Source organism: Gadus macrocephalus, chromosome 12, assembly GCF_031168955.1.
Source record: "Gadus macrocephalus chromosome 12, ASM3116895v1".
NCBI lineage: Eukaryota > Metazoa > Chordata > Actinopteri > Gadiformes > Gadidae > Gadus > Gadus macrocephalus.
The window spans coordinates 11,666,294-11,925,919 of record NC_082393.1 but is presented as its reverse complement, the minus strand read 5'-3'; the positions used below and the strand labels follow the sequence as shown (position 1 = coordinate 11,925,919).

At 44.3% G+C, this 259,626-nt stretch overlaps 2 protein-coding genes and 8 long non-coding RNA genes across 13 annotated transcripts; 5 read left to right on the top strand and 5 right to left on the bottom strand.

Annotated features, from left to right (window-relative positions):
* Positions 1 to 17,595: 17,595 nt before the first annotated feature.
* Positions 17,596 to 19,605, bottom strand: LOC132469880 (uncharacterized). The gene is made up of 3 exons (XR_009528504.1): positions 19,352 to 19,605; positions 18,847 to 18,940; positions 17,596 to 18,198 (listed from the first exon to the last, which is right to left on the bottom strand). It is a non-coding gene; the product is annotated as an uncharacterized LOC132469880 (long non-coding RNA).
* A 13,381-nt stretch (positions 19,606 to 32,986) lies between these two features.
* Positions 32,987 to 222,453, top strand: LOC132469551 (capping protein, Arp2/3 and myosin-I linker protein 3-like). The gene is given in 39 exon segments (XM_060067536.1): positions 32,987 to 33,189; positions 36,588 to 36,682; positions 42,469 to 42,519; positions 42,620 to 42,679; positions 43,688 to 43,809; positions 43,909 to 44,003; positions 44,418 to 44,488; positions 44,635 to 44,708; positions 45,159 to 45,234; positions 45,328 to 45,416; positions 45,514 to 45,608; positions 46,076 to 46,162; positions 46,943 to 47,061; positions 59,818 to 59,916; positions 60,380 to 60,461; positions 60,626 to 60,722; positions 61,498 to 61,552; positions 75,822 to 75,994; positions 77,679 to 77,747; positions 78,090 to 78,183; positions 78,628 to 78,726; positions 78,998 to 79,117; positions 79,608 to 79,721; positions 92,304 to 92,482; positions 92,632 to 92,716; positions 92,842 to 92,955; positions 93,041 to 93,057; positions 94,924 to 94,973; positions 180,367 to 180,551; positions 181,104 to 181,180; positions 181,595 to 181,768; positions 182,532 to 182,667; positions 182,853 to 183,006; positions 183,009 to 183,593; positions 183,905 to 183,999; positions 184,474 to 184,600; positions 221,118 to 221,189; positions 221,285 to 221,389; positions 222,056 to 222,453. Coding segments are annotated over 39 exon segments (4,314 nt in total). The 5' UTR covers positions 32,987 to 33,131; the 3' UTR covers positions 222,121 to 222,453.
* On the top strand, positions 80,071 to 81,702 carry LOC132469575 (uncharacterized). Its single transcript, XR_009528439.1, has 3 exons — positions 80,071 to 80,691; positions 80,821 to 80,999; positions 81,338 to 81,702. It is a non-coding gene; the product is annotated as an uncharacterized LOC132469575 (long non-coding RNA).
* Positions 118,246 to 119,936, top strand: LOC132469784 (uncharacterized). Its single transcript, XM_060067856.1, has 2 exons — positions 118,246 to 118,457; positions 118,562 to 119,936. The coding sequence occupies exons 1-2, from the start codon at positions 118,399 to 118,401 to the stop codon at positions 119,514 to 119,516; spliced, it is 1,014 nt and encodes a 337-aa protein (XP_059923839.1). The 5' UTR covers positions 118,246 to 118,398; the 3' UTR covers positions 119,517 to 119,936.
* On the bottom strand, positions 121,556 to 124,395 carry LOC132469054 (uncharacterized). 3 transcript variants are annotated; one of them, XR_009528312.1, is made up of 4 exons: positions 123,842 to 124,395; positions 122,929 to 123,432; positions 122,643 to 122,777; positions 121,556 to 122,503 (listed from the first exon to the last, which is right to left on the bottom strand). It is a non-coding gene; the product is annotated as an uncharacterized LOC132469054 (long non-coding RNA). The 3 variants fall into 3 exon arrangements; XR_009528313.1 differs by having other exon boundaries at positions 121,558 to 122,503; positions 122,643 to 122,827; positions 123,076 to 123,432; XR_009528311.1 differs by having other exon boundaries at positions 121,559 to 122,503; positions 123,076 to 123,432.
* LOC132469957 (uncharacterized) lies at positions 140,393 to 141,402 on the bottom strand. Its single transcript, XR_009528532.1, has 3 exons — positions 141,337 to 141,402; positions 140,990 to 141,146; positions 140,393 to 140,884 (listed from the first exon to the last, which is right to left on the bottom strand). It is a non-coding gene; the product is annotated as an uncharacterized LOC132469957 (long non-coding RNA).
* LOC132469084 (uncharacterized) lies at positions 190,148 to 191,282 on the top strand. The gene is made up of 3 exons (XR_009528344.1): positions 190,148 to 190,194; positions 190,297 to 190,501; positions 190,997 to 191,282. It is a non-coding gene; the product is annotated as an uncharacterized LOC132469084 (long non-coding RNA).
* On the bottom strand, positions 191,430 to 192,869 carry LOC132469075 (uncharacterized). Its single transcript, XR_009528336.1, has 3 exons — positions 192,521 to 192,869; positions 191,989 to 192,185; positions 191,430 to 191,755 (listed from the first exon to the last, which is right to left on the bottom strand). It is a non-coding gene; the product is annotated as an uncharacterized LOC132469075 (long non-coding RNA).
* On the bottom strand, positions 200,668 to 202,220 carry LOC132469069 (uncharacterized). The gene is made up of 2 exons (XR_009528331.1): positions 201,028 to 202,220; positions 200,668 to 200,768 (listed from the first exon to the last, which is right to left on the bottom strand). It is a non-coding gene; the product is annotated as an uncharacterized LOC132469069 (long non-coding RNA).
* Positions 222,454 to 223,621: 1,168 nt separating the features above from the next.
* On the top strand, positions 223,622 to 224,153 carry LOC132469059 (uncharacterized). 2 transcript variants are annotated; one of them, XR_009528318.1, is made up of 2 exons: positions 223,622 to 223,827; positions 223,932 to 224,153. It is a non-coding gene; the product is annotated as an uncharacterized LOC132469059 (long non-coding RNA). The 2 variants fall into 2 exon arrangements; XR_009528319.1 differs by having other exon boundaries at positions 223,622 to 223,880.
* Positions 224,154 to 259,626: the final 35,473 nt, after the last annotated feature.

Sequence of the window (259,626 nt, the reverse complement as noted above, 5' to 3'; positions counted from 1 at the left end):
TCCCCCCAAAGTCACTGTAAGCAGCCCCGTACCTTTCATTGGGGCCAGCCCCCCTGTGGCCGTGCGCAACTGCATGTCAGTGGGCTCCAACTGAATCCACTCCGGGCACACGTCTGGTCACTGAGCACAGTCACTGATGAACTGGTATCCACCAGGGCCGAACATGGCACCCCCTCCACGGCCACGGGGACACAATAATAATAATAATAATAATAATACATTTTATTTGAGGGCAACTTTCATGGCACTCAAGGACCCCTTACAGGGCAGTGTTTAAAAATAAATAAAATCAACAATCATAAAAAACACAAGCACAAGATACATCGAAACAATTTACACAAGTGGGGTGAAATGGGTGGGAGACAATGAAAGAAAAAAAAAAAAGCGATGGAAGTAAAATTATTTGAGCATTTTCTGTATTTAACAGCGTTTGTGTACATGATATGATGATCAATAACAGAGGAACGTCACTGATAAGGCGCCCCCCCGCTCCTTCGCCTCCCTCCCCCCCTCCTCCCCACACGGCGCTCCAGTGGGCGCCCCCTCGACTACGCCCTGGAGGCGAGCGCCAGAGTGTCTTCATTTGAACCGTATTGTCATCTGATGAGACGTACCTCAATATGGAGAGGCAGAGAAGAAAGCCCTCGGGGTCACAACATAGAAAAAGATTGGGAAGGTCATTTTTATGTCAGTGTATCAAGAGGAGGCTTGTAAATATACAGGTTAGCTAAATCTACTACTAGTAAAACAACAGGTTACTGTTGTCTTGCAACTGTGTACTAATCAGAATGGAGCCTACAATATAACGGATCATAACAAGAAAAATAAAGGAAATTGTTTGTGGTTATTTTGTTTTACTTCAATCTCTATGCAAGTCTTTGTTTTATGACAATAGACCCAGTAAAAACGGAGTTATAAAGTTGATACTTTATAACTCTGTTAATAATCCAAAAGTTAATAAATGAATAATCCAAAAAAAAGAAGAAGATTATTATCGTATCTGAATCGAGACTGAATCGTTCTACACAGTATTATGATGCATCGAAGAATCGATTATTTTTCCCACCCCTATTGGTTACTGTACTCCAACAGTTCTAACAGAGTCTATTGTTTTGCATGTAAGCTTTTTGGTGAAGCTAGAGTTGCTGACACGCGCCTTGTGGTGAGGTATAATAACTGGCAGTGTCTTTCAAAGAAACTGAAGCACCATGAAACAAGTGGTTACCACATAAATGCTTATCTGATGTGGAAAGAATTGGCACCCCGCTTATGCCTAGGTAAAACCATTGATAGCGAATTGCAGAGAGCCTGTTGACTCGAGTGATCGACTGCATACTCTTCCTTGCAGAAAGAAACCTGCCACTGAGGCCACGTTTATACGTAGCAGGGTATTTATAGAAACGAATATTTCCCCCCCTCCGTTTTCAAAAATAACATTGTGCACACAACATCGTTTTCAAAAAAGTTGTCGTTTACACTGTAAATACGCCGTCGAGCACCATTATAACTATGCCAAACCTATGGGCGGCAGTGTAGGGAGAAGGATAAAGCCATGCAAGCCAATCAGAATCCTCAGAATCAACAACAACGAATAACACGAGCGTCTTCCTGTAACAAACAAACTGTAAACATAGGGCGCTCATATGACGTTAAGCATTTCCTGGCGCATAATGTGACGTTTCAGAACCTAAAACCCAGTTTCTACCCGTTGACACGACAACACGTAACCGGCGTTTTCAGAAATCTCCACTTTGGCCGGCGTTTTTAGAAATGATCGCTTTCTGTGACAAAAACTGCGTTTTCGTGTAAATGAGAGGCCAAACCGTGTGAAAATATCTGCGTTTTCCCTTCGTGTAAACGGGGCCTGAGGGGGACTGTGAAGATGTGAATGGCATCTTCACTGTGTTAACATGTTTTAAAAGATTCACGTGTTCCTGTCCGGCTGTTAGCCCTGTAATAGTCTGCAGCTGTGGCTCATAGATTAATTGAGCCACACCCTTTCTGGTGCTCCTTAAGAGGGCCAGAGTTCTAGACTGGAGGGCTGCTTGAGTTGTGCAAGTGACTCGACTGTTGTTGTATTGTTTTTAAGTAAAAATATGTTATTACCAACAATATTGTGCGTCGAGGAAACTCTTTTTCACAGGGACAAAATGCACAGTTAGGAAATCCTAGAAATGGAAATTTTCTGGTTATCCTTAATCTCTTATATCACAGTCTTAAAAACAGTCTTACCCACTCCACAGTACACCCGAGGTAAATCAATTATAACGCCAGACTATAGATTTAAATGTCTGTGTTGATAGAATAATGTTAGAAATAAAACTAACCTTGCATCGCATGAATCATCGAGGGACTACTCTCTCAGCAGAAGCGGAATTTTACTATGCGCTGGTTAGGTTTGTAACCGAATCACGACAGAAGAACGTAAACAGAGAAGCGTGGGACAGAAGCGCAATTGAACGACTAGGCAACATGATGGTTCAGTGTGCTTTTAGAAATTGTAGAAATAAACGGTACAGATGGGCACCACAAAGTTTCCACCAATTTCCAGTGCGAGATCCAGAAAGGACTCAACTGTGGCTTGTTGCTGCTGGCTTGGACATCAAAACACCGGGTCGTACATGTACGGTTCGTTGGATACAACAAATTCCTCATAATCGTCTTCAAAAGCAGATGCATCGCTAACTCCTCCAAACGTGGGCATATCTGGTTAATTGAATACGCTTATAGAATTCCTTCGTTCACTGTACTCTGCGTTTGTAGCAATGACAGCGGCAGGTAACCTAGGTATCAGTCCGCCGCTGCCGTAGCCTACGTACAGGAATATAAACACTGCTGCTGAGACCCCGCAATTCCCTCAAAATGCAATGCAATGCAAGGTTGGTTTTATTTCTAACATTATTCTATAAACAGACATTTAGATTTATAGTCTGTCGTTATAATTGATTTACCTCGGGTGTACTGTGGAGTGGGTAAGACTGTTTTTAATAGCAGGCTAGCATTGCCCGTTGACTTGCGCTAGCCTAGCACGAGCGAACTCTGCAACTCGAAGGACTGTATGAAATGTGTTGAAAACTGTCTCCAGTGATATAGAATACCAATGCTCACTTGGGAATCAGGCCCTATGTCCAAAATTCCGAACTACCCCTTTAAGGTCCGCACATCCCCCCCTGTGCGGGCCCTGTGGCGTTTCCCGGACCCGCACGTGGAGTGGGGCAGTCTCTGACCAAATGTCCAGGTTTGCCACACCCCCAACAGACTCTTTGGTCGGGGCGCTGTCGAATGCGTGACGGCTGCAGTGATACGGCCCTTATCAGTTTCGTCATTTCTGTCACCCACGCTGGCTTTTCCTCCTCCGCTGGGCCCCCGGGCTGCAACGGCTGCTCTCCCTGCTGGATAACTCCCTCTTGGGCCCCCCTCAGCGACCGTGCCCATCACGATTTCCCTCTCCACAGCCATCTCCAAAGCCGTCTGTAGAGAACTTGGATGCTGTAATTGCACCTGGACACGCCAGCTCCGGAGGAAGGAGGGCTCTGATGAACTGGTCCCGTGCCAACTCGCTCTGCACGCTTGGGGGCATGTGTGCATATGCCCTACGTGTCAGGCTCTCAATGTCATCAGCCAACACCCTCAGCGGCTCCCCCGGCTTCCTGCCGCGGTTACCGAGTTCATTACGCAGGAGCTCCGGCTTCACACATTGTCCAAACTGCCTCTGCAAGGCCCCCACTAAAGCTCCGTAATCCTGTCTCTCCCCCGGTGAAAGCAGCAGCAGACACGACAACGCGTCGTCTGTGAGGCACAAAGCCAGCTACAGTGCTTTACGCCCCGTGCCCACTACCTCCGTCCGTTGCGTGATCCCCATTGACTTGAATGGGGACGGACGCGCAATGCATTGTGGATCCGTCCGTTCCGTTGGAGCCTTCGGCTCAGTCAAGAAGTTGAAAAATGTTCAACTTTTTCGGCAGCGACGGATCCGTCATCCAACCAGATCGCGTATGCAAATTTAAGCACTGTGACGCGCAGTACCGCGGGAAGTAGGGGTGCTGGGGGTGCTGTCTGAGGCCCTGTCTTATCACAGAAAACGATTATTTCTAAAAACTCCGGCCAAAGTGGAGATTTCTGAAAACGCCGGTTATGTGTTGTCGTGTCAACGGGGAGAAACGGGATTTTAGGTTCTGAAGCGTCACATTATGCACCAGGAAATGCTTAACGTCATGTGAGCGCCCGCTGTACCGTATTGGTCCGAATATAAACACAAACCCCATTGTAAGACGACCTATATTTGGAAAAAAGATTTGAAGACCAGATCTTGTTTTTATAAATAAATAAATTGTATTCATTGAAATAATATACGAAAATAAAAAGGCATAGAATAAAACACTGCATTGCCACTAAACAGTAGTGCAAATAGGCCGTACTGATGTGTACACCAAAGACTATTCCTGACACTCGCTCTGGCTGTGGTCGCTCCGCACTGTTTCGGCCCTTGGCAAACGAGTCATCGTCGCTGCTGTCCAAGGCATTTTGAGACGCAGCATTTATTGAATGCTCATATGACCTAGTGCTGAAAAAAAAGTTATATGAAAAAGTGTGAGGGGAGCGGTGGTGCGCTAAACTTGTTCTGTGAGCAGCTGGATGTGAACCATGGTGTGAACACAACGATCGATTTTCGACTGTGCGCGCATGCACTGGTGTAATTGAGCTGCGCTGCTATATCTTTTTTATCAATGTAGCGAGTTGCGAGTCTAGTGCAGGCTGAGGTTTTTTTTCCAGCACCCCCTGCTGAGAATACGTTCCCGCGGCTATGGTGACGCGACTCGGGCTCTGACGATACTGGAAAGCGGGAAAGCGGGAAAGCGGGTCATCTTGCATCGCAAAAAGCAGGAAGTAGCGGGAAGAACCCGGCGAAGCGATTTGATTGGCTGACGGATGCCTCTGCAAAGACTACTCCCCCATCAGTCAGCCACGCCTTCCCACGTCCGTTGACTGAAGGAGGTAGTGGGCACGAGGCGTTAGGCGTCTTAACCGACGCAGCGGCAACTGGAACATGGGCGCCGCCATGTCTGTTTACATCCCGAGCGCGGGCTCACGCTCCGGGTGCGCATGGAAGCGAAGACAGCCCGGCGTCGGCCGCTAGCTTCCTTGCAGCTCCTCTCAACCCCTCTATGGCCTCTTGGGAAACTCGGCGAAACTCCTCATATGCGTCCTCTGACCATCCGAACACACCAGTCTCCTGCTCCACCTCCTCCTCTTTCACTTTCGGAAAAGACATGACCGACGAGAACTAGCCGACTAACTGAAACTAACGCTGTAGCCCGACCGCAACGTTAATCCACTGTAATCTTCCGCTTGGACGCACAACTTTTCACCCACTCCCGTCGTTTGTTCACTTCTGACACCAATGTAATGACCACAGGCGAGGCAGTGAGCGAAGTAAGCTTAATCGCGGGTTTATTGAATTCCACAACTGGACAGGCAGGAACAGCTTGACCGGCAAACGACAACAACAACAACTCCCACGCAGAAGGAAACACCCGGAACCCCCTCTCAGATGGCCCGCCCCTATCTCCCAAACCCTGTGACGCTACAATATGTAGGGTACAGCTGGCTTGCCGTGTGAATACGCATAACTTTTCATTGATATTCATTCAAAATATGAACATACTATTTTAAAACTGAAGAGGCTGGTGTTTTGTTTGATATAATTTGTTTATATTGTTCAGTAGTTATATGCCTACATGAGGCCGTAGCACAGTTAACAGACGAGCTGAGCTGGTGACGTCATCGAGTCCGCTGCTGTTCCAATTGCAGGTGCGTACTCCCGTCCTCGGAAGTGTTTACTTGAAGTCCGGACTTGCCAAGTACGAACTTCCAAGTCCGCGAGTCCGTAGTTCGCGTACTTGGAATTGAGAAACTTTGAACCATAGACGGCCAAATTTGCTTTCTTTTCTGTACTTGCGTTCTTGTGAAACGCCATCAGTCGTAGCCCAAGTACTAGGGCTGTAACGATACACAAATTCACGATTCGGTTTGTATCACGATTTTTGACCCACGGTTCGATACATCCCACGATTCTTTTAAATTTAAAAAGCATTTTATTTAAACAACACTTAAATACCAATTATCTTAATGTAACATTTAATAACAAATAATTTGGACCACTGAACAGATTTGAACCGAAAGAATACTATTAAAGTATAGCTAAATTAATAAAGAAATAACCAAAGATTGCAGTTGGAGGATGCTTTTTGCCGGTAGGCATAATAGGGCCCCTTTAACTGTTTGGTTGGTTTATTCAAATATCCTTATTAGCGCTTCTTATTAGGCTATGTAGCTTAAATAATGACATAATCAGGCCGTATAGAATGCAACATGTTTAATAGCCAAATTTTCAATAGATGAGGAAAAACATGAACGTCGCAATAACGAGGCATAGTGTTACGAGTAGCATATGTGTGTGCGGGAGAATGGCAGTGTGCGTATGCGTGTGTGAGTGGCGTCAGCGAGTGAGTGGATATGGCAAGCCGAGTGTGCCACAATTCGACTTCAATTAAACGCGTTCTGAAACGCCAGCACGCGTGCCCAGAACGCGTTTTGGTTTTCCAGAACGCGTTCCGGCGTTTCAGCGCGCGCGCCCAGAACGCGTTCCGGCGTTTCAGCGCGCGCGCCCAGAACGCGTTCTGGCATTTCAGCGCGCGCGCCAAGAACGCGTTCCGGCATTTCTGCGCGCGCGCTCAGAACGCATATTAGCATATTAACAGCACGCGTGCTGTTAATATGCTAATGCACTCCTCCCCTCAATTTTCTCAGCCAATAGATTTGAGCCGTTTTCACCTAATCATATGCTAGGGCAAACACACAGACAACATCAGTCGAGACCAGAGCTCTTCTTTCGCGAATCTTTTCTGTTGTGTCGTTCTTAAAGTCGAAAGATGTTAAGATGTTTCAAATTAGGTGGTTAATGTGGAGGTGGTGAACACTACAAGTACATACACTTTGACTATACACTATCTAAGCTACTTGACCGAACATTGTGTATGGTAAGTGCCGTGGCAACTATGATAACATAATTAAAAAATACTTTTATTTATAGCGTATCGTTTATTACATTTATTTATTACAGCATTACATGAGTCAGCTTATTCGTCTTCTGAGTACAATAAAAACAATAAAAGAGTTCAGAAGTTAGAGTTAAAATTCCATTAGAAGTAAATAAGTCAGTCTGAAGTATTAACATGCAGTTGCAGGTTTTAGCCTGTACGTGGTAGTAGCCTATAAGACGAGGTATAATTCACTTCATCAGTTGGAATGAGACAGATAGAAAAAACTATATATATATAATATAGGGAGGTGAGGAGATAGATACTACTACAACTGATACTATTGGTAACCAACTGGTAGGTATTGGTACCCAACAGACCAAGCCCTTTAGGAAGACTTCCATCCCGCTCCTGTCACATTACATAAATAGTTGGTGTATAGCCTATATAAATGTAGAAAATATTGCAGCCAAAATTGCCCCCAAAATATTCACAACATTTACCATTTAACCATCCCTTTTCACATTAAACTGGCCTCTACTCTTGATACATTTGTAACTCACCTACAAACTCACTCATAGCCTTTAATTTAGTGAAACGTTTTGGTCACCTTTTTCCTATTTCTTTTTCACAGTGTCTACACGTCAGGTCATGGTGAGGAATATATTAATCATATATTTATATTAGTTAGTTAGTATGTTACTACTATATTGTTATTAAGTGAACATCAGTCCATGTGTTACAAACAAACAGCAGAAATCAAATGCCGGGAGGAGGGAGAAGCCTGTCTGGGCAGGCTCTATACACTGCGGTCCCGGTCCAACCAGCACCTGCCGACAATCTCCTGATTAGGAGTGAGAGAAACACAGGCATACACACAGCAGGGGCCGGGTCAAAGACCCGCCTGGGTTATCACACCTGCACTATACACACCTGTGTATAGTCAAAGTGTATGTACTTGTAGTGTTCACCACCTCCACATTAACCACCTAATTTGAAACATCTTAACATCTTTCGACTTTAAGAACGACACAACAGAAAAGATTCGCGAAAGAAGAGCTCTGGTCTCGACTGATGTTGTCTGTGTGTTTGCCCTAGCATATGATTAGGTGAAAACGGCTCAAATCTATTGGCTGAGAAAATTGAGGGGAGGAGCGCATTAGCATATTAACAGCACGCGTGCTGTTAATATGCTAATATGCGTTCTGAGCGCGCGCGCAGAAATGCCGGAACGCGTTCTTGGCGCGCGCGCTGAAATGCCAGAACGCGTTCTGGGCGCGCGTGCTGGCGTTTCAGAACGCGTTTAATTGAAGTCGAATTGTGGCACACTCGGCTTGCCATAAGTGGACGAGCGAGGAGAGCGAGCGGTAGCGCGTGTGTCTAGTGAAGAAGCGAACGAGTCCGGTAGAATAAAGTACCCATCCTGTCAATAATCGGTGGCCGCTTCATTCCGACCTATAAGCAGACAAACTGCCAGTCAAATCACACAAAACAATAGAGACAGGATCACACAGGCAATTTTTTTCGCGCTTGGCCCACTCTGGATAAATGTCGTTCATATCGCATATGAGGACTTCGACGGCTGTGGAGAAATGCAATCCTCCGTAGCCACGGAGAGCTGTGATCACAGAGAGGGCATCTCGTCACATATGTACGGCATCGATAGGAGGGGGCGCTGTCAGCAGACTATTATTTAGACAAATTATTAGCAAATTTCAATCGGACAATTTGACCGAAGAGTTAGAAAGGGCATATCGCGCTTCTGCCTTCTCACACCGCGAGACAGGTTCGTGGCTTTGAGTATCGCGATTTTCGGTTTGATACGCGTATCGTTACAGCCCTACCAAGTACTGTTCCAATTCAAAGTACGCGTGAAGTACTGTCGTAAAACCCGGAAGTGTTCTTGATGCGTTCTTAAATTGGCCGTTTCATCAAGGATGCATCATGTGTGGACTTGGGACCGTTAAATATCCCAGGATGCATTTCGCATTCCTGTTTTAAAATATATAATAAGTATGTAAGCTATAAAATAGGCTATATAGGAACATATTAAAAGTATAACAAAGATGGAGGCCTATTCATTCAACATAATTATATACCTATGGAACGGAAATCCCGGTTGGATCCATCTGATCGTGTGTGTGTGTGTGTCCATGGTGTGTGTGTGTGTGTGTGTGTTTCTATTCTATTCTCGCTCGTTCGTAATTCTTATATCAATAGCCTACTCTCCAATAATAAGATGGTGACGTCATTGAGTCCGCTGCTGTTCCAATTGCAGGTGCGTACTCCCGGCCTCTGAGGTTGGAAGTCCGGACTTGCCAAGTGCAAACTTCCAAGTCCACAAGTCCGAAATTCGCGTACTTGGTATTGAGAAACGGCTTGATGGAGTCTCCGGCTTTCGTTTAGAAATGTCAACAATTTATTTGGGATTTAATATAGAAATGTAACATTCAAAATTAATTAAAAAGAACCGTGATCAAGGAAATGTAACATTTAACATCAATACAACCTCCAGCTTTCCTCTTGAGTGCTCGTTTGTTTACATAATGCGGGCGCGTTTGTCTGCGTCACACAAATAACCGGCACATTTACTAACGCAAATCACGTTTAGAAATGTTCAGCGTAGTGTCCGAATTCTGGATGCCTGGCTGCAGGCATCCAGTGGCGGGCCGTACTATTAGGCAAACCAGGCATTTGCCTGGAGCCCCGGGCCCCATAGAAATGCCCCAATGCATATATTTTGTTCCCATATTTATTATTTTTATAAAAATCTCTTCACAATAGTAGCATCAGGATTTCTAATTACTTATGTTTTGACGATCTTTCCGTGTGCACCCCCTTCAGTCTGCACTACAAGGACTATTCCATGTTGCGCGCATCACGCTCATCACGCGTATGCAGAAATTATGTCAAATTCAAAACAGTAAGCGGTAAGAGAGAGAGAGAGAAATCGAGTGAGACATAAATCTAGTGAAACATGAAGCGATCGTACGAAAGCGGGTCGCATAAAAAGAAGAAGAAAGACCAAAGGCAGGACTTTCTTTCAAAGCTGCCAAAGCTATCCAGCTTTTTTCAGCCACCGCAGTGGCAGCGGGACCGTCGGCGGATCAAGAGCAGCCGTCAACGTCGTTTGCTGTCACGTTACTGCTCCTTTCATTCCAAGTGGCTCTGGCTCAGCCAGCAGCGATGCCAATGACGTGTGTCAACAAACTGACGGAGATGATGCACAACTGGTAGTGAATATTTCTCCCTCTTCTTCTTCCACTTCGGTTATTGAAATTGATGACAATAACGATAACAATGACTGCGAGACACATATTCCTGTGGATGACCCAGCACTCTGGCCCAAGCTGCTGTGTCTTGGGCAGGTGCACACATATTCTTGTGGATGACCCAGCACTCTGGCCCAAGGGCCGCAGATTCACAAAAGCATACTATTACATAGTAATGAAAAATGGTGAGAGGGTGAACAGGTCTTGGTTAGTCTACAGTGAAAGTGCAGACCGTATTTTTTGCTTTTGTTGTTGCCTTTTTGGAAAACAAAATCAACTGAGTGAGGAAGGATTTAAAGACTGGAATAACCTTGCAATGCATCTAATCAACCATGAAAGGTCTGAAGAGCACAGGAAAAATACTGATAGCTGGAAACAGCTATCAGTAGGTTTCCAGTAGTGGTTTCCAGTAGGTCACAGCAGATAGCTGTTGTGAGCTACTGGAAACCCTCAGGTAAATGATGACATAAGGTTAACAGTCAGTGTAATGTGTCAACATAACTAATCTTATTGTTTTGTATGTTATTCTCAATTTGTAAATAGATAATTAACATTTTCATGCAAGAAGGATAATGACTTTTGTTCATCCCTTGTATGGAGTATCTCATTATGCGATATAAGGTACATTAGACCGGTAGATGCAGGGGCCCCCAAATGACTGTTCGCCTGGAGCCCCCAAAGGGCTAAGTTCGCCACTGCAGGCATCCACCCACATGCTCCAGACATCCACCCACAGAACTTCCGCTGCAGACATCCAAACATCCACCAGCACACCGGAAATTGCAAAAAATAAATAAATGTTGTTTTGCACTGCGCAAGCGCGAGTTGCACATCATGCAACAGCACCCTCTCGGGTCACACTTTTTGTTGGGTCGCAGAATTCGGTGAAACAACGGGACTCACTGCACGAAGATGTGACACGTTCGGCTCAGCTGTACTTGGAGGTTATGGTAGGTGACTATTCAAAACAGCGATACAATTATAAATGCACAAGACTTGCATTTCTTTACCGATCAATAGTTTCATTAAGTTTAGATTTTTTCATCAAACAAATAACAGAACGTTACACCAATATGAAGCATTTGCTGTTTTAATCCACACTGACGGTGGCAAATAGCCTGGCAAGCCAGCCCAATATCGGAAAAATATTGGGGTCTGGTCTCGTACGGTTGTCTTTCAAGTTCCCTCTACATGCAATAGGATAGCGCTACAACCAATCAGAGCAACGTAGAAGGTGACGTAGTCAGAGCGACGGAAATTTCCATGGGGAAGTGTTGCGAATGGTGGATTGAGAGAATGGAGACCAACGACAGATGTTCGCCATTAGCAGCAGCCATTATTGTTTACCTTTAACACGGAACCGTCGCAGCTCTGTCGTCGTTCTGCTCGATACCGCCCCTCACGATCTAATTGGCCTGTCCCATTTTCTGTTTCCAGCAGCGAAAAACGACGACAGAAGACTAGGGCTGTGTCCCAATTCATAGGACGCATTCTTCGTAGACCGCGTCCTTCGAAGGATGCGGCCTTCGTAGACCGCAAAGGACACTCCGAAGGCCGAAGAAATGGGACGGTCTAGCCTACGGAGCATTTCCGGTTTACGTAACTAACCGTTACCGCCCTTTATCTTACGTGACCACGGGCTGCTCCTGTCACCTAGCAACCCTGACAGCTGACCTGACCTGTTAGTAAACAGAAGTTAAACCGGACAAAAAAGAACTAAGAAACCAACAACAATTAATATTGATCGTTATGTTTTTGTATATACTAGTTTTATAATAATTGTTGTAAATAGTCACATGAATGTTTTTTGTTGTAAATAGTTTTATTGTTGTATATATGTTTTATGAGTTATATACAAATACATTAGTCAATACAAAAAAGTTAGTTAGGGTTTTAATAAATAGTTAATCAAAAAAGTTAGTTAAATAGTTAGTTAAATAAGTTAGTTTCAATAAATATGTAAATAATAATAAACAATGTGTTAAATATAACAGAACATAAGTTATTTGTCCACCAAACGCTCAAATTGAGAAAAACCTATCCATTCTTTCCCTTCTCTCCTGGGCTCTTCTCTCCTCTGCCTCCCTTTGTAGCCTCATGTCCTCTTTTATTAACTGGAACATTTACATTTTAGGCAAGGCAAGGCAAGGCAACTTTATTTATATAGCACTTTTCATACACAAGGCAGACTCAAAGTGCTTCACATATAAACATTGTCATACAATAAAATAAAATAATAGATAAGTAAAAGAAAAACATATGCAAAGAAATGGGTAAAATAGAAAAAGGCATTTTAGTATTAAAATAGAAAATAGAGGCAAAGTTAAAAAGCTTTTTAGAAAGTGCAATGTATTTAAGATTTTAGCAGAAGGCTATAGCAAACATAAAAGTCTTCAGTCTTGTTTTAAAGGTGCTCAGAGTTGGGGCAAGTCTTAAATCCTCTGGGAGTTTATTCCAGCTATTTGTTGCATAGTAACTAAATCCTGCTTTCCCATGTTTTGTGTTTACTCTGGGGATAATTAACAGATTGGTCTCAGAGGATCTTAGTGGTCTAGAAGGCTGATGTAGTGGAAGCATATCAGTTAAATATTTTGGGCCTAAACCATGTAGGGATTTATAGGTTAGCAACATGATTTTAAAATCAATTCTCTGACCCACAGGAAGCCAATGTAACGATTTCAGAATTGGTGTAATATGATCAAATTTTTTGGTCTTTGTTAGAACTCTAGCAGCAGCATTCTGAACAAGCTGAAGCTTCCTCAGAGTTTGTTTTGGGAGACCTGTGAGGAGACCATTGCAGTAATCAAGCTTACTAGTGATAAAGGCATGTACAAGTTTTTGTAAGTCTTCGGTGGACATGAGCCCTCTAAGTCTTGCTACATTTTTAAGGTGATAATATGCAGATTTTGTAACTGATTTGATGTGACTGTCAAAATGTAAATCTGAATCCATGATAACCCCTAGATTTCTGGCTTTGATTGAGGTTTTCAGGGACAGAGAGTGAAGGTGTTGGGTTACTTTAAGCCTTTCCGTTTTAGAACCAAATACAATTATCTCTGTTTTGTCCTCATTTAGTTGAAGGAAATTTCGGCACATCCATTCCTTCACTTGCTCAATGCACTGGCACAGCAGATCTATGGGCCGATAGTCATTTGGTGATAGCGATACATAGATTTGTGTGTCATCAGCATAGCAATGATGGTCAATATTGTTATTTTGCATGATTTGCCCTAGTGGGAGCATGTAGATGTTGAATAAAGAGGGTCCTAAGATTGAACCTTGTGGGACTCCACATGTCACGTTGGTTGATTCTGATACAAAGTCGCCAATGGAAACAAAGTAGTTAGGACCTATTTTGTAGGTAGGACCTGAACCAATTTAAGACAGTGCCTGAAAGCCCCACCCAGTTTTCTAACCTTTCCAGAAGTAATGTATGGTCTACAGTGTCGAATGCAGCACTGAGGTCAAGTAGCATTAGTATTGAGGTTTTGCCAGAGTCTGTGTTAAGACGGATGTCGTTTACAACTTTAATAAGGGCGGTCTCAGTGCTGTGCAGGGGTCGAAATCCTGATTGGAAGGTGTCATAGCAACCAGTTGATGCCAGGAAGTGATTTAGTTGCTGGAGGACAACTTTCTCAATGATTTTACTTATGAAGGGTAGATTTGATATTGGTCTGTAGTTGTTAATAATAGAGGCATCTAGGCTCCGCTTTTTTAAAAGGGGTTTAATAACTGCAGTTTTCAAAGCTTTTGGGAACTTGCCTGACTGGAGAGAGTTGTTAACTATCTGCAATATGTCTACTGCTAGGCAGTCGAAAACATTCTTAAAGAGGTTGGTAGGTATAGTATCAAGGCAACAGGTGGATGGCTTTAGTTGTGTCACAGTTTCCACAAGATTTTGAGAGTCTATAACATCAAAGCATGCCATCCTTGCCACGTAATTTTTGCCTGAACAGGGTGGTAGTCCAACATTTTTGTTTGACGTGGAGATATTGATGGCGCGTCTGATACCTTCAATTTTATCAATATAAAAAGCTGCAAACTCATTGCATTTCTGCGTGGAATGGAGATCAGGTGGAATTTCTGTTGGGGGGTTGGTCAGTCTGTCAACAGTTGCAAATAGGGTTTTTGCATTATTAGTGTTGGTTTTAATGATATTGGAGAAAAATGTTTCTCTAGCATTTTTTAAGTCTAAATTGTAGGCACGGAGGCTCTCTTTATAGATATCATGGTGAATATGAAGTTTTGTTTTACGCCAGATGCGTTCAACCTTCCTGCATTCTTTTTTCTGTGCTGTTACAGAAGCAGCTTTTCTCCAGGGTGCCTTTTGCTTTCCAGAAATCGTTTTAACCTTATAAGGTGCAATGACATCTATGACTTTCAAAATTTTCAAATTAAAGTTTTCTACAAGATCATCAGCAGAACATGGGTTTAGAGGTGGTAGCAAGGAGATGGCCTTTTTAAAAAGTACATTAGAATCTTCATTGATATACCGTTTTTTGACAGTGTTTGATTTTGTCTGTATGTCGGGAATAAAATGTATGTTAAAGAAAACACAAAAGTGGTCAGACAAGGAAGGATCAGTCACAGAGAGATCAGAAACATTGAGGCCCTTTGTGATAACCAGGTCTAGAGTGTGCCCCTTACAATGAGTAGCCTCTTTCACATGTTGAGACAGTTCAAATGTGTCCAAAATGGTAAAAAGTTTTTTTGCACACTTGTCATTCAAATCATCAGTATGAAAATTGAAGTCACCAGTTATAACTAGACAGTCAAATTCTGTGGAGATGCTAGACAATAATTCTGTGAAGTCATCGAAAAAATGTGCAGAATATGTGGGTGGCCTGTAAATAATTAATAGGAGAACTCTGGGGGAGCATTTCAATACAGCACTAAGGTATTCGAACGATGGAAAATCACCAAATAACATCTGTTTCCCCTGAAATACATTTTTAAATATAGCAGCAACCCCTCCACCTCTTTTTCCAGATCTACATGCATCAAAAAAGTTATAGTCGGGAGGGGCTGTCTCTATCAGAACGGTTGCACTGTTATTTTGTTCCAGCCATGTTTCAGTTAAAAACATAAAATCCAGTTTGGAAGTGGTAATAAAAACATTAACTAAAAAGGATTTGTTATTAAGAGACCTCACATTAAGTAGAGCCATCCTGATGGGGCTGTTGATAGGCTTTAAGGTTGTTTTTGGTTTGGAGGCAATAGATATGAGATTTGTGAGGTTAGCAGTGTGTCTAAGTTTCCCTTTGTTTACTCTCTTAGTGGTTACAGCATGAATGCGAAAGTTGCCCTGCTTTGACGTAGGCAACCTTGGGTTCAGCAGATTATGAGAAACTTCCTTTATACTGTGTCTACGGCTGAACCCTTTTTTGTCTCAGTAATACTCAGGACTACTATCAGTACGGGGCGGGGGTGGGGCGCCATCCTCCTGGGTGTTAGCAGTGTTAGCAGCCTGCGGCCATGACGTGGCGATGCTATCATTGACACAGATGCAAGTTTGATGCCAGCATGTTCCAGTTTCTTAAATTCGGCTGGAAAATCGCAAAGGGAGACATCGGAGCTGGAGTTGTTGTTGTGGCTATGGGAGAGATGAGGCTGGAGGTCATCGTCGATGGGGGAATGCAGAGGAGGGGGGTGGCCGTTCCTCGCCAAGCCAGCATCAGCGATGGGGGAGGGCACAGTGTTGATGGCGTCGGGCGGGCTGTTGTCTCTCTTCAAGGTCTGTGGGCTGTCTGCTATCTGTGTGTCAGATAGTGGCAGAGTAGTTGTGTGGGGGAGGCTGTAGTCTCGCTTCTTCTCAACCTGTGCTCTGATTGTGGCCTGTGCGTCAGACCATGGCAAGATTGTGGCCTGTGCGTAAAGCGAGAAGAGAAGATTGTCCCTCAACAGTTTTGAGCCTAACCTGTTTGGGTGTAGGCCATCTGCTCTGAAAAGATATTTGCGCCCCCAGAATAAGTTGAAATTGTCAATAAAGTCCCTTCCTCTTTCATTGCAGACTCTGGAAAGCCATGTATTCAGTGCAAGTAGACGACTGAATCTGTTTATTCCCCTGTCAACTGTTGGTATGGGTCCACTGATGGAAGACTTGATGTGTATTTTGTCCAGTGTATCCAATAGATCAGTGTAATCCCTCTTCAGAAGTTCTGACTGTTCTCTTTGAATATCATTAAATCCTGCATGCACAATAATCTGTGAGATTTTGGGGTTTTCCAATATGATTTTGGCTAGTTTATGGTTGATATCACTAACCATTCCATATGGGAAGATGCATGTTTTGATCTTCTTACCGGTTATATCCTTGATAGTTGAGTCTCCTATAATCAGAGTGTCTAGTTCATCTGCTTTCTCTGAGATGGGCCCTTGTTGGACGGTGGCAGACACATGCGCAGCCCGCCTCCGTGGCGACTGGTTGTTCCGTCTCTGTCCACACTGTCCGTCCGGACACATTTCAGGGGTCAGGGGTGCACAGGTGGCCGAGGCATGCGCAGCTCGCCTCCATGGCGACTGGTTCTTGTTCCGTCTCTGTCCGCACTGTCCGTCCGGACGCATCTCGGGGCTCAGGGGTGCATGGGTGGCAGGCGCGTTCGTGGACTCTTGAAGTGGCAGGAACCGGTTCTTCAGTGGCAGGGTTGATTTGAGTGACGGGCTAATCCGGCTGATACATGTAACTTTAGCTTTGGGTAGCTTAGCATTTGGTGTTGAGTGAACTTGTTGATTCACTTTGGTATGTTGCTTTGGCTTAGCGCTGTGCCAGTGAGACGCAGCTGGAACTGTCTCTCTCTTGTCCAGCTTCGGGAAGGATACAGTGTAGCTTTGATCATCTTGCTGTATCTGAGTGAGCTCAGCAAACTCACCCATCGGCACTGTATCCTGTGATAGTCCTTTGCATTTTTCTACTGCTGCTAGTCTCGTTTCAATTAAAGCCAATGTCTGTTTCAGTTTGGCGCAGTCTGTGCATTTCCCAGTCTCCGTGCCTGAGATATCCGAATACAGAGGCATGTTGGCGATAGGAAAGTCCAAGGCTTTTTCTGCGGTCTGATCCGGGAGTAAAAAGTGCCAAAATGTATTGTTGAATCGAGCGATTGAGGACGACGGAAACAAACTATATACTGTTAGGTAAATAAAATAAGATAAAGTAGATCTGAACGATGAATTAAGTAGTTTTTTCCAATGCCTATCGGAGCTTCGGGAAACATGACCTCTCTCTCTGCTCTCTGCTCTTAAATGCCCTAAATTTAAATGCCCTAAATTTAAATTTTACATTTAAATTTAGGGCATTTAGCAGACTCTTTTATCCAAAGCGACTTACAATAAGTACATTTGTCATCAGAAGTGCATCAATATATCGCTGTTGGTACAGAAAGGATGTTCATAGAACCAAGTGCAAGTACCACAATCGGCTAATCAATTCCCCGTGTTACAGCCATGATAGCAGCTACTGCAGTTGTTACACAGTTAAGTACTGTCTATAATACAATACAATACAATACAATACAACACAGTGTACAATGGTGGCCAGAAGGGGGAGGGTGGCTATGCAGAGTCGAGGTGGACTCTGAACAGGTGAGTCTTGAGTCCTTTTCGGAAGATAGTGAGCGACTCTGGAACATGTCTTCCTCTCTGTCCCTCTTTCTGGACCTTGGCCCTCGCTGTCTTTCCTCCTCCTGATCCTTGTCCTCCACCTCCTGATCCACCACTGCTGTACTTGCTGTACTTGGCCCTGGTGTGTTCTCAGTGATGCAGGCAATTAGGACAGGGGGGATGGTGGAATGCCTCTGTCCCAATACCTCATCCATGAGGACCAACCAGGGCCAAGTTGCAGCAGTGGGTTTCCCACCTACCCCCTCTCCTGACCCTGGATACTTGCAATCCTAAGGCAGAGGAAATCAATCATGGCTGTTAACAACAACAGCAGTATTAAAACAAATTTCAGCATGGTTAACTTGCATGGTTAAAACAAATAATGTATATATAAAATGACATGTACATACTTTATATATATTTTTTAATTGTCCCATTTTTTCTTTGCCTGCAGGGGAGTCACCTTCCCCTGCAGGCCTATTTTCTCCAGAATTTTCCTAAACACAGACATTATTAATCAGAGAAAACAAGAGACACATTTACCAATCATGTTAATAGCCCATGTTAACAATAGGCCATTTATAATATATATATATGACCATCTTGTAAAGGTTACATTTAAATTAGCCCTCATCCTATATGAAGCCCATAATAATAAGACAACCAGTAGAAGTCAAAACACCCTTTTTCTTTGTGTGTTTTTCTAGTGCTGTCTAGTACTGATGCGAGCTGTGACTTTTTTTGTCTTTCTTTCTTTCTTTAATAACCCAAAATAGGACATCGTAGTAAACGATTTCTGGGGATGTTGTATCTGTCCTGCTGTTTAATGAGGGCTAATTTAACTAACCTTTACAAGATGGTCAAATGTAGATATATAAATGGCCTATAATCATTTTTATAAACTAACTTACGATATAAATAAACGATTGTTTCCTTACCCCCAAGCCACACTTGCTGAGTATTTCACCCCGGTGAACAGCTCATCGTTCTCCCCCCTCTATAGAATAAATCGAGCAGTATGCTGCTGGCTCCCTAAACCAAAACCAAATGTTAGAATTAGCTTTGCTTTACACTACCAAACAAAAGCAGTTTAAATAGCAAAATAACCAAGTTAACCGTGTACTCAATCCCAACGTCTGTAACGTTACGGTCTGAAAACCAGGGTCCACAACCTGTGTTCGCGTTGGTCCATTTATCTAACGTTACAGAATAGCAAATTATCTATATAATCGCCAAAATTTCGGTAAATATAACCATTTTGACCTCTTACATTTGAAACTATAGGGCTTAACGGGTGTTCTTAGTTAACGTTACAGCGTCACTAACTGTAACGTTACCTTACTTATATTGCCTATTACTTTAATGAAAAAAGTTTTAAGGGCCCTTGTTTTTTTTAACATTTGTATCGTTAAATACTCCAGTGACTAGAAACCAAATACTTACATTTAAATGCAAAACTTAAATCGCCATTCTCCGCCAACTCCATTGATTGAGTGCGCAATGAATCTTGGGAGAGATACGTTGGGCCGTGAAGGATCTTGGGATACGTTGGGCCGTGAAGGATACAGCCGATGCATCCTTCAAATCCGGGAAAAGGCTGCATTCGTAGGCCGCATTTGAAGGACCCTTGGAATTGGGACAGCACTTGGCGCGTCGCTGTGACGCAATCGGCGTTAACGCACCCTTCGAATGCAGCCTTCGAATGCGTCCTAGGAATTGGGACACAGCCTAGACCTCCCTGGCTGCAAATTATATTTGATGCCGCTAGGGGCGTCTAGATTTCTAGGCTAGGTGGCAAACGCTAGCTAGGTGTCATTTTTGCAAGATAGGCAAATGTTTTTTGTAAGTTCATAAAACATATAATGACTAGGGATGGGGATCGAAACCCGGTTCTATCAAGGACCCGGTTCCACTTTTCTCAAAACCCGAAAATCATTAACGTTTGGGCTAATCGACACCACTATCGAGTCCCGTCGCTCATTTATTATTATTTTTGTCCTGTAGGTCCTGTAACGTAATGTTGTGTCCCTCAAGTCGCGTCACGGCAAACATGTATTACAAGTAAAACAAGTGAAGTCTGGTGGTCAACTTTGCTCGCGAGGATGGCTGAAAAGGGCGATAATCATTTATTGTAAAGGGGGGAACACAACCTCAATGGCCAAGCACATTAGCATTGGGCATCAAATAAAGGCCAAATGCAGTACCTTCGACTGTCTCCGAATAGAAAAGAGTCCTCCTGTCTCCTCCGTCTCCTGTCGCACCACAGACGGGCCTGTCTTAATCATCCACTCAAAGTACGAACGGTAATCGCACACAGACGTTGTCGCTAGTCCCGTCAGTTAAAAATAGTAATCAAATTGTGAAATCGGTGTTGTAATCGGTAGCATACAAGCTAGTTATCTTAAAAAGTAAATAAAGTTTCAGATGTGCTGCGTGACGATGTGTTGATGTTGGCTCAGTAAGGGCCCTTACATAGTCGACGCGAGCGACGCGCGTAAACGACGTGAGTGCGTCGCGCTTCCTTTCATAGTCTACACAGCATACGCGAACGTCGCGGGCAATGCATGACATGCAATACACCACTCACGCCATGGGTGGCAGCAGAGTCACCGGTGTTTTCGCGGGGGGACGTTCCAGGTGACGTTCCGATCAAAGTGGCTACGGAAGAAGAGCGATGAAGCGCAGAGATAGGCAGTGGTATGTGCGCCCTTTAAATACCACACGAGATCATGATGGGGAATTTGTTTCTCTGGTGCTTCCAATGCGAAGCATGGACGAGGAGAGGAATTTCCAGTATTTTCGGATGTCGGCGCCAAAGTTTGATGATCTCCTTTCGCGAGTCATCCGATATCTTCCCGACTCACCAAAACCGGCCCTTGTCAGGGAGCAGCTGGCAGATTATTTTTTGTCAGATGCTGGCGTGTTTCCCCACCAGTACAATGTGCTACGATTGGGTATGCGCACTGACCAATAAATGTATATACATTGGTCACTTGGAAGCATGACTTTTGATTCATTAGTTATCATGTTACACAAGTTACCTAATTTGGTTTACGTCAAACTCATTAATTCATATCCATATAAAATGTTTATACAACGAGCTATTGCCTTGACAGATGAATGAATTATTTAAGTGTAGGCCTACAGCCAAAGGCTTTAAGCTATAGCGCATAATGTCCACAGAAATTATATGGTAGGCAACATTATTAGAGAAAAGGGGTTTATTTATCAAATACAGAAAATAGTCCCACCATACACGCACACATTTTTCATTCACTACACACTCACGCTTTCAAATTTCATTCACTCAAAGAGGCTACTGAACTTATGTTTCACACAGAACATGAACATTTATGTTTCACATAGAACGTGAACACAAAACATTACGTAATTAATTCAAATAGGCTAATTCAAAAACAAATAAGGCCAGCAATAGAACGAATATCGGGTGACAAGAAGATCATTAAAATGGCTCACAATCCCGCATCAGCTGTCTGATGTTGCGCATCAAAATAGCACTTTGACCCTGTGGAAGGGTTCGCATAAATTGGCACAGATAATTAGTAAAAGAGACGTCAAGTCATTCTTATCACGTTCCCGCATCCTCTCATATGTTCTTCTGTAAATATAACCTATAGTAGTAATAATGTACAATATTTGCAGTATCGCCCCCACCGACAACGCTTGGTATTGCATGGATCGGCACGTCGCGTATCAAAAATTTGGAGGACGCGTTTTGCTACGCTTCAACGCTTAATGGCGGCCGAAGCGTCGCGTCGCGTAGCCTTTTGGACGCGTAAGCGTAGCGTTGCGTCGACTATGTAAGGGCCCTAAAACGACGGTTATCATGATGCGTTCAAATGTAACATAGAGAAACGGTACATTTCGTTTTTGGTGAGAAACATGAGTAATACTGTATAACTCATGTTTCTGTCTTACTTATACAATTGTATAGTGCTCTAATCATTTTAGCATAGATAATTAAAACTACTGATGTCAATATTTATTAAGAATTACATATTTAATTTAATAATTTATTTCCTAAATATTTTCCTCATCACTAAAAACGCGTCGTATTTCCACCAATTAATAGAAAAGTATCGATAGTGGTATCGATAAGGACTCGGATTGTTAAGGAGTATCGAAAATGGTATCGATATCAATAAATATTAATGATCCCCATCCCTAATAATGACAGAGAGAAACAGATGTAAAGTACAGTATGAGGTAGAAATATATCTCATCATTAATTATGTGCCAATAATAGTTAAAGTTGATGCTCTGAAGGGAAAATGGACAAGGGACAGCAGGAGCTCCTGGAAAGAATACGTTTTTCAAATGATGAAGAAGAAAAGTATTTGTCCCCTGCTCTTCACCTTTGATTTTCAGGAAGACATGGAGGTCTTCCTTAACATGGCAGCTCAGGAGGGTCTTTGAGTCGACGCCATGTTCCTGGGTCGCTGGGTGGACACTCATTGACATTGCTGTGTGTGTGTGTGTGTGTGTGTGTGTGTGTGTGTGTGTGTGTGTGTGTGTGTGTGTGTGTGTGTGTGTGTGTGTGTGTGTGTGTGTGTGTGTGCGTGTGTGTGTGTGTTTGGGCGTCTGTGCGTGTGTGTGTGTGTGTGTGTGTGTTGAGGTTCTGAGTTCGGTTATCTGTTGAGTATTCTGAATAAAGTGTTAAAACGTTTACAATGTATTGATTTTCTTTATGACTTTACTTATGCACTTTGGTTACACGCTAAGTTAAAACACAGACTTGAGTTTGCCGTATTTAAAAATAGGCAAATAATGTGGTCCAGCAGCACAAGGTAAGACAATATTATAGACAATTAGAGCCAGATATTAAATGAATGATGGTTCAGAGTAAGAATTTAGGAATGCAAAAGTGCTAATAACATATAATAAATGATGTTGGAGTGCATTCAAACCTTATGATATTAAGACAACAGAATGTAACATAACTAGACCTAATATAAATATGTCAGAAAAGGTGAAGCTATAAAGGAATTGTTCTAACTATTCCTGTCAACTCATACATAGTTGCTGCATTTAAAATAATTATTATCCTCAATCTCTGATGCCCTTCAGCTTTACAATACGAGTATCTGTTTGTGTCTTATCAAATATTAAATTGAGATGATGGCAGTACAACACAGAGGGAATTCTGAATAAGAATTCTCGAATAAGGTGTGTGTATTTACAGAAAGAGAAGAGCCATAAGCTCCAGCTTAAAGTCAACAGGGAGTGTCAAGTCTTCTATCCAAAACCGGAAGCGTTTATCCAATTTTATAACGTAATTTATTACGTTCATTTATGTAAACGCATTATTTAACGACCGTTCATTCATGTAAACACATTACGTAACGCCTGATTTTTATTTTATGTTCCGATTTTTATTTTCATTTTCCGGTGGATGTTTCTGTGGGTGGATGTCTGCAGCGGAAGTGCGTGTGTGGATGTCTGGAGCGTGTGGGTGGATGTCTGCAGCCAGACTCTCTTGGGAATTCTCGTTTGTTCGTTCCCTATTTAGTGCACTATATCATGAACACTATATATGGAATAGTGAGTGAGTGAATGGGGAACGATTTCGAACACAGCTGTTCCTGAATACTCGGCCTTCCGAGTTGCACTTCCGGTCTCGGAGCATTGTGGGATGTGGGATGAAATTATTGTCTAGTCGTTGTTTATTGTTAGCTACATTAGCCTCTTTAGCAAACCAGCCCGAAAGGAAACAACCCAACTTTACGTTGTATTGCACGTGTAACCAGGGTGAAACAACATATATTTGTTTCTTATTAATCAGAATTTGGTGATATTTCATCAAAACTAAAATATGTTAAAATATGGTCTTGCACAGCAAGACCATGCAATGTATACATTTTTGGCTTTTTTCAATAACATTCTCTTATATATTTGCTTAGGGTAATCTTAAACAATGTAAAACCTGTCAATATTTCTGTATTTTGCCACTTCCCTGATGTATTTACCACCTTGACATCATTAGCTACTCTCTCCATCTCCTTTTTCTCTCTTCCTTGGCATGATAGCATTTCTTATTTAATGTAATGTTTCAAATATGAATAACCAAATCAATAGTGTAATCAGGGCTGGGCTCTACAGTGCGCCCATTTCACTCGCATTTGCGAGTGAATATTTCGGCATGCGAACGAGAAAAACAAAACAGGAGCATGCGTGTGATAACTAACAAGTGACAGCTTTTGGCCACCCGTTTCTACTTAAAATTGTCTGTGATAACTAACAATATGACAGCTTTTGGCCACCCGTTTCTACTTAAAATTGTCTGTGATAACTAACAATATGACAGCTTTTGGCCACCCGTTTCTACTTTCACCTTTGATACTGAGAAATTGTGACAATACACAGATATATTAAATGCAGGTGCGCTGCTCTGTAGGCAAACCGCGAAGGAAAAAAGGGTAGCTGCTTCATCTGTTCTTTTTAGAATTGTATGTCTTGATGTTTATTTAATCTAGCCATCTATTCTCTTGTTTTTGGCTATGTGAATGAACGTCCGCGTCGATGCCTCGCAAGTCCAGTGTCGCGAGCGGACGTTGCCATGACATCTAGAAATCATACCGTATTTAATGGGTTATCATTAATATTGATGTGTAGGGGTTGATTATAACTTGTGACGTGAATAATACTGTTCAGACCACGGTCTGGGGGAATACTCGTATTCTGATTGGCTGCAGTGCGTGCATTAACTCCTGATATAGCCCTACAGACACCTGCTTAGTAGTTCCAGTCAGTGTTTAGATTCTCTGCCCGAGCCCGACGCGGGCCGGGTCGGGCCGATATTTCCCACCACTATACTCGGGCCGGGCCTTTGATCGAGCGTTTTTATTTTTATTTTATCATTGGTTTATTGGCCTAATCTGAGGAGAAATCTATGCCATAAACAGAAATGTTATAGGCCTTTATTACACGGGTCTTCTCAATGCCGTGGAACGCTCCGTTCACTTGCATGGGTAGTAGTCCGGTGACTTGTCTACCCCAGCGTCTTCCGTTGCTAAGCGACGTCACCGTCTTTGCAGACAAATTATTTCTCTGCTGATAAAACACTACGAATGGCCAAAAGACTTGTATCCCCCCCCCCTTGAATAAATACTATGGCAGAATTATTATTATTATTATTATTCAACTTGAACATGTGTTTTTACAGTAGAGTGGCGGAGGGATGACGTATGTTGGCCAACCCGGAAGTGAGCGTCGCCCTGGATTCCCTCGACAAAAAGCCAACGGGTTTTGCCATTGGATTTTGGAATATTGCAGAAAGATTTGCATCTTTGAAGCACCTCCTCAAAAACTGAAAATAAATAAATAAATAAAAATATCCGTGCTCCAAAGAACAAAATGTAAACCAATGCATTCTGAATGGGAGTGTTTCTCAGATTTTTCCATGCTACACAGAACGAAATGTAAACCCATGCAAATAAAGACTTCATGTTCATAATAAATTAAATATAATTAATCTCCTGAGTGTGTAGGGTGGTATTCTATTTTTTTCAACGGGGCTGCAACGGGGCTGCAACCATGACGGTCACTTGACCGTCATGGTTGCTATGGTGGTTGCTATCGACCGCCCCCTCTAATACTTACATGGTTCTAAAAACCACGCGGCAAAGGAGCTGCCGTCAATTGTGTTGTTTTTGTCGTAAACTAGGGTCCGATGGTTAGAAAATAGACAGATATTCCAAGGTATCCTTAAAAGGCAGCTTGGATGTTTTTATTTTCTGCAGTTTAGACTTCTTCTATAACCTATTTTTGAAAGCAAAACACCAAGCTCATTGATTTAACGAGGCAGGGTTATTTGAAACAATTTATTAAATAAATATTTATGAGGTCATTCCTTCTCCTTTATGTCTAGTGTACAACCCTACTGTCCACAAGCATCACCCCCCCCCCCTCCCCATATGGATTTGGAGAATTGTTGCCACGTCCCAGTGGTGGAGGTATCATATATATGAAAGAGGGCATTCAATTATACTACAATGATCAATTAGGAGGCCGAAGCCCTAAAGGAAGTGATGCAATTGGTGACTAGGTCAACAACATTTAAGTAAGCTGTACATTTGGGTCTCTTATATATCAAAGGGGGTCTCAAAGGACGCATTTACGCTTCAACCTGTGGCTCCAGCCATACAGGAAATGACTCAGAAAGTGCTCCATCTCGTTGCACCTCACCCAGCGGCTCGCTTGCAAGATTTTGGCCTGAAGTTCTTCCCAGACCTACACCGTAGCCATCCAACCTGCATATCTGAGAATCAGGCCTCTCTTTAATAATGACAAAAAGTTATGAGAGAAATACACATTAACTTTTGTTGTCTCATAAGCGGCGTGGTGCCGGCTCCTTTTGACCTTTTGACCCCAGACTTCTGGGGGAATAGCTGAATCAATTCATTAGTCAATCAGAAGTATGTAAATATCTTCCCGGTGGCGTAAGAGGGCAAACAAGGTGTCCATCAACATCTACGCTTCCAGGCAATTGCAACGGTGCCACACATGACCATATTCGAACATGTTTGATGGTACTAATTAGCTGTCGAAATTGGAGGCCTTAATCAATAATGAGCAGCTATTGATTTGCTTCCCGATAGACATTTTTGACAAATGACATGTTATTTAGCATCTACACGTTGAGCTGAGTCCAATGCCACCAAGCATGACACTCTAGCAAATGGTAACATGTATTTTACATGGTACACCTATGGTCTAGGACATGATCTCGGTGTAGCAAGAGGGCGAGCTTGATCTCATTGGAATCAGCTTAACGTGTAGATGCTAAATAACATGTAATTTGTTAAAAATCTCCATCGGGAAGCAAATCTATAGCTGGTCATTATTGATAAAGCCCTCCAAAATCGACAGCTAATTACTACCCCGAAACATATTCAAATATGATCATGTGTGACACTGTTGCAATCGCCTCAAAACGTAGATGTCAAAGGACACCTTGTTTGCCACGTTATGCCACCGGGAAGATATTTTCATACTTCTAATGGATTGATTATCTCACTCCGATGTCTCGGAGTGAGATTTTAAGCGGCTGCAGCAGAAGTGTTGAGACGAAAGATGATATCAAGACATTTATAGAATATTCCCATTCACATTATGATTCTTCGTCGTAACATCCGACCAAACATCCTTTACATTCACCAAGCGAAGATTATGAAATGTAAATGTAAATTTCAAGGCGGTAGGACCTTCCTATCTCAAAAACTGTTTTTCCACCACATTCTAAACCATTAGGTCTTGCAGGCAACACTTCTGAGGGGCTTTGTCCAAATGACAGTCCATTTGGGAAAACTTTTTTTCTCTAATGGCTAGAACTCCAAATCTCGGATATGAGTCAGAGTGATGTTGCAGATCGTCAAGGCAAGAGGTCTGCTTCCAACTATGCTATAGACTTCCGCATCCTCACCACCACCAGTGGCTGGAATCCAGATGATGCCCAGTATGATGCCTTCCTCTATGGACTCTCTGAGGCCATCAAGGATGAGATCGCCACCCGTGTACTACCTTCCACCTTTGATGACCTTGTTGAGCTTGCCATCTGAGTGGAGAGATCCGCCCTCCTCCGAGGTGTCCCTCTCCCATCCCTGCAAGTGCCAGCTGACCCCAGCGTACCAGAGCCCATGCAAGTGGACCGTACCCATCTGTCCCCAGCCGAGAGACAGAGAAGAAGGGACACCGATTCTTGCATGTATTGTGGTAAACTGGGCCATTACTCCGCCCAATTCCCAGCAAAAGGCAACACTCACCCGTAGAAGGGAGATTACTGGTGAGCGTCACTCCACTTCATCCCTCTTCTACCGTCCGTACCCTTGTCTCTGCCACGCTCATTACAGGAGCTCATTCCCACCTCGTGTCTGCACTTATTGACTCGGGAGCTGATGGCAATTTCATGGACACCTCTCTGGCTTCTGAGCTACATCTCGTCCCAGCCCAGCTGAAGACACCCCTGGAGGCAAGATTACTAACCGGAGCAAGGTTCTCCCAGATAACCCATGTCACGCCCCCGGTGAGTCTACTCATTTCTGGCGAACCCATAAGTTAGACTCACCGACTGATCCCATCGTCCTCGGCCGGCCCTGGCTGGTAAAGCACAATGCACATATTGATTCGGCTAATAACACCATCCTAGGCTGGAGCCCATTCTGTCTGAATAACTGTCTTAAGAATGCTCTTACCCCCCTGCCTGCAGTCTCACCAGCCACAGATGATTTCATGGATCTGTCTGATGTACCACCTGAGTACCTGGATCTCAAGGCTGTGTTCAGTAAAGCCTGTGCAACCTCCCTGCCACCACACCGACCCTATGACCTCGCCTTCGGTCTTCTACCTAGTACGTCACCTCCTAGGGGCCGTCTCTATTCCTTGTCTCCTCCCGAAACCGCAGCTATGAACAAATACATCGGTGAATCACTAGCTGCCGGTATCATCCGCCCCTCTTCCTCGCCTGCTGGTGCCGGGTTTTTCTTCGTAGGGAAGAAGGACGGCGCCCTGCGTCCATGTATAGACTATAGGGGCCTAAACAACATCACGGTGAAGAACCGCTACCCTCTGCCATTGATGTCCTCAGCTTTTGAGCTGTTGCAGGGGGCCAAGATATTCAGCAAGTTGGATCTCCGCAGTGCTTACCATCTGGTCAGAGTAAAGGAGGGGGATGAATGGAAGACTGCATTTAATACTCCTTCAGGGCACTATGAGTATTTAGTCATGCCACTTGATCTCACCAACTGCCCAGCTGTGTTCCAGGGTCTGATTAATGATGTCCTGAGGGATATGCTTAACAAGTTTGTTTTTGTTTACCTAGATGACATTCTAATTTTTTCTCTGTCGGTTTCCCAGCACTCCCAGCATGTTCGTAGTGTCCTGCAGCACAAAAGAGACTGTTTCCTTCCTGGGGTATGTCATCACAGCAGGAGATGGATGGTTCGAAAGTAAAAGCAGTCACCGACTGGGAGTGTCCAACGTCCAGGCGTGAGCTACAAAGTTTCCTTGGATTTGCTAACTTCTACCGGCGGTTCATCCGCAACTATGGTTCAGTGGATGCTCCTGTAACCGCTCCAACCTCCTCCAGGGTGAAATTCTCTTGGACACAAGCTGCCGAAGCAGCGTTCAACGACCTGAAGAGTCGTTTCACATCGGCCCCGATCTTGAGCCAACCCGACCCTGACCATCAGTTTATCGTTGAGGTGGATGCCTCAGATGTTGGGGTGGGTGCTATTCTTTCTCAAAAGTCTGGGGCAGATCAGATGAGCCACCCATGTGCATTCTACTCCCACAAACTCACTCCCACTGAGCGCAATTACGACATTGGGGACAGAGAGCTATTGGCAGAGAATTGGCCCTAGGGGAGTGGCGTCATTGGCTGGAGGGAGCTAAGGAGCCATTTTTAGTTTGGACGGATCATAAGAATCTGGAGTATCTCCATTCGGCTAAACGTTTAAACCCCAGGCAATCTCGTTGGTCTCTGTTTTTCTCCCGTTTTAACTTTTGTCTGTCCTACCGACCAGGGTCCAAGAATGGTAAACCGGATGCCCTGTCTTGTCAGTTCCCAGATTCGGATCCTGCTCCTGCACCTAAAATAAGATAAGATAATTTTAATCCCCCTTTATTAATCCCCCTTGGGAGAAATTCACAGGTGACCAGCAGTACAGTGGGAAAGGAGAAGTGCGAAAAACAGTATATATACAATAAATTTACAAATTTAAAATAAAATTATGGTACAAAACTATTTGAATGAGATAAAATAAAGATAAGATAAAATAAACATACTATATACATGTAACTGTCCGTTTGTAGGTGACCTGTGTGTTAAGTAAATAAATAAATATGATGAAATATGAAGTATAAATATAAATGTGCCAAATGTGCAGGGTCCCTGAAGTAATGGAAAATTAATTGAATAAATAACAAATAACAAGCACCGTCCTGTCTCCACAGTACCTCATAGGAGCTGCTAGATGGGATATTGAGACCATTGTCCGCACAGCCCTGTCCGCTGAGTCCGGCCCCAGTGCTTGCCCTCCTAACTGTCTTTTTGTACCACAATCCGTCCGCCCCCAGGTCCTGCAATGGGGTCACTCATCCAAGCTGGCCTGTCACCCGGGTGTCAGACGTACCACTGCGTTAATCAAGCAACGCTTCTGGTGGCCTGCTATGGAGGGGAGTGTGCGTGAGTTTGTTGAGGCCTGTTCTGTATTTGCCCGGAATATACCATCAAACCAACCACCTGCCGGCTTACTGCAATCTCTACCAGTACCCAGGAGACCCTGGTCCCACATTGTCCTGGACATTGTCACTGGTTTGCCACCTTCTCACGGTAACACAACAATCCTCACTATTGTTGACCGTTTTCCAAATCCGTGCACTTGGTCCCCTTACCCAAGTTACCCTCTGCCAAAGAGACAGCGGACTTACTCGTGCAGCATGTCTTCAGGCTACACAGGCTCCCAGTGGATGTGGTCTCAGACAGAGGTCCCCAGTTAACCTCTAATTTTTGGCGTGCTTTTTGCAACCTTCTCGGTGCTAAAGTTAAGTCTTTCCTCAGATTTTCATCCTAAGTCAAATGGCCAGTCGGAGCGAGCCAACCAGCAGATGGAGACAGCGTTGCGGTGCCTGACGTCACAGGACCCTACAGCCTGGAGCCTTCAGCTGACATGGGTGGAGTACTCCATGAACTCCTTGCCATCTGCTTCAACTGGTCTATCACCGTTCCAGTGCTGCCTCGGCTACCAACCTCCATTGTTCCCGGCCTAGGAGGAGGAGGTTGGGGTTCCCTCAGCACAGACATTCATCCGACGCTGTCGCAGAACGTGGAGGCGGACCCGGGCCGCCATTCTTCGCTCACAGAACAGAACGAAGAGTCAGGCAGACCGTCGCCGCATCAGGGCCCCCCACTACACCCAGGGGCAGCGGGTATGGCTTTCCACGTGTGACCTTCCTCTAAAGGTGAATTCCCCTAAATTGAATCCATGCTTCATCGGCTCCTACACCATCTCCAGGGTTGTCAATCCCTCTGCGGTTCGCTTGAACCTCCATCCTGCCCTCCGCCGCATCCACCCCACCTTCCATGTGTCCCGTGTCAAGCCAGGCGTCTGGGTCCCAACCCCGACCCCAAACCCCCACCACCCCCCAGACTCGTTGATGGGTCTGAGGTTTACACAGTAAAGTATTTAAACACTGCCCTTTCTGTTCACTGTTTGGGAATAAATCCTTTTGATCTGCAATTGATTCCCATTCTGAGTCGTGACAGGAGCGTTCAACAGCATTGAGAAGAGCTGTGTTATTTTCTACATCCCGACGACTATTCAACTATTCGATGATCGTTGCCTATATCTACTCGATTCTCAATAAATACACAAATTGGTAACTCAATGAATACAAAGTTTTGTTATGAAGATGGAATATCGTGTAAATTTGAATCATCCCTTTTGTCCACCAGCTGTCTTTCATTATGTACCAAGACGGAGAAGAAAAATACAATTATGATGGCATGTGATGTTGTGGGGGAGCTCCAACTACTATTTCCACATGCTATTAAAGAGAGGGAGATTTTAAGAATTACCTCTCCTTCCTCTTGATGAGCTTTAACACTAATGCTGCGTTTCCACTGCAGGGTGCGGAACGGATCGGATCGCAAAGGTGCGGTAGGGAGGGGGCGGTATAGCCCAGCTCAGTTCCGAGGTCGCGTTTCCACTGCCGACAGTACCCTTTGTGGTAGGCCGGATGTCGATCGCCGCGGCAGCTACGTAAACATCGTAAAAAACGTCTTCCTCCCCAAGAATGCAGACGAACGTCTCCACCTCCTTGTTCGCCCAAGCAAGCGTTTTACGCGACAAGTTAATTGTAAAGAATAATACCTCGGGCTACTGTTCGTTTGTTTTTATCCCCGCGTCACCCGGAAGTGACGATTCTGTCGACCAATCAACGGAGGGGGGGTGTAGCTAGAATTTCACGGGACCCTTTCAGGCGTCTCGTCTCGTTTGCGGTACCCCAACGGAGGAGTCCCGAGAACGGGGCCGGAACGGGTACGGCAAAGTCCGGGTCACGCCCACTTTTGGCGGTGGAAACGCGACCCGACCCGCACCTTTGCGATCCGATCCGTTCCGCACCCTGCAGTGGAAACGCGCCATAAAAGCCAACCCATGGGAACCCCTTACCTTATCCCTAGAACCAAAAACCAAACCCTAGAACACAGCCCATACAAAACCTTTACCGTAAATCCTTAAACCAAACCATTAGGAAGCCTAACGCTAATACGAAACCGACAACTAAATCCGTAACCATAATAAGAAATCCTTGCACTATACCCAACTCTAAAACCAGAAACTTTACCATAATACGAAACCCAACCCATAGGAACCTCTACCCTCAGACCCTACTAGTAAACCCTCACTCCAACTCCAAAAAATAGAACCAAAAATCCTGACACTAAGGCCCCGTCCATGGGACGCTGGAGGTTTTTTAGAAACAAAGGATATTGGCCCAAAATGAATAAACCCTGAGGCATGACCCTAATTGGAAACTGTGCAGTGTGTGTGGGTGATGGCTGGTTTAAGCAGCCTCACCTAACCCAAATGAGTTATGGAGGAGCCCAATAAAAGGCACCTAGGTGGCATGTAGCATGAACATTATTACAGAAACCCCTACCCTACTACCAAACTTTAGAACTATTAATTGTGCAAAATATCACTGCTTAGGGTATGTATAATATTATTACGACAGAAAGCCCAAGCCCTGACCTCAGTCAGGAGGATGAAAGTGCAAGAGGTAAGTGAGATTTATAGTGATATACGTATGTGGAATGTATGCAGATTTGATGGAAATATTTGTTCCCTCTTTCATATGACCATTTCAGACAGTAGAAGCTAGTGTAGAAGATAATTAATAATTTAGTGTAATTTTCTATGACCATAACAGCACAAATAGTGCCATGCATATCACTAAATAAATATACAAAATTTCCTCTAATGTTAAGTCAGATCAATGAGCCAGAAGATAAAGAAATCGTGTCGTTCCCTCTCTCTCTCGCTCTCTCTCTCTCCACTCTCCTCTCCCCGTTCTCCGGGCTCGTGTCCCTACGGTTTCTTTCAGGAAGCGAGGTCGGCTTACGCTCTGCTAGTGGAACGAGGGGGAGAGACGATCCGTTTGGGTTCTTCAATAAGAGAGAGGGGGAAAGGGGGCTGTGATAGGCATGGCTTCTAAAGACATCACTGGCTCTTGTTTCGTCAGTCTGAGCAAGGAAATTACAGGTTGGTATAAGATGCTCTTTTATCATTTATTTCCCTTCCCAGTCTCGTGTGAGCCTCTAATGCTTTAATCACCATACAAGTGTACAGTAATTAGCCTAGGCTTTGGGACTGAACAGGCGCATTGCATTGTCAACATAGGATTTTTGTTTTGTTTAGGTTCGGGCTTCTGTGATACATTAAATTCCATGTGGTATGATATCAGTGCTTAAATTATTAAATGCATTTATACACGCATGTCCTTCTCCTGGTGTTTCCTTGGGGACGATCATGTTGTAGAATCCCAGCGTTAGGCCACTGAGGAAAAGGGGCGTTGTGAAAATAATCATAATAGCGTGGAGGCTTGTCGTGGGTATTAACCGGTTCTTTCTCATACATTTGTTACGTTTATTCGTAATTTTTCGCATATTGAAATCAAATTTTGTATGATAAATAAAATAATTGCTCGTGTTCGGGAGGTTGAACTATTCAGAAATTGATCTATCGCTGAAATGGCCGGCATCGGTGTGCTTGCTGTATCTCTGGTTTGACTTCCCTTAATGCCAGAGACAGACAGGAAAACGCTTGGAAGCTAGACGAAACAAAATATGAAAAAAATGATAGGAACAATGTCCTCATCTTTCTGAAATGTTAAAAGTCCTAAAAAGCCTTCAGGTAAATGTCAATTATTCTCTCTCTCTCTCTCTCTCTCTCTCTCTCTCTCTCTCTCTCTCTCTCTCTCTCTCTCTCTCTCTCTCTCTCTCTCTCTCTCTCTCTCTCTAACATGATCAAGTTGTAGCGGATAGACACTGTGTTAATTGTTCCATTAGGATTCCACCACATTGACAGCAGTTTCTGTAAGGAACAGGATATCTAGGACAAGATTATCTTCCAGGGATGCAGCGTACAAACAGTCAACATTGTTGGCTCTCTGGTCGAAGTCATCACACCTGTCTCAATTAAATCTAGCGATTTTGGTCTTTTTTTTTGGTCTGTGTATAATATAGCCATGCCATGGGTTTTGTGGTTGGAATTGGCATTGCCATCCGTCAGCTGTAAAATAGTGATAGTATCTGTTTCAAGATCACTCTGTCTGAGGCGATTTAAATTTTAAGCTGCTCCTGGCTAAATTCTGACCAATCAGAGCATCTCTTCTGTGATTTGTCTTGGGGATTCCTTTTCGCCCCTCAATCACAAGTATGTAATGCAACACTTTGGAATGGTGAAGAACCAATGGGAGGGAGGGAGCAGAGAGGGAGGGCACTTATTTTTGCTTGATTTGTTTTAGAATCCTCTTTTCTGCCTTCTCTCTCTACCGCTGTCAAATGTCAATTGACCTACAGCAGCTTTAAATAGTGTCATGGTTAGATGTCAAGATCTATAATCTGTTAAGGTTAGGTCTGTGGAGCCATCTAGCATGTGCATCCAACATATTGAATCAAAATCACATTCCAGTATTCTAAATAAATTTGTGCACATTGGTCGATGATCAAGTGTGTAACAGACGTTTAAGCCTGTTGTACCAGCAAGCATCCTGTGTGAAGTTTCTGTGTGACAGTGTCTATTACTATTTTAAAGAGGACATAGTTGCTCATCGTCATACATCTAGGTAACACGGCCACTTGTGATTTCGGAAGGTCGATTTTCAAAACGGCTTGTAACGGCTAATCACATTCACACTTGGTATAATATGTCAACTTTAATTGAGTGTGTCAAGCGTTAAGTGATTATAATGCCAGAATGTAACATGGTGCGCCCATGCTGTCGTCTTTTTCCGCATTTCAAACAGTATTCTATCTATAACATTGTTTCGAGATGACCATCAAAGTAATATTTTTTTTTTTATTGCAACTATGTCCTTTCAAATTCAGCCCATGGAAATACGTTTTATTAATTTTTATCTTCTAAGGAACATTTCACAGCAGTAGGATAAGTTTTGTGGATATTATTTTCTTGAATATATATATATATATATATATATATATATATATATATATATATTAGCAGGGTATGGGGTTTTCATGCCAGCAAGTTGAACAATAAAACCGCACAACACAGAGCAGTTCCAAAGTCCAGGTGATGTATTGTACGGGTATCTACAACCAGGGTGGGAAAAGGGTACTCCACCCCCTTTAGAGCACACTCCGTAATTAGTCCAATTCACTCTCCAGCGATCTCTCTCGTCGGCTATACGGTACTCCCATAAGATGCGGTCTTTAGTTTACTAGCCCTAGCTCTCCCTTGTGGTAGTCTGCTCTCCCCTTTAACCCCAAGCACTCCTGCTTAATGTTCCTCAGGCCTGCATCGTTAAAGGGAGGTAGTCTCTGTAAGGCTTGGGGGTGGAGCCAGCAGGTTGTCAGATATAACAGTCCCCTCACTCCTCCCTGCTGTCTGCCACACACCCTCCCACTCAGCTCTGACCGGGAGGGAGGGGTGGTCCAGTTCCCCAGAGCCTCCCTTCTGGAAAGGGCATCTGCATTCCCATGAGCTGCGTCGTCTCCTGCTTTGCCGAGACAAACCTGCTGGGGGCCAGGATGGGAAACTGCAGCACCTGCAGCCATGCGGACATGGCCGGCTGTCAGCGCTCCCATCAGCTCCCGATACATAGCCTGCTAAGCAATGTTTGCTTCCACCAGTTTTCTGTGTGGTCTATTTATTCAACTTGGTGTAGCTACATGCCTGCATTCTCCACCTTATGTAGCAAGATCGTGGGTGTGGGGTTTCCACGCCACCAAGTTGAACATTAAAACCACACAACACAGAGAGCAGTTCCAAAGTCCAGGTGATTTATGGTATGGGTATCTACAACCAGGTTGGGAAAAGGGTACTCGCCCTCCTTAAGGGCACACTCCGTAAACCGTAATTAGTCCAATTCACTTTCCATCGATCTCTTGTCGGCCTTACAGTACTCCCTGAAGATCCCAAAGATGCGGTCTGTAGTTTGCTAGCCCTAACTCTCCCGTGTTTTAGCCTGCTCTCCCCTTTAACTCCAAGCACTCCTGCTTAATGGTCCTCAGGCCTGCATCGTTAAAGGGAGGAAGTCCATGTAAGGCTTGGGGGTGGAGCCAGCAGGTTGCCAGATATACCACTCTCCTCACTCCTCCCTACCGTTTGCCACGATATTTTTGTAAATTTTCAACATTTTGTTCAGGCAAATGGTCGCTTGTCATTTACTGCTAAAAAAGACAACCCTGTGTCCTGTCTCTGAATGCGCACAGGGGCCTTTTCAAATGGATTTTCCTGGCTTAATATAGTAAGAATGCTGGTTAAACACCTGTCCAACTAAACAAAGTCAAATGTCAAAGAAGGTCATTGTCCAGGTTTGATTTGAGAGTGTCTTCACTCTGAACCAATAGCAGCAGAGCAAGACGTGTGCATTTTTCTTATTGTCATCCAAATTTGTGTTGGTCTTCCATCCACAGAAAGTGTCAGGAAGATTATCGACAAATCTCCTATCAAGTTTGTACGTGGTATCAAACTTGACACCAAAAACGGCAAAACGGAGGAAAGAATTTTGGTAAGTTAATGCTTTGAACCAGTCTGTCTATCTGTCTGTTATGTTGAGTCAAAGGTGTGAAACCATTTGGTTATAAACATAATCCAAGGCCCAATGTCTGTTTTTGGTCTTTCTGTTTTTCTATCTCTCCTTCTGTTCCTCTTATCTTCCTCCCTCCCCCTTGAGATTTATTACTGAATATTCAAAAAAGAGACAAAAGTCAGATACAGAAGTGTTTTTTGGTTGGTTTGCGATAATAACTGCTCTGACAATCTAAATGTTCTCTCTCCGGTCAGCAAACTACAGACGCTACAACCGGCTGCAGCTCTGTGAGACTGTATCTGTGGTTTGAAGGGATTAAAATAGGTGTGTGTGTGTGTGTGTGTGTGTGTGTGTGTGTGTGTGTGTGTGTGTGTGTGTGTGTGTGTGTGTGTGTGTGTGTGTGTGTGTGGATGCTGGTTTGAATCTAATTGGACCTGGGTTTCTGTGAGCTTTGGACGAGGCGGGGGGCCAGCATTTGATTCTGTGCTGCTTTCCAGAGAGTATGTGGGAAAGAGATACCAGCTTTCTTTTTAGCTGGTATCTGTAGTTGGGGGGCGGGGGGGAGCCTAGTCTATCAGATTGGAAGTGGACATTTTATTTTGGGAGAGTCTCAACATTGTTTGCAATCGTTTATTGTGGAAATGTGTATAATGTATACAGGAGCATCATGAGCTCTGCTCATCCCACTATTTAGAGGGAGGAATTCAAAACGTTCTCTGTTCAATTGCCTCGGTTTCACATGTAGCTGATTATAAGAAGTGTGCTTCCCCCCCCCCCCCCCCCCCCAACCCCCCTCATCCATCTGCAGTGACGTTGGCATAATGTGTTAGCCCTTGCTGATATCATCCGTGTTCCTTTTGTAGCACCCGTGGTCTTAGCCGGAAGGGGCAGATAGGATGCTAGCATCACTCTAGGTCCTTAAAGAAGTTAAACACTAATGACTCACGAAGGGAGTTGGTGTTGGTTGAATAGATGAGCTATTTTAATGCCTTTCATCATAAACATTTACATTTGGTACAAAATAAAGCTTTTGAAAATAACAAACAAACAAACAAAATCAAAAGAATAAGTCCTTTGTAGCTGGATTCCCCAGCTACAGTACTCCTTGGGAAAGGAGTTGTTTGGTCGAGGAATGTCGAGTTCAAGGGGGGGATATCCGGATATGTGTGTTTCTCTCTTACTACTACCCGGGTAGGTTAGTGTGTATCTAGTTCTATGTCTTATCTGTTATGAATGGATCTTCACAAGGGTCTTCTATGGTGGTGTTCACGGCTGGCCACGCCGTATCCACACCATCCACAGTTCTATTGGGCAAAGCTCGCCATCGTAGATGCAATCTTCCTTCGATCAAACATAAAAAACCAACCTGCACAAATAGTGCAGAATTGTAAGTTATCTGGTACTATATCAAACATGGGATTTTACACATCTATATTACAATGTATAACCAAAAACCAAGGTTATATTTATAAATATAATGAAATGAATTGTCACCTATTAGAACAATTAGTATTTAAACAACAAAGAATGAAATACTAATCTTGAATTACAATATGTCACAGTATTTAATCAAACAATTAATTATTTATCTTTTTAAACCATGTTTCTAACTTAACATTTGTAATTTAAATTATTTGTATACCTATTTATGTTTTAACCATTAAATTGAATGAAATTATTCTTAAACTTATCTAACAAGTGCACTACAGTCAATGAAATGAATTCAATCACACTTAAAGTGGGTTAAGTATGCAAAACAATGTCCTTCGGTAACATCAAAATAAACGCATTTCTCCTTTTAGGTTTCATCATGTCTGAGCTGCTCTACTAAGATGCGTCCTTAGCATAGTGCTTGACCTTCGCTAGCATTAGCATACAATTAGCCTGGTATGAACGATTAGCAGCCAGCGCTTGACATGTAGCTAACGATTAGCGATCGCATTAGCGATTCATTAAACACATTTTAAAATGACACCATGAACACAAAAGTATAAATAAAAAGGTATCTGAACTCAAACAGCATTTATAGTATTTTGTTCTCTTTAGTACTAAGCAACAATACATTAGCATTGGCATGTGCAACACTCACCGGAGATTCAAGTGAACAATATAATTCACGGTAGTTTCCTGTATTTTCAATGATCAGATCCTAATAAAACAACACCTTATTAATACCATGGAAATATTTATGACTGAATTAATCAAGGTAGAAATATTAATTTATGGCGTTTTATACCGGGAGATTCTCTGTTAATGGGAGATTCTCTGCTTAATACCTCTCTAACGTCTTTCCAGTGTTACGGTTCAAGGTGACCCCCTCGAAACGGGGTGCTCACGTGCAATTTCCTGTTACTGGAATCATGTTGAGCGCGCCCTACTGGAGAACTCATGCAATTGCATCTTTAAATAATCATGGGTTTAGTAGCCCTATATGGGTTACACTTTGGTATACCGGGTACCATTTCTCCCATGTTGTAGTGAGTGCACAAATTCTTCCTTTGATATTCAGGGACTTTTGATATCTCTTTCTACCTGCCTGATCCATATTTCTCTTTCTCACTCTCTCGCTCTCTTTCTCATCTCACGTCTTCTGCTAAGATGTGTTGGGAAACGTTTCCTGCTCTTAGATGCTATCCCTTCTAGCTTGAGGCAAGAGAGGATAGTCTTTTAATGGTGAATGGCAGTTAGTCTTCTTTTGATGTGGACAACTTTAATAAGAAGCTTCTCTTTGGGCTTCTCTCTCTCTCTCTCTCGCTCCAGCTATCCCACCTGTCTCTTTACTGTTCATTTTTACCAACTTTCTCACACTTTCAGGTCATGACCCCAACTCATCCCTCGCAAAGTGACACTATAGTATCTTTTAATCTGCATCCCCTAGCCTGGCTATTGCCAGAAAAAGCTCAGTCTTAGATTGCACGTTGGTCTTGGGAGGCTGCTGTAATTTTCTTCAGCACAAGAGCCGTGATTCAAATGACTCTGTTCGCAATTGGATAGTCCTTCAACCAATCAGACCAACCATCCGGATGACGTACTATGCAGAACGAAGGGAAAAATCAAGGCAGGTGTCAACAAACGTGATTGTTTTGTAGCACAATGGGTTGGCAATGGCAGCTAACTTTTTTTGAAGGTTGTGCAAAATTATTATGAAAGTGGAGTGTATATACAGTCACTCAAGCAATATTTTTATTAAAGCTAAGAAGCCTATGAGTATCGCCGACAGGTTTGCAGGCATAGGGTTTATGGTAGTGTGGGAGTCGAGCAAATTTGAACGAATTTGCTGTGTTATTATGGTGCACTCACACTAGGCCATCTGGCCGTGGCCGTGGCCGTTTTCACACCTAACCATGCTCAAATCTGCCAGTGTGAGTGTGGCCAGTCTGGCCAGGCCAGGCCAACTTGGCCACTTGGGAGAGGTGTGCTGCTACGGTACGGGCCGCCACGATACAGATGCTAATGAGCCGACATGCGCACACGCATGGCTACGCTGGATGACGTATAGTCCATGCGACGACCACGGATATAATAAAGGCGACGAGCCTTCTTTCCCATTAAACGGTAAACATGTTGTCAAGCGGTTCAACTAGTGAGTGTGAACTAGAGTGGGCTCTATCTGAGAACGGCTCCAAATAAGCAACAGACTCAGCAAAGTGCGAACTGTGTTCTCTGTGTTGTTGTCCATTGTTGTTAAAACTCTGACTGGCGGCAGACTTTATTATGGTCCATGCAGCGGACGCTTGGTGATGACGTGTTACGACGTGATGACGTATGTACAAGAGCCTACCGTGGCCAGGCCACAGTTGCGACGGCCAACGGCCACGGCCAGATGGCCTAGTGTGAGTGCACCCTTACTGTTCTCTCACACCTTGGGCATGATTTGACTGCGTACTGGAGATGGAAGGATGAGTAAATCGCCGGCAGATCGGGCTGGGGATACCCAGTCTAGCTTGCCGTCACTTCCCTGTCGTCATTTTGCTAAACCAGCCATTAGCGCGCCTGAGGGAAAAGCCAACTTGGTGATTGGCTCCAGTATAAGTGGATCGGAAAAAGGAAGAAAAGTATTGCTCCTCTCCAGCCCCTGCTGCAGGGCGAATTAAAAATGTAGGCAGAACGGCCTGGGGGTACCCAGTCTAGCATCCCCCTTCCCCCCCCCCAGTCCCTTTAACCCAGGTCGCTCCATCGCCCCCCACCCTCCGGCAGACGCATGCATGCACGAAGACACACATTTTGTTTCCATCCACTCTCTCTGCAACTGCTCAACCTGTTTCGGACATCGGGTTAGGCTAAGCTTTGGTTGGGTTGGAGGAAAGACTGTGCGTGGTGAAGTGAAGGGTTGTATCAAGCATAGAGAGGGGTGGGGCTGGCACTAATGCAATAACTCACTTTTTCGAGTGATATGAGTAAAAACATAAGGAAAGAGAAATGTGAAGTGACTGACCCAGAGTTAGAGAGATATTCAGTCGGGGCCTCATGTGAAAGACAGATCAAGTGATTTGGAGTGATGGAGCAGAAGACTAGCGGGGAAATGGGTCGATGGCAGGACTCCAGAGAGGAGACAAAGAGTACCTCTGATCCACAGAATAGCTCTCAGTTAGTCTAGACTATAGCCCATGTTGCACTGATCCGCTCCATTCCAAGTCCACAGCCCTATCAGCCGTGCCCGCAACAGACAGGCCCTGGCTGGTTGCTGGATGCTGAAGAACATACATTTCAGCCATAAACAAGTAAGCAGAAACAGAGCCATAGGAAATATGAGGTTGGCTAATATCATTTACCTTCAGGGCAGGCAGATTTTGGGGAAAGGGAAATGTGCCAAGCTATGCCTTGAAGCTTATTAGCTTCAAATAAGAAAAAGGATAGGTGAATAAACGTAATATTGCTTTGTGTGCGTGTGTTCCTTACATTTTATTAGATTCTTTATGTATATATATTAGTGCCGTCAGTTAAACGCGTTATTAACGTCGTTAACGCAAACCGATGTTAACGGCGTTAATTTTTTTATCTCGCGATTAACGCAATTCTTTTATTAAAAAGAATTGCAATTAAACGATGTATGTTCATCGTTTAATTGCACTATAGGCATTTTTTTGTATCGTCCTGTTTTGATCAGTATATGCCAATGTTTTTATCAATAAAAAAACATTTTCACAAGGCAAGCCGATGCACTTCTCCATGTTGATAAGAGCATTAAAATGAGAAAAAATGTATGGGACAAAGAAATCAAGGGATATTTAGCATAGAAAAAAGAATTGCGATTGCTCGCGATTAATCGTGAATTAACTATGACATTAATGCGATTAATATTTTAATCGCTTGACAGCACTATATATATATATGTATATATATATATATATATATATATATATATATATATATATATATTCATATATATATTCATATAAATGTCAGGAATTCCTGAGCAAAACTGGTAGCCTACTTCAGAGAGAGCAAGAGATGGGTTATCTTATGATTGCATTGTTATCTAATACCATTTAAGACTACATTGCAATTTTTGCAATGTACAGTGTACACAATTATTTAACACGGATGATTCATCTCTGTTATTTGTTCCCCGCCTGGTTTAAGACAGTGGGTCTCCAAATGGAATGCTTTAAGGCAGATCAATAAGTGAATAGAGAGAGGACTTCTCATTTCACCCTGACTATTACCATGGTAACTCAATAGTATGCTTTGGCTCCAGGCAAGGGAGTGCGGCTGTGTCGCATGGAACTTGATCAAAGTTTAGTCTTATTCTTCCTTATTTTCAGGTCCTCACAACATGGCGGCTGTATTTCCTGATGCCCAAGGTTCCCACAAAGGTAGTTTGGTCTTCCTGCTACTTTAGGGATGATGTTTACCGTTGTAACCCTCTTCACATGCCTAATAAAATGTGTTTGAAATTGCATCTTCCACCTACAGATAGAGGCAACGTTCAACTTCTTAGAAATTCGCTCTCTGACCTCCCATGCGGAACATCAGGTGTATTTATTTATTTTCTAAATAATTATTTTTGTCATTTTTGTATGCATGCACTGCATTCTTCCAATTACAGGTATTGAATTATTTAAGGTAATTAAATAATAACCAGATTATTGCAGTCCTGTTATGGGGATAAAATGCATGCAATAATGAAGGGATAATTAGAGAATATACAGGTTGCAGCCTTGACACCTCAGGCTAGCTGAAGTGTCAATGAGTACAGTACATGAAACCTAAGGCAGTGTGGGAGGTTAGCTGATGCTGGCTGATGCTTATGTATGCTAACTGAGTGGCTATTTAAATTAGTGGGTCAGCCTTTAACCATAACTTCCATGTCCTTGTATTATAAGCGACATTCTACTTTACTGAAATTGCATTGCAATTCATTTGAGAATACTGTTAACTAAGTAAAAAAGTTTAAGAACATTTATAGTAACCATACTCATTTTATATGGGAGTCAAACCACTGTAAACAATAATGCTGTTATTAATTATTACGATTCATTTGTCTATCAACTCTTACATTTTATGTAAAAACTCATTATTGAGTTGGTATGGGAGCCTGCTATTCCATAATCAGGCTAATCAATGCAAAGGTACACAAGCAGCTCTGGTTCCAACACGAGAACACAATCAAGCCATGGAAGCAATAAGTAAGCTCGCTACTTGCGACTTAATGAAGCAGCAACAACAACAGCGGCAACAAATAAGAAGCTCATTACTGGCTACCCCTGCTGTGTTGGGGGAAATAAATTTTCCCTTTAATGGCACATGAGTGACCACTCATGTGCCAACCTGCCTCCCCTCCCCAATTGTTTTTCATGGAGCTCTGTGTATTGTTGTTAGTTGATTTGTTTATTAGCCTCAGGTAATCGTTTTATAATGCAGCTCTTCAAGTTTGAAAAGTCAGTCCGTCTCATCAGACCAAACGGAAGTTTGTAAATTTGAATTGTAAATATCAGTTACTCATTGTTTTCCCTTGTACCACATGTCTCTAATGCAATCCAGGTGAACGTTGACACGGACAAGTCCACCTACTCCCTGTGGTTTCAGTCCCGTGAGCAGCTCAACCATGTCGTCAGCCATGTTAACTTCGCCCTGTCACGAATATTCAACAACTCTGTGTTTGCGTGGGTGCTTAGGCTGTCCTCCCTTATGTTGATTAGTTAGTTCATGTTATAATAATGATGATTTTGTTTGGTATTTCACGTCTGCCTTTTTTCTTTTAGCCCCTCCATCTGTCACTCAGACAGTGACCTTTCAGAAGGCAGCAGGAAGTACTCCCCCAGCTCGGAGACGTCGCTGGAAACCCAGAGGGCGTGCGGTAAGAGGAGCACACTGCTGAGACTGCTCTGCATTAGTCTTGAGTTACTATTCACCTGAGCATTCAAACCACTCACATGCACTTGGACGCGCACACACACACTTGTGCATGTACACAGTTGTACACACACACACACACACAGACAAACACACACACACACACACGCAGTACGATCACACTTACATTCGGAAGTGCAACTGCAAACTATGTCTTGGCAGGTTGCTGAGAGGCAGTATGTGCTAGAATACTCAATTTCCCAGATGTTCCTGGTAAATTCCCCTTTCACACAAACATAAAAGATAACTGTCGACTGCTTTTTTGCACGTTTTTAATTTCTTCCCCATCCCTCACCAACGGAAGCATCTGCTCATACATCTCTCCAACTTCATTTTTTGTGTTTTTGTGTCGTTGCAGGAGGTTTTTCGGAGACTTACGCTGCTCTATGCGACTACAACGGTATTGGCTGCAAGGAGGAGGTGCAGTGGGTAAGAAGCTAAGCCCGTCCTTCAGTCTCCCAACTGGGGGCGTGAGTTACATGAATTTAACTGCTGTGTGCATGAGGGTCTGGGTTTCCTCCAAATATCATTTGGCAAGCCAATGGTGTAAATGGTGGATACTATTATGTTAATAGGATGTGGACACAATCTATCACTCCCAGGACAACCGGGAGTTTAACCTGCTGGACTTCAGTCACCTTGAGAGCAGGTGAGTGTTAGGGGGTGTGGTCGAGCTACATGGGTCATCACTGGAGAGACTCAACGGACACAGCTGACATAGTTGCATGCACATCAACCGAGCCACCTCTAACCTAACTCACAAACATAACCATCCCTAACCTAATGCCTTAATATACGGATATCTAACCGAATACCTAAACACAACCATCTACCACCTAACAACGGAATGTTGCTATCTCAATCCTCATATCTAAACTTAAGCATCTCTCACTCACCTATTACCTGAACTTAACCATCGCTAACCTTATACCTGAATTTGACCAGCTCCTGGACTTCACTCTTTTTAAACCAATACCTAACCGTAACCATCTCAGCTGTATCCACGTGTAGCCTCTCCCGGATCATGACACATTAGAGCAGATATAGCTTGACTCAGAATCTGCACATCATTTGTGATGATCCGTCCTTGCTCTTACAGGGATTTGGCAGTCATTGTTGCATCGATGGCCTACAACAACTGGTTTACCAAACTGTATGTCAAAGACCTGCGGATAGTATGTATTCTTTTAATCTGAGGTTTGTTGGATTTTGCAGGATGGGGGATTGTATTTATTGTCTACTCAATCTGAGTGTTTATTTTGCCACAGGGGTCGGAGGTCACGGAGCAGGTCTTGCACACGCTCAGTAAGTCTTCAAGCCTGGAGGAGATCACACTGGAGAACGCTGGGTTAAAATCGTGAGTGAACTCCCACTTCCACATTATATTTAACTGTCTAAGGCTGTTTGCACCGTTGCACTGGCTGAATATTGCATTTAATTTTATGCTACCATAGGGACTTTCCACAGAAGATGTCAGTTGCTCTTTCAGAGAATCCAGCATCTGCCATCCACTCCCTCAACTTGGCCCATAACTCTCTGGACAATCAAGGTATAAGGAACAAGTCTCAGCTGAAGTGGAACTTAACAAAACATATCTAGTAGATAAACAAATGGGCACACTTCCACTTCTATTCATTATTCTGTGGGAAGTAGGAAATTCTGAAAACAATCTAACAATCTGCCCAGTTATAAACGATGCTTGTTTAAATTGTTCAACTGGAATATCCAGTTAATGTTTCTGTTCACGACCACCTAAAAATATATGTTGCAGCCACTCTTTCATCCATCCGTCCCTCCCAATTTCCCAAGAGGTATAAGACCTTGACCCTGAATCCTATCTGAGGCCCAGGGGCCTAATAGTATCCTAAGGCCTAAGTTTGTATCTGTGTTTGTTAAAAATTTGAGCATTGGCTTTGGCTTTGGCAGTACTTTCATTTCAAACCGTCAACCCAGGAAGCATATTTGCTCCTTGGCTTTGGACTAAATTGTGTTGATCTTCTTTCATGTGTGCTCTAGGTGTGTCCAACCTCATCCAGCAGGTGTGTCGCCTCAGCAAGGGACTCCGTCTGCTAAACCTTTCCAAGACCTCTCTCTCCTCCAAAGGTTAGACAAGGTCCATATTTCCCTTCTCTAGCCCTTTGAGACCAGATATTGAAGTTTGTGTTTTGCAATGAATATCAGTCTGGCCTTGAATGGGCAGCCATTTATTTGCACATATGGGCACAGCCTTACCATGTCCAAAAAACTCCTGCCAACCAGATTTATAACTGTTTTACTTTTTTGCTACCTTCGCTCTTGCCGGATCCTTCTGCAAGTAAATCAAAATATATTCTCCTCTAACAAAAGCAAATTTCTTACACGCACACACACTCACACACACACACACACACACACACACACACACACACACACACACACACACACACACACACACACGTATACACACACACCATCCCAGTCTACAGCTACCTCCATGTGTTTCTGTGGAGTCCTTGTTAAATAAATGAAGAACTCTGGAAGTTTTGGCGGAGTTCCATAGATCAATGGGATGATCCTCAGCACCATCATCATTGATACCCCCCAGTTTGTTATGGCTTCAACAGCTCAGTAAATGTATGGTAACCCTGGACTGGACTAAGTCGACTGCCTGCCAACAGTTGCTGTCTCTCCTCATTCTGTGTTGGCCATTGAGAAATGAGCAGTGTTACCTCAAACTCTGAAATGTTCACATAATGGCTGCTGCACACGCACATCACTATAGCTACCAGCTCGGAGGGAGGTGGGAATTATTATGCATGGCCGAAACATTTATTCTGTTCTTTTGTCTGTCTTTCTGTCTCCTCTCACCTATCTCCTCTATCACCATCTATCTCTTCCTCCCAGGAGTGGTGTCTCTTTCTCAAGCTATTTGCTCCAGTGATGAATATTCCAACTCTCTCTTGCATCTGGACCTGAGCAAGAACCCAGGACTGCTGTCCGGCGAAGACGTGTCGGTTAGTGTGTGACACACACACACACACACACACACACACACACACACACACACACACACACACACACACACACACACACACACACACACACACACACACACACACACACACACACACACCCGGTATCACGCCAAGGCGTAAAATAGATACGTTTGTCCACATCGCAAGGCGTGTTCAGGGTCACGCTTTGCCTGACCAAAGCGTCACCCTGAACACGCGTCCTTCTCCATTCGAAATGAATGGGGGAATAGCACCAACAGGGGGCGATACGTTCTCCTAGCATTTTGTGAAATTGTTACGTAGCCATATTAATCGTTATTATCTGAATGGGAAATGCAATATTTTAGGACAGATACACCATTGAACGTGTTTCTGATGACATTTCTAGCGAGAAATGTACATTTTCCTTGCATAATCTTCAGTCAGTGAATGTGTATGATCTTTATTAATCTTTATTATCTGAATGGGAAATGCAATATTTTAGGATCGATTCACCGTCAAACGTGTTTCTAATAACATTTCTAGCGAGAAATATACTTTTTACTTGCACAATCTTCAGTCAGTGATTGTTTCTGATCTTTAGTTTTATGGTTATTAGGAAGATTTAATCGGCTCGCTCACATGTTTCAACAACGTCAGGTTGCTAGGGACGCTGCTTTCGCTAAACTAGCAGCTCACGTGTTTCCTGCGTTTGTGTTATTAAACTGTTACTTTATGTAACTTTTAATGATATTGTAATAACCACAGGCGAGGTATTGAGCGAAGTAAGCTTGATAGCAGGTTTATTGGATTCCACAATCGGACAGGCAGGCACAGCTCCACCGGAAAACTACAACAACCAAAACTCCCGCCCGGAAGGAAACCCCCGGAACCCCCTCTCAGACTCTGTGACGTGAAACACGTTTATCTGAGAGCCAACCCAGTCGCCCAAAGCATACATTGACAGTGTACGTTTTCGTGAACACTGGATTACGTCGCATTTCAACATAAAATAGCGTGTTAGCACACATACACACACGCACGCACGCACGCACACGCACACACACACACACACACACACACACACACACACACACACACACACACACACACACACACACACACACACTAGGGATGTGTCGGTCGCGACTGATTCGTTACAACGAACGAATCCCGAACGTGAACGACAAGAATTGGTTCCCCAAAACAAGAAGAACTGGTTCTTTGATTCTTTTTTTTTTTTTAACATAAACCAAACATATGGTCACGTAAATAAAATATACAAACGAACAGAGCTCCGTCTCCCCGCGACTTCCATTGATTGAGTCTACAACTTTCTCAAAGATTCAGCCAATGAGAGGTAGCAATGGTGTTGGAATGGCACCTGGGTAAACCAATGACAAGGCGGTACCGTCGAATATGCGCGCTTTCTCTGTCTGACGTATCTTGGGTCATACCATTCGACTTATATATCCCCCTACATTTTTTCGAAAATAGACTTGACCTCCATCTGTTTATTGGATAAACGCATTTCCCAATCCCAGGAGTCTTTGCTCCATTCTACGTCAATTTAAGAACAAACAAAGAAATTAAACTGCAGTTCGTATTTTTTATTTATGACCATGCAAGTTCTGTAATGCCTGAACAATGAAGAATTAAATGTAAAGTAAAATAAAATTATAAATGTAAAACCATGAATGAAATATAGAGAGTAAGCAAGTGGTATAAATATTGGTGGGACGTTCAACATACTAAATAGCAGGCATCTCCAAACGGCGGACTGCGGTCTTGACGGTACTATCCGGACCCACGACCTATTAAGAAAAATATATTACATTTTTTTTGTTTTATTTTTTATTTTTTTTAAGATGTAATCTGACGTAACAAACGAATCAAAACGAACGAATCAAATAAACGAATCGTTATAGTGAACTGAACTGAAAGAACTAGTTCCCGGAAAAGAATAATTTTGCCCATCCCTAACACACACACACACACACTCAATGCATTTCGCTGCTAAAACAACAACTTGGGCTGCTTCTAGTACATTTTGGGTGGATTTTGAACGGTATGTGGGCAGGACGTTTTTTGCAGGCAGGACCTGGCAACCCTGCGCTGTTGCCCGAGGTGCAGAAATGCTCCGGAACAGATCTGGATCCACCATGGCCAAAATAATTGTCATGAATAGCATGAATAGATTCATGCATTATCATTCAACTTGAACGTCTGTTTTTACAGTATAGAGTGGTGGAGGGATGACGTATGTTGGCCATCCCGGAAGTGAGCGTCGACCTGGGTTTCCCTTGACAAAAAGCCAACGGTTTTTTCCATTGGATTTTGGATAATTGCAGAAAAATTAGCATCTTTGAAGCACCTCCACAAAAACTGAAAATAAATAAATAAATAAATAAAAATAACTGTGCTCCAAAGAACGAAATGTAAACCAATGCATTCTGAATGGGAGTGTTTCTCCGATTTTTCCATGCTACACAGAACGAAATGTAAACCCATGCAAATAAAGACTTCATGGTCATAATAATTTAAATATCATTATTCTCCTCAGTGTGTAGGGTGGTATTCTATTTTTTTCAACGGGGCTGCATCCAGTCACTTGACCGTCATGGTTGCTATGGTGGTTGCTATCGACCAGCCCCTCTAATCCTTACATGGCTCTAAAAACCACGCGGCAAAGGAGCTGCCGTCCATTGTGTTGTTTTTGTCGTAAACTAGGGTCCGATGGTTAAAAAATAGACAGATATTCCAAGGTATCCTTAAAAGGCAGCTTGGATGTTTTTATTTTCTGCAGTTTAGACTTCTTCTATAACCTATTTTTGAAAGCAAAACACCAAGCTCAATGATTTAACGAGGCAGGGTTATTTGAAACAATTTATTAAATAAATATTTGTGAGAGGTCATTCCTTCTCCTGAGTTTGCTTCCTATTTATGGCTAGTGTACAACCCTACTGTCCACAAGCATCACCCCCCCCTCCCCATATGGATTTGGAGAATTGTTGCCACGTCCCAGTGGTGGAGGTATCATATTGTAAAACTCTCAGGCCCCAAACCCACTATCATTGTCACCTTTTACAGACCACCAAAACCCTCCGCCGTTTTCCTCAATGAATTCTCATCACTACTTACATCTGTATGTGCAATGTCCCCCACTGTTATCCTCCTTGGTGATTTCAACATCCACATTGACAACCCATCCTGTACTTTTGCTAATGACTTCACATCACTTCTGGACTGTCTTGGCATTACGCAACATGTCAACCTCCCAACCCATAACAAAGGTCACATTCTGGATTTAATCTGCTGCACTGACATCACTCCCACTAACCTTGTTGTCATTGATTTCCCCATCTCCGACCACAAAGCTGTACTTTTTGACATTCATACCCAACTACACAAAACCAAGGAACAACGGACCATCTCCTTCAGAAACATCAAACTTATCAACACCACAGACCTCTCCACCATGATCAGCTCCTACCCCAACCCTCCCCCAGCTTCCTCCCTGACTGACCTGGTGACTCACTACAATAACTGCCTCTCCTCCTCCCTCACCACCCTGGCCCCCCTGAAAACCCGCTCAGTCTCATTCACCCACACTGCTCCCTGGTTCACTCCTCATCTGCGCAAGCTCAAAGCCACTGGTCGTCGACTGGAGCGACTCTACAATAAGACTCAACTCACTGTACACCGCCAAATGTATTCGGACCACCTCCATCACTACAAGAATGCCCTCACCACTGCCAAAACCTCATACTACTCCAACCTCATCAACACTGGTACAGGCAACAGCAGAGTCCTCTTCTCAACAGTCAACCACCTACTTCAGCCTCCTAAATCTCTCCCTCCAGATATTTCCACCACCCAATGCACTGCGTTCCTTGACTTCTTCAGCTCTAAAATCAACACCATTCACCAACAACTGGCCTCATCTCGCACCCCCTCTGATGACCCACCCTGGATGATCACCTCTGGCCAACCTCTCATCAGCCTCTCTGACTTCACCCTAGTAACAGAACAGACCGTTTCAGAACTCATCCGCAAAGCCAAAACCACCACCTGTCAGCTCGATCCTCTTCCCACCTCCCTTGTCAAAGCATGTCTTCCGTCCATCTCCCACATGATCACCAACATAATTAACTCCTCCCTCACTACTGGTACTGTACCCCCCACTCTCAAGCTGGCTGCCATCACTCCCATCCTGAAAAAACCTGGTGCTGACTCAACTGACCTTAACCATTACCGGCCCATCTCCAATCTCCCTTTCATCTCCAAAACACTTGAAAGGGTGGTTGCCGCACAACTACAGTCCCACCTCGACATTAACAATCTCCATGAACCGTTCCAATCTGGCTTCCGTCCAAAACACAGCACTGAAACAGCCCTAGTCAAAATCACCAACGACCTCCTCCTTGCAGCCGACTCTGGATTACTCACCATTCTCATCCTCCTCGATCTCAGCGCAGCATTCGACACCATCTCCCACCCTCTGCTCCTTGACCGCCTAGCTGGTATTGGGATCACTGGTGCTGCACTCTCCTGGTTTACATCCTACCTCACCGGCCGTCAACAATTTGTTCAACTAAGCAACCACAAGTCTGGGTGTTCAGGTGTCTCACTGGGTGTCCCCCAGGGGTCAGTCTTGGGTCCACTCCTCTTCACCACTTACCTCCTCCCGCTGGGCACACTCCTCCGTCACCATGGGGTCCATTTTCACTGCTACGCTGACGACACACAGGTCTACATCTCCACCAAACCCACCGCTGCCATCCCCCCCACCTCCCTCATCACGTGCCTGGAAGAGATCCGGAGCTGGTTGAGCAGGAACTTCCTGAAACTCAATGGAAACAAGACCGAGGCCCTGCTCATCGGATCCAAATCCACCCTCACTAAATCACCACACACCCCAGCTCCACTCATAATTATCGATGGATTCCCAGTACCCTTCTCCTCCAAAGTCAAGAGCCTCGGCGTCATCCTGGACAACACCCTCTCATTCGCACCCCATATTCACAACATCACCCGGACTGCATTCTTCCACCTCCGCAACATCGCCAGACTCCGCCCATCACTGACCCAATCCAGCACTGAAATCCTAGTTCACTCATTTGTCACATCACGCATAGACTACTGCAACGCCCTCCTCACCGGACTCCCCACCAAACTCATCAACAGACTGCAGATCATTCAGAACTCAGCCGCCCGGATCATCACCCGCACCAAATCATCTGACCACATCACCCCTGTCCTCATTCAACTTCACTGGCTCCCAGTACACTACCGTATCCAATACAAAACCCTACTCCTCACCTACAAAGCTCTCCACAACCTAGCCCCCAGTTATCTCTGCGACCTCCTCCAAGAATACACTCCCTCCCGCTCCCTCTGCTCAACCTCTGCTGGACTACTATGTATCCCCACATCACGACTCACTACAATGGGTGCCCGGTCATTCAGCTGTTCAGCACCCAGGCTCTGGAACTCCCTCCCCCCACACATAAAACAGTCAGACACCATTACAACCTTCAAGTCACAACTCAAAACTCACCTGTTCAAACTCGCACACAACGTCTAACTGATCACTGTTTTGATTGTTTTGTTTTGTCTTGTTTTTGTTTTATTTATTTCTTATTGCTTATGTTTATTTATTATTATTATTTTTTTTTTTTTCCACAATGTCTTGTTTTTTAAAAAATGTATGATGACTATATGCTCTGTAAGGTGACCTTGGGTGTCTTGAAAGGCGCCTCTAAATGAAATGTATTATTATTATTATATAATATGAAAGAGGGCATTCAATAATACTACAATGATCATTAGGAGGCCGAAGCCCTAAAGGAAGTGATGCAATAGGTGACTGGGTCGACAACATTTAAGTAAGCTGTACTTTGACGTCTCTTATATATCAAAGGGGGTCTCAAAGGACGCATACGCTTCAACCTGTGGCTCCAGCCCTACAGGAAATGACTCAGCAAGTGCTCCATCTCGTTGCACCTGCACCCAGCGGCTCGCTTGCAAGATTTTGGCCTGAAGTTCTTCCCAGACCTACACCCTAGCCATCCAACACGCATATCTGAGAATCAGGCTTCTCTTTAATAATGACAAAAAGTAAGAGAAATACACATTAACTTTTTGTTATCTCATAAGCGGCGTGGTGCCGGCTCCTTTTGACCTTTTGACCCCAGACTTCAAAAACGTGGCCACAGGCCAGCTGTGTTTTCACACCTTAAGCCACAAATGTACACCTCCATCCCACAAAAAATGGGGACTAGAAACTAACCTCTGTCTTATGTACATTTACTGTACTGTTGGAGGTCACGCCCCTTTTCGGGCCTTTTCGAGATAGCTAGGGAGGCTAAAATGTTTACACACATTTCCCGGGTTTGGAGTTCTAGCCCTTAGAGAAAAAAAGTTTTCCCAAATGGATTGTCATTTGGACAAAGCCCCTCAGAAGTGTTACCTGCAATACCTAATGGTTCAGAATGTGGTGGAAAAACAGTTTTTGAGATAGGAACGTCCTACCGCCCTGAAATTTGAATACCTTATTCTAAGCCCTAACTGGGACCCCCGCACTGAAACTTGGCCCGGTCGGACCCCGAGGGCAGGAAGGGGTGGCCCTTCCTGCCCGAAACTTGGCCCAGTCGGACCCCGAGTGCAGGAAGGGGGGGCCTGGACTTTCACAATCCTCGCTCGGTGACTGTAAAGGATGTTTGGTCGGATGTTATGACGAAGAATAATAATGTGAATGGGAATATTCTATAAATGTCTTGATATCATCTTTCGTCTCAACACTTCTGCTGCAGCCGCTTAAAGTCTCACTCCGAGAACCTTAAAATATGAATCAATCCATTAGAAGTATTAAAATATCTTCCCGGAGGCGTAACGGGGCAAACAAGGTGTCCTTTGACATCTACGTTTCGAGGCGATTGCAACAGTGCCACACATGATCATATTTGAATATGTTTCGGGGTTGTAATTAGCTGTCGATTTTGGAGGCCTTTATCAATAATGACCAGCTCTAGATTTGCTTCCCGATGGAGATTTTTGACAAATTACATGTTATTTAGCATCTACACGTTAAGCTGAGTCCAATAAGTTCAAGCTCGCCCTCTTGCCACACCGAGATCATGTCCTAGACCATATGTACCATGTAAAATACATGTTACCATTTGCTAGAGTGTCATGCTTGGTGTCATTGGACTCAGCTCAACGTGTAGATGCTAAATAACATGTCATTTGTCACAAATTTCTATCGGGAAGTAAATCAATAGCTGCTCATTATTGATTAAGGCCTCCAATTTCGACAGCTAATTACTACCATTAAACATGTTCGAATATGCTCATGTGTGTCACCGTTGCAATCGCCTGGAAGCGTAGATGTTGAAGGACACCTTGTTCGCCCTCTTAGGCCACCGGGAAGATATTTACATACTTCTGATTGACTAATGAATTGATTCAGCTATTCCCTCAGAAGTCTGGGGTCAAAAGGTCAAAAGGAGCCGGCACCACGCCGCTCATGAGACAACAAAAGTTTATGTGTATTTCTCTCATAACTTTTTGTCATTATTAAAGAGAGGCCTGATTCTCAGATATGCAGGTTGGATGGCTACGGTGTAGGTCTGGGAAGAACTTCAGGCCAAAATCTTGCAAGCGAGCCGCTGGGTGAGGTGCAACGAGATGGAGCACTTGCTGAGTCATTTCCTGTAAGCCACAGGTTGAAGCGTATATGCGTCCTTTGAGACCCCCTTTGATATATAAGAGACCTCAAGGCTTACTTAAATGTTGTCGACTCAGTCACCTATTGCATCACTTCCTTTAGGGCTTCGGCCTCCTAATTGATCATTGTAGTATAATTGAATGCCCTCTTTCATGTATATGATACCTCCACCACTGGGACGTGGCAGCAATTCTCCAAATCCATACGGGGAGGGGGGGGGGGGTGATGCTTGTGGACAGTAGGGTTGTACACTAGACATAAATAGGAAGCAAACTCAGGAGAAGGAATGACCTCTCATAAATATTCATTGAATAAATTGTTTCAAATAACCCTGCCTCGTTAAATCAATGAGCTTGGTGTTTTGCTTTCAAAAATAGGTTATAGAAGAAGTCTAAACTGCACAAAATAAAAACATCCAAGCTGCCTTTTAAGGATACCTTGGAATATCTGTCTATTTTTTAACCATCGGACCCTAGTTTACGACAAAAACAACACAATGAAAGGCAGCTCCTTTGCCGCGTGGTTTTTAGAACCATGTAAGGATTAGAGGGGGCGGTCGATAGCAACCACCATAGCAACCATGACGGTAAAGTGACTGGATGCAGCCCCGTTGAAAAAAATAGAACATTTCGTTCCTTGGAGCACAGATATTTTTATTTATTTATTTATTTTCATTTTTTGAGGAGGTGCTTCAAAGATGCAAAATTTTTCTGCAATAATCCAAAATCCAATGGAAAAACCTGTGGGCTTTTTGTCAAGGGAAACCAGGGCGACGCTCACTTCCGGGTTGGCCAACATACGTCACCCCTCCACCACGCTATACTGTAAAAACACATGTTCAAGTTGAATGATAATGCATGAATTTATTCTTTATTCTGCCATAGAATTTATTTAAGGGGGGGGGGGGGCATACAAGTCTTTTGGCCATAGTGGATCCAGATCGGTTCCGGAGCATTTCAGCAGCTCGGGCAACAGCGCAGGGTTGCCAGGTCCTGCAAAAAACGTCCTGCCCACATACCGTTCAAAATCCACCCAAAATGTCCTAGAAGCAGCCCAAATAAAAAGGATATTCCACCTTGGCCAACGTTTTCAAAGTAATAATAATTGAGGGAATATCTGTTGTTGTTGTTTTAGCAGCGAAATGCATTGTGTGTGTGTGTGTGTGTGTGTGTGTGTGTGTGTGTGTGTGTGTGTGTGTATAACACGCTATTTTATGTTGAAATGCGACGTAATCCAGTGTTCACGAAAACGTACACTGTCAACGTATGCTTTTGGCGACTTGGTTGGCTCTCAGATATACGTGTTTCTAACAAGATGATATCATTAAAAGTTAGGCTACATAAAGTAACGGTTTAATAACACAAACGCAGGAAACACGTGAGCTGCTAGTTTAGCGAAAGCAGCGTCCCTAGCAACCTGACGTCGTTGAAACATGCGAGCGAGCCGATAAAATCTTCCTAATAACTATAAAACTAAAGATCAGACGTAATCACTGACTAAAGATTATGCAAGTAAAAAGTATATTTCTCGCTAGAAATGTTATTAGAAACAAGTTTAACGGTGATTCGGTCCTAAAATAGGCCTATTGCATTTCCCATTCGATTAATAAAGAAAACCAAGCCCGAGCCCGTGCACGTTCTGTCCGAGCCCGGCCCGCCCCGCCCCGACAGATTAACTGTAATTATGAGCCCGAGCCCGATTTCAACCCAAATTATTTTTTTGATACATAGCCTATGTAACTTTGTTCACATTTAGTCTACTCTGCTAAATATATATGTAAGGGATAATGCATAGAACGCCGGTCATTATCGGGAAAATAAGCCCCACCAGGGCGAACAGTACACCGACGCGCAGCGAAGGTGTCTTGCTTCGCCCTGAAGGGTCTTATTTTCGATATTGACCGGCGACGTTCTATACATTAGCCTGCTTATTACACGGCTACTGCCAAAACGAAAAAATAACTTCACATGCTGTGTCTTTTTTTACAATTTATTCGTTACCAGCATTCGTAGTGTTGATCAGCAGAGGGGTTGACAAGTCACCGGACCCATGCAAGTGAACGGAGCGTTCCACGGCATTGAGAAGACCCGTGTAATAAAGACCTAGGCTATAATATTTCTGTTTATGGCATAGATTTCTCCTCAGATTAGGCTAATAAACCAATGATAAAATAAAAATAAAAACGCTCGATCAAAGGCCCGGCCCGAGGATAGTGGTGGGAAATACCGGCCCGCGGGTCGGGTCGGGTCGGGTCGGGTCGGGCTCGGGCTCGGGCAGAGAATCTAAACACTGACTGGAACTACTTAGCAGGTGTCTGTAGGCCTATATCAGGAGATAATACACACCCTGCAGCCAATCAGAATACGAGTATTCCCCCAGACTGTGGTATAAACAATATTATTCACGAGTTATAATCAACCCCTACACATCAATATTAATGATAACCCATTATTATACGGTATGATTTCTAGATGTCACGTCCGCTCGCGACACTGGACTTGCGAGGCATCGACGCGGACTTCCATTCACATAGCCAAAAACAAGACAATAGATCTATGGCTAGATCAAAACATCAAGACATACAATTCTAAAAAGAACAGATGAAGCAGCTACCCTTTTTTCCTTCGCGGTTTGCCTGAGCAGCGCACCTGCATCTAATATATCCGTGAATTGTCACAATTTCTCAGAATCAAAGGTGAAAGTAGAAACGGGTGGCCTAAAGCTGTCATATTGTTCACAGACAAGTTTAAGTAGAAACGGGTGGCCAAAAGCTGTCATATTGTTAGTTATCACAGACAATTTTTTAACAATAAATGTTCTGTACGGAGCTCCTTAAAGCTAGGGTGGGCGATTTTGGAGAAAACAGCCGTTGAGATTCCGTCGCGTACTCTCTGGCCCGTCCCTGCCACGCTACCTGCTGTAGCTCCTCCCACCGAACGTCAGTTATGCGCGTTCATGTGAATTCAGTTACATTGATAGGAAGACGAAACACCATGTCCGATTCCGAGGTAATTAAACATTAGTGCTGATTGCTACATAAGTACATATATAGCATCAACATCTTACTCACAGACATACCATGTATGTTATCTTAAAATCATTGCCATTGCGCTGGTAGGCCTAAGAAAGGTAGCTGTATCAGCCAAGCAAGATAGCAAACTAATTGCAACTGTAGTTCGTTAGCATAAGAACAAAAGAACAAAAAACAAAAAAACAAAAACAAAACCTCCTTCTCCATGATAACAGAATTCTTCTAGGTCTCCCTCTTATCAATATTGACAATCGATATGATCTCTTTACTGTCGTTGTCCATCATTGTGTATGTACAGTTCTGTGCTGAAAAAATATATATATTTGTTAAAATAACACAGAAAGCCAGATTACACACAAGGAAACCGTCACTTCAAAGCGATCGCGAAACTGAGCTAGGCTGCTGCTAGCTTGCAACAACGTTATAACAATACATGGAATATCATATGCTAGACTTCCCTCGCAGTGCTTATCTTGGCAGTTGTGTCAACGTAGCTTTTATACAAACGTGACTCGGACATTATCCACAGTTGAGTTGAAGCCTAGGCCACGTGTTAGCACAATCTCTGTGTTATTCCGACAGCCAGGGTTGGTGTGACCATAACTAACCTATAAAACGGACCGGGAAAAGAACCATCGGCTGATGCAAGACATCCTACAGAACCGTATTGAAATGGTTACATTACAGAACCGTAATGTAACGGTTATCGTGGCTTTGCTTAGTAAAAAACCATACCAGCCGACACTTTACATATTCATCGCAATATACCATGGAGGGATAGCACAATTCCTTACCTGTCTATAAGAAATATAGCCATCTCAGCGTCCGATTTTAAGTTTCTCCGGTCACGTAACTCTCTCCATCGCTCATAAGCCACGCCGATGTTTACTCTGGTTTTATTTCGAGCTCTCTCCGCCTCCCTTTTAGTAGCTGTCCTTTCAACAAGTGTCTTTCCTCTTTTTTTCTCTGTCTTAGTGGTGTTAGTTGATGGTATCCGGGGAATGGGAAATTTATGGGCCGTTGATGAAGACACGGCTATTCATTTGTTGTCCGCCGTAGTAGTACAAAACTGTCAGACCGCTAGGCTCGTGAACGCTCACGCAGGGACGCACCAACGTCGTTGCCAAGGTGACCGGACAGTCCCACAGCCAATAAGAACGGAGAATCGGAGCCTCGCTCGGATTGGTCAAAGTGTACATGAGCGGTGGCAATTTTTGGGTGCGGCCCACAGAGGCAGGGGAGAGCAATGTTATGAGCAGATATTCTCAGAGCACTTCACCTACATATAGCTGACTGGCTATTAGGACAGTTTTGCCAAATATTACAGTAAAGAAATTACCCACCCTAGCTTTAAGGGACATTAGGGAGAACGCTCCCGGACAGAACCTTAGTTTGGAGGTTGTGTTTAGTGACACGACAAATACTCCCAATTGAAATACATGGGTTTGAAATTTGTGCTTTTTGACACGAGATTTTTGAAAATACGTGTCCCTGATCACGTTTCAATAGATTAAATAACGTGACAGTGTCACGTATTTTCGTGAGACCGGGTTGCCCTTTCAGGGAATGTGACCGAAACTTAAACAAAAAGAAATAGGTCAACTGAGTTGTAGCCAATGATGAACATTTGGGTAGATTGCAAGTATGTAATATGCAATGATTCGACGACAGAACCCCTGAGTGTTTGATCACATGGGAAAACAACTATTAGCTGATACTAATGGTTGATGCTACAGGGATTTGAAGACATACTATCTTGTTAAACCCCATTGTTACTACTGCCACAAATTCTTCTTATGACTTGGTAGCATCTACAGAAATCAGGGTTAGCCCCGGCAAAGTGAAATACTACCTAAAACAGTAAAATTACGCCCTGGGGTGCGTTGTACATCGCCAATAGACATATTATTTTCAAAGTCAACGTTTTGTTGCCTGTATTATTCCTTAAACACAATTCACTTTATTGTTTAGGACGAAGAGAGAAACTATCAGTTTTGTACATGTTTTTGTCTGTGCTTCTACTTGACTGGTGGACTGGCTCATTGTGTCTGCCAGGTCTCTGCTGACAGGACTGGTCACCAACCCCCACATCAATGAACTACACCTGGACCTCAGTGGCTGTGAGGTCAGTTGGTTACAATCTGTCAACCCATTTGCAGGCTGAGATGACAAAGAACATGTTGCAACTGTCAATCCTGAACATTGTACATCATTACATTTTCAAATGACAACCCCAGAGATGGCTTTGACAGGAAGCATTTGGAATTGTTTTTCTTCTAATCGTTGGAGTCATGCTCAGGGATTTCTTTGTGCGTGTTTTAATTACTTGCTTTTGTCTTGTTATTACATTTACAATCAATATTTTATTTCCTATCTTTTTATTAAACATTATATTTTATGTTAAAATATTTAATAATTCATAGTAATCACAAATTAAAATAGCGCAAAGGATTTCCAGGGGTTATAAAATATTATTATGGCATGTAGTACTCCACAAAATCTTCTGACATTTGATTAGGCAATGTTTGGTTTGGCTTGATGACCCTTTAACCACCAACCATTGTTCCCTCCTTCCCTGCCCCCTTCAGCTGAGATCTGCAGGGGCTGCCGTGATCCAGGAGCTTTTCCCCAGGGTGTCCTCAATCGCAAGCCTGGATATCTCTGATAATGGTAGGCTGGCACTCTGATCCTCCACACCAGCCCTCTCTGACCTACAATTATTCCAGACACCATGGCTTTGTGGAGGATGGACGTGTGTGTGTGTGTGTGTGTGTGTGTGTGTGTGTGTGTGTGTGTGTGTGGGGGGGGGGGGGGGGGGGGGTTTGTGTGTGTAGGTCTAGACGGAGACCTGTTTTCGGTCCTGCCAGCCCTCTCCAGACATCCTTCCCTCAAGCACCTTCATCTGGGCAAAAATTTCAACATCAAGAGCAGGTAGTTCTGTCCTTAGGAACTATTTGTGTTAGGACCACCTTTTTTCGTAATGTATTTTGGTAAGGGTTGTTGGTGTGTCTGGCAGAATTACTAGATTTATAAACATAGACGGTCAATTGGCTTTTGTTATATTAGCAGCAGTATTATTAAAATGAATCTGAATGATGGCTGCATTGGCCCATTAAAGTCTCAATTTCAAATTAAATAAATTCAGAGATACAAAAATCATCTATTAAGAAAATCTACTTGATTATCAACACGCTTTCACTGAACTTGACTGAACATGGGGGCATTTGTGAAACCAGTTTGTTTAATCGAATCCTTGGGCAATGCAATCCAACATCGAGAAAAACAGCAGTGGCAGGGCAACTAGGGCAGCCACCAGGGGAGACTGTATTATACAGTATAGACGTAGTAAGTTTGGCCAAACAATCTTCTCATACGGGCCTCAAATAACTGGAACTGAATTCTTACTGAACTAAGAGAAAGCGCTGCTTTCTATCATTTAAAACAAAACTTAAGAGATGGATTCAAAACAGCCAAAACTGCAATCAACAAAAGCTGATCCTAAGTACTGCACTTATTTATTTTTAATGCCTCTTTTCTCTCTTTTTTGCTTACCCCGGCAAATTTACATTTTGAGTGTAAACTAAAAATGTCAATTGATATGCATTGTCCCTTTTAAATAAATAAATAAATAAATAACAATTTAAACAGAAAAAACTCCTGTGGAGTCATCTTAGCTGAACCATCTCGCCCCCCTCTCTCCCTCCAGGGTTCTGGACGAGGTCCTGCAGAAGCTGGTTCTGCTCATTCAGGAGGAGGACTGCGTGAGTGATAATGCAGTGTCAGCACTCAAAACTTTCCAGTCCTCCTCATATATTAAAGCAATAATGATAACAAATACAATATTCTAAATAATAAATTACTTTTTTTTTTTCTTTAGTTCGTCCGTGAACTTACATTTACGTTTAGGCATGGCTGCAGATGTAATGTGCTGTTGTAAACAGAGTGGAAGCGGCAAGGTGCTCAATGTTGCCAGATTGGAAATGGCAAAGTAACGTACCAAAGGCCCAAAATTGTCGTATTTGGAGGATAATTATCGTGGCTCTGGCAACCCTGAGATCGGTCGCCCAATGACAGACTCTCTCTACAGTCAGCTCGCGCAAGAAGGTGGAACGTAAGGGAGATACCATTTCCAGAACTTGGAAGGCCGTAATAACCATAGACATATACAATGGTAATAACTAGTAGGTTATGTGAAAGACCCAGAAACACAAATATGCGACGAGGCAAAAAAATTAATAATAATAATAACAATAATATTTTATTTATTTTTTGCGACGAGGCAAAATACCGGACGTTTTTGGAATCCCTGCCGGACGCATTTTTTAGGTCTCGAAAAGAGGACATGTCCGGGAAAAAGAGGACGTCTGGTCACCCTACCTAATAACCGGCTTAATTGACCTCTTCCCTCGTCGAGGAGAATTTCTCTGAGGTTCAACTTCCTCAGCTGATACAACTGGATCTTTATCTGATACAGTTCTACCTCGTTGTCCAACAGGTGTATCTGCATCGTTACCAGTATTAACAATATCATCACTCTCATTAGCAAGGACATGTTCAGGCTCTGATATCACCTCAGACTCAACCTCACTCTCCTCTGGATCAGATGCAGTTTGTTGTTCATCAGCAGTGTCCACTACTGGCATGACATCATCCCTGCTTCTCTGAAAACCACGAGTACAGGAATCAGGAGGTTCAGATCTCCATCTGTAAACGGGTCTAATTTCACATTCAGAATCACTAGTGTCCTCATCAACTAAGTAGCGGTCTGGTTGTCTCAAACTAGGACTCTTAGGTAAAACAGATTTTCTTTGAGTCCTACTCACAGATCTTGCGACCGGCAATGGAGCATCCTGCTCATCATCAGCTATCCGGACCAGCTCACCAATAGGCAAAATATTGTCTCTGTGTAGGGTTCCAAGTTTCCCCAGGCTTTACTCTGTACGCAGGCAAGTCAGGTAGCTTTTCAACCACCACATAAGGTAGAGCGTTCCAACAGCTCTGTAACTTATGCTTTCCCTTCAAGCCCAAAATTTTCAAGAGTACTCTGTCCCCCTTGGCTAAAACTTGGTTGCGCATGACCTTTTCGTAGTTCCTTTTGTTTCGCAAATGAACTTGTGTAGCTGACTTGGCAGAAAGTTCATATGCACTCTGTAAGTCCTCTTTCAACTCTTCTACATAACGTGAATGACTGACCGATCCCTGCTTATCAGTGCCAAAACACACATCAATTGGCAATCTAGCCTCTCTTCCAAACATAATGTAATAGGGGGAAAACCCTGTGGCATCGCTCTTAGTGCTATTGTATGCATGCACTAGTTGACTCACATGACGGCTCCACTGTCTCTTATGTGTGTCCCTCAAAGTCCCCAGCATTGAAAGCAGCGTTCTGTTCAAACGTTCAGGCTGGGGGTCCCCCTGGGGATGATAGGGAGTCGTTCTGGACTTTCGGATCCCCAACGTCCTCAAAAGTTCTTTGATCAATCGGCTTTCAAAATCACGGCCCTGATCCGAGTGAATTCGAGCCGGGAGGCCATAATGCACAAAGAACCTTTCAACCAAGACTTTGGCCACTGTTATTGCTCTTTGATCTTTAGTCGGGTATGCTTGCGCGTAGCGACTGAAATTATCTGTAACGACGAGTATGTTACCATATCCACTTGAGTCTGGTTCCAAAGACAAGAAATCGATACAAACCAGCTCCATAGGTCCACTAGAGGTAATTTGATGTAACGGAGCAGCTTGGGAACAAGGGCTCTTCCACGTTACACACCTCCCACAGTTACCTATGTATCTCTCAACAGCCTGAGACATTTTCGGCCAGTAAAACCTTTCCCTTACCAGGTCTACAGTTCTCTCTACCCCCAAGTGTCCCATATCATCATGTAAAGCACGAATCACAGGCAATCTGAACTCCTTGGGCAGTAGCAACTGACGTCTTTCTTTTCCGGAGGCTTTGTTTGTAATTCTGTACACTAGTCCGCCTTGAACACGGAATTTCGGACTCTCACGTTTCAGCAAACCTACTTCAGGGTCAGTCTGGCTTAAATTAGCTGGCCACTGGCCAGTGTTCAGGGCCTCTCTAACCACCTTGAGTACACTGTCCTCCAGTTGCGCTTTTCGCAAGTCTTCTGTTAGGGGGGTTGCGGGTGCAGGCAGGCAGGTAAGACCCAGACGCAGACGGTTTCAGGAAACGGCACTTTATTGAAGCCTAAAGGCTAAGGCACAGGAATCAGGGAACTCGGGAGACAACAGGGAACTCGGGAGACAACAGGGAACTCGGAAGACGCAGGACTAACAACCACAGCAAACCACAAGCAACCACAATGACAGCACAAGGAACAAAGGAAAGACGAGGGCTTAAATAACGATGAACGAGGAACGAGGAACAGCTGAGACACATTAGGGGAGGGAACAGTAATCAACACAGGAGGGAAACACAGGGAAACACACACACCCTGACAGTACCCCCCCCCTTAAGGGTCGACTCCCAGGCGACCCACGACAAGCAAAAAACAAAGAAAGTCAAACCCAAAACGGGTGGGTGGAGGGGCGCCAGGAGGGGGGAATCAAAAAAAAAAATGGACTGGGGCAGAGCCGAGGGACGTCAGGCGGGCGGCCAGAAAACTGCCCCAGGGCAAGGCAGGGAGCCTCAGGCGGACGGCCTGGGGGGCAAGCAGAGGCAGAGTGAAGGCGGAACCCTTCAGGAGGCCGGCGGCAAGGACGAAGAGGGCTCAGTCCCTCAGGAGACCTGCAGTGGCACAGAACCCCCTCAGAAGGCTGGCAGCGGTGAAGGCGGAACCCTTCAGGAGGCCGGCGAAGGCGAGGTAGAGGGCGGGTCCCCTCAAGAGGGAGGCCAGGTAGAGGGCGGGTCCCCTCAGGAGGAAGGCCAGGTAGAGGGCGGGTCCCCTCAGGAGGCAGGCCAGGTAGAGGGCGGGTCCCCACAGGAGGAAGGCCAGGTAGAGGGCGGGTCCCCACAGGAGGCAGGCCAGGTAGAGGGCGGGTCCCCTCAGGAGGAAGGCCAGGTAGAGGGCGGGTCCCCTCTGGAGGAAGGCCAGGTAGAGGGCGGACCCCCTCTGGAAGGCGGGACCCCTCAGGAAGGCAAGGTAGAGGGCGGGTCCCCTCTGGTGGAAGGCCAGGCAGAGGGCGGGTCCCCTCTGGTGGAAGGCCTTGAAGGGGACCCCCCCTCGGCAAGGTGTGGAGGAGGGCCCCCACAGGCAGGAACGGAGGGCGTGCCTCCCCTGGACGGTCTGGAGGGCGGACCCCCTCCGGCAGGAGCAGAGGCCGGTCTCCCTCAGGAAGGAGCAGGGGGCGGGCCCCCTCAGGCAGGAGCAGAGGCCGGTCCCCCTCTGGAAGGAGCAGGGGGCGGGCCCCCTCAGGCAGGAGCAGAGACCGGTCCCCCTCTGGAAGGAGCAGGGGGCGGGCCCCCTCAGGCAGGAGCGGGGGGCGGACCACCTCAAGCAGGCGAAGAGGCCGGTCCCCCTCTGGAAGGCTAGGAGTGGGCTCAGGAACCGGACAGGGCTCAGGGACCAGAGTCAGTGCGGGAGCTGGAGTGCCAGGAGGAACCGGGTGGTACCCCAAACTCACCACCCCCACTCTGATTGTCCGTAAGGGAGGAGGCTGGTAGCTGGGAACCGGGGGCAGAGGCTGGTAGCGGGGAACCGGGGGCAGAGGCAGGTAGCTGGGGATCAGAGGCTGAGAGCAGGGAACCGGGGGCAGAGGCTGGTAGCGGGGAACCGGAGGCAGAGGCTGGTAGCGGGGAACCGGGGGCAGAGGCTGAGAGTAGGAGCGTGGAGGCTTAGGCCGGTCACCAAAGTCCGGTGGCAGTGGCATGTAGCTCTCCGGCCAAAAGGTTGTGGGGTTGAGCAGCTCGACTGCCCACTCGGGTAAGGCGTCCTCCAACTCTGGCCTTGACGCAACAGCCCTGCACATACGCCCCAACACAGCCTCCTGCTCCTTCCTGCTGGGAATGTTCTCCCAGCCATCCATGGCTAGGATTATCGTCACCAACAAATCCTCCAACTCACGGAAAAACAGAGCGTCCGCTGGGTCCAAACTTGGTGCTGTCATTCTGTTAGGGGGGTTGCGGGTGCAGGCAGGCAGGTAAGACCCAGACGCAGACGGTTTCAGGAAACGGCACTTTATTGAAGCCTAAAGGCTAAGGCACAGGAATCAGGGAACTCGGGAGACAACAGGGAACTCGGGAGACAACAGGGAACTCGGAAGACGCAGGACTAACAACCACAGCAAACCACAAGCAACCACAATGACAGCACAAGGAACAAAGGAAAGACGAGGGCTTAAATAACGATGAACGAGGAACGAGGAACAGCTGAGACACATTAGGGGAGGGAACAGTAATCAACACAGGAGGGAAACACAGGGAAACACACACACCCTGACATCTTCTCGGGTGAACTGTTCCAGACTACCCAGATTGAGATGAGTTGCAAAAGCATACAACTCAGGAACACCTTCTGCAGGGATACCTAGTCTATCTGCTACACGCACCTCCCCGTCAGGTGACTCCAGTACGTGTGCATAACCACAGATGGCCCTCACGTCACCCTGTGACAGCTTTTTCCAGGGCTCAGTGTCCTCGTCAATCCAAATCCGGGAAAGCAAATCGGCGTCAACATTAGTTTTACCAGGGCGATATTTGATCTCAAAATCATATGTAGCTAGGGCCGCAAGCCACCTATGCCCTGTCGCATTTAGCTTCCCAGTTGTCAATACGTAGGTGAGCGGATTGTTGTCCGTCATCACAGTGAATCTCACCCCATATAAATAGTCATGGAACTTATCCACCACTGCCCATTTAAGGGCTAAAAACTCAAGCTGATGAATATGATACCTCTTCTCTGCAGCACTCAAACCTCTACTGGCGAACGCGATAGGCCTAAGGCCTTCATCATGCACCTGATTTAAGACAGCCCCTAACCCTTTAAGGCTAGCATCAATGTGCAACACATAGGTCTTGTTCGGGTCCGCAAAAGCTAATACAGGCGCGTTGGTGAGTTACTCAATGATCTCATGGAAAGCCTTGGTACACTCATTAGTCCATCTTGAGCCAAACGGTTGAGACTCTTTAAAGTACTGCTGTTGGTCTTTAACACTCACTTTCTTTCCTTTCCTCACTGGAGGATAACCCTTGGTCAGGTCTGTCAATGGCTTAACTGTGGAGTAGTAGTGTGCTACAAATCTGCGATTATAGCCGCATAAACCGAGGAAAGATCTCAGGGACTTCAAGTCAGTAGGCTTCGGCCACTTGGTGACTGCCTCCACCTTAGCTGGGTCGGTGGCAATCCCGTCAGCCGACACAATATGCCCACATATTTTACTCTAGGCTGGCAGAACTGGCACTTATCCATTGAAAGCTTAAGACCCACTTCCTCGAGACGGTCTAACACCTTCATCAACCTCTCCTCATGCTCCTCCAAAGTCGCACCGAAAACAATTAAATCATCTAGGTAGACAAGGACTTGTAACAAGTTCATGTCCCCTACGGCCTTCTCCATTAAACGTTGAAATGTCGCAGGAGCCCCCATTACTCCCTGCGGCATTCTCTCGAACTGATAGAAGCCGAGAGGACATATAAACGCAGTTTTCTCCTTGTCTTCCTCGGCCATGGCTATTTGATAATAGCCGCTACGAAGATCAAGTACGGAGAACCATCGGCTTCCAGTTAAGCAGTCCAGTGCATCATCGATGCGTGGGGTGGTGTATTGATCAGGAATAGTCTTAGTATTCAGAGTTTGGTAATCGATGCACATACGCACACTACCATTTTTCTTTCTGGCGATCACTATCGGTGATGCGTACGGACTCCGTGACTCCTTGATCACTCCTATAGCTAGCAAGTCTCTAAGGTGAAAACACTTTGCGCCGCCGGCACAGCTTCTGGGTAAGTCTCTCTCTCCATTCCCTAGGAATAGGAGAATCACCAAAATCAATCTGACTGGGGTCCATCTCTCTTGATATCTCACCAGTCCCTGGCGAAGTCGCCAAATCAGCCACCTGCACTTTCCCTAGCGGTGTGCCTGAAGGTATCCTCACCTCTTACTTGGACTCATTCTGCAGTAGCAGAGAGAAACATTTAGGATTAATAGCCTTAGCTAGGGCTACCACAGGCTGCAACATCACACCTTGAGGCAATGGCGTGGAATCACTCGCCTCCACCACAACTATGCCTTCAAGCTCTGACTGAAATAAGTCCACTTAAAACGGCACACAACAGCTCTCTAGAGGGGGTATGGTTAGCTGCCCAGGGCCCATCCAGCAGATCAAACCGACCAAGTGTTCCTCATACCATTTTTCAAAAATGATCGTCACTTGTGACCCGCTATCCAGAATCGCTGTACAGGGGTGCCCATTCACCTTCACCTGCATAGTAGACGACGGACCAATCAGCCCCTTAGGAAACGTAGCAGTTGTCTTGGCTTGCACAGCTTGTTTTCTGACTGAAGCGTGCGTTTGGTCATCCTTAAAATCACTGTCAGGAAAGTAGTTTCTTTTGGCTTTATTAAGTGAAGCAATAAGCCTCCTAATAACTCTTTTCTCATTTTCAGGAGACGAGCACTTAGTGGCGATATGACCGTCCTCCCCACACCGGTAACAGAAACGGTCACCATCATTCCTAAACCTCTGCGGTCGTGCAGAAGACCCACGCTCAGCAGTATTCATCCCAACAGCAGCAGCTGCAACCTGCTGCTCAGCTACATCCCCGCCTTTAGCCTTCCACTTCTTTTCTAATCTGTTAACTTTCTTTCGCAAAGCAACCTCGTCAGCTCCGTCCTTGCCTGACTGGAATGACTGGGATGCTAAAGCATGAACATCACATTCCTCCTCACCGAAGGATGGCCTCTTATTCATCTCAGACACATAGGTTTTAAGAGCTTTGAAGTCAGCCTTCAGTTCCTCCACAATGTCAGTGTCATTCTCTGCAGATTCATCTCGTGCAGCAACACTTCGAACACGGGTATTCACTCTTTGCCGTGTCCGGTCATGTTCTTCCTCCGTTCTGATCTCGGTAAATAAATCTAGGAAATTAGGAGGGTAGACCTTTCTTTCATTTAAACGCATTCTTAGCAGCATCCAATCAGAACCGATTGCCCCACGAAGCAGCTGTTCAACCCTCACTCTGTCTTTGTCTCGGTCTGAAATACCACCTTTCTTAACCACCTTAGCCAGAATAGGTTCAAGCCTCCGGACATAGTCAGACAACTTCTCACCAGCCTTCTGCTGTATGAGGCGAAAAGAGAAATAGAGGTCCTCACCAGACTCTGCAGACCCAAACGCATTATCTAGTGCATTCAAATACTCTTCAGGGCTGGCACGGGTCTACTAAGGCGCAAGGACTTCACTACCTCTACAGCAAGACCCCTCAAACTCTCAATGATTCTGCGTTTCTTTTCCTGCTCAGGCCATTCGCTTTCTTGGACCATCAGTGTCGCCTGTTCTAACCAGTAATCCAATGATTCCTCCCCAGCCGGGGTGGGAATGCTACCGGAGAAAATCCTAAGCCGGCGATAACTATGACTCTCAGTCTGGCCTTTATTAGCTCGACTGATAGCATCAGCTAAAGACTGGAGAACTGCATCTGAAGTCCCGCCAGGGGGAACTGACGGAGTGCAAAAACCTTCTAAATCAGCTACTGATTTCCCCTCAGTTGCTAAGAAGATTTTCAACTTCTCTGAAAAATCATCAGGAGCAGCAGGAGTTCCATTAGCCTTCACAATCTTCCATACATCGTCACCATCAGCAGGCCTCACCTCCGGGGGAACCCAACTTGAAACAACCTCTTCTTTGCATTCACAAAGAACTAAAAGGCCACCAGCCTCACTGCTGAATTTCCTCCCCCGTACTCGGACACGTCCCCAACATCGCACAGTATGTAGGACATCTTCAATTTGGCCCACTTCAAGATCTCTGTTTGCTGCCAGGCTTTATAATTTGATGGATCCTCCATGGCTAAATTACAATCTTCTTTAAGCGCAAACAACGTACTTACCTAACAATAAGACAATAAGACTACGACAACAAAAAGGGTTCCAAAACACTACAAACACAAATCCCGGACGAGCCCCCATTTTATGTAGCGCCCCCATGCCATGGCTATGAACATGATATTCTAATTAACCCAAAAGTTAATTGGGACGCTCCCAAGTTCACATTAAACTGACCACACGCTATATGTGGTAATCTACCCGATTTTATGTTTAGTTATATTGTAGTGTCTTGTAGAACTAAACCCCTAATGTATAGGAATCACTGCATGGTAATGACAATAAAAACACACATAATTTACTATGAAAGATGGTTTCATTGAATTAACACGTTAAACGTTAACAAGAATCATTCTGTGCATCGACCCACAGGTAAATCAATTCACACATGAAATCAAATGCATTTTGGAAATGTTCAAAGCAAAATAAAGTCCTATGCCGGTGTCATGCCAAATTTGTACCGGCTGCCAAATTTGTACCGGGTGCCATCCATACGTAATCCATTCCAAACCTGCCTGGCAACAGATGATCGCGTCGTCCGTTGCCTGTCAACGGACGATCGCGTCGAATGACGTGAAAGGTTCACGAACATTCGCGAACCTTCAAGCTTGTTCATTCGCGCTTGTCCGTTATCTGTATTGTGCTATTTCGTCCTTGACCTGCTTTAAACACTCAGTTTACTTGCTAAATTTGATTAAACAATTAAATAAAATACAAATATAAAGTAAAAACAAGTGTTATCTAGCGATCCGTTTTCTGTATTATGTTATTTCGTCTTTGGCAACATGAGCGCGAATGTTTTTTGAAACCCGCTTTAAACACTCAGTTTACTAGCTAAATTTGATTAAACAATTAAATACAATACAAATATAAAGTAAATACAAATATAAAGTAAAAACAAGTGTTATCTAGCGATCCGTTATCTGTATTATGTCATTTCGTCTTTGGCAACATGAGCCGAATGTTTTTTGAAACCTGCCCGGCAACGGACAACCCTTACGTAATCAGTTGTCCGTTGCCTGGCAACGGACAACTGTTGACGTGCCCGGTACAAATTTGGCATGACACCGGCACAAACTATTTATCCCCACGTTGCAGGCCTGTGTCGTCGCTTGGGTACGTGGAGGCCAAAAACAGAACGGCCGCTTCACTCACAGGAGCAAACAAACAAACAATCAAATGTACCTTTCACCTCACTTGGCGGGGTGTGTGTGTGTGCGTGTGGAAGCGATCGGACAGTCGCGGTCCTCGGGTCGACTGGTCCACGCTGGAGTTTTATCCAAACCGACCGGCAATGACCCTCATGCTGGCGTCTTATCCAAACGACCACACTCAGCCTTCTGCCGCGTCCACGTCTGGAGGCAGGCTCAGCATCTCCAGAAACCTCAGAAGCACATCCCCGATCACTGATCTGGTGGTTATCTATCCGACAACCGGAACAGTATACCTCTAGTCCATTTCCTAGACAGAGTATTAATCGCATGTAGGTATAATTGGATCACGAGCTCGGACTAGCCGACCGTACGTTCACACCATGGACATAATAAAGGATGGACCACAGACTGGAAAATGGCCGCCCATTCATTCCTATACAAACTGCTCAGTGGCGCAGGGTAACATACAGGAGCAATTTGCTTCCGCGTTATGGGGCCAAGACACGCGACCTAGTCCGTGACGTACCGGATGCAGAGATCTTCTTCTTCTTCTAGTTTAGTGGAGGATCATAGTTTTTCCCCATATACCGCCACCTACTGGACTACTACACAGGAGTTTGTGACAAGGACGTTGGCAAATGATACTTTAAATCATAAAAATAAATTCAAAGAAAAAACCAAACTAACGAAACAAAATAAACAAAATAAAACAAACTAACAAAAGAAATGAATAAATAAATATAAAAAATATATATACTTAAGGTTAAATTCTTCTAATTAGGTTAGTATCTTTTAGCTAATTTATCAGCAATTTCATTGCCATAAATTCCATGGTGGGCTGGAATCCAACAGAACTGAATAACTAAACCAAGGCTTATAATATTTAAAAGAAGATGCTTTACCTCTATCACCAAATCTTCACGTATTGAATTATCTGTTATAAAACTTAGTATCTACAACCCATCTAAGAGCGGTTATTATTGTGGCCATCTCGATTGAGTATACTGATAAAGTCACCCACTCTATATCCATATCCTTTTTCAAATTCTGGAATATATATGCCAATACCACATTGTCCTTTGGGATCTTTAGAACCATCTGTAAATATTTTCAGATATCCATAGAATGAAGTATTTAAATAACTTGAGCAGGCATTAGCAAAACTTTGTTTGGTGAGATGCTCGCTTTTTCGAAATGGAATAAGATGCAGCTGGGTAGGCGCTGAGAGGTGATGCATGAGGCATGATGGTGGCACGGCAGACAAGTAGAGGAGCATGATGGACTGGGATCTGATGAGGAAACAAAAAAGATTATCTGTTATTGCTTAAGAAACAGATTCCTTCCAACTAACTATTTACGAAAAATGCAATCAATAATTTATATAAAAGTAAATGTTTACATATCGACCAGCAACGAAGTTGGAGTAGCCTACCCAAATAATGAATTGTAATACACCAACATTGTCAACTGTCATACATACATACGCTAACCATAACCCTGTCATACATAGCTAAACAAGCAAATGAAAATGAAATACCTACCAACGCAACTGAAATGTTAATATTAGACAATTAACAATATTATGAAAATTACGTAGGTCTCCCATAATCATTCAGGTAATCAATACGTCCGTGCCTGTTACAGCTATTTCAATGATATGTGTGTTATATATCCGTGTTCAACGCCATTCATGTTAAGTAAAAGGACAAATCTCAGACTTTGGAAGTTAATGGAGTTAATGGAAGTTAATTCGGAATTTAATTTAATTCAGAAGTTAATGGAGCCGTGCACTTCAAAATAGGTCCATAGCAAGGAGCCGTTTGTTTCAGTACGACTCCTTTCAGCTGCCCACCCAACATAAACTGCTAATAAAACGCTTGAGGAGGCGTTTTGAAAAGAAAAAAACGTACATTTTTTTAGAAGTATAGAAATATAATTATGAGCCTTTGATTGATATCCAGACATTTTTTGCGGAGACACAATCCTGTTCCCCACTTGTATTGGAGTGGACGGCGATATCTACTTCTGGGCCACATGAAATGATGGACCCCCGTCCACAGCCAGCTTAAACAGCTGCGATACCAGGCTTGGCCTCTGAGCACTGGTGGATTGCGGAAGTATGCGCCTATCCTGGGGGCCTGGTTCACACCCCTCTTCAGCTGCCGAGCTTCCAACCTTTTAACCCTCCAGTTCAAAGGTCACATTAAGAAAACAACCAAAACGTACATACTCAAATGAAAATAAAATACAGGCCATAGGAAAATAAAACATTCTGCATAATGTATTCAAAATCATTAAACATTTATTAACACCTTTTAACTTAAAGAAAATTAAAGGAAAATATAGCACAGGGCTACATCAGTATCAAAGGTGAAAGTAGAAACGAGTGGCCAAAAGCTGTCATTTGTTAGTTATCACAGACAATTTTCAACAATGAATGATCTGTACGGAGCTCCATAAGGGACATTAGGGAGAACGGACAGAACCTTATGCCGCTTTTCCACTGCATGGTACCAGCTCGACACGACTCGACTCAGCTCGCATTTTTTGCGTTTCCACCGCGGTACCATGGTATCTGGTACCTGAAGTGGCTGCTTTTTCTAGTACCTACTCGCTCTAGGTTCCAAGCGAGCTGAGCCGATGCTAAAAGGTGACGTCGGCAGACGGCCGGCGACTGATTGGCCAGAGAGTGTGACGAAGTCACGAGAGCGACATGCTGGTAACATCCATAGCAGCGCCGCAGCCAACATGTTCCACTTCTCCAACTTCTTCAACATGCCAGCTAATAATAGTAATGCGATCGATGCCCTCCATTGTTGTTATGTGGGTTCTGTCCATGTGTGGGTTGCGTATGTGTTGTTTGCGTCGCGTACACAAATACGTCACGGCCCTTTCGCGCAGCCGACCCCGCCCACGTCCAGGAGGTACTATTTGCGGTGGAAAAGCACCCGTGCTGCTACCGTGTCGAGTCGTGTCGTGTCGAGTCGTGTCGTGTCGAGTCGTGTCGTGTCGAGTCGTGTCGAGTCGAGCTACATGTGCGGTGGAAAAGCGGCATTAGTTTGGAAGTCATGCTTAGTGACACGACATATAGCCTACTTCCAATTGAAATACAATATTTTGAAAATAGGCCTACGTGTCTCTGATCACGTTTCAATAGATTAAATAACGTGACAGTGTCACGTATTTCCGTGAGACCAGGTTCGAGCGTGTGCGGGTTGAATTGCGTGTGTCTCACGCCGAATGCATGAGACATGAGAGCCCTGTACTTACGTGACACAAACCAGCACCGCAAACGTTCTCTCCCGCTTGAGATGCCCGGAGATTCTCGGGCATCTTCGACAATTTGGCTATAGATTGTCTCATTACACGCCTAATTACATGCCTAATAATATAATTATAGCCTAATTATATATATAGCCTATATATATATATAGGCAATATATATAATTAGGCAATATATATATATATAGATATAGCATTTGTGGTTTTGGCATAAACATAACTAAGGTGCACTGTACTATCTGCGCACACCCTTTCTGAAGCCTCTCTCTCACTCTCTCTCTCTCTGTCCCTCTCTCTCTTTCTCTCGTACCGTTTTGTGGAGCACGTTAATTGTCTGAGAACACTCCCATTCAGAATGCATTGGTTTACATTTCGTTCTGTGTAGCACGCAAAAAGTCTGACTATCGTGCTCTGGAACACGCTTCAATAGATTAACGTTCGTGAGCAGGAGCACGCAATCGCGTGATACCGGGTTGCAACTTGCAACCACAGACATTCCAAATCAGCACGCTTGAGCCTCCGTTTTTTCAAAGGCGAGCAGAACAGCTAGTGCTCATTTTACACCAAACGCAAGTTTTAGCCACTGGGGGACCATAGGCAGGCTAGGGGAACTCATATTTATGTTAGAAAACCTCATAAAGAGAGATTTTCATGTCATGGGACCTTTAAGGATGCGTTTTATGGTGTCCTTCAGAGGAGTGGCTGCAATCTGAATCTTGAAATAATCAGCAATTGACAAAACCTGATCCTTCGTGCAGTTATCAAGCAACGCCTCAGAAGGAGACCAAACAAATTCCTCTACTATAGAAGCCATACTGCTCCAACAATCGCAGCATGAGCCGACCAAAAAAAAAAGAGGGTGCTGTATAGGCAGCAATACAATCACTATCTAAAAGGAACACTGGAGCTTTCCCTACCCTAGCTAATCCCCAAAAGCTAACTGTATATCTCATCCCTAGTCTTGGTGTGATTACCGGCTGGGGGTATTTACTCGCTGTAAACCAGTGGGTCTGAAAAGACCCTGCTATGCAGTTACCCTCAGAACACCCTAGACGGGATCCTGAGCATATAGGTCTACCCGCTTTCACCACCACATAAAACGAAAAGGATGCAAACAAACTCTCCAATAGAGCAAGTTGCTAAGCCTGCCAAGAAAAACTCCAGTTATTCCCGAAGCAACCTAAATACCAGCCCCTGTAGACGTACCCCAAACAATCTACCCCAATTCAAACAAATGCTCTCACAAAAGAACTACCAAACTGTTATGTGTGATACTGTCACAGCCCGGCTCAAGGGAATGACAAGGAGGAGACCACACATAGCTTTAAGTTTGACAATCATAGTTTATTTAACCAACTTAACGTAAAGTTAAAGGGATGCATGCAAATCAGTAATAATCAGTGATGTGTGTGGATGAGTGGAGAATGTGATGTATGTGAGAAGCAAAGTTAACCAAAAACCCTAAACAAACCATACCTCAAGGAGCTTGCATCCCTCTTCCTGCGATTAGAGTTTGGCACGGCTATGGTGTGTCTACATTCTTCACATCTCTCTCTCGCTCTCTCTCTGCCACATGTCTTTTCCGTCCCCAGGCGCTGCAGTCTCTGTCGCTGACTGAATCGCGCCTCCGCTCTCGGGGCACGGTGTTGGTGAACACCCTGGGCAGCAACACCTGCCTCAGGAAAGTGGACCTGAGTGGGAACAGCATGGAGGACATTGGTGCTAAGATGCTGAGCAAGGCTCTTCAGATCAACACCACACTCAGGTGAGTGTCGAGGTCAGGTGGTAGGAGTGCCTATCATCGTCATATACCTACTTACTGTACGTCCACACCAGGAGCGACCAAAGCGTCAAAGACGCTTTGGTCGCTCACAAAGTTTCGCTGCAAATTTTTCTGTTCGCTTTGGTCTCTCAAGTCGCTCATGACGTACAATTCAATTATGCAGACGCATTTAAAGGAGCCGTATGCATTTAGTAGGCCCTGCCTACAGACAGCCATATCAAATAGTGAACTCTCCCATACACCTTGGCCATATTGCCGAGACGGTTTTGCTTGTTCGATAAAGTGCTTCGACAACAGGTAGGACAGTGATTCCCCCCAATATAAAAAAAATCCTAAAATGTAGGCTAATTACAACCGAGAACAAAAAACCCTGCGTGCTGTAGTAGTTAAAATATGTTTCACTGATCTGCAAATCATGATCTGCACTCATTCGTCGCACTCAAAACAAATAGACATTGGCGCACATGGCTAATTTGCATACGTGCACAGGACTGGTTGGCTCCGCAAGGCAAATAATGGAACATATCTATCTATCTCGGCCTATCTGTCTATCTATCTATCAACGCGTGTCTAGTTTTAATGTGATGTATTGTGTGTATGTCCAGTCAGACTTGTTCTGTGTGGTCTTGTAGGCTACTGTCCTGTGTGGGCCGAACCACCTAAATGGATTCCCGACGATTTGTGTCGTTTGGTATTAATAAAGACTTGACTAGGCTATCTATCTATCTAGACTATTTAATTAACAATTATTCACCTCAGGCTCCGTGAATAGTGGGGAATAGAGGGATAAAAGACAAGAGATATATCCCTTGTCATTTATCCCTCGTCTTGTCGATTAGTTTGTTTATGTGACGATTTCAAAAACTTTTTTGTTTTTGTTTAAAGCATGCTACACGCGATTGGTTGGTTAGATTGGTGGCATGGAGAGCAAATTAAAATGATTCCCGCTTAAATACGAACGTTCTAGATGTCATCATCATCATCGGGTGCCCATCAACCTACAGCTGCGATTAATACTTCAGCCGACATTTTGTTCAGTGAGTGAATAAAGGTAGGTAGGAACCAAAGTGCCTGCCGATGTTCCCTGGGATCCACGCAAGCGAAGAGCGTCTACATTCCGATTGGCTGTCAGTGTTTGGACGCTGAAGCGAATCATAGTCATTTGCATAAAGTTAAAAAGTTTTCAACTTCTTTTTGACGCTCTGGTCGCTCAACTTTGGCCGCTGGTAGCGTTGGTCGCTTTGGTCGCTTTGGTCGCTCTTGCCCATAGAAAGCGAATGACTTCCGGCGATTTGGTCGCTCAATTCGCTTCTGGTGTGGACGTACAGTTACTCTTATGCTTTGTTGATAGCTGTATTTTGGGATATTTTGTGCATTAATTGTTTATATTTTCTCTATTATAATGTTGCGTAAGTTATTACCATGGTGTTTGTTTTTTTACTGTAGCTTAGAGTTGTCAACGTCATGTGTCTTATGGCTTACAGGTGTTGTCTTTTGTGTTTCTCAGCATCCCTGACAGCAAAAGACTAGATCTTTAACTTGAAGTTTACATTTTCAGAATAGACCATACATTTAGAATGTGTTTTAGAGATGTATACTTTAGAGACATTAGCCAACTATTCAATTTCAGCATGTCTTTGTGTTGGGTTGCCGATGCCTCCTACAGGAGCGTGACATGGGATCGAAACAATACCTCAGCGACTGGCTTTTTGGATGTAGCGCGGGCACTCGAGCAGTAAGAGGATAACACAAAACACACCCACCAACTCAAACCATCTCTTTGAACACCAGCCTTCCTTCATAGCACAGCAGTAAACTAGCAACACATTGGAAAGGTGTGAATGAAACCTGGGCTGAGGGCCAGAGATTACATGGTTATAGATCAAAGCCAAATTCTTCACCCTTCTGAACGAGTGTGATAAATATGTTTTAAGACAGCTTTCTCCACTGGCAAATTTTAATCTAAACCAAAGTTTCTTCTGATAGGGTTCTCTGGAACAAAACCCCGCTCTAATAACACTTTTTTCTTTTTTTCCTCCTACGTTTTCATTGACACCGCCATCGTCTACCTCTTAAGTAATTTCACCTTGCAGTACATGCCCCTCCCTCTCAGTGACATCAGCCAGGCATACCGGAGTGCCCCAGAGAAAACGGAGCAGGCTCTAACCAAGGTTGGTGTCCTTGTCCGGCATTCGCCTGGTAAAACTTCAGAAATAAACCCAATACAACTTTATGTATTTTCATAGCGGTGCAATTTATTTATTGGAATTTAACTAAATGGTTTCATTGCACAAATGATGTACTTTTTATGGTCTAGTCTAGCATAAAACAGCCAGTTTCAGTTTTTAAAGGGAAGAGATATGCACGCATTAAAGCTTTGCTTTGTCAAATTTCAAGCAAAAAATGTGAAATTGATATTTGGCTGATTTTCCATCTCGACTCCAGCGACTATATTGATGCTTTGTATCCTCCTAGAAAAAAATAGCCACATCTAAGCTTTTCCACTCTCTCCTTTTCCCGCTCCTATCTTAAATCAAGGCAGTGTGAAATACAACTAAATGGTAGCTATGCTAATATGGTCAGGCTCTCTCTGTCCCCACTTCTATACCCTGCAGATCCAGCGAGCTCTGCTGAGAAACAACCAAACCCAACAATTCTCCCAGAGACAGGCCCTCCGCCTGCACCAGGGCCTGGTCACCAGCACCGCTGAGCAGGTATTGCAGCCTGCAGAGTAGGGGCAGATCTTGTTGCAATTTCCAATGCAGTCCAATTTTTTTTTATGAAATGACATAATTTATGCAGACTGTTTGGATTTGTTTTTACTAGGCATGATTTACCAGCAGTAAATGTAAGATCTGATACCAACGGATGTGGGGAATCAAAATGGAAAAATTTATTTAAACCATTGGAGAAAAACTTGTGTCCGCATGTGTGTGTTTGTGTGCATTCCGACACCTGTCCCTCTGCCGGCCTTGTGTTGTCTAGGTGATGGAGCGTCTGTGCGTGCGTGTCGAGCAGCAGGTGTGTGTGTTACGAGGTGTTGGCGACATGGAGGAGATCCAAGCTGCCAAACAAGTGCTGAAAGAAGCCAGGAGCTCCCGTGCTGTCAGTGAATATATAATTGTCAATGACAACCTCAGGTGTAAATTATTAGTTTTTTGAGGAAAAACTAATTGGAACCTTATTTGTCACAGGGCATGACCAGACCTACAGGGAGAAAGCATGCCCTGAACACAAACAAAACACAGCCGGAAACAATGGGCGAATAGTGTATTTTTCTTAGTTTTACAAAATGCTTCTCTATCATTGACTGCTTCTTCACAGAAGCTATAGTGCATGTGTTAATTTGATTTGATGCAGAACATAATTTAAGGAACAGACCTTGATTTTTATTCAATATAGGTAGCTCCCAGTGGTGTGCTCAACCATGCACAGCCATTACATTGTTTATCTTTTAACAAAACTGCCAGGGTTTGTAGCATCACTACCAGCTTGGTTGACATATGTTGCCTTTAAAGCAAGCAGGGTAAGTAAAGTGTGTGTCCGATCCTATGCTTGGAAGACTTGTCTTGAATGTGTGCTCCTCTCTCTCCAGCTCTACCCGTCACTGTGCGAGCTGGCTCATGTTCTGTCAGTTGACGGACCAGTCCGACAGAGGTTAGACTCTCTAGCTGGAGAACTGGCCAAGGCAGCAGATAAGGAGCTGCAGGTATGGACTCAGAATATATTTTTTGTTAACACTAGAAACGCCGGGCCATTTTTACTTACTACTAGCGCCACAAGAGGCCTAAGTCATTTGAATGAGAGGCTGTGCATTTGCACATAATGGTGGCGCCAGAGCTATAGAGAGAGAGAGTTGCGACACGCTATGATCTCGCCGACAGGGTGGTCACGTGGTTGTCACGTGGTTCATGTAAGCCTCAAAAGTTCCAAACACGCCGCGCAGTCAATGTTATTCTATGGGACGACAGCAGAGATTTCAATATTGAATGGTAAATATGAATGAAAAAAACACATACAAGTATTTGTCTGACTGTTATGGCATTATTGCATATTTGTTAATGTCAGTTTTACATGGTAGGGGGACAACTGAAAGCTATCTATAAGTATTACTTAGATACGTTTTTAAGTTTGAGGGAAAGCTTCACGTTCGTGTTAGCATACTGGCTTAACCTTAACTTTTACCCTACATCTGTATTGAAATCAAAGTATTCAAGATGTTTTACCATGATCATTTTAAGATATGAGCCACACAAAGTATCAAATATATTAAAGAATAACTACTCATTACGCTTGGATGAATGAAATAGTATTTTTTTTTATTATACAATTAGTGTGACACGAACAAGTGAGTGCGATTGTGTGAACAGATTCAACAATGGACACAGCAGGGAACACTATATACTTAGGGCAAACCATTAACATATAACGTTGCAAATATACTATACTTTATGCCATTACAATACTTATAATAGCCCTGAGCAAATTCAAAATTGGTTTAGATCAATGGTCATACCATGGTTGGCTGTGCAGCGTTTGGATGCTCCAATCGGTCCGAGAAGGGTTACCACATGTATGGCTTCCCCAAGGACCAAGAGCGCAGGAAGAAATGGATGGCAATGGTCAGCCGTCAAAACTTACAAGTGACAGGGGTCAGCAACAGTCAAAAACGATGTAATGTAATTTAAGTAATGTTCACAACACTTGATAGCATTTCAAAGGGCATAATAATTCTAAGTGTAGAGAATTATGACTTTTCAATGATATTTGAAGTGCAATGGAAACTGATCTTACAAGCCTACCTACAGGTACACTTTGAACTAATTCACTGCCACAAAAGGAGAAGGGATGTTGAAGCTGAGGCCCGATGCAGTACCAACAGCTTTCATTCATCGCCCTAAGCCGAAGAGGAGGAAACCCCCTTCTGTGAGGGTGCCTCCAGAACCAAGTGCAACGGACCACACATATTTCACCAAATTAAACTTCGGTATGATCCATGCAGCTAACAATATTCCCCATTTCATGTAATTCAAGGATAGACAACACTCCTAATGAGATTGCATAATTCATATTTGTACATTCAGTTTAAGAAACAACCAGATGTCAGGGATTCTCTGAGGATTTGCACACAATGTGGATAATCAACACATTTCTACCCAATTAACAATTGCCGGTAGATCCATTTATACATTTTATTGGTTTCTGATTGTGGCAGATGATTTAATTCACATTACAGAAATATTTCGCTTTAATTAATTTTCTTACATTGGAGATGACAGTAGGCAAAATACATATAACAGCAACATTACCTTGTAATTATTACAGAGATTGAGGGAGAAATTGAGGTGGATTTCAAGAGCGATGAAAAGGACATGACAGGAGACAGCGAGAGCAATCAAGTTGGCCACTTTGCCAGGGGCAGGTGACTCAGGGGCAGGTGATCCAGGGGCAGCTGCTCCAGGGACCAGACTGCCAGGGACTGATGGGGCGACTATGGAGGACCTAATAAGGCAACTAGAAAAGGAAAAATTAATGAGAAGGAGAGCAGAGAGGGCTCTTGTAAAACAAAAAAGAATAAATTTGGCACCAAGAAAGAGAAACAATTCAGTCAACAAGAAGTTAAAACGAAAAAGCCATACAGGTTAAATTCACCGCCCATCATAATCAGCATTGTTGAAGCGGCGGCATCTGTAGGGCTTAAAGGCACCCAGTGCAACTTTATGTAAACATTCAATGAAAAATAAACATTCAATTTCTAGTCTTTTTTACACGTAGTAAGTTTCAATAACTCCATACCATTACATATCGACATTCAAGGAGCAAAGATGAGACGTCGTTGTGTGGTGAGAACTGATAGAAAATCGTAAACAACAACAATCGCCGGTGGGGAGAAGCCATTTTTCCATTGACTGGAAGCCTGCTTTATTTATTGTAGGTTACAAAAAATAAAGAAAATGGCGGCATTGTTGTTGTTATCGATTTTGTATCAGTTCTCACCACACAACGACGTCTCATCTTTGCTGCTTAAATGTCGGTATGTAATGGTATGGAGTTATTGAAACTTACTACGTGTAAAAAAGACTAGAAATTGAATGTTTATTTTTAAGCCTCGAAAGTTGCACTGGGTGCCTTTAATGTGCTGAACATCACCCTTTCCAGGATATAATTAAACAAACACTGTTATTTCTACTAGCTATCGCATCATAAAACCCGTCCTTAAATCAACCTAAATGATCATAGTTTAGTAATCCAACATAAATAACTAACTAAATAAAAGTTAGATTCACTACTGAACTTCGTAATTGTTGGTGTAGATACCTTCACATGGCGAAGTCGAGCTCACAAACTAGCAGGCAATCGGTCGTCTACCAAGACAAATATATATATAATTACGCCGTGCATATTCAAATAAATATCAGTATATGCATCATAAAAGGACCTCTAATACAATAGAAAGTTGACAATTCAAAAGAGGTAGCTATTTAATCAATTTACCCCTGGAGATACCTTCACAGATGGCGAAGTTGAGCCAACAAACTAGCAGGCAAACGGTCGTCTACCAAGATAAATATATATATAATTACGCTGTGCATTTACAAATAAATATCAGTATATGCATCATAAAGGGCCTCTAATACAATATAGACAGTTGACAATTCGAAAGAGGTAGCTATTTAATCAATTTACCTCAGAAGTTACTCGACGGCCAGCAATGGAAATGAATGATCTCTTACGCCGTAAAATGGTTGTTTGGAACTATTCGAGGCTCCATACCCCGGAAGTAGGCGCTACAACGGAGTCGAATGGAAGTGTCGCCACTCTGTTATATCTACCACTCTGGGTGGCGCCAATGAGCTATTACCGCGTGAGCGCCACATGTGTGTGTGTGTCACAAGCCTAGTCCTCACGATTTTGTCATAAATGTAAATATATTGTGGCGAGCAGCGCGGGAAGGACGAGACGGGAGCCCAGGTTTAAATGGCGGCGCAACTCTCGTGCCTCAGTACACCGCACGACCCCGAGAGCTGCCTTTATTCAAACACCACACATAACAGAAAACACGGCACAACTGACCAACACACACAACACTCTCACTAATGGTCCCGATCACACTACACATCACAATTAACACACAAACAATAAAGAACCCAAACCCGTTAACCCCACTTAACCTAATAACAGAACAAGTTATACAAAGACAATAAAACCCCTTTTCCCCAAACATTATGAATACCCAGACTCCCCGGGGGTAGGAGTCGCCACACAGCCCCCACCTTAGGGGTCAGACGTCCCGACGACCCCAACACCCACTGCACAGTCCCGAGTGTTCAGGGGGCCGGCGTCGCCGCCTTGGCCCCGGCCAGTAGCGGCCCCGTTGCGGTGCAGCCTTCCCCTCGGGTTGGGACGCCTGTCTCCAACAGTCAGTAGCGGTCCTGGGGTTGTGGTCGGGGACCACCTCCATCGGGGCCCCCACCAGGTTCCGCTGTAGGGGGCCTCTGGAGCGCCGTTCGGGCACCCCATCCTCCGCCGCCCTCCGACGTCTGGCCTTCCGACGGCCACGCCGGCGGCTGCGACGAGGATGAGTGGCACGCTGCCACGTCCACCCGCAGTCCTCGACCAGCCCCAGCTGCCGACACTGCGCAAGGGAAGCCTCAGCCGTCTCGGTGGGGGGAAGGGTGGCCGTCCGGATCCGGCCCTTCCGCTGCCTGGACTTGACCCCCATGTTCTTGGTGCCGGGGGGGAGGGCTGCCCCAGCCGCGTCCACGGATCCACCACCGCGACGGCGGCAGAGCTCCACCTCAGCCCGTTCGGCCTGGTCCAGAGCCGCATCGAGGGTCTGGGGTGCGGTGAGGCGGACATGCTGCCCCAGACTCTCCGGCTGCAGTCCCCGCAGGAAAGCGTGGAGCGCCAGGGCCTCCCGTGTAGCCGCGGAGAATTCCGGGTAGCTGCGTCGGGTCAAGAGCTGGACATCCGCAGCGTAGACCCCCAGGCTCTCCTCCTCCCTGCGGCGGTGAGAAGCCAGCAACTGCTTGCTCTCGTTGCTGGAGACCCGTTCACCGAACCGCCTCTCCAACGCTTGGATCAGGGCCTGAAGGTCTCGCTGGTCTGCTTGGTCCAGGTCGAGCAGCACCCGTGCTGCCGTCCCCTCCAATGCCAGGGCAAGGTGGACAACCGCCTCGTCGGCACCCCAGCCGTTGTGCCACGCTGCAAGCCGGAACTGGGCCAGGTATGGTTCCAACTGCGTTACCCCAGTGAACTTCGGCAGCCTAACCGCTGTCCTGGGGCGGTGGGCAGCTGCCGGTCCTCCGGGCCTTCCGGTCGTGTCCACAGGGGGGCGCTGCGCTCCCATAGCGCAGGGTGCGTTGTCCATGGGCTCGACCGCGAAACTCAAATCCCCCCGCGCATGCGCAGGCCACATCCCACTTCTGACACCAATGTGGCGAGCAGCGCGGGAAGGACGAGACGGGAGCCCAGGTTTAAATGGCGCCGCAACTCTCGTGCCTCAGTACACCGCACGACCCAGAGAGCTGCCTTTATTCAAACACCACACATAACAGAAAACACGGCACAACTGACCAACACACACAACACTCTCACTAATGGTCCTGATCACACTACACATCACAATTAACACACAAACAATAAAGAACCCAAACCCGTTAACCCCACTTAACCTAATAACAGAACAAGTTATACAAAGACAATAAAACCCCTTTTCCCCAAACATTATGAATACCCAGACTCCCCGGGGGTAGGAGTCGCCACAATATGAAGTACAAACAGCCTATATTTTCACTAAGGGTTTAAGATTAAATTATGCAAATAAAGTAATTAAATTAATTGAGATATGCCTATATTGTTATTGTGGATATTTTGTCAATAACACTCCATTCCAACAACTTTATGAACCAGCAGTTGGCTGAGTGGTTTAACATCTGCCCTGCAATATGGGTGACCCGAGTTCGCGTCCTGGGTATCTCATTTAATTCTTGCTGTTGTCTTATTTTTGTAATTTCCTTTATATCAGAGAAATTAGGCTTAACAATTTACTTTTTATGTAATAAATATGTCTTACAGTATCCCTATAACCCAAATATACCTTGCAAAAACTCATGGTAAAGTTAATGTTAATATTAATGTTACTGATAAGCCTTTGTCACAATGACAAAGACACTGCATGGGAAATTGCAGCCACATAAATGCCGCTTTTCCACTGCATGGTACCAGCTCGTCACGACTCGACTCGGCTCGCATTTTTTGCGTTTCCACTGCGAAAACATTGTATCTGGTACCTGAAGTGGCTGCTTTTTTTAGTACCGCCTCGCTCTAGGTTCCAAGCGAGCTGAGCCGATGCTAAAAGGTGACGTCGGCAGACGGCCGGCCACTGATTGGCCAGAGAGTAGAGATGCACCGAAATGAAAATTTGTGGCCGAAACCGAAACCGAAAAATAATTAATCGCTTGGCCGAATACCGAAACCGAAAATGACGGTTCCGTTTAAAGTTGTCAAAACACTATTTTTAAATATTGCTTAAATCTACTGCTTACAATAAATGTTTAGACATGTTTTTCAAGGAAAAATGTTTATTTGAAATCTTCAAATGTTGGAGAACTGATATCAGTTTCATTAATGCCCTTCAATTCATTCTGTTTTTTTTTATATATACACACATATATATATATATATATATATATATATATATATATACACAAATATATACACACACACACACACACACACACACACACTATAAATATATATATATATATATATATATATATATATATAGAGTCCCCCCCGAGCGACCGGCGCAGTCCCCCCACGTCCCAGCGCTCTATTCAAGGTAACCTAACAGCTCCAAAAGGTGTCTTTAACAGGGGGGGGGGGGGGGTTTAACGCGCGCATCACAGGCAGAGGCTAAGTTCTTTGTATTTTAACGACGTCGACTCATTACGTCGGTGACTGTGAGCGGGAATAACCAATGACTCCCTACTATTAACTACCGCATGTAGACGTGTGCACGGACGCAGGCCCGCACCAGGCCTGATCTAATAACGCGTCGGGCTGATCCGATTAGCTGTTGGCCTGAACTCAGCACTGCAGTGTAAGCAAAAGGTCTGGAGGTCCCGCGGAAACACAGCGCGGCGGCTGCTCCCTCTGCTGACAGGTTGAGCCAGCGCTCATTCACTAGCTTACGAACGTTAGATTAAACATTCCCGCGGTTCATGGCGAGGTAAACAAAACAACTCACAACCTATAAAAAGCTAGAGGGGGTGGCGTAATTGTTACATTTTACTATTTTGAGATCGTATAGGTGGCCTGTGCTCCTTGCTTGTGTAATCAGACAAGATTGTATAATTTTGCGTCACCACCACTTTCGGCCTCCGATTCGGCCACTCATTTGGCTTTCGGCCGAAAGCGAAATGTGTCTTTTTTTGCGTTTTCGGCCGAATTTTTTCGGTTGCCGAATTTTCGGTGCACCTCTACCAGAGAGTGTGACGAAGTCACGAGAGCGACATGGCAACCATGCTGGTAACAGCCATAGCAGCGCCGCAGCCAACATATTCCACTTCTTCAACTTCTTCAACATGCCAGCTAATAATAGTAATGTTATCGATGTCCTCCATTGTTGTTATGTGGGTTCTGTCCATGTGTGGGTTGCGTAGGTGTTGTTTGCGTTGCGTACAAAAATACGTCACGGCCCTTTCGCGCAGCCGACCCCGCCCACGTCCAGGAGGTACTATTTGCGGTGGAAAACGACCCGTGCTTCTACCGTGTCGAGTCGTGTCGAGTCGAGTCGAGTCGAGTCGAGTCGAGTCGAGCTACATGTGCGGTGGAAAAGCAGCAAAATTCCATTCAGGTTAGTTTCGCGGCAGGCAGCCAAGAAACTCACCACTGACCACTTCTGTTGAGAAAAAATACTATGGGCAGTCAATTTAGAATATTCAAAGAAAGAGGGTTGGCTAGAGGGTCGAGGGGCGGGGCGATGACGTCATGGTTTACGGTTTCAGTCGGTTTCAGGCGTCCACACGAATCCAAAACGAAACCGGGTAGATTTGAAACCACCTCCGAGGGTGGTTTCAGAAGTATACGGTTTCGGTCAGCGGATTCACGGCTTCGTGTGGACGGAAGGCCGAACCATACAAGACCTTTGCGGTTACGCCATGAAATCGGCTTTGTGTGGACGGGGCCTGAGAAAGCAGTGAAAACAGACCATTTAGCGTATAGTTTCCAGGCAACTTCTTCTCATGAGGCAGGAGCTGACCACACAAACATGATACTTTTAAGACTAAGCCATACACAAATTATGAAATATATTAAAGAATAACAAATCATTACGCTTGGATGAATGAAATAGTATTTTTTTTATTATAAATTATAGCCGTTTCAAACGATTGCCGACTAGCGTTCTGGTGCATATTTACCGCTACCACTGGACTGGAGTGAGGGTTCATCTAGTAGGCTGTTTAGAACGGGGCTTCAACAAAAATAAGTGCGGGGGGGAGGGGGGGGGAGGCGACGTGTCGACGCAAATTATTCATGGCGACGAATTTTTGAAGTCGACTACGCCGACTAGTCGTCCCAGCTCTATGCATTACAGTAATGCATTACTTTTGTAATGCGTTACTGCCCAACACTGCAAATAACCAAATGACTTGGGTTTTAAATGAGTGTATTAGAGTTTATTAGAGTATAGAGTACATTGACATTCAGTAAGTCAGTAAAAAAAGAAAACAAAAAAATACGGCAGACTTTGAATGAACTAGGAACTGGATGAAAAATAAATGTCTTTCGGGACAGCAGTCTCAACATTCACAGCAGACTGAGTGCATTTCCCACAGACAAGTCGCCTACATGACTCACAGACGTCACTAGTTTTGTTCCCACTACATCTGGCGACTTGACACTTTTTCCTTTTGGTAGGTGGGGAAGGAGTTTCAATCAGAAGTCGCCTACGTGCCACTGATGCTGCCCCTGATGACACAGTCCTGGCCATTCTCTGAGGCGCACACAGCTGTTTCACAAGCTCCAGAATAAATCTCTTTCTGGTCATGTTGACGTCCATGCACTGTTTGTACAGAATGTGTGCATTGATTGCAGCCAGATCTAGGATGTATAGAACACAGCTACAGGCCAACGCCTGGTCCCTCCCTTTACTGAATACAAGCGTGCCATCTGGTCCATAACATCAACGCCATATTTAGTGCTGGTGTAGTGGGAAACAGTTTCGGGCATTTTCTTGGGGCCATTGTCAATTGAAACTGTGGTGCATTGTGCTGAGGAGGCTGACGTTTTTGCGTGGTTTTCCCTGGTAAATGGTGAGTGTGGTTTCCCCAGCCCTCAGCACCTTGGAGGAGAATCTTTCCATCTGTGCCTTTGTACACGGGGGCATCTCTCGTCTGATTTTATTCATTGTGCCAACAATGGTGGTTCTGTGCGCCAAAAGAGTGTTTGCATGTTTTTGCACGTTTGTAACATTCAAAATCCAGGGAAAAGTATAGGCTCTTCCAGCTAATTCCTAGTGATCGGTCTGAGACTGAGCCAGAGAAAGTTCGTCCGGGGTTCAATCCCCACCGAATCAGTGTTTTAAGAAGGAATACTGGAGAATAATAATTATTTGTTATTCTTTAATATATTTGATAATTTGTGTATGGCTTAGTCTTAAAAGTATCATGTTTGTGTGGTCAGCTCCTGCCTCATGAGAAGAAGTTGCCTGGAAACTATATGCTAAATGGTCTGTTTTCACTGCTTTCTCAATCGCTCTCTCTCTGTCACACCTCCCCTCCCCCAGCCAGTACATTTGCATTTGAATAGATAAGTAAGGCCACAAAGCCGATTTCAGGCCATCTGGCCGTGGCCGTTGGCCGTTTTCACACCTAACCGTGCTCAACTGGCCCCTATTGTTCTCTGGCCTGTATTCAGACTAGGCAATCGCAACTGTGGCCTGGCCACGGTAGGCTCTAGTACATACGTCATCACGTATGTACAAGAGCCGGAGCTTGTGAGGGAGGTGGAGCGCTATCAGTTAGATCTGGTGGGGCTTACCTCCACGCACAGTCTCAGCTCTGGTACCGTACTCCTGGATAAGGGTTGGACTCTATTCTTCTCCGGAGTTGCCGAGGGCGTGAGGTGCCGGGCGGGTGTGGGGATACTCATAAATCCCCGGCTGAGCGCCGCGGTGTTGGAGTTTACCCCGGTAGACGAGAGGGTCGCCTCCCTGCGCCTAAGGGTTGTAAGGGGGAAAACTCTGACTGTTGTTTATGCGTATGCACCAAACAGCAGCTCAGAGTACTCGGCCTTCTTGGAGACCCTGAATGGAGTCCTGTATGGGGCTCCAGTAGGGGACTCCGTAGTTCTGCTGGGTGACTTCAACGCCCACGTGGGCAACGATGGAGACACCTGGAGAGGCGTGGTGGGGAGGAACAGCCTCCCTGATCTAAACCCGAGCGGTCTTTTGTTATTGGACTTCTGTGCTAGTCATGGATTATCCATAACAAACACCATGTTCGAACATAAGGGTGCTCATAAGTGTACCTGGTACCAGAGTACCCTAGGCCGAAGATCAATGATCGATTTTGTGATCGTGTCATCTGATCTGAGGCCGCATGTTTTGGACACTCGGGTAAAGAGAGGGGCGGAACTGTCAACCGACCATCATCTGGTTGTGAGTTGGATCAGGGAATGGGGGAAATTTCCGGAGAGACCTGGTAAGCCCAAACGAGTAGTGCGGGTGAACTGGGAACGTCTGGAGGAGGCCCCCGTCCTAGGTATCTTCAACTCACACCTCCGGCCGAGTTTTTCTGGCATTCCTGTGGAGGTTGGGGGCATTGAGCCGGAGTGGGCGGTGTTCAAAGCCTCCATTGCTGAAGCTGCGGTGGCTAGCTGTGGCCTCAGGGTCTTAGGCTCCTCAAGGGGCGGTAACCCTCGGACACCGTGGTGGACACCGGTGGTCAGGGAAGCCGTCCGATTGAAGAAGAAGGCCTTCCGGGATATGATATCCTGGAGGACTCCTGACTCGGTTGCAGGGTACCGACAGGCCCGAAGGGCTGCAGCTGCTGCCGTGTCGGAGGCTAAGTAGCGGGTGTGGGAGAAGTTCGGAGAGGCCATGGAGAAGGACTTTTGGCCGGCACCAAAGTGTTTCTGGAAGACTATCCGGCACCTCAGGAGGGGGAAACGGGGAACCATCCAAGCTGTGTACAGTAAGGATGGGACTCTGTTGACCTCAACTGAGGAGGTCGTCGGACGTTGGAAGGAACACTTTGAGGAACTCCTGAATCCGAATAACACGCCCTCTATGTTGGAGGCAGAGCTCGAGGTTGATGGTGTTTCGTCGTCAATTTCCCTGGTGGAGGTCACTGAGGTAGTCAAACATCTCCGCAGTGGCAAAGCCCCAGGGATTGATGAGATCCAGCCAGAAATGCTAAAGGCTCTGGGTGTTGAGGGGCTGTCATGGTTGACACGCCTATTCCACATCGCGTGGGAGTCGGGTACAGTGCCAAAGGAGTGGCAAACCGGGGTGGTGGTTCCCCTGTTCAAAAAGGGGGACCAGAGAGTGTGTGCCAATTACCGGGGTATCACACTTCTCAGCCTCCCTGGTAAAGTCTACTCCAAGGTGCTGGAAAGGAGGGTTCGGCCGATCGTCGAACCTCAGATTGAAGAGGAACAATGCGGTTTTCGCCCCGGACGTGGAACTACGGACCAGCTCTTCACTCTCGCAAGGATCCTGGAGGGGGCCTTGGAGTATGCCCATCCGGTCTACATGTGTTTTGTGGATCTGGAGAAGGCGTATGACCGGGTCCCCCGGGAGAAACTGTGGGAGGTGCTGCGGGAGTATGGGGTAGGGGGGTCTATCCTCAGGGCCATCCAATCCCTGTACTCCCGAAGCGAGAGCTGTGTTCGCGTCCTCGGCAGCCAGTCAGTTTCGTTCTCAGTGGGTGCTGGTCTCCGCCAGGGCTGCGCCTTGTCACCAATCCTGTTTGTGATATACATGGACAGGATATCGAGGCGTAGTCGTGGTGGGGAGGGGTTGCAGTTCGGTGGTCTGAGGATCTCGTCACTGTTTTTTGCAGATGATGTGGTCCTCATTGGATCATCGGCCTGTGACCTTCAGCACTCACTGGATCGGCTGGCGGCCGAGTGTGAAGCGGCTGGGATGAGGATCAGCACCGCTAAATCTGAGGCTCTTAGCAGGAAACCGATGGATTGCTTACTCCGGGTAGGAAATGAGTCCTTAGCCCAAGTGAAGGAGTTCAAGTACCTCGGGGTCTTGTTCGTGAGTGAGGGTACTATGGAGCGTGAGATTGGCCGGAGAATCGGAGCAGCGGGGGCGGTATTGCGTTCGCTTTACCGCACCGTTGTAACGAAAAGAGAGCTGAGCCGCAAGGCAAAGCTCTCGATCTACCGGTCGATCTTCGTTCCTATCCTCACCTATGGTCATGAGGGCTGGGTGATGACCGAAAGGACGAGATCGCGGGTACAAGCGGCCGAGATGAGTTTTCTCAGAAGGGTGGCTGGCGTCTCCCTTAGGGATAGGGTGAGAAGCTCAGCCATCCGTGAGGAACTCGGATTAGAGCCGCTGCTCCTTTACTTAGAAAGGAGTCAGGAGGTGGTTCGGGCATCTGGTAAGGATGCCCACTGGGCGCCTTCCTTGGGAGGTGTTTCAGGCACGTCCAGTGGGGAGGAGACCTCAGGGAAGACCCAGGACTAGGTGGAGAGATTATATCTCAACACTGGCCTGGGAACGCCTCGGGATCCCCCCGTCAGAGTTGGTCAATGAGGCCCGGGAAAGGGAAGTCTGGGGCCCCCTGCTTGAGCTGCTCCCCCCGCGACCCGACCCCGGATAAGCGGACGAAAATGAGATGATGAGATAGCCCTCCTTTCCATCAACTGTCTACCGTTCCTAGAGTGGGTGTGGAGTGGACATTCAGCCTGGATTTCATTACCAAAACCCAGCATGAATAATAATCAATCCCAAGACGCTGTCCTTCCTCATTGAGCTGACATTATTTCCCACCCACCCCATACCAGTTTTTGCTGGGAACTGTGATATTTGGACAAGAAACCGGACACAAAAGAGGGTTGCCATGCCAACCCCCTGTTGCTATCTGAGAATCCTGAGAGGTCGGCATCTTACAAAGAAATTCCTGGTTTTCTCCCAGGCCGTTGTGGTGACGCTGCTATTGCCGGAAAGAAAGCAAAACTATCAAAGGTTTTTTCTCCATAGCCACCACACATGCCTCAAAGGACAGACAGCTGTGGATGTGTAACATTAAGGGGACTCTCTCGGCAGGTGATCGTGGACTCCACGGTGTCTCTGTGCCGCGAGCTGTGTCCCCTGTCTTCGTCCAGCGCAGAGCGTCTCACGCCACCACTGTCGTCTGTCTCTGACCGCGTGTCCATCCCTCGCTCGGCCATCCGCACCGCGCTGATGGAGAGAGCGGCGCAGGACATCCACCGGGCCCTAGAGGAAGAACCCTCTTCCCCATCCTGAAGCCCACAGGGGAGAGCCAGTGGTTGGCTACATTAGGCATACTCCATTCGATAATTGCGATTCAAATCGATTGGTCTCTCTTTCTCCCTCTCCCTCTCTCGCTTTCTCTCTCTCACGCCCCCAGGGAGGTGAAGCTGTCCGTCGTGTCTTATCTCACCAACTCCATCGTGGATCAGATCCTCCAGGAACTCTACGCTACCCACAAGGCCCTTGTACATTTTACACACTCACAGTGTCTGTGTGTGTTTGTGTGTGTGTATTGAGGTGTTTGGACTGTCGATTTTGCACACGACATAAGAACGGGGACTCATAGCTGATTCTTTGTTTGTTTTGTCAGACACAGCAGGTGTCCCAGCTGAAACGCTTGGATGGGACGTGTGAGGACGGCACGGGTCAAAGGTCACACAGAAACTCTCTGGAGATCACAGATGAGGAGCTAGGAACCAGCATAGTGAGTAGTGTCAATCGATAATGCAGTTTCAGTGTTATTCAGCGTTTGTGTGTTGAAAAACTTCTAAGTTATGTCTTCTCCGCAGGACACAATTGCAATTAAAGGTCCCATGACATGCTATTTTATGTATTCTTTAATATAGGTATTAGTGGGCAACTAACACAGTATTCAAAGACGTTCCCTAAATTCAGCCGTGGTGCAGAGTTACAGCCACTCCGAGCCAGTCGCACATTGAGCTTCCCCCAAATGCGCTGTTTCGGTGGGCGTGTCAAGGAGGAGGGTGGAGGTGTGGCCCTGAGCAGCTTGCAGCCACCATGCGCTCTGTTTACAGTGGATGTATCGCAATGGCGAGCCGCACACAGCCTTTGGCCGTGTTCTGTAAATATTCTAGAACACACGGGTCCTGGAGCTCTATATCTAAATATTATCATATAGCCTACACAGATATCTATATCATATAATATATATTATCACGGCCAAAAGCTGTGTGAGCCGATATTATGAATCTCAAACGACCGCGTTGGGTTCTCCAACGTTCCTGGTTCTTCAACGTCCACATCAATGTGAATACACACACTGTAACGCGTGTTTCTTGTCGGTTCTTTGACGTGTCTTGTATTTCCACAACGAGACTGTCGTGGGGGTTATCTGAGCCATGGTTGAGAAGGAATTGGGGGAAAGGAACTTTGATTTGACTCGCTGAAGTACATGAACTGCGACATGCCGCCGGTTGCCGCGAGGCACCATCGCCCGGCAGCGGGCAGCCGGCCGCAGTTCAGTCGACTTCAGGTTGATGTGAAAGTGGAAGAACCAGAGACGTCGCAGAACCCGACAAAGTCGTTTGTGATTCATAATATCGTCTGGAGGCGCACACAATATGTTATATGATATAGATATCTATGTATATGATATTATTTAGATATAGAGCTCCAGGACTGTAACGCAAGTGACTCGAGACACGAGACTCGTATTGGGGGTTATCTCAGCCAAGGTTGAGAATGAATTGGGGGGAAGGAACTTTGGCTTTGACTCCCTCAAGAACATGAACCACGACATGGAGGAGAAAGGGATTGTTGGCGGCGAATGTCTCCCGCTTGAGCCCCGCTGAGGGACCACCGCCGGAGGCGGAGGTGCATAAGCGCTGCCCGGCAAAGATCCCTTTCTCCTCCTTGTCGTGGTTCATGTTCTTGAGGGAGTCAAAGCCAAAGTTCCTTCCCCCCCAATTCATTCTCAACCTTGGCTGAGATAACCCCCAATACGAGTCTCGTGTCTCGAGTCACTTGCGTTACAGTCCTGGAGCTCTATATCTAAATAATATCATATAAAACATAGATATCTATATCATATAACATATTGTGTGCGCCTCCAGACGATATTATGAATCACAAACGACTTTGTCGGGTTCTGCGACGTCTCTGGTTCTTCCACTTTCACATCAACCTGAAGTCGACTGAACCGCGCGCTGCCTGCGGCCGGCTGCCCGCTGCCGGGCGATGGTGCCTCGCGGCAACCGGCGGCATGTCGCAGTTCATGTACTTCAGCGAGTCAAACCAAAGTTCCTTTCCCCCGATTCCTTCTCAACCATGGCTTAGATAACCCCCACGACAGTCTCGTTGTGGAAATACAAGACACGTCAAAGAACCGACAAGAAACACTTGCGTTACAGTGTGTGTATTCACACACACACATGTGGCGCTCGCACGGTCGAGTCTCATTGGCGGGCCAACGTCTCTGGGCGGGCCAGGCAGAGTAAGGGGAGGAGCTGAGATTCCTCATGACGTCATGAGCACAGATTTCCAAATCAGCGCGCTTGAGCCTCTGTTTTTTCAAAGGCGAGCAGAACAGCTAGTGCTCGTTTTACACCAAACGCAAGTTTTAGCCACTGGGGGACCATAGGCAGGCTAGGGGAACTCATATTTATGTTAGAAAACCTCATAAATTGAGATTTTCATGTCATGGGACCTTTAAGAAGCGCAGCTCTAGAACTCGTCGAATACGCCCCGTATCCACCAGGCTAAGTGAGGCTTATATCCTGTCCCATATCATCACAAAACACACACACACCTGCATCTGCACACACACACACACACACCAGGGTTTCCGCGGGTCCTTAAACACAATAATCAGATTTTTAGCCCTTAAAGGGGGCATATCGACAGGGTTTACATGTGGTCGATAGGGTTTAAATGTGGGTTATAGTGTTTAAATGTGGGCGATAGTGTTTACATGTGGTCGATAGGGTTTACATGTGGTCCATAGTGTTTAAATATGGTCGATAGTGTTTAAATGTGGTCGATAGTGTTTACATGTGGTCGATATTGTTTAAATGTGATCGATAGTGTTTAAATATGGTCGATAGTGTTTAAATGTTCTATTCCCTCACTCTCCACCTCATCCCTAACTCTCCACCTCAAGCTGGTGTGTAGTGAGCGTTCTGGCACCGATTGGCTGCCGTGCATCACCCAAGTGGGTGCTACATATTGGTGGTGGTTAGTGAGGTCCCCCCTTCACTTTAGGCGTCTTTGAGTGTTATTAATTATTATTATTCTTCATGTTTAAGCTCTGTTTTCCTTTTATTCCTAGTCTGTTTTACATAGTTTTGAATGATGACTATATGCTCTGTAAGGTGACCTTGGGTGTCTTGAAAGGCGCCTCTAAATTAAATGTATTATTATTATTATTATTATTATATCATGCCACCAGGTGTGAGTGTGATTAGCCATTACAAGCAGGTTTGAAAATGTGCAGCATTGTGACATCACAGGTGGGCGTGTCCACCTAGATGTGTGCTGGAAAGATCAGTCTACCAGCCTACCCAGTGGACTGAAGTAAACGTTGCTCATCTATGCCGACATCCCTATGCCGAGGGGGCCTGACCGCAGACGGACCGACCTATAAATACATATAAATATATATTTAGTGTATAGAAATTATGGAAAATGTGTAATGTCGCACTCTATACAACTACGTTTAGAATCGTCAAGCTCCCTCGCCCTCCCTTCTAGTGGTTGTAGGGCGGCGTAGTATAGCCCAGGTTCATCCACGTCCATGCGGCGTCGCTGCATGCTTCATGAGCGGGCTGGGGACTGGTCGCACAAGGCCGCATGTACAGCCTCTTGTACCAGTATTCTAGACCCAGACTTTTCCGCCTTTCCTACAGTCGATTGGCTGTGAGGATAAGGCGGAGTTGCCCGTTACTCTTGCGGTACCAACCTGCCCTGCAGCGGTTTTCTCCGCTTGCAGCAATACCATCACACACAATTTAAGCTTATTACGTCCCTTCAGCCACGTAGTTGTGGGGCGGCGTAACATAGCCTGGTGTTCCACTGTTCTTCATGAGCGGGCTGGGCACTCGTTGCATGAGGCCTTTTGTACGGCTGCGTGTACCAGTCTCCTAGACCCTGACTTTCCCTGCTCTCTCCCTACAGTTGGTTAGCTTTAAGGTAGAAGGCGGATCTGCCTGTTACGCTCGTGGCACAGTCCTCAATCGGTTGCTTCGGCCTGCCCTGCAATGTTTTTCTCCGCTTGCAGACGAGCTATTCCATCACATCACACACGATGTGAAGATTGGAGGGGTCACACAGCATTTTATCAGCTATCTGCTTGCCCTTTCTCCAAGCGCAATTGTTGGGAAAAACGGTCTGTCTAGTTACTGGACCAGATGAAATGAGACGGAGAGGTAATAAAGTCTGTCGGCACGAGGACCTTGGATTTATTAAGTAAAGTGGCAACGGTTATACAGAGTCATAAAGCGTGAGAGATCGAATATGTCTAAGTCCCTAATCAGCGCTGATGGTTCGTCCGGAGCTTCGCCTCCGTGGAAGGTCTGCTTCAGAAGAAGGTGAAGAGTCCCTGTGTGATGCAGTCTTATGCTGTATCCTCCTCTCGATGAGGTGTGTGCGTTTGAGGTGTGTGCGGTTCTGTGTGTTTTGGCTCCCAGGCCCTGAGAGAGCTTCGTAACGGGGAGAGTTCCTCGTGTCTCCGGTGTGATAAATTAAAACGGGGAGTGCCCCCCTGAAATGTCTCGTGTGTGATAATTTAATGTGGCTCTCAGGCCCCTGGTGTGGGCAGAGGTATCTCTTGGTTCCTCCTAACGGGGAAGAGCTCTCAAAATGTCTCCTGTGTGATAAATTAATGTGGCTCTCCCGTTCTGGAGATGATACTGGTGCATTGTCTGAGTGTCCACCATCTGCCTGCCTGGGAGATGGGGCCTTCAGCTCCGGCCTTGACCTGACTATATATTATCATGTTTGTGTTGTTGGGTTAGAGCAAGAGTTGACTATATTATAATGTGTCCATGTGATGTGCTCATCAGGCTAGGGTAGGAGTTAGCTATATTTATAATGTACATGTGATGTACTCAGCAGGTTATTTTTCCCAACACTATGCGTGTTGGCGCAAGCGCATAGGCGTCGATTTCGCTTGGGACGCTGGGGACGAGTACCTACCAGTTTTCGTCAAGATAAATTTTGTACCCACCACTTAAAAAATAAAGTTCATAGCACATACATCTTGAGACAGATGCCAAAAAATCCACTAAAATATCCACGTACTGCTACTACGTGGCCTAAGGGTACACGATTCTCTGTCAACAATTTGCAACAATTGTAACATTGGGATTAATTCTAGGATGGGGAGGGGTGGGTGGGCTCCCTCTGCGGCAACGTAGTTATGGGTTATTTTTTATATAAGCTGCCAGCCTGGCTTGGACAATGAATGGTATTAATACCAATACACTTTGGCTGGGATGCAATAATGAGGCATCAGACAATCAAGTCATTTTAGCCTGAATACATACGTAAAAACACCAGACCAGGTTGCTAGTAACATGGACAGTATCAGCGATGACCTGTTGAACTAAATGGATGTGGTAGGCTACACCACGGGATGCATCTGCAGACCATTGCCACATAAATAAAGGTAAGACGCAATATTTATTGCTGGTGCTGTGGCGAGGTCTTTTGTATTTTTTGCACTCAAGTTGTCGGCTGTTTGAACTCATGCAATTGATGTTAGCCATAGCCACCAAGTAGGCTATCTTATCCACGGTTTGCGTTTGTACAGTGTTTGGTATAGTGGAGATGACGATAGTGGAGTCGATGGAGTCAGTGTCTTTTTGACCCAAAGTGACTTTTGGTCATTCTTGCTCTGCTTGAATTCTGGAATAATAATGGTGGGGAGTGCATGAGTTTTGGTCAGAATCCCTGATGTAGATTGGATGGATGCATGTTGTGAATTGAGAACAGCCAGCTCATGATGTGATATAGCGTTCAGCTGTGCAACAAATATTTTTTGCTTTTTCAATCTTGAAGACATTTTTAGTGCTGTGTGCAGCCACATGTTTGCCCCTTCACAACTTAAAGTCTGTGTTGCAGGGTTAATTTTACAACTAATTTGTGCAATTTGCTTGTTGGTAATAAACATTTAAACGGTTATCCATTGTATTTGATGTTGTTGGGTATCAAACGGAATGTAAAATGAAAAAGTAGGCACTATTTTAGCAGTTTGCAATTTATTCTCATTTCCCCCACAATGCATTGCAAGACGTCACGTTGGGGAGACGACAGACCACAGCTGTATTGAGATCCTTGAGAGTAGAAACTACAAATAAGAGAATGGTCAGCAGATTATACAGATAAATGCATAGATATTTAACAATTATTCGCTCAAGACCGAAGGTCGAGGGGGCTATTTCCCACTATTCACGGAGCCGGAGGTGAATAATTGTTTTATATACTGTATATATATACTATATAGCCGACTACAGATGAATACTCCAAAAATAAACAAGACAACCCTTTTTACCGGGATTGTTTTATTAGCGGTTCATTTGTTTTCATTAGCGTGACGAGACGACCGACGCGTGATGAAAACAATATCCCGAGTTTGAGCTCTCAATCATGGGATATTGCCCAATATCCCGAGATAGAGAACCAATCAAATTGTGCCATCTTAGGAGGTTTACGTGTAGCATATACTAAATAAAGATAGCCTAGATCAGTGGTTCTCAAACTTTTTACCATGAGTACCACCTTAGAAATGATTTGGCTCTCCAAGTACCACCGGAATTAAAATAAAGTGCGTAGGCCTATAACTACATAGAGTTTACACAGAAGGCATTAATATTGATAATACGATTTATTATTCACATAACTTTACCTGACTGAAGCAACCAACTGTCTATAACTCATGTATTGTATTTAAACACTTGCAACGGGATAATACTAACAATTGAACAACTGCTTCAATAGGGCTACCCAGCAAATGGGGATATCATCTGGCATATAACATACCAGTCAATCTAGTGAGGTTATTAACAAGTATACTGCATTAAAGCATTCACAGCACTGAATATTAATTTTAACAACTGCAGTCAACCAATCATGTGAGGTAAATTTTACTGCATCAAAACATTCAAAGAATTGAACATGAATATTTAAATACTGGAGTCAAACAATCCTGTTATAAGCAATCATGCACAGCAAAGAGAGAAATCATGTGTACTGCGAAAACACTGTAATCAAACTATCATGAGTAAGAACAAGTGTATCATAGAAAAACAACGTATTCAGTATTAAAAAATACTGCAGTAAGTGCCATAAGGTCAGAATATAAACTATGTTTAGGTTTGAAGGAGAATGTACTCAGGCACACATTGAAAATTAGGCCTATCATGCTTAGTGAGAGGGGTACATGTCTTGGGTCGATTGAGGTTAGCTTTAGCCTCAGACTTGGTTCAGTATCCAACCTGCTTCCAGCACACGAGATGAGGGTGGATGGCATCCCCCTTTGGAATTAAAATGATCAAAATCATCCCCCTTCTGAAACAGCCATCCCCCCTTCCCATCCCCTGTTATTTTATCAATTAATGTGGAAATATTACCGCTATTTCATTATAGCGGTTTCCTTTTTCAATTCGGCGCAAGCAACGTTACTGTTCCCAGGGACAGATTTGACAGCGATACTTCATTCTCGGGCAGCATGCTATTGCGCAAGCACGCAGGCGTACTTGCGCAATAGTGCCTCCACGAGCTCTCATTCCACACCGTACGAAACAGACACTGGTAGCGTGAAGCAGTCTCTGCATCTCAGACATCGCTTCCGCAGGCAACTCTGTCCCCTTTTCTCCCTTTCATTCCAACCCGTGAGCAACGCTAGTCTCCCTTCTCTTCCGAATGCATTTTTGAAAAAAAAGAATAAGAATCAGTTTCTAAAATCCTTAAATGTGAAGCATGCCTCCGAATCATGTGATGCGTCCGATCAGCTGCGTTTTTGGGGATAAAATAAGAGCGATGACATGACAGTAGTCATCGCTCTTATTTGCGACCATTTGCGACCAAGAGAAGCCTGGTCGCAAATGGAATGAGAAAGCGCACAGCCTTGTCTGAAAGCGCAGGATATTCGCTGCGTCGCTGCATCCAAAAGTCCAGAAATGTCTGGCCTGAAGGCAGACTTCAACGTCTCGTCACAGGACGATTTTGCAAAATTTTTGCTTCCCCTACTCATCGTCACAGGCAGTTAGTCAATGCAGGTTTAAGATCATTGCATATGATGGGTACATGCAAAACATTGTTTTAACGGTTGCTTCATCTTCAAAAAATTGCTTCAAAAAATCATTCATACTCCGCGTACCACTAGAGGGCGCTCGCGTACCACCAGTGGTACGCGTACCACAGATTGAGAACGGCTGGCCTAGATAGATAGCCTAGTCGAGTCTTTATTATTGCCAAACAACACAAATCGTCGGGAATTTTATTCGGGGGAATCGGCTCACACAGGACAATACCATACAACACAGAACAAGGGAGACAACAAGTCTGACTGGACATACACAAAAGACATCACATTAAAACTAGACCAATGCGTTGATAGATAGATAGACAGATAGCCAACTGGCAATTCACACACTTTGGGTCCATTCTAACTTAAGGTAAGAGGCAATTCTTTTTTATCTTTGCAGCGACAGAATGTTGATGATAGAACTGATTTTTCATAAGATGAGTATGTGCGACTACGTGTGTGTCCTTTCCGGCGTTGACATAGACTACTGCATGGTTATGAAGGCCTTGTAGTTGGTTGTGGTCTTAGTGAAGCAACCTAATAATAATAATAAATGAAATTTATATAGCGCTTAATATGGTACTCTAAGACGCTTTACATATTGCCCTATCAAAACTATGTAAGACAGACTAGGAATAAAAGAAAAACAGAGGTTAAACATGAAGAATAAGGTGGGGAAGGCTAGTGTAAAAAGGTATGTTTTGAGTGCAGATTTGAAAGAGGAGAGGGTTGGAGAGACTTTGATGTGGGAGGGGAGTGAATTCCGAAGGGTGGTGGCAGCAACTGAGAAGGCCCGATCACCCCAAGTCCGTCGCTCAGTCCGTGGAACTTGTAGCAGGTTGGCAGAGATGGACCTGAGGAATCGGGAGGGGACGTGGTGATGGAGGAGGTCGGCAAGGTTGGGGGGGGCTATGCTGTTGAGGGCCTTGTAGGTGATGAGTACGATTTTGAAGTTGATTCTGTGTTTAATTGGAAGCCAATGGAGTTCACGGAGGACAGGTGTGATGTATTCTCTGGAGCGGGTACCAGTGAGGAGGCGTGCAGCTGAGTTCTGGACATATTGACGTTTTTTGAGGACTTTGTTGGTGGTGCCGTAGAGAAGACCATTGCAGTAGTCAAGCCTGGATGAAATGAAAGCGTGGATGAGAGTCGCAGCAGCGGTAGTTGACTGGTTGGGGCGGAGGCGGGCGATGTTTCGGAGGTGGAAAAAGGCAGTTTTGGTAATACGGTTAACATGGGGGAGGAAGGAGAGAGTGGGGTCCAGGATAACTCCAAGGTTATGGATTTTGGTGGAGGGGCTGATGGTGGAGCCGTCAATGTTAAGGGTGAAGTTCTGAGTTGAGTGAGTGAGGGTGTCAGGACCAATGATGAGGATTTCGGATTTGTTGGAGTTGAGTTTGAGAAAGCTGTTTTGCATCCAGGTCTTGATGTCAGTCAAACATTTGGAGAGGGTTGAGAGGGTGGAAGGACTGATGGTTTTGGAGGGGAGGTAAAGCTGTGTGTCATCGGCGTAACAGTGGAACCGGAGTCCATGGTGACGGAGGATCTGACCAAGAGGAAGCATGTACAGAATGAAGAGGAGCGGACCAAGCACAGAACCCTGGGGGACACCGTGGATGAGAGGAGTAGTGGCTGATTGACAGTTGCCGATGCCGATGAATTGATGTCTGTCGGAGAGATAGGATCCGAGCCAGGAGAGGGCGGTGCCAGTGATGCCAAGGGTGGATTGGAGAGGAGAATGGAGTGATTGATCATGTCAAAGGCAGCACTGAGGTCAAGGAGGATGAGGATATTGAGGGAGCCAGTGTCAGAGGATAGCAGAAGGTCATTGATCACTTTGAGGAGGGCAGTTTCTGTACTGTGTTTGGAGCGTTAACCGGATTGGAAGATTTCAAAGAGGTTGTTGGTGTCAAGGTAGGTGATGAGTTGTTTGGCAACAACACGTTCCAGGATTTTAGACAGAAAAGGTAGATTGGAGATGGGGCGGTAGTTGTTAGGGGAATCAGGATCCAGGCCGGGTTTCGGGAGGAGAGGACATGGCCGGAGGATAGAGAGGAGTTTACAGTGTTAGTGATGAGGTAGGAGAGAATGGGGAGACAGGCCTTTAGAAGTGTGGTGGGGAGCAGGTTGTTGATTTCATGGTTGAGACTATGGAGGAAAGATCAGAGGAGGTGATGGTAGCAAATGTGGAGAAGGATTGACCGGTGGTTAGGGGGGGATCCGGTTTCGGACGTAGGGCGGGGTCGATGGTCAACTGGCTGTGGATTGTGCTGATTTTATCATTGAAGAAGGATAGGAAGTTATTGCATTTTTCATCTGAGAAGGAGTGAGAGATGGTGTCCAATGGCTTGAGGAGTGTGTTAATGGTGTTGAAGAGGGTCCTTGGATTGCTGCGGCCAGACTGGATGATTCCTGAGTAGTAGGAGGAGCGGGCTGAGTTCAGGTTGTCGTTGTATAGCTGGAGGTGTTGTTTGTACATTTCCTGGTGGACGGTAAGACCTGTTTTGTGGGCAAGCCGTTCCAGTTGGCGTCGTTTGGATTTGAGATGGCGGAGTTCGTCAGTACCATGGGGCAGAGTGGGAGAATGAGACCAATTTAGACTGAACAGGTGCAAGCTGGTCAAGGCCGGATGAGAGGGATGAGTTATAGCAGTTAACCAGGTAGTCAGGGGAGTTGTTGTGGGTGATGGTGAGTTTAGCGATGGACTCAGAAAGACACATGGAAAGAGAGGATGGGTTGATGGATTTGAGGTTACGGAAAGTGATGGTGCGTTTTTGCTTCTCATGGGGAGAGGGAGTGTGAGTTTGAAAAGTAATGGCCAGATGGTCGGAGATGTGGAGGTTATTACTGGCCAGGTGACTGATTGTGATGCCAGTGGAACAGACCAGATCCAGGGTGTGGCCTTTGTTATGAGTTGGAAAATCGATGTGTTGGGTGATGTTGAAGAATGAAAAGATTTCCAGAAGTTCGATTGCGGGTTTGCAGACAGAGGAGTCCACATGAATGTTGAAATCGCCCAGGAGGAGAACGAATGGAGATTTAGCACAGAGCTGGGTAAGGAATGCAGATAGATCAGAGGGAAAGGCAGGGTCGGGCTTAGGGGGACGATAAATGACTGCAATGACTAGGGGCTTGGGACCAGACAGTTTAAAAGAAAGGGATTCAAATGAAGAAGGGGTTTGGATGGATGTTGCACTGGTTTTAATGTCATGGCGATGGATGATGGCAATTCCACCGCCAGAATGACCATCCAGACGAGGTTTGTCAATGTAAGAGTATCCAGGGGGCGTGGCTTGATTGAGTGAAAAATAGTTTCAGTGAGACAGAGAAAATCCAGTGCTGAATCAGAAATAAATTCACTGAGGAGAAGTCCTTTTTTATTAAGTGAACGGGTGTTGAGAAGTGCACATTTCAGATGAGATGAGTTTTTGTTGGTGACGGGTTGAGGAGCTCAGGGTAGCGGAGTGAGATAAAGAGTGCGCCCGGTGTGGTTGTAATGTTGATGACGTCGCGTCTTTTGCGGGTGCCGATTGGCCCACAGTGAGGAAATGGAATTTTCTGAGCCGGAGTAAACAAACGTCCTCCGGCTGCCTCTGTGGACATATCGTGGCCGACGAAGGAGTCCGAGATCTTTGATTGTGTTGGATATAATGTGTCCGGGAGGAGTGCATGGTGAAGAGCGTAGTTGGAGGAGCTCGGAGATAGAATACCAGTGTTTAAGCAGGGGACGATGACGGAGGGCAGGGTTGTAGCAGCCAGCTAGCATGTAGTCACCCCGCAATGGCTCACCTGGCAGCCAGCTAATCAATGGCCCAGCGCTGCAGGCAGGTCCCGGACAGCTGACAGCAGTGGCACGGACAGGTAGCATCCAGCTAGTCACCAGCTGGCTAGCTAGCGACCAGTTTCCAGGGGTAGAAGGGGAGAATTGTAGTCCGATCCGAGGTCCAGAAGGGTTTCAGACAGAAGGTGTTGAAAGTAAGCAAAAGAAAACTAATAGTTAAAAGACTAGTAAGATAAAGAAAAAGAAAATCGCAAAAAAATAATGTTCAGAATGATGTTCAGAGCGAGAAGCGGCAACCGGTGAGCAGCAGTGTTCAAAAAGCAACAGCGTCCACCAACTATCAAGCAACTGTACGACTCCACATATAAAACACGTAAAAATAAAGAAGACTGGCGCACTTACAATAGCGAAAAGGGACTATAAATAACTAGTAAACTTAGCTAAACTACAGACCAAAAAATAAATAAAAATGTTCAATGCATTCGTGAGAAATATTAAAAATACTGAATAAAAACAAGCCATACAGAGCAGCGTTAGACTCGCCAGCGTCCCCGTTACTAGGCAACTGACCTAGTAACCTAGGCTGGAGAAGTTGGAGTGATTGTGTACGACAATTAACGTGCTCCACAAAACGCTACGAGAGAGAGAGAGAGAAAGAGAGAGAGGGAGGGAGGGACAGAGAGAGAGCGAGAGAGAGAGGCTTCGGAAAGGGTGTGTGCAGATAGTACAGTACACCCTAGTTATGTTTATGCCAAAACCACAAATGCTATATATATACATATTGCCTAATTATATATATTGCCTATATATATATATATATATATATATATAGGCTATATATATAATTAGGCTATAATTATATTATTTAGCGTGTAATGAGACAATCTATAGCAGTGGTTCTCAACCTTTTTTGAGCAAACGCCCCCCTGACCTTACCCTGATCCTCTGATCAAATTGTCGAAGATGCCCGAGAATCTCCGGAAATATCAGCATGGGAAATCGGCGCACCAGACCAAGCCCCCAGGAACACTGCACACTTCCGCAATCCACCAGTGCTCAGCGGCCAAGCCTGGTATTGCAGCTGTTTAAGCGGGCTGTGGACGGGTCCCTCAAATCATGGGACCCAGAAGTAGATATCTCCGTTCACTCCAATACAAGTGGGGAACAGGAATGTATCTCCGCAAAAAATGTCTGGATATCAATCAAAGGCTCATAATTACCTTCATGCCATGTCCTAAAAAAATTTACGTTTTTTCTTTTCAAAACGCCACCTCAAGCTTTTTATTAGCCGTTATCTCAAATTATTTTTTGCTGGGGAATAGGGGTGTGCAGCTGAAAGGAGTCGTAGTGAAACAAATGGCATCCGAGAGGGCCTAGTTCAGTGCTCCGTTAACGTGTCCGATTTTTGGAGTGGTTCATCTGCTGCTCAATAACTCTCACGGTCCTCTGCTTGCGATCATTGTGATTCATCATGTATTGATCCATTTATTAAAAGGATCCAAAGTCAAAGAACAGGTGCATTACGGTATCATTTTATATTGTTGTTGGACCGGAGTGGGGGGATGGGCCCGCATGCGTTCTATATTTCTGCATCCGGTACGTCATGAAATAGGGCGTAGCCATAAACCCTTGATGCGGAAGCATATCGCTCCTTGATGTTGCCCTGCGCCACTGAGCAGTTTACATAGGAATGAATAGGCGCCATTTTTGGAATCCGTTGTCCATTCTATAATACGTCCATGCATCAGACCCATGAACCTATAGAGCTCGTAAGTCCCCATTGCTCATGGGACCTATGAGACCGAAAAAAATGAATGGGAGTCAATGGAGAGAAAGTAATTATTTTCTGATCCCAGTCTTTATATGCCTCGGATTACACATATGTTGTTTTATGGATTTAAATGATAATTTTTCATGCAAAGAAAACTATAATTTAGCGGGTAGGAGTTTGATACGGTTAGTTCTATTTCATGTAGGCTACGCCGTCTAGGCTTCGCCTTATGGGCTTGTCCCGTGCGCGCGCCTGCGCGCGCTGAAAATTCAAACTATGCACCTATCAGCGTGGGCACTGCCCACATTTCCCACGGTATCGTGTCTATATAACGCAGTGTATACCGTCGCTCATCCTCCCTTTTCTTTCAGCACTTGTGCTTATCAGCGAGAAATTGAGAACTACAATTAAGAAGATGAGAACTTCAACACGGATCTCCCAAGCCAGTGGCAGCGGCTCGGGCGAGGCCGCGGACAAACGGCCCTTTTCAGGGCCACCTGAGAGCGCTCCTAGAGCTAGGTCCTTTTCAGGACTCCTATGCGCCTCCTGTCCCGCCTCCCTGGCACCGGGTGACGGGCACTTGGCGTGCTTTTGGTGCCTCGGCGCCGACCACGCCGCGGCTGCTATGGCGGCCCCCGTCTCCTGTGTCGCCTGCCGGGAGCTGCCTGAAGAGGGGATCCTCTCCAGGCATCTCTTCTTTTCCCCTGCGGTGGAAATGGCTGACGCCATCGACCTGTTCGGACCTGACGTCGACGGTGGCATCATCGACGCCTCCCTGGACGACGTCTTCGGCGACTCGGCGTCCGGTTTTTCCCGCTCTCGGGTTACAACCGCCACCGTCATACAACACGAGGGTCCGCGCCGGATGACCGATCTCTTCCGGGAGATCATGGGTGAGGCGGCGGCCATCAAAGGGATTGATGGCCGGTGAGGACCCTTCGACCCTGAAGGCTCCGGTAAGATCCTACACGGATTTCACCAACGTGGAGGGGTGGGCCGATACTCAGGCGAGGGGGATCCCTCGCCTGGAGCCTCCCCTGGCAGCGCTTCTCTGTCCGGGCGCCGGGCTCCTTAACGAAAAGCCGCTGCCCCCCGACCGCCTCCAGAAGCAGATTGTCGGCCTAACGGACAGGGTGTTCGTTTGTGCCTCTCAATCCGCGGCGGCGGTCAACAACATCGCCCTGCTCTCCTCTGCCATGGTCTCCTTGTCGGCTGACAGGGAGGCCTACGGCCCGGAGGAAGCCGTGAGATGGCTGGCGGTTTCCCGCTTTTCCAGCGCCATCCTCCAGCTATGCCAGCCGATAGCCGTTTCGGCCGGCCAGCATATGGCGTGGGCTACCATGATTCAAAGGGTCATATGGCTCTCCCACACTGCGGTGCCGGGCCAGCGGGCCAGCCTCGTCCAGGGTCCACTAGCGCCGGATGGCCTATTTGGTCCCAGGTTCCCCGAGGTGCTCGCGCACCAGCAGTCAGTCCGTGAGAATCGTTCCCGGTTCGGGACGATTCTCACGGGCTCCTCCCGCCAGCAGGCTGAGAGGAAGCGCGGTCTAGGCCGGTCCCAGCGTTCCATGGGACCGCCTCCGACTCCAGCCCCGGTGCAGCAGCCGCAGCCGCCGCGCACGGGGAGAGCAGCAGTGCCACGGACCGGGAAGTTCCGGACGCTTGCTCCTACTTTTTCTTTCCCTATTAAAGAAAAGAGTAAAGACCGTTCGGCCGAACGGCAGTACATGGTACCTAAAGAGCGATATTCCCCAGGCCACCTGCGTCCTACGCTTGTGGTGCGCTCCTCCATGTTGCCCATTTCCCCCTCTCAGCCCGGTGGCTGTAGGGGTCGGACGGCGTGTTCACATGGCCTCTGGTTCACCTGCTTCTAAGAAGCGGCGTCCCTTGGAGCCTCATGGACGGATCAGAGACTCGTTGCACGAGCCCGTGGATACGGCCGCTTGTACCGGTCTCCTGGTTCCCCACATTATAGGTGAGGAGATGGGTCCGCGCGCTGTGGCTACAGCCTGCGGACAGCGCATGCGCACAGGTGCTGCGGCCGGACGGCTCGCTCCCTGTTCAGTGGGCACGAGCGCGACGTCTAGACAGCTCGTTGTTTTTACAGCTGCTAGTTCTGGTACGTCTCCTACGCTCGCTGAGCCTCCTCCCTTTCGTGGGAAGCCCCCTTTGGTTCACACGCAGTGTGGAGGCGGTAGGGGCAGAGGAATACGGGTTATTCCTGGACGGTCTTCCTCAGCTGTCGGCTCGCCCTCTCTCCAACCGCTATGCGTGTTGGCAAGAGCGGTGCGTTCTGCCATCATGGTTGGACACCACGTTGAGATGGGGCCATCCCATACAGTTCAAGCGTCCCCCCCCACCCTTTATGGGGTTGGTGGAGACCACGCTACGGGACCCGGCTGCGAGCACGGCTCTGGCAGCAGAGGTGGCACGTCTCTTGGTAAAGGGGGCCATCACTGTCGTTCCCCCCCACGAGTCTCACCTAGGTTTTTATTCCCGCTACTTCCTGGTTTCCAAGAAGTCAGGGGAAATGAGACCTATTCTGGATCTTCGCGTGTTCAACAGATTCGTTGCCAAGAGGAAGTTCAGAATGCTCACGGTCGGAGCATTGTTCCGGTGTGTGAGAGAGGGCGATTGGTTCACATCCCTGGATCTCAAGGATGCTTACTTCCACGTCCCTGTTCGGCAGGCGCACAGGAAGTTTCTCCGCTTTGCCTTTATGGGGATGGCGTACGAGTACCAGTGTCTGCCGTTCGGCTATTCCCTGGCTCCGCGCACCTTCTCGAAGTGTGTGGAGACGGCGTTGGAACCGCTCAGACGTCAGGGAAAGAGGATTCTCTTCTACCTAGACGATCTGCTTATTCTGAGCAACTCAGAAGAGACCGCGAGAAGGGACACCATGTTGGTGATAAACCATCTCTCCTTCCTGGGTTTTGCCATCAACTGGGAGAAGAGCTCCCCGCTCCCCAGCCGGCAGACAGTCTACTTGGGGCTTTGCCTAGACTCAGCCACCATGACTGCGATGCTTTCGCCTCCTCGGCGAGACGCCATCCTGTCGGCGCTCTCCCGTTTTCACGTTCGCAGAAACGTGACCGCACTGTCCACCATGCGCCTGTTGGGGCTGATGGCAGCTGCCCACCCCGTGGTCCCCCTGGGTCTGCTTTTTATGCGCAGACTCCAGCGGTGGTTTGCTCGCCAACGGTTGGACCCCAGGCGACACAAGCTCAGGGTGCTCCTCGTCCCCCGTTCGGTGTCGCCAGACCTGGAATATTGGAAAGGACCCTCCGCCCTTCTCAAGGGTGTTCCCCTGGGCAGGGTGGCGTCCTACGTAGTGGTCTTCACGGACGCCTCGTTGACGGGTTGGGGAGGAACGTGCCTCTCTCACTCGGTCGGAGACGAGTGGCGCACGCCCCCTACAGCACACATAAATGTGTTGGAGCTCGACGCTGTGAGGAAAGTGCTGTTGCATTTCTTTCACCTGGTGCGCGGCCGCCACGTTCTGATCAGGACAGACAGCGTGTCGGCGGCGGCGTACATCAACAGACAGGGGGGAGTCCGCTCCCCTGCTCTCCACCGAAAGGCGGTCGAGCTCTGGCTTTGGGCTCATCAGTATCTCCGCAGTCTGAGAGCCCTGCATATCGCGGGCGCCCAGAACTTTGGGGCGGACCTCATGTCTCGAGGCGGTCCCCGCCGAGACGAGTGGCGGTTACACCCCGACATTGTCAGACTGATCTGGCAGAGGTTCGGGACAGCGCAGGTGGACCTCTTCGCGTCCCGGGAGAACACGCACTGCAGGTGGTGGTTCTCCCTCAGCCCTCGGGATCTTCCCCCGTTGGGGGTAGATGCGTTGGCACACACACCTTGGCCGCGGGCTCTCTTGTATGCGTTTCCCCCGCTCCAGCTGATCCTTCCTCTTCTGGAACGGGTCAGACAGGAGAGACTGTCTCTGATATTAGTGGCCCCGGAGAACCGTTCAGCTCTGTGGTTTCCAGAGCTGGCCGCGCTCTCGCGGTCGGCGCCTTGGCCAGTACCATTCAGGCCGGATGCGCTTTCACAGGCCCACGGGACGGTGCACCACCCGCCCGATGTCTCGGGACGGCTGTTGGTTTGGCTCCTGGGAGGTTGATCCTGCAGGGCAAAGGTTTGCCTGAGACGGTTATCAACACTATTCAGAGTGCTCGTGCGCCTTCTACTTCTTCCCTCTATGCGGCGAAGTGGTGCGCCTTCTCTAATTGGTGTGAGACGAACCACGCTGTCCCATCTCAATGCAAGGTGGGAAGCGTGCTTTCGTTTCTGCAAAACTTATTGGAAAAAGGTTTGGCCTTCTCCACTATCAAGGTCTATGTGGCAGCCGTTTCGGCTGGCCATGCAGGCTGTGATGGTGGACCGATCTTCAGCCATCCACTGGTCAAGAGATTCTTGCGTGGGGCTAGACGGGTTAGGCCTGTTTTCACGCGTGCTTACACCACGCTGGGATCTCCCCACCGTGTTGCGCGGATTGTCCAGGGATCCTTTCGAGCCTCTCTCTCAGGCCCCTTTGGATGCCCTGTCATTTAAGACGGCGCTCTTGTTGGCCTTGGTTTCTGCCAAGCGGGCCGGTGAGCTAACCGCTCTGTCTGTCAGCCCGAGTTGCTTGTTGCTAAACGAGGACAGCTCCTTCGCGTTGCTCAGACCTAATCCTGCGTTCCTCCCGAAGAACATTAATAGTTCTTTTCGGTCGAGGGATATTGTGCTTAAGGCTTTTCACCCCCCGCCTCATTCTAGTGAGGCGGAGGCGGAGTTGCATCTCCTGTGCCCGGTTCGGGCGTTGGCTATGTACGTGAATCGCTCGGCAGCGTTCCGCTCCACACAACAGTTGTTTGTGTGTTATAGCGACGCTAGCAGGGGCCGCGCTCTCTCTAAGCAGCGGTTTTCTCGCTGGGTATGTGAGGGTGTTTGCCTAGCCTACTCTCGGCAGGGCTTGGCGCCACCGTTGGGCGTTAAAGCTCACTCCACACGGAGCGTGGCCGCTTCAACGGCTCTACTCAAGGGCGTTTCGGTGGAAGACATCTGCGCGGCTGCGTCTTGGTCTTCCCCCGGCCCCTTTGTCCGTTTTTACATGTTAGACATGTCCAGGGGCTCACTCGGCAACTCTGTGCTAGAGTCCGGGACCCCTTTTACGGCTTAAGAATATAGACATGTTCTTTAAAGCGTCGTGGTTGGATTTCCTCTCGCCGGCTGGCGAGTTGGACTTGATTACCAGTCTTACTCTCCCACCTTTTTTCAAATGAAAAACAGGCTAGGGGGTTTTCTATTGGCTCGCCAATTGTCTGGTGGTTTTGTTTACCAGTGTGGCACTCCCGCCGTTTTCTTCAAATAAGAAACGGCCGAGAGAGTCCCATTATTGGAGAGCCGAATTCCGTAGCTCCGCCCCCGGTGGTAGCGGACCTAATGGAAACCTAGTTGCTCTGGTTTTTCTTTTCCTTTCATGGGTTCCATGAAGCACGGAATAGAGCCGGAGTCTTTACAGACTCACTTTTTTCTCCCTTGATCATTGCCTTGCTTGATCTAGGAGGAATTAGTTTTTTATAAAGCTGTTGTGTTTTACACTTCCTTGGCTTTTTGAGTCTTAATGTGTTCTGGTGACTTAGGTCTTTTTGACTGGGGTCCAGCAGGAGTACATTGATCGGGCTCCGCTCGCAGCTTCACCTTAGCCCATAAGGCGAAGCCTAGACGGCGTAGCCTACATGAAATAGAACGATAGTTATGTTATTATAACTCTAGTTCTATGATTGTAGGCGTAGCCGTCTAGTTTCCCACCTGCTGTACCCTCCAATTGCTGAAAGAAAAGCTTGGAGGATGAGCGACGGTATACACCGCGTTATATAGACACGATACCGTGGGAAATGTGGGCAGTGCCCACGCTGATAGGTGCATAGTTTGAATTTTCAGCACGGGACAAGCCCATAAGGCGAAGCCTAGACGGCTACGCCTACAATCATAGAACTAGAGTTATAATAACATAACTATCGTTTTTGTGTGGGGCGCTTTGTGGACTACAACTCCCGCTGCTCTCGACGCGTATGTATGATATACGTCACCACCACTCGCAAACAGATCCCGCAGTCGGAACATGGCTGTGTCTTTGGTGCACTTTACCACCTTCTTTCAAGGAAGGTGCTCTCCTTGAAAGAAGGTGGCGATTTACGAGCTCTATAAAGAAAGACATCATCTCAAGCGGGAGAGAACGTTTGCGGTGCTGGTTTGTGTCACGTAAGTACAGGGCTCTTAAGTCTCATGCATTCGGTGTGAGACACACGCAATTCAACCCATGCACACGCTCGAACCTGGTCTCACGAAAATACGTGACACTGTCACGTTATTTAATCTATTGAAGGGATACGTATTTTCTAAATTTTGTTTTTTAATTGGAAGTATTTGTCGTGTCACTAAGCACGATTTCCGAACTAAGGTTCTGTCCGGGAGCGTTCTCCCTAATGTCCCTTAAGGAGCTCCGTACAGATCATTCATTGTTGAAAATTGTCTGTGATAACTAACAAATGACAGCTTTTGGCCACCCGTTTCTACTTAAAATTGTCTGTGATAACTAACAATATGACAGCTATTGGCCACCCGTTTCTACTTTCACCTTTGATTCTGAGAAATTGTGACAATACACGGATAGGCCTATATTAAATGCAGGTGCGCTGCTCTGTAAGAAAACCGCAAAGGACAAAAGGGTAGCTTCTTCATCTGATCTTTTTAGAATTGTATGTCTTGATGTTTATTTTATCTAGCAATCTATTCTCTTGTTTTTGGCTATGTGAATGAAAGTGCGCGTCGATGCCTCGCAAGTCCAGTGTCGTGAGCGGACGTTGCCATGACATCAAGAAATCATACAGTATTTAATGGGTTATCATTAATATTGATGTGTAGGGGTTGATTATAACTCGTGAATATTATTGTTTAGACCACGGTCTGGGGGAATACTCGTATTCTGATTGGCTGCAGGGCGTGCATTAACTCCTGATATAGGCCTACAGACACCTGCTAAGTAGTTCCAGTCAGTGTTTAGATTCTCTGCCCGAGCCCGAGCCCGACGCGGGTCGGGTCGGGACGATATTTCCCATCACTATACTCGGGCCGGTCCTTTGATCGAGCGTTTTTATTTGTATTTTATCATTGGTTTATTGGCCTAATCTGAGGAGAAATCTATGCCATAAACAGAAATATTATAGGCCTTTATTACACGGGTCTTCTCAATGCCGTGGAACGCTCCTTTCACTTGCATGGGTAGTAGTCCGGTGACTTGTCTACCCCAGCGTCTTCCGTTGCTAAGCGACGTCACCGTCTTTGCGGACAAATTATTTCTCTGCTGATCAACACTACGAATGGCCAAAATACTTGTTTGCCCCCCCCCCCCTTAAATAAATACTATGGCAGAATTATTATTATTATTATTATTGTCATTCAACTTGAACATGTGTTTTTACAGTAGAGTGGTGGAGGGATGACGTATGTTGGCCAACCCGGAAGTGAGCGTCGCCCTGGATTCCCTCGACAAAAAGCCAACAGGCTTTTCCATTGGATTTTGGATTATTGCAGAAACATTTGCATCTTTGAAGCACCTCCTCAAAAACTGAAAATAAATAAAAAGAACTGTGCTCCAAAGAACGAAATGTAAACCAATGCATTCTGAATGGGAGTGTTTCTCCGATTTTTCCATGCTACACAGAACGAAATGTAAACCCATGCAAATAAAGACTTCATGGTCATAATAATTTAAATATCATTAATCTCCTGAGTGTGTAGGGTGGTATTCTATTTTTTTCAACGGGGCTGCATCCAGTCACTTGACCGTCATGGTTGCTATGGTGGTTGCTATCGACCGCCCGCCTCTGATCCTTACATGGCTCTAAAAACCACGCGGCAAAGGAGCTGCCGTCAATTGTCTTGTTTTTGTCGTAAACTAGGCAAACACATGTTCAAGTTGAATGATAATAATAATAATAATTCTGCCATAGTATTTATTTAAAGGGGGGGGGGGGGCATACAAGTCTTATGGCCATTCGAAGTGTTGATCAGCAGAGAATTAATTTGTCCGCAAAGACGGTGACGTCGCTTAGCAACGGAAGACGCTGGGGTAGACAAGTCACCGGACTACTACCCATGCAAGTGAACGGAGCGTTCCACGGCATTGAGAGGACCCGTGTAATAAAGGCCTATAATATTTCTGTTTATGGCATAGATTTCTCCTCAGATTAGGCCAATAAACCAATGATAAAATACAAATAAAAACGCTTGATCAAAGGCCCGGCCCGAGTATTGTGGTGGGAAATATTGGCCCGACCCGGCCCGCGTTGGGCTCGGGCTCGGGCAGAGAATCTAAACACTGACTCGAACTACTTAGCAGGTGTCTGTAGGCCTATATCAGGAGTTAATGCACGCCCTGCAGCCAATCAGAATACGAGTATTCCCCCAGACCGTGGTCTAAACAATAATAATCACGAGTTATAATCAACCCCTACACATCAATATTAATGATAACCCATTAAATACGGTATGATTTCGAGATGTCATGGCAACGTCCGCTCGCGACACTGGACTTGCGAGGCATCGACGCGGACTTTCATTCACATAGCCAAAAACAAGAGAATAGATGGCTAGATAAAATAAACATCAAGACATACAATTCTAAAAAGAACACATGAAGTAGCTACCCTTTTTTCCTTCGCAGTTCAGAGCAGCGCACCTGCATTTAATATATCAGTGTATTGTCACAATTTCTCAGAATCAAAGGTGAAAGTAGAAACGGGTGGCCAAAAGCTGTCATTTGTTAGTTATCACAGACAATTTTCAACAATGAATGATCTGTACGGAGCTCCTTAAGGGACCTTAGGGAGAATGCTCCCGGACAGAACCTTAGTTTGGAAGTCGTGCTTAGTGACACGACAAATATTTCCAATTGAAATACAAAATTTAGAAAATACGTGTCCCTGATCACGTTTCAACAGTGTTGGGAACGTTACTTTAAAAAAGTAATTAGTTATAGTTACTCACTACTTGTTCCCAGAAGTAACTGAGTTAGTAACTGAATTACTCTATAATAAAAGTAACTAGTTACAAAGGAAAGTAACTATTTGCGTTACTTAAAAAAAAAAAAAAAATTGCTATATGTGAAAGATTTGGATTTTTCTGAGCAGTTTTTACTTGGCCTTAATGTGTTTAATGGTTGAACTGCCCATTCAAGGCCCTGATATGCTTCCAACTGAGGCCCCGTCCACACTAACCCAGGTAAATCTACAAATGAATCAATATTCATCTGTTTAGTCCTTCCGTCCAAACTAAAACTGAGAATTCCGACACTGAAAACGATGCTTTTCGAAAACGATCGCTGAGGTGGATAAATATGAAAAAAGGTGGGTTTGCGTTGTAGTGTGGACAGACGGAGGCTTTCAGAAACGATGACGTTCGATTGCCATGACACTGCCATGACACTGCCACAAGCTTGCGCTAGAGACAGAGAAGCTCATCAAAAGAATGGCAGGTGAAATGCAAATGAGGATCTCTCTGGACATTGTACTAATTTATATCCAGAAACAACTCGACATATTGAGTCAAACATATTCGTTGCTCCAATGCCGGAGGCGAGCGCTGTACTTAATGTTCTTAAGTGATGGTAAAAAAAAAACGAAAGACGACAGTTCAAACCGTAGCCTGCTTGGAGCGGCGTTTCTTGACAAGACCGGTGTTGTGTCGAGATCTGTTTCCCCGTCGAGATGTGTTTCCCCGTCGAGATGTGTTTCCCCTAGTCCCCGCCCCCGTCCGAAATTACCCGAAGGGCGAAGGAAGCGCGCGTACACAAAAAGCTCGCCCACGAGCTGCTGTGCTCGTACCACAGAGGCACTTTGGAGAGAGCTAAGGTTCAAAACTGACTTTTTTTAGCGAGTTTTATCTGAAGATGTTGTATTGTAGATTTCTATCAATGAAAAATATTATTTTTGTGAGACTTTTCATTTTGAATGAAGTGTGCTCATTCATAATACTGTCAGATACTTTTCCCCCTCTGTTCCATAGGAAAGGAGGCTCACACATCTTCATCAAATTCATACTGCTAACTTCTTTCCCCACAACAGATAAGTCCTGTGATTTTCAGGCTGATATCACTAAATTTGACCATTTAGAACAGGGGGAACGCATCCTGACAGCTTGGAATATTACTGTCAGATACTGCTCCCCCTCTGTTCCATAGGAAAGGAGGCTCACACATCTTTCAAATTCATACTGCTGACTTCTTTCCCCACAACAGATAAGTCCTGTGATTTTCAGGCTGATATCATTCAATTTGACCATTTAGAACAGGGGGAACGCATCCTGACAGCTTGGAATAATACTGTCAGGATGCGTTCCCCCTCTGTTCAATAGGAAAGGAGGCTCACACATCTTTCAAATTCATACTGCTGACTTATTTCCCCACAACAGATAAGTGCTGTGATTTTCAGGCTGATATCATTCAATTTGATCATTTTGAACAGGGGGAACGCATCCTGACAGTTTGGAATATTACTGTGGAGCAGTATCTGACTGTCAGGATGCGAATTTGAAAGATGTGTGAGCCTCCTTTCCTATGGAACAGAGGGGGAACGCATCCTGACAGTATTATTCCAAGCTGTCAGGATGCGTTCCCCCTCTTCTAAATGGTCAAATTGAATGATATCAGCCTGAAAATCACAGGACTTATCTGTTGTGGGGAAAGAAGTCAGCAGTATGAATTTGAAAGATGTGTGAGCCTCCTTTCCTATGGAACAGAGGGGGAACAGTATCTGACAGTAATATTCCAAGCTGTCAGGATGCGTTCCCCCTGTTCTAAATGGTCAAATTTAGTGATATCAGCCTGAAAATCACAGGACTTATCTGTTGTGGGGAAAGAAGTTAGCAGTATGAATTTGAAAGATGTGTGAGCCTCCTTTCCTATGGAACAGAGGGGGAACAGTATCAAAAATAATATTTTTTATTGATAGAAATCTACAATACAACATCTTCATATAAAACTCTCTAAAAAAAAAGTCAGTTTTGAACCTTAGCTCTCTCCAAAGTGCCTCTGTGGTACGAGCACAGCAGCTCGTGGGCGAGCTTTTTGTGTACGCGCGCTTCCTTCGCCCTTCGGGTAATTTCGGACGGGGGCGGGGACTAGGGGAAACACATCTCGACGGGGAAACAGATCTCGACACAACACCTGTTCGAAAATGATTAACCAGCTGATCAACTGTAAATATCATCTGATCGCGCGCCTGTAATCTAAACAGAGAGGCGTGGCGGAGTAATTTAACCATGACAACAACTGTTTATCAAAATAATTTCAGTGTGGAACGTGGATGCAAAACATTCTGAAAACGATATGAAAACGATAGTGTGGACGGAGATAATTTTCATTGCGCATGTGAGTTTTTACATTTACCCGGGTTAGTGTGGATGGGGCCTGGATTTCAATTTGCTTGGTTGCAAAGGCTGTGGAACATCTGCCAGATACTACAGAAAATGTCAACTTTTCATCGGATTGCTCCGGACTCGCCATTTCTGCTGCTTCATCGAATCGGTTTGGTGTGTGCGTTTGCGTGTGTGTGGCGCGCGTGTCCTGGTTTGTGTGTAAAAACACTGGCTCCGATTGGCTGCCATGAAACATGACTCTGCCTTAGCCAATCATAATCGCTTATCTCGTTGTTAATCCTACCGGTCTCCTCACTAGCAGTTTGTGTTAGGAGCCAGGGGTGCGTTCGGATTACGCAGTTTATTCAATCAATTCATAGTAACGCACTGCATTTTTCGTACAGTAACGGTAACGGTTCTTTGGAGCATACGTTTAAGTATGCCTTTTCATGGTGGGAACATTTGTCAGTGTGAGGTAAGAGCTGATTTTGTACCCTCAGTCTAGGCTATCGTAAATCCTCAAGTAAAGACAGAGATTCAATTAGAAAACAGGCTGTGCAGCCTAAATAAATAAAACCCTCTGGCGACAATTGAGGATTTACGGTATACTAACCTGTTCAATTCTGTACTGCTCCTGTTCTTTGGAGTACAAGTTTAAGTAGGCCTTTACATGATGGGTACATTAGTCAGTGAGAGGTAAGAGCTGACTTTGTATCCTGCTGTACCAGAGCACGAAATACTCGGCATTGCAACTGAAAGCAGTTCCGCCAGTCCTCAGCTGCACTGAAACTGAGCAGCAGTGGCATAAGCCCCGAAAACTGGTTAGTACTTAAGAACTAAGCAGATTGTTATATGGATTTTTGAAATTTGATTGAAACTTTACCCGCTTTCTTGATAGGGTGTGAAACCTGGCAGAGTGAGTAATATGGTATTTGTCTCAACCAAACCAAAGTCGAGACAGTACACAGCTGCTGATGGTGTGAGGTAATATTCATTGTTAAGTACAAATATATTCTGCAGTCATTGTCAGATTGTTTTGTTATAAGAGTTATTGTTTTTTTTTAATTATGATGTAACTGTTTCAAAAGGAGCAAGCGCTACAAAGCAGTGCGGGGGGACTTGCCAGACCCAGATGTCCTGAAGGTCGACGAGGCATACCAGGACTTCATGGCAGACCTTGCACCATTAATCACCACGCTCTCCATAAGTCCTGGTGTCCCCCTCGTCAATTCCACTTTTGGGAGCGTTCAAGATGGAAGCCCTATTTCTTATCAGCACCCTGTGCCAGTGAGTAGGGTCATTATCCACCACCCAGACGCACCCTCTCCACCCCCACTGCCGTTACATGGTCACAGGCTGGAACCAAGCACATGTTCCTTTGTGTGCACTCACCAACAACAATGTAATGCAATGGCGCTTACCATCAATTTCGACATGGCAAGATCCATTGAGAGGGCCACAAGGGAACAGAGTGGTAGCGCAGAATGGCACAGCCTGAGGAAGATGAGGCTCACCTCCTCAAGGTTCCGGGAGGTGTGCCATGTCAGAGGTCACAGCTCTGCTGAGAACCTTGCCGAACGTATCCGCAAAGGTGGGGTTCAGACAGCTCTGATGAAGAGGGGGCTTGCACTGGAGCCAGTAGCTATTCAGGAGTATGCCCACATTAAAAACATCAGCTACTGGCCATCAGGATTTGTCATCCATCCAGATGCTCCCTGGCTCGGTTCTTCTCCAGATGGGGTCGTTTTTGATCCCACGGAGGCACCACCATTTGGGCTGGTGGAGGTGAAGTGTCCTAACGTGAAGAGCTACGTGGACTGCGGGTACCTGCGCATGCAGAATGGCGCCCTCCGTCTGAAGCCAAGCCACAGCTACTACTGGCAGGTGCAAGGCCAGCTGCTTATCACAGGGATGCAGTGGTGTGATTTTGTGGTTTTTGCAGAGGATGATGTTCTTGTGCAAAGAATTTATGAAGATGCTGAGGTTGCCAGGGTCATAAGGGAGAGGGGGGATTATTTCTTTTTCTATCATTTCTTAATCTGATCTTTTTTAAATTAATGTTTCATTCAAAGACCATACCTTTCGAACTGATTGAAATGAGTGTAAAACTATGTGGATTGTTGATATAGGATCATTGAAAAAGTGTTGTTCAATCTTTCCTTATTAAATTCTACATATTCTAGTGTCATCTATGATGCATCTGGTTTTCATTTCAAGTCCTTTAAAACCCAAAGCTAATGTACATACAGTGGCAAACACAGTGACAGCAAATGCAAAACACAAAATTGGCCTGTCTCAGTTTAAAGCTCACCCACCGCGACAAGGTGCAGACCATTCGGGTGAGAACACGGGACAATACAAACAGACGTAACGCAGCACAAAATAAAACATTTACTTTATTTACTAGTTGCCCATGCCTTCACTAAAGGCCCATTCTGGTAGTTGACCAGGAAGCAGGCCACACTGAACAGTTCATTGATGTTCCCACATATAGATAGTGGTATGGCCTTGTCAGTTTGTTCTCTTTTACTCTCCTGATACACCTCTCCACATGCACTCTCAGACGTGCAATCGCCTGTGTCTGTCTAACATCCTCACGACTCATTTGTTGTTTGTTCCTGAGAAATGCAGGCCGGTAAACCTTACAAGGAACAAGGTCGTCCACACGAAACCCTTTGTCCACCATGATTGCCATACCTGGCTTCAACAGCTTCACAATCCCAGACAACTTGAAAATCTCCCGGTCACTCATAGAGCCTGCATACAGTCCAGACACAAAGGTGACAGCACCGTGGGGTGCCATGCCAACCATGGCCTTGAATGTGGCATGAGATTTGTAGGTTGAGAAAACCTCACTCTGAAGGAGCAGAGAGGATGGTGTCTGACAAAATATTTCTGTACAATCAAGGACTACCTGTGTATTTGCAAAAGCTGCAAACTCAGGTGGCAGGTGAGCTCTCACTACCTCTGGAGGAACCCAAAGGCGCTTGCTTCCCAGCAGGCAGTACAGGAAGTGGGTCCATGTAGTGATGATACGACCTGCTGTTGTGCGGTGGATGTTGAACCTCTCTGCAAGGTCCCTCAGAGGAAAACCCACTGACAGGTACATCAGGAACAGCAGAAACTCGTCAATGGGTCTCAGTTTCTGTTGAGACATATCAACAAAAACATAAAACATAAAACTAAAAACATATCAACAAAAACATACCAACAATAAACCTACCGTTGTCCTGATGCTGGCAGAGGCTGTCTTGGCGCTGGTTGTGCGAATCATTTTGTGGGTCACAGCAGGTTCAATTAGTCTCCAAAATGCCATGAAACTTCTGTAGGAGGCAAACCTGGTGTAAAAGCGCACGTCCTCATCTGATGCAGACAGACGCTCTATTCCAAAACGCTGACGAAGATTGAGATCCTCCACCTGCTGTTGAAGCTCCCTGATCTGACGACATAGAGCTTCGTTTTCGTCTGACAAATTACTTGCCCTCGCTCCTGTTTGGGGGACGACACAGTAATCATGATCTGGAGCCATTCCAGTCTCCATCTCCGAGTCCGAGTCTGGCTCTGGGGGGGGACTCTCGGCCCACGGACGCCGTTCCCACACACTCGGTCTGGGCGCAGGTAGCTGGTATCCGTTCCAAGAAAATAAAACTGGTATGGCTCCCTTCTTCACCCTCCTTCGTCCACCGACAGTCACATCAATATCAGTCTGCGACTACAGACCCGGGTGTGCTTGGTCGGCATGAAGTCATCCCTACGGATTTTCTGCTTCCACTCAGCCCGTACCGCAGCGTCAACGGGGAATGAATGGAAGCTAACTGTTTTGTTGTACTTCGATGAACAGGTACACAACGGCACACAGCAATGACGTACAGTGTTTCCCACCTGTTGAAAGCTAAGTCGCTTCCCTTGGATTTTAAAAAGGCTCATTGTGAAACTGAAAAACTAACTAATTCGCTCTCTGGCTGTTTTCGTGGTCGCTGTCAAATCTGGATGTTTAGACCGGAAGACCGGAAGTGCTCAGCATCCTATACAGATCATTTCCGCCAACGGTCGCCATATTGTGCACAGAGCGAATAGGGGATTATCACGCTGATACGTAGTACTTCCGCATTCGGTGTTCATTGTGCACTGTGACATCCGGTGAACCACTCATCACTCTGGCGAACTGATGATGGAGGACCGGCAGTTCACTTTCACGACATCCCTGGTAAATGTACCCAAAGTCACGTTTTCTGAAGTTCACAGACTTACCGAACAACACTCCATAACAGCCCGCTCCAAACTGGACAAGGGATTGTTTATTTTTCGAGAAATATAACGACTACGAATGCGAGTGTCTGCTAGCTAGCTTACGCTAGGTAGGTTGGCTTATGCTAACGTCGGTTTGGCGTCAGCTCAGTCTGGAGGGATGAAATGATAAGAGATGAAAAATAAGGTAGACTTGTACTTCTTTGGTACATATATGAATGTGTATCTTCAGCAGAAAGTGAAATGAATGTGAAATGAACTGAATGAATAAAGGAACTGAAAGAATAAAAGGATTTAATTCATTCTCTTTTTCTGAGTACATCATTTACTACATTATATATTAACATAATTTTGAATACTTTCAGGATGGACTGACTGGACTTTAAAATTGATTATAGATGAAAGACTTCTCATTCAATTACATTACATGTCATTCAATATATACAATGTTTTCAGTGTACAAAATTACAGCTCCGGAAAAAATGAAGGGACCAATCCAAATCAGTGCCTCTCGTTTTAATATTTATATATTATATTTAATATTTATAGGTACATGTTTGAGTAGAAACACTATTCAACAGGGATGTAGCCTTTTAAATCAAGTGGTCCCTGGAAGTTGGTCATCACACAGCAGACGGTCCACAGCTGATTGACTGTCGCAGACAAGGTGAAAGGACAGTGTGTTCCCAGATGCGGTATTCCTTGACTCTGCCTATTGCTCTTTCTACGAGGATTAGAAGTCGAGCGATTGCTTGTGTTTTCAGAGCATCCTCTTCAGTGAACTGCGCAGTGGTTAGAGATAAATTAATTAGTAATATTATTGTGAGTGCTTCAGTCCATCTTAAACATTTGTCTGCATATCTTAATGGTCACATTTGGGTCAAAGTTTTAATTTAAAATGTTCATTCCTTTCATGCCTACCTGTCATCTTGAAGGGTGGTATAATCAGCGTTGCCCCACGATCAGCTAGTGGCTTCTCGATGGTGAAACCCTTGTCTGCCATGCAGCCATCTCCTGGCTCCAGTAAATCCAGCAGTCCACTTCGTTCAGTCAGCTCTGGGTCGGAGATGGAGCCGGTGAAGAGACTTGACACAAAAGTCACAGCACTACAAGGGGCAATCCCAATCAAGGCCTTAAAGGTTGTTGTGTTCTTGTAAGATGATGTTCGGGTAATCATCGACTGCACCTCGGTGCAGTCGATGATTACCTGAACATCTGGACTGTACTGCACAAATTATCTTGGCATGGTGTTCTTGACTTGCAGTTTACTCATCCAGATGGGGAGGGAGCCAAGGAGCAGGTAACGGTAGTTGGCCCACGGTATAACAACATGGTAGACAGTGGACACACTGACCTGAAACATGTCAGCCAGCACCTTCTCTTGCAGGCCTGCAGCAACCCGGCAGCAGAAGAGAAAAAACTCAACCAGTTGCAGTCTACACGTTGGACTGGGAGAAATGGGTTCAAATGTTTGTTTCTTTTTCTGAGCTTTCGACCAATAAACCAACATGGAGGCAGATGGTTGAATAACCTCCCAGAAGTCACAAAAAACTTCTCTTGACGTGAATCTGGTGTAAAAAAGGATGTCCGCGTCTGAGACACAGAATCTGTGAAAATGCACTTGAACCACTTTCAGCTGTGACAGCTCTCATCAGCTCCTTGACTGTTTCTTCCAATTGCTGTATGTTTACAGCAGCAGCATCCAGTGCACCTGTATGAGATGAAATTAAAACATCTAACCCAGATTTTGGCTGTGACTTGCATATTGGAAGCAGTTTGGACCTCTAAAGAAATTGCTTTTTGTAGCTCAATATTGCTTTTAAATTTTGCTTTTTATAGCTCAATATTCACCTTTACAATTAATTAAGTAAGATATAAAATGCAACATTTGTACTTGTGATGAAGCTTTTCACATTGTGGTTTGGTCAAATGCTGGGACATTAATAAGACTAAACATGTGCCTGAGTTCTGAAAAGTTGACCTACCTCCTCGGTATAACCTACTAATAGCCAATTCTGTGATTAAACCATAGGTAGTACATCCTGTTAGGTAGGTGGTTTAAGAACAGTATGGGGTAATAGTAGGCCAATATTTCAGAACACTAACAAACACTGACAAACCTGGTTTAGGAGCAGAACCGAAATCATGTTCTGTCATCACCACCGAAGCTGAGATCTCCTCCATCGGCTCTTATTCACAGGGCAGCGGTTGCTCCAGGGGAAGGGATGGGTGAACGTCATGGCCTAAGCGAGTTGATGCTCTTTTATAAACAGACCCCCTTCTTGGCAGTCCCCAGTTGTTCCACTGGAAACGGGAGGGTACAGACCCGGTTTTCAGTCGCTTGGTGTGACCCCGGTTGGTTGCTAGCTGTAGCGTTTGTAGTCTGATTCACTAAAGTGCCGGCTACAAACAAACATGCTACCTTGTTTTATTTTAAAGTTTGGCCCTTCATCCCGGCGAACCGCTTGAATCCACTTCTTCCTTAGACTCATTTCAGTCGGGAATCCATGAAAACTTAAGTAGGGTTGGTGTTGTTTGTTAGATGTACAAAGTGGAACAGAGAGCAGTGACATCTCGCCTTTGTTTCAGCCATGGTGGAAGTGCGCCGGAAGTGTTCATGCACAACGAAGACAAATCCCGCCACCGGAACCAGGAAGCGTGATAATCCCCTATTGCGTGTGTCTCACGCCGAATGCATGAGACTTGAGTGCCCTGTACTTACGTGACACAAACCAGCACCGCAAACGTTCTCTCCCGCTTGAGATGACGTCTTTCTTTATAGGTTCATGGGTCTGATGCGCCGATTTCCCATGCTGATATTTCCGGAGATTCTCGGGCATCTTCGACAATTTGGCTATAGATTGTCTCATTACACGCTAAATAATATAATTATAACCTAATTATATACATAGCCTATATATATATATATATATATAGGCAATATATATAATTAGGCAATATATATATATATATATTGTGGCAACCCGGCCCAGGCCAATTAAGGATATTCAGAGCACCTGAAGAACAAGTGGAGAAGCAGGGCTTAAATAGCCCGCTTCTCCACTCATTCGGGGCTCTCCCAGCCCTGGAGCTCCTGCACGGAGAGACCGGTCCTCGTGGGTGACGGGATTCCACCCACGAAGGAGGGGACCGTTGATTCCTCCCAAGGTTTACGTTATTTGTGTTTTGAGAGACTTTTATGTTCTGGAATAAACATGCCTTTTTTTGGCTTTTCCCAACGAAATGGTGTCCTGATTGGGAGGAGTTGGTTCGCTCAACGTGGCGGGTTGCCACAATATATATAGCATTTGTGGTTTTGGCATAAACATAACTAGGGTGCACTGTACTATCTGCGCACACCCTTTCTGAAGCCTCTCTCTCGCTCTCTCTCTCTGTCCCTCCCTCTCTCTCTCTCGTAGCGTTTTGTGGAGCACGTTAATTGCCTGAGAACACTCCCATTCAGAATGCATTGGTTTACATTTTGTTCTGTGTAGCACGAAAAAAGTCGGACTATCGTGCTCTGGATTCAATGGATTAACGTTTGTGCGCATGAGCACGAAATCGCGTGATACCGGGTTGTGTTATTTGTGGTTCTTGCCACCTCTTAGATGCCATAGTTCTAGTACTAGGCTGAGGCTACCTTCCACCACGTCTCCCAAATGTGACGCCATCACAGAATGGCGTCAGAAAACACCTGTTACTACCAAAAACAACAAAAATTGACTTTAATACTATTGGAGACATTTCATAAATGATACACATATTTTGAGTGCTTTATGTCCCCATTAATAGTAAGTTCTGGTTAACCTGCAACACAGCCTTTAAACTCGTAGTTAATTTCCTTTCCTAGCTCCTCTTTGTTATGTTGGTTGCTTAGTCATGTCACATTGTCAACATTAGGTACATAGAGCAGAACATAGTGGGTCATATGTCCAATGCTTTTTGGAAACGCTTTCTTCATAAAACGTCATACATCACACATCAGTTTTTTGTATACATTTTATTCAGTAGTAAGCTTCATGGGTATGCCGTCATTCAGAACCTTTCATTACCTGCACTGAAGAGAAAAAAAAGTGCATCCGCATTGTACTGCACATCTGAAAATGCACTTCCGAAAGCATCTCTGTCCCCAGCACATTTCAAACCAAACTGACACCCATGCACGAGTGACGCGTTTGCCAACGCTGAGTTGGGGACCTCCCATTCAGGTCAAGCACTGTCCCTCACCCTCTTTAGGGTTGGTGGAGACTAGGCGGCGGGACCCCGTTGCGAGCATGGCTCTCTTGCAGAGCTAGTGAGCGGAGCGCGAGCAAGGAGCGGATGGAATTTTGTTTGAGCACGGAACGCTTTTTAATTTAGAGGCCGGAGCGGCCGCTCTTTTCCTCTCCAATTTCGCTCCAATACTGCTCACACCACGTGTCTGAGGCAAGCCTCAGACACGTTTTCTTCCCAATGCAACCAAGACCAATAAGTTTCAAATTTTGGCCATTTGCTAAATTCACTAAATATTTTGGATGGGAAACTGATAAGTCATACAAGTCTACTATTCCTAAACAACTAAATACTATGAATGTAGTGCAAGATCAACCATGTGGCGACACTCTTTCAGGCGCAGAGCAAAGAAAAACGTCAGCAATTTGAATCTGCTTCATATCAAGTAGAAGGCTAAAGTAAATACAGGCTAATAATACAAATAAAATAAATTAGTTTTGTCATTCAAAGTAGGCCTAATACGATTTTTGTAATGTACTTATCGCTGTTCATGAAATTTCATAGAGAAAGAAATGCAGCAGCATTTCTTTCTCTATTTAAAAGTATCTTCACTGCAGCCAAAGCCCCAACCATTTCTAGGACGAGATACAAGGAACTAGACAGTCTTTTTTTTAATGATTTACATGGACCATGAAGCGCTGAGTAAAGGAGAACGAGAAGGGATGCAACACTTTGCCAGCGTGGCCCAGCCACGCTACACCCCCCCCTGCTACAACACTGTGCGGGACGTCCTCATGCCGCATGCTCTTGAGGAGATGGGAGCAAAGCTGCGAGACCTACTGCAAAATGGTGACGGGTTTGTTCTGTGAGCGGACAATTGGACCAATAGAAGAGGGCACAGCTTCCTCGGCATCGTTGCCAGTTTTATTGATGGGATGTTCCAGGGACACACGGTTTTATTGGGCTGTGACCACATACAGGGGAACCACACTGCTGATCGTATTTACGTCACCCACGGTGCCAGTAACTGTCACGGAACAGACGAGGGGACCCAAATGCTGGACACAGGGAGACGGAGACGGAATAAAGGAAAGGGGTTTTATTCCGTAGACAGGCGAGTAGTCAGACAAGCAGGGATCAGGAACCAGCAGGGTAGTCAGACAGGCGGGGATCAGGAACCGGCAGGAGAGTCAGACAGGCGAGGATCAGGAACCAGAAGGAGAGTCAGACAGGCAGGGATCAGGAACCGGCAGGAGAGTCAGACAGACGGATCAGGAACCGGCAGGAGAGTCAGACAGGCAGGGGTTCGATAACAGGCAAGCAAGGGAGCGATGGCAGGTGGGTAGTCAGGCAGGCAGGGGTTCGGCGACCGGAGAATACTAGAAAGGGAAGGAGAGAGTTACTACGGGGACAGGCTGCTATAATACTCGAGAATGCTGGTAGGACCGATACTAACTGTAAAGACGTAGCGACGAACTGGCGCCGGCTGATAGGAAATCCCCGGCTGATGTAGGGACGATCATTAAGGATAATTACGTCCAGGTGCGGGAGAAGGAGGCCCACCAGCGTCCCATAGCCACTAGATGGCGGCATTGGACCGCGTAGCAGGACGCGACGTGACAGTGCCCCCCCTCTAGGGACGCCTCTCGGCGGACGACCCACAGCCGACGGATGGTCCCGATGGAAATCCCGAACCAGCGAGGCATCCAGGATACTCCTCCGGGGAACCCAGGAGCGCTCCTCGGGCCCGTACCCCTCCCAGTCGACAAGATACTGGTGGCCCCGGACGCGGCAACGTACCTCCAGGAGGCGGCGGACTGTCCACGCCGGATGGTTGTCGATGACCCTGGGCGGAGGTGGAGGCGGAGCGGGAGGAGACAACGGGCTGGTGGAGACAGGCTTGAGCTGGGATACATGGAAGGTCGGATGGACACGGAGAGATGGAGGGAGTCGGAGACGAACGGCACAGGGGTTGATGACAGACTCCGCTTCGAAAGGGCCGATGAACCGGGGAGAGATCTTAGGGGAGATCCCCTTCAAGGGAAGATCCTTCGCCCGAAGCCACACCGACTGTCCGGGAGCGTACTAGGGGGCAGGCAGACGGCGCCTATTGGCCTGCAGTTGGGAGCGGGTGGATGCGCGGAGCAGTGCGGTGCGTGTGCGCTTCCAAGTGCGCCGGCACCTGCGCATATGAGCCTGGACTGACGGGACAGAGATCTCCTCCTCCAACTCTGGAAACAAGGGCGGTTGGTAACCCAGCGAGGCCATAAACGGGGACAAGCCGGTGGATGCGTTGACCAGCGTGTTGTGGGCATACTCGACCCAGGGAAGCTGAGAGGTCCAGGAGGAGGGGTTGGCGTGGAAGTCACACTTCTCCGCCTTGACGTAAAGGCGATTCTCCAGCAACCGCTGAAGCACCTGCCGGACGTGAACCCTGTGCTCCTCCACGGATCTAGAGAAGATCAGAATGTCATCAATATAAACGAATACAGAGCGGTTCAACATGTCCCGGAGGACATCGTTTACCAGAGACTGGAAGACAGCGGGGGCGTTGGTGAGTCCGAAAGGCATTACTAAATATTCAAAATGACCCAAAGGCGTGTTGAACGCGGTCTTCCACTCATCCCCCTCCCGGATGCGGACCAAGTGGTATGCGTTGCGCAGATCGAGTTTTGTGAAAACCACGGCTCCGTGGAGGGGAACGAAGGCAGAACTAATCAGAGGCAAAGGATACCTGTTCTTCACGGTGATAGTGTTCAGCCCCCGGTAGTCAATGCAGGGACGAAGCGAACCGTCCTTCTTCCCAACAAAGAAGAACCCCGCTCCAACCGGTGAAGCCTCTGCGTCAGCTGGGTCCATTTTGGCCAGTTCGTACTGTCACGGAACAGACAAGGGGACCCAAATGCTGGACACAGGGAGACGGAGACGGAGACGGAATAAAGGAAAGGGGTTTTATTCCGTAGACAGGCGAGTAGTCAGACAAGCAGGGATCAGGAACCGGCAGGAGAGTCAGACAGGCGAGGATCAGGTAACAGAAGGAGAGTCAGACAGGCAGGGATCAGGAATCGGCAGGAGAGTCAGACAGGCAGGGATCAGGAACCGGCAGGAGAGTCAGACAGGCAGGGATCAGGAACCGGCAGGAGAGTCAGACAGGCAGGGATCAGGAACCGGCAGGAGAGTCAGACAGGCAGGGGTTCGATGGCAGGCGGGTAGTCAGGCAGGCAGGGGTTCGGCGACCGGAGAATACTAGAAAGGGAAGGAGAGAGTTACTACAGGGACAGGCTGCTATAATATCAAATCAAATCAAATTTATTGTCATTTTGTTGATTGAACAACAAAACGAGAAGGCGTTTCTCAGGGATCAAGATCACATACATTACAAACAAACGTCCCAATGATGAATAAATAAATAATAAATAAATTCCAGTGGGAAGATTTAGGACGCCGGTGCATTGAGCATCCTGACAGCTTGAGGCAGGAAGCTGTTCCGCAGCCTGGTGGTGGAGCATCTTAAGCTGCGATAGCGCTTCTTGGAGGGAGGAGCTTAAAGAAGTTGTTCAGAGGGTGAGAGGGGTCTCTCACTATTTTCTGGGCCCTATTCCTGCAGCGGCTTAGGAATATGTCCTGGACAGAGGGAAGTGAGGCTCCAATGACCTTTTCCGCTGATCTCACCACTCTTTGCAGGGCCTTTTTGTCCGCCGCACTGCAGCTGGAGAACCAGGTAGAGATGGCGTACGTCAGCACACTCTCCACAGCCCCCCTGTAGAATGTGGTGAGGATACTGGGAGGTAGTGAGGCCTGATGGAGTTTCCTCAGGAAGTACAATCTCTGTTGGGCTCGCTTCACTAGCCCAGTGGTGTTTTTGGACCAGGAAAGGTTGTCAGAGATCTGTACTCCCAGGAACTTGATGTTCTCCACCTTTTCCACTTCACGATTACTGATGCAGAGGGGTGTGTGCTTAGGTTTTGATCTACGGAAGTCCACGATCATTTCCTTGGTCTTTTCCGCATTGAGCACCAGGTTGTTGTCTCTGCACCATCTCTCAAACAGATTGACCTCCTCTCTGTAATAGGATTCCTCATTCCCATGAATGAGACCCACGACTGTAGTGTCATCTGCAAACTTAACAATCATGTTGTTCTTGTGCCTTGGCACACAGTCATGGGTCAGCAGCGTGTACAGCAGAGGACTGAGCACACATCCCTGGGGGGATCCTGTACTCAGTGTGATGGATTTGGAGATTTTTTTCCCAACACGAACTGACTGTGGTCGCTCCAACAGGAAATCCAGTATCCAGTGACAGAGGGTGGGGTTTAGGCCCAGGAGGAGAAGTTTATCCATCAGTCTCTGCGGCAAGATGGTGTTAAATGCAGAGCTGAAGTCAACATACAGTATTCTAGCATAGGTGTCTCTCTGTTCTAGATGGGTGAGTACTGTATGCAGGGTGGTGGATATTGCATCCTCTGTTCAACGGTTTGAACGGTAGGCATACTGATGAGGATCCAGTGATGCAGGTAGGCTGGATGTGATGTGTGGTTTGATTAACCGTTCAAAACACTTCATCACTATTGGGGTCAATGCAACAGGACGGTAGTCATTCAGACAGGACACAACAGATTTTTTTGCAACTGGAATTATGATGGATGTTTTGAAGCATCTGGGTACAGTGGCTTGACAGAGAGAGATGTTGAAAATGTCTGTTAGAACATCTGTCAGCTCATCAGCACAGGCTTGGAGCGCCCTCCCCGGAACGTTGTCCGGGCCAGCTGCTTTCTGAGGGTTGATCTTGGCCAGGGTTCTCCTGGTGTCAGCTGGGCTGATGGCCACAGGTGGCTGACCGGATGGAGGGGAGAGTCCAGTCCCCCCTCTCGTTGGCCCTCCTGGTGCCTCAAACCGGGCAAAAAAGTCATTGAGTCTGTCAGGGAGAGAAACATCACTGTCCTCAATCCTCTGCCTGGTCTTGTACTGAGTGATTTGTTGAACCCCCTGCCACATTTGCCTGGTGTTTCCTGTGCTACAGAGGTTCTCCTTGATTATCCCTGCATGGCGTCTTTTGGCTGCTCTGATCCCTCTGGAGAGAGCTGATCTGGCTGAGCAGAGAGCGGCCTTGTCTCCTCCACTGTACGCAGCATCCCAAGCCTTTAACAGCTGACGTACCTCAGCAGTCATCCAGGGTTTTTGGTTGTTCCGTACTATATAGGTCTTCATCACAGTAACATCCTCTGTGCACTTGGCAATGTAGCTCATCACCGTTTCAGCATATTCCTCAATGTTAATATGATGCTCACCCTGAGATGCTGCTGTTTTAAAAATCTCCCAGTTAGTGCATTTAAAACAGTCCTGCAGCGCTGAGACTGCTCCATCTGGCCACACCCTGATGTGTGACTGGGTTGCCCTAGTTCGTATCAGCCTGGGTTTGTAAGTTGGAACCAGCAGCACAGATTTATGGTCTGAAAGGCCAATATGGGGTTGAGGAATGGCCTTATATGCCTCAGCAGTGTTGGAATAGACCAAATCAAGTATATTTTCTCCTCTTGTTTTAAAGTCCACATATTGCTTGAATCCGGGGAGCACAGTCTTTAAGCTAATGTGGTTGAAGTCTCCTGCAACAACCACAAAGCTGTCCGGGTGTTTTGTCAACAGTGCGCTGATGACGTCAAACAGGGGGCGGAGTACTTCGTAAGCATTGGCGTTGGCGCAAGGGGCTATGTAAACAGCTACTACAATCACACTGGTGAATTCCCTTGGCAGGTAGAATGGCCGACAGATCACTATAGAAAATTCCACCAGTTCAGAGCAGTGTTGAGCCACCGACGCAGCGTTTACACACCAGTCTTTGTTGATATAATAATACTCGAGAATGCTGGTAGGACCGATGCTAACTGTAAAGACGTGGCGACGAACTGGCGCCGGCTGATGTAGGGACGATCATTAAGGATAATTACGTCCAGGTGCGGGAGAAGGAGGCCCACCAGCGTCCCATAGCCACTAGATGGCGGCATTGGACCGCGTAGCAGGACACGACGTGACAGTAACATGGTAAAGGCATTTAACCTCATCCCTGTCACTGAAGAGGAGGCTGAGAGCGAGGAGGAGGCCGCGGGTGCCAGCAACAGCAGCGCTCACCAAGACCAGGAGGAGGACTGCGCTCTCACAGATCGAGGTTGAAGAGGCAGGGGCCAACGTTGAGACAATGATCAACCAGTGCTTCACCATGTCCAACATACATCTGAGGTGTCCAATTTACATGCTCCAGCTGGCAATCAAAGATACCATTAACAAGCACAGCAGCATTACGGCTGCTCCTGAAAGTCGGTCAGCTGGTGAGAAGTGTGTGCAAGAGCACAATGAACACTGAGGTAACAGACCGATTAGGTCTCCGGCCCACAATGGCCTGCATCGCTAGATGGAGCAGCCAGTTACACATGATTGATTCGGTCCTCCAACTGTTTCAGAAAGACCCATTGTGGCAAAAGAAACTCAAATCTAATGCTACTCATCTCACTCTTAATGAATTAAGGCAGCTGAAGCACCTTGTCCGAGTGCTTACCCCCCAGGCAGACCTAACTGAGAAGTTACAGAAGATGTTAGGGAACGAGGGAATGATTCTCCCCGCAGTCACCGAAATAAAATCCATGCTCTCTAGTGATGCTGATCTGCCCATGAAAATTTTTGCGGAATAATTGGCGAACAACATGTAAACTCAGTGCAAGAGATATTACACAGACAAGCATCTTGTTTTAGCATCCATATTAGATCCCAGATTCAAGACTGAATGGATATTCCGAGATGAGTCATTGTGCAACAAGGCTGGGGAGATCCGAGAACTCATTGAGGAAACCATGGGGGTTAACCCTTCCAGCTGGACACCCAACACCGCTGGCCCATCAGACACTGATTCTGGACCAAAATCTGGACTGTTTGGCTCATATTACAGCAAGGAGCTGCACACGCTCGCTGACGCCAAAGGTGAGTTTGAGAAATATCTTTCATCCTCGAGGCAGAACCTGGACAGAGGTAAAATCTTGGCCCACCTGGCCAAAGTAGCTTTCAGAGTGTTGAGCATCCTAAGTGCTGTAAGGGTTTTCTCCGCTGCTAGCCTACTGCCAGAAGTCACCACAGTAGTCTAAAACCTCAGACGTTGGCCAGACTTGTTTTCTTGTGAGTGAATTCAAAATAACTAATGTAGGACTTTATGAGGTTTTCTAACATTAATATGAGTTCTCCTAGCCTCTACGAGTCTCATTGTGGAAGTACCGGGAGTCTGCAAAGGACAACAATTCCTTTCAACTCCATTTCGCCACTCAGTCTGTACTTCAGATTGACGTGGAGGAACCAGAGACGTTGGAGAACCTGACGCAGTCTTTTGAGATTCAAAATATCATCCGGAGACGCACACAGCTTTTGGCCGTGATAATATATATTATATTATATAGATATCTATATATTATATTATATTATACTATTTTGATATAGAGCTCCAGTACTCCCGCCGGAGCACACGGCCAAGAGCTGTGTGTGCCTCTGGATGATATCATGAATCCGAGCCATTGTGATACATCCACTGTAAACACTAGTGCATGATACCGTGGCTGCAAGCTGCTCAGGGCCACACCCCCAACCTCCACCTTGACTCGCCTCTAAAAAAATGGCTAGTTTGTGGAAAGCTCATTGTGGGACTGGCTCGTATTGGCTGTAATTCTTCACCAAGGCTGAATTTCTTGAACCTCTTCAAGTACTGTATAAGGGGCCCACTAACACCTATATAAAAGCTTCCATAAAGTAGCATGCCATGGGACCTTTAAAGTGCACTCTTTGATGCTTAGCCTAGCTTCCTAATTCCTTATATTTTATTGCCTATTTCATTTAATGTTTTATTTAATGTTAAGGATGACCGTAATTACAAAAATAGGCTGAAACTGGCAGTTCATAAAGGCAGTTCAATGGGCTGCATTTCTGATGGGTTAATTGTGGCTGCATAGTTATAGTTTCTAGCAGACACTTTTATCCTGTTAAAAATTGGATGCTTAGCCTGTATTCCTTAGGCAATTTATCCCACTGATCCCTTTATTTTTAGACAAATCTGTGTATTGACGTTGCCAAGCTTGTTCGTTGTTGCATACATTGCCATTGTTCTTAGTTCTTTTTTATCTACATTTTCTGTTCAAGGTGACTATTCGTAGTAGATTATTTCTCCCTCTTTTAAATTGGAGCAAGCGTCGAGCAATTTCACTGGAGCGGGAACATTTTTAAGTGGAGCGAAATTGAGCGGAGCGACCTGACACGAATTTGAGCGGAAGAATGGGATATTTGCTCACTAGCTCTGCTCTCTTCAGAGACGAGCGCATTCTGGATCCTGCGTTTTCAACAAATCAGTTATTACACAGAAATTGTAATTCCTCATCACCAGAGCGTGTCGTTGATAAAACCTAAAGTCTAACACTCTAAATACGAGAGGCTGAGAAGGACTAGGGTTGAATGATCAAGGCTTTATTTCAAATGCAAAGAGTACCAACAGAAACCTGAGTTGGTTTGCAAGAACTACCCCATCCAGGCCGCGATCCCTGAGGTAACCCCAACATCTGTGACTTCCTAGACCAATCACAGTGCTCTAAATTCCAATCTACGGGCACTCCCCGGCCCCCGTTAACATTTATCTTCCCTCTACCATGCCCATATTACATTCTAATACATTCATGCATTACGTACAAAAGGGTTAGATATTAAACATTATGAAGTTACATTTATACATTACAGTTATATGAAGTGAGGTCTTTGATTGAAATCCATTCATCACCTTGTTTATTAACCCGATCTTAAATCTCCATGACTTATGCGTTGACATGACATGTGTTTAAGAGATGAGCCCTGTGAAAGCAATATTCATTGAAACGATAAAATATGCATTTGTAATAAATATAGTTAACAATGCCACATTATTTGTCTGTCGCATATACAGTCATAATCATAAAGCTGGTAGTGTCTAATTTTAACCAGGGTATGGATGAAACTTAAAGGGGACATATCACACTCACACCTGGTGGTATAATATGTCTCCTTTAACGTCTAAAGTCTTGACTTGAAGCCTAAAGTCCCCTTATTACTAGGTATTTACCTGGTAAATATATGGTAAATCATAGATATTATTGGTTTATTACCACTGGTAATAAGAAGGTAAATGCAGAGGAACTACAGCTGTATTACTAAGAAAAACCTCCACTATTATCCATCAACTCAACTAAGTACCGTGTAGTTGTAACTGTTTTAGGGTGGTAATAACTCAGATATAATATAGGAAAGTATTCAACCAATTCCTAGAAACAAATCTTCTATTACCCATCAGTTACAATTGTAGTTTTGCAAGGTTTATGTTGGTAAAAGCCCAAGTTTAATTATGTACTATCTAGAAATTAACATAGTACTTTCCAATAAATTCCTTTTCTTACATAGTTATTGTTCATAGCTACACCCATTTATAAAAGGTTTATTCGATTTACCTCAGAAACTACGGAATTGTTTTTATTTAAATTGAAAAATTAAAGCAATACTTACCTGGTAAAAACCTCTGCAGGGACAGTTTTCCTCTAGTGTCATGGTGCATCTTATTAAATACTAGGTACGAAGCAGTGGCGCCTGAATGATTTCATTGGTGGGGGTGCCAAATACATGTGCATGTGTCGAACAGCGTGTGACACGTCATCATCCTAAAGCCGGCCACACTCACACACCGGCGCCAAAGCACCGTGGTGCACATTTCATGCACGTCAATTGCCGCCCCTAGTACCAATAGGAAGTGGCGCACTGCAGCACCGTTGTGATCCAAATAATGTCTTGTCACCGCAAAGTAAACACTGAATCATCATAATAACCTTCTTCATTGTCATCATAATCCTCATCATCATCACGATCATCATTATAGATGGCTTTTGGATTAGACTGTAGAAACTTTGGTCGTGTTTAATGCAGTGCTTCACGCAGCATCAACGCAGCAACAAAGTGTAAATAAAGTCTAGTTAGTAAAGATTAGCAGATGAGCTGTAATGTCATCCCGATTTTGAGTTCGGTGTTCCGCGTCCAGCTCGCTAAAATGTCCAACCACTGTGAAATGTCCCCTGTTGTCAACAAACATAGCCAACGTGGTCTTATTACAGTCCGATCATTAACTAAAAGCCACATAGAAAGAATAAAGCATCCAGCATATGATTTCAACAATGTTCGAGGGCATATGCAGCAGGGATGATCGCACAGTGGAATGCTTACGGAAAACCAGCGGACGAGTGCTGGGCGGAGATTTCAGAAGCAGGGAGATTATAGAAAAGTATAATTTGTCTGTTTGCCGTTTATATTATATATTTATTTATTTTGACCGCAACCCGCCCGCAATTCCTCCAAGCATTACTTTTTTTCACGCAATCCACCCAACCCGTGGATTATCCACGGTATCCGAGGGTATGAGCGCCAACCACGCATCTCTATTAGTCTTTACTTTATTAGTTAGTTCATTACTAGTTAGTAAACACTGCCTGTGCGCTCCAGCTGTTCGCGGGAATGCCTCCATGTCAACGGATACGTCATGCGATTCCCCCAAATTTCTGGCATGCCAAACTTTCGTCGTGGGGTTTTTGAACGTCGCAGACGAAAAAATTGCAGATCGCAAGCATGTCACATTACAAGACCTCGTCTCGTCGCCGTCTTTTCAAATCGTGTACGACTCGCAAATATGTCTGCGACGAACGAATCGGGGCAAAATCAGGCTGAAATCGTGTAGTCTGAACCAGCCATAAGCAAGCAGCAGCAGCAGCGCCATTGTGCGAATTCCCTACTAGACCAAACGAGACTCGTAACTGTACGTTCACACCAGAAGCGAATTGAGCTACCAAATCGCCGGAAGTCATTCACTTTCTTTGGGCAAGAGCGACCAAAGCGACCAACGCTACCAGCGGCCATAGTTGAGCGACCAGAGCGTCCAAAAAAAGTTGAAAACTGTTGAACTTTATGCAAATTACTATGACGCGTTTCAGCGGCCAGACACTGACAGCCAATCGTAATGTAGACGCTCTTCGCTTGCGTGGATCCCAGGGAACACCGAACACCGGCACTTTGGTTCCTATACCTACTGTTTTGGTTCCTACTGACTACAAAATGTCGACCGAAAAATGTATCGCGGCTGTAACTGGGCACCCGGTGTTGTAAGATCCGAGCCTTTTTCATTTCAGAGATCGCCTCGCCTGTGCACGGCAAAAGTGTGGCGCGACAAATCAAAACTTGTCGCCCGTTTTCTCTCGCGAAAAATTCGCCCGAAACACGTCTATACGTTCACTTTGTATGGGATCCTGTCGCCCCGTCACGTTTGGTGTGAACACACAGTTAGAATCAATCAATATAAGGTCGTGGGGAGACGACGATCTATTCGTTTGTATAGTAACAATTAGGCCAAAACATTACTAAGAAACCAAAGTTTCTTAGTTTCTTAGTTCATCAATACAGGCCCAAATTTTTTTTTTGTCCTTTAAACATACGCAGATCAGACTGCTTCAACCTCTACAATTTGATTAAGTGGCGAATGTCATGCAGCAAGCTGCCTAGGGGATCATCTTTGTGGTCATTCGCCAACCAATGAGTCCATTGGATGAATGAGAGTTGGCTCTTTAGTGTCCTCTTTGTGTAGTTTCCCCGCAGTCTACACACCTTGTAGGCTGACCAAGCCCTGACCAGGTACCTCCAAATCACCCCTTCCATACTGTAATAAAGTAGTAGAAGACAAGAAAATAAACATTAGGACTGTCAATTAATTAACATTTCTAGAACATGTAAAACTCAAAGATTATTTTGTTTGCCAGTTAAGAAAGGATGCTGGTCCTCTGGTCATTGCGTTTGGTCATATTAAAAAGAACAAAAGGCATAGCCATGAATACAGTTAATAGGACGGGATGGGACAAGCTCTGTTAGCTCCTGTTAGCGCTTTAGCATCTAGCTAGCGGAGCTTCTGTCTTTCAAACAACTCAGACATGTTTTTAAAAACCTGTAGCACCCAACTTATTAAAATATCCGAATTTAATCGGGCTCTGTCCCCTAAATACAATAATAGGATGGGAAGGGACAGGCTCTAGTAGCCCCGGTTAGCACGAGCAGCTCTACCAGAGCATGCTGCCTCAGCTGGTACAAGTTAGCAGCCGGTCTGATATTCGCCGGATATTCGGTTTTGATTTACCACGCAATCGGATTCATCAACACAATTGCACTACATTAGGGGTGTAGTATGTTGAGGACCGTTTAGGACACCATATGGAAAAAAATCACAAAGACATCTTGTTGCCATTGATGTCTGTGCCAGAACATCTACACTCTGGCTGCTACCTGTTTTAGGGACAATGTATAAATTACACTCACAGTGGCATAAACGTTACCATGAAATTGTTTCAGGAAATAAATCACACAAATATATTGCTTTATAGTTAATCAGAATGCAATTACCAGTTTGGTAACGCTTTATATTAAGGCCCTTGTAATAAACGTTTGTTAATACACTTATTATATGCTTATTAACATTAATTAGCGTTAATAAGACTATCTATAAGTGTAATAATAACATAATAAACGTTTATTGTGATATTATAAGAATTATATAAGCCCAGAAACGTGTTAACTATTTATTGATTGCTTGATAATATTAATAATAGTCTTATGAGTTTCTTATAGTTGTTAATAAAAGCATTATAAACCCATTTATTGAGCCTTACTAACTTACCTATTATGTCATTGTTAAGGCTTTACTAGCATTTTTTATGCTTATTAAGTATAGTAAATCCTTTATTAAACTGCTAATTATGCATTTTGCAGGTACGGGATCTAAAGCGGTTACAATGCTTATTAAGGTTAATAAGGCTGCATATGTTGAGCGAGTGTGATCTGTTTAGTGCCTCATATATTATGTTTTTTAAAGGCTTATATTTTGAATATCGTTTTAAACCGGGAGTTCTATTTATGCAATTGGATGACGTCTTGACGCATATCGTCGCTGTCTGATGAAAACCGCGTATGTCCATTTTTGCCGATTTTGAGATTTTACGATGATAGTTATGTCCAGGTTCATTTCCATATACAGTATGCGTCATGAACCTAATTGACCAATGAAAAGTTGTGAAACACGTCATCTGATTTTCAAGTATATCCATTTGGTGTCAAAGCTGTCAATCCCGCCGCGTATCTCCCGCCCTGTGGAGTCATCTCATTAGCGTCTCTGGAAGCGCATCATCGGGTAGCCGAATAACACTTTGAAGTTAAGGTATTTAGTTTTTTTGTCAACTGTTCTCAATTTTATTCTAGTTGCAATATAAGATGAAGTAATTTTCACCGAATATTTTTTATTGTGAACTGGACTGACGTAAATAAAGTAGGCTAAATAGGGCTGTAACGTAGCCTGGCTCCGCCCGCCTAAGTACTTCCGCTCAATTTGAATTTCCCTTCAGTACTCTCTGTACAAATGAAATGAAGTGAAGAGTACGAGAGTCTGGTAGAACCAGGCTAGCTGTAACGCGTATCGAAACCGAAATCACGACACTCAAAGCCACGAACCTGTCTCGCGGTGTGAGAAGGCAGAAGCACGATACGCCCTTTCTAACTCTCTGGTAAAATTGTCAGATTGAAATTTGCTAATTTGTCTAAATAATAGTCTGCTGACACCGCCCCCTCTTATTGATGCCGTAAGTTTGCGAAGAGATGCCCTCTCTGTGATGACAGCTCTCCATGGATACGGAGGATTTCATTTCTCCACAGCCGTCAAAGTCCTGTGTGATCCCTGTCTCTATTGTTTTGTGTGATTTGACCGGCAGTTGGTCTGCCGGAATCGTTCGCTTCTTCACTAGACACTGTCTAGTGAATAAGCGAACGATTCCGGTAGAATAAAGTACCCATCCTGTCAATAATCGGTGGCCGCTTCATTCCGACCTTCATAAAGAGGCATAGTGTTACGAGTAGCGTATGTGTGTGCGCGAGAATGGCTGTGTGTGTGTGTGTGTGTGTGTGTGTGTGTGTGTGTGTGTGTGTGTGTGTGTGTGTGTGTGTGTTTGACGTCAGCGAGGAGAGCGAGCGGTAGCGGGTGTCTGTGTTTTTTTTAGTGAAATGGCAGCTTCATTTTTCCTTTTCTTTTCTGCAATACAGTGCCAAATAAATATTATTTTGAGGATAGCCTGGTGAGACAATAGCTTTCCTTTACAGTAGGCCTAACTTTATCGCTAGAAAAAGTTTCCCCCTTGTCGCCTGAGACGTAGGTCAAGGAGTGGACGTTACAACCTCTGTATAGCTTGTTAGTGTACTGATTCATTATCGCTTCATAGTTAGCAGGAGACATAATTATGAAGGGACAATGAATCAGTACACTGATATTCAGACTGACAAGATTAATAGTCTATGCTCAGTTTATTAAATAGCGTTAGGTTGGACGTAGGCTATTCAGGGCTGCCAAGTTTCAGAAAATGACAAGAGTGAGACTTTAGAGTCAGAAGCGTTCGGCCGCCGACCAAAAAAATTGGCCTTTTTTAACATTGATTTATACCTTAGGACTGATGTCCTCACCTCCATGCCAGCTGCTCTCTCTGCACTGTGGCCTCCTAACCTCTCTTAACCAGAAATTAACAAGACAAGAATTTTGACAAAATACATTTATTTGTCAATCATTTAGCATGTCTAACGTTGTAGGTGTTGGTGGCAGATTTTGATGCCTTGATGACAGAGGCAGGGGGCTCCCACTTAAAACAGTCTGGCTCAAGGCTCGCCATCTTCACGGTCATGATGGATGACAGAGTTCCCTCAAGAGCCAAACTGTTTCGGGTCTTGGTCTTATTTAGTCCAACCACAGAGAAAACTCGCTCTGCATCAGCATTGGAGTGAGGCATGACCAAGACCAACTTGGCAATACAAGACAGCCTGCCAAATCTGCTCATACCGGTCACCTTTGAAAAATGCACATAGGAAGCCTAATTACTCACAAGTATTTTTGTGTTCTATTAAGTTGATTATGTCAATGGGTATTCCCATGAGTACAGAATAATTCTTACCTTGTTCTTCATTGATGCCATGTTCCCCCAAAATCTCTCAAAGTCAAACATTGCTGGGTCGTCGGGCATGGCAATGTCCATGGTCTGGTAGTCCAGAAACTCCTCACAAAGTTTGTCACGCTCTTCAGGTCCATTGTATGGGAGAAGTTCAGGAAATCTAAAAAGAAAAAAAATGTGCAGTGATCTGGTAAAGTAGTGTAACTGAAACGGGTTGTTTTTCAGATGTGGATCAAACAAGAAAATGTGCCTGGTCTTAAGCCTGCTCTACTTGCAAAGCATATTGAGATAACTTGTGTTAGGATTTGGCACTATAGATAAAATGTACTTTACTTGATAGCCCAACTTACCTGTCGACAAAGTAGAAGGCATCTTCCACTCCACACTCTGCTCTCTGCTGGACATCCAGAAACATGGCATGACTTAATTCAATTAAGTTGCACAACTGCAAGCAGAATGTGTGTGAAGTGGGGGAATAATATGCTGTCAACAAATAATGGTATTACCTTACGTTTTTATACATAATGCTGTTATGAAATATGAAAACAACCAGTAGAAACATCTCTGTGTATAATGTATATTTGAAAGAAGGCGATTGATGTAGGCCTACTTACCCTTCTTGAAAATGTTGCAGAATGCAGTCCAGAAGTCAAATTTGGCACTATATACAAAGACGCTCCACCAAGACGCTCCACCAAGACGCTCACACGCGCAGGTCGCGGGAGATTGTTTACAAACTGTCAAACGTATACATCGCAAAGTGGACACCGCGCGACTACATAACCACTCGAAGCTGCGAGGACCAAAGCTTATTATCATGCGGAAAAAAAAAATAGAGTAATGAATGGGATGAAATAAGCGAGAGAAATGGCAAGTGTGGCGTGTGGTGTGAGAATGGGTCAAATTGCGTGACTGTCACACTCAAAGCGTGAGGCTTGGCAGCTCTGGCTATTTAATAAACTTAGCGTAGCCTATTCATCTGTCAGTATGAAACGCGACTTGCCCATTCATGATCGGAAGAACGCGTATCGACCACCGTTACTGTAAAATATGCACGTATGTCCATTTAAACTCGATTTTGGTAAAATGTGAACTATACCATCACACTGTCAATATTACGACTACATTTAAAGATGACGTACCAAGTATGACAACGCTACGTTCAACTGCTTTGAAATTAGGGTGTTTTTTTCATTTCCTGAAAAGTAACCGTTTTGGACATACGCGGTTTTAATCGGACAGCGACGATATGCTTGATGTGTTTGACGAACATTTGGAGAACAAGTCGGAATCATCGGCACAAGTACCCCAGAACAACTGACAGACAAAAGACAGAACAGGGCACAGAAAACATGGATAAGAGGAAGAGGTCCGAACTGGAGGATTACTCCCTGGTAAGTTTAAGAATGTGATGCTATAGTAACGGTAGCTGGTTCTAGCTAGCTAGCCGTTTGCTAGCAAACTTACAAATTACTTTCTTTCAGAGGCTTTGGCGTGCTACATTTGAGCGAACGTATAGCTTGTGCTTTGATAAGAATCTAGGTAACCCAAAGATCTTATTTTAACAGTTGTGTCATGAATCCATGTCTAAACGGCTTAATGCTTATTGTAACCTGTCTGCTAACTGTCTATTGTGGTCAATGTTCTTTGTGTTTCTTTATACAGTGGCAAAAAACACCAGGCAGAAGAATTCGGGAGCGTGTCTATGTTCCCCGCGTCCTATGTTCTATGTCGTATAGGCTTGGCCTTTTAAGGCTATCGCTATTGGGTTATCCCTAGGCGTGAGCCGTAGCACAGAAAAATTGGTAATCCCCGCCCCCACCAACAGCGTGGGCCTCAATTACGTCCGCGTGCGGCGTGCCTCAACGACGTCGGTATTTCACAGATATAGTCGGGGGCCGGCGGACGTTCTGCTCCCATTTACTTCAGGACGATCCTGTAGCATACTGAAGTAAATAAATAGATATTATGGACTCAACGGCGAACGGCATCTGCAAGACATGTAACGCGGGTAACATCTTGCCGTATGGCGGCCACGAGGTGTGCGAGGGCTGCCTTGGGCATGAACATGCCGTCTTGGCGCTCTCGCCGCCCCGCCTGTGTCGGCATTATGCTGCGCTGCCCAGACAGCGTGGAGCCGACACTGCCGCCTCAATTGCTGAACGGGCCGACGACTTTACTGTCCCGCTCGACGATGCCCTCTCTCTCCTTTGTGAGCTCGGAGTCAGACTCCGACCGTGACGAGGAGGGGGCGTCTCCCCCGGCTTCCCCTCTCCGAACAGAGAGGCCCGGGGCAGCAGCATTGCCCGTCTCTGCCGCCACCTCACTTCCAGTGGTTGGAGCTTTGGTGGTAGAGCTACGGGGCATTATCGCCAGGGCAGCCGCAAACCTTGGCCTTGCGGTGCCCATGCCTCAGGGCCCTCAACGCCCGGACCAGCTCCGTGGCATCTGGGGGCTCGAGGCCGCGACACGCCCCGCCCGTCTCGACCCGACCGATGTTTCCCGCCATCAGCCCTTACTTCAGTGGGGCTGCGGCGGAGCCCGGGAGGCTCGGTGCCCCGGTGAAAACATTTATCCAGGTCACGAAGTCGGAGGGTCTTTCAGACCGGGGTTACAGGGCGGTACCGCCGCTGGATCCTGCTCTGTGTGCTGTCTTTGGAGTGAAGCCGGGGCTCAGCGACCGCTGCCCCACTCCCAAAGACCAGCTGACGGCCAAGCTTACAGACAGAGCGCATCGGTGTATGATGCAGCAAGAGGCTGTTATGAATAACATCGCCCTGCTGGCACATAACATCTCCACCATGGCGGTTGACCCTCATCATCTGGCCGAACAGGCAGTCGACGTGGTGAAAACCGGCGGTGTCATCCTCTGCCTCTGCTCCACCGGTGCGGAGGCAGCGGCCCGGACGGCGGCATGGCAGCACCTCATACAGAGGAACCTGTGGCTGCAGCAGACCCCGGGCATCCCTGAGCCGATGAGGCGGCAGTTACTGGAGTGCCCCATCAGCCCGGACGTGCTGTTCGGGCCCCGTCTGTCATCTATGGTGGATGACCTGCAGGCCGCTTCCGAGGAGGCAGAGAAATTTCGGGGACACGTCTCCCGCCCTCCGCCTCCACCCGGGCGGCAGCGCTCCGCTCCAAGCCCCCGTCGCCGCCATAGGCCCCCGGCAGTCACTGTCGCGGCGCCGCCGGCAGCTCCTCCTCCTGGCCCCCAGGCTTACCAGCCCCGCCCGCCTCCATCGCAGGTTGCGGCGAGCGGCAAGCGAAGGCCCAGGGCAGCGGGCTCATGAGGCTATGTCCCGCCCCACAAGCGCCGGCGAAGGCAATTACGGGGCGAGGGAGAAGCGTGTGAGAGCGAGAAACACCTCTTTACTAAAGACGGCTGTTTTTTCCCCACACAGTTAACGCCGGAGCCTACCGGCCCGACCATAACTGTTTCTCACGCATCTCCCACCACATATAGGCAGGCCGTCAATAAACCTTGTATTATTGATCGAGCCAGCCGTTCATTACCTTTACGAAGGCAGCCTCACCCGGCATACCGGCCCCGCCCGCCTCCATCGCAGGCTGCGGCGAGCGGCCAGCAAAGGCCTCGGGCAGCGGGCTCATGGGGCGATGTCCCGCCCCACAAGCGCCGGCTATTACGGGGCGAGGGAGAAGCGTGTGACAGCGAGAAACACCTCTTTACTAAAGACGGCTGTTTTTTCCCCACACAGCTAACGCCGGAGCCTACTGGCTCGGCCATAACTGTTTCGCACACATCTTCTGCTACGTATGGGCGGGCCGTCAATACACCTCGTGTCATTGGTCGAGCCAGCCCTTCGTTGATTTTAAAAAGGCAACCTCGCCCTGTTTACCAGCCCCGCCCACCTCCATCGCAGGCGGCGGCGAGCGGCCAGCAAGAGCCTCGGACAGCGGGCTCATGGGGCGATGTCCCGCCCCACAAGCGCCGACTATTACGGGGCAAGGGAGGAGCGTGTGACAGCGGGGAACACCTCTTTACTAAAGACGGCTGTTTTCTCCCCACAGTTAACGCCGGAGCCTGCCGGCCCGGCCATAACTGTTTCACACGCATCTCCCACCACATATAGGCAGGCCGTCAATAAACCTCGTATTATTGATCGAGCCAGACCTTCATTACCTTTACAAAGGCAGCCTCGCCCGGCTTACCAGCCCCGCCCGCCTCCATCGCAGGCTGCGGCGAGTGGCCGGCAAAGGCCTCGGCCAGCGGGCTCATGGAGCGATGTCCCGCCCCACGAGCGCCGGCTATTACGGGGCGAGGGAGAAACGTGTGACAGCGAGAAACACCTCTTTACTAAAGACGGCTGTTTTCTCCCCACAGTTAACGCCGGAGCCTACCGGCCCGGCCATAACTGTTTCACACGCATCCCCCCCCACACATAGGCAGGCCGTCAATAAATTTCGTATTATTGATCGAGCCAGCCCTACATTACTTTCCCCTCACCACGTCATGCCTGGCATGACACTTGGCGAGATGGCCGCTAAAACGAGCTCTCTGTCTACGAATGACACGCAGCTCGTTCACAGTGTCAGCAGTCTGCTGCCCAGTCACAGTGTTATTCCTCCTCGCGTCCCAACGCTCAGGAGAGAGGAAGCTACACTCTTGTCACAAGCTGAGCAGGCAGGGCATGCCTCTGCTAATGACACACACACCCAGCCCTTTCGGGCAGAGCCCCCCATGGGCTGCGGGGAGGACTCCTCCCCTTGCAGCGGCGGCAGGGGCTCAAGCGTGGCTCGTTTCCATGACAGCCGCATCAAAACAAGAGGCTGCACAGCCGCTTTCAGAGCATTACTCAGAATGGCATGCACCCTGGCCAAATGGATGGACAGGCTGATCAGCAAGGGTCACACCCTGCAGTTCACCTCCGTTCCGCCGCGATTCAACGGGATTGTGGAAACAACGCTGTCATCCAAGGATCAACAGCTGTCACTTTTGGCGGAGCTCCAGCAGCTTCTAGCGAAAAAAGTGATTTCCACGGTCCCGAAGGGAGAGGAAATGCAGGGATTCTATTCCCGTTATTTCCTGGTACCCAAGAAAACAGGAGGGCTGAGACCGATTCTCGATCTAGCCCTATTCAACAAATGCATCGCGGAGAGGCCGTTTCACATGTTAACAATCAGACGAGTGTTACAGTGTGTAAAGCCAGGCGACTGGTTCACCTCAATAGATTTGAAGGACGCCTACTTCCACGTCACAGTGATCCCCAAACACAGGAAATTCCTGCGTTTCTCGTTCCAAGGGTCACACTACCAGTACAGTCTCCCGTTCTGCTATTCTCTAGCCCTGAACGTTTTCCAAGTGCGTGGAGACGGCTCTCCGGTCGCTTCACGCAACAGGAATGAGAGTACTGTTCTACTTGGACGATCTGCCTTTGATGGCTCGCTCCAAGGAGGAAGCAGTTATTCAAACAAAAAAGCTGGGGATTCACCTGTCGAATTTAGGCTTCGCCATAAATTGGAAGAAGAGCTCCCCCCTCCCCTCACAGAGTGTGATGTATTTGGGGGTAGAGCTGGATTCAGCTGTAATGAGAGCACGGCTCTCACAGCAGAGGATGGAGACGCTGTGGTCTCTCCTCCGCCGCTGTTCCCCGGGCAGCGTCGTGACAGCCCTCTCTGTCATGAGGCTGCTGGGCATGATGTCAGCCGCTCACACGGTGGTGCCGCTGGGGCTGCTTCACATGAGGCGGCTGCAGAGATGGTTTTCTCGCCTGCGCATCGACCCGGTGCGCCTACGGCGGCGCAAAGTGACCATTCCCCTATCAGTGGGCCCCGATTTGATCCACTGGGGCGATCCCCGAACTCTCGCGAGAGGGGTGCCATTGGGCAGAGCAACGTCACACATCTCGGTGTTCACGGATGCTTCTCTGTCGGGCTGGGGAGGAACATGTGAGTTTCACGTGGTGGGCGGCGTTTGGCCCCCCCCCCGTGACCATGCATATAAACGCATTGGAGCTCCTCACTGTGTTGAAAGTGGTCCAACACTTTGCCCCATTGTTGACGAATCAACACGTAATGATTCGCTCGGACAACAAGGCGACAGCAGCATACATAAATCGCCAAGGGGGCGTGCGCTCGGCACTGCTGCTGAGCATAGCGAGACAGCTGTTATGCTGGGCGCACACGCACTTGCTCTCCATCAGAGCAGCGTACATCCCCGGTGTCCTGAACAGAGGTGCCGACATGATGTCGAGGGGGGGTCCCCAACCAGGAGACTGGACTCTGCACCACGATCTGATCAATCAGATATGGAGCGAGTTTGGGAAGGCGGAGGTCGACCTATTCGCCATGCGGGAGAACACGCAGTGCCAGCTGTGGTTCTCCCTCAGCGCGAAGGACAATCCCCCACTCGGGGTGGATGCGTTCGCTCACAGACTGTGGCCGAACACACTCCTGTACGCTTTCCCGCCCGTCCCCCTGATTCCCCAAGTCTTGGACCGAGTCCAAGAGGAGCGGCTGTGTATGGTTCTCATAGCACCGCAACGCACGAGTGCACCGTGGTTTCCCTGCCTCCAGCGTCTGCTCTCGGGGCCGCCGAAGGAACTCCCTTGGCGGCGGGACGCTCTCTCACAGGCAGGGGGAGCAATCATATATTACCCAGAGATCGGCCAGCGCTTATGGGCCTTGCCGCTGAACGCGAGCGCCTAGAGGGTCTCGGCCTCTCCCAGGAGGTCGTACGGACCATCCAGGGTGCCAGAGCTGACTCCACCAGAGCGTGTTACTCGGCTAAATGGGCGGCTTTCCAGAAATGCTGCACGGAGAGGGGTTGTGATCCCATCTCCTGCCCTTTGCCGCGTGTGCTCTCTTTCCTCCAGACGCTGATGGAAAGAGGGCTGGCCTTTAGCACGGTTAAGACGTACGCGGCTGCTGTTTCATCATGCCACGAAGGCTTCGGGGATAAAACTGTTTTTAGACACCCCTTAATGAAGCGCTTCCTAAAAGGTGTGAGGAGAGCGAGACCCGTGACGCCCTCTCTCACTCCACAGCGGGATTTAACACTGGTGCTGCGCGCAATGGTTAAAGCCCCATTTGAGCCACTTGACCGGGTGCCCCTCAAGTTTGTGTCAGCCAAGACAGCTCTGCTGCTGGCCCTGACGTCAGCTAAGAGAGTGAGCGACCTGTCTGCACTCTCTGTAGCCCCTTCTTGTCTTAGAATACAATGAGACGGCAGTTCGGCCATATTACGTCCGAACCCGGCTTTTACACCTAAGAGTATTACTAGCTCGTTCAGATCGAGAGTAATAACGCTCAATGGTTTCTCTCTCCCTCCTCATCAATCTGAGGAGGAGGCAACAGCCCATCTCTTGTGCCCCGTACACGCGCTTGCCTGTTATGTGAAGCGCACGGAGGCTCTGCGCAAATCTCAACAGTTATTTGTGCATTACAGAGAACATTCCCAGGGCCTCCCCCTGACGAAACAACGGCTGTCGCATTGGCTGTGTAATGCTATCACACAGGCTTATGTGTCAGCGGGGGCAGAGCCGCCTGAGACCAGAGGAATATCGTCCTCTGTCGCTCTGCAAAGAGGGATGCCTATGGAGGATATCTGCACAGCAGCCTCCTGGGCTTCCCCATGCTCTTTTATTAGGTTTTACCTAAGAGACATGTCGCGCCTCTCTATGACGCACTCAGTTCTAGGTGCTTTGTCTTGAGTGAGTGTGATTGTGTGACTATTCCCCTCGCATATTAGACAATGTGAGGAGGAGTCAAATATTCATGCTGAGAGCTCTTGTGTCTTATCAGACACATTGGAGCTGCTCGTTGATGACGTGCCGTTAGACGCATGACGTATGTTATGCTACGTCTGACGCATGATACTAGCGCGTATGTAGCTGTGTTTCTGGTACTGATCGGGACCAATGAGGCATAGACTATCGTGCTTCGCCCTTTAACCCAATAGCGATAGCCTTAAAAGGCGAAGCCTATACGACATAGAACGATAGTTACGTATTGTAACTCTAGATTCTATGAGTATAGGCGCAGCCTTTTAAGTGTCGGCCTCATTGTCCTTTAAATAGCTGAAGAAAAGCTGTTTTTTGGGAGCAGAACGTCCGCCGGCGCCCGACTATATCTGCGAAATGCGGACGTCGTTGAGGCACGCCGCACGCGGACGTAATTGAGGCCCACGCTGTTGGTGGGCGGGGATAACAAATTCTTCAGTGCTACTGCTCACGCCTAGGGATAACCCAATAGCGATAGCCTTAAAATGCTGCGCCGATACTCATAGAATCTAGAGTTACAATACGTAACTATCGTTCCCCTCTTTGTATGAGACTGGGGAACACAGGACCCTTTTTTAAAAAAGGGTCCTTTGTTCCCCGCTTTTCCCAAAAAGGGTCCTATGTTCCCCGATATGTATGTGACCGGGGAACATAGGACCAGGGAAACATAGGACCCTTTTTCAAAAAAGGGTCCTATGTTCCCCGGTCTTTTACTTTTTCCACCATTACTGCCAAATTCCGGCCGAGATAGCCACTATTGCATGTCTTTACCTTTTGTGGAAGAGAGAGAGACGTCGGAGAACCCGACGCAGTCAATTCATAATATTGTAATGACCACGGAAGAGGCAGTGAATGAAGTATTGATTAGACAGCAATTTATTAGATACCACCGCTAATAAACCGTTGGAAAACACAAGACCGGTAACCATAGCAACGCTGGTAAACAACCCCCGAGAAGCCCAATCCCTACGAGAGTCCCCCGCGCTACGGCCATCCGGAGGCGCACAGAGCTTTTGGCTGTGATATTATATCTACAATTATATTATATTATACTATTATATATAGAACTCCAGGAGTCGCAAATGGCAACAATCACTTTCTCCTCCATGCTAAGGTTTACCCCGGACTGCACTGCACTGAGTTGCCCCGTTGAACGCTGATTGGCTGTTACGTTACACATGTCACTCAGTGGCCACGCTATTGAACGCTGATTGGCTGTCATCACGCGAATGTCGCATCAAAGTTGAAATATTTTTAAAGATTGATGGATTGCGGGGGAACATAGGACCCTTTTCTGGAAAAGGGTCCTATGTTCCCCGCAATCCATCAATCTTTAAAAATATTTCAACTTTGACGGGACATTCGCGTCAAAGTTTAAATATTTTTGTGGGGAGCATAGGACCCTTTTTCAGAAAAAGGGTCCTAGGCTCCCGGTTTGTATTGCTACAGGGGAACATAGGACCCTTTTTGGGAAAAACGGGGAACATAGGACTTAAAAAAAAAAAAAGGGTCCTATGTTCCCCGAGCGGGGAACATAGGCCCCGGGGAACATAGGGATGACCCCAAGAATTCCCAACCATCTCGAGGCCATGGAGAAGCCGGACTCAGATTTGTCTAGTCCGTTTTCTTTTCAATGTTGATGTTAAGAATACGTTCTGAAGTTTTTGAAATTAAATTCTTTCTTTTTTTTTTTTAAGATTTTGACCCTTTATAAACCTTGATAATATATAGTACTCATTAACTGTTATTAAGTGTATATTAAAGGACTTATTAACCTTAATAAGCATTGTTCCTGCGTTAGATCCCGTATCTGCAAAATGTATAATTAGCAGTTAAATACAGGACTTATTAACCTTGATAAGCATGGTTCCCGCACCTGCAAAATGCATACTTGTCAGTTTAATAAAGGATTTATTAACATTAATAAGCATAAAAAATGCTAAGTAAAGGTTTAACAATGACATAATAGGTAAGTTAGTAAGTCTCAATAAATTGGTTTGTAATGCGTTTATTAATAACTATAAGAATCTCATTATTATATATAAGACCATTATTAATGTTTTTAAGCAATCAATAAATAGTTAACAAGTTTCTTATCAGTGCTTACAAAAGTCTTATCTCACAATAAACATGTCTATTATTTTATTATTAACACTTACTGATAGTCTTATTAACACAAATCAATGTTAATAAGAATATAATAAGGTCTTATTACATATTAACTAAGGCTTATTAAAAGGACCTTAATATAAAGCATTAACGGGTGTTATAGGTTTTAAACAACATGTCTGAGTAGTTTGAATGACAGAAGCTTCGATAGTTTGATGCTAAAGCGCTAACGGGAGCTAACAGAGCCTGTCCTCTCCCTTCCTATTAACTGTATTTATGGGACAGACCCGATTAAATCCGGATATTTTAATAAGTTGGGTGTTATAGGTTTTAAACAACATGTCTGAGTTGTTTGAATGACAGAAGCTCCGCTAGCTTGAAGCTAAAGCGCTAACTGGAGAACAGAGCCTGTCCCCTCTTGTTCTATTAAATGTGTTTATGGCTATGCCTTTTTTGCTTTTAATATGACCAAACACAATGGCCAGAGGACCAGCATCCTTTCTTAACTGGCAAACAAAATAATCTTTGAGTTTTACAGGTCCTAGAAATGTTGATTAATTGACAGGCCTAATGTTTATTTTCTTGTCTTATACTACTTTATTACAGTATGGAAGGGGAGATTTGGAGGTACCTGGTCAGGGCTTGGTCAGCCTACAAGGTGTGAAGACTGCGGGAAAACCGCACAGAGAGGACAATAGAGCCATCTCTCATTCATCGAGTGGACTCATTGGTTGGCGAAAGACCATAAAGATGCTCCCCTAGGCAGATTGCTGCGTGACATTCGCCACTTATTTAAATTGAAGAGGTTGAAGCAGTCTGCATTTTGGTCACTTGCAATAACACTGTCATGTGTTTTATCAAAACACCATCAGTAACATTTAAATTGAGTTGATTTGGACAGCTCTTTTTTCAGTGTTCATTGCCTGTTTGCAGTGGTGGGTAGTAACGCATTACAAGTAACGCTAATGAGCAGTGTTGGGAACGTTACTTTAAAAAAGTAGTTATAGTTACTCACTACTTGTTCCAAAAAGTAACTGAGTTAGTAACTGAATTACTCTATAGAGTAATTCAGTTACTAACTCAGTAGTAACTAGTTACTTTTATTATAGATAATAAAAGTAACTAGTTACCAGTGAAAGTAACTATTTGCGTTACTTTAAAAAAAAAAGAGTGTGCCCATAGTGCCAAAATTAAATTCGAGCGAGAGCGTAAAAACATCTTTCGCAAGAGGTTTTGCGCGTGCTGAGGTAATTTGCGTGCGCAGAGATCATTTGCGCGCTCGCAGTTAATATCTACGCGTGTGGAATAATATAGTACGCCCGAATGCATCTTTTATCACATTAGTGAATTATGGCACTAATGTGTCGCCATAGTTAAATGGTTGAACTGCCCATTCAAGGCCCTGATATGCTTCCAACTGAGGCACCATCCACACTAACCCGGGTAAATCTACAAATGCATCAATATTCATCTGTTTAGTCCTTCCGTCCAAACTAAAACAGAGAATTCCGACACTGAAAACGATGCTTTTCGAAAACGATCGCTGAGGTGGATAAATGTGAAAACGCTGGGTTCGCGTTGTAGTGTGGACAGACGGAGGCTTTCAGAAACGACGACGTTCGATTGCCATGACACTGCCATGACACTGCCACAAGCTTGCGCTAGAGATCGAGAAGCTCATCAAAAGAATGGCAGTTGAAATGCAAATGAGGATCTCTCTGTACATTGTACTAATTTATCTCCAGAAACTGTGGTAGAAATTGCTGATTATATTCTATGGTAAACTGTGATTATTATGAGGTCTTTATGTCTAATAGTGGAAAACACACGGTGCCTGGGGGTCTGGGTTTAGAACAGATGGACCCCCCCTAAAAGGAGCAGGGATATCTTTGGGCTATCTTTGCTGACCATTTGTTGTCTATTTGCTGACATTCAGGTTAAGATGGATTTATGACTGAATGGAGGCAGACACCTCAAGGAGAAGCTGCTTTGTTTGTGTGTATAAAAAGACGCCGCAGTTTGTGAACGGCAGTGACTCTATAGATCCACTCAGGCTGTTGTCGTTGTTGTTTTTCTGCACGATAAAGTCTTTTGTCAATTCTTGCTCCGGACCCCTCGATTTCATTTCTCTCTCTCTCTCTTGAATTAGTCTAAGAGTTTTAAATCTCGATTAATCTCCGACATAATTGGCGTCACGACCAGGAGGAAATAGGGACTTGTCAGCTGCCGGGCCAGAGGACGGGACGCGAACGGATCATACGACCAGAGCTCAAGGGTAAGTTGTCTTGCCATATATAGGATAGAGTCGTTTGATCTGTTCTTGCCCCGTCTGAACGCCGAGCAGCAGGTAAAGTGTCTCTTCGATCAAACGAACCAAAATTATAGATAAATGAGCGAGTGAGAGATACGGGGGCTCCGGGAGAGATTGACGTGCGCGCACATATGCCATAACGCGTTCTGTGGTTCTAAATAACCAAGACGCTTTGTGGCTCCCTATTTTTGATAAGAGTTGTTGATATTTGGTGTTTTGGTATTTTGTTTAAATAGGCCTTCTGTAAAGTCCTGTGGCTGTCTTCTGAAGGAAGGAAGGACAGTGCAGTGTTTTGTTTAAATAGGCTTTCTGTAAAGTCCTGTGGCTGTCTTCTGGAAGAAGGAAGGACAGTGCAGGTCCGCAGGTCGGTTGAAGTAGGCCTACCTGTTGGATGACTGAGAGTATCCCAGAAAGCTGGGTTGGAATTCATTGCCGTTGATGAATTCATTTTTATTTGAGAAGGGCTTCCGTGGGATACCGACGGGTGAATTTTAGATTCTTTGCTTGGACCAGTTGGACTGCAGAAAAGGGGGGATTTTTAGATTCTTTGCTTGGACCAGTTGGACTGCAGAAAAGGGGGGATTTCTAATTCCGGTCTTGGTATCTTGAGAAAACGGGCTTCTCGCACTTTGGAATAGATAAGTTTCTTGGTTGGAGTACCGCATGAGTTGGTATTTTGAGGAGTTTCTTGTTTGTTCGTGATCTGGTCGAGTGTGTATGTGATTAGCCATTATTTTGAAGGAATAGACTAGTTGTGCGAAGCATCGTTTGTATGGGTTAAATGCCCTAAACGTGATTCAATTAAGCTGCAGATATTAGATCTGGAGGTGGGGCCAGTCTTTAATTCTGATCTTGGTGCTTTGTGGCAATCATTCTTGTTTGAAATTCTGGTTGATTCATTATCCATCCGACTATTCATGTTTTAATCAAAAGGCCAGTTTCGGCACTCGGTCGACTTTTTCTTTGTAATTAATTACAAACAATTCGGACATTTTTCAATATAAGATAAAGAAATTGTATGAACCGGCTTATTGTCTGTATTTAAGTCGTGTTAGGATTAAGTTACCTCAGAGGTTTTTACGACCCGGTTCATTTTTTTGTTGTTGATTCTGTCATAAATAAATTAGGCGGACAGAGAATAGTTAATTTGTTTAAAATAGTTGATAATCATAAATAAATTAGACGGATAGAAAATAGTTAATTTGTTGAAGTACTGAATAAATGTGTAAATCTTCTTTGACTTAAACTTCATCGCGCTGACTCTAAAGGTACGGCCACACCAAACGCGTCACCTGCGTACCACCCGTATAAAATCGGCAATTTTTCCATAGGGAAGCATTGGTGTACGCGCGTATGAGGTGCGTACACGCGTATCATGCGTACCAAGCAACATTGTACTCGCTGTAGGGGCGTATGAGGCGCGTACATATACGCGCGTATATATACGCGCGCACATATACGCGCGTACATATACGCGCGTACATGTACGCGAGGAGTTCAAAAAATTGAACTTTTTACACTCATACGCGCCGCAATAGCCAATCAGCGTTGAGCTTGACCCGACGTCACTGGCAGAGAGTAGTGAGCTTGGACAGAAGCATACGGCCGACATCTTTCTTTATTCTGTGTGGAAATAGTAACATAGTTACGCCATTAAATGCTTTTATGGAAACATTTTTAGCGAGAAATGTGCATTTTACTTTCATAATGTTCGCTCGGTGAATGTGAAGGATGTTTGGTTTGATAGTTATGACGAAGAGGGAACGCTCCGTTCACTTGCATGGACAGAGTCTCTGATTGCTAAGCAACCTCAACGTCTTGGCGGACTATTTCTCTGCTGATCAACACTACGAATGCTGGAAACACACCAGACACACCATGTGAAGTTATTTAACCCGATTATTGTTATTTATATCCGAGATTATTTAATCTAACCCGATCTAAACTCTATCACCCAAACACGGCGACGTTTGGGTTTCCTACCTCGGACTCCAGAGCAGCCATGTCCATGGCAGCCACGGCCGGCAACTTTCTTTATTCTGAGTGGAAATAGTAACATAGTTACGCCATTAAATGCGTTTATGGAAACATTTCTAGCGAGAAATGTGCATTTTACTCTCATAATGTTCGCTCGGTGAATGTGAAGGATGTTTGGTTTGATAGTTATGACGAAGAGTGAACGCTCCGTTCACTTGCATGGACAGAGTCTCTGATTGCTAAGCAACCTCAACGTCTTGGCGGACTATTTCTCTGCTGATCAACACTACGAATGCTGGAAACACACCAGACACACCATGTGAAGTTATTTAACCCGATTATTGTTATTTATATCCGAGATTATTTAATCTAACCCGATCCAAGCTCTATCATCCATCCAAACACGGCGGCGTTTGGGTTTCCTTCCTCGGACTCCTTAATCCAGCGCAGCCACAGGCTGGGGGGGGGGGGGGGGGGGAGTTTTGGACGGTCTCATCTACGCGCGTATGCATACGCGCGTATCTGACAATTTTTGACACAAAATGGTCAAGCAACATTTTTGCTGCGTTACGCACGTACATGGTACGCGAGGTACGCGCTTGGTGTGTTCGCACCTTAACTGCACTTGCACGAGCAAACACACAGGGGACGAGCAGGAGCCTGCAGGCCAGGGTTAAAGATAGCAGTGAAGGGTGGGGGCCACATTCCAATCTTCAGGAGGGAGACGAGCGCTTGGGAAGAGTTCACATTTGTAGCTTAGAGATAGTAAAGTATAGAAAATAACTAGTAGAATAAACTCAAATAAATTTTATTAATAAATAGTGTACTTCAGAATAGATAAATAAAGTAATAAAGTAATAATTAAAAATGGCACCAACAGTGGTAGAGATTTTGAGTAGAGACCGTCTATTGCTCAAAGGTGAGATGAAAAAGATCTCTGAGAATTGGGAAGAAAGGACAGAAGCAGCAGGTACTATATGGCCCATGGGAGGGACTTTTGATCCAATAATGTATCGAGACATGGAGGTAGTAATAAGGAATTACATAGATAACAGAAGTGGAAAAACGGCCTTAGCGAAGAAAGACAGGGAAAGGTTAGTGCTAGCTTTGTTCGAAAAGGAGGGAGAGAGGTGGCGCGCAATACAACGAGTGGCCAGAAAAATAATCACAAGGGAAGAGTGTAACAATGCTGACATTTGTTGTAGTGAGGGTGAAAACGAGAATGAAGGAGAGGAGGAGGATGACATTGAACATGTTGGTGAAGGGTCATCACAACCATGTGTAAAACACATTACTAAGAATGCTAAAAGGAAATTAAAGAAGTGGAACAAAAGAAAGGAGGAGTGGTCTAGTGGGACACAAGGGGCAGAGGAGCCTGGCTGCAGTACATCAGTAAGCCCCACACCACTCGAGTTAGATGAGAAACTAAGGAGATCACAGAGAGAAGGAAAAGCACCCGAAACTTCTCCGGGAAATTATCCTACTCTAGTCAACGGACAACAGGTCCATTATCAACCGTGGGGTTCACAGGACTTAGAGGGAGTCATTTCTAAACTCCCTAACATAATTAACGGGGCGTCTAAATGGATTAGAACATTTGAGGAGCTCACAGTGGGAAAGCTAATTGCAGTGGGTGACCTGAAAGCTCTGTTGACAAGAGTATTGGGGTTATCCAAGATGGAGTTTGTACTGAGGAATGGAGGGTTGAATATACTGGATGGAAAGTATGATGAGTCTACACTTGATCATTACAGAGGGGCGTTGTGGGCCACACTCAGGAGGGAGTTCCCGGTCCACATGGATCCTAAAGACATGAGAGGTCTCCCCATTGGTGACACAGAGAACCCTGCATCCTACCTGCAGGCCCAAGTAGACAGATGGCGCATGGAGACGGATGAGGATCCTGAGATCCATCCGGTGTTCTCTGTCATGTTTAGAAATTCTGTGATAGAGACACTTCCCAGCCAAATCAAAGCCAAGCTAGAGGATGTGGTTGGACTGTCTACATCAGGATCTCATAGAAATTTTAATGGCCATTTAGTTCATGCAGTGGATGAATATCGTCAGAATAAACAAAGAATACAGGAACAAAGCAAAGAGGTCCAGAGGAAGCTATATCAGCTTCAGCTGGAAGATCTCACAAGGAAGGAAAGAGATAAGGAGAGACAGGCAGGTGTTTTAGAACCAGCTGCTGTAATTTTGCAAGCCGCCCAGCAGGGCGCACTTCAAAACCAATATCCACGATTGGCATTTTCTCTCCCAGTACAACAGCCTCAGAGCCAACTGTCACCTACTCCACCCAGTTACACATGTACACATCCATAATTATGGGAACCCCACAAATAAAAATAGACAGAATCAGGGGCCCCGAGGACAGTTTAGAAACAATCAACAACCAGGATCCCAAGGACAACGCAGAGGTCCTTTAATATGTTATGGGTGCAACCAGGAAGGACATTCTAAGAAGGATTGTTTAACTAACCCTTTTCCACCACAGCAAACACAGGGTAACAGCGACCAGGGACAGGCAGGTCCCTATATGGGTCAGGGATACTAGGGGTGCCCAGAGAATCCACAGGGGGAGGGTCAGCTTGTAGCAATCACAAAACAAGCTGATCAGGAACCAATACTGCAGGTTCTGACAAATTATAGAGGCACGCCAATGATGGCCCACACTGGAGCCACTTACACACTATACCTCTCACCTCCCCATGGCAGGAAAATTCACCAAAACTTTAGGATTCTCGGAACACACGCAGTTAATGCCTATGACAGCTCCAAGGATGAGAATCTGTGAATTCCTATTTTAAGTTGTACGAGTGAGTGAGTGAGTGAGTGAGTGAGTGAGTGAGTGAGTGAGAAAGAGTTAGCATTGAGTTAAGTTAGAGGGGACAGATGAAGTGATTTGTGAAGAGTGAGACAGAGAAGAGGAAGAGTGTGTGGATTTGGCAACGAGAAGTGACGATGAGATTGGAGAAGGCTTTCCGGTTAGAATTTTCTTTGGGGAGATTCATATTTTTCGATGGCCTTTTTAAGATTAATTAAGATTGAGAGTTAGAGAGAAGGAACGTAAGTAAGGAAAAACCCGCAGGTGGGGGCTGGACAGAGAGACAACAGAGAGAAAGAGATTGAATTTGCATTGTGCCTAATAGATTATTTGTGCGTTTGGATGTACTCTGTAATTGGTTCCTGAATGTAACCCATGTCCACTGTTTTAGAAAAAACCTAGAACCACCACTGGGATTGGTGATTCTGTGGTTCTTGGAGACTCTCCATCGCGTCGGAACATCATGTGGTATATATCATTACATCTTGGTACACAGAGCACTGGTGAGACAACGGGTTGGATCAGAGAGAGAAGGTGTTTGGAGAAGGGAGAGGAATGTATAGAAAGCAAAAAGGGCGGATACGGACCGACCCGGAGGTAATAAATCAGCGGAAAGGTGGCTGGGGTCGTTTAGCTCAGGAGGTAGAGCAGTTGTCTAGTAACCAAAGGGTTGCTGGTTCGATCCCCATCTCTCCTAGCTGAGTGTTGATGTGTCCCTGAGTAAGTTACATGGTGATCACAGGATTTAGGAATAATTATCTAGACTCCAAAACATGAGCAATTAGCGTTAAAAATTGTCTGCACACCACACTCCACAGGAGTCAATGGGTTCAATGGCGCCAGGGTAATGTGACTCATCAAAGGAGGAGCAGACCCAACCCATGGACTCTGCGTGGATAGGTGGATGTTATTTTGGTGCTTGGACCTGACGAGGTCTAGGTGCCAAGATAACAACACAAATAAAATATATCCTTTAGAAATTATGTTAAGTAATAGACAAATTTATTAAAAGTGATCTTATAATTTAGAAAAAACAATCGGCAATACTTAAAAATTAGACAGAATAAGTATGATAAAACGTTATCCAAATTTCTAATTTAGGTTATCCACAATGACATGTCATTCAAAATAAATAAGTAAAATAAAATAAGAAAGGATGCGTATGTGAGCCTGTTCTCGTGTGTGTGTCAGGGCTGCCGAGGTAGGGGAGAATCCTCTCCTACTCCGAGTGACTGAGTACACAAGGGGATACACAAGCACACTTCAGATAAAACAATATGGTTAATTAGTAAATAGAAACAATGTATCAATTCAGAGATCAACATAGAGGGTTTGGGTTTGGTATAGTAGTGAATCAAAATATGGAAAACACTAAATGCAAGCAATAGGTAGAATAAAAGGTTTAATTAGGTTGTCCAATTTAAATAGATAGTGAAGGGCAATCGGGTAGGATTATGAAGAGGATTGTGATTTTGAGTAACGGTTAAGACAGAAGTGAGTCGCCCAATATTGAAAATGCAAGTTTTAATATTGTGATTTTTGTTTTCTTTCACATCTCCCTAGTAAAGGACAGTAGGTGGGTTGACGCCACATCTGCTGGGAAGGAGTCATACATGCTATGTTGTCAAATTGGATTCGGAAGTAGTGGGTTTGCCTTCAAATGCCACTAATGCTGCTGCAACACTTTAATAATTTTAACTATGATAAATTATATTTTGTTTTATAGTCGCCCTGATGTGTATTCATGATGCACACATATGGCTGCATAAGGCAGATGCGGCTGAAGACTCTGTCTCCATCCCTCCACTTTGCGATCTATACCACCATATAGGTGGGGATTGATCGTATCCCAGGTACGGCATCCTGCAATAAGCCAGTATGGAAGGCTGGTTAGCCAACGACGGGTAAGATCCCACCTTGAAGCCCGGGACAACCTAAATCAGGCACAGTCACGATTACTTGGCAGAGTCACTGTGAGCACTGGCTCACTTGATCATGGAGTGACGGACTGCAACCATCATAGGAAAAGCCGGCTGATGAAAGGTGGAGGGGGAACAGGAGTCAGATATGTCAGCTATGGCAGCAGAAGTGGTCTTGGAACGGGGCATGTCGCGTTTTATTTTATTTTATTTTACCTTTGTGGTATAGAAGGCCACTAATGCATGTATGTTTTTTCGGTTTAGTGCATGACTTCAGAACAGCGTGGTTTCGGGCGGCTGATGGTAAACCCACCCATATTGGGCTTAGGATTTGGACATACTGGTTTCGATTTCCCTTCCCAAAAGATTGGTTTCAGTTTGCTGATGCTTAGGTTAGACGTTTCGACGTTGGTTGCACCAACGGCGTTCTTAGATTTGCTTATCATTTAATGTGCATGGTTTTGACCATTGCGCAAGGGGGGAGGTATTGAGGAGAATTAGGAAATTTTTTGAAAACAAGGTTTTTCTTCACCATACTTGCAAACAATGATTGACATCCAGCTAAATGAGTGTGAAATATTTGAAAAAACAGTGTTCAACAGATGGGTAGAAGCAGTCCCATCAGAAGACCAAAGTGCGGCTACGGTAATCAAGTTTTTGACTAAGAGAAGTCATGCCAAGGTTTGGAATTCCGTCACAAATTAGCTCAGGTGATAGGGCAGCATTTATTCAGAAAACACTCAAACAAGTGATTTAACATCTGCATGTCAAACAAAGACTAGTCCGTGTCTACATTCCTCAAACCACAAGGTATGGTGGAGAGAGGAATGGGACGCTTAAGACAAAGATTAACAAAATTAAATTAGAGTACTAAATTGGAGGACTAATGCACTACGACTGACACTAATGAGTTATCGTATGAAAAACTAACAGAACGACGCATCTAACCCCGCATGAAATGTTTACGGGTCGACCCATGCCTTCATCTGTCATTCGAGGGCCTCACAAAGGTCCTCCATTGGAACAATTGAAAACTGAATTAAGACGCTATTTGGGACAACTAACTGGCATACACAGGCTTATTTTTCAACAAGAGAAAGACAGAGTTCCAGAGTTGGAGAAGGAGCCACCAAGGGGGGTGGAGCCAGGTGACCAAGTGTATCTCAGGATGTTCAGGAGAAAGTGGAACTAGCCCAGGAGAGAAGGACCATACAAAGTCACCAACGCAACACCAACAGCCATCCAAGTGGAAGGAAGTGCCACGTGGTATCATCTCAACCACTGCACAAAAACCGCTCAACCCAAGTCCAGGGATGAGTGTGAGGAGGAGGAGCCAGACGCAGACACACCTGGGGCTGACCAGCCGCCCCAGGACCAGATCCAGTCGAGCCAAGAGATTCAGCAACATGATGTTGCTGAAAATGGGGAGCCTGTTTCTGATCCTTTACGGGTTGTGCCAGATTCCGCTGGCACAAGCACAGACCCCGAGGAAGGATGAAACCACGGGGACAACGCAAACCTGGAAGGGCCAGGAATTAGGGGCTGGTACTGAAGGAAGCCAGAGAGAAACACAGGACAACCCGGCCCCAACTCACTCAGGAATATTCAACAAGAAAGGGAAAATTGCCTTATATGCTCAGATACCACCGCAGAACCGAGTTAATGAATTTGTGTTTACTGTTATGTCGGATAACCAACCGTTATGTGCATTAACCTTCCGCCAGAATTATGAACATGTGCATAGGAAGAATCGGTGTGAAGTAAATATCCAATTTAATCCAATGAAATGGTGTTTAACAGTAACGTCAGGGATGCATGGGGCTATAACAGAAAGTATAAATTAAATATGAGAGAATATATACTTCTTAAAGCTGTGGCTTGGCAGAACAGACAGGCTTTAGATTGGCTTTTAGCAGAAAAGGGGGAAGTTTGTGCTCTTATAGGTGAAATGGGTTGTACCTTCATTCCAAATAACACTGCCCCAGATGGATCATTCACACTTGCGATGAACAACCTAGAGGAGTCGGGTGACTGGGAGAGGATGCTCTATGGGGAGATAGATTGGAGTGAATCTAGAGAGGAGACCGAACTGTGAGAATCTGACATCAGAAGGAGGTCCTATTTTCTTAACTGGCGACCTCTCCATGTGAACCACAACCATTTCGGACAGTTTGAACAAATGGACATTGGACTAATGGGTTTCAGGGCTGGTGGCTGCAAACAGAAGCAACAACCACAATGCCCAAACCCCCCACGTTTATATAGTATACCGGTACATGACGATAATCAGAGCTATCCAAATCTATGCAAGCTTGTTGACAATCTTAGTTTTTATTTATTTTTATTTTTTATTTCTATTTTTTACTTATTTTTTGAAATGTCATTTTTTGAGTTTCATATTTTTATGTCATATATTCTGAAAATACTATGTTATGTGTGAATTCTAGTTTGTATTCTACATTTGATAGATCTTTTTGCCTTAAACAGGTTTAAAATCCTGAGAATTATACAGGTTGAGATTCCTGAACATGCTTAAAGGTTTTTAATGATGATCAAATGTAGTGCAAAATATAGCCTAAACGACTGTTATGTTTTTGTTGTGATCTTGGCAGTCACAAAAGGGGAGATTTGTGGTAGAAATTGCTGATTATATTCTATAGTAAACTGTGATTATTGAGGTCTTTATGTCTAATAGTGGAAAACACACGGTGCCTGGGGGTCTGGGTTTAGAACAGATGGACCCCCCCTAAAAGGAGCAGGGATATCTTTGGGCTATCTTTGCTGACCATTTGTTGTCTATTTGCTGACCATTCAGGTTAAGATGGATTTATGACTGAATGGAGGCAGACACCTCAAGGAGAAGCTGCTTTGTTTGTGTGTATAAAAAGACGCCGCAGTTTGTGAACGGCAGTGACTCTATAGATCCACTCAGGCTGTTGTCGTTGTTGTTTTTCTGCACGATAAAGTCTTTTGTCAATTCTTGCTCCGGACCCCTCGATTTCATTTCTCTCTCTCTCTCTTGAATTAGTCTAAGAGTTTTAAATCTCGATTCATCTCCGACAAAACAACTCGACATATTGAGTCAAAAATATTCGTTGCTCCAACGCCGGAGGCGAGCGCTGTACTTAATGTTCTTAACCCTCATAGGGTGTTCGTATTTTTGTTACACAGGAGGTGCTGCTGGGTCTGGTGGACCCATTGCATTTTAGGCCTTTTAATTCAACATAATCTAACTTTTTTTTTAAATACTCACCAAATGGTTACTTCAACCCAATTGCAAGTAATATAAACAACACATATGTTAAATTTGATCCCTTTACCTTTGTTAAATCACATTTATGAATAGAGGTGCCACTCGTTTTTGTTTATTTTCGTATTAGCATGTAATAAAATAAGGAAATGCATCATAAAACAGGCATAACTGGGAAATTATCAACATCATTAGAAATTGAAACATACTCAATAACATCTGTCTGAACAACACATTAAAGCCTTTGAACACAGCCATTATACGTATATCAGTCTATACCACACATGAGGGGCAGAGTCTCACTGTGTGTGTGTATTGAATATGTATTTTTTGCACTGGTTGCATGTATATTATGTTTTATATTATTGTATTATGTATATTGTGTATTTGTCTTTTACGTTTCGGAGCTGGCTGATGCTGATCCTCCTCTTCAAACTCAGTGTCAGACTCCGAATTTTCAGAAATGTTATCCTCACTTTCTGAAACTGTTTCCTCTGCATCACCATCAAAACCCTCTGTCTCTTCAAATATCAACTGTAAGGCAGTCTGTACAGAGAATCGCTTTGCCATCTTGATCAGTTGTGGTATGGAACCACGCTGACAGAGATTTTTTATAGTGTCAGATCCCCAAGCTTGGTTCCCGCAAGACAGAGGGTGAAATGTGTGGGAATATGGGTGTAGATAGTGTTGGGTGCTCCAATGTTGCAACCTTGTGCGGGAACAGTGGGTGCACACTGTGGGTGCTCACACCAAGGGCCCATTCACCTGCTTTACTCTCACACACACACACACACACACACACACACACACACACACACACACACACACACACACACACACACACACACACACACACACACACACACACACACACACACACAGAGGAGAAAGGGAAAATGAGGGTGCACAGAACCTATGATTTCCACACTTAAACTAGCTCCGGGTCCACTGGACCCGAACACCCTGTGTGTAATATAAATGTGATGGGGGGGTATACAGGGGGGGGGTCCTTGAAAATGTTTTCTGATTTATGTTCCTCACAGAAAATGAGCCAAAACCAATGAATCTTAGTTCAAAAAAATAATTATTTGTATGACTTTTATAAAGCTAAAAACTGAAAACGGGTCCCACAGACCCGAACACCTTATGAGGGTTAAGTGATGGTAAAAAAAAACGAAAGACGACAGTTCAAACCGTAGCCTACTTGGAGCAGCGTTTCTGGACAAGACCGGGTCGAAAATGATTAACCAGCTGATCAACTGTAAATATCATCTGATCGCGCGCCTGTAATCTAAACAGAGAGGCGTGGCGGAGTAACGTCTCAAAATAATTTCAGTGTGGAACGTGGATGCAAAACATTCTGAAAACGATATGAAAACGATAGTGTGGACGGAGATCATTTTCATTGCGCATGTGCGTTTTTACATTTACCCGGGTTAGTGTAGATGGGGCCTGGATTTCAATTTGCTTGGTTGCAAAGGCTGTGGATACTACAGAAAATGCCAACTTTTCATCGGATTGCTCCGGACTCGCCATTTCTGCTGCTTCATCGAATCGGTTTGGTGTGTGCGTTTGCGTGTGTGTGGCGCGCGTGTCCTGGCTTGTGTATAAAAACACTGGCTCCGATTGGCTACCATGAAACATAACTCTGCCTTAGCCAATCATAATCGCTTATCTCGTTGTTAATCCACCCGGTCTCCTCACTAGCAGTTTGTGATAGGAGCCAGGGGTGCTTTCGGATTACGCAGTTTATTCAATCAATTCATAGTAACGCACTGCATTTTACGTACAGTAACGGTAACGGCGTCGTAACGTCGGAAATAGTAATTAGTTAGATTACCCTGTTACTGAAAAAATAACCGCGTTACGTAACGCAGTTCTTTTAAACGGCGTTATTACCAACACTGCAAATGAGTAAAAAAGTAAATTTTTCGGTTATCGAGTACTTTTCACGTTCCTTTTTTAAGTCTGTAATTTTACTCGTACTCAAGTAAATATTTGATTTAGAATTCTACTCTTTACTCAATTACATTTTCCATTGCGCCTTCATTAAAATGAGCATTTTGATAAAGACATTGGGCCCTATTTTAACGGTCTGAAACGCAAGTGGGAAGCGCAAAGCGCAAGTAGCTTTGTGGGCGGTTCTACGGCGCTATCGCTATTTTACAGGCGGATAAATGACACTTGCGTCGCGGCGCAAGTGTCAAAAGGGTTGGTCTGAAGCAGCCTAATTACCCGTAGGTGTGGTTTGGGCGTAACGTCCAACAAACCAATGAGAGTGCCAGCTCCCATCCCCTTTAAGAGCCATGAGCGCATTTGAATCGGACGAGTTGATATTTTGACAGCGCGTCTGCAGTCTCCGATGAGACAGATGCACATGAATTTCAAACTGCAAATGGCTCAGTTTATTGCCAAATAAATATAAGGGGTTTTCTTCCACAACTTCAGAAATACTGAGTCTTCAAATAAATTTCGCCAAAGAAAACGTATATGATATAACATATGATATGCGGTAACTGTGGTTCTATTTAATGATATACGCAATACATTATAAACATTGTTTCTTATCAGTATTGTATGCTATCCTAATATGCATGTGTCCCCGCGGTAATAGACATTGCCATTGATTGTATTATGCGTTACGTGTTTATTTTGCGTGTGTTTAAACAGAGCAAACACGCGCGCCCGCATTCATTCATTCTTTTTAACACTCACTCGCGGTAAAACAATGTTTTTCACGATCAAATACTCATCAATCCTAAAAGTTATGGGCATGTAGGCCTACACGATGTCTGTGTCAAGAAAATATGTTTTTGCTGTACGGTGTTTGCAGATGCATTGATTTAAAAGTACAACTTATTACCGCTGCATCAGCTGTTCTTTCCCAAATAATTTACCAAGAATGTGCGGCTAGGTAGATGAGAGAAGCAAAGTGTATGCGCGAGGTGCACAAGCAATCCGTATGCATCGCATGCGCATGTATGCATCCGCCCTTAAAATAGCATCTGAACAACGCACCACTGACTTTAAACCAGGTATTTCGATGTCAGTAGCGCAATGGTATTCAGCAACGGCAAAATAGCGTTTGCGCCAGAACACGCCTCCTCCTTCCGCCGAACCGCCCCTTGGGGCGCATGATCAATCCCTAATTTACCGGCGAGTGGCGCTGGTGGGAAAAGAACGCTCTGCGCCAGTTGTAAACTAGCAACGACACATGCGCCAGTGACTAAGTCACTTGCGCCGGATGCAAGATAGGGCCCATTATCTTCGTTGACATACAAGCGTACACGTTAGCGACGCACCCTCCCTAGGTTGCAACATTGTTGCAATTCCATAGCCGAGGAGACGAGTCGACCGTTACGTTGGGACTGAGGACTAGAAACGCATGGATGCAGACGCGCAGGAAGATATTTTCGCCAGGGGGTGCGGAGTTACGGTCCACATATAGTTTATATAATTCTGAAGATACTATGTTACACTGTATTCTGCAGACCACTCACAAACTTGTTTGTCATTGTCGTGTCTGGCTCTGTGAGTGTGCGTGCATGCTATGTGCGTAGGCTGGATAAATCTGATTGCCCAATCAGCCAACCAAGTCTCGTTTGTGTTTAATTGGTTGTGTTCCTACAAAGCTCTTGCCTTTTGTCACATGCACAGAGCTTAATGCAAATTTGTTTGAAATGAAATTACATTTTTTGTTGTACATATTGCTTTTGTTGTACAACTTGTGAAGAAATGTTTAAGGAGAGCATCTCTTTCTCTGCCTCATTCAGTCACTCACGCATTCTAACACGTTAGGTCTTTTCACTGATCCAAGCACTCCAATACAAAAATGTAAAGTAACTTGTAATTTGAGTAACTTTAAAACAAAGTACTTTTTTACTCTTACTCAAGTAGGTTTTCCAATTGGAATATTTACTTTTACTAAAGTAGATTTTCAGTACTATACCCACCACTGCCTGTTTGTGAGAAATGCATTGTTTGAAAGATGAGCCTTTGTTTTCGTTTAATTTAAAAATGCCTTTCATCAACAGTGGTTTGGGATTCTATAACTAAAATGAAGGTGCTTTAACAATGTTTAAACGATGTTGCAGAACATATATGGTACAAGTTTGTGTTGATTGCATGGAAAAGGGAATAATCGATTAAAAATGATAAGAGCCTGGTTACAGGGCCGGCGCTAGCCATTTGGGTGCCCTAAGCACAAATGCATTGTGGTGCCCCCCAAAAATGGACATCAATTCAGTAATTGTCGGTACGTTTCTCTTTATTTCCAATATAACTTCAACATGTAATGTTTGCAAATAAATAAGAGAAATTTAAATCTTGATAAAAGACTACACTAATTGTGCATTAACAATAGCAACAAACATTTAAATAAATAAAATAATACAGCGCCTACAGAGGGACACGTCTGCATTTCCTGGCTGCAAAATCAGCAATCAGGTCATCATATGAGAGTTTCTGAGCCACATCTCGATTGATGCTGATGACGGCCAGTCCACTTAAACGCTCCTGCCCCATCGATGAACGCAGGTATGTTTTAATGAGCTTGAGTTTTGAAAAGACGGGGAGAGTCAGTGCAATTCGCAAAGCAATCCACAGATTGGGATACACCTGGAGCTGATTGTCATGAAGAAATGTCAGCATTTCCAAGGCAGATGTCTTTGGTGATAGCTGAGGAAGGTTGATGATTTCCTGCAGCATCTCAGGTCCATCAATGTCCGCTGTTCCCTTTTCCGTAAGTGTCTTGCGTACTTCATTGCAGTGTTTTCTCCTTGGACATTCCATTAACTTTGCTGAAATCAAGCAGCACTCCATATTTTTCTTTGACTTGATTCATGGTCTCAAACCTCTTCTGCAGTGACATTAAAGAAGAGTCCACAACGCTATTGAAAAATTTGACCTCAAGCTTTTTAAGGGCATCATTGAAGGGCTCTTCAACAGCTTCATACGCAAACTGCCTTTTTGTGCTCCTGAGTCTTTTCTGCTTAAGCTGTGGTTCTATTTTCAGGGCCTCACAGAGTTCCTTAGCAGTTGACACAGCCTCGTCAAACCCAGACTGTCTGTATTTGGTGAGGTTACTTTTGGCACTGTCAATGAGCCTAACAGCAATATCAAGCTGCATTGAACTTGATTGAAGTAGCTTGTTCACCTGGTTTGTGATGGTAAGAAGTTCACAACACACAACAGAGCAAATCAAAAATCAAAATGAGGCTACTTCCTCAGCAAGAGCTTGAGTCTCCACTTTTGCCACTGGATCCTTTACAGCCTCCCTAGCCTCCAGGAGAGCAACTCTCACTTCCTTTGTTTGATTCCGGACAGCTGTTACAATCTTAAGCCTGCTCTCCCATCTAACATCAGTTGGACATGCTTTGTCAAAATGGCCCATCACTAGGTGGCCCCTGAAAATAAATGTAATAACTTTTGCAAATAGCCAAAGTAGCCAGTGGCATCTTGGGAGGACTTGGCAGCATCAGCTATGACGAGATTCATGGTGTGAGCTCCACAAGGAACAAAAAATTCTCTTGGGTTTAATTGTCGGAGTCTAGCCTGAACACCTTGCTTCTTCCCCTTCATGTTGGCTCCATTGTCATAGGCCTGTCTTCGACAATTTTCGAATGGAATGCCAAGCTCCTTCAACTTCTCCAGGATAACATTTGACAGGCTAAATCCAGTAGTTTCCTCCACATCAATATATCCCAGGAAGCAGTGACGAAACTTTGATTTCAGAGGTGGGGGGGACACAAATATTTTTTATAAAACTCTTCAGTTCACTGTGTTTTCTAGTAGTTCTTCTAGTTTTCTGTTGCTACTTTTAAGTTTACTGTTCCCTTTTTTGGTTTGTCTGGTTGTAAAGCATGTAGCAAAACATTATCACCCAATTCTGTGTTTCACCTTGTTAGTCAACTTCACTCCATCTCAGTAGCACCAATTTTACACTTATTTTTGGAATATATGGTAAACAGACCTAATTTACATAGCACTACCCAGTGGTGGGCAGGTCAAACTGGCAGGAATATCACAGGTGGGGAGAAATTGAATAAAATGTCCATAATTCAGTGTAAGTAGTCAAGTGATCAAATTTATTTAAAATGAATGTAACACAGAACCACTGTCATTTTAGGCAGTTATAGTAGTTTCTCGTCTTGTTAAGCCTTACAGGATGATCGTGGCAATTAAGGTGTGAACGTGGCCCAGGCAGAACAAACGCCCAACTTACAGCGGAAGATTAACACGGCCTCCTCCCCAACTGGCAGACCGGTGTGCGTACTGGTGCTGTTTATAACCTGATGGAGTGACAGCGGGGACGGCCAATCACACAAGGAATGCAGAGCCAATGGAGGAGCTTGTGGGCAGGTCTAAACGAAAGCAAACTGGCTTCAGCTCGAGCGGCCGTTTCCGCTTGGTCCTAGTGCCTGACGAGTCTCTGTTTACCATAGCGTAACATGGTTTCCGGACGGTGAAAACTGCAGGGGACCAGAACGGCCTATTGAAAAAGCGCAGGGGACATGTCCCCTGTGTCCCCCCCCCAAATTACGTCCGTGCCAGGAAGTATTCTTTAATGTCTGGTTGTAGCTGGAGATGGACAATGCACACTATGACTGACATCTGTTCCTTGTGACTGAAATCTGGGGTACAGTCAAGAATGATAGAAAAATATTTTGCTGACTGGATATGTCTCACTATAGTGCGTAATGTTTCTGAAGAGATTATCTGAATGAGTTCGTTCTGTGTCTCATGACTGAGGTATTGTGTGTGGGAACTTTAAGCCAGGTGAATCTCCATTACAGGGTCATATGTTGCCATAAGCTCCACTTCCTTCAAAAAGTTGCCATTGTCTAGCTCATGAAGACGGTCAGAAGAGCCTCTAAAAGACACATTTCTTGAAGCCAGTGAGAGAGTGATTGAGAGCAGGCGTTTCAGAACATCTCGCAACTTTTTCCTTTCTGCCTCCAGTAATGTCAACTCCTGTTGGTCTATTGCCATGCCCTTTTTAAGCCGTGTGTCCAGTTCTCTCCACTTAACCATGCACTGTGTATGGTTTGGGCTACACTCATGACCTCTCAAACTGGTGTTGATGTTCGACCACTCACTGTGGCCCTCTGCAGTCAGCTTTATGTCCTTCACACTAAAAAGTTTACATGCAAAGCAGATCACAGCATTGTTGGAGAGTACACTACCCAGCTTCTGTTAACCTTCTCTCCATTTGGTAAGGTTTTGAACTGGAGGCTGGAATGAAATGCAAAAGTACACTACCCAGCTTCTGTTAACCTCTCCATTTGGTAAGGTTTTGAACTGGAGGCTGGAATGAAATGCTGCTCCATCGTCCCTTTGGAAAACTAAAATCAGGGCTGACTTTGAAAGGCCCTCTGTGCACAATTTTAACCCGATCAGCATCTTAAATGTGTGCTGGCCATAGAGCAGGATCAGTTGGAGGGGGCACATACGTCTCTACAATGTCACTTGCTGATGGCCTCTCAGTGACAGGACTCACTCTGAGGGTGGTTGAGGGCTGGGTTGTATCTGTACCTGAACTAGTAGTTGATGGTTGTTGGTCAGGGCTGGGTGCTACTGCAGAGTCTGCAGAGATTGGTGGTTGATGATGTGTGCTTGAACTGCTGGTGGATGGTTGATCATCTAAATCTTCCTCCTGGTCTTGAGGAACTCTTTGCACATATTTAAGCATTGACCCTGCATTCAGAAACACAAAAAGAAATACTCAGGGATTGTAGACTGAAATACAGTTTTGCAGCTTGATTCAAAAACAATATTAAATATTAATTACAGGTTTATGTAAGCCTATGTGTAAAAAAAATAAAATAAAAAAAAGGCACCGTTACGAAGCACCGAAATGTGCCTTGTTATTCGATCTCATTACAACGGTTTACATCGGAACCGGTTCCCTACTGGAACCGAGTTTCGGTGCTCAACCCTAGTTACCAAGAGCCGTTCTCCATTCATCAACTCATTACTTTAAAGAGCCCATGCCATTAAAATCACATTTTTCCTATTGTTTGTTAAATAACATAGGTCAGAATAAGTTTGTGACCTGTGGTAAGTTTGAAATCTATGCAGTTTGTATGCAATAGCCAATGAAAGGAAAAAGGCAGAAGAAATGAGCCAATCTGGATAAGGTGACACTGCTACGTAGCGTTGTCAAATTATTATTCATGGCCCTGCCCACTTGGTTGGTTCGTAACCACCCACAGAAATTCTGAAGGAGTCGTGATTGAGCTAGTGCTAAAGGCTAATATGTGTACGGTAGTTGCTAAGTTCGTAGTAACAGGCTAGTTACAGAATTTTGAATGCAATGGCAGAACAATATCGAAGTACATGAACTGCGACATGCTGCCTGCCGCTGGTTGCCGCGAGGCACCACCGCCCGGCAGCGGGCAGCCGGGCGGTGGTGCCTCGCGCCGGCAGCAGGCAGCGCGCGGTTCTGTCTACTACAGATTGATGTGGAAGTGGAAGAACCAGAGACTTTGGAGAACCCGACGAAGTCCTTTGTGATTCATTATATCGTCTGGAGGTGCACACAGCTTTTGGCCGTGATAATATGTATTATTTGATATAGATATCTATGTATTATATGATATTATTTAGATGTAGAGCTCCAGGACTGTAACGCAAGTGTTGTACACTTCCTTGTTATTTGGATAACCGTTCTGCTTTTGGTGTTATGGTGCATAACACGTCGGACTCTCGTCTCTGGTATTTCCACAACGAGACTCGTAGTGGGGGTTATCTCAGCCATGGTTGAGAATGAATTGGGGGAAAGGAACTTTGGCTTTGACTCCCTGAAGTAGGCATGAACCACGACATGGAGGAGAAAGGGATTGTTGACCGCGGTCGTCTCCCGCTGGAGCCTCGCTGCCGATGGACCACCGCCTCGGCTTCAGGAGGCGGTGATTAGCGCTGACCGCTGCCGAGGCAGCGGGAAGCAGGGCTCAAGCGGGATACATTTGCGGCCAACAATCCCTTTCTCCTCCATGTTGTGGTTAATGTACTTCAGGGAGTCAACAAATGTTACAAATAATTCTAAAGTCCTGTTTAATACCATTGACAGACTAATCCATCCTCCGTGCTTGATGCCCTATGAGCTCCACAATGAAGTGAAGTGCAATCAGTTTGCTACATTTTTCAGTGAAAAAATTTAAACTATCAGGAGCAGTATCACATCATCCTTCATTGATGGCTTTAATCATCAACCTCTTAGCCAACATCTGCCCAATAGTACGGTTACTCTTCACAATTTCACTCTAATCCATCTGAGTGAGCTTGAAGAAGTAGTCCAAAAATTAGGTTAATCTACTTGCTCCCTCGACCCTGTACCTACTAAGCTGCTCTAACAAGTCTTCAGCTCCTTGGCTGCTGATGTACTTCATATTGTTAACACCTCCCTTCTATCTGGAACATTCCCTGGCTGCCTCAAACATGCCATGGTTACACCGCTACAAAAAAAAAAACCTTGACCCCTTGGTTTATGAAAGTTACAGGCCCATCTCTAACTTGCCTTTCTTAGGCAAAATATTTGATGCCTATCAATCTGGGTTCCGGGTAAATCACAGCAAAGAAATTGCTATGGTCAGAGTTGTAAATTAACTTAGAATTGTGACTCACAATCACAAAATGTCCATTCTTGTTCTCCTTGATCTTAAGTGCTGCATTTGATACCGTTGATCATGCTATACTTCTACAACGTCTTCAGCATTAAGTTGGTCTCCAAGGAACAGCTCTTCCTTGGATCTCATCCTATTTAAACGGGAGATCTTTTTCTGTTTCTATTAATAGCCTCTCTTCTGATGTAATGCCCATTTTATATGGGGTACCTCAAGGGTCTATTCTTGGTCCTTTGCTTTTTAACTTGCACATGTTACCACTTGGGTCTATCATTCGGCAACACAAAATCTGTTTACACTCATGGCCAAATTTTTTTAATGTTAAATGATGCCAAGACAGAGATCCTGGTTGTAGGTCCTAAGGCCCTGAGACATCACTTTCACCCAATCCTAACCTCCCGTTTGGTTGAACCGTGTAAGGCTGTTAAAAATGTAGGAGTCACTCTTGATGCCGATCTTAATTTTCAAAAACATATATCTCACATTACAAAGACAGCCTTTTACCACCTTAGATATATTTCTAAAGTTTGTGGCCTCCTGTCTTTACAGGATTCCGAAAAATTACTACTCATTTATCTCCAGTCGTTATTGTAACACACTCTATGCTGGTCTAACAAAACAGATGTTAAAGGTCCCATGACATGAAAATCTCACTTTATGAGGTTTTCTAACATAAATATGAGTTCCCCTAGCCTGCCTATGGTCCCCCAATGGCTAAAACTTGCGTTTGGCGTAAAACGAGCACTAGCTGTTCTGCTCGCCTTTGAAAAAACGGAGGCTCAAGTGCGCTGAATTGGAATGTCTGTATTCATGACGTCACCAAGAATCTCAGCTCCTCCCCTTACTCTGCCTGGCCTGCCCAGAGACGTTGGCCCGCCAATGAGACTCGACCGTGCGAGCGCCACATGTGTGTGTGTGTGTGTGTGTGTGTGAATACACACACTGTAACGCAAGTGTTTCTTGTCGGTTCTTTGACGTGTCTTGTATTTCCACAACAAGACTGTTGTGGGGGTTATCTGAGCCATGGTTGAGAAGGAATTGGGGGAAAGGAACTTTGGCTTTGACTCGCTGAAGTACATGAACTGCGACATGCCGCCGGTTGCCGCGAGGCACCATCGCCCGGCAGCCGGCAGCAGGCAGCGCCCGGTTCAGTCGACTTCAGGTTGATGTGAAAGTGGAAGAACCAGAGACGTCACAGAACCCGACAAAGTCGTTTGTGATTCATAATATCGTCTGGAGGCGCACACAGCTTTTGGCCGTGATAATATGTATTAAATGATATAGATTTCTATGTATTATATGATATTATTTAGATATAGAGCTCCAGGACTGTAACGCAAGTGTTGTACACTTCCTTATTATTTGGATAACCGTTCTGCTTTTGGTGTTATGGCGCATAACACGTCGGACTCTCGTCTCTGGTATTTCTACAACGAGACTCGTATTGGGGGTTATCTCAGCCATGGTTGAGAAGGAATTGGGGGAAAGGAACTTTGGCTTTGACTCGCTGAAGTACATGAACTGCGACATGCCGCCGGTTGCCGCGAGGCACCATCGCCCGTCAGCGGGCAGCCGGCAGCAGGCAGCGTGCGGTTCAGTCGACTTCAGGTTGATGTGAAAGTGGAAGAACCAGAGACGTCGCAGAACCCGACAAAGTCGTTTGTGATTCATAATATCGTCTGGAGGCGCACACAGCTTTTGGCCGTGATAATATGTATTAAATGATATAGATTTCTATGTATTATATGATATTATTTAGATATAGAGATCCAGGACTGTAACGCAAGTGTTGTACACTTCCTTGTTATTTGGATAACCGTTCTGCTTTTGGTGTTATGGCGCATAACACGTCGGACTCTCGTCCGATTATTTCTATTTGGATAACCGTTCTGCTTTTGGTGTTATGGCGCATAACACGTCGGACTCTCGTCTGGTATTTCTACAGCGAGACTCGTATTGGGGGTTATCTCAGCCAAGGTTGAGAATGAATTGGGGGGAAGGAACTTTGGCTTTGACTCCCTCAAGAACATGAACCACGACATGGAGGAGAAAGGGATTGTTGGCGGCGAATGTCTCCCGCTTGAGACCCACTGAGGGACCACCGCCGGAGGCAGAGGTGCCTAAGCGCTGCCCGGCAACGATCCCTTTCTCCTCCTTGTCGCGGTTCAGTCTACTTCACATTGATGAGGACGTTGAAGAACCAGGAACGTCGGAGAACCCAACGCGGTCGTTTGAGATTCATAATATCGGCTCACACAGCTTTTGGCCGTGATAATATATATTATATGATATAGATATCTATGTAGGCTATATGATAATATTTAGATATAGAGCTCCAGGACTCCCGTGTGTTCTAGAATATTTACAGAACACGGCTAAAGGCTGTGTGCCTCGCCATTGCGATACATCCACTGTAAACAGAGCGCATGGTACCGTGGCTGCAAGCTGCTCAGGGCCACACCCCCACCCTCCTCCTTGACCCGCCTCGCTCCTCCTCATTTGCATTATAGCTACAGACACCAAAACAGCGCATTTGGGGGAAGCTCAATGTGCGACTGGCTCGGAGTGGCTGTAACTCTGCACCACGGCTGAATTTCGGGAACGTCTTTGAATACTGTGTTAGTTGCCCACTAATACCTATATTAAAGAATACATAAAATAGCATGTCATGGGACCTTTAAACAAACTTCAACTTATCCAAAATGCAGCTGCTAGAATACTCACTAGAATATCTAAATTTAATCATATTACTCCTATTCTTAAATCCCTTCACTGGCTCTCAGTAAAACAAAGAATTGAGTTCAAAATACTCCTTCTTGTCTTTAAATTATTAAACGGCCTCGCCCCACCCTATATATCCGATATGATCTCTTTTTATGATCCAACCCGTTACTTAAGGTCCTCCAGTAAATGTCTCCTCACGATCCCATGAATGAACACTAATGCAGCACATGGTGCCTTTAGTTACTGTGCTCCAATCCTCTGGAATAGCTTACCTTTGGAATAAAAGTCATCGCAATCAACGCTCTCTTTTAAAAAGGATCTTAAAACTTATTTGTTTTCTTTAGCTTTTAATTCATGAGTAGCCTATTTTTCAGTTTGTTTTGTCTTTTCTTTTGCTAAGTGTGTTTGTTTATTTTAGATAATTTAATGACATCTCTCCACTCAAAGCACATTGTGCCTATGCATGCCATATGAAATGTGCTATATAAATAAACCTGACTTGACTTATTTACTGGGTAAATTGTGATGTTTTACTTACTAACGTTGCAGAATATATATGGTACAAATTTGTGTTCATTGCACGAAAAAAAGTGAATAACCAGTTAGAACTTATATGGTAAGAGCCTGGTATTACCATGGAAACAAACATGGCTTTCGTGTACAGTACAGTTTCAGCTTATTTACTTGGTAAATTGTCATGTTTTACTTAGTAACGTTGCAGAACATATATGGTACAAGTTCCAGTTAACTACGTGGACAATGCAATTATATATACAAAGGATATGGAAAGAACATGGTTGCAGGATTTTTATAAGTGAAATAATATAATAGTCAGGTGTGGTAATTTCGAACATGTCGAATTTTATTTAGAAATTCCCTTGCAATATTTTTGGTGTATTCGCACATTTAGTTACTTTATTTTGAAGTTTGAGAGGAACTTAATTGTGTTAACTACCTGTGACAGACAGTCAGGAATAAGAAGCGTGGAGCCACACAGTTTTCTGACCTCTCAATCTCTTTCTATCTCTTAAACCTTTCAAACTTCACGTCGTGGTCCGGTGGATTATTTTTGTGGATATTGGATGAGGTACGCGTCGATGGGAAAACGGAGCGTCAAGCTTGAGCTTCAATAGTTAGACCTATTGATCCTACAATGGTAATACCATGGAAACAAACAAGGCTTCACACACAGTATTTAAGAAGATGTACCATGACACTAGGGGAAAACTGTTCCTGCAGGGGCTGTTATTGCTGTAATTTTTCAACTTAAATAAAAACAATTCTGTATTCTCTGAGGTAAATCGAATAAACCTTTTAAAAATGGGTGTAGCTATGAACAATAACTATATAAGAAAAAGTACTTTATTTGAAAGTACTATGTTAATTGATAGATAATACATAATTAATCTTGGGCTGTTACCAACATGAACCTTGGATAACTACAATTATATCTTGAATTGATGGGTAATAGAAGAGGTTTTTCTAAGAATTGGTTGCCGCCCCGCACCCGCCGATGGAAATGCGCCATAAAGGGCCATTTACATGAGGTGTCGGGGGTTCATCAAAATCCAGACAAAGGAAAGGCCTGGAGATCTCAATAGTGATTAATATTTGGCTCCATTCAGTGGCACAAATATCGATGGTGCAACCGGTGCAGCTGCACCGGGGCCCAGACGCCGTCAGGGGCCCATGGAGGAAGAAAAAAAAGGAGCTGTCCAGCAACTGAATTGTTTTTGTGAATGAAATAGCTCGGGGCGGGTCGGTAAGGTAGGCTAACGCTGAGTGGCTGGTATGGGAGGAGGAAATGATAATTTGTCCAATCACCTTGATTGCTGTCATTCATGATGAATCGCGATGACGTGACGCGAGTTGTTTCTCCTTTCAGCAGGAAAGAAAAGCAAGTTGACTAGAGAAGGTAGAATAATCATGTTTAGCAAGCATAAACAAAAAAGCGGCGCGCAAAAGAGGAAGGAAAGAAAGAAGCAGGATGAGGGTAAAACTAAAATGGCCAAGTTAGATACATTTTTAACTCAGACCCAGGCAACCCATGCAAAAGCTAGCATCCCGCCGGAGGCTAGCGGTAGCTTGCCAGCGAGCTCAAAGGAAGCGCCTTTGACCCTACCGCCGCCTCCGCCTCTCCGGTCAGCCCAAAGGAGACTTCCCCGCCACCGAAGCTTCAGAGGTCAGCGGACTCGGCTGTGCGCCCCAGTGGACCTGTTGCAGGGATTATTCTGCCCACAGATTGAGTCATCTACATTACTCTGCCTCCCGACGCCAAGACCAAAAGCTTTATATTAGCAACTGGTTCATGTAGGCCTACCGGACCATTCCCCAGAGACAAAACGCCAGGAAACAGGTGTTTCTCTGACAAATACTACACCACCACTACCACTACAGGTATCGAACTCCTGCGACCATGGCTGTGCTCTTTGCCCACAATGGACTATGCCTATTGTGAGCCGTGCTGGCTGTTTGCAGACCGAAGTGCACCTTTTTACAGTGATGCGTGGGTCAAAGGAGTACGAGACTGGCAACATTTATCTGCAAGGATTGACTCACATGCAGAATCTCAGATTCATACCGGATCGTGTGCCATATATGAACAGTGGAAGAGAAACAGGAGAATTGACGCAACCATGGAGAGGGACGCGAGAAATGCCGCCGATTACTGGAGACAGGTACTTGAGCGTATTATCAATGTTACAATCACTCTACAATCAAATCTAACTTGTCTTTTGGAGAACACAGGGAGATAATTAGACAGGCTAACAGCAGGAACTTTCTCAGTATAATACAGCTCTTAGCACGTTATGATCTAGTTCTGAAAGTCTCTGGTACTTCCATAACAAGTAAAGAATCGTAGTGGGGGTCATCTCGGCCATGGTTGAGAAGAATTGGGGGAAAGGAACTTTGGCTTTGACTCTCTGAAGTCCAGCTAGAACCATGACATGGAGGAGAAAGGAATTGTACTCCTGGAGCTGAGCTGCCAGACTGCCGCAGAAGCTCCCCTACCCGGCCTGCCGCTGCCGAAGCTCTGGCGGGGTTGCTTGGGCGGCAGGCAGTCACATGTCACTGCCAGGCAGTCACATGGCAAACTGACAAATTAGAAATCAATTTTTGCATGGAATCTCCCTGTCTCTGAAATACGCCAACATCTCCGCCCAGTGCTCGTCCGCTCGTTAACAAAATCGTATCTATGCTCTGATTGGAGGGGGACGAGGAAGTGAGGGGTAATATTCAAATGTGCCCCTTTCCTACGTAGGAGGGGAAGCCGAACTGACTCGCTTGCCCCCCCCCCCACTGTGCCGCTGGCCTGTGCTCACATCAGGCAATCTCAACTCGGCCTGAGTCCGGTTGCCTCTTGTACATACGCAACCAGCTCAGGTTGCGTATCCGTGCGTGTGCACGTGTCGGCTCATTAGCATCTGTACCGTAGCCTGAGCACACCACTCCGAAGTGTAATGAGGCCACAGAATTGAACTGTACTTGAGTACGGATGGCGTGCTCACACTAGCCAAACGATCAAGACTTTAGGGGGAAAAAGTACTCGGGCACGGTACAGGTGAGTGCTCCGTAAGACATCTGGTTACGCCTCGTTTCCACATACGTATGTTTTTCGTATCCGTGCTTCCGTAAATTTACGGAAGGAGTCGCTCGTGTTTTACGAGTACCTCGGGGTCTTGCTCGCGAGTGAGGGTAGGCTACTATGGAGCGTGAGATTGGCCGGAGAATCGGAGCAGCGGGGGCGGTATTGCGTTCGCTTTACCGCACCGTTGTAACGAAAAGAGAGCTGAGCCGCAAGGCAAAGCTCTCGATCTACCGGTCGATCTTCGTTCCTATCCTCACCTATGGTCATGAGGGCTGGGTGATGACCGAAAGGACGAGATCGCGGGTACAAGCGGCCGAGATGAGTTTTCTGCTCCTTTACTTTGAAAGGAGTCAGCTGAGGTGGTTCGGGCATCTGGTAAGGATGCCCACTGGGCGCCTTCCTTGGGAGGTGTTTCAGGCACGTCCAGTGGGGAGGAGACCTCGGGGAAGACCCAGGACTAGGTGGAGAGATTATATCTCAACACTGGCCTGGGAACGCCTCGGGATCCCCCCGTCAGAGTTGGTCAATGTGGCCCGGGAAAGGGAAGTCTGGAGCCCCCTGCTTGAGCTGCTCCCCCCGCGACCCGACCCCGGATAAGCGGACGAAAATGTAGACAAAAGATGTGGGAGCGTATGATAATGGTCGTTACAAGTTTTGTGAAAAACATAAAAACTTTCATACGGTATCTCCGTAAAACGACGGCGAAAGTTAAATTTTTTGAACGTATATATTACGGACATACCGGACAGAAATTTTACGGAGGGGAGGAGTCTCGGAGGAAAAACTGACATTACGGAGAATCACATAGGAATGAATGGACTTTCGGTCGGAGACGGTTGGATCGCATACGAGAATGTACGTATGTGGAAACGAGGCGTTACTTATTTTCAAAAAGTTTTAGACTTTCTCTGACAGTCCCGACATACAGCAGCCGACATTTCGATTTCGATTAACCATTAATTGAAGACATTTAAGTAGTCTAAAATGTCTCTAGGAGGTTCTACGTTTAGGTATCTGAGGATAAAATCTTCATTGTTTAATGAAGATAATCTCTTACGAACAGTTCTGTGTTGTCACATTCTTTTCAATTTGATAACATTTATTTACTTTGCTAGAAATTCTGGTACTTTGATTTTTCGTTCATATCGTTTGTGCCTTTTTTGCCAGTATTGAGTTGAAATAAAATTGCATTCATAATCGTCTTAAAAAGTGTAAAATTTAACTTGTTGAAACCTGCAGAAACCCTGACACACAAACACACACACACACACACACATGCACGCTAAAAACCTTTCATCTCTTTCTGTGTCAGGCCTGTGTGATGACTCCAGCTCTACCCCACCCACCTCTATGCCCTTCTCCTCACCCCTATCCCGTTCCGCATCCTGGGAGGGTCTGTCGGAGCTGCCTACCCAGGGTGCACCATTGCTCCACGTCACACGGGTCCGGCCCAAGCCCCCGCGGCGACACAGGGCCAGCCACCTTCCCTCTGACACAGTATGTCACGCTCCATCTTCCTCTTCCTCCTCTGCTTCTGTTTCCTCTGAATCTCTGAACACACTCCAGACCTCGGTCAAAACTCCCGCTGAGATTATTGATGTTCAGCAGTAGGGGTCACACACACACCACACACCACGTACTCACAAACACACACACACACACACACACACACACACACACACACACACACACACACACACACACACACACACACACACACACACACACACACACACACACACATTCTATAGTACCATGATTGAATCTCAAGATGTTAAATACAGCCTTGCACAGTCTGGCTGTGCCGCTAGGGTATTGCACTGCTCTTTGCTTGTAAATAATTCTTTCCCTTGTCAAGAGCAATCTACATGAAATTATTCAGTGCAACTCGGTAATGTCCTCTTCCTCGAGCCAGAGTAATCCATTTATATTATTGCATTCAGAACATTTGCAAATGAAACCCAGTACAACCTAATGGCCCTCTCAAAAATAATCATACAAATGTGTGTGTTTGTGTCTGTGACTTTGTGCGTGTGCTTGTTCCCACAGCACTGCAGTGAAAATGGAGGAGTTAGCCCTCTTGATGATGGACTACCAGATTTCTATTCTAAAAGAGTACTCCCTGATAGGTATTGTTCCCATCTAATCTACAACTTTTAGAATCCGAGATTGTATGAATTAAGATGCTCTCGTGAAATATAGAGTGGTTATTTCATCAAGACAGCACCATAATTCAGCAGCCCAAGTAATGCTTTTAATTGTATTACCTTTGAATTTAGATTATTTAGAATTATCTGTAGTTCTAAGTGCACCCTGGAAAAATAACAACAGAGGCGTAACCTAGCAACACTCCAGTTGTCTATGCACTGTGCATAACAAGCATACGGGTGGGCAGGCTTTGAATAGCTATATATTAAATTAAATTACTGCTCCTTAGAAGGGACAAATCGTTTTTTCTCTCTCTCTCTCTCTCTCTCTCTCTCTCTCTCTCTCTCTCTCTCTCTCTCTCTCTCTCTCTCTCTCTCTCTCTCTCTCTCTCTCTCTCTACTCTCATTTTTGCACAAATCCAACTCACTGAGAAGAAAGAAGAGAAGCAACATGCTGTCCATCTTTAGCTTCCGTAAAAACCGCAACCAGACCCTGGATCCTGAGCCTGAATCAGGAGAAGAGCTTTTCAGCGAAGAGTGTCATGCTGTTGCCATAGCACCCACCGGGTTTGTGAACATATACCTGGCTCATGCATGCACACATACACAGGCATGCACACACAGTTCACTTGGCCACAAACAAAGGTAAACCAAAGAAGACACTGACACTATTGGTAATAATGCTTTTGTAGCCAACTCTTACAGCCAGATGCAAGGATTAATCCAGCAAATGTTTCCCACAAACAATTTTTTTGCTTCCCTCTATTCATAACCAAATTAAATGATAATCATTAATTAATTAGGTATACAATAATGTGAACATTGAAAGTACATATGTTATACATTACTCTGCCTCCCGAAATAGGTACATATGTTAAGTCCATTACATTTTCTCGATTGGCTGCTAGGGTTCCCTTGATCGGGACAACTGCTGTTGTTGCATCTCTTGCATATAATATTCTAATGCTCAGAAACCTCAGATATCCTGAGAAAAAGCCCTAGCAGATGGGCCGACACCCGTCTGTGTACACAGATGTAAAAGACAACCGGTGCAGCAGCTAACAGGTCCAAAACAAATACTATGACTAGAATCCAGTGCAAAGAAGTGTAAACATTGATTGTCAGATTGCAAATCGTCATCAGCATCATTGGGCACAGAAAAGATTCCCATGACTCCACTTATGTGTTAACTCTCCCTCAACACATTGGTAGGCTGTTAAGCACTCCTCACATGTAGGAACGAGGAAGCAGGATGTATGCTCTCATTGGTGAGATTGAACCATCTGCGGTTCGTCTTCACTCTCATGCTCCTAGTGTGTGTGACCCACAGGACGGCCATGGAGAATGTTTACACGTTGCTGCAGCCCCCCAGGACCCAGTCCAGGGCCGAGTCGCCCGGAGTTTCCACAGACAGGAGAGGGGACGGCCCGCAGTGGGAGAAATTCCTGGTCCTGAGCCCGCCACCGGTACAGGGCATACCACATACAAGCATGGGGGTCATCAAACACCCGTTTTATTCTCCCAAAGCGGTATGCCCCGGTCAACCCTTGATTTTGGAGGGAGTTCCAGAAGGGGGTTCTGCCTTGTTGAGAACATAGTTGATGGTTGCTATTGAAGACTGTATTATTTCTGCTCTCTTTGTTTTGGACAGAAATCCATTTTGGACACCGAGCTGCAGCAGCCAGAATATGGTAGGCTTTGGGGCGATGTCAAGCAATCGGACAGACTCAAGACGACGGAGGGATCGGGGCATGCAGAGGGACCGCGGCAGCCGGACGGGAGGCAGGGGGACGGCCACGCTGAGGCAGCCACCGACGGGCCTCTCTGTGGTCAACAGCGGTTGGACGGAGAGAGAGAGAGAGAACGCGCGCGGAGAGCAAACCGACGGAGAGAGCATGTTGCGACAGCAGGCGCGCCGACAAACAGTGGACACTGGACCGCCACGCCCAGAGGCAGATCGACCGGAAGCTGGAGAGACAGTGGACGACGGGAAGGCACCTGGACCGCTCGTGGTCGGAGAACAGGACCACGGACATCGCGATCGACTGGATGTGGACGGAAGGGAGGCAGCCTGGCAGCAGCGGCAGGAAGACTGAGAGGTCTGGCCCGGCGCCACATCTGCCCCAGAGGCCACTACCTCCGTACACATCAGACTGGACGCCCTCGACCAAGCAGGAAGGAGATCCCTTAAGAAACCTGGACTTGGCTGCATTGGTGGTCGGGGAGCGAACTCTGCTTCACATGCAGGAAACGCCATCGGATAGACAGAGCCAATCAGAGGGCTGGAGGAGCGGAGGGGGGGGCGTGTCATCCAGCCGCAGTGCTCCCTGTGCGTCTAAGCCAGATCCTCCCCTGCAGAGTAGCAAACGCCACCTGCACAGACTTAGCTCAGGTGCCCCACCTCCCGTCTCTCTAAGCAAGCATTTGTCAGTTATACAAAACAGGAAAACAAACGCTTTTGTGGCTTAGTAATTAAAGATACCTGCAAACAAAATGTAGGCACGGTTTGCTAAATTTACGTAAAAACTACACCAGTGTGAATTGAGGCCATGTCTTAATTTAAGATGCAACTATCTCTACTCTGATAGAGACTGTTCTGTTTCTCATCAAGTGCTTTAGAATGACTGTTTCTCGCCGACAGAGCAGTTACCATCTGGTAACCATTCCTCACTACAAATCTGTTTGCTTCTCTGTCATCCGCAGGTGTGGAGGAGGAAGAGGAAGTGGATCCCGGGAGGATGGAGAAGAGGGAGGGAGTGAGGGACCTGGAGGGCCCACACCCTCCCATTCCAGAGAAGGTGAGGAGGGAGTTTGTTTTCCTCTCCAAAATGCCACCATCAACTGTTGTACTCAGGATTTCAGGATTTATCACGTTAAACTTTGATGCACCAATGTGTTTTCAGTCTCTTCGGTACTTCAGTCAGCTCCCCATTGTGCACTTTGTACAACAGGAGACTATCCATGTGGGGGCGTTGACAAGTAGCTCCTTGTGGGTTGATGACCAGTTTTGTAGGCCAGGTTGTGGGTCAAGAGACTATTGACAAATCTGCGACAAATCACGCAGAATTTAATTGATGAGCACATGCAGAAGGGTAATTAACCTTAAAATCAAATGGTTAGATGAATTTATTGTTTTAAACTTTCTATTTGGCATGGGCGCTTATTTCTAATCTATGTTACGAATGTAATGGTGATGTATTGGATTGCTTATTGCGTTGTAAAGAAAATCCTGTGTACATTTCTCTGCCTCTTGTATGTTGTTTGAGAAACAGCCAAAGACGTCGTCCTATGTGACTTTCCCTAAGAATTCAGACAGCGATAGACACCTACCTCCACCGCCGGTCCCGGCACCTAACACCAGAGCTTTGCATGGATTGCCTTACCGAGCTGCCAGTCAAGGTATTTGCACAGGAGCTCCACCGCCTAGTTGTCATAATTCAGTACTCAAACCTATTTGGTGATTTTGGACACACATAAAATCTTACCAAAATACACAAATATCAAACAGGATATAATATGCAATAATTATGAATGATGAATGAATTATATCTAGAGCAACTCATGCAACTGCTTCACAACAGAACTGTGCATAAGGATGATTTGATAGTGGTGCCAAGGCTTATGCAATCGAACATTTTCATGTGCACAATACAACAAAATACATAAAAAAGATTAGTGGACAAATAAAGACACAATCCAATTATTCAAAATAACACAAAAGAGAAACTAAAATAATCAGTGTATGGTTCGTTCTTTGAATATTCCGATTTAAAACAAAATCAGAAAAAACAATGAACAGAGTTGATTTTTGGTTTTTCTGATTTGGTTTTGAATCGGAAAAAAGGAATAAACAAATAAACTGCATTTAGAGGAGCAAGGAGCAAGGTACGTTTTATTACTCTGTTTTCTGGGAATAATTGACACAAGCAGAAACCAGAAAACAAGCAGTTTTTTCGTTTTTTTCATTTTGACAAGAAAACGAAAATCAAAATTTCAGTTTGTTTATTCGTTTCTTCGTTTTGTCAAAAAAACGAAAATCTAAATTTCAGTTAGTTTATTAGTTTTTTGGTTCTTACTGAGCGAAACGAATTTACCACTCAATATCTGGTTTCCGCCGGTGGGCGGGTTCTCTTATTGGCTAGCGTGCTTCGTTGCCCTATGCTCTTCATAATAAAAGTTCTTCCGTTTGATAATGTCGACAAAAATATTACTGTATTAGAGATACTAGCAGACACAGAGGACCACACCACCCACAGTCAAGACTGACACGGCTTCAAATAACAATAATAGTATTCATAATCATTTGAAAATGAGAACTTATGAAGTGATGTCTTCAGTGCAGTTGATGTTTAGCAACAGTTAATACATGCAGAGTAGACCTGAGGGCTTTACTACGACGTCATTGTCCGGCTCTGAACTCTGAGCTCTGTGCGCATTCACATCAAAGGAGATGCGATCGCGGGCTGCTGATTTCCTCACAGCCTGAGAGCTATGAGGAATACAAGTGATCACAACACATTTCTGACAGCTGAAAATTGCGCATTTGTTGACCTTTATCCATTTACAGTAAACAAATAATCTTTTCTAGTTGAAAGATATTTTATATTGTTTTCATATTAGCCTATTATTTACTGATGGTGTTTACAGAATGCGAGTGCGTGTTATATTGAAAGCGAGGCTGGGTGTGCCTATGAATATAGGCTACAGTGAGTTTTTTAAGGTGCTGTACAAGCAAATCATAGGCCTATCGTCTACTCTGTACAGTGACAGCGAGTGTAAAGTAACCTACTTCATTCAATATCGAATAGGCTTGTAGCCTACGCTATGTACAAATGGTTTTGCTCTTTGCTCATGGCAGTTGTGACTTGTGACAGTCATTTTAACGTGTCAGCAGGCAAGCTTCACTCATTCCAGGATGCATTATGCGTTGTCCTGTCCTATAGCCTACTTGGAACATGTTTTGGAATGGATCTATAGTAGCCTCTCTGACCCATGGGGAGAGCTGGTTCCACAGTAAAGGAGCCCAGTAACTGAATGCTCTACTTCCCGGTCTGTTTTTAGAGATACTGGGAGTCACTAACAGACCTGCATTCTGGGAGCCAATAAAAATCTTTGATAAGTCATAATAAAAAAATTGACTCATTATTGTGCATTTAAAGATGTATATTATTACATTGCAGCATTATTTGGGGATGACAATACAAGACTTCCATGAATGTGCATTTGAAGGAGAGTTTGCTTTGTATTCCAGCTGGCAAATTTATATAGGCTAGTATAGATCCATTTCAAAACACGTTCCAAGTAGGCTATAGGACAAAGCATAATGCATCCTGGAATGAGTGAAGCTTGCCTGCTGACATGTTAAAATGACTGCCACAACTGCCATGAGCAAAGAGCAAAACCATTTGTACATAGTGTAGGCTACAGTAGCCTATTCAATATTGAATGAAGTAGGTTACTGTACACTCTTTGTCACTGTACAGAGTAGTCAATATGATTTGCTTGTACAGCACCTATATATTAAGGGATATATTAATATGTGACTGCATACAAATTTGTCCACAGACATGGTGACTAATGTATGATAGTAGGCATTATTGGCCCTTAACACTAATATTCAGAAACAACACTGCCTCAAAAGGTTGGCCTAAGCAACACCAGTAGAGGCATATACTTTTCCCTGAACTTTTAAACGTTGCAAACGTGCAAAACATATATTATATTTATGCGGCATTCAGTCCAATGCTTAAAAATATATCTGTGGCATTCAGTAGGCCAATGCTGTGGTAAAGTGTGCAAAGTATGAGTATGAATATTTGATGGAGTATGAGCAAGTGTTTCCTTCTGTTACATAGATAGAACTTTATCAATCCCCTGCAGGAGAAATGTGTTAATGTTTGTCCCTATAAAACAATAATGGTAAAAAAAATAATACAAAACATGACGGTAACTCTAAAGTCAAACCGTCCAATCTGAAGGCTTTACTTAACCACTCCCCCTACTCACTTCCACCAATGCAAAGCGAACAGAACTGAGTAGGGGAGGGCGTAGCCCAACTAGTTTGTGACAGACCCATTAAATGTGAACATGTATTGAGGCTTTAATAAATCCCGGACGATTTTGAAATTTCACCCGGACGCATTTGATTCCTACCCTTCCACTGTTAAATAGCGGCGCAAGTTGTGTGGCGTGTGACGGTGTGAGCGTGTGCATGGGTTGAATTGCGTGCGTCTCGCGGAGAGCCCTGTGCAATGTGCAGCTGTCAGAAATGTGTTGTAATCACTTGTATTCCTCATAGCTCTCAGGCTGTGAGGAAATCAGCAGCCCGCGATCGCAGCTCCTTTGATGTGAACGCGTACAGAGCGCATAGTTCAGAGCCGGACAATGATGTCGTAGTAAAGCCCTCAGGTCTATTCTGCATGTATTAACTGTGGCTAAACATCAACTGCACTGAAGTCATCATAACTTCATAAGTTCTCATTGTCAAATGATTATGAACACTATTATTGTTATTTGAAGCCGTGTCAGTCTTGACTGTGGGTGGTGTGGTCCTCTGTGTCTGCTAGTGTCTATAATAAAGTAATATTTTTGTCGACATTATCAAACGGAAGAACTTTTATTATGAAGAGCACAGGGCAATGAAGCACGCTAGCCAATAAGAGGACCCGCCCACCGGCGGAAACCAGATATTGAGTGGTAAATTCGTTTCGCTCAGTAAGAACCAAAAAACGAACTGAAATATTGATTTTCGTTTTTTTGACAAAACGTAGAAACGAATAAACAAACTGAAATCTTGATTTTCGTTTTCTTGTCAAAACGAAAAAACGGCTTGTTTTCTGGTTTCTGCTTGCGTCAATTATTCCCAGAAAACAGAGTAATAAAACGTACCTTGCTCGCTCGGCCCGTGTACTTTGCGGCCAATGGATTTTCGTTTTGAAATGAGAAAACCAAAATCGGGAAACGAGCTGTTTCCCGATTACCATATAGAGATCGTAAAATCAGAAAATGACCCATTTTCCGAATTTTGTTTTGATAATAGAAAACGGTAAAACTACCAGTTATCTGATTTTCTTTGATGTGCTTAAACATGGACATCGGGAATTAAAATAATGCGTGGAAATCTTCTTTCTCAATTTTGCGAAGATTTTTGTGTTGTGACCCGGAAGCTATCAGTAGTTGGCGGTGTATTTAATTTGGAGCCAAGCTATCAGTAGTTGGCGGTGTATTTAATTTGGAGCCAGACATCCTTGAGACGCACCTCAAAATGGCATTGCACGAATTTGCAGGTTTTATTTTAGAACACCGAAATAATGGAATGTCCTGTGGGGATATCGCCACTGCGTTATGCACCCAGTTTGGAACTACACGGGGGTTTTCCGAGGGGAATGTGCGGAGGTGGTGTGCTGAGCAGGGGCTTGTCAGGGACTTCTGCCCTGATAGTCAACTTCAAGTTGAAGTCGCTGAAGGTATTCTCGAGGTAGGTTTTTTTTTATCATCCACCTTTCACGATTACCGCTTTTGTTAAACATACAAAGGAATGCTACTCTTACATAAAAAGCTGACCACAGTTATATGCAAAGTCGGGCATCTGACTGGTGCTAATGCAATTTTTGGATTTAATTCATAAACACGTTGGTTGTTAATCAACAGAAAATATTTCTGTATTTTTAAAAAATGCACGTCTTAATCACATTATTATCAAATGTAACATTTAGTATAAAATTTACATTTAAACTAAGATGATTTATTATTTATAATTAAATATATATATTTAAGCAATATAGTAGGCTGCGAGTGGGGTAGGTAAGGGATATTCCCACGGGTGGTGTTCGGCCATAGGTAACAGCAGGTAACAATATCCCTTACCTACCCCACTCGCACGAGTACTATATTGCTTTTATAAAACAATTTTATATTCAACCAATTAACATTTCAACACGAAGTTATTGATTTAAAAAATGTTAATTTCACCATTGTTTCTCCGCAACAAAAAATGGTTCCAGTCAACGTCTTGGTTTGGAATTACAAGAACTAACGGTTATCATCAACGCGCTTTAGAATGTTTCATCGCAGAGTGATTTATTATTAGCTGTGAAAGTCAGAGTTGGGATGTCCTGGGATATTCCAACTCATGGAACGTCTCTCGTCCAATCAGAAACAGCTTAATAACTCGATAGAACCCAATTGTTTTATAATATGTATATATATTATGTATGCTAAACACCATACCTACCCCCCCCCCCCCCCCCCCCCCCCCACAGCTTCTGAAGGCAGAGTGGGCAATGTGTTGAGAAGTATTCATCAACCCTACCACATTGCAAGACAGCAGGTAAGGTCAAATAGCATTGTGTTTTCTACATTTCAATAGAACATACGTGTTGAGATTCTAATCATACGAATGAAAGATTATTGAGTTTTTATTATAATGTAATTCTTATATTTTAGGGTGCCCGGAATCTGAACCCCATACCCTACAATGCAGAATACATGGGTCACAAGCTGCATGTAGATCAGAATGAGAAGCTTGTTATGTTTGGAGTGACTCATGTTATGGCTATCGATGGTTTCAGCAAGAAGGTGGTCGGTCACTCCACCATGCCAATAAAGAACAACATCGTGATTTATGAGGAAGTGTACCGGTAAATTAACTTCACAGACTTTGTAAGGTGGAACCCAAAGTTGTCTCCTTAGGAGGACCCAGACTTGAACAAGTACATTAAAAAAGGTTAAAACCTAGATTTGTAATATGGAAATAATTAATTTGGAAAAAACAAAAAACCTTTTCCCTCTTCCAGTTTCTTAGTTCATTTTCCAGTTTTACTATTATTGATATCATTCCAATTTTGACAAAAAAATGTAATTGTCACTTTAGCTGGCCATGGCTAAGAGACTGATGCTGTTTATGTATATTTTATGTTTGTCTGTGATTTATCTTCAGCTGCCTTTGACACAATACTCAAAGGCAGCCCTACCTTCAGACACCTTCTACAAGGGTAAAATAAATGTGTTGTTAAAAATGAATCCTGGTTTCTTGCCATTGAGGCGTATTTCTAATGAGGGCAGGCAGACTGACACTATCCTTATAACCTGCACAGAACCATGTGATAGAGAGAATGTGGTCGGAGGTGAATGCTCGAGTCAACTACCCTTTGAAGACAGCTCTGGTACAGCTGGTGGACCAGGAGGAACTGGACATGGAGGACAACACATCCAGGTATTGTGTGTCAAACCTGACATGCCAGCTGGCTAGGATTGGCATCACAAATGTCGTACAGGCATGGAATGCACACAGGATCCCAGGTATGATTAATTTCATTTTACTGGCTGTATTACAGGCATAACTTGCTAATAAAGCAGTGTAAATTAATTTTGATGTTCTATTGTAGAGTTCAATCTGAAATGGATTCACAAATGTGTAGCTCAAATTGCAACACTGCAAATCCAGTACTTACTGTAGAGGGGCAGATTCAATTAGTAAAACATGTTATTAGTTAGAATCAAGTTTTTTGGACGTTGACCATGTTCTTGCTATTTTAGATGACTTCTACAGGTTTGGAGTTGAATGTAAATGAATACATGCTCAAAGCACAGACATTCATCTTTAATTTGAGGGCATTTATATTGGGTGAATTTTGTAGGAATGACCCCCATCTGAATGAAGCTTAGTCATTATTGTCAACTCCAATATGCTGTGAAAGACAACTAAAATAACAAGTCAAAACATCATTGGCAAAACGATTACCTCCCCACAAGTGTAACCCCTTTAATCTCACTACTCACTTTACTGTCTTGCAGGAAGGGGAATACCAAACGAACTGGCTAAAGAAGGGTATCCTGCAAAACTTTCTGAGGACCTTCTGCCAGTCGGTGCAGTTGCAGCTGACCTGTATCAGCAGGAAATGGGATCAGCCTTGAAAAGAGAATCCATTTTTGGAAGTGATCCTTTCCCCTCTGAAGAAGCCCAACAATGGACTGAAACTGAGTTTGGTTCTCTCTTTGATTTGCTATCCCTCTACCAAAATGTGGTTAACCATAACTATGGCCCTTTTAAAAATGCAGTGAGGTCTCTGATTGATATCACCTCAAGACATGTGCGACCTGTTACACAGTGATCTGCAATGGTCAATGAAGAAGCAGTATACCAAAAATAACATTTTATTACAACAATGATAAAGTGGAAGTTGTCTTTTTTTTCTTCTTTTTTTTTTTTTTTTTTTTAAAACGGTCACACACAATATAAACATTACAACAAACAACATCTTTCTGGTCATGTACCCATAATAACATCCAACAAACAAATTGAGGTAGTTCCAGTAATGTAAACATAACAAACAATAACAAACAATTATCTATCAAATCAAATCTATTAAATTATTCTCTCCTTGAAAAGTGACAAGGCAGCAGAGAGACCCTTCACTTCATGTATTTTATTTTCAAAGTCTCCTGCCCTGCATTTCAAGCAGTGGTCTGATGTGACTAACCACAGCTCCACACAGGTACGACATCCAATTATCGATTCACAGCATGTGGCGAACATGGGATCTGCCATTACAGCTGCAAGGTTAAAAAAATATATATTATAAATTGATGCAGAAAATAACATTTAATTGTTAGTTGCAATATAGAAGGAAATTAACTGTAAGCAATCAGAAGTGTGTTTTATCGCCGAGTGAATGTTGAAGATGGCGATGAACACCCGTGACAGCTGGTCAGCGCAGTGCTTGAGGGTGGCAGGCGGCTATGTTTTGTACTGTAGAATGACCTACTGTTACATATCTTCCACGTACCTTTACACACAAGACATGCAAAGGCTTCCTTTAAGGGCTGCAAACCGACATTTGCCATGATCTCCTCCTTTTGAGACTTGGCCAGCTGAGACAGCTGGTTGATTGAATTAGTGACCTCTTGGAGACTCCCGGCGGCTTGCTTCAGCTGGTCAACACGTCCAAGGACCTCCTGCAGGCTTGAATCTCCATCCCTTCGACTTAAATGTATGAACAGAAAAGAAAGGATTAAAGATTTCTTTCAAATGGTGCATATGAACAAATGTTTGAATATCTTTCTGAATATTTTATAAATCTTTATTTTACTCTGTAAAAGCGTCAACCTATGAGACATTGTTGTCATATAATTGAATCATAATGACTTCATTCATGATCATCACTCAAAAAAGCAGATTAAATTAAGTTCAAATAATAATTATTCTTCCACTCTACTTTCTTTTCTTTTTCCTTTCTAAACTTTTGCATTACACTGGTATTTCCTTCAGGAAGTTTTAGTTCATATATGAATTTGCCTACAGATCAAATGTTGTATTACCTTGTTTTAGCTCTTCTCCCATTCTGAAACTCCACAAAGTCACTTTCAGGCACAGCATATATTTTTCTTGAGTTCTGTTTCCAGAACTGGGAACCTAAGAAGTCAGAAAACATTAACTTCACTTCTGTTTTTAAAAGGGGTCATTGACTTTTTGGGGGTATTTCACACGGTTCCTTACGGTCTCCAAATAGGGTATGTAACATTGGTTGGGCTGTAAACAAACACGTGTTATTTATTTGAATGAAACACAGTCAGGGACATGAAATAACGTTAGCCACATTGCCAATAAACTAAACCATCACATCTACCGATAATAGAAACAGGGAGGATACGTTAGCAACAACATAATACTACAGCTTGCTGTTGTAATGAACAAAGGGTCAGAACAGCACCTTTTCAGCTACATCTTCTTAGCAAATCCTGCTTTACATACCTACCGGTTTTTAATTGAGATTTGCATATGAAAGAAGTGTCAATGGACTTTAAGGGTTCATTGTATGTACATTTTACCCACTGAACTGTCGTTAATCAACTGTGACAAGGTAAATTTGTTTTTTTGCAATCAATGACTCCTTTAAAATCAACATTAAGGTTTATTAGAAACCACAAATTAGAAGCAAGTTTCTGATCATATAACTTACTTCTTGTGCCCTCAGAGTCCATTATTTCGTTTCCTTGGGTGTCCGTTAAGGTAATAGGCTCATCAGAGCCTACGGCATCTTGAACTTTGGCCGAAATTCGTTCAACGCAGGCCTCAGCTTCCAAAAAGCGCACAACTACTGTCCTGGAAGGACTGAGTTTCTCATTAACAATTTCTGCCAGATGGATTGACCTGGGGATAAATCAGACCGTCTTAAAATCACACCTATGGGCCTAAAATGATATTTATATATTATAGGACGAGATTTTAGCAGCAGAGATCAGTTACATATTTAACAAGTAGCCTTTGGAATGATCTTCCCTGGAACAAGCTAGCTCCACTAGCTCGTGGAGTTCCAGCTCGTGGTGGTGGTGGTGGTGTTTCAGTGGAAAAACCAGACGCAGAAAAAGATGTGGCAGAAGCAGAAGCCGGTGAGGGTCGGCGCATGAACCCAAAAGCAGGAGCACCAGCAACGGGTGGAAGGTGCTCTGCATCGCCGTGGACCTCATAATGACTGCGATTAGTTAGATTAATGATTGAAAAATGGCCTGCTGGCTCTGGAAATATTGCAGTGTTGGAGTCGTCCGTGATATAAAGACTGCTGCAACTGACCTGTTTGATAGAATTAAATGAAAAATACCATAAAGGATTAAAAAACATTGTAATTAAATAGTACAAATACTAATGCTAATCCCGTGTTTCCATAACAAATATACATCACAGGTCAACATACTTAAAACAATTCATACATATATTAGGGCTGTGAAATTATTTTAAAAAAAAGTGTGGATTAATCTGTGGATTAATCTTGATTTATCACATATTACCGATTTTCTCTGTATATTAATCATGACAAAAGACGGATATATACATTTAACATGTTTTCTTTTTTCATTAATGAAAAACTAAAACAATGGTGCTGCAACTCAGCAGTTCTTTAATAATAATTATAATAATAATTTATTTTATTTGTAACGCACTCTTCAGAAGTTTGTTCAGAAGAATCTCAGAGCGCCAAGTCTTTAGCAGTTCTCTTTGCTTTTCCATATGGAACATTAATATATCATCATCCCAAAAAGAATTCGGGCTTTTTAGCTATTGTTTGGTTGAATACAAATGTTTCTTATCTTTTCAAATCAAACAGAAATGATTTGGGCTTCTTAGCCATTGTTTTAGTGGATGGTTGAAAATGTCTCTTTAGGCCTAAAAAAAAAAAATGTTTGGTTCCTGTTGGTTGTCAGTTGAGGTCATGGGTAGGTAGGGAATTTATATTATTTTTTTATTTTATTTTTTCCAGCGAATGATAGGTAGGTTGTTTTCATTTAAAAACGAGAAAATTCGCTCATCCTTGTACAGAATGAAGAGGTGCTGTACCAAAACGTGATTATAGTTTGCATAAAAAAATAAAAAAAAAATCTTTTTTTTTTTAAAGCTCATAAAATAATTTGGGTCGCACATAAATTGACAGGGTCGGTCGGAAACCGGAACCAAACAATTTTTTTTTTTAGGCCTTATTGTCAAACAACCATTGACCACACCATGACACAATCTAGTCTTCCTTTCGCCAGCTGGTGTGGCAAACTACCTTGTTCACATTCCCTGACAGTAAAGCTGACGGCTTCTTTAGCACCATGTGTCCTGTGACTGACAAGTGACAACAACGTCTTTCACACGGCATCGTGGATGAAGGAGTGGCTAGATATTTGCGAGCCCTGGTAGTTAGATATTTAGCGAACTATGCTAACTAATCAATCTAGTTGAGAGAACATCCCTAAACAGTTATGTCATGTCAACTAGTATTATTACCACTACTAGTACATCACTAGTCTCTCCAACAAATGAGTTAATGTTCAAATCAAAATGTTAATGTTACCGTTTGTAAAATTGCATGTGGGAAGTCAAAAAACTATTTTGCGCTCAAAAAATAGCCGCGGCTATGCTAACATTAACTCATTCTACCTGTCGTAGAATGACATGCCACCAGGCTAAGGCGCTGTGAACTGTGTGAGCATTTATTTTGCAATGGATAAAAGTGTCAATTATAAGTTGAAAAGTAACATCACCTGAAAAATCCTGCAAATTTTGTCTGCAGACATGTCCTCTTGCTTCATAGTCAGCCGTTTGGGTCCGCGAAACAATATGAAGCTCTCCATTTCCATTCCATGCTTAATTAAATGTAACTAACCAATTTTAGGAGTGTAAAAGTGAATTACAGTATAATATAAGTTGGACTAACAATAAGACCAGGACCAGAATCAGAAGAGACCAAATTCGAGAGGAGCCACTGTACTGAGCAACAACAATGAGGCAGACACAAGAGTAACATTTGAGTAGCCACTCTTATATTTTACAGTGAACAAAGTAATTTGTCTGGTTCGTACAAAATGCAAAATATTATACCAAACAGTAAGAAAAATAAAAAAGTAGTGTGCACACTTAAAACAAAAATGTCTGTTGGGGCCCTTAAAATAAAAGGAGTTGTTGCAAGTTCACCTGATTCCAAGGTTCCTTGTAGTGTAATGTGAGTGTATTATTTGTGTGAATGAGTGTGTACGTGAATATCTCCTCGGTGCTAATCTTCAATCAGGGTAGTTGGCTCGCCATCTTTTACAGCAGGAAGTTGTCCTGAACCTCAGACTCTTCAGTCCTCTAAAAAACCTGACCTGTAGACAGGGTCACACAATACATTCAACACTATCCATTCTCAGATGCATCATTAGGGATATCAGATGTCAAAAGATGCACACAATTACATCTTATTCTGACAAATCTTCATCTCTATTCAATTCTCAAATCTCTGTCTTTGTTGTACAACGTTCAATCTTTAGTGTATCATTCATGAGAACTAAATATTAAAGTGCTCACACATTTACCTGTTCATGTGAACAGTTTAAATAATACTTATGGCAAGTAACCATTAACATACAAAACCATTAATTATAAACATCTGAACCATGTGCAAATAACATAACAGTACACATTTTGAGTTAGACTCAGAGGTATGAAAGAATTGTGCTTAGTTCACTCTTACACTATAGGCCTATTCATGTCCGAGATCTGCACCAAAAATTACCCTCTAATTGCTTTAAACTCAGTTGGAATAACATAAATGTCTTCAATAAATTGCACAATACAAAATAAACTATTGTTTTATATTCATCACATTCACAACATATCAAATTACTCTTTTTTCCCTAATATCACCACCAGTGTTGTGCCTGAACGCGTTCATTGAACGATAGTTCATGAACTCGTTCATATTTTCGGCGAACGTGAACTGAACGTACTGTATTACTGCCTGATGAACGTTACTGTGAACTCGTTCATTCTGGTGTCTGTGAACGGCACGCGCACTCGGTTTAACTTCGTTCAATTGGGGGGTTATTTGTTTATCAAAACGGCGGATGCGCGCGCAGAATGATTTGTTTGACCGGTTGCCATGGTTATCTCCGTGTGTTTCATTTGCAGTTGCGGCGTTGTCAGCTTACTGTTACATTAAACTGCAATCAGAATATGCGGTTATATGCTATAGACCCTATAGTGTCTGTGGTGTAAAGGCTGGGACGAATTAAAAAATATAAATACACTTTATGTTGAAAGTATAGACCGTCCCGATTCCCATTGAAACGAATGGCGCGGTGATTATTCTTCAGAACGAGATCTGTTAAATAGTGAAAAATGAATCAAACTGTAATCAGACAACACGGTTATATGCTATGGACCCTAGAGTGTCTGTGGTATAAAGGCTGAGACGAATTTCGAATTATAAATATGTACAATCCATAACGTTATCTCCCGCTGGCTCATAGCTCAGCGGACTAGAATACCTCCTAGAATCATTGCTTGTTGGCCGGAAACGTAAATGGGGGCTGTTTACGTTTGGTTGTAGTCTTTTCACTCGGTTCTCCGACTCAACAGTAGGGCTAGAACCGAGCGAAAAGACTACAACCAAATTTGAACTACAACCAAACTAGTTCCCTTTCCGCTTCCGGCCAACGAAGCAATGAGTCTTCCAACAGAAATCAATGGGATTTACAAAATGCGCTAAATGTACAATACATTTTCGCTACGATGCTTGATTCAACCACTCTATATCATCCTAGACAAATCACGAAGTGGGCTCGATGTTCAAAATACAAGAAAAAAATAATAGCTCACACAGCAACATATTGAAAAAAAGAACTATGAACTAGTTAATTTTTTGGAACTGTGAACTTAGTTCAAATCTTTGAATTATGAACGTTGAACTGAACTAGTTCATTTTAAAATTTGTGAACTGAACTTTGAACTAGTTCACGTAGAAAGTGAACTATCCCAACACTGATCACCACTGCTTTCTTTCAGCACACGGAAAACAACAGGAAAATAGCACCAGAGCAGCTAAAGAGCAAATTTCTCACCGTTGCTCTGTGTATCAAGGTGGAGTATGCCGATGCCGAACCTCGTAGCAGCTCTCCGGAGGACAGGCAAGCAGTTAGCCTGCTAAGCACAGAGCTAGCATTAGCATGGACGACGACGGTAAGCGTCAAGCTATCTTTTCATCGGATAATTAACTCGTCTTACCGACTTAACTTTCCTTCGTTCAGCCACTTGGCTCCGGACCTCTACTGGGTAAGTGCTCCGACTCTTTTTCCTTTTTCACAGGTTTCACTCTGGGTTTTTTCTCTGGTTTTCCTCTTCTCCTTAACACACAGCTGCCCTCGCTTCTCTGGCTGAGATCCGAAAAGACTGGAAGAGCAACGTCCCACGTAGGTACCCTACGTGGGACCATGCGAGTTGAGCGGTGCATTCAAAACAAATAAGATAATTAATGTAAACAGTCTCTCTTCTTTTATGGTACTAAATTAACAGTGTTTCTTACACCTGGTTACATAACGGTTAAGCTTGTGAGAGCAACTTCCGGGTCACAACACAAAATCTTCGCAAAATTGAGAAAGAAGATTTCCACGCAGTATTTTAATTCCCGATGTCCATGTTTAAGCACATCAAAGAAAATCAGATAACTGGTCGTTTTACCGTTTTCCGTTTTCTATTATCAAAACAAAATTCGGAAAATGGGTCATTTTCGGATTTTTGTTTTCCTATCTCTATATGGCAGGGGTAGGCAATTAAAATCCTAATGGGTCCAGTTTCAAAAAAAATCCTCAAGCTTGGGTCCGGGGGTCTATCACACATTTTTTATGACCGTTGTTTTCACTGATATAGGACTGCATGTGTTTTATGTACCAACAGTCAAGGTGTGCATTATGATTCAGAGGCATATTTAGCCAATATAAGTACCGTATTGGTCCGAATATAACGACCCTGATTATAAGACGACCCCCCGTTTTTCAACACAAACATTTAGAAAAAAAGATTTGCAGACCAGATTTGCAGAACAAAGAACAGTGAATTAAACACTTATAATAATGCCAGTAAAGGCCACGGCACTTTCAAGGCAAAATATGTACAGTATGATTCAAAATTAATATCAAGCAACATTGGGAACATTTTGAAAAATACAGGCCACATATTTAACTAAACTTAACTAAAATTCGCCAAACTTCTCCTCCGATCTCTCGCTATCGCTCACACACGTCCTCTGCCCCGCTGTGTTTGCTCTCGCTGTCATCGCTCCCCAGCTGCTCCGCTTCCACCGGCTCCGCCCAAAGCGCGTTTTCTCTGACGTATTCAAAAACTCTCCGGTCAACCTCACTGAAACGGCCACTTTGAGGACCACGGTAGGATTTGCGTTGACTGTTGACGTCTTTGAGACGTTATTTTGGTGCTCGCCATCTTCTTACGTTACTCTCCGTGGCCCCAAACTTCTTGGCAGCTTGGCAGTTGTTACTTGACTCTGCCTTATTGACGACCATTATTTTAAAATTGGCATCATAGCTCCTCCGCTGTTGTTGATTGACCTGACCCACTTTTGAGCCACTTGTCTCTAATGGTCAGCCTGTCTTTAAACACCGGTAACGGTCTGGTTGTTAAGGATGCTGGACTACTTCTTCCCGGAACCAATTTCTGGCGCAACCTGCGGCCGCAAATCTGTGTATTGACATTTAAAGGGAGAGGCGAAGAAGAGAAACTGCGCTCTGAATACTAGACCCCGAATATAAGACGAGTCAGACGACCCAACTTTTTCAGACCTATTTCGAGGGGGAAAAAGGCCGTCTTATATTCGGACCAATACGGTATATATATTAAAAAAAAATCGCATTATTAATATTATTGTTGCAATTGTGTCTCGGTCCGGAGAGGACGTCAGTTGGGTCCGGACCCGGACCGCGGTCCGCCTATTGCCGACCCCCGCTATATGGTAATCGGGAAACAGCTCGTTTCCCGATTTTGGTTTTCTCATTTCAAAACGAAAATCCATTGGCCGCAAAGTACACAGACCTTGCTCTTTTATAATCCGCATGCCCTTTTCCCGGCATTCATTGCGGTTTTATCTAAATATCATGCAAACAAAACAAGCGACTGAATTATTCAGTTTTCCCGTTTTGATTTAAAAAACAGAAAAATACAGTTTGTTTATTCCGTTTGCCCTTTTTCGGTTTCAAAACCAAATCAGAAAAACCAAAAAACGACTAAATGAATCCGTGTATAATCCGTGTATGGTTCGTTCTTTGAATATTCCGATTTAAAACAAAATCAGAAAAACCAAATAACAGTCGTTCTTTGGTTTTTCTGATTTGGTTTTGAAACGGAAAAAGGGCAAAAGGAATAAACAAATAAACGGCATTTCATTTGTGTTTGTGTTTTGTTAGTTGGTTTTTTAAACCCGAAACAGAAAAACAAAAATAGATACATTTGTAGGCTACACCAGAAGGCAGAACGCAGCGAGCGAAGAAAAAAGAGCCTACCACCTAAACCAGCAATAGACTGTCCAATTATATTTCGCCTTAGTTATGGCCGCACTTGAACCATATGGGGATTTTATTCGTGAACTATTTGACAATGGAAAGACACACGACGAGATCAGTACCGCTCTAAAGCAATCTGGTGCACCGAAGTGCTCCGTTATGACGGTGAGGAGGTTCTGTGTGGAGCACAACCTTCGAAGAAGAAATCTAGTTTCTTTCTTCTTCTATGTAGCCTATTGTACAATATGTAGGCTACTTGTCATTTAGATGTATTTTAATGTTTTATAACCAGCTAGGTTTCTTAGTAAACAGCCACCTGGAATATCATGGCGGCCTTCTCCACGGTCATATCGTCCACTCGCAGACTAAGTCGCCGGCTCCCACGGACAAGGGCGTAACCACGCATTCTTTGGGGGGGTCGTGTCCCCCCCAATGTTGAGAAAATACTAACCTGTCCCCCCCAATATACAGCAGGATAAAATGTAAAATATATGTTCTCTTTTTATGAACCCTGTCAATGGATCGGTCTCTTGTTATGCAGTGATGTTGCTAGGTACGCGTCCTGCGTCCCTGACGCATTAAAATCTGAAAGGACGCACTAAACTCACTATCCATGCGTCCCGGGGACGCATCTCATTTTCCCCATGAAAAACGATACATTGTGAACATTAAACAACTCGTGTTTAATCACAGTAACTGGCCAAAGAAACCTTCTTGTGAGCAGATCGGACAAGCGCTGTTTCAACCCTCTGCGCATCTACTCGGCGCAGACGTGATCCCCTGTACAAGGTATCGCTACATGCTAATTTAGCCGCTACCAAAACAACTAGCTCGTCACCGCTGATTTCATTTCAACAATTAAAAATACGAACTTCATAGTAAATAAACCCACGTTTCCACTGCTCGGTGCTGTGCTCATTCGTGTCGAATGAGCAAATCAAACAGGATTCTTTTTGCAATCCTTCTGATTGAATATATGTACATTTATGACAAAATCGTGAGGACTAGGCTTGTGACACACACACACACACACACACACAAATGTGGCGCTCGCGCGGTAATAGCTCATTGGCGCCACCTAGTGATCATTATGTGCAAATGCACAGCCTCTCATTAAAATTACTTAGGGGTCATTTGACCCCTCTTGCGGCGCTAGGAGTAAGTAAAAATGGCCCGGCGTTTCTAGTGTTAAACATGAACGGTTGAGTACTCCAGCTCTAACCATATCATACCACCATCAAGGAGTTTAACATTATTAATTTATTTTAAGAAATAGAATAATAATAAAAAAGAAACACATTTTTTAAACTGGGGAGTCGGGACCCATTGAATTTCTCAGGGACCCACCCAACTCGCCACCTGTGGGTCCCGGGGACTCACTACATTGAAAACCTATCAACATCACTGGTTATGTCTTATTTATTTTCAATTTATTTCCGTTTGTTGAGTGTGTGAATCCCCCCTCCTAATTGTACACTTTTAGTTTGAAACCACCTCGCGACTTTCTGCGTTGTCATGGTTACCCCACACTCTTTCTTCAGTGAGAGCCAAGAAAGTAAAGTTGAGCAATGGAGGATTTGAGGTTACCTAAAAAGCAGAAGAAACTGGACCAACAGCCAAGCATACGCAGTTTTTTTCAGACAGTAAGTAACTTGACAGGCATGCTGAAAGCAGTGGCCAGACAGGGACATGCTCTGGACATGCAGGTGATAAGGTGAGAATTTTGAATATGAGACTAGACAGCCTTACAACATTGTTTATAACCTGGGCCTACATGTCAGCAATACATAAAAGTAGCCTACTTCTAATACAAGCAGAATATATAGACCAAAATGATCACGAAGGTCAGCCACTGTTCTTCTGATAACATAATGACATGTGGTCATGGGTATGTGGTATTTTTCCATTGGAAGCTATCCTTTTTGCTACAGTACTACTGGAAGAGCATAATTGTAATTGGTAGGTGTGTTTAAGGTCAGTAAGCAACTAACCAAAACAAAGTGTGTGTGTATGTGTGTGTGGGGGGGGGGCGGGGCAGACATTACATTATCACACTATTCCTTTAGATGTGAATTCAAATGGTCAATGTAGTCCTCGAAACTATGTTCTAAATGTCCACATTTTCATATATAAATATAGAATTGTAGGCAATGCACTTAACAAATAATAATAAAAAATTGGACCCCCCCAATGTCTAAACCATGGTTACGCCCTTGCCCACGGAAAACAATAAAGCTGGCCATTGTAGAATGCGAGACTCAATGGAAAGTTTGGAACGTCCTTATATGTATTTTTTTAAACCACGTGCCCTTTTCCCGGCATTCATTGTGGTTGTATCTAAATATCACACAAACAAAACAAGCAACTGGATTATTCAGTATTCCCGTTTTGATTTAAAAAACAGAAAAATTCCGTTTATTTGTTTATTCCTTTTCAAAACCAAATCAGAAAAACCCAAAAACGACTCTGTTATTTGGTTTTTCTGATTTAGTTTTAAATCTGAATATTCAAAGAACCATACACGGATTGTGTATGGTTCGTTCTTTGAATATGCGAGACTCAAACTTTCCATTGAGTCTCGCATTCTACAATTCGTTCTTTGAATATGCGAGACTCAAACTTTCCATTGAGTCTCGCATTCTACAATGGCCAGCTTTATTGTTTTCCGTGGGAGCCGGCGACTTAGTCTGCGAGTGGACGATATGACCGTGGAGAAGATCGCCATGATATTCCAGGTGGCTGTTTACTAAGAAACCTAGCTGGTCATAAAACATTAAAATACATCTAAATGACAAGTAGCCTACATATTGTACAATAGGCTACATAGAAGGAGAAAGAAACTAGATTTCTTCTTCGAAGGTTGTGCTCCACATCGTAAGCAATCTGGTGCACTTCAGTGCACCAGATTGCTTTAGAGTGGTACTGATCTCGTCGTGTCTTTCCATTGTCAAATAGTTCACGAATAAAATCCCCATATGGTTCAAGTGCGGCCATAACTAAGGCTAAATATAATTGGACAGTATTGCTGGTTTAGGTGGTAGGCTCTTTTTTCTTCGCTCGCTGCGTTCTGCCTTCTGGTGTAGCGGTCCGTGTATATTTTGGTAATTGGATTTTCCCTTTATGAATGGGAATTACAAAACAAAAAACGACTGGTTTATTTGACTTTCGTTTTGAAGCCCAAAACCAACAATTGAATTACTCAGCATTTTTCTTTCATTTTCATTTTTTAATTACAAAATGAAATTCAAAGTCAACAGGAACGAAAAAACAGACCAAAAACAAGCATTATTCATATTCTCGCACCGGAAGTCAGACAGGAGCGCATGGTCCGGGACTATAAAGGATAGCCTTATGACGATGACGGCAGCTGCGAGGATGGACCAGTATATTTTGTTCAGAAAGAACAAAAGAGTTTGTTTGCGCGACGAGGACATGACCAACCTTAAGTTAAGTCGGATCTTTCAGGTAGGTAAAAAAATACGACTAGGCCTACTACTAGCTTACTACCACTAGCCTACTACTAATAATTATAATGATAGTAATATCAGAGCCACTAGCCTAACTTAGCCTACTGTGCTCGTCATGGTAGCTCTTTTTTTTTCAACTTCAAATGTAGAAATAATGAAATGTTTGGCCAGTTAGTTTGGAGCGCTATCCTCATAACCTTGAATAAATCAGGTTTTGAAAACGCCATGATACCTCTAATATTAGGCCTAGCTGGCTAATGTTATTTAACTTGTGTATTTTTTAGGTCTCAAGTGACAGTCTGTATCTAACAGACGACTCCAATGTGGCTATATTTGCTGGAGAGTCGTCGGGCGTTTTCAGCTCACTAGACCTGAGTCCAAGGGGGCAATATGAAGTACACGGCGAGGACGATGTCGCCCCTGGGTCAAGCACAACGGGGCAACGCTTTGCCTTCTCAAGACGTTCCAGTACAGTTACCAGTGGTTCACTGCAGGGTGCCTCAGCTGCTCTCCCCAGAGCCACTTCCAAAATATTTCAAAGGTGACTTTTAAGTCACGTATGAAACCAGAAATAATATACTGTGGCGATTTTCCTATAGATGCAGAGGGCAATGCCCCCCCCCCCCCCCCCCCCCAGAATAAACGTGACTCACACACGCATTATAGTTCTGTTTTGGAGTAAATTGATTTGTGATATACCGTGTGTGTTTCTCTCTGTGTGCGCTTGCACTTGTGAAAGACTGCTCTCACATCCCTCCCATAAACAGGTCAGTGTACCTTGCTGAGGTGGTTGGTGGGAAGCTGAATCCTAGCAGAATGGTGATGGTGAGGTTTGCAGAGTGCGAGGCTTCTCTTCAGGGGATTGCCACCAAAGTACAGGATGCCATTGGAAGTCATGAGCCTTTAATACTGACTGATGCACAGGGCAACGCCATTGTGGAGTCAGAGGGAACAACAGGTGGGTAACGTAAAAAAATATGTATCTGTTTTGAGTCTATGCTTTTGATTATGAATGAGTGATCCACTTCAGCTGAAATGTTTTCTCCTGGTTTCCACTCCTACTCCAAGGGTTGCCTTATTGGAGACAAAATGCAAGAAAGATTCTTGCTGTTCCAGAAAAGGACTTTACAGAGCTGCAGGGCACCAAAAGGAGGAGAATGAGGTAGGCTCATTTACACTGAAATGTGCTCCTTTATTTATTTATTTATTTTTTTAGATTAATCTTTACTTGACTTTTCAGACAATTTTTTTATAATTAACAAAGTTCATCTCATCTCATCTCATTTTCTTCCGCTTATCCGGGGTCGGGTCGCGGGGGGAGCAGCTCAAGCAGGGGCCCCCAGACTTCCCTTTCCCGGGCCACATTGACCAACTCTGACGGGGGGATCCCGAGGCGTTACCAGGCCAGTGTTGAGATATAATCTCTCCACCTAGTCCTGGGTCTTCCCCGAGGTCTCCTCCCCACTGGACGTGCCTGAAACACCTCCCAAGGAAGGCGCCCAGTGGGCATCCTTACCAGATGCCCGAACCACCTCAGCTGACTCCTTTCTAAGTAAAGGAGCAGCGGCTCTAATCCGAGTTCCTCACGGATGGCTGAGCTTCTCACCCTATCCCTAAGGGAGACGCCAACCACCCTTCTGAGAAAACTCATCTCGGCCGCTTGTACCCGCGATCTCGTCCTTTCGGTCATCACCCAGCCCTCATGACCATAGGTGAGGATAGGAACGAAGATCGACCGGTAGATCGAGAGCTTTGCCTTGCGGCTCAGCTCTCTTTTCGTTACAACGGTGCGGTAAAGCGAACGCAATACCGCCCCCGCTGCTCCGATTCTCCGGCCAATCTCACGTTCCATAGTACCCTTTCGTTGCTATGGCGCCGGTGAGACGGCAGCCTGTTGCATGCAGCTCTGTGTAGTGTGTATGTTAAATGTCGATTTAGGATTATTATTATTTTTTGGTATTTTTCTAGACTTCCTATAAGTGTGTTAGCTACAACTTTTGAGTGTTGTCAAGTTCTTAACCAAGACTTAACCATACTATCTGGAACGGGAGTGGAAATATGTGCCTAATATCGGCCAGACGGACGGAGCCAACTGCCGTGGTATACACCCGTTGGGAACTGATAAGCCTGGTACATGGCTCAATATTTGGGATTCGACATGACATGCCGAAGGAACTTTTACAGAGGAGACATCGGGGAACCCGTGCAGGGATGAAGAGGAACAAGAGGAGGTTGGCGAGAACATGGAGAGAGACTTTTAAACCAGCCCTACCATCCATCACTATGGGAAATGTTTGCTGCCTAACAAACAAATTCGAAGAATTGGAAAGCCTGGTGAGGTACCAGAAATTGTACCGGGAGAGCAGTATTGTATGCCTGACAGAGACGTGGCTGACGGAAAACACGCCTGACTCCCTGATCAGTTTCACCGGCTTCAAGACAATCCGAGCGGACAGGGACACCAGAGCGAGCGGTAAGCAGAAAGGAGGGGGCCTTTTACTGCTCGTCAACAACAAATGGTGTAACCCTAATCATGCCACTGTCAAAGAACAGATATGCAACAAGGACATTGAACTTTTAGCGGTTAGTTTAAGGCCATACTACCTACCCAGAGAGTTCACTGTGGTGATAACTATTGTTGTTTACATTCCCCCATCTGCCACGGCGGAAGTCGCGTGTGATGAGCTTCACACCACTATCGCGAGACTTCAGTCCAAGTTCCCAGAGGCGTTCATTGTTGTGTCTGGAGATTTCAACCACGTCTGTCTCTCTAAGACTTTGCCCACTTTTAAACAGTTTATTGACTGTGCAACTAGAGGTGTTAAAACACTTGATCTCTTGTATGCAAATGTGAAAAATGCATATAAATGTACAACACTGCCCCCTCTAGGTCGATCAGACCACGACATGCTACATCTCTCTCCCTCCTACACCCCAGCTGTAAAGAGGCTGCCTGTCACCACCAGAACATCAAGAGTCTGGCATCCTGAGGCTGATGAAGCCCTGAGGTGCTGTTTTGAGACAACAGATTGGGATGTGTTCTGTGAGGACTATGGGGAAGACATCGACGGCCTAACAGAATGCATTACCAATCACATTAATTTCTGTTATGATGACATCATGCCATCCAGGGTAATTCGTTGCTTCCCTAACAACAAACCATGGATAACCAGCAGCCTGAAGTCCTTACTAAATGAGAAGAAAAAGGCTTTCAGGGAGGGCGACAGGAATAAAATCAAAGAACTTCAAAAGGAACTTAAGGTGAGGATTAAGGAGGGGAAAGAAGCATTTCGGCTCAAACTGGAACAACAGTTGCAGCAGGATGGAGTGAAGCAGGTATGGGCTGGAATGCGAAAGATCACGGGCATGAAGCAGAAGGGCAGTACACTGCCTGATGGTGAACTGAGTCTGGCCGATGATCTGAACAGATTTTTCTGTTCAGATCATCGGCCTGCTTCCTCACCACCTCCCCTCCCTCTCTCCAACACTCCTGAGATGTTACCTGCACAGAGTCCTCTCTTCTCACCTCCTACTCCACCAGCAACCCCACCTATGACTCTCCATACTGCCCAGGTTAAGATGATGCTGTACAGGCTGAAGCCAGGGAAAGCAGTGGGGCCCGATGACATCAGCCCAAGGCTACTGAAGACTTGCTCTTCAGAGTTGTGTGGTATTCTAACACACCTGTTCAACCTGAGCTTGCGCCTACAGAAGGTCCCAAGGCTGTGGAAAACATCTTGCCTAGTACCTGTCCCAAAGAAGACCCATCCCACAAACCACAATGATTATAGACCAGTAGCTCTCACTTCACATATCATGAAGACATTTGAGAGACTTGTCCTCTCCTCCCTCTGCACTAGTGTGTCTACGCAAATGGACCCTTTACAGTTTGCATATCAGCCTAACATCAGTGTTGATGATGCCCTCATTTACATGCTGCAGAGGGCATACACACATCTGGACACCCCTGATGCATCTGTAAGGATAACATTCTTTGACTTCTCATCTGCCTTTAATACCATCCAGCCACGTCTGCTAGGGGAGAAGATGGAGATGATGAAGGTGGATCCATTACTGATACTGTGGTGTTTGGACTACCTTTATCTCAGACCACAGTATGTGCGCTTACAGAACAATATTTCATGCACCATCCTCAGCAGCACAGGGGCTCCACAAGGAACTGTGCTGGCTCCATTCCTGTTCACCATCTACACAGCGGATTACAAATACAACACTAAAAGCTGCTTCTTGCAAAAATATTCGGATGACACAGCTGTTGTTGGCCTCATTAAAGGGGGAAATGAGGAGGAGTACAGAGACACCATAGACAACTTTGTGGAGTGGAGTACAAACAACAATCTTCATCTCAACACCACAAAGACAAAGGAGATAGTTGTGGATTTCAGGAGGGGGAGGAGGAGGACTCAACCAACACCAATCAGCATCGGGGGCACTATGGTGGAGATGGTCACCAACCACAGGTACCTTGGTGTGCAGCTCGACAGTGAGCTGGACTGGAAATGTCATATGGAAGCGGTGTACAAGAAGGGACAAAGTCGACTCTTTTTTTTGAGGAGACTAAGGTCATTTAACATCTGCCAACCCCTACTGTGCACTGTCTACCACTCAGTGGTGGCCAGTGCTCTGTTTTTCGCTGTGGCATGTTGGGGAGAAGGCGCCTGCACAGTGGACAAGAAGAGACTGGACAAGCTGATCAGAAAGGCCAGCTCAGTGGTCGGGGCTGAGCAGCTAAAGGTCCAGCAGGTGGCAGAGGCCAGAATCCTCAACAAACTGGCCTCAATAATGACTAACCCCACTCACCCACTCCACGCCCTGAAGGTGATCAAGAACAGCACCTTCAGTCAGAGACTAATTGCACCAATATGCAAAACGGAGCGGTACAGGAAGTCCTGTATACCAGCTGCCATACGGTTTTACAATGCACAAAATTAACTTTGCACCTTATAGTATTTAGTATTTAGTATTTATTATTGTATTTATTGTAGTATTTAAGTATTTTAGCATATGAGGGAATGTGTGTTTGTTATGTTTGTTATGTCTGTCCACGCTGTTGTGACACTGTAATTTCCTGTAAAGGATTATTAAAGGATCTATCTATCTATCTACCCTCACTCGCGAAACAGACCCCGAGGTACTTGAACTCCTTCACTTGGGCTAAGGACTCATTTCCTACCCGGAGTAAGCAATCCATCGGTTTCCTGCTAAGAGTCATGGCCTCAGATTTAGCGGTGCTGATCCTCATCCCAGCCGCTTCACACTCGGCCGCCAGCCGATCCAGTGAGTGCTGAAGGTCACAGGCCGATGATCCCATGATGACCACATCATCTGCAAAAAGCAGTGACAAGATCCTCAGACCCTTTTTGAACAGGGGAACCACCACCCCGGTTTGCCACTCCTTTGGCACTGTACCCGACTCCCACGCGATGTTGAATAGGCGTGTCAACCATGACAGCCAGCCAACACCTAGAGCCTTTAGCATTTCTGGCTGGATCTCATCAATCCCTGGGGCTTTGCCACTGCGGAGATGTTTGACTACCTCAGTGACCTCCACCAGGGAAATTGACGACGAAACACCATCAACCTCGAGCTCTGCCTCCAACATAGAGGGCGTGTTATTCGGATTCAGGAGTTCCTCAAAGTGTTCCTTCCAACGTCCGACGACCTCCTCAGTTGAGGTCAACAGAGTCCCATCCTTACTGTACACAGCTTGGACGGTTCCCCGTTTCCCCCTCCTGAGGTGCCGGATAGTCTTCCAGAAACACTTTGGTGCCGACCGAAAGTCCTTCTCCATGGCCTCTCCGAACTTCTCCCACACCCGCTGCTTAGCCTCCGACACGGCAGCAGCTGCAGCCCTTCGGGCCTGTCGGTACCCTGCAACCGAGTCAGGAGTCCTCCAGGATATCATATCCCGGAAGGCCTCCTTCTTCAATCGGACGGCTTCCCTGACCACCGGTGTCCACCACGGTGTCCGAGGGTTACCGCCCCTTGAGGAGCCTAAGACCCTGAGGCCACAGCTAGCCACCGCAGCTTCAGCAATGGAGGCTTTGAACACCGCCCACTCCGGCTCAATGCCCCCAACCTCCACAGGAATGCTAGAAAAACTCCGCCGGAGGTGTGAGTTGAAGATACCTAGGACGGGGGCCTCCTCCAGACGTTCCCAGTTCACCCGCACTACGCGTTTGGGCTTACCAGGTCTATCCGGAAATTTCCCCCATTCCCTGATCCAACTCACAACCAGATGGTGGTCGGTTGACAGTTCCGCCCCTCTCTTTACCCGAGTGTCCAAAACATGCGGCCTCAGATCAGATGACACGATCACAAAATCGATCATTGATCTTCGGCCTAGGGTACTCTGGTACCAGGTACACTTATGAGCACCCTTATGTTCGAACATGGTGTTTTTTATGGATAATCCATGACTAGCACAGAAGTCCAATAACAAACGACCGCTCGGGTTTAGATCAGGGAGGCCGTTCCTCCCCACCACGCCTCTCCAGGTGTCTCCATCGTTGCCCACGTGGGCGTTGAAGTCACCCAGCAGAACTACGGAGTCCCCTACTGGAGCCCCATACAGGACTCCATTCAGGGTCTCCAAGAAGGCCGAGTACTCTGAGCTGCTGTTTGGTGCATACGCACAAACAACAGTCAGAGTTTTCCCCCCTACAACCCTTAGGCGCAGGGAGGCGACCCTCTCGTCTACCGGGGTAAACTCCAACACCGCGGCGCTCAGCCGGGGATTTATGAGTATCCCCACACCCGCCCGGCGCCTCACGCCCTTGGCAACTCCGGAGAAGAATAGAGTCCAACCCTTATCCAGGAGTACGGTACCAGAGCTGAGACTGTGCGTGGAGGTAAGCCCCACCAGATCTAACTGATAGCGCTCCACCTCCCTCACAAGCTCCGGTTCCTTTCCCCACAGCGAGGTGACGTTCCACGTCCCCAGAGCCAGCTTCTGCCGCCCGGGTCTGGTCCGTCGAGACCCCTGACCTTCGCTGCCACCCATGTGGCTGCGCACCCGACCCCAACGGGTCTTCCCACAGGTGGTGGGCCCATGAGATGAAGAGAGGGGGGGTGCCACGTAGTTTGTTCGGGCTGTGCCCGACCGGGCTCCGTGGCAAACCCGGCCACCAGGCGCTCGCCATCGAGCCCTCCGTCTGGGCCTAGCTCCAGACGGGGGCCCCGGGCTTCCTCCGGGCCGGGTCACATCTCCTCTATTTCCGTTATTCATTGAGGATTTTTGAACCATTCTTAGTCTGGCCCCTCGCCTGAGACCACTCTGCCATGAGAGACCCTACCAGGAGCACAAGGCTCCAGACAACACAGCCCTCAGGTTCACAGGGACACGCAAACCTCTCCACCACGATAAGGTGACGGTTCCAGGAGAGGGATTTAACAAAGTTGTGTTACATAATGCTCATCCAATACACCAAGAACATTTAACTGAGGACACACAAGCATAAATTGACTTGTTTTTCTCATTTGGTGTTTTAGAGTTGATGACGGAGCCACTCTACACGCAGTGTTGCCAAAACCTCATTGGCTGCAAAACTTGTGTGGAGGAGTGGCTTAGGAGCTCAGACACCTGTGCAAAATGTAGGGGAAGTGTTGAAGGAAACAGCATGTTTGAGGTTAAGGGCCTATCAGAGGCACTGTCTGTCCTGAGGTCTCTTTTTGAAGAGGAATAATATGTATTTGTTTACTCACAAACAGGCAGGTAACGGAGTGTTTTTTGTTTTTGTTTTATTTTTTTTTAAATTGGGTCAGAGTTCAAACGCCCACTGCCACCAGTTCCACTCATTTACGTTCTTCTTACATGCTTTACAAGTGCCAACAATTTTTTTTACACATTGCGCCGAGTTGTGGTAATGAGAAAGAGAAGCGCCTCTTTGTATGGTGTGAAATCATTGTTGACAGCTCTAGACATCAGTTCAGAAATGTCAGAATATTGTTCTGCAAACTGGTTCTCAGCCATTAGTTTGTCTTCTTCTGTTAAAAATGGATCTACTCCAAAGGTAGATTGTGGTGTCAGGGAGGATCCCAGCTGTTGTCTGTAGAGTTCTGCTGCTTCAGCTGAGTGAGGAAACAGTTCCTGTGGGATTTTTTTGGGACACCCACTGCCAGCCAAGTCATTTGGTGTTCCTTTACCTGTAAAATAAAGACATACTGTTGACATTGAGACTTATGTGTGTCTGTTTTTAATTCTGTTGTAATTATTTTAATGTTTGCAATACTGGTTATTTTACCTGGAATTCGATGAGCATTCCAAGACTCTACCACTCTTGTAATACCAATCTGGCACAGCTGACCAGTCAGGCAGGACACACAGTATTTGACAAGGCTGTCATCCATGTCTAGTAATTCCTGGTCCACCAACTGCAGAAGGGCTTTCTTCAGGGGGTAGTTGACACGACTATTTATCTCCGGCCAGATTCGTTCAACTGTGTGATTCTGAATGTGAGGCAAAAACATATTAATTTATTCCAATGGTCAAATGAAAAAAATGTCTAACAGTACATTTTGCAGAATTCTCAGTAACTCAACCAAATCTGCAGACTTGCCAGAAAAGTGTTCTGCTTATCATACAAGTTGGAAAGCATAGCAATTCTGAAAAAGAAGACTGCATGCTGCTAAAAACAAATTACTGTATCTAAATAACAAACAATATAAAATATTAACAAAATTTCAACAGGGATAGCCACAGTGTGTGTTGGTGAAGCAACTATAGAAACTACTGAACTGTACCCTTGTGGATGGAGTTTGCAAGTAAGGTCTTCTCTCCTGATCGTAGCGATGAGATGATAGCAGCTCCTGAATGAAGAGTGTCAAAAAAAATTCCTTCCCATGGTCCCACATCCCATTAGCTAGTATTGCAGGCCTATTGGATGAAAAACGTGGTTTTAATTTGAGCAAAGCTTTTCAAATTTAACCATTCAAAATCAGTTCTTCTCTTTAAAATATAAATGATTCAGTTATAAAGTAACTGTTAAGCTGACAGCATATTGTCACATTCGCCTATGTCGGATACTATTTCCAATGGCAGTATAAGAGTGTCAGTTATAGGGGACTACGCAGCTTTTCTTAGTAGGACATCCAAAATCACATAGTCTAGATAGTGCATATCACAATCTTTATACCATATTGATATATTCGCCAGCATCCGGCTTGGCTCACATAAATGATAGAATACTGTTAAATGTCATTACATGCTGTTACCTGAAAACATCTTCATAGATGACAAGGTTATTTTTTATGGCCATGGTGGAGTGACCAACAATCTTTTTGCTATAGCCGTCAATGGCTACAACGTGTGTAACCCCAAACATTGCCAACTTTTCATTCTGGTCCATATGAACCTTCTGTCCCATTGAGGTTGCGAGAACCCTAAAAGAAGACAAAAATAATGTGACAATTCCACAAACGTAGGCTTCTACACTATTCTCAACAGATCCGGACACAGTACGCCTACAACTTCCTTACTTGAGTCAGTACTACTGTGTGTTAAAAGTTTTTCTGAATGTTTCATGCTTGGCTGTTTAACTTACAGGTTCAGTCTGGATATGGCTAATGGAGTCTTTGGACTCTTTTTTTAGCCAATGGACTATTTTACTGTTGAATAACCTTCAGAGAGGAGGATGTAATGATATGTTTAATTGATGTGTGGAATGGACTTATGTTAAGCATCCATGTCTAGTTTTATGGCCATTGGCCCACCTCAGAGAAAGGAGGATGTAATGATATTATATGACCACTGGGTGGCAGGGTGGGGTTACTGCATTGGAGGGAGGCAGCCTCAAGGCAGGATGACCTTACACTTTTGGGCTATGCACACTATAATCACTGATCCATGAATTGATTTCTCATCAGCGTCATTGAATGCAAGTGCATGTGTTAATAATTGTGATGGTTATAGGCTAGCACTGAAGTACGACAGTAGATAAGTGACACACCGCTACCTGAAACATCTTGAATTTGTATAGCCTACCTGACGTCTTGCTTCATTGTAAGGTCGGTGTATAGTTCTAAGCACTGATCCTATACGTGTCTCTGCAGCATGTACCCCTTTCACGGCGAGGTACCCCTTCATCATTTTTCTACCAAATGTTGGTCCCGTCTAGAAAACAACAAATAGGCCTATGTTTTTACCATTCCAAAATCGAAATAAATTGCTTTGCACATGCACACACATAGGCCTATCAAAGAAGAAGTTTTCATACCTCGGCTATGGCTTTTGCCACCTCCAACTCCAGATGTTCCTCGGGCAACCCCCTCAAGTTTGCGCCGTTTTCAGCACAGAATTTTCGCACATTTCGATCAGAAAATCCTCTTCCGCCCCCGCTTTCCACTGAAATGCGCGCAGAGATTTCTGACGATGACAGGCCTTGTTTTGCCAATTCTAGAATAATATCTGAGTAGGGCTCCAAAGACATTATTCTCGCATTATTCGCGCTTTATTACAGTCTGAATAGCGGCTTCCGGTGCGAGAATATGAATAATGCTTGTTTTTGGTCCGTTTTTTCGTTCCTGTTGACTTTGAATTTCATTTTGTAAAGTGTATTTAAAAAACGATAATGAAAGAAAAATGCTGTGCAATTCAATTGTTGGTTTTGGGCTTCAAAACGAAAGTCAAATAAACCAGTCGTTTTTTGTTTTGTAATTCCCATTCATAAAGGGAAAATCCAATTACCAAAATATACACGGACCTGTAGCCTACAAATGTATCTATTTTTGTTTTTCTGTTTCGGGTTTAAAAAACCAACAAACAAAACACAAACACAAATTAAATAATCCGTGTATGGTTCGTTCTTTGAATATTCCGATTTAAAACAAAATCGGAAAAACCAAATAACAGAGTATTTTATTTTTTTTTGGTTTTGAAACGGAAAAAGGGCAAAGGAATAAACAAATAAACAGCATTTTTCTGTTTTTTAAATCAAAACGGGAATACTGAATAATCCAGTTGCTTGTTTTGTTTGTGTGATATTTAGATAAAACCACAATGAATGCCGGGAAAAGGGCACGTGGTTTTAAAAAAATACATATAAAGACGTTTCAAACTTTCCATTGAGTCTCGCATTCTACAATGGCCAGCTTTATTGTTTTCCGTGGGAGCCGGCGACTTAGTCTGCGAGTGGACGATATGACCGTGGAGAAGATGGCCATGATATTCCAGGTGGCTGTTTACAAAGAAACCTAGCTGGTCATAAAACATTAAAATACATCTAAATGACAAGTAGCCTACATATAGTACAATAGGCTACATAGAAGAAGAAAGAAACTAGATTTCTTCTTCGAAGGTTGCTCCACACAGAACCTCCTCACCGTCATAACGGAGCACTTCGGTGCACCAGATTGCTTTAGAGCGGTACTGATCTCGTCGTGTGTCTTTCCATTGTCAAATAGTTCACGAATAAAATCCCCATATGGTTCAAGTGCGGCCATAACTAAGGCTAAATATAATTGGACAGTCTATTGCTGGTTTAGGTGGTAGGCACTTTTTTCTTCGCTCGCTGCGTTCTGCCTTCTGGTTTAGCCTACAAATGTATCTATTTTTGTTTTTCTGTTTCGGGTTTAAAAAACCAACAAACAAAACACAAACACAAATGAAATGCCGTTTATTTGTTTATTCCTTTTGCCCTTTTTCCGTTTCAAAACCAAATCAGAAAAACCAAAGAACGACTCTGTTATTTGTTTTTTCTGATTTTGTTTTAAATCGGAATATTCAAAGAACGAACCATACACAGATTTGAAATGCTGTTTATTTGTTTATTCCTTTTGCCCTTTTTCCGTTTCAAAACTAAATCAGAAAAACCAAAGAACGACTCTGTTATTTGGTTTTTCTGATTTTGTTTTAAATCGGAATATTCAAAGAACGAACCATACAAGGATTTTAATGTTTTTTCTGATTTTATTTTAAATCGAAATATTCAAAGAACGAACCATACACAGATTTAAAATCTGTGTATGCTTTCCATTTTCTCATAATCTGCTGAACCCAAGGTTGCCTATGTCAAAACATGGCAACTTTTGCATTCCTGCTGTAACCACTAAGAGAGTAAACAAAGGGAAACTTAGACACACTGCTAACCTCACAAATCTCATACATATTGCCTCCAAACCAAAAACAACCTTAAAGCCTATCAACAACACCATCAGGATGGGTCTACTTAATGTTAGGTCTCTTAATAACAAATCATTTTTAGTTAATGATTTTATTACCACCTCTAAACTGGATTTTACGTTTTTAACTGAAACATGGCTGGAACAAAATAACAGTGCAACCGTTCTGATAGAGACAGCTCCTCCCAACTATAACTTTTTTGATGCATGTAGATCTGGAAAAAGAGGTGGAGGGGTTGCTGTTATATTTAAAAATGTCAGGGGAAACAGATGTTATTTGGTGATTTTCCATCATTCGAATACCTTTGTGCTGTATTGAAATGCTCCCCCAGAGTTCTCCTATTAATTATTTACAGGCCACCCACCAGGGCCGTGCAGAGACCCTTTGAGGGGCAGGGGCTCAAATTCAAAAAAGGGCACATGTTTGTTCATGAACTCATCAGAAGTGGTTTGGTGTTGATATCTATAAAAACAATTAAGCTATTACAAAATAAAAGCCTTGAATATGAATTAGCCTAACTATACACAATGTATACGTATGATTTTAATTTTTTTTTTTTATGTTTTTCTATTAAACACAGGGTGGTGGGAACTCCACAATGAGTTTATGAACACATCAGAAGTGGTTTGGTGTTGATATCTATAAGAACAAGTGAGCTATTAAAAATAAAGCCTTAAATATGGATGCAATACATGCACTGAAAACTTTTGCATTTTTTAAAAACAATTAAAAGTTTTTCTTTAAAACAAGGGGTAGTGGGGACTACAAAACGAGTACATAAACACATCAGAAGTGGTTTGATGTTGATAGGAATAATTTCAAGTGAGTTATTAAGAATTAAAAAAATGACGTTGCACTTTTTTGACGGTCCCTAAGCACTTGACGCTATTACAGATACAACCCCGGAAAATAGACGAATGTCGAATATAAAACCAATTTCACCCCGTTCTGCCAGAGACACTGAGACAGAGTAGACATGAAACGGATTTGGCCATGGCATGTGGCCAAGTAGTTACTACAGAGTATACAGATTAAATATAACGATGTATGCTTTCCCTTTGCAATTTCAAAAGGTTTCCCAGATAGGTTAGCTGTATAGCTAGCTGGTAGGCTATAGAAAATAAACCGAGTGGTAGCCACTTTCACAGGTCAGTTAAAACGATGCTAGTTGAAAAGCTTTTGCTGGCAAACATAGGCCTATACTTCAAAATGACACTACAAAACGAGATAACTGTTACAGTTTATTTAGCATTATCAACTTTATGGTTTTGGAAACAACTGTCTGTGTCTGACTCTGTAGTGATCTTACCCTGCGTTGTACCGTCTCTTAAAACAACAAGCGCATCTTGCAGGCAGGCAAATTGTGAAAGGTCACGTTGATAGCCTATGACGTCACCCAGCGGCAGCAGCGCACTGAGCGCCGGTGTAAGTACCATATTGGCTCGGCTACCAGATCGGCTCGGGGTCCGTCGTCAGCTGATTACGTTACACAATATCATTGGCTGTACGCTTGAATGGGCGTACATTGTGATTGGCTGTACGTCGGACAGTTGTGATTGGCGGTTTTGTGCTGTAGCTCTGGCTGTAGTCATAGCAACCACGAGGCAACAGCGAGCACATGTGTGAGCGAGAGTAGGTCTATGTCTAGTTTCGGTTTGTGTTGCCAGATTGGGCATATATCCCGTTTTTCCAGCCTAACGTGATTCAAAGTAGCCAAATCAGGCTGGAAATGTGCCCAATCTGGGAACACGGACGGCTTATCTTAACAGCCAAGATGATTCTGAGGGATGTTTTGTTTTTAGAAGAAAACTATCCATACAGATAGGTTGGGAATGGTCTATGTTCAAAATGAAAGATCATTACAGGCTCTTTGCTCTTTAATTTAAGCCATAAAAGACCTTATTGCTGTAGATAGCGTATTGTGTGACGTAATCAGCAGACGACGGACCCCGAGCCGATCTGGTAGCCGAGCCAATATGGTACTTACACCGGTAAACGAGGCTACAAAGTACAAACTTTACTTCTGTATCATTACTTTTAGACATTTTTATACTCGAATAATTGATTCACATGTTAATGTGTAATTTTACAAAGCATTGAAAATTTAAACGACCACTCAAAAGGGCACTTTGGTCCTTCAGAGGGAAAAGGGCAGGGGCTCGGGCACCCATAGCCCCCCCCCTCTGCACGTGCCTGCCACCCACATACTCTGCAAATTTTTTCGATGAATTCACAGAATTATTGTCTAGCATCTCCACAGACTTTGACTGTCTAGTTATAACTGGTGACTGCAATTTTCATACTGATGATTTGAATGACAAGTGTGCAAAAAAACTTTTTACCATTTTGGACACATTTGAACTGTCCCAACATGTGAGACTACTCATTGTAAGGGGCACACTCTAGACCTGGTTATCACAAAGGGCCTCAATGTTTCTGATCTCTCTGTGACTGATCCTTCCTTGTCTGACCACTTTTGTGTTTTCTTTAATATATCTTTTATTCCCGACATACAGACAAAATCAAATACTGTCAAAAAACGGTATATCAATGAAGAATCTTATGTACTTTTTAGAAAGGCCATCTCCTTACTACCACCTCTCAACCCATGTTCTGCTGATGATCTTGTAGAAAACTTTAATTTGAAAATTTTGAAAGTCATGGATGTCATTGCACCTTATAAGGTTAAAACGATTTCTGGAAAGCAAAAGGCACCCTGGAGAAAAGCTGCTTCTGTAACAGCACAGAAAAAAGAATGCAGGAAGGTTGAACGCATCTGGCGTAAAACAAAACTTCATATTCACCATGATATCTACAAAGAGAGCCTCCGTGCCTACAATTCAGACTTAAAAAGTGCTAGAGAAACATTTTTCTCCAATATCATTAAAACCAATACTAATAATGCAAAAACCCTATTTGCAACTGTTGACAGACTGACCAACCCCCCAACACAAATTCCACCTGATCTCCATTCCACGCAGAAATGCAATGAGTTTGCAGCTTTTTATACTGATAAAATTGAAGGCATCAGACGCGCCATCAATATCTCCACTTCAAACAAAAATGTTGGACTACCACCCTGTTCAGGCAAAAGTAACGTGGCAGGGATGGCATGCTTTAATGTTATTGACTCTAAAACTCTTGTGGAAACTGTTACACAACTAAAGCCATCCACCTGTTGCCTTGATTCTTTACCTACCAACTTCTTTAAGAATGTTTTTGACTGCCTAGCAATAGGCATATTGCAGATAGTTAACAACTCTCTCCAGTCAGGCAACTTCCCAAAAGCCCTGAAAACTGCAGTTATTAAACCCCTTTTAAAAAAGCGGAGCCTAGATACCTCTATTATTAACAACTACAGACCAATATCAAATCTACCCTTCATAAGTAAAATCATTGAGAAAGTTGTCCTCCAGCAACTTAATCACTTCCTGGCATCAACTGGTTGTTATGACACCTTCCAATCAGGATTTCGACCCCTGCACAGCACTGAGACCGCCCTCATTAAAGTTGTAAACGACATCCGTCTTAACACAGACTCTGGCAAAACCTCAATACTAATGCTACTAGACCTCAGTGCTGCATTCGACACTGTAGACCATACAATACTTTTGGACAGGTTAGAAAACTGGGTGGGGCTTTCAGGCACAGTCTTAAATTGGTTCAGATCCTACCTACAAAATAGGAACTACTTTGTTTCCATTGGCGACTTTGTATCAGAATCAACCAACGTGATGTGTGGAGTCCCACAAGGTTCGATCTTAGGACCCTCTTTATTCAACATCTACATGCTCCCACTAGGGCAAATCATGCATAATAACAATATTGACCATCATTGCTATGCTGATGACACGCAAATCTATGTATCGCTTTCACCAAATGACTATCGGCCCATAGATCTGCTGTGCCAGTGCATTGAGCTAGTGAAAGACTGGATGTGCCGAAATTTCCTTCAGCTAAATGAGGATAAAACAGAGATAATTGTATTTGGTGCTAAAACGGAAAGGCTTAAAGTAACCCAACACCTTCACTCTCTGTCCCTGAAAACCTCAATCAAAGACAGAAATCTAGGGGTTATCATGGATTCTGATTTACATTTCGAAAGTCACATCAAATCAGTTACAAAATCTGCATATTATCACCTTAAAAATGTAGCAAGACTTAGAGGGCTCATGTCCACCGAAGACTTACAAAAACTTGTACATGCCTTTATCACTAGTAAGCTTGATTACGGCAATGGTCTCCTTACAGGTCTCCCAAAACAAACTCTAAGGAAGCTTCAGCTTGTTCAGAATGCTGCTGCTAGAGTTTTAACAAAGACCAAAAAATTTGAACATATTACACCAATTCTTAAATCGTTACATTGGCTTCCTGTAGGTCAGAGAATTGATTTTAAAATCATGTTGCTAACCTATAAATCCCTACATGGTTTAGGCCCAAAATATTTAACTGATATGCTTCCACTACATAAGCCTTATAGAACACTAAGATCTTCTGAGACCAATCTGTTAATTATCCCCAGAGTAAACACGAAACATGGGAAAGCAGTATTTAGTTACTATGCAACAAATAGCTGGAATAAACTCCCTGAGGATTTAAGACTTGCCCCAACTCTGAGCACCTTTAAAACAAGATTGAAGACTTTTATGTTTGCTTTAGCTTTCTGCTAAATCTTAAATACTTTACCTTTATTTTACTAAAATGCCTTTTTAACTTTCCCTTTATTTTCTATTTTTACCAGAAAAATACATGATCTGATACCAGAGAGAAAGGTTGTATAAGGGTTAGAGTCCTGAGTTTGTTTGTCCTTTTGGTCTGGGCTAGAGTCCTAGAAGCTGGGTTAGAGTCCTAGAATTTGTTGAATAAGGCCTTTGGTCTGGGCTAGAGTCCTAGAAGCTGGGTTAGAGTCCTAGAATAAGAATAAGGCCTTTGGTCTGGGCTAGAGTCCTAGAAGCTGGGTTAGAGTCCTAGAATATTGTTAAGGGTTAGTGTCCTGAGTATAAGGGTTAGAGTCCTGAGTTTGTTTGTATAAAGGTTAGAGTCCTGAGTTTGTATAAGGGTTAGAGGCCTGAGTTTGTGTCCAAGTTCTGTCTGGGTTAGAGTCCTAGAATCTGGATTGGAGTTCCAGAGAAAGGACCAAGTTCCTTTAGGTCGGGTTGTAGTCCCGACTTGGGTTCCAGAGAGACTGTTGATCTGATCTTAAATACATTGCACTTTCAATTTTACTTACTAAAAAGCCTTTTTAACTTTCAATTAAATTTTCTCTTAAATACATTGCACTTTCTATTTTACTAATTTCTTGCATATGTTTTCTTTTACTTATCTATTATTTTATTTTATTGTATGACAATGTTTATATGTGAAGCACTTTGAGTCTGCCTTGTGTATGAAAAGTGCTATATAAATAAAGTTGCCTTGCCTTGCCTTTCTTTTCAAAGGCTGACAATTATAAAGAACAGGCCCCATTCATATTCAAACTATTATTTGGTGCATGTTTGTTCAGGTGATGAAGGAATACGACCCCAGGCTCCTGTTAAGCCTCGGAGGCACAGGAAGGCGATGTCATGTGACACAGGTATGTTAAAATTGTATCCTAGGTCGTGTTCGTCTGCTATAAGTCTATCTGCATCTAACTGTATATTTGTGTTTTACTGTGCTTGCGTATCTCAGGCACTGACAGGGACAGGGATAATCTTGAGAAGCCCACCAATCGCAAACCCCCTGTGAAAAAGCCTAGACTACCCCAGAACAGAAATAAATCCCTGGACCTGTCTGGTACCTGTCTCTTTCTTCCTACCATGCATTTATCTGTATTAAGCGTGTGTTTGTCTGTGTTTTTCCATTTGTGTGTTTGTTCTTGTTGAGTTTGTCTTTGTGTGTCTGTGTTTGTGTGTTCTGTGTGTGTGTTTCTCTGTTTCCATTTGTGTGTGTGCCTGTTTCTGTGTTGCCGTGTTTGTGTATTTCCATTAAGGTTTTGTGTGTGTGTGTGTGTGTGTGTGTGTGTGTGTGTGTGTGTGTGTGTGTGTGTGTGTGTGTGTGTGTGTGTGTGTGTGTGTGTGTGTGTGTGTGAAGCAGCTTGAGAGAGTAGTGAGAGAGCACAGGAATGTAGCCATAGTCAAATGTAAAATGATATCCAATTGTACCCTGAATTTATTGCACCTACAGCCCAAATTTGAAAAACTAAAACACTTCAACAAAAATATGTTACAGTATAGGCCTGCATGATTCAGCAATTTTTAAAACTAACAGCACTAATGGGATCCATTATCCTTAGCCGATGGCTTAACACATTACCACTCTCCGCTGTGTGATCTCTCTTGTCTTGGGTCCATATAGGTTTAGTGTTGTGCGTTTTCACCCCAGTGTGCAGTAGCAGTAGCAGTAGTAGTAGTAGTAGTAGTACTAATGGGGTTTACTTGTCTTGTATCTTTTCCTGTGGAGCTCGCGACCATGGCCACCACGCTACAGAAAGCTTCTCCTCATCACCTGAACAACTCAACCTGTAGTGAGGAGGGTCCTGAGAGTCGTCAACCCCCTTGCCTGCCTTCCATATCAGAGCGAGGAGATGTCCACCATGACAACCGCCAAGCATTTCATCAGCCGGGGAGTAGGGGTGGGGTTGGAAACGGAATGCGAGGGCAAGCATAGCAGTGAACAACGTGAACAAGTGTGAAATCAGACATCCACATGCATAAGGGGGACACATCCTTTGCTTTTCATATGGTTGAACAGTCCCTCTTCTGTCTTTTATGTTTTGTCATTCTCTATCTCTGCGTAGTGTGCTCATACTGTTTGCTTTATTCTCTCGCTCTCACATCATATAAAACCTGCTGAATCTGTATGTGACTGCCAGTATGTGAATGGTCTTTGCTACTTAAGAAAAGAATATAGCCAATGATTGTTGCCAATTATTGGCCATGGAGCTGCAATTCTTTGTCAAACAGAAGTGACATTTGTCCGAGGGCTTTCTTTTAGATTTTTCATAAAAATGTGCAGTTATTTTTTGGACTGCCAAAGAATTCGATTGCCTTGGTTGAAACTCGAAATTAATTTGCTTCTTGACAAAATAAACACTTCTATCTAGTTTTGCTTTAAGAGGCTGAAAGGTAATTTATTCATATATTTTATAGAAAAATAACAAGTTCAATATTGTACACTTGCTGTATGAATTAAAAACTTGAAGAAATTATGAACTATGTATTGTGTCAAATGTTCTTTTGATTAATACTAACCATGAAGCCTTGATTTTTGTGTGGGAAGTTCGATAAACTGCTTATTTTATCTCTTGTGAAATCCAATCTATAACCAAACACCTCTAAGCCTATTTGTAAGAAGTTATGTAGTTATTCAGTTAAAAAAAAAACGTAAACACACATTTATTACAAATTAATGAACAATAATTAACGTAAAAAATGCAATGCATGTGGAAATACAAACACATTTAAAAAGAGAATACAACAACAGGTGAAACTCAATTAATTGGACAAAGAAAAGTTAATTAATTTCAATAATTCAATTTTAAAGTGAAACTCGATATTATATTGATTCATTCACACTTGATGATTATGGCTTACAGCTCATGAAAAACCCAAATTCAGTATCTCAGAGAATAACACGATAAATATTTTTACGATGGAAATGTAGGCCTTCTGAAAAGTATGGTCTTGTATATGCACTCAGTACTTTGTTGGGGCTCCTTTTGCATGAAATACTGAGTGTGGAGTGGCATGTAGTTTATCAGCTTTTGGCCCTGCTGAGGTGTTAAGGAAGCCCAGGTTGCCTCGATAGCGGCCTTCAGCTCGTCTGCATTGTTGGGTCTCGTTTCTCTCATCTTCCTTTTGACAATTCCCCATACATTTTCTATGGGGTTCAGATCAGGCGAGTTTGCTGGCCAATCAAGCACAGTAATCCTATGGTTGCACCAGGTTAAACCAGGTATAGGTACTTTTGGCATTGTGTGCAGGTGCCAAGTCTTGCTGGAAAATGAAATGAGCATCTCAATAAAGCTTATCTACGGAAGCCGAGAACGGCCATCGATTATTTATTTTTTTATGCACTGTTATCTCGTGATAACGACTTATTATCTCGTTTTCTCGATATAACAAAGGTCGTTTTCTCGTGATAACGAATTAATTATCTCGTTTTCTCGATATAACAAAGGTTGTTTTCTCGTGATAACGAATTAATTATCTCGTTTTCTCGATATAACAAAGGTCGTTTTCTCGTGATAACGAATTAATTATCTCGTTTTCTCGATATAACAAGGGTCGTTTTCTCGTGATAATGAATTAATTATCTCGTTATCTCTATAACAAAGATCGTTTTCTCGTGATAACGAATTAATTATTTCGTTATCTCGATATAACAGACAGACTTTTGGCGCTGGTTAATGTGATCGTGCTGATTTCAGCCTACGAGAGCTTCCACTGTCTGATCCAGGTGTGTCCCAGGGAGGTGAAAATGGCAGATCACATTATTGATCAACGCATCAGGACCTACTTCAACCAAGGTCTAACACAGGCAGAAATTGCATTGTGCCTTTCTGTAAGAGATGGCTTTCAGATTAGTCCTCGACATTTAAGAAGAAGACTAGCCCGGTTGCAACTTCACAGGCGGTTAAGGTTAAGTGATCCTGCTGAGATTGTAGACTTCATTAGCAACCAGATAAGAGGACCGGGTCGTCTCCATGGTTACAGAATGATGCACGAGAGGTGCAGATTGGCTGGACTGCGCGTTACTCGCGACATGGTTCAGGTGGTTCAGTCACATCTTGACCCAGAGGGCGTACAGCAACGGAGAGGAACAAGACTTCGGAGAAGATTTTATAGTGTTCCAGGGCCAAATTACTTGTGGCATATGGACTCATATGACAAACTGACCCCTTTCGGGATCGGAATTAACGGATGCATTGATGGGTTTTCGCGTCATATAATCTGGATGCAAGCAAACTCTTCCAATAGTAACCCCAAAGTCTGAACTTGGGGGGTGTCCAAAGATAATCCGATCGGATTTGGGAACTGAAAATGTCCATGTTAACAGGCTGCAACACTTCTTCCGAGAAGATGAGACTGGCGTTGTGCATGGGCCGTGTGTGTTCCAAGGACGCAGTACAGCAAATCAACGGATCGAAAGCTGGTGGGGGATCTACAGGAGACAGAACGCGAGCTATTGGAGGGACGTCTTCCAGGAGTTCCAGGCAACTGGAGACTTTAATGGGGATTTCATAGACAAGGGTCTCATCCAATTCTGCTTTCTTAAGATTATCCAAGTACGTCCTCCACTGTTCATATCTTCAATATAGTACACCTCAGGGCTGTATTTCGTGTTGTTTTGATTTGATTGTCAATTTACCGCATGCTCCACTTTTCTGTATACCTGTCTGCAGGCTCCACCTGTCAATGAGAGAAACATGAAATAAGGCAGTTTTTTGTGTTTCACCGGCAAGGAGCTGTCATTACGCGCAAATTACGCACGGCTGCGCGCTCTTTATATCGTCCATCTTCACTTGAACCTCGTTGCTCATATCAAATCCAACTTTACAAGCTCTGTCACAACTAAGGATAAATAAATCAAATCAAAATGTCGATGAATCACACATGAATCATCAGCATTACGTTTATAAATGCGCTTTTGATTTACAGTTTACAGATATCTATCCTAGGAGTGTCAATCCTGATATCCTGGAGTGCACTTCTTATTATAGATCACACTTAAAATGCAACATCATTTTATTTTTTAACTATAAGGGGGTCCCCCAAGGGGTTGAAGACCATGCGTAGTGGCACAACAGCCTTCTTCAGGGTGTAACCCACAGCACACAGATTCCCCTTAAGTAGACAGGTTAATTACACAGCAGGTAGACAATGAACTCACAGGTAAAAGTACAAGGTCTCACCAGTAGATGGCTCTTCAAAATGTAAGAAAAGATATACATAAGTGAAAATGTGGAAAAAATAAATAAAGAGATAAAAACAATAATGATTAATCAATGTACAAGCAACACAGTCTCTAGAGCAACACAGGCATCATACCACAAATACAAGGAAAACTATTAAATAGGACTGAAATCAGTTTCCTCATTGAGTCCTAGATATACTGTAGCCTGCAATAATAATTTGATTTGATCACCATGAATATTATTTTGGATTGTTTATAGGTCTTGGTTTCCTCTTCTTTTATGAATTTTTGTGTCCCCCACCAAAGAGCACCCTCATCGCATGTGTCTAAACTTCTGAGCTCTCTGGACTTTTTTTCTCTCTGCCACAAATTTCTTCACTCCAAGCTTTTTGTAAGCTTTTTTGTCCTGGGGTCAATACTCTTTTCTTCATTATGTAGGCTACTATGGCTGAGTGCAGGAAGCTGAAGCACAGTATTATTCTGCTGATAACTCCACCATAGCATAAAACAATACTGCATTTCCCCATTATGTTGCTATAATGATATATAATAAATATATACAGTGTAAGGCGGCTAAGGTGGCTTCTTCCATGTACTCATTTTCAAAAGAAATCATCATACATATTGAAATCCTCATGTTTTGTTTTTGTGTTGCAGAACGAGCTCGACACCGTTGTGACAATGTGGGACAACCATCGAATTCGACCAGGTGGAAACGGACACCCTAATTATCATGGAAAACCATGTCTGATGTACAATGTACCTGAGCTCTACCACGCACAAGATTATTTGCATCCACTACAGTATGAAAGAGTGGGGATTGTTCTCCAAGAGGACATTTGTCTGTGGAAAACAGACATTCCCTGCGACCATGACCTGCATGAGCTCTGTTTGATGGTGATGGAAGAGAACAACATAGCACAGTGTCATAATGCTGCAGAGGCAATACGACTTTACAAAGACCTGAGGCCTTTAATAAGAGCACTCCTGCCAGAGCCTCATCACTGATGTTGTTGTAGCATACAGACAGATGCACCATGGTTCTAATATTGATGATGATGGCATCTCCAGAAATGAGGCCTCTCCAAAAGTTTATATTTCTCAAGTATCATTGGCCGGTTTTGCATCAGTTGATGCTGTGTTGAAATATTTTACTAAAATAATGTGATTTCTGTGTAGTAGGCCAGGTTGATAATGTTGGGTCCTGGGACCAGCAAGGGCACTCTAGGGTTTTCCAGTCATGGAATTCTGGACAAAATCATGTATAGGATTAATAAAAATATTCTCAGATTTGGGTCCAAGAGACAAATTTACATAAAATGGGGGTCAGTCTGTGCCCCTTAAGTGTAACAAATGTGGGGTCCATGCTATGAAAATGTTGAAAATCACTGTAACGTAGGGCTGTCCTCAACTAAAGAAATTCTTAGCTATTTTATCGACAAATCTGTAAAGTTTGAGTTTTCCACATGCAATAATTCAAAAGGGCCTCCTTAAATATCATGCTTATCAGAGATGTCCTTGTAATTGTAATGGAACATTTATATAACCTGATTGTGTGTTCTTTTTTATAACAATATATAGCCATGTTTGATCTAAACGTTTTTAAGTATAACACTGTGTGCATTATAGTTTGTTTGATTTTACTCAGTACCTTGCACTTAGAAATCTTTCTCTCATTTATGCAAGTTTTTTGTAGCATTAGTTGTTTGATGTATAAACTTGACCTTGGTTCACACGGTCCAGCAGAGCTCGTTAGTGAGGTTTGATAGTGATGAGTACATTCCATTGTAGCTACCTGCAGCAGTTAGATAAGTGAATCATAATAATGACGAATACTCCTAGAAGTGTATAAGAATCAGCGTGGGACTGCCCCACCCTGAACATATTCTGCAGACTGTCTTGTGCATGTGTAGAACTGTTCCTCTTGCAAGAATAAAATGACAAAACCTTTAAGGGCCAATTGATTGAATTACAACATAATCTTCCAGGAAATTACTAATTCAGCATGGTAATAAAGCAAAAAAAATGACTAATCTAGTCGACACATTAACACAGTAAAAAAAAGACATTGAAAATTACAAACAGTTGAAACCTTTTAATTGATGAAACATTTTCATTGCAAACAATGCAAACTCATAAGGCAGTGCTTTCATTTAAATAACATGAACTATGACCCGGGAAAGTGCAGGGTCTAATCAAATTAGGCAAAAAAAAATCATTTATCATGGGCCAACATACGAGGTGCATCAGAAAAGAAACAGGACATGGGTCACAAAAAAATGTATTCTGATTTTGCTATCTGGTACATTATAGGTTCAGTCAAAATAACTTGTAAGTTTCTTAACCCTTCTGTAAACAACTTCAACTTTTTGTGCAAAACTGCAAAATTTTATCCAAATGCATTATCTCTGTAAAGTATCTTCAAGCATGTAACATTTTGAAGTTAATAGGACATTGTTGGCTTTTGGTTAAGCCACTGTTCCACCTTTGTGGATGCTAAACAAATATACTGTATACAAAATGCTCTAGAAATACAACATTTACAAATTACAACAAACACAACATCGCTCCTCTAAGAACAATATGTTGTAGTCTTTGAAATACTTAGCCCTTAGTGTAATGTTTGTAGCATTTATGGTCCTCATGACACTGTTGAAATACTGACGCCTAGTGGCTGATTGTAGTTAAGTGGTATAATCTATGTTTCGCTCCCTGATGGATGTATACATGTGCAGGTTCATTGCTAAAGATCAGTGCAATTTCTTAAGAACATCACAGCCATGACCATTCTGAGGTCTTCACTTCACATACTATTTTTAGTCCATATCCATCACCCATATTCCACTTTGCAACACAGACAGAAACTCTGACCTGAATTCTGAATAAGTGCTGTAGTTGCATGCAAGTTCCAGTCCACAAGTGCAGGTGTGGGCCACAGGCCTTCGGGAGAACTCAGACATGTCGGTGAATGTAACCTTGATGGTTTTTGACAGAAAAAGGTCAGACCCTGTGCAGAACCTAAGGAACTGTCCAATCTCTCTCTGATCAATTTCTCTGACAAATCTCAGAAGATGAAAAGAGGTGGTCCTCTCTGCTGGTGACATTGAGTTTGGAAACTGAATGTATTTTGTGATACTTCTTGCATTTCCCCATTATGTTGCTATAATGATATATAATAAATATATACAGTGTAAGGCGGCTAAGGTGGCTTCTTCCATGTACTCATTTTCAAAAGAAATCATCATACATATTGAAATCCTCATGTTTTGTTTTTGTGTTGCAGAACGAGCTCGACACCGTTGTGACAATGTGGGACAACCATCGAATTCGACCAGGTGGAAACGGACACCCTAATTATCATGGAAAACCATGTCTGATGTACAATGTACCTGAGCAGAAGATGAAAAGAGGTGGTCCTCTCTGCTGGTGACATTGAGTTTGGAAACTGAATGTATTTTGTGATACTTCTTGCCTTTGGTTGAAGATTAGCAAGTATCTTGTCCAGCACTCCACCACTCAAAGACTCTCCAATAGTTTCCAGGACTGGCTTCCAGCACTTTATTATAAATGATGGCTGTTGTACCAACTCCTTGTGTGCGATTTCTTTCAACAATATTGGTAAATTTTGTTCTGTTGGTAGAATGGTGCAGTTGTGACTGCTCAGAATGGTGAGAAGCTCTTCCATATCAGCTCCCTTGAAATCAGTCAAAGCCTCTGTAAGTGCATCCTTCTCAGTGGGGCTGATGTAGTTGAAAAATACTTCCATAAGGCTGCAGTTTTTTGAAGATATGGAAAGGGCTTCCTTAAGAAATGGTGGAGCCAGCTGAACTGGTATGCATTCAAATCTCTGCCATCCAAAGGCCAGAATACGGGCAACAGCTTTCCACTCCCTTTCTTGAAAGGCATGATGCAATGTAGGGATCTTGTATGTGGTTCCAGAGGTTCTTGATGCATAGAATTTGCTCCAGAAATCAGTGAGACAGTCCATAACAAGCCCACTTCCAACTCCATTCTCCAACTCACCATTTTCCAGCACACGCCTAAATCCAGTATTGGCATGTAGTATATTCTCATCTGAAAATGCCTCAATCATGTCAGAAAGACAATGCACTGTGCGAATGATAATGGTCTGCTTCTCAACTATGTTCTCTGGATTCTCATAGAAATGTACAGATGAGCTGGTTGTTGTGGTTTGAACTTGCTTCCTGATTTATGACTTCAGGTGGTGCTGACTGACTATCAACGGAGTTGTCACATTTACTGTTTGTGGGCACAAGGTTGGAACTTTGTACTTCAGTCATGGATTCAGGATTCTCAGGATTTCTATCACTTGCTGGATTATTCTGCAATCTCTGGTACTGGAAGGCAGGGTTGGAATCCACTTGAAGTTCAATGACATTATCTGATGCCTGCTGCTCAGAAGCATGGATAGGCTGATAAATCAGTGTGTCACAGAGAACATCCAAGGAAATGTTTCCATCATCATCAAGGAAAATAACTTCATTATCAGGAGATAGACTAAATATCTGGGCCATAGATGGTTTAGATGTCGTTTGTAGAGAAGTTGGGGTAGAATTTGAAATCAAAGTTGATGGTACACCTGCATGCATGAAAGGGCTGGAGCTAGACAAAGGCCCGTCGGAGGACAGAGAGCTCCAAGAGCACTCAGGTGACATGGTATGAGAGGAAGATTTGGGGGAAAGATCTGGTGAGGTGGGAGCCTCTGCTGTCTGGGATCTCTCTGGTGACTTGGCTTGTGCTGATGAGTCACTTAAATCTGAATCATCACTTTTCTTTGAGCAAATGTACAACCTGAGAATTTTATGATGAGTTGTATCGTACAACGCCCCAACTGTAAGTGTGCAATCTAAGGGCTCCTCTGAGCCCATAACACAAAGTGTGAAGTCAAAGTCCTCAACTCTTCCTTTTGAAGATTTACCCTTGGGAAAAAATATTTTCTTCCCATCTCCTAGAATTTTGTTCAAAGTGTCATCTTTCCTGGCAATGATCTCTCTTGTGCCCCCACCAGTTGGTCGTCTAACCTGCCTGAAATAACCATCTTGATAATTCATCCAACCCAGTTCTATTTTTCTTGTTTTTCGTGCAGCATTCTTGTTTCCCAAACCAGGTCCAGAGCAAGTATGATTTGATGAGCTTGCTGTTGCTTGGCCAGAGCTTGGAAGTTTCATTTTACCTCGCAAGCGTTCTATAAGTTTCTTTTTCTTATCTGCATTGCTCCCAGCTTCTGCTGAGGCTGAGCCTGTCCAATTTTTGGCAAACACACGGTCTCCAAAATGAGGAATGTACTTTGACAGGGTTTCCTCATCCATCATACTGACAACATCTTGGTCCACCTGCCAGGGTAAAAAAAACAACGCATTATTATCAACATTAATATGAGATTAAGACAGGTCATCTTCAACCTAAAAATGGTTAGGTTACTGTCTTTAAGGAATAGTTCACTTTAAAACTCACTTTATGGCATGGTTTAGGCTCCATGTCAGTCAAAAGCCAACTGAAATGTTTCAATCTACATAATATTCACAGAGTTACAACATCATTGTCTTCACCAATTCAATGTCTGGACATATCTAAGGATAAGCAAACCATAATGAGAAATGCATTGGGGCAATGTGAGTTGTCAGCGGTTAGCAGGATTCAGTTTAGGCTACGTGAGAAAAAGAACACGAAACAGAAATATGTCTTTCTCTTTCTATAGCGACAGCATCCTTATTGATGTAGGACATGCAATATTTACATGTTTCCTTTTTTTCTTGTCTTGAAGATAATCATTGAACAGTGAAAAAGAAATTAGCTCACTGCACATAACACAACAACACACCCAATTTACCAGGACAGCAAATATTCCCTTATCAAAGCAGGTAATTTCTCCTTTATCATCAGTCTTACATAAAAACGTTTATCATCTATTAATATTTCTCTTACAGAAACATCAGGTAAGTAGATGGTCTTTTAATAACAAAATCATCATCAACATCATATTTAACTAGACGTCCAAGGCATCCATTGGTCCCATGTCATGATAGCTTGTTGGGAAGTGTTATTGTGTTATATTGTGTGATATTCTGTCCTGGCAGTTGTGTCCACTACAAAGCACAGACAGATAGCTAACGAGAATAAAATGAAGAGCGGGACTTTTCTTCCATGAAACTTGAACTGATTTCATTTATTTTCCATCTCTCACTTAATTCCATTCAGATTCGTAAAACTAGACAAGACATAAAAATACAGACAGTAAGCTGTCAGACATGTTCACATAAATGTAAACAACTGTTTAAAATATAACAGATTGATGACAGATTAAGATTACAGATTTAACCATACATAAACGTTACTTGGTTGCTAGGCAACTAGTTAGCGATACACAAAGTGGTTATCCCAGAATAATATACTAATATTCTGGTTTAGGGCCAGCTCCTCTGCCTCCGTTAGAAGTGGCGGTGCTGGGCCACCACCCATTTTACGGGCATCTGCCTTCTTTCTGTTGTAGAAGTGTGTGTTAGTTTAAATAGGCTTAATTATTTAACAGAACATGATATAGATGAGAAGACATTTGTGTGAACACAGCATTATGTTGGGGATAAAACAACTGCACAGTCAAATAGCCACTTAATATTTACGTTACAGTGTAAAACATGATCAAAATGAGGTTACATTTAAAAAAATAAATAAAATGATATTAAATTAAATTAAAAAAAATAAAAAAGCTGGAATCCGAACTGCCAACCATCTGATTAGAGAACGACCCGCTGTACCTCCTGCGCCACAAGTCTTATCTGTTTGAACAATGTTTTCATATTTCATCTTAAACTGCTGCCAAGTGCACTTCTCCTCCGAAGGATTGCACCTAAATGAAATAAATGAATAGTCTACCATTCAAGCAGTTTCCCCCTGTGATATTATTGTGATTGCAAAGGACTACATTTAAACTTATTGACGAGAGCAGCAATGAGTAAGTTTAAACGCCGTCTCTCTCTCTGTTGGTGGTGTTGCACTATGAGCGCATTAAAACGTCGCCCTCCGCTTCCCCGTTGCCATGGTGACTCGTCGAATCGGGTGCTGGCTTTTTAAAGTTGTGGCGCACGCGCTTAACTCCGGGTTAAACTACTCAGAGTTGACTAAACTAACTCAAATCTGCTGTTGTGAAACCGGAAACTCTGAGTTTTCTATCTCAGAGTAGATCAACTACTAACTACTAACCTCAACTCAGAGTTCAGGTTGAAACTCAGTTTCTTGAACCTGCTTTGTGAAACGGACCTCAGGTGTCGCCAAAGAAACACAAACATGACAGAAAAACAACAACCAAACAGGAGCCAGAACAGTTGATGTTATTTACCTTGTCCTGTGACATTTTCTCAAGGTTTGCATCAGGTATCCCTCTTTGCCTCAAGGCAGCAAGGAACGACTCATCCATTTTGGCGCAGCTGAATGAATGACAGAAGTGTTAGCACTGGGAGGCTCAGAAAAAAAACTATATTACTTTTCGTGGAGCTTATTTTCTAACATAACCTAACGTTACGTTAACTAAATGGGAGCGTATAAGCTCACGTTACGTTAGGTATTGATACACAACACAGTATCCATTGAGAAGCTAAACGTGGGTGACTTACGGGATGGTTATTTGTGTCCAGTTTCTCCGAAGTGAGTGAGAGGAGCAGACACGCTGCACGCAAATTAATTATCTCGTTATCACGAGAAAACGGAGGAAAAAAAACATCTTGTTATCACGAGAAAACAGAGGGATTATCTCGTTATCACGAGAAAACGAAGGGGAAAAAATATCTCGTTATCACGAGAAAACGATCTTTGTTATATCGAGATAACGAGATAATAAGTCGTTATCACGAGATAACAGTGCATAAAAAAATAAAATAATCGATGGCCGTTCTCGGCTTCCGTACTTATCAGCTGAAGAAAGCATGACATGCTCTAAGAAATCCTGATAGACGGCTGCGTTGACTTTGGACTTGATAAAACACGGTGGACCAACACCAGAAGATGAAATTGCTCCCCAAATCATCAATGACAGTGGAAACTTCACACTGAACGAGCAATTTGGATTCTGTGCCTCTCCATTCTTCCTCAAGACGCTGGGACCTCGATTTCCAAATAAAATGAGGGACAGACCATTCACCGACAGACCCGTTATCTTAGCCTAAGGAAGACACTTCTGATGATGTTTGTAGTTCAGGAGTGGCTTGAGACGAGGAATGCAACAGTTGTAGAAGCCCATGTCCTGGATACGTCTGTGCATGGTGGCTCTTGATGCACTTACTCTCAGGGCAACAGTTATCCCTGTTGCATGTGCACCTTTTTCCACCACACTTTCTCCTTCCACTCAACTTTCTGTGAATTTGCTTGGATACAGCTCTCTGTGAACAGCCAGCTTCTTTAGCGATGACCTTTTGAGGCTTACCCTCCTTGTTGAGGGTGTCAATGACTGTCTTCTGCACATCTGTCAAGTAGGGGTGGGAAAAATAATCGATTCTTCGATGCATCGCGATTCTCGCTAGAACGATTCTGTCTCGATGCAGATAAATGAATCGGAATCGGAATTAAAAAGAAAAAAGAATTAGAATTTTTTTTACCTGCTGCAACATTCTGTTCGCCAGAGAGGGATCATTTTTGTAATTTTAAAATCATTGAATTTATCTTCAGTGTGTATTGGCCAATCTGATTAGTCTTGACACGATTGCGATTCAGCCTATGCATAGCATGCGTGCAAACTCACAGCCAGACACAAGAACTCCTTCTAATTCAAGAGCAGCTTTTCCTATAATGACATAGAAAAGAAAGATTAGAAAGAAAATAAAACTGAAACCTATTTTTTGCATGCTTCCATATTGTGTTTTAATGCAAGCTGCATTGATTATTGCATTGTTCATAGAAAGTCATATTTGTGACAAAAGCTTTCTCTCTCATGAAATATTAGATAAGTTAATTCATCTGTTGATGTCTTGAATGATCACAAAAGTAGGAAGTTATTAGCAAACTCTGAGTAGCAAACCCAGATGCATATATATATTTTTGAAAATCACGCATGGAAACGTACATAAAAAAAATTGTTGCATCGATAATCGCTTCAGAATCGAATCGTTGATTGACCTCATAACTGGAAGCGAATCGAATCGTGAGGTGCCAAGAGATTCCCACCCCTACTGTCAAGTCAGCAGTCTTCCCAATGGTTATGAAGCCTACTGAACCAGACTGAGTGTTGGACTGAGAGACCATGAAAAGGATCAGGAAACCTTGCAGGTATTTTGAGGTAATTAGCTGTCACCTTGAGTCAACAATATTGAACTTTTTCACAATATTCAAAATTTCTGAGATACTGAATTTGGGGTTGTCATGAGCTGTAAATCATATCATCAAGAAGAATACAAATAAAAGCTTGAAATATTTCCCTTTGGGTGTTAAGCATCTATATAATATGAGATCACTTTTTATTGAATAATGGGAATGTATTAACTTTTCCACAATACTGAAATTGATTGAGATGCACCTGCTATACGGACTACGTAGGTTTATTAGCCTATTTCTGAAATGTTTATATGATTGAAATGTGTCACACATCACCCCCTTCGTTGACTGTTTTCACTCCCCATCCTTAAGTTTCCCTGATTGTCCTCACTCACCTTAATTTTTTTGACCTGTCCCTCATCAACATTCCCCTCCTTGTGTATTTATTCAGTGTGTTTCCCTTCATCTGAGCCAGTTTGTCTTTGTATCAAGCATCCCAGCATTTTCCTAGCAATATTCATGGTTCCTGGATTTCTGAATCCTGCCCGTTGACTCCCGACTACGCCTTTGCCTTCTCCCTGACAGATTGTTTGACGGATCTACTGATTTCCCGTGTACCAAACTATCGCTAGTAAAGGACCAATCTATCTACACAGACATCTGCCTCGTGCTTTTCAGTCTTTTATCCCCTGCTGCTCACCCAACCATTACTAAAAGTAATAATTTAAACTAGTTCACATTTGTTTTATTAGGTAATTCTACGGGCCCTCAACCGGCTTACAACATGTCCACTGTGTGGGAAAACAATATGAGATCAGTCTTTAAGGGTGCATTTGAAACTCGAGGTGGACAGTTTGGTATTTCATACTCATGTGGGACATGATCAATGTAATCAGCCCAGATTGTTATACAATAGTGCAGTGTCATGGTCGTACAGATCAGCATTTTCTCTTAACCTATACGTGTTTAAACAATAAACAAAAGTCCAGGGATATTGTTTTCTTAAAATGTATACTTTAATCATGTCCCTTGTTGTTCTGATTGCAAGGCACATATGTCTACATCACACATCACAAGGGATACAGCGGGAAAACATCTTTGTCCTCCTCATCCTCTTGCTGTTACTAGGCAACGTGATATGACATAAAGCGTGAGGGGAAAGGGGAGCTAAGAAGAGGACGTGTGTGGGTAGAGTAAAGCCATGCAAGAATATAAGCAAGGAAGCTCATATTGGGGGATTAGCCTGTGCTTCTGTTCTCTCTCCCATGGAGCTCACATATGATGCAGACACATTTAACTAGAAAACCTGAATTATTAGTTAGAGAGGCCGTACATATAGAACGGTCATATATACGGACAGATCATATATGTATCGTTGTCCTTTGTTAACCTGCATCTGCTAATGGTCGACCAAATAAACCTGATACTTAATGTCTGATTAAACGCAGAGTAAAACAAAATACTCTATTTTCAAGTATAGATGAAAGACATTTATACTTGAAAAATGTTGAGTCACTTGCAGACATGCGAGCATGAGACTCAACGTAATTGAAGGTAATCAGAAGAAAAGGTCACTCCGGAAGCAAGCCATTCAGAGCGGTAACCAGGGGAACAGTCAGCCAATTTGACATCATGGACCTATAAAGAAATGATGTTGACATGATTGCGTCCTCATAGCTGTGTTACCCAGAAGGCCGATATGAAGATTTTGGCCAATGCCGATATCTGATATTAATTTTGCTGTCATGGCCGATAACCGATATTTACCGATATCGATATATGTTTTTTAAAAAAGGCTTCTGAGATGATAAAATTTTGTACGGACTGAAAATCATGCAAACTGAGTTTTTGAATGTCTTCCTTTATTTTCAGAATTTATTTAACTTCCAAGTAACAAGGTTACAGCCAGGGCTACCATAAAACATAAGTAACCAACCATTAGCAACCAATCTATGCTCTAGGTCTATACATATAAACGCGTTAATTCATTTTTCACACTATACCAGCTCTCGTTTTGAAGAATAATCACCGTGCCATTCGTTTCAATGGGAATCGCAACTATCTATTATTTCAACATAATGTAATGACCTCGCCGGTGACATAACAATGTCCAGTCATAGGTATTTGAAGGAACTTTTAATGTTACAAATCTAGGACACTGAAACCGTAATCAACGGCAAAAATCCAACACAAAACAAAACACTGGTTACCCGGGCAACCCCCAACAGGTCTCTCTCACGTGTAAGCCCCCACCCTCCTGTTCTTCCAAGGCCCTCCCCTTGCTGACCTAATGATACGCCCCCGCACTGATTGACAAGAAGAACATTGCAATACATGCACATCAGTGGAGGCTTCTATAAGACTACAGGTGAAGCAGTGCTTCACCAAAAAAAGTCAAAAAATAATAATAATAAAAAATCTTACAATAATCCCATTTTCAGTGCTTTGAAACAGAAATAAAGTCGCTAAAACTAGCTGTTTTCCTGAAATCAATTCTGTGAGTGACTACAGCGCCACCAGCGGTGGAACAGATGTTGCATGTGGGTGGTATTGGACATTGTTGTAATCGCAGCCATTGTTTCTTCTGTCGCCATCGGGACCTGTAATTCATGAACCCAAGGCTCGTCCCTCCATGTCAAGGGCTCAGCTCACAGAGAGGTTACTTTCACATCATGGGAGCCTCCTTCAGGCGTTCAATCGTCGTCGTGTCAGCAACAGGAAACCTGTACACAACTTTCTCAAAGAAAATCAACAGTCCCATTATCAATACAGTGATACAGAAATAACGGGTCGCACTCGCAACCAAGCAACACTACACAATAACAAACATAGCCTGGTATTGAGGTAATGCCTCAGCTGTGTAAAGCACATTGTGTCTACCTGGAGTATGAAATGCGCTATATAAATAAATTGCCTTGCCTTGCCTTGCCTTGCCTTGCCTTGCCTTGCCTTGGTATGGTTGTTTAAAAATGTGTTATTCAAGTAAATCCGGGATATTGATTATCTTATATACAGGCGCTTCTACTAGAATAGTATAGGTGTTGACTATTCTACATATTACAGCTGGATAGGGTCGGGCCCCTCAGGTGATGTATCGTCCACTTTCACCAGATCATATCTGATCCCCATGTAAGCCTGAATGGCACTTGGCGCTTCTGTAGCGCCCACTGCTGTGGTGATCAGCCGATGCAGTAGCCCTCGTGCGCAGGGAATACAACGGCAGCCGGCTACAATTAACACGGTTACTGCCATTATTCCCGCGACGGGCACTGACTGGATCATGCCTTTCAACCTCCCAAACATATGCTCCATCCATCCTGTGAAAGGGTCATTAATGCCGGAGTTCTCTGCCAATTCGAACCTGAGGGATTGAAATCATGCCAGCGCCCTGGTCACCAATCCATCCGGAGCTGTGTTATTGGGGATAAAAGTACAACATGTTGTGCCTATCATCGCATACACCCCTCCTTGCTCTGTCAATAGCATATCCATACCTTATATATTCCTTTAACCAATATATATATATATATATTTATTTTTTATGGTGGACAACCCAAACAGAACCGATTCAAATCCTGCTGTTATTTGATTTCCTCATGTGACTGTTACTCCTTGCTCGGCGGACATAGTTTATAGGCTCCGGGTGTGTCTGCATCTGGCTCTGGAACTTTGTGTTTCTATTGTAGAAATACAGACTCATGTACAGCAGTTAGTTGTTCAAAAACATATTTCCTTTAATTCTATTTTTAATTGTTCGAATGGAAGTCCATTATGGGACCCTCGAAATGTAAGTGTAAGCATGAATCTAACCGTAAGCATTACGTGCAATGTTAGCTGTGTCAGAGTGATACACGGTACTCATCTTGCTTCTGGAAACATTGGAACTGAAAATTGTATGTGTTTTAAATATGTTTGTATTATAATTGATAATGCCTCATTTGTATTCCTTCATCTAACCAATTCTATTTAGTGCTTGTACAGATTTTAAATTTTGGTTTTGAGTGTCCCATTCCTTATTCTGTGCTGATTTCAACCTTGGCATGACAGTTCGATTTTAAAAATTTGGATTTACGGTAATCACCTTGATTTAATATTCACACTACATCCCTCCTTGCGCATTGCTTCAGCCATGCGCATTGAATGACAACCAAACCTAACAACGGTGTAGTGCAACTAGTTGAAGTTCCTTTCCTTAATCATCTGTACATAAACCAATCTATTGTGAAGAGAAATGAAGACCAGTACATACAAAACCAAAGGTCGATAGTGGTGGGTCTATGCAGCCGTCTTGAGACCACGCTGTTCTTAAATGCAGTAAACCATAAACGATTCATGAGAAACCTGTGTGCCGTAACTTATCAGAATAAAAATATATCAGAGTATAAAACGCTGACGTTTTCAAAGCGTTACAGCAGTAGCAGTGGCATTTGAAAGGTGAACCCACTACTTCTGAATCAAATCGAGAACCTAGCCTATAGGTTCTCTTCCCAGCAGATGTATCGCTAATCCATTTCTTATCTATAACCCAAAAAGATGTAAAAGGGAAAATAACAATGTTAAAATGTGCATGTTCAATATCACTGCTGTGTTAACCGTATCTCATAATAACAGTTACCTTTATTATACTACCCGATTGTCCTACACTAACTATGTATATTGGATGACCTAATCTTAATTTATTCTACCTATTGTTCGCATTTGACGCTGTCCACTTTGATTCACTCCTATGTACATCGCATCTGCACAACATCCTATTGTGCTACCTTTTGCATACCACATCAAACGTGCATATGTCTTAGCAAAGTGAAGTAAAGTAAAACCCAGTTTTATCTTTACTTATTTATAGCTATACATGTCCCGGACACGTCCATTACTATTTCCAAAACAGTTTTTTTAGCTACGCAGGTCCCAGACCTAACTATACCATTACATGAACAGTATTTATTATTATAATTATCTAGTTTTTTGTTGGTCAACATCAAATCGATACATTAATTCAACTTTCTGATCCTGACCTACTCGATTCTTCCCGTGTGAGCCCGTGACTGCCAACTCTCCCGGAGCCTCCCTATGAGCCCCACCGTCACCACTCCAGAACCCGCAGGAACGATTAGTCAGTAGACGTGCGGCTCGAAGGCTCCCAAGGAGTGCCACAATCCTACGTCTGACACCTGGTGAATCTTGAGCTAGGTCAATCAAAACCGTCTAAACTAGGTAGAATAAAGAGTCATCCAAATTCACAACAATTATGCACATCTGGGTATTAAATATATGGTGATATTCTATAAACAAAACAAAAACTGAACCTAAAAGAAAAATTCAGAAGTTATCGGTTGAAACAAATGTTATTGTAAGTCAATTATAATGAACTATTCCCTAATTATTTTATAGTTTTATATGTGGTATGTTTTCAATATCCCCTCGTGTATGTAACAGTCGAGTAACCTCCATTATCTTGGTGGCTCTGACACACACGAGAGGACATTCACACATGGTATATGTATCCTCCATTTGTTTTTATTTTATACTTTTACTCATTTTTATTTTCATTTTATCTTTTATCTTTATATACACATTCGTAAGAAAAGTACGAACGAAGATGCATCATAACATGCATCAACAGACCATAAAATAAGCATATTATTTAATAATCTGAGGACTCAGATGGGATTTCTCCCTGCGGGGCCCTTCATTTTCTAAAAGGTCCGCAGAGAAGTCCGCTGAGTGGCCAGGAGTTCTTACACACTCAGAATGTTTTGTTGAGGGCAGCTGTCTCCCAACAAACCAAAAGCCTTTGTTAACCATATGGTCATTTAAGTTCCTTGAGATGTCATAACTAAGGGCTTGGCCGTTCCTTATCACTTGCGTCTCTGCGCTTCCTTGGGGATCAAGGATAACAGGCCCAAACCAACACAAGAAAACAAAGGAACAGAGTGAGAACAGATTGACCACTAACCTCAAAGGATTACATTTTAAACGACCCTGCAGAATAACAGGGTGACAAGACCACATGAGAAGACACAAACATACAAAACTTAAATTCGTAACATTAACAAAATATCATAATATAAAAAAAATCTGCATTTTCAATATTCGGCAACACACTTTTGTTGTTACCGGAACGTTGTCAGTCGGGGTCCAGTCGGGGACAGTCGGGGTCATGTTATGGCTGTGCGTTTTGGTTGACCATTAAACTGGTTGTGATATATTTTAATACTCGAGTATCCACTGTCTACATAGCCCGTCGTGTAATGAAAAACGTAACACGTATATTGTCAATCACAATTAGGATGAATTATGGACAACATTTTATCCTACTTATTTAATTTAATTGTAAATATTGCCAATTATTAACCATAGATTACGTGAAGACTTTTATTGAAATGTCTGTTATTTTCATAATTTGTAAGGAAATATATATACTATATATATATTTTTTTAATTTTATTTTGTTTATTTTGGTAATCGGACCTCGTCAGGTCTGTTGAACTATGCATTTCTACCGCTTGTCCTCACGCCTCGTTTCCACATACGTATGTTTTTCGTATCCGTGCTTTCGTAAATTTACGGAAGGAGTCGCTCGTGTTTTACGTACGGACATGAATTTATTTACGGACAAAAGATGGGGGAGCGTATGATAATGGCCGTTTTTAGGAGACCGGTACTTTGGAACATGAGGATCGACATATACAGAGATAAAAACAAAACCAACCAGGCTTGGAAAGAGATCGGCGGGAGTTTGGCCTGCCAGGTACTTACATGTTTTGTGAAAAACATAAAAACTTTCATACGGTATCTCCGTAAAACGCCCGCGAAAGTTACATTTTTTGAACGTATATTACGGACATACCGGACAGAAATTTTACGGAGGGGAGGAGTCTCGGAGGAAAAACTGACATTACGGAGAATCACATAGGAATGAATGGACTTTCGGTCGGAGACGGTTGGATCGCATACGAGAATGTACGTATGTGGAAACGAGGTGTCAGGGTCCTCTATTGGGGGGGACCCTTCCGCTCTCCTACAAGGCAGGTTATCCCAGAACTCTTCTAATAAGAATCCCCAGGCCCGGATATTCCCCGGACTTCTGTGGACGAGCGGTATGCATGCTATGGACAACTTTAAAGGCTAACCGTTCATGTTGTGGAGTCTAGATAATTATCCCTATCTTAAGATCACCGTGTAACTCTTGTACAGGGATCTGCTTTGATGTAAGACCCCTGGGTCGGTCTCCTTTGGTAGGACCTCTTTCGGTTCTGGAATCCGGCTTCCCTAAATATTGTATACAAGATAATGCATGCATACTGGTGGTACGATATTATATCTATCGCAATCGCTCCAATGGAAGCAATAGTTGACCTTTGAACATCTCACGCAGTGTTATTCAGTTTATTCGTATGTAGTAGCTGATTAGTGCAGAATTTTACCCATGTCGATATAATATTCGCAAAAAATGTATTGTAATTGTGGCTACAGCAGTTGAGCTAACTCCCTCCTTGTGCACCGGTTAAAACCATGTGCACCATTTATTAATTAGACATATTATTTTAGCAGTTGAACCCCTATTTGAACCATCCTGGTTCTCTAATATCAATGTGCATGACACAACCAGTGTCTATTTCACTCCTGTCTTGCTCCACGAAACGCATTGTTTCAAGAAAACAAGATGGCGACTATCGCCTTGCCGGACAGCGTCGGAGCACCCAGGCCACAAGATGGCACTGTTGCCTTCAAAAAGTGTGAGAGAGAGAGAGAGAGAGAGAGAGAGAGAGAGAGAGAGAGAGAGAGAGAGAGAGAGAGAGAGAGAGAGAGAGAGAGATAAAAGGAGTTCTATGGGGAGAGAGGGAGAGAGATAAGGGGGAAAGGGGGAGAGAGAGGGGGAGAGATAGAGAGAGAGAGAGAGAATTAACACCCTGGGGGTCCTGCTGTGTAATTGTTTCAAGAAAACAAGATGGCGACTATCGCCTTATCGGACAGCGTCGGAGCACCCAGGCCACAAGATGGCACTGTTGCCTTCAAAAAGTGTGAGAGAGAGAGAGAGAGAGAGAGAGAGAGAGAGAGAGAGAGAGAGAGAGAGAGAGAGAGAGAGAGAGAGAGAGAGAGAGAGAGAAAGAGAAAGAGAGAGAGAGAGAGAGAATAACACTTGAGCTGGGCCCCCCGCTGTTCTTGTTCTATGCCAGACCAAGCGGTCCCTACACAAAGCAAGATGGCGTTTATTGTTCTACTGAAACGTGTCAGAGGTTCCCAGACTACAAAGATGGTGCTGGCGTTTGTAACAAAAGAAACCTACGTCATCAAGACGCGCCGTCCCTTTAAACACCGAAACCCCATGCTTCACCCAATGCTCGTGTATCAAACAAATTGCGTCGCAAATCGACCTAGATATTATTTGGTCAAACGCACTGTATTGGATCCCTGTAGGAAGTATGAGATGCCGGCAAGTTTGTTTCCACGGCGGGTTAGTGAAGCATGCAAAGCAGTTGGGTTAAAACTGCGCAAGGCTGCCTCTACGGATGGGTTATTACTAGAGCTGTCAGTTAAACGCGTCATTAACGGCGTTAACGCAAACCAAATTTAACGGCATCAAAAAATTTTACGCGTGATTAACGCAATTATTTTATAAAAAAAAAATAATAAAAAAAAAAGAAGCAGTAGCCTGACTGCTATGTTCAAATGACATTTGTTCAATGCAGTCGTTTAATTGCACTATAGGCTCTTTTTTTGTATCATCCTATTTTGATCAGTATATGCCAATGTTGTTATCAATAAAAAATCATTTGCACAAGGCAAGCCGATGCACTTCACCATGTTGATAAGAGAATTAAAATGAGAAGAATTATGGGACAAAAAAATCAAGGGATATTTAGCATAGAAAAAGAATTTGCGATTAATCGTGAGTTAACTATGACATTAATGCGATTAATCACGATTAAATATTTTAATCGCTTGACAGCTCTAGTTATTACTCTATACAAATGTGCACAATGTGGTTTTCACATCAACCGTGCCGGGAGGAACCAATCCCATTCGAACCCCAGGGCAAACAAAGCCCAAGCCACCGGCAGAATATGCAACCAAGTAATAGAGTAAATAGACTATCCGACCAGTTTTCACCGCTCCGTAACGGCGATCAACGTTTATGGTCGGTTATAAATAACCCTTTAGTGAGTACTTCACTATACTCCAGTACTTTCACTATTCAACAATCAAAGCGCAATAATTCAACAGTGGACACTTAGTCCCTCCACTATCTAACAATTAAAACCGCTATAACACCACAGTGTGTACTTCGATTCCACACTGTGCAACAATCAAACCGCATGTAATACGTCTCCAACGCGGTACAAACATTAGATCTAGACGGGAGTGGATACTTTGTATCTAGTCCCATAAAAACACACTCCTGGCCCCTTGCTCCTTGAATATAATTATTTAATTTAATCTGTTCAACTAACCGGCTGTTATGATTTTCTACCCGAGGCCCGAAACCACGGAGCCCCGCGACCAGACGGAGGCACTACAAGCTCTTCACCTAAATGTTCTTATAACTAATTCTATTGCAGATTCAATCTTTAAGACAATGGGTTCTGCTTACCTAATATGTGTGTGGCCTGCGAAGAGCTTGTTTTGCGTCCCAGTGGCCGCGTGTGTCTGAGGGGAAAAACGGTCTGTCTAGTTACTGGACCAGATGAAATGAGACGGAGAGGTAATAAAGTCTGTCGGCACGAGGACCTTGGATTTATTAAGTAAAGTGGCAACGGTTATACAGAGTCATAAAGCGTGAGAGATCGAATATGTCTAAGTCCCTAATCAGCGCTGATGGTTCGTCCAGAGCTTCGCCTCCGTGGAAGGTCTGCTTCAGAAGAAGATCAAGAGTCCCCGTGTGATACAGTTTTATGCTGTATCCTCCTCTTGATGAGGTGTGTGCGTTTGAGGTGTGTGTGGTTCTGTGTGTTTTTGCTGGACCTTGGCTCCCAGGCCCTGGATCTTCTTGTGTTCCTCCTAACGGGGGAGAGCTCTCAAAATGTCTCCTGTGTGATAAATTAAAATGGGGGAGTGCCCCCCGAAGTGTCTCGTGTGTGATAATTTAATGTGGCTCTCAGGCCATGTATGGGCAGGTGTATCTCTTGGTTCCTCCTAACGGGGAGAGCTCTCAAAATGTCTCCTGTGTGATAAATTAAAGTGGCTCTCCCGTTCTTGAGGATGACTGGTGCATTGTCTGAGTGTCTACCATTTGCCTGGGAAATGGGGCCTTCGGCTCTGGCCTTGACCTGACTATATTATCATGTTTGTGTTATGTGTTCGTTGGGTTAGAGCAAGAGTTAACTATATTGTAATGTGTCTGCCATGTGATGTGCTCATCAGGCTAGGGTAGGAGTTAGCTATATTTATAATGTACATGTGATGTACCGGTCCCGGTACTTCCCAAGAACGTACAGGGTCACCAAATTTCTTCCAAGAGTTCTTCCAAGAAAGTAGTCCAATCTTGATCGCTTTTACTTTACTTTATTTGTTAAAGTATTTCGGTATGGTAACTATGGAGCAAAAGGAGGGGAAGCGTGTTTAACACGTGCTGAGCGACTCCCAGCTGACCAAATATATTAACCCTTAAGTCTGGGCTGCAAAGAGTTTCTGCCTGTTTCCTGACTCTGTAGTCTGTTTTGTTCAAATCCACGCGGCCTTTGGGCAGTGGGCGGAGCCGGTGTGACGTATTAGCCTCGGCTTCCTCACTTGTCTGAGGTGCTGCCTTCTGTGGATGGAGCAGCTATTGCAGCTAGGGCTGGGCGATTTGGCCTAAAAATAAATTCTCAATTTTTTCTAACTAATGGACAATTTACGATTTAAACCTCAATTTTTTTCTGTTTTTCTCTAAACAAATTAAAAAGACCAAGGCAAAATTTAAATACATATTTTCTTTATTAACACAATAAAAATAAATGAGATTACCAAGTAATCTAGGCCTATGTGAACCAATCAGTTGTTCGAGGATAAAAAATAAAATCAGCACCACTTGGCTGTCATTATTGTGCAAAGATTTCTTTATATCAAACTGAAAAAAAAAGATCTTGTAGGCCATCCCTGAAAAACTTGTAAAATGCGATCGACTTTCTACAAACCTTACACGGAACAGTTTGTTCTATGTCTGACTGCTTGTAGCCGAACCACTTCCATACAACTGAAGTAGCACCCTTTTTATGAATGAGTTCTTCATCTGTGTTCGTGGACATTTTTATGGTAGGGGAGATCCGGGTCGATTGAAACACGGGACGATTGAAACACAGCGATTTCCTCTAAAACTACGGAAGGCTTTCACGTCAAATTTCGTCACTACGTTCAGCACGCAAGACTGACCAACCCCGCGAAATTTCGTGTAATGACGTCCCACCGTTCAAATGTTATTCCCCAAACCTGTTTGAGAAAAAAATAAATAATAATAATCCCGATTTTTCGGTTCAGCCATTTCACAAACCGTAGCAAAGTAAAAATGCAAATGAATCGTTTAAACCGAAAAAATCACCCAGCCCTAATTGCAGCCTTCAGTAAGGTCCTGCTCCCCTTGTGGCTATGTATAGTATTTATGGCTTATATGTTTGGTCCTGCTTCCTAGTGGTTCTGTGAGGGTAATACAGCTTGTGTGTTTGAATCTGCTTCCTAGAGGCTATGTGGAGGCAGCTTATGTTCTTAAAATACGTAACAACACCTTTTTTTTCTGTGTAGGTGAGGATTTTGTTAGTTAGTTTGTGTTGTTTAGGGTTAGTGTTTTTTGCTAGTAGTCGCTAGCAAGATGGATCGGACTAACGGTGACGATGGGGGGATGAACATCGTTGACTGCATCTTACAGGATTCTTTTCAGTCATTTTCATTTGAGGACAAATTACGAGTGAAAGCAGAGGGCTGACCAAAACCTCCTGTGAAAATAACACAGCTCGTTGGTGCGGTAAGGTGAAATTTCAATTGCTCCATGTATGACAAGGTCAACTGGCTAACGGGAAGTTTACTGAAGAACCGCCTTTACTGTTGGCCCTGTGTCATGTTTAAGACAGCTACTGTGGGTGATGGCTGTTCAACGTTTGCCAGAGATGGATTTTGTGATTTGAGAAATCTTAGTCGATCGATTAAAATTCACGAGAAATCAAAGGATCATATCTGGGCTGCTGGCCAGTTAAAGGGCATGGTGCAGGTTTTTATTTTTTTATTTTCTGGCAATTTTCTAGTTGGTAATAAACAATTATCCATTTTATTTGATGTTGTAGGGTATCACAAAAAATAAATATAAGGAAAAGTAGGTGATATATTAGTGGTTATTAGCCACAGGTTAGCGATGATTCTTATTTCTCCCACAATGCATTGCATGACGTCACATAAGGTACTTCGCTTTTGGACGACAGCCGAAGCCGCTAGTGAGAGAGTGACAGTGTCAGATTATATAAGTAAATACATAGATAGAGATAGCCTATGTATATATATATATATATATATAGATAGATAGATAGCAACATGGTCTCACAGGAATCCGTGAAATGACTACGGTCGGACGCTTAACTCGAAATCCGTGGCCACATCACGGAAACACGCCGATATCCGTGTGTGAGCCACGGAATAACAGTGTCATTTACTTGCATTGGACCAAATTCCGTGGCCACATCACGGACAATTGAAGTGATTTCGTCAGACGGATTTTTGAGTTAAGCCCCCGCTGTGGTCAAATGTGGCACACACACAGATTGAAACAGGAGCACACACACAGATTGAAACGGGAATCTGTGTGTGTGCCACGGAATATCATTGTCATTTACTTGCATTGGAGCAAATTCCGTGGACACAACAAGGACAATTTAAGTGTTTCAGTGAGACCACCCCGGGTTTTGAGTTAAGCCCCCGTGGTCGACTCGCTCGTTGAAACGGGGATCCGTGTGTGAGCCACGGAACATCAGCGTCATTAACTTGCATTGGAGCGAATTCCGTGGCCACATCACGGAAATCGGCGTGTTTCCGTGATGTGTCCACGGATTTCGAGTTATTTGTCCGTAGTCATTTCACGGATTCCTGTGAGACCAGGTAGATAGATAGATAGATAGATAGATAGATAGATAGATAGATAGATAGATAGATAGATAGATAGATAGATAGATAGATAGATAGATAGATAGATAGATAGATAGATAGATAGATAGATAGATAGATAGATAGATAGATAGATAGATAGATAGATAGATAGATAGATAGATAGATAGATAGATAGATAGATAGATAGATAGATAGATAGATAGATAGATAGATAGATAGATAGATAGATAGATAGATAGATAGATAGATAGATAGATAGATAGATAGATAGATAGATAGATAGATAGATAGATAGATAGATAGATAGATAGATAGATAGATAGATAGATAGATAGATAGATAGATAGATAGATAGATAGATAGATAGATAGATAGATAGATAGATAGATAGATAGATAGATAGATAGATAGATAGATAGATAGATAGATAGATAGATAGATAGATAGATAGATAGATAGATAGATAGATAGATAGATAGATAGATAGATAGATAGATAGATAGATAGATAGATAGATAGATAGATAGATAGATAGATAGATAGATAGATAGATAGATAGATAGATAGATAGATAGATAGATAGATAGATAGATAGATAGATAGATAGATAGATAGATAGATAGATAGATAGATAGATAGATAGATAGATAGATAGATAGATAGATAGATAGATAGATAGATAGATAGATAGATAGATAGATAGATAGATAGATAGATAGATAGATAGATAGATAGATAGATAGATAGATAGATAGATAGATAGATAGATAGATAGATAGATAGATAGATAGATAGATAGATAGATAGATAGATAGATAGATAGATAGATAGATAGATAGATAGATAGATAGATAGATAGATAGATAGATAGATAGATAGATAGATAGATAGATAGATAGATAGATAGATAGATAGATAGATAGATAGATAGATAGATAGATAGATAGATAGATAGATAGATAGATAGATAGATAGATAGATAGATAGATAGATAGATAGATAGATAGATAGATAGATAGATAGATAGATAGATAGATAGATAGATAGATAGATAGATAGATAGATAGATAGATAGATAGATAGATAGATAGATAGATAGATAGATAGATAGATAGATAGATAGATAGATAGATAGATAGATAGATAGATAGATAGATAGATAGATAGATAGATAGATAGATAGATAGATAGATAGATAGATAGATAGATAGATAGATAGATAGATAGATAGATAGATAGATAGATAGATAGATAGATAGATAGATAGATAGATAGATAGATAGATAGATAGATAGATAGATAGATAGATAGATAGATAGATAGATAGATAGATAGATAGATAGATAGATAGATAGATAGATAGATAGATAGATAGATAGATAGATAGATAGATAGATAGATAGATAGATAGATAGATAGATAGATAGATAGATAGATAGATAGATAGATAGATAGATAGATAGATAGATAGATAGATAGATAGATAGATAGATAGATAGATAGATAGATAGATAGATAGATAGATAGATAGATAGATAGATAGATAGATAGATAGATAGATAGATAGATAGATAGATAGATAGATAGATAGATAGATAGATAGATAGATAGATAGATAGATAGATAGATAGATAGATAGATAGATAGATAGATAGATAGATAGATAGATAGATAGATAGATAGATAGATAGATAGATAGATAGATAGATAGATAGATAGATAGATAGATAGATAGATAGATAGATAGATAGATAGATAGATAGATAGATAGATAGATAGATAGATAGATAGATAGATAGATAGATAGATAGATAGATAGATAGATAGATAGATAGATAGATAGATAGATAGATAGATAGATAGATAGATAGATAGATAGATAGATAGATAGATAGATAGATAGATAGATAGATAGATAGATAGATAGATAGATAGATAGATAGATAGATAGATAGATAGATAGATAGATAGATAGATAGATAGATAGATAGATAGATAGATAGATAGATAGATAGATAGATAGATAGATAGATAGATAGATAGATAGATAGATAGATAGATAGATAGATAGATAGATAGATAGATAGATAGATAGATAGATAGATAGATAGATAGATAGATAGATAGATAGATAGATAGATAGATAGATAGATAGATAGATAGATAGATAGATAGATAGATAGATAGATAGATAGATAGATAGATAGATAGATAGATAGATAGATAGATAGATAGATAGATAGATAGATAGATAGATAGATAGATAGATAGATAGATAGATAGATAGATAGATAGATAGATAGATAGATAGATAGATAGATAGATAGATAGATAGATAGATAGATAGATAGATAGATAGATAGATAGATAGATAGATAGATAGATAGATAGATAGATAGATAGATAGATAGATAGATAGATAGATAGATAGATAGATAGATAGATAGATAGATAGATAGATAGATAGATAGATAGATAGATAGATAGATAGATAGATAGATAGATAGATAGATAGATAGATAGATAGATAGATAGATAGATAGATAGATAGATAGATAGATAGATAGATAGATAGATAGATAGATAGATAGATAGATAGATAGATAGATAGATAGATAGATAGATAGATAGATAGATAGATAGATAGATAGATAGATAGATAGATAGATAGATAGATAGATAGATAGATAGATAGATAGATAGATAGATAGATAGATAGATAGATAGATAGATAGATAGATAGATAGATAGATAGATAGATAGATAGATAGATAGATAGATAGATAGATAGATAGATAGATAGATAGATAGATAGATAGATAGATAGATAGATAGATAGATAGATAGATAGATAGATAGATAGATAGATAGATAGATAGATAGATAGATAGATAGATAGATAGATAGATAGATAGATAGATAGATAGATAGATAGATAGATAGATAGATAGATAGATAGATAGATAGATAGATAGATAGATAGATAGATAGATAGATAGATAGATAGATAGATAGATAGATAGATAGATAGATAGATAGATAGATAGATAGATAGATAGATAGATAGATAGATAGATAGATAGATAGATAGATAGATAGATAGATAGATAGATAGATAGATAGATAGATAGATAGATAGATAGATAGATAGATAGATAGATAGATAGATAGATAGATAGATAGATAGATAGATAGATAGATAGATAGATAGATAGATAGATAGATAGATAGATAGATAGATAGATAGATAGATAGATAGATAGATAGATAGATAGATAAAATGGTTTACTACTGTATTTGTGGCGGGTGCAACAACTCCAGCAAAAGTGGACATAGGGTCCATTGCTTCCCCAAGGACAAAGGGATCCTCCGAAGCTGGGTGCAATTTGTCAAGGTTAGGCGGGCAGATTTTTCAGCTAGCTCTGTTACCGCGTACTCAAGAATATGCAGCGCACATTTCCAGGAGGAGGATTACCACTCAGGGGATGCCAAGATGGTCTCACTTGGTTTAAAGAGTAAGAGGACGGCAAAGTTAATTCCTACCGCCGTGCCGTCTGTGCATGCAAACCACTCTGCCTGCCCTGTCCCGAGGTCGAGAGACACCGTCTGCCGCAAGCGAGAGACTGCCACAGTAAGCATCATGCTATAGCTGCTAATTACAAGCTGCGCGTTAGCTAGCTCTGTGTGTATTTTGCATACCGTGTTCCCTTTGACACAACCTCCACTACAAGCATGATCAGTCTGACATTAGAAGAGCATATTTCGTGATTCACGAATATGAGCCAAAACAAAATTGCCCTGAAGTAAATGTCCATATCGTCATGAAAGCTTCATGGCTAGTGTTTGGATCAGTGATCGTCATCATCAAGCGGCTTTCACAACAGTGTGTTTGCGTTTTGTGTTAGTGCTAGACTGCTACGGTTCTCTTTCACATATATTTGACCGTGACCGCAGGGCTGTAGTGGAGGCTAAACGCAAGTAAACGCAGTTTACCCACCTCTGAAATTTCAGAAACAGAGTTTTTCCACCTCTCACTTCAGAGTTTAGCCACTTCCCAATACAGTAAATGCACTACCCTTGGTTGCGAATCACTGATCTAATTATTCATAGTTTACCCACCTCTTATTTCACCACTACACCCGATTTGTTTTTTACATACTTATATATACTATACTTTATACTAATATACTTTTTTATATTTGTTTTCGCAAGATGTTGACAGACGCCTCACAGCAGGAGACCGTGGCCAGTGTAGACACTGTGGAGAGTGTCGATACTGGGGATCAGCCCTTGCCCTCCTCCACTTCTGACACTGGGACACAATGTTATTTGAAGCCCCCCCCCCCGATGGTCTCACGGTAAATCTTTGGTATTTTAAGGGGTAGATATTATGTCTAAAACATTGCAAGCAGGACATTTCCATACCAATTGATGAAATGAATACATAGCCTACACCAAAACATAGCCGCTTAGATTTGCCATGATTGTCATATGTTTGGGTATGTTTACTGCCTCTGCCACAGCTGTGCAGGTTAACCTGAAGCCCAAGATGGTTAGCGTGGGCACACAGACTTCATTCAGCCCACAAACCTCCACTCCCCTCGCTCGTCCTGAACAGACAGTTGACGATGATGATGATAATGCCACTGTCATCAGTGACTTGTCGTGGGTGCCTGTTGGGAAAAATAACCTGATGAGCACATCACATGGCAGGCACATTAATATATAGTCGACTCTTGCTCTAAACCCAACGAACACATAACACAAACATAATAATATAGTCAGGTCAAGGCCAGAGCCGAAGGCCCCATTTCCCAGGCAAATGATAGACACTCAGACAAGGCACCAGCCATCCTCAAGAACGGGAGAGCCACATTAATTTATCACACAGGAGACACCTCGAAGCTCTCCCCCACTAGAAGGAACACATGCAGATACTAAGGGCCTGAGAGCCACATTAAATTATCACACACAAGACACTTCGGGGGGCACTCCCCCGTTTTAATTTATCACACCGGAGACACGAGGAGCTCTCCCCCGTTAGGAGGCATAGACCAGGGGCCTGGGAGCCAAGGTCCAGCGAAAACACACAGAACCACACATATCTCAAACGCACACACCTCATCGAGAGGAGGATACAGCTTAAGACTGTATCACACGGGGACTCTTGACCTTCTTCTGAAGCAGACCTTCCACGGAGGCGAAGCTCCGGACGAACCATCAGCGCTGATTAGGGACTTAGACATATTCGATCTCTCACGCTTTATGACTGTATAACCGTTGCCACTTTACTTAATAAATCCAAGGTCCTCGTGCCGACAGACTTTATTACCTCTCCGTCTCATTTCATCTGGTCCAGTAACTAGACAGACCGTTTTTCCCCTCAATTTGGTGACCCCGACGTGACTTTTTCTGAATTGAACCGCAACTGGGAAACGAGAGACGGAGAGCGGCACGACCTCGAGACCCCGGAGCACCGGACCGATTCCTGCAGTCTCACCTCGCGTACGCCCAACAAAAGGTAGGCAGAACCTGTTGATAAAATCCAAACTCTGCAGAGTTATATAGGAACCACATTAGGAGGTGAGACTGTGAGAGCGGTTCGCTACGGGATATCTCGTGGGGACGAATAGGACTGCATCCCAGCATTTCCCCATAAACCCGATTGACCCTGAACGCGTGACATATCGAATATCGGCTCGTTGCATGGTGAAAGAATACCCTCGAGACCATAGGGCCTATAATAATCGGGCATAGTGATACAAGACTACCGATGGCCAAGTAATGGATGTGTAATAAATTCACCGGCGTTTTAAAGAGGGAGTATCCCCACCGGCGTTTTAAAGAGAGTTTGTTGTACCCACCGGCGTTTTAAAGAGAGAGCATCCCCACCGGCGTTTTAAAGAGGGAGCATCCCCACCGGCGTTTTAAAGAGAGTTTGTTGTACCCACCGGCGTTTTAAAGAGGGAGCATCCCCACCGGCGTTTTAAAAGAGGGAGTATCCCCACCGGCGTTTTAAAGAGGGTCAGAGTCCCCTTCTTTGTTTGTGTATTAAATAATTAGCAAGTGCGTGTGTATGAAGTCAAGAACGAGAGTCAGCGTGGGTGGAAGAATAGGAGAGCATGGGTGAGAGAGAGACAGAGAGACAGTGTGTGTATGCGCGTGAGAGAGAGAGACAGAGTGGCTGTGTGTGTGTGTAAGTGGCCCAGAGAGAGAAAGACAGAGAGAGAGAAAGAAAGAGAGAGAGAAAGAAAGAGAGAGAGAAAGGTTGATATGTTTCTGTGTGTGCGTCTGCGGGAGACAGAACGAGAGGTCCGTTGATATGTTTCTGTGTGCGTCTGCGGGAGACAGAATGAGAGAAGTCTGTTGATATGTCTCTGTGCGTGCGTTTAGAGGAGACAGAGTGAGAAAGGCTGTGTGCGTCTCTGTGCGTGTGTACGCAAGAGGTGATGTTTCTGTGTGTGCGTTTGGAGGAGACAGAATGAGAAAGGTCTGTTTAGGTGTGTGTGTGTGTGTGTGTGTGTTTGTGTGAGAGGGAGCGAGAGAGATAGCAAGGAGAGATAGCAAGGAGAGCTAAAGTCGGAGGACGATCGAGAGGGACCATTTTCCCTCTAGACAGTTGGAGGTAGCGATAGAGTGCGTGTTTTTCTAACAATGAACGGCTGTTTCAGGACCACGAGAAGGGACTCTGTATGGTTTTCAGGCCCAGAGTGTAATCCCCTTTCCCATATGTGTAGTCCTCCCATTTGAGGTCCCCGTCCACCATATTTGAAGTCCTCTACTCCACCTCATGTTGTAGTTCCCCTCCCTAGAATTGTATGGAAGTTAGAACCTGTGAGGGTGTTTTGGTTCGGCCTGACGAGGCCTGTACCAATTTCGGTGGTCAGCTTCGTAGTTGTGTGTATATAGAAATTTGGAAAGGTGGAGCAGTATTAAGTTATATGTAATAAAGTGAAAAGTTATTTGGGAATGGATGCGGCAAGATGAGATTGTGAATGAAGGGACAGAAGGATCTTTTTGCGTGTGAGAGATAGTTATTAGGTCTTGTTCCATGATGGGGAGTTGAGGATGTTGCATTCCAGGCTTATCTGTTAACGGTCCTAGGTGCTCCTGACCCCAAGAGGGGGAGGAAAGATGAGAGAGAGAGAACACATAGTTGACCCACACCATTAAGGCAGTACAAAGAGACACACTAACACACAGTACAGAGAAAGTGAGTGAGACCGTATACGTGCGTTTGTGTGAGTGTGTGCATGTGGGTGTACGTCAGTGTGTACGTGCGTGTCAGCGAGTATGCGTCAACGTGCGTTTGGGTGTGTACGTTTGCGTGAGAGAAAGCTGGATAGAGGGAAAGAGAGAACCTGTGAGTGAATCAGTGGGTGTGTGTGCATGGTCCGCTCTATCTTTGCCCGTTGGTTGACGGTTTAGTCTGTTGAAGCAGATTAATCAATAAGGATGGATAACGACTATTGGCTATGAGGAATATCTGGATGTATTGAATAACGTCTCTAGGCCCTGTTGTTTTTTTGTTTTTTTTTTCTCGTTCCCCTCCTCCAAGAGTGACAAGAGTTACCCCCTAGTCTCTCATCCGCCCTCGTGTGTTGTACAGGCCCCACAGAGTTATAGCATCACGGCCGCCATTTTTTGAGTTCTCTCACTCAGTCCCAAGCCACACCTCCCCCTCCGCCAAATTTGGGCCTTCCTCCAACCCTACCCTTCCCCAAATACACCGCCCCCTGCTGGACCACTCCAACCCTACCCTTCCCCAACTACACCGCCCCCTACTGGACAACTCCAACCCTGCCCTTCCCCGACTACACCGCCCTCTGCTGGACAACTCCAACCCTACCCTTCCCCAACTACACCGCCCCCTACTGGACAACTCCAACCCTGCCCTTCCCCGACTACACCGCCCTCTGCTGGACAACTCCAACCCTACCCTTCCCCAACTACACCGCCCCCTGCTGGACCACTCCAACCCTACCCTTCCCCAACTACACCGCCCCCTGCTGGACAACTCCAACCCTGCCCTTCCCCGACTACACCGCCCCCTGCTGGACCACTCCAACCCTACCCTTCCCCAACTACACCGCCCCCTGCTGGACCACTCCAACCCTACCCTTCCCCAGCTACACCGCCCCCTGCTGGACCACTCCAACCCAACCCTTCCCCAACTACACCGCCCTCTGCTGGACAACTCCAACCCTACCCTTCCCCAACTACACCGCCCCCTGCTGGACCACTCCAACCCTACCCTTCCCCAACTACACCGCCCCCTGCTGGACAACTCCAACCTTACCCTTCCCCAACTACACCGCCCTCTACTGGACCACTCCAACCCTTCCCCAACTACACCGCCCCCTACTGGACAGCATCAATACCAATCCAACCCCGACTCTCGATCACCCCCTGCTAGAAGAATTATCCCAGTTACTAAAAGGCTAGAAGAGAAACCTCCCCGCGCCCAGCCCTCAGTGCACGTGCGTCCACAACCCCGACCACCCCCATACCAGGCTGCTGTAAGAAGAAGAGGCGAACGCGCCCACCATGTCGGACGAGCGACGAAGAGCCCCCGGAGAGGATTGGCAAGACGAACACCAGAGAAGCCAGGACAGAGAGCGATTCTCCGCCTCCCGGCCCACTGACAGCCACTCACCCCCACCCTCGCCGGAGAGGGCTCACCTACCCATGGCATCCAAGCCAAAATTGTTCTGTCCCCTGGAATCGACAACACCAGTTCAGTCCCAGCCAAAAGCCCCCGCCTCATACACCCTACCTTCCCCATTAATGACCCCCTCCCAGTTCAGCCCTGACCCAGATCACTTAAGGGACCCCCGTACCAGTAATAGCGAGCCCCGCCGCCCCCGGCCAGGTATACAAGAGGCTTTTATGGCACCTCTATTGATAGATGCGGAGGGAAGGGCAGCATACACACCATGGAGCCACCGGGACACGGCCACCCTGGTCGCCCACTTGCCAACGCTCACGGCAGGAGCCTCGGCCTGGATCAGAAGATTTGAAACTGAGACGTCTGGCGATCTCCTGACCCTGGGATACATACGAGCCATCATCAGCAGGGCACACGGTGCCAGACGAATCATTGAACTGGAGACACTGACCAAGGCTGAGGCCCTACCTGACAACACCCCCTTCGACGCCTACCGTAACCTCTTCTGGGAGAGTCTCAGGGCGCTCTTCCCAGCTGACGCAGGCAGAGTGGGAATCTCCGGCCTGACCATCAAACCTGAAGAATCTATCTTTCAGTACATAGAAAGGGCCGAAGGATTGTGGACGGATAATAATGACTGTCCCCCACACAGTAGCAAACTGGCGACACAGACATTCCAGCGGGCAATAATACAGGGACTGCCACCCACGGTCCAGAGGAGACTGAAGACAGTGGTGGCACTGCACTCCAAGCCATGGACGGAATGGGTGGATCACCTTGATCACCACCACCGACTCGAGGAAGACAAACAACTTGAAAAGGATGATGATTACGAGGAATTGAAGAAGCAACTCGTGAGGATGCAGATCAAGGAGCAAGCCGAGAAATCCCAGCTGCACAAAAAGACCAAGGACGACAAGGGACCCATGAGTATGATGCCTGTAGCGGCCCCACTGCCGACACCCCCAACGCCCCCAGCCCCGCCACCTACCCCCAACCCCTTGGTCCAGCCAAGCGGGCCTCCTCCGACCCAGGTGCAAGCCCCTCCCGCTCAAGTGTGGGGGCCCCAACCCCCGCCGTACCCATACCCATACCCACCCTCGAACCCAGCAACACAGATGGGACCCGGGATGTACCAGGACCAGCAGTCCAGACATAAAGGCGGATCCAGATGGAGAGGATGGGGCCGGTCCCCAAACACAAACCCTACCCGGTCCTACCCCTGCTTCATTTGTGGGCTCATGGGACACTGGGCGAGGGACTGCCCCCAGCCGGGACCGCCGGGGATGCAACACGACCAACATGATCGTCAACCGCGACCCGGTCCGCCCTACGGTAACCCTGGAAATGGATCGACGCATGCCTCAAACCCCGGAACCCAACCCCGCCATCGACTGCGTCCCCGCCGAGCCGGACATCTACCCGTGATTGCTAGTGGCCTCTCCAGGTGCACGGCCCCGGCGTCCTGTTTCCACCACCGTATGCTGAAACCCCACCACCACACCCCCCTCCCGCCCCCCGCCTGTGACGTGCTAGTAACCTCTCCAGGTGGGCTGCCCCATTCCCGTCCCCGCCAACGGCACCACCCCCCTCCCACCTGATGCACCCACGTCGCCCGGACCAGGGATCTGCGTTCCGGTACCAGGGGCTGCGGCCCGTTCCCTTAAGGCTTGAGGGCGCCCCTGGCTGTATTCGCTTCTGTACGCTTCACTGTTTTTAGCCGCTCCCATATCTATGCCCGCGTCTACGCAACCGACGCCGGGAACGCGAATGTTGTTGTTTATATCGCTGTCCCACTAGATGGAGCTCGGGGATACACACGGGCGAGATTCCAGGGGCCTTGATTGCCCGTTTATCAGATGAGGTCCTGAGCGCAGTTGAATAAAAGGGTCTAATGCTCAGGTGGCGCCTTGCGACCACCTGCCCGTGATGACGCTCAGGACTATTCCGTGGTTTCAGTTGTTCCCGTGCCCCGGGCCTACCCTGAATACCCCATGCGTGTGATTGCTTATTGTTACACGACCAGTTAACTCCTCCTCACATCCTTAGTGTGTGGTCATCTAGGGATGGGTTGAGGGGGATTGCCATTCGTTGTGTACCTCATATCTTTCTGATAATATTATTATTATTTAGGGACACGTTTCATGGTTGCATTTCTTTCCTGTGATTGTTATTGTGTAGTGTTTGTGTGATTGTTGCATTTTTGTTATTGTTATTGTTTACTGTTAGTCTTATTGTTGCTTTTTGCTGATATTGTTATTGTTTGGAGTTTGTTTTATTGTTGCATTTTGTTATTATTATGGTTTGGTGTTGGTTTTGTTGTGTGGCCAGCTTTGTTGTTGGTTGTTGTTTTTAGGTATCGTTTGATATTTGTTTTTGTATTGTTGTATGCTTGTTGTATGTTTTTTGTGTATTATCTGCTGCCAGTATTGTTGGTATTGTCTGCTCGCGATGTAAGGCCGGGGTGGATGCCACCCCCTAGGTGGGGTGTGTATGGCATACCCATGTCTGAAGCATGGGTAGTGTTTCTCCCACGTGGTTCCCCATACACCCGGTCCAGCGAGTTGTTTTAGTCCCATGCTCATGGTTGTTTGTTTTTATGATCATTTTGCCTTCTTTCTGTTATTTCTAATGGTGTTATAATGGTAGTCCCGCCCTGGAGTCCTATCCCTCGTACCCCTAATGAGTAAAAGTCGTCTTGCGACGACTTGAGGGGGATATGTTGGGAAAAATAACCTGATGAGCACATCACATGGCAGGCACATTAATATATAGTCGACTCTTGCTCTAAACCCAACGAACACATAACACAAACATGATAATATAGTCAGGTCAAGGCCAGAGCCGAAGGCCCCATTTCCCAGGCAAATGATAGACACTCAGACAAGGCACCAGCCATCCTCAAGAACGGGAGAGCCACATTAATTTATCACACAGGAGACACCTCGAAGCTCTCCCCCACTAGAAGGAACACATGCAGATACTAGGGGCCTGAGAGCCACATTAAATTATCACACACAAGACACTTCGGGGGGCACTCCCCCGTTTTAATTTATCACACCGGAGACACGAGGAGCTCTCCCCCGTTAGGAGGCATAGACCAGGGGCCTGGGAGCCA

Excerpts from the sequence above, each read along its gene's own strand:
- LOC132469784 (XM_060067856.1), top strand. The coding sequence starts at position 118,399 with ATGGTATTTGTCTCAACCAAACCAAAGTCGAGACAGTACACAGCTGCT. Across the intron at positions 118,458-118,561 it reads ACAGCTGCTGATGGTGTGAG|GAGCAAGCGCTACAAAGCAG; the intron begins GTAATATTCATT and ends CTGTTTCAAAAG.